Source organism: Strigops habroptila, chromosome 2 (assembly GCF_004027225.2).
Source record: "Strigops habroptila isolate Jane chromosome 2, bStrHab1.2.pri, whole genome shotgun sequence".
NCBI lineage: Eukaryota > Metazoa > Chordata > Aves > Psittaciformes > Psittacidae > Strigops > Strigops habroptila.
Window position 1 is genome coordinate 31,467,865 of NC_044278.2, and position 268,261 is coordinate 31,736,125.

The following is a 268,261-nucleotide window of genomic DNA, read 5'->3' on the forward strand; positions in this document are numbered from 1 at the left end:
ACCCTGGGATTTAGCAGCTGCCATGCCATGGTGGAGCAGAGGGCAGCCTGGTGCAGCCCTGCTTTGAGTGGAATTTGGGCTGTTGAGGAGCCCATGTGTGTTCACCATGTGAACCCAGGGTAGGCATGAGAAGTACAGCCCATGCCCCTGCCATGGAATTTGAACTCTTATTGTTCCTGTGTCCTGCTGCACTGCTGCTGATAAACAGTGTTTAGGACTTAATACTGCCAATAACCTTTTATTGTCTGCTAAGTGTTTTCACAAAAAGCTGATTTTGAGTGAATATAATCTTTCCGGGAAAAGCAAGCCCAATCCAGTAATTATCTTTGACAGTTAAATCAGCCCTTAACTTACTTGAAAGTGGTGATGGAGGGACAAGCCTTTGCAAGCTACAGCCTTTCTGGAGCATGCGGAGCCTGTTTCTTGCCCTCTAAGAATAGCATCGCTCCTAATCAGCATTCCCTGGAGACTTGAAACATAACTTGCAGAAGCAGTGTGCACATGTGTGTGTGTGTAAGGAGAGGCACTGCATCTTTGCCAGCCTATCTGCTCAGCTAAGCTCCGGAGGGTTGTTAAAGCCTGACAAAACTTGTTACAGGCTGTTTATAATGTCCAGAAGTATGTTTAAATTTGCAATGGGGGAGGGGAGGCAGGAGCCTGCAAGGAAGATGTCCAGCGCTGACCTCCTGAAGCGACCCACTGCCGAGAGCCAGTGTGGTCAAAAGCTGACCCCCAGGCACCAGAAGTGGTATCTCCTCTCCTGCTGCACTGATGCCTTGGGTGCCAGTCTGGCACGCCTGGCCACCAGTGTCAGCTCCAGCTGCTCCACTCTGCAGTTATTCTTCTCCCGCCTCACCAGCAAAGGGGATGGAGGAGTGCAAAGCTGGAGAAGATTTCAGTTGCCCGCTGGAAGCCCTTTTTGCCAGTCCCCAGACTAGGATTTCTGCCCTCTGAGCAGCTCCCTTGATAACAACCACAAATCACGCACCAAAAAGAGATCAGCAAGAATGAAAGTACCAGGGCAGCCTAATAAATCTTTGCCTCCGGTTTTGGAGACTGACCTTATGCTGGCAGCAGCTGAGCCCTGTCTGGCGATGGCTGGGACTGGCCAGGGTTTGCAAGGAGGATTCACAACACCAGGTCGCTCCAGCTGAGCTGCTCCCCCACAGCACATTTTCCAACACAACAAAGAGAAGGTGACTAAGTGTGTTTTGGTATGGGGAGTACAGTTAGATACCGTCCGTTCACTGTAGAACTGTTTGTCTTTCATTGACTCAGGACTCCGCAACCCACTCAAACACAGCCTTATGTCAAAACCCTGTTGAGCCTATGTGTGGTCCCCTTAGTCAGGACTAGCTCCTTCCCACCCATGTGATGCAGGCACACGGGTGGCAAAGGAGAGCAACCTCTGTTGCTGGCAGTGCACCGAGGAAATGCTCACGGGGTGAGCAACTAAGCAGCCCATGCCAGTAGCACCCCTGCCAAGGGTAGCAGGGGACATGCAGAGAATGGCAGCTCAAGCCAGATCCCTTTAAGAGGCAGCAATTACTGAAGCAGCACCTACTTGTAGATGCATAAAATACAGGCAAGGGTGTGTCAGCTTTTATAATACTCCCCGGCTTTCATAAATCCATATTATGAGTTGCTTTATAAGTGAAGCTTAGCACCTGAGGTCCTGACCTGTGAGTAAATTCAGGACAGGGAGCAGCCTTGTCCTCAGGGTGGTTGAGGGCAGTTGGGAGCACAAAGTGTGCTGGCTTTCCATTTCTCTGTCTGAAGGAGCAAAGGTTTCGGCAGCCCGAGAGGGAGCAGCCCTCATTGATTGCCTGAATCATAACGCTATCACTGTCTGGGCTCTTATCTCCAGCCAGTTGTGTGCAGCCTGCTCGCTGCCTCTTTGAACTGCCTTCCTCACTACCCATCTGGACACACCTGGGAGGACCAAGGTGTGGAAGCAGGTGTAGAGAGAGACTGGGGATGGCCACCCTACCCACAGCCCTGCCCTGTCCTGTCCGCTCTGAGGCAGGACCTGGGGAAAGACTGGCGCTGGACAGAGGGAGTGGTGTCTCTGAGCTGCATGGTCCCCTTCTGCTGCTCATCCTGGGACTTCCAGGTCAAGCACAGCAGCGTAGCAACACGTTAATACCGATAAGGTGTTGAGAACACCATGGAAAGCAGTGCGAAGGCCACCCAAGCTGGCATTTAGCTGCTGTCAGCACCTGCGTGTTGCCTAGTGGATGCCTTATAATCAAGCATTAACAGCTATCATTAGAGCTTCAGCTTTTCTTGATGTTTGTTTACAAGTTGGAGAAGGTTTTAAATACAATTGGGAAGGATGTGGACAGGTTTCTGGCAGAGGGAAAAAGAGTAAAAATGAGATCTGGCAGCAAATTGAACTGCTTTAACAGAAAGAGAAAGGGGGTGGCAGGGGGGAGGAAAAACCCCTGCAACCCAGAGAAGCCCCATGCCAGCAGAAAGCTGATTTCTTTCATCCTGGTGGGGCGGGCTCCTTGTGGGCACAGCTCCTGGCCGGCTGCCCGGCGGTGTAGGTGGTGTGCTCTGTACAAGAGTTCAGGGCTGCCAGATGAGCCGTATCACCTACAGGAGGAACTTTGTCCTTTCGGCCGCTAACTACTCGAGCAAGCATGGCTGTCCTGGCTGAGCTCTTATAAAGCAAAAATCAAGGAGCTACCCATGCAGCTCGCCCTGACAGGGAGTGATGTTCATCTCCATTCCGGGTGGAGGACAGAGGTGCCCCAAGGGCATGGGAGGGCTGGGCCAGGCTCAGGGGTGGCCAGAGGCACCAGAAAGCAACTGTAGAAGTGGGCAGATGGGCAACAGTCATCTGGGAAGCACGGCCCAAAGGGGATTGCATTCAACATAGCAACATAATGCCCACCAGTACAGTATATACAAATGCCAGACACAAGCGATGATAGCCATGCCCTAAGGTGGTGGGGCATAAGCCATCTCAGCTCCAAGCCCTGTTTGGCTGTACAGCTGCTCAGATTCACATACCTTCCCCCCAACCCCAGCTCTCTGTCTAGACTTATTTGCCTGGAAGCAATGATGCAGACCAAGTGAGGGTGGCTGTTCTACCCTCGGTCTGCTGCAGCAAGGGAGGACAAGCTAAGAGCTTGTTAGTAAGGCCTCAAAGCTTCTCTTTGGTGCACTTTGTACTGTTCATACTGATACTGCAATACCGGCAGATCGCAAAGTGTTGCATTGCACCACCCCAGTGCCGCACGTAGCAGGGTTTGTCTGAGGAAGAAATGCCCTATCACATATGTTGCAAAGAAAACTGAACTATGATCCTGCTGGCCATGCCAAAGTATACAGGAGAAGTACCATCTATACTTTTTCTGGATTTGAAGGAGGTGAAACTGTGACCTAACATGCTCTGCACATGTCATAGGACTGCACTAAGTCATACGGGCTGCGTCATTTCATTCATTTATCTCCTGTGATTCACTCACTCCCATGGAGGCCTATGTAAACGCTCACTGCCCTTTACGCATTGCAAAAGGAAAGTGTTCTCCACAAGATGCAACACAGTCTTTTCAGCTGACCAAACAATTTACATGTATAAAATCCAAGACTGGGCTATGCAAAGCAGATGTAACAAGATCATCAAAACCTTAGCCATGGGTAGGAAGGCACTGGAATGGGAAGGAGTTAAATCTCCCTGCAGCTGGCTCAGGTTGTTCACTATGGAGACCTGGGGTGGTCGACCATGGCGTGGCTCCACACCACATGCCATTATTCCTCAGTTACTTGGCAGCTCCTGCTCATGCAGCTCCTATTAGATGCATATCTCAAACAGACATATCCCTGGGACTAGAGTTAGAATCATAGAAACAACTAGGCTGGAAAAGACGTTTAAGTTCATCAAGTCCAACCTTCACCCCAGGATTGTCAAGACCACCACTAAACCATGTCACTGAGTGCCTCACCTACATGGTTTTTGAACACTTCCAGGGATGGTGATTCCACCACTTCCCTGGGCAGCCTGTTCCAATGCCTTACCACCCTCTTGGTGAAGACATTTTTCCTAACATCCAGTCTAAACCTCCCCTGGCACAGCTTGAGGCTGTTACCTCTTGAAGCGCGCATGATTTGGGATGCATGAGGCCTCCATGTCCATGTCAGGGGCATGGGAACAGTTTGGTTGCCTCTCCTCACAACTCTGAACAACAACATCCCATGTTTCCTTCTCCATGTCTTTGGCAGAGGGGAGCTCCAGCTCCTCTGTAAAAAATATTTTCTTCATCCTGAAAATAAGCAATGCTTTAAAGTCCCCAGTGTTTTCATTTGCTGAGCACAGATTTGGTCAGGGTCAATGAAAACAAATATATCTGCCATGTAACAAAGCTAGAATGAAAAAACCCAAACAGTTGTGCTATGCACTTATCCCACAGCCCATGACTGCAGCACCAAGCACTATGCTGCTTCCCCCACTCTGGTTACACTGCAGCATCAGCCCACCACCCAAAAATCCTGAGACACTGTCTCCGCCCACATGTGAATAATAGTGGCCAGCCAGGTGCCTGGCAGCTCATGAAGGTGGGAAACAAAGCTCTCAGAGGAGCTACACAAAGCCCATGGAGATGGCTTACACATAAGGTCCAAAGAAATGAAAGGGCTGGCACTCTCTGGACTGAAGTCACATCTCACTTGTTGGGGTTTGCTCTCCTTCAGCACATGTAGCTCATGAGGTTGGAGAGAAGCCTACCGCAGTTGAGGGATGCCTTCAAGTAACCTGTGGCTAAATTGCCACGATTGTTATTTTGCTCTTTGAAAATTTTTTTTTTTTTTTTTTTTTTAACTTTTAAAAATAGACCATGGAAAATAAAACAGCTGCTGCCTGCAACTCCTGCATTGGTCCTGAAGACTTTGCAGCCAGGAAGAGGTACCCCTGCAGCCAGGTGTGTAGCACATAAGGGACACTGTGCTTTACAGATACTGTTTTTTTTAAGGGAAGCTGGCTCTCACAAACACATCAGAGAGGGTTTCATCCAGGGTGTAATGCCATTAGGTCAAATTAGCTGTTTCTTCAATTTGTTCTCCTTCATACACAGGGGTAGGCTATATGCATCATTTCAATAATTGCAGTTCGAAATAGGACTTGTACAGCTAAATTAGGGTAAGTACCGGTAAGTATCTAGATTTTCAAAAATGTCAACCAGAGCAAAACCCCAGCCATCTCTTTCTGCTCCTACCCAATGCTGAGTTCCTAAGTCCTCAAGCTCCAGATCATCAGCCCTGGCCCTGATTTTCAAAAGCGTTCATAAAAGTCCAAGGCAAGCCTTTTAGCTATAGTAAGGAGCTTAACGAAAGCACACATTTAAAAAATAAAAATGCTAGACTTCAGACCTCCATTGCCTAAAAGAGTTTGCCAGCACTCTTCAGCTGCCTTCCTGGGAACATTTAATGACAGTTTGCTTTGCTCTACATGCATGGGTAATATATAATCCTTGTGCCACTACTTGCTTTGAGCGTTCTTCATGACTGGAGGCACTTTTTTTTTCCTTTTTGCTTTTGATCTCACCGAGACTGTTATTCCTATAGTAGCAAAGCTATTTGTCCTTTTAAGTAAGCATGTGGTAATCCACAAAATCCATGATTCATAATGAAATTGGCTTCAGTCTGTAGGAGTTTAATGGTTGTCTCAACCAAGTGCAACTGGCAATTTTGGCACGGAGCACTGCAACCCCTCCTTGAAGTAATAACATCTAAAGTCCTGGACAAACTGGGTAGTTGATGATAACCAGTATAAAACATAATATATTGCATAGCTGTGGGTAAATTAGAATGTGCTTTAATTTGAGCTTGTGCAACCATGTTTAGCAGCAGTTGGTGTTTTGACTGTTAGCTGTAAAATTAATATTACAATTGGACTTCAGTCTTAAACATCAGCTTTGAATCTTCTAAGACCACCAACCATGCCATGCACTGAATTAGACCAAGGCATATGATATGGAAAACCCCAATGTATTTATGGTGATGCTCTTTAATTACACAACAAAAGTTATTCAAACTTATGCTGCACATGGAGCTGTAACATTTTTAAACTATCATTTTTCTTTTCTTAGGTGATAGATATATGTTTTTCCTGTATTACACGTGCCATACTACTACAATACGCTTATGTCTTTGTATTCAAATAAAAAATCTGGGAAGATGTGCCAGTACTACAGTCTACAGAACTTAGCTTGATGCCCTTTTAGGCAGAGTCCCTTCATCATGCACTTGCTATGCCCCTAGCTCTCTGTTAAATGTACGTTTGAGGTGGCATTAGTCTCAGTCCACTGTCCCACAGTATTTTACTAAACCTGCCATGCAATGAAAGCACCTGTTAACAATTACCTGCAACAAAGAACCTGCCCCCTGATTCAGAAACTATTACATACCATGGTTTATAAATGATAGTTGGTTGAGACATTCTTTTTACTTGTAGGAAGAAAAAATAGCCTATTTCTAGCTGTTACTGAGCATATACAGCTTGCTGGGCACAGTTAGTGAAGCCGAGCCAGCCCTTTGTTTCCTTTGATCCATTAAACTCTGAGCCTGTTTCCTTCTGTCAGAGCAACATCACAAGCAGAGGTTTTCAAAGCAATGTTTGTTTTCTCACCCCCTGTTTATGCTATGGCTTTCTCAAGGATGTTCCTGTTGGTTTGAAATTTCCCAGTATTAATTTTAGCTCATAAGTGATTTTTTTTTTTTTCTTGGAAAGCCATAACCAACAAGTGCCTTAACAAGTACTCTTAGCACTCTAAGAATGGACACTGTGTCCTTTTAAAAGAAAAAAAATGCCAAGTGGCCTTTGTGCTTCAGCTAGTCCAGGGGAAAAAATAGCCCATCCTTAAATAAGCTTGGGTGAAATCAGAAAAGACCTGCCAGAAGGGCTAAAGGGAGGCTTGGGAGGAACACAGGAAAGATTGTGAGTGTTGAAAATATCCATACACAAACCATTTTATGTTTTGGGTGCTTGTTTACATTTTTCACAGACTCAGCTAAAGATGGAGTGAGCAAAATACGTATCCAGCACAACACAAAGCCAGGTTATCTTGTTGTGGTTCTTATCCTGACTACTGTAAGCTTGGTTCTAAGGAAAAAATGACCATATGCACTTTCTTGAGGCTTTAAAAGCACCCACACATCTGTAAGCAAATACAAAGATTTACCCAAACACTGCTATTTTTGGCATTTTCAGCTTCCTGCAAAACAGCTTTCATGTGAGCAGTGCCGACTGGCCAGTGCCTGCACTAGACCCAGGCAGCCAGCACTTATTTTTGTTGCCAGTTTCCAATTCACCACCTAAATTGGGGAGAAACATTAGTGCTTCCAGGAGGCCCTGCAGGATCTCCCTTTACTGTGAGCAGTGTGCGCAGGTGCCCAGCACCCCGGGTCTGGCCTCTCCTGCCCATTTGGGCAGGCACAGTGAGTTATAACCCACAGCACCGCACGGGTGATGCTTTCCTTTCAGCCTTGCTTTGCAGTGTGAAGGGGTTTTTTCCCCTCTGCTGATTTTTCTAGATGGGAATCCCTTTCTTCTCTTCAGTCACATGCACCTGGAGCACTGAACTCAAAGCAAACCCCTGCCTTCAGGTTGCCAGAAGTGCTGCTTTTTAGATGGTAAAAAGCTGGAGCAGAAGATTGCTGGAATGCTAGTGAGCTGGTCCAGGGGGGTGGGAGAAGCGGGTGGGCTGGAGCCACTCAGCTGGAGGATGGCTTTTGAGGAATAGGCACTCGATGAAGAAACACACCAGTATGCCCACAGTCCTGGTCAAAGCCCCGAAGACATGATTGTGCTATATCCTCCATGGGCTGGGTTTTTCTTTATTTTTTTGTTAATTTTTACATAAGAGCTACACTAGGATTCATGCTGTGTGAGCGTTGCTGCAGTTTGTTGGGACTCTGTTTGGTCTGTGTATCCATCCTCAGCCTGCATGGGTCCACCTTCCTAAAGTCCACCAAAGTGTGGGTTTGTACTTCAGGTTCAATGGAGGTTCAGGTCTCCCATGAAGCTCACCACAATTGGCCCACTTGGGCAGCTTGCAAGCACTCTTTGCCTTTAGTAACATATCCTAAGTGATTACAAATGAGAGTTTCAATTACAAATAAGCCAACAACAACCTCCATTTCCCTCAAAGGCATGCACCTGAGAGAGGACCTGAGAGGAAAAGCCTCAAGACCCTCTTGGTGGCCTGGGATCCACTGCCACCTTGCCTTGTAGAACATTAAGGAAGACACTGAGATGGCAATGAGTGTGGGGATGTCAGCTCTCCAGCTAGCGTGCCAAGTCAGAGATCAGTTTTTGCTGCTGAAGATTTCTAGTGCCACCCTTTTGTTCACAGCTCAGGTGAGCAAATGGTGAAAACCAAAAGACCTGTACCTTTCCCATCAGCTTGGATGGCGTAGCTTTCTAGCAAGGGGCTGTGCTGAAAAAATTTACAAAATGGAAACTGCATTGCCTTTTCTAGGTGATCTCCACTATTTTCCTATGAAACCCTGTGGTTCCCTTCTTTTCCCTCAGTCTTGGCCCTTGTGCAGGCACCCAGACCACAACCCAGGGAGGAGATATCCCTGGCGAGGCGCTGCTGGCTCTCCTCCACCCCTGTGCTGTGGCAGGCAGTGCTCCTGGGTGCATTGCTCTCTGCGAGGTAATTAGAGTCTTTAATTTCCAGAGATTATATATTTCAGCCATCTACAGATGGGAGGAACTTCGCTCTCCCTACCAGCGCTCCACCCAGGAGCAGTTTATCTCCATCCAGACAGGGCTGAAAAGGCACTTGTGCCATTTGCAAGGGTGGGCAGATCAGATAAAGGTGATTTAATGCAGAAGAAGGCAGAATTGCCTCAGCCCACTGCCGTGGCACCGGGAAAGGAAGGTCTCCTGTGCCGCTGGACGGCACCACTGCATCTTTTGGAGATCTTTCAAAATACACTCCCAGCAAATGCTATTCAAAAATCTGGGCTAAGCAGATGATGCTGATACAACAAATATGTTATGACATAGCTTTTTTAAATTTACTTAAGAACATAAATAGCTTTGTTAATTGCCATTCCTTTCGAAACATTGGAAGATGTGAACAGTGTTTGCCAGATGAGCAGAGAAATGTATCTGAATTTCTGTGGTGGCAAGAGAGACCATGTTTTTTAGAAAAAGACCACTTAGAAAGGGCTCTGTAGTGATCAGAGTGGAAAATTATCTGGAAATGCCTTTATTTTTAGCAGCTTGATCTTATCATGAGCTCCCAGACCTACAATTGCTATCATAAAGCTCCAGGTCCTAGAATTATGGGGAAGCAGAAGAATGCAAGATTTTGTTTAAAACAAAAGAAGAGCACAGGGAAAAGAAAAAGAAATTCGTTTCTCCAGTGTCTGCACAGATGATGTGGCCTGGGCTCACCCAAAGGCTTAGGGAACAAACATGCACAAACAAAACTGCAGTTTTCCCCAATTTCAAGCTGTCACAGCTTTCTGGGACTGCCTGATGGTGACACAGAAGGATGATGTGCACCAGCCCCTGTGGAGGGTGCTGAGGACCTCACATGAAGAGACCAGCATAATATAATTAAACCAGATGGCACATGGAGACCCTGTCCCTCCCACCCTGCTCCTTAGGTGGGGCTGAGATGATGGGTAGGAGGACCCCAGCCCTTTCCCACAAGTGAACAGCCACCAAGGTGACAGACAGAGGAGGGCAATCACCAGGGCAGTCACCAGGGACAGTCCTGTGTGAACCAGCCAGAGGTAGGTGCTGGTCTCAAATCTGCTAGTGGCGGTGAAACAAGGTGGGCGACAGGCACTGCTGGCTGGGGATGTTTCGGGAGGGTATGTCCCCTTAAATGGTGGTGCAAAAGAGACAAATACAGTTGGCATCACAGGGTTTATGCCTAATTCTGCTACACAGAGTGTCTGCGCATTCTTTGACCCTGACATTACACCACAGGGCCCTGCTCCAGGGGGAAAGGCAGGGAGGAGGTTGACCAGAGGACCTCAGAGGTCCCTTCCAGCCTACATGATTGCATGCCCCTGTGTGCCAGACCTCCCAGGCCTCACTGCCTCTCTACTGCAGCAAGGGAGAGGTCCACACACACACACACCCCAGAGACACCCAGCTGCTTTCCTTGCCTCATTAGCACATGCTCTTTCATGCCAAACCCACAGTCCTTTCCCACTTAGTATGGATCTCGTGCCACTGAAATGGAAACTGCAATCCCAGGATGCTCCTCCCCCGTGAGGCAAGGCAGCCACATGCCTCCAAGGGTGCGGTGAACTGCCTGCTGGCTTTTTCACTCATTAAGATCACTTTATTCATTCCTGTCAATGATGTTCATGAGTAAGGATGCTACTGCAATTCATGGAAATTGCATACAACACCCCTCACAGGTATGTATTTTTCTCTACCACTGTACATGGTGTCATGTCTGTCTAAACATACACGTTTGGTTCGTAAGTCATTACTGAAGACAGAGGTCATCTCCAGAGCATGCTTTAAATCCTTACTTACCTCCATCACCCATTCTTCCACCTAGTAGTTCTCGCCTCCTTTTGCCATTGACATCACCTCCCATGTGCAAAAGGCACCAAAACCTCTACAGCTGTGATCTCACTAACTCTAACCTCTACTATAATGTTGCCAACCCTTGGGTTTGGTTTTTTTTTGTTGTTTTTTGTTTGTTTTTCTGGTTTTAGGGGCTTTTTTGTTTGTTTGTTTGGTTGGTTGGTTTTTTCTGTTGTTTTTCATAGTAAATTAATTGAAAATTTCTGCAATCAGTAAAAATCTAGATATGTTGTCCTGACACATAAGTCTCATTGAATTTTGCCAGCCTGAAAAAATATCTTAATTCATTAAGCTATGCTTCACTTCTGCCAAATGAAGCAGTGGAGAGTAAATGGTGTTTCTAATTTGGCAATACAAAGTTTGCCCTCTTTTCCTGTAAGTTAAACAGTTGAGCTTGAAAACACCCCAATCCACAACATAAAAAAAATTTCCCAGGAAAAGTTATTAAAATCTAAAATTCTGATAGGGTTGCTGAGTCACCATCCCTGGAGGTATTTAAAAGACTCGTAGATACGGCACTGAGGGACATGGTTTAGTGGTGAACTTGGCAATATTAGGCTAAAGATTGGACTTGATGGTCTTAAAGGTCTTTGCCAACCTCAATGATTCTATGATTCTATGCTCAGTTGAGCCTCTCCCTCCATCGCTCACAGAAGTTCTGGTGTGTTTCTCCTATCACTGCCATCTCTTAGACATTTCACGTCTTGCACAACCCTCACGTGCTGACCAGCCCATTGCCCTGTAGCCAAAGCCACTTTATTACACTTCTCTCATACACCTTGTATCATAAGCATTTCTCTCCCTAGCACTTCTGCTTAGGCCATAAGTTTTGCAGTCACCCTTACTCACATAATTTTTCTTCCTATATTCTCTGGCTTTTTAGGTCTCTCTGTCCATAGTGTTATGTTGGAACTACTATTATTTCTTGCTTGCTTGCTACCACAACTGGAAATCTCTATTCTATTTTACCATTTTAAACCTGGGTTATTGCAACTTTCTTCTTTATTTCTATGTTCCTACACTACTTCTGGCAAAACCTCAAGGAATCCAAACTATTGGAAGTAACAGAGTGTTTGTCTCATTTTTATCAATTCTCTTCCTTTTCATTTGGTCTTCTACAGGAGATGCACAGAAAAACTAGTTATGAAAACCAGCTGCTGCTTAGTCACAGGTGTGTACGGCATGCTACAATTTGAATCTAAAGTAATCATGCTGGTCCTGTGGGTGGATAACAACTTACAAAAACTAACTTTTAAAGGAGATTGAGTAAAGGTACCAAGTCATTATAATGAATAAACAAATACACCTTGGTATTCAACTTAAGGAGACTTTCTAAGGGAAAATTCCTTTCCTGAGTCACATTTCTGACCTCCCTACTATAGACCTTGAAGATGAATAAGAAACAGGAAATCTGGTCTTTCTGACAGCAGGTACAGTGTTCTCCCCACTGATAATGCTGGAAAAGGGACCCTCATAAAAATGTGCTTCAGTGTTGCTATAGTAAAATCATCTTTAAACAGAAAGAGGTAGATCCTGGGTTCAGCAAAACATTATCTCAAAGCCTGACAAGAGAGCATTGGTAGGTGCTTTTTGATGTCATTTCCCATGCACTTTTTACCACTGCTGGCACAAGTTGTTTGGCCAATCCATCAAACCAAGCACACATTAATCCCTGCTCACCGCAGGACACTACTAACAATGCTCTGACAGCAGAAGGCCATTTCACACCTACTGGAAAAGCCCATAGCCATGACTAAAGAGCTGCTTACAAGTGGTCCAGCATGGTACGGTGACAGTGCTCGTGAGCAGACCACTCCAGGCACGATCACAGGTGACAAAGGCAAAGCAGGGCATGCACAGGTCCTTGGAACACAACTCAGGGGCCTCTTCTGTCATTCCGTTGGTCTTCAGAGGGACACCACACACCAGCTTGTGGTTTCCACAGCTCCCACCTAGGTGAGGCAGGTGGGAAGAGATCTCCAGGTTGACTTGTTTCCTAGTGGCTGAAGGTGGGATTCCTCTCCCCAGACTTTAGATGCCCACCAGGTGTGAGTCAGTGTGGAGATAAATCCCCTCTGCAGCCAGCTCCTCTGCTCGTTTTATGTGCTTGCTATAGGATGGGGTATATATTGCTCTAGGAGTGTATTGTCTCCTTCCGTTGCCTATGAAGTGAGCCTGGGTGAGTAGTTGAGCTGAAGATGCTTATGGTGTAAAGGTCAGGCGGGATAAATCCTCACTCTTGTCCAAAACCGGGTAAGCCTAAAGGAAAAGGCTTGAATGCGCGTAGTTTTGTGTTAGGTATTATTATTTCTCTGTTAGTCACACATTTGCACATTTTAGGAATGCATGACTGAAATCAAGGTCTGGGTTTTTTTGACTTCAGAGCCAGCAGGCACCAAACCCAGCCTGAAGTTCTCTTTTTAGAGTAAATATTTTCAGCATATGGAAGGAAAGGCTGCCAAGTGAGGGGAACATTAGCTGAACTGCCTCACCGAATGGGCTGACAAATACCTACAGGTTCCTCAATCCTGACCTCCTGGGGCCGGCTCTGGCAGCCTTCACTCGCCAGAGCAATCCTGAAGCCAAGGAAACCACGTGCCTGTGTAAGGTGAGCCCAAGGTTGGCTCCGTCAATCAGAGAGGAGGGACATGGTGCCAACAGCACTCACACAATTATCTGGCTCAGGTTTTGAAACCTCTGCTCAACAGAGATGATTCAGCAGTTGATTGCTGTTCATTTACTGGAAACTGCTTCTCGTCACTCAGAAGGAAAAACAACTGGAAAAGGGCTATATCACTCAATTTTACATTAGACAAGACCATTATGGTCAATTGCAAGCTTACAAAAAAAACATGTACTGGAAAGCTCCAACATCAAAACATTTTTTTTTCTTTCAAGAACCTTTTCATTTTCATATTAACATAATGTTCCTTCTATTTGCCTTCTGTTTTTCTGGCCTTGTGGGTGTGCACTTCCCTGTTTTCCCTGATCTCATGAAGACCAGAAGCTTTACTGTATATATAACTCACCCCCCACAGACACACACACACATGAAATTTCTTCCTATATCTGGACCTCCGAGCGCTACGGGGGGGGGTGGGGGTAGAAGAAAAAAGAACAAAGGGAAAAAAAAAAGAAAAAAGAAAAAGAAATACACTTTTGCAAGATCCAAGAGAATTCGCAACAGTTTGTTGTGCCTGGCATCCCACCCAACATGTTGAAGACTAACCCGAGACCCCCCAAAGCAAAAAGCATGAGTAGCTGGCACCTGTGGAAACAACTTTTAACTGGAGCTGCCACACACGTACTGCAGCTGGAATGCAGGAAGATGCAAAGTTCAGTCCTGAGCTTGACTAATGGCCATTCTGTAATTTCAGAAGGTCACGTCCCTGGGACTGCTGCTTCAACAAGCGATAGCATCTGGTCCTGGATGTACCATACTGAAGAGCAGCAGCTTGATCTGGTATCTTCACTGTACTGTTTTGATGCATCATCTGTCCACTGAAAGACTGACACCTGCTAGGAGTCTGCACACAACATTTAAGTCAGTTTGCATTTTAGGGGCTTAACCAGTGGTTAGCAGCGTTGTGTGCCATCCCACTTGCATGATATCATCTTTGCAAAGGGAAGCATCCTGAGTTACACCAGGTACATTTTATAGGTGACTCGGATGTATCTTCATCATTCAGTGTCACTGCAGTAATCTTCAAAGTAACACAAAGCCCATCTGCTAACTCAAATCCAAATGTATAGATATTATTTAGCAAAAAAAACCTGTTGCTTTAAGTATTTGCTTTCTGGCTAGGTCATCTGGGTTCAGGTACCAACCACCAGGTATAAACATCTTTCACACTAGCTGGGAAAACTTACACCAGCTACCCCATCCTCATCCATGCTTGCCCCACCACTGGCACAATGATGTCCTGAGCCTTCACTTGTGCCCCTGGAGGCTGACACAATGCCAAGAAAGGACCATCCCCTATAGCTGTTTGAATTCCACCTTACTCTTATTTCCAGGGCAAGCATCTTTCTGAGGCTGCACACAGCTTTGGTTTGGCCATGCCCACCTCCCCAGGTCTAACAACTATGATTACATTTACATAGCAAACTAAAGACTGTGTTGCTCGCCACAACATCCCTTTCAAACATATTGAGCGGTACTGTGGCTTTATTACATCTGACATCCCATCTGTGCTGCCTACGAGTAATGGGTGGACAGCGATTGCATCGTTTCTCCAGAGCACATGCCTACAAAACTTCCACTACACAGGGGTGTTCATGTAACCTACCCCATTCAGTGACACTTAAGGTCACGTCCTGCTAGAGGCAGTGTAAGATGATTTTATCGGGCTTGTAATGGTTGTTAATGAAGAACTAACCAGTGGGAGTTGTACCAAACCATCCCACTTGCATGATATCATCTTTGCAAAGGGAGGCATCCTGAGTTACACCAAGCTCACTCACAGCAACTCTCAGCCTGTGGCTTTCAGCCTCTGTGGTACAGCTTGCTTTGCTTTTATGTTCGTCAAGATACCAAGACAGGTAACTCCACTCAGTTTTTCCAGGACTTGATGCTATGCTTTGTCAAGGCAAGTGAAGCAGACACCCCTAGGACCCTCTGAAGCTACGGTATTTCTTTGGGTTCACTAATGAGTTCCACAACTTCAGACCTATCCCTGGTTATCAAAGCATCATTTATACATTCATTAAAAAAAAAAAAGTTAATTCACAGGTATATATAACAAACCTCTGTTTTCTTATCCATATAATACATATTCTGAAATACTGCCACATATTCAATAGATGCAATAACATTAGTGATTTGTGCCTGAATCCTCATCTTTTACATACTTTCCCCAGTGTCCTCAAAACTGCTGAACTCTTTTCTGGCCAGGTCCACCCCAAACCTACATAAATTTAATGTAATTGGCTGGGTATTCTTAAAAATAGTTACTTTCTGATGGTGGGGCAGGGGAGAGTGGCCTGGGGGCTTCTTTTGCCTTTTGGGATCTGCCTTGCTGCTAATGGCTCCCTTTCACCCCTGATATACATCCCAAAAGGGAGCTCTGGGGATTCCTGCCCCTGCAAGTAAGAAACCAGCTGAAGTGATGATGGCACAGATGAAAGAAGAATTCAACACGTGCGTCAGCCCACTGTCCTCAGTGATGAGAAGAGAGGGTATGTGGTCAGTTTTGTCTTGCTTGTGGGCAGAACAAATAATTCCAGCCTTTTGGTCCCAAACTGATAAATGTTCAACCTCTTGTAAATCTTTGTGAATCCTCTCAATGGATTCCTCTCATGCATGCTCAGGAACCAGGTGGTTTCTGGGATGTATTTAGTGAGTGTGAGCTGCCAGACTGCCAGCTCCTGAAGAGGACCTTTATCATGGGACACCTGTAAGCAGTCTTGTCCTGCCTGGGAAAGGAATAAGCCCTGCCCAGCAGTCTACCTGCGGCTCAACATCTCCTCTAAACCCAGCACACAGCTGGGACTTTGTTCCATCCTTCCTCTCACCCAGGTTCTCCAATACCCTCCACATCACCACTGCTACCCCCAAGCCTTGAGGTTGGATTCTTCATCAGGGACTGTAACGATAGGACAATGGGTAACAGGTTTAAACTTAAACAGGGGAAGTTCAGGTTAGATATAAGGAAGAAGTTCTTTGCTGTGAGGATGGTGAGGCACTGGAACAGGTTGCCCAAAGAAGTGGTAAATGCTCCATCCCTGGCAGTGTTCAAGGCCAGGTTGGACAGATCCTTGGGCAACATGGTCTAATGGCATGGCAGAGAGGTTGGAATTAGATGATCTTAAGGTCCTTTCCAACCCTAACCATTCTATGATTCTATGATTCTCTTTCCCCCAAAACACACATCTGTCTCCTTGCTGATCCCTACAGTTTAACCAGGCAAGATGCTATCTCCACTCCACCTCTCTTGATCCAAAAACCTCCTCCTTCCTGCTGTTACAACCTCCTTCTCCAGATGACCATCATCCTCCTGCCTACACAAAACAACCCTGGGCATTACATGACTAACTGCTGCCTATATCAAATATGGCCTTATTCATTCCCCCTTTGCTTCTTCCCCTGCACCTTTGGAGGCCAATCCCAAGTGTCTTTTGCTCAAGGAAGTCCAGCAACTTTAGATTTAGATCTTACTCCCAGCTGCTGCCTCCCTTCTGTGCTATATGATTTTGTATGAAATTTATCTCACCCAAATCGTTTCATCATCTAACAAGGCTCTAGTCTTAGCTCAGCCACCCAGACTCTCCCTAAAATCAATAGATAGTCATCTATGACTTGTAGGACGCCCAGATGCCTGAAGGTACCCATTTCCTCCTATGCTTGGCAAGAGAAGCTTGGTGTGGGCAGCTCACTTGGTGACTGCTGGTGTTAAGGGAAATGAAACTCATCTGGGTAACTCGGCTCATCTACGCTTGCAACCATGTCCCCAGATCTCTGGACTTGACTTCTGCTGGACCTGCCTCCAAAATTAACTTTTCTGTCTCGTCACTACCTTGTAATTTCTTTCTTCTCATATCCTATTTTTTATGTCTTGCTCATCCCCGGTTGTAATTACATTACTCACGGTAGGTCAAGCAAATGTGATCTCATCAGGTTGGTAAAACCGCTGGTCAAATTTGCCCCTTGCTAAGCCAGTATGATCTGATTTTTGGCCTCAACCCTATGAGCATGCACATACTTGTTTAATTGCATGCATGAGTTGTGGTGCTACCTGCACTAGAGCTATGGCCATGTGTGAAGGAAAGCACGTGCCCACAAGCACAGAGGCTCACAGACACAGAAAGCGAAGGGGCTGGTTAGAGTCCTTTTGACTGGGTCTGGGTCTGGAGGTCTTCTACATCTGACAGTGGGCTCTGCGAAACAGAAAAATAGGTAGGGTCCTGTGGCTCCAAAGCCTCAATACAGGGCTGGCTCAGGGGACCGGCCCTCAAAATAAGAAAGGAATGAAAAGCACAGCTGTAAAACCCAGCAACCAGATGTCTCCCAGTGTCATCCTGGTGCAAAAGAAGTGGCTTACACAAGGTATGGGATCAAGTTAAATATAAATCCTAGTGCTTGTACCTGCATATTAACATTCATCCATCACCACAGTTATTAGCTAGGATTGAGCTGTAACATTTCACGGCATTTAGACAGACAACACTTTCTTCTGACTTAAGGGTATCTCCTGTGAACTAATTTACTCAACTACAAACTATTATTATTACTTATTATGGTAAACTGGGCATATAGTGGGTTTAAGTATCAGGCAGGGAACAAAGGTTTACACACAGTCTGTAAGGACAGTCGAAATACTGGGACAGGGTTAGACATTGCTTAATGTAGGTATCTATTTCGGGTGCTGCTGCCTCACTGAGGTCTGAGACAGCTGAGCAAGATTTCAGTGAGAGTCAAAGCATCTAATACAACCGTTCACTTGCCAGTGAATGCTTTTCGTCATTTCCATAGAACAGCTCTTCCCATTTCTTTAGCTATAAGGAGTTTCAAAGGGTTTTGCTTTTGCGTTCAGTCCTGATCCAGTCTGTTGAAATCAAAGAAAGACCTCCCTCAGCCGAAATAAGCATTGGACCAAGCCCTAGAAGAAGGTATTTTTTGGAACATTTCTGTGGATCATTTTATGGATACAAGGATGAAAAAAAAAAAAGAGCTACAGGAATAGCACACCAGAGACAGTATTACCCCATTTAAAATGCTTCTAGAAAAGGACCTGACATTTTTATTTTGGGATAAAGATTCAGAAGATCTTCAGAAGGTAACAGTGGCTTTTCCATGAAAAAACTCATCAGATTCAGATCATTAGCCATATGCCCAAATTTTCTTGTTTTTCTTCTATATTTTGTTTGTTTTTAACTGAAGGAAAGCCATGAATGCATGCCAGCTATTTATCCTCCCCCAAAAGGGGGAGAAATGCGATATATTCATCATTCCCAATTCTTCCAACAGCCTGAATACATCAACAAAAAAGCCCAATCTAATGAAAAAAAAACTTTATTTGGAAAAAAATAGTAAGTAAAACAAGTTTCCATATGTTTACCATAAAAATAACCTAGACTCCACCTTGGGGTGTATAAAAATACAGACTACAGAATGTATATTTTGGCATTAGTTAAAAAATGCCTTTGTAAACATACCCTATTAAAATTTAACTGCAGCTTTTATCATTTACTCAAGTAACATATGAAAGGGCTAGAACACTTATCACAGAAGTAGACATTTTATCAGGGCTTAGTAATAGCAGTGATGTATTGTGCAATTTGCAGTGCGTGCCTGGTTTACAATACATTACTGGTGATTACTATCCATATACATCTGCAAAGTATCCTTTAAAGTGTATCCAGAAACATTAGCACCTATTAAAAAAAAAAAAAAAAAGCTATAGGAGCAGCAGACTTTCCAAACCTGTTGATAAGACTTCAGTTAACATATGTGGTTTGTGTCCAGACTGCTGGCCAAGAGAGGGGCATGCAGGCAGTACTACACTGGGAGAACAAGTTTCATTCGTATTTTGTTTTTAGTGGTTACTGAGATGAAATTAGGACAAATATCCCCAAATAGCTCTAGGCTGAGATTCGGTGACACTTTTTGGACATAGTTTTTATGGTATCAAAATAAATGTCGTAAGAGTTCATACGACTCATTGAGCTGTCAAGTCTGGGTCCTGCCCATTCAGTGTGGATTTTAATGAGCCAGAGACGCTTGAAAGACTTCAGATCTTCTTAAGAAGTAGCTTATATGACTCACTGAAGTTTGCATTACCCCAGCGATTTCCTAGCTAAGCATACATACAACCCACGGGCCAGTGGCAAAACCTCAGCATCCCTCAGTGCTGATGGCAACCCAAGATCAAGCAATAAGCTCACTTAGGCCCTGCATTTCTGCAAGAAGTTCCTTTAACAGACTTATTCTAAGCTTTTCAAAGTAGTCACTGTTTCTACTACAAACAGAGCAACAAAAGGGGGAGAGTTTAAATGAAAGAGTTATATTAAACCATCACAGCTACTAAAGTACAGCTGAGTAATTCCCCAGTTACTTTACTGAAGTAGCAAGAACCATACGAGTACCATACATCATTGCTGCATCTCAGACTTGATGAGCATATGGATAATAAGGTTTGTGTTTGAGCAACACATTATGATGGCAGGAGGTGCACACAACCACGCAGTGTGGGCAAGAAGTGTTACACCATGGTGTTAACACGCAAAAACATGTATTTGCATAGGAACAAGACACCAAAGGGTAGAGGCACTGAGTGATTTCCTCCTTCAGCTTTTCTGAGGTTACTCTCTTGTGTTAAAGAAAGGGGGCTGCTATTTATTTTTAAAATTGAAGGCCTTCTGTATCTTAACTGTATTGCCTGGAAATTTCACATATGAAGGTCTGCAATTCACTGTAAAACAGTAAATGCCTTTTTGTCCTGTCAAGTGGGAAAGCTTTCATTATTACAAAAGAGGAGAAAACAGGAGGAAAGTTAAGAAGAGCTGCAGGTGGACAGCACAATGCCTCCTTTGAGTTGAGCGGCAAAGACAGTTGCTCAACAAACACTCTGCTGTTTATATTTTTTTTGAATGTGTGTGAGATTGGGAATTCAAAGGATTATATTCAGCACAGCTTAGTCTTAGTAAAACACATATTCCAAGACCTGCATGCATTGCCAAATGTTACAGTCCATTTCACAAGACTTGAATATATCACTTCGGTTGTTTCTGTTGCAGGAAAAATATCCTGAATGCAGGACAGTGTTTGATTTTGTAGCAAAGCAGATACTGGCAGTATATGGATTAACTAATTATCTCTGTTTACATAAGGAAAAGTTTGTTTTGATGTAGGATGAAAATGACTGGAAAATACAAGTCAGATATTTCATCTTTTCTTTGCCATATGCCAGGCACACGTGCTAACAATATCCCCCAACCATTCATCACACATTCTGTTTGCTGTGCCTTAACCCCATGGAAGAAGGTCACTCCGTGCACCAAGCTGAGAATATACATTACACAAATTTGTGCACAACACATCGTTGTGCTCCAGAATAGCGGTTGTTTTTTTTTTATTTTTCTCTTGAAGTTTGGAGACTGGAAAATGTGGGCATCGTGTTCATGCCAGATTATTTTTGGAAGTAATTTATGTACAAATGAATATCCAGCAGGAGATGTTGATGAAAAACATTCAAGTGACAAAGAGCCAGTCACATTTCTCAGCTATCTGATTACAGGAGAGTTTCTCCAGTCAGCACAATGTCACTGAATCGATAGCAATTCCGCCTTGCAAGGCCACTCTGGGGAAAGCATGTCCAGAAACAGTGTTTGCACTTTGACATCTGCTCTGCTTTATCAGAGCATTTTACAGCCACTGTTGTTAACTGAATTACATTGCTGCCGTGAAGTACTTCTGAACCCCAAGCCTGTTGCCTTGCACAAAAAAAAATAGGGCCAGAAAGATGGAAGAAAGAGCATTGGGCGAACATGACAGCAGTGGCCAGCATGAGGGCCATTGCCTCCAAAAGGGAGTCCAAAATAATTCTACTTAGTCTAAAAAGCACCTGATGTAAAGCAGCAACCTGCTTGGGGATGCAAGAAACAAATCCAAGTGAGAGCCTTCAGCAGTCCACAGGGTTGTTTCCTCATTTTTCAGGATTTTATAGCCAAATGCAGGTGATACAGGGACCACTGGCGAGGGCATTTTGTTTGGGCACCTTTTTCTCCCATTGGCAGTGACAAGCGACTTGGGAATTGGAGGCTGCTCCTGCCTGAGAACACCTGGCCCCCAGCATTGCCTGTGGGGCTCTATCCTCATGTTCACTGTCGGTTGCCTTTGCCTTGACCAGCTGTGGCCTGAGCCAGCCCCTCCTGATGAGAAGAGCCCTGTCCAGGGACTCTCCCAGGATACAGTAGAAACAAGGCAACCCTGTTTTGCAAGGGTGCAGGGAAGAGAATTAAGCTGTGCAAGCAGAAGTCTTGCCCTTGGCACTGGGAAACAAGCACCAGTCCATTTTTGTTTGCTGCTGTAGATGTAACCTGCAGCTGTAGACAGCTCAAGTCTTGCTGTGGATCTAGTCTATTCTGCAAATGCACCTCCGGGCAGGACTCATTTGGGTACTACCTTCAGGCAGTATTAATGTTTCCTCTTACACTACTGTGCCAAAACACCAGCACCCTCAACAGGAGCAGGACATTTTCGGTTGGGGTTTTTTTTTTTTCAGTTTTAAGTTTGGTTTGTTTTTTTTTCTTTCTCCTTTTATGTTCTAAAAGACACTGGGAAGCATTTTGGCTCACTTTAGCATGAGAGATACTGTAAGTTCAAGGAACAAATAGCGCATTGACAAAGCACTGATGACCGCAATGAAGACCTGAGAAGCCCATGCCTGCCTCTGCTCCCATTGCTATGGAGAGGACGCACTGGCTTTGCTGGGAGCAGGCAGGTCACCAGATGAGGGGGACTATGCATCCACCCAGCAGCAGAAACATGTGCTTCAGCTGTGTGGTTGCACAGGTCCAGGGGAAAAGGGTGTTTTCAAGCACGGGCATCAGCCTGCCTGTGGGTCCTGGCAAGGCTGCTACCCCCCAGCAAGCCATTTGTTCTCCCTGCGCTCCCTACGGCATTTCATCCTGGCTCCAGGCAGTGAGCTGCAGGATCCCAGCCTCTATCTCTCTGTCTGGGTTGGCATTTTTAAGCTCAGGAGTAACGCAGGTTATAAATAGGTAACAGGAGAGGAGGCAATCACTCGTACCCAAATTGCAGAGGCTAAGTAGCGACATCAGCCAGGAGAATGGCCATTTCGCCTCAAATCTGTCCAATTCCTGTTGGAAGCCTCTGGGGCAGGTCCCCACTCACCACCATGGCAGGGCCTGGGAAGACACAGTAATTGCTCATACCACGAGAAAGCCCATTGTCTGGTCTGCGTTTAAATGGCTGAAATAATTGTTAAATTATGGTGAACAAGGAAAATACCCACAACGAGCAACCAGAGCATTAAGTGTACCATCTAATGGTTCTGTGGGTGACCACAATTATTCTTTCATCTTTTCTGGAAACAAATTGTCCAGCAAAGCCACACAGCTATAGACTGGTTTGTTCTGAGGATAGCACTGAACTAGCACAAAATAATTCATGGGGGATATTCCTTTCCTCTGCCTACCACAACTTCCTGGTGCGGCATCGAGCTTCAGGGAGACTGTGGAATGTTACAACTTTAGCTGGCAAGAGTTACCTGGAGCAGGTCAGCACACAGCTTGCCCTCCTCGTGGGCAGTGGGGCTCAGTGTGGCAGCTGACATTTATCAAACCCCCTCCCCTCCCAAGTTGCATATAAGAGCGGTCAGCATCAGCGTCCTTCTGGTCACTGGCACCAGACAGCCCTAAAACACTGCATTGCTGCGTACCCGTGGCGCCGGTCCAACCACCTAATGTGGTTTCCTGCATGCCACTTTCAAATCACAAACCATGGAAATATTTTATCTCTAGTTGCAGAATTATATCGCTGTGAATAGCATATCCTTCCTAATTAATAATTGTTATTTTGCCAAGGAAGTTGTGAAAGCTTGGGTCCTTCTTAATCGTCTAGTCTGCCTGACATTTGCCCAAGTTTTCCTAAGTTATATTTTAGCAAATAGCACTACTTCTCCTGTGCTCTCAACACTTCCTGGAATAATTTAGGGTAAAATTGTTAAACTTACAATTCTAACTTCTTTATTTCCATTCTAGGTCTATCCAAAGACAACCTGTCAATAAATTGCAGATGCATTATACTAAAATTTCAGTGAACTGAGTGAATACTGAAGAGGGGGGAGAAAACCAGTTTGCTGCAAAAACTATTAATTAATGATTTAATATAGCTCAAATCTATTTGAAAATAAGACTTGTCAATTCAAAAAAAACCATGGAAGTATAATGTTTTAAAACAGAGGCTAACATGACATTGCTTCATGTTTAATAAACTTTGAGCTTTGCCATGCATTTTGGTAGTTTGGCGTTTTCACTGACCTGGTAAGTTGGAAACTAGAATGTGATTTTTTTCTTTGGTTAGGGTAATTTTTTGAATAAAGCCCATAAAAAAGCAATCTAAATTAAACAAATTAATTTGGAGGAAAAAAAGAAAATCAGACAAACAAAACCCCCACAAAAAAAAAAAAAACAAACAAACTTGTAAACAAAAAAATCACTGCTAGGAAATCTTCTCAGGCCAGCCAAGGCTCTGTCCCCTGTCCTGCACTAGTAGCAGTTGCAGGGGATCCTCACTGACTCAGGGAGCCATGACCCCAGGGCTTGCAGCACAGTTTTTTAGGGGTTTATTTTCTGAGGCTGAGACATATTTGTATTTTCCCAAAAAGCAAATGGAAACAGGTATGAAACCCTCACAATTCTCCTCAAAAGGGAAATCTCACTCCCTTCCAATCTTATTCACAGAGCAGTACGTTGCTGTGTTGGAAACTCAACTACAGTAGGCATTGGCAGCCTCTCCTGATGGTGAAGAGGCCCAGTATTTAAGTGACATCCTGAAGCAAGCAGGAGCAGAAATCAGGATCCACATACACTAGGTTTGGGATCAATCAGGAAAAGTGCTCAGTGATGTAACAGCCTTTTAAATCATGCTGTTTGGTGCACAATGTCTGTAACACTCCACTATTGCTGTCAAAGGCCGGCAGGCCCACAGTGTGTGTAAATCAGTGCAGCATTACTGGTACCCGTGGAGCCACACTGGTTTACACCAGTGGAGGACACAATTTGAGGCATGTGAACTCATTGAAAAAAAATGCAGAGGGAGGCTGAGGCAGTTTGGTTTTGTTTTTAAAGGACACATAAGGCTGGTCAAGGTACACTAAACTGTAGGCTAACTGTCTTCCCAAGCCCTGCCATCATCGTCATCATCACCACGGAAAACAGGTACAAGCAAATCCCACAAAATGACAATGTAGGTGAATGCTGATAAGATGGAGGTAAGTGTTATGGAAATAGCTCAGCTATCTGTAGCTTCTTTTATGGGAAAGCTGAGTAAGTATGCTGGCCCCAAAAGAGATCATCTGACCCCCTCTGCTTTCTGAACAGCGTTTCCACGCTAACAGCTTGGAGACTGCTTTGGGATATGGCACAATATATGCTGCCTCTGGGCTTGATGTCAGAGGTGAATATATTATGGTAGCTAATTGCATGACTACTAATTGATAGAAGATGAACTCTGAAAAGACAACGAAGGTCCTTAAGTTCCTTCTGAATCCTCAGCCTCCTGCTCTCTTCTCAAACACCAGAAATGAGCAACATTACCCACCTTCAAAAATATTGCCCACTTCCTCCCTCACCTAGAACTGAGCACCATGTTCACAGTTATCTTGAAGGATAGTGGAGAAGGTAATCCAAAACACTCTGGCAAAAAGTGAAACTAGAATTTCTGAACCAAGAAGTTGCTATTTCTCTCAGGACAGGCTGAAATTTCACCGGGGCATGCTGTGTGAAAACATGGCAAGGAGACAACCTTCAGTTTCACCTTTTGTAAATCTCTATTTGTAGCTTGTTGGCAACAGAGCACCTCCTAAGGCTTGGCATATGGTATCATCTGAAGCACAAAATAAAAATATTGCACCCATCTGTACTGCTACACGTTTTTGCTAGCCAATTTCTGCACTCATGAAAGCAGATTATTTTAACATAACATTAAAAAAAAAAAAAAATCCTTAAAGCAGTGTCACAAAAGTGTTTTCAGTTTCGTGTATCTAAAGTATTTCAGCAGAAGAAACAGTTCCAGAGAGAACCACATTTATTCTCAGGCTGTTATCCAAGATGTTGGTAGGATGAATGGGCCCTAACATGGAATTACATGCAATTAATGCCTAATGGCAAGGTTCCTTTACATTCCTGTGAAATAAAGGAGAATTCATCCCTCATGTAATAAGCCTATTTAAAATCATTAACTGCATTAGTTACTAATACTCTTAGTCCTGTAGCATCTGTCAGCTCTTTTAATGGTCCAGAATCCAGGCCAATTAGAGAATACGACTGGAACAACTAGAGATAAACTTTCTTTGAAAGTCCCATTTTCTCTCTGTTGTAGCCTTAATCTCAGAAAGCGCTTAACTGGAGCAGGCATGCAGCCAGATCCTATCTGGGGAAATTCCCCACCTCACAAGTTATCTTCTTAATTCCAATGGCATTATTTTATAATGGCCCTTCCTGTTCCTTTCTCTTTGCTTCTCAATCTAGCTGTGCTGAAACATTGCCAGGTTTTGGTTTTTTTTTTTCCCTAAACCACTGGACAGCCCCCTTGCCTTTGAAAACTCTGGGTTATTTCTGGATGTGTAAGTCAACAACAACTTCTGGGGAAGGCTTATCTCACCAGCTATAAACTCTTTTCCTACCTGACTCTCTTAAGAACAAGACATATTGGCTGCTCATAATTCACGTAAATGTTCAATGTTTCATGACAAAGAGAAACATGCCGAATTATTTTTATCATCTCCTCTCCCGGAATAAATCCCCACACAGTTCATTTCCAGACATCCATCACTTCACACCAGAGGCAGGGCTTTGGTAAAGAAGGAAGATCTAAGCAGAGAGGCCTCCAGAGCATTAACCTGCTCCGAGTGGGACAGAAGCAAAGCAGGACTGCATTCCACCTCAAAAAGTCAAACCTTGCCACAGTACCTTTAAAGCCAAAATTTGCCAACACATGCACACACCGTCTGCTTAATTTAAAAGGGCCATAATCAACCTTGTTCTCTGCACTGGAACAGACCTGTCTGGAAGTGTTGGATACCAAGGACAGATAGGAAACATGGCACACATTGAAGAAAGCTATGGGAATAATTTGAAGCAAATATTTAAAATACAGCAAATTCTGCCTTTGTCTGCTCAAGAATAGCCACGAATTTAAGAACAATTTTGCTTCAACTAACCTAATTTTAATCATTTATCATTCCATCAAATCATTCTTGGTCTGTAAATTACGCAAAGTCATGTAAATAGTGGAAACCCAGTCTGTGCTGAGCAGCCCTCATCAGGAAGCAACATATTGCTATTCCAGCCCCCTGAAACAAAAGCATAATCTCTTACATGTTTTAAGGAAGTATGTCTATAAAACCAGGAAGTTTTTTCCATTGCTGCAGATCCATTTATCAACATTTGGCACCGTCGTAGGTGGCACTTCGGTTTATCTGGCTCATCTTTGTATGGGCCATTAGCATGAGTCAGGGAGACACAGTTAAAAATTAGCATGTATTAGGTATAAGAGACCAGAAAAAGGAGCAAGACTTGAAGCAGTTTGGTTTTGCTGTTGCTAAACCGTGAATCGTCAGAAAAATTGAAAGAAGTCAGAACAAAATGTTAATCGAACCACACATTTCACAGAAATAGGCCATGTCAAGTGCGAGCTTTTTGGCTACCAGCCCTCTTATCAATATCTCTCAAGGAATTGGAGGCAAACTTTCATAAAAGAAGTAACATGCAAGACAGACTGATAAAAAGTTAATAAGCCAATCAAAGGGGAAAAGTGTGTTTAGCTAGGACCGTGAGTTGAATTTGGGTGGATAAAAGCATGCAATAGTGTTAGATTACAGAAGATAACACAATTCTGCCAAAAGGCCACAAGATTTTAGCTCAAGCTCAGGCTTTTGTAAAAAGCCATTTTCTCTTGATTTTTCCAGGTCCCCATGGAGAGAAACTGATTGACACGACTGGTTAGGATGTCAAAAAGCTTTTCTGAAGCTGAAATAAACACACTGATTAGGGGGGAAATCTTCCTTCCCCTCTCAAAATGTTATAAGTAAAATAAAAGAAAGGCAAGAGACAAAAATGAGATTGAAATTTGCCACAGTCTTTGCTGAGCTGTATTTGTACAATGTGGTAAACTGAACTACACTGATTTTTATGCAAGACTGTTCTTGCAACCTGCCACATGATTCAAAACAGAGTTACCTTGGGTACAACAGACAACAAGTCAAAGCCTTGAAGACCCAAGGAGAGTCATTGGGTGTAGCTCAGATTCAAGACATTCACTGCTGAGTCCCAGCAGAAATGCAGCTCTCAGAGCCTGGGACACCCAGGGCCAGAGATGGTGATCCCACAGCCAGATGTGCTTGTCCAGGTTCTTTAAACATGAGCAGCCCTGCAGGGTCCAGGACGCAAGCTTCTGCACCTAGGGGCAATCAGAGAGACCAAGATCCCCACACTTTCTGCCATCACACCCGAAACTCCCAACCCTAGAGAGATCTAGATCTATTTAGGGCTTGAATTTTTTCTCCTACAGAACCTGGAAATCCTGACTTTCAAGATAAAAACAGGGTGTCAAGAGCTCCCTGCTGCACTGTGCCAGCTGGAGCCAGCATCCACTCTGACAGCCCATCGCCCTGAGAGCGCTGGCAATGGGTTTGCTCCAGAGCCACAGCTCCCCGTTGTCCTGGCAGCTCCTTGTGAAATTGGCACTGTCCTCAGTCTCCCAGCTGCTGTTATTTATTTCATTAGCAAACATCGTGTTTCGGTACTTTTTAAAAGTAAATTTCCAGTTTCTGGAAAATAGGAATAAAATTAAATTAAATCAAAACTTTCACAAGATTTCCCATGAACCAGAAATCATGCTCTCTTGCAATTTTTCACCAGAAGTTCAGGAAAAAAACCAGGCTTTCTGCGTTGAGCTTGGACAAATGGATGTGGATCTTGTAGTTAGTGGTTAAACTTGAAAATTTAGACTCAGGTTTGAATTTCACTCTGAATCACTCCATCTTCTTAAATATCTTAGATAACTCTTATAAGAATGAAAAGTCAAGCTTTTAGACACTAAGTGCATATTTTTACAGCAGCACATGTATATATTTAATTTGTGTGAGTTCATCCTATCATCTGTCAGAAATATTACATCAAATGTCTGTATGGGACTTTGGAGGTTCAGCACAAAGAAATATGAAGTTTATTCCCCAGGGACACTCCCTGCTCCTCAAATACAGAATTTGCAAAACCTGTGGAAATTCAAAAGAAATGAAGAAAGAAAAAAGATTAAATTAGCATTTAGTTGGATTTTAAAGACAAGCAGTGGCCTAGGGTACCAGAACCATGAGGATCCAGCCCTGAAAGGATGGGTCACTCTGGTGGGCACCAGGCAGGGAGAGCAGAGAGACAACAGGGATCAGACTGGTGTGTGATAAGGGGCATTTAGCCAGCTGTTTGTCCTGCTTTCAGTGATCATATCTGAAAATTGAGATTCATAAGCACACTCCGTGTAGAAACAAAGCTCATGCCAGAAAGAAAGAAAGGGATAGGCTGATGAAATTCACAGGGTGGGCAAGCTCATCCTTGTGCTCAGCGTAACCACTCAGAGGGCAACCAGGGTCTTCCAGTCAGCCTAATAATCAGGAAAATCAGAAGAGTGATGCTGAACTGAACTTTTACTCACACACAGACTTTTACACCCTCTGGTGCGGGTGTCCCTGCATTGGACAAAGAGTGAAGACACTCAGTGAAAGAAAATACAGTTCCCACACCACAAATACCTGTCAGGACAAATCTAAATCAGCTGTGCCCGTGGCATAGAGCAACATCATGGCTGGGATGGCATGTGCATGAACAGCGCCATAAACACATGGCAGACACCAGGTCAGCTGGCCCCAAGCTGCCTTGCTTCTGCCTTGTTCTGCAGGAGCAGCACTGCTCAGCCCGCCCTGATGCTGTGGCACAGCCTGGCTGAGCTGACAGCTGTTTTGCAGCTGGAATCACACTTTAAAACTGCACCGGCCCTTCTGCCAGTTGCAGACATCCTCTACCCAACCTCCCCAGGAATGGGGAGGGACCCAGTCCTCAGTGAACTGAAATCTGTTGATGAGCTCCTCTGTTTACCCATCTCTGTGCATCCAGAAAGGTTTTGATAAGGGTATCACAGTTTATATCCCTCTGTCTCATGGAACCAAGTTCAGACCTAATTCAATCTCTGAGAACTTGCAATGCTGTAGCGTGATGACATCCAGTTTCTCTTGAACATGAGATTATCATATGGAGTCTCCAGTATCACCAGTTTAAAATACTATTCTATGATCACTGCAACATTTTTTTTCTTTAAGAAGGGTGAGTGGCCATATATCACCTCTTAAATGAGCAGTTGAAGCCTAGTTTTTGAAATGTTCTTCTGAAAAGAAAAACACTAAACACTCTCACTGTACACTGATCAGCTGGTGAGACTTCCCTTGGTAGTTTATCTCTCTACATTAATCTGTCTAAACAGAATTTTATAGTCTTTGGACATTCAGCAGTATCCAGCCTGTTATATGTGTAGCTGCAGTCCTACCAGACAACCCATCAAGAGAGGAAATGCAACTCCCTAACCCCAGGCCAGTATATTAACTTCTCTCATATCCCATTTTGACTTTATTATTCAACTCACAGAATCAGAGTTGACTTTATTATGCAACTTTGGCAAAGAAAAATGTGTGTGAAAAAATCATAGCATGGCATTTTGACTCTCTCCAATAGTCAGGAATATGTTTTCAGAGGCATAAAAAGATAAAAGGAAAATCAAATAAGAAGTGAAACAACCAGAGAGGTAGAAGTGCAAGAAGCAAGACAAGGAAGGGAACCGCAACATCAGTGTATGAGAGTGAAGCCAAGTGAACCTTATCCATAACCACAGAGGAGCAACTCCCTGGCAGGCAGCAAGCCTGGAAGAAAACATCCCAAGGAAAGAAGAGGAGGGAAGAGCAAACGTCCCCCAGCATGGGGAGTACCATTGGGTGGAGAGCCAACAAGAGATTTTTAAATGCTGATTGTATTTCATACTGAAGCATGAAAGAACAGCAAGTTAATGAGAATGGCTGGCTGAGGCCTCTCCCATAAATCAATTGTCTCAGGGTGGGGAGAAGAAAAAGACACCACTCCGCAAAGAAATGCAACAGTAAGAGATCAAGATTTTTCCCACACTTAATAACATTTTACACAATTACAATAAAGGATCTCCAGGGAGTGGGGTTGTGACGCCAAGACATGTACTTGAAAAGAGCAGCTAGATTAAATTGTAATAGAGCTCTAGCTTTTGTACTGTGGAAAAAACCACAAATATATGTATAGGAGAAGCTTTTAAAGAAACAATCATTTAAAGAAAGAATGAGGAAAAACAAACAAAAGGGAAATGCACTTTCAAGCATCAATGCCAACCCACTGAGAAGTCTGCTACAGAATTAACTTGGTTTATTTACGTTTTTATTTAGTTTAAACAGCTTGTAGGACTTCAGTGTGATTATGCAGGGTGAATTTTATTTAGTGAAATACATCAAATTTTATTAAAAAAAAAAAAAATAAAATGACATCGACACCCAGCCTCCTTGTGTAGGCACACAGTAACTAAATACCTGCCTACAGTGGAGGGAGCTGAGAAGAAACTGTCGCAATTAGATGAAGTTCCAGCCTTCAGAAGTTTGTAGCAGTCCCAGCAAAGACTGAAATTTAGGACTGAAACATTAATCACAGCCCCGAGAAGCAACTGGCTTTCTTTTTGAGTAAATTAGATGTTAATGTTACAGGTATTTAAGACAAAATAGTGATTAATATAATGGTCTGAATTTCACTAAAATTGGAGAGGTTTTTTTTTTCTTTTGGTTCCTAGCTCTGACACAGACTTTTTGAGTAACCAGTGTCTCAGAGGCTTGCTTTGCTTTGCTAAAATGGTGATAATAATGCTTCTTTTGTCTATTTAGCTCTCAATCTTTTTGTAAGTGCTTTCTCCATGTGACACCCTTGTGACACTAGGTACTATAAATACACAGACTTACTACGTGGAATCCTTATGATTAATGGCAACTCATTAAATGCACTCCATACATGTTCTGTATTGTTGTGTAGGCATTAAAACAATAACCAAATAAACCAAAACACATTATGAGACAACATGGCTTTTTGTTAAAAGAAGCTATTTGCTATGTATATTGAAAACATGCTAGCCAAAATAGCAGCACATCCCTCCCTCGCAGGCCAGTGCAGAAACAAATCGTGTGACCCTCTTCTAAAAAGCCACATTCCCACCCCTGTCCCACATCTCCCAGTGCCCCACATTGGAGCAGCCCTCGGGGGCAAATGCTTTGATGAAAGCAAGGGAGAGAGCCCTCAGAGCTGTCCTCGAGCAACCTCTGTGTCAGAAGAAGCCAAAGCTCAGGAAAGCTGCCCCACCAGCCCTCCACACCCAGATGCAAGGCATGGGGAGGAACCAGGTGATATCCCAGGTCAGCTAAGGTATTCGGATATAGGAGTCAACACTCCTTGCATTTTAGTCTTCAGTATAGCCAAGAAACAAACAGACAGTTGCAGGTGATCTTTGAGCTCCCATGTCCTATTTTGTAAAGCACGGCGTCTCACTGGGAGTGTAAGCTGCTGGGTTTCAGCTCCTCTCTGTAATTGAATTTAATGGCAGAGCATCTTGCAGACACTCCAGAAGAAGGGAATTGCATCTTATTTGCATCTGTTTCCTGTAAAAGGGATTAAGAGTGACTAGTTCAGAGGAATCCTGCCTGATAAGTCTCCTGGTGCTGCTCTCTGGAAACACATAGCACTCCCATTCTGCACAAGAATTCGCAGGTTGTTGGGCCTGTGGGAGAGGATAATTTAAAAAACAAAAACAAACCCAAACAAAACAAAACCCACAAACCCTGACTTACTTAGCACTAGGATTTCATGCCTTGCTCTCTTATTTCTATTTCTAAGACATCAGTAACACATTGAGTCACAGCAGGCATGGGAAACTTTTCTCTTGGTTGCACAATGTCACCACTCTCCTGCATCGTGATCTTACGAAATTCAGAAGTATCATTAAACTGAACCAACACTGTGTTTCTGAAAGGCCATCTTATATTATGTAAACAAACAGTTTTTAGTCCCAGAACAAGAGATCATTGTGTAAGATGATGCATTATCACTGCATAGTTCAGACACTACTGATCTGATGTGATAGAATTCCTAAGCATGAAGCGAAGTCCTAATAATGGAGTTTCATTTTAAAAAAGGAAATTAGCCTGATTTTTATGAAGAGCTCCACTGCTGGTGAAGCCTGAGATTTCATAGTCTTTCTCAGAAGCAGGCCATGACAAAGGGATTCAGGCTTAGATTGCTTCTCATTCTTTCAAAAGCATCTGCAGGAAGCATAGCATGGCAATATCTGTTGGATACGAATTGCCTGGCTCTTCTTTATACTTTGCTGCTCTTGTGTCCAGTGAAGCTCAGTCAGGTTCATCCTTAGAGGACCCAGTTTTCAGATCAATGCCTTGTTTATCCCTTAGATAGGGCAACTCTTTTTGTTCGAGTGAGCTTCTTCGCTCCAGAGTAAACTGGAGGAAAGGAGGGAGGAGATGGCATTGATGTTCACCCCTGGCAATGAGGTGGTACTGTTTTCCTGGAGGCAGGGCTGTGGTACAGCCGGTGGAGAAGAGCTGCAGCTTGCCCAAGCTTCCCACAGACCCACTGGCAGTGCAGAAGACCTGCCAAAGAAGTGTCACCCTCTGGGCATCCCAGAGAGCTCTCTCCACCTCAGGGGCTGGAGCTCAGCTCTTACGTACAGCCAAATAAAGGTTGCTCCAGGTACCAGCAGGTTGCAGGCAATGAACCTGGTATGTACACAGGGCTGCCTTCACCCACCAGCTGGAGGGGAACACAGCAGCCATTGAAACTTGTTATAAAGAATGTAGTATTTACCCAGAAAGCCTTTATGGCCTTTTGCTCAAACACATACACTGTTCAGGCTCACATTAATACACAGAGAGATACGGGTCTCTTGAGGAATGCACACAATTTAAATAGCTGGCTCGAATTTTTCTTTCTAAAATACAGAAGTCCCCTGATCCACCTTGGGGACAAGCAATCTAGTTTCAGTTCAAAAGGCAAAGTATCTTTCAGTCTCCTCCAGCAGCATCTAGCACTGCTGCCAGGTGGGGAGGGGCTGGCTGTTCTGACTGGGTAAGCTTCTAGTCTGGATTTCAGAGGCTGATTAGCAGCTGCAGAAGAAAAGGAGCTGGAAGGGATACACATTGGAGGAGACTGATTGCAAAGTCACAAGGCTCTGTAGGCTTACTGCTGACCAGAACCCATCAATTCACAGGCCCCTCATGGTTACCTTCATCTCTGCAGGTATGAAGCTCTTCACACTGGCCCTCCCTTTCTCACCTGCTTTCACTCTCATTCCAGAGACTACATCCCCACTCCTTCATTCCTCACCCTTGCTCCATTCCTGGTCCTATATCTCTTTTATCTCTCATTACCATCACACCCTACTCCTGGCTCTATTATCCCATTCGCCCAAAGGCTGGGCATTTCACTTTGCCCTTTCCAGTCTCTTTCCCCAGAGCAGAAGCTTCCCATCTGTTTCCCAGTTCCTTTATGCATCATCTTTCAATCCTTGTTTTCACACCCAGTCACTGTACGTATGTGTTTCTACAGTTTCCAACCTGTCATCACTGACTACTTTTATTTTGCTGGGATCCACTCTGAGCTCCTTCCTTCCTTTAATTCAATGGCATGGCTATGATTCTTTCACACATGCCTCCAAACCATGCTCTTGCTGGCTTGTCCTTCCAGCATGAGGTCTACCCTGGCCACTATCAGCCCTTGTTAACATCTGACACCTCTTTTCTCTGTTCCCTTTCTCATACTACTAATGACTTGGGCAGGTCTCATGACTCTGCTAAGTTGCCTCCACTATTAGACAGTCCTACCCTCCAGCTGTCCTGACACCTTCCTACCTAGAACACAGCATTTCTAACTCCAGATCCCATACCAGAAAGCCCAGCTTTCTCCTCATCACCTCTGACTCACCACTACACTCTTCCATCTGTTTCCACTTCTCTCGCTCTCTACAGAGAAGTGCACCAGTTTCCCATGACAGAAGATGAACAAGAAGCCCACATACCCTTCTGCCACTCTTGGTTCCACTTCTTCTGTGACTGCACCATGAGATGGAGTACAAGGGAGATTTATTGATCTTCTCTATACGTGGCCCCTCCTTTATATTATCTGCTGATTTTCTTTGAAAACAGTCATGCCTCTACCAACATCTTTCTTTTCACATTATAAATGCACTTCAATCTTTCCACTGCTACTATTTTTTAAACCTATCTCCCTCTCCAACTGTTGACTGGTCTCTCTTTTTTCTTCAACCTCCAAGTCCATTGAACTCACCATTTTCTGTGGTTTCTTTCTTCCAATCTCATTCTAGACCCTCTTATAACAATTTTCTGCCCTGGCAATTTACTGGATATAAAATCGTAGAATAATATGCTTCTCAGTCTTACTAAATGAGCTCTTCCAAGTCTTTATCCAGCCAACATTTTTTCTTATGCCCTCCCTTTATCTCAAGCTGTAGTTCTCTGTTGGTTCTTTCCCTAGATTTTAAATTTCTTTTAGCATATGAAAGAAGGACCCATCCCATATGTAGCCTTGTCTTTAATCCTTCTTCATCTTAATTCTTGTGAGGGACCTCATCTTCAGGAAGCAGAACCTCAAGGGCTGAAAGAGACCTTGGGCAGATGTCTGGACTATCCCTGGGAACAGGGCAGGCCCAGCTATCATTTAGGAAAAGTTTTTGACAACCTCCAACAACAGAGACTGCAGAGGTTCTTCAGCCAATTTTTGCCTGATTTTGCTATTCAGATTGGTAGAAAGTTTTTTCCTGATGTCTGGCTGGAGTTATTCTTGCGTCAGTTTAAGCCTGAGACTTCTTTCCCTAACGATCACAGACAAGGAGAATGGATTATTCTTTTAATCTTTGAAGCACGTTTTTATGTTACAATATTCTCTCTCATCCTTCTCTTCCCTAAACTAAGCAACTCCAGTTCATACATGACCATGTTCATCTAACCCCTACTCACTGAGGTTGCTCTCCTCTGGCCGCCATTCCAGCAGCAATTTTTTTCTCAAATCGCAATTCAGACACAGCTCTCCTAGTGCTCCCTAGAGCAAATGGATTAATTCAAATGTCTGACAGACTACCTGTTGATCCATATAGCCCAGTATGATGCTTGCCTTTTCCAGAATAACATGATGTTGCCTTACTTTCTTCCACTTTAACTTCCAGAGCCATTTTCTGAAGAAATACCAGAGAGCAGTGATAGCTACCCGGCTGCTTTATCCTCAGTTAAGTCCAGTACTTTACACTAGCTATTGTTGAACAGCATCCCTTTTTTTATCTGGTTTCTCCAGCACTGTATCATTTGGGATTTAACCAGTATGATTACAGGCCCCTATACCTTACTGAGACCTCTTGCTACGTCCAGCTTATACAGACTCTGTCTCTCATCTCTCTAAATTATGTGATCTCCAATCCACCCAGGAAGCTAAAAATGTCATCTGTGGGCTTTCAACACCTCATGTCTTTGTTCAGACAGCACCTTTTTCCTTAGCCTTAGTAAATAAAAACAATTTCTACTTTTACACATCCCAAATATTGCCAGAGATGGTTTTTCTCACCAGCACTCTCACCTTGATACACCCTACCCCTCATAAGTTCCCCCACCTTCTTTGCCATGTGAAACCATCAGCAGCTTGTCACCACTCCACACATCATCCCTCGTTCACTGCTGAGCTGCCAGCCTACTTTGTTTGGCCAGCAGTGTCCCTCCAATCTTAGGCTTGCCACATTACAAACAAGCACTTCTGGGGTTTCTTCTAAGTTCCCCTTATGCTTTATAGCAGATTTCCAGAAACAGCAAAGAAACTCCCAGGAACTTCATTACCCTCTTCAAACTCTTCTTAAAAACTTCTTCTTCGTCAGGAAGGACACAATAAATAAATGCAGAAAGGAGCAGAACAGTAAATGCTGAGAACACCAAATACCTTCCTGACTCACAGTGTCCTTGTGCTGCCTTATTGCCCCCTCATCTCACTCCATCACCCACTGGCTGCTGTTCTGCATTTCTGTCACACATTTTTTGGGAACGGGCCTCTGTCTCTAATATGTAGTTGTACAAGACCTAGCCCAGTGGTGTCCCAGTTTCTGACTGGTGTCCTAGACACAATCTAACAACAAACACCCCTAGGTCATGGCCAATCATAGTGGGAAGTTAACCTTTATAGCAAGTGGCTGCAAGTTGTTTGCATTTGACCACAACTTGGCACTCCCTAGTTTAGCATGGTGATGATATCAGTTCCTTTCTCAGTGAGCAAATCTGTTAAAAAGACACAAAGCATCTCTCAAAGCAAGTTTCATGGCATTTGCTGCATGACCCTGTGAAAGGAAGTGAAAGGAAAACTCATTTTCTAAGGTGGTCCCTTTGGTTTAGAAGTACCTGTGGAGGGGAATGGAGGGGAAGTCTTGTTGAAGGGAAAAAGAGAAAATTTCAGTTTTCGAAGCCATTGGAAATGGTACTATCAAACAGAAAGCACATAAAGAAATATAGCAGCATATCATATATAAACCTTTCCTGGTTTCAGCTTGAAACAGTCTGCATTGGTCAGTAATGTAAAAATTTTGGAAAGTGTGAATACCTCCCCTCCTCTCGTAGGAGCTGTATAGTCTTGCACACCTTTTCCTCTAAATAAAGGACAAAAAGCAAACATGTTTTGAAGAAGGACATAGTTTATAAGAAAAAGCCCTCTGTATCTAGCAACAGCTCATAGCAGTAGCAGCCCTGGTGATGCTCAGAAGAGAGTGCTCTGTATTCCTGTTTACATATTGATTGTTTTGAAGCCTCTTTCAGTTCCAGGAATGGTAGACTATAAAAAATGATATATATTTGTGGTTTGGCACCCAAAGAGAGCTTCAGCTCATGCATCATTGCTGGTTGCCAACATCTGCAAATTATTACATGTTGGTTTTGTTTTGGGGTCTTTTTAAGCCTCAAACTGCAAAACTAACGTCACTCGCTGGTTGCACCTACTGCCAAGTAACAGGGTGGAATTTTGGTATGGGAGTTTTGCCAATGCAGGTCACCAAGTTCACTAATAAACATGATTTTATGATAATACTTCTCTCTGCTGCTGCTCTACAGAGTAAATTCTAGCTAAACAAAACTCTGAAAGACATTTCAGTTTCTTTTGAAAAGCAACTAGTGAATAAAGAACATTGAGATATATTTTTAAAACAATCTTCCACTGAAAATGTACCAGTACCATGCTATAATGACACTTGGCTTTGTCAAAGGAGGAAAATAATCTGCGCAGATGATTTTGGAACCATATGTGTGAGCAGTGGGGAACAGTCTGTCAAAGTGTAGAGTCCTCATTCTTGCTGAAATACTTGGCAATGATCTGCACAGAAAAAATCCAATGCCAGAAGAGCTCACCACATGCTTACACAAGCCCAGCAGATCTCATGACTGATGCACAGCAGTGCAGATGTGTATACAAGGAACCATCCTTAGCCAACATCTGTCTCAGACACAAGTTAGACAGAAAGCACCATCCTGGACAATTTAGCCAGAGCTGCCATGCAGCAGCGAATAGTTGCTCAAAATGCATCATGTGGCATCAAGTCATCAGGGCAAATCATCAACTTTAGCAGTTGTAGCACACATTTTTTCTTGCTTATAAAGGGCAAAGAGGTAGGAAAACAGGGACATCGTGACACTAACTTTTCTCCTCTTCTTGCTGATCTAGTTTCAAGACCACAACAGGAAACCCCACCACTGCTTCATGGAAAAATGGTACTTCATGATACTCAGTGTTCGTTTGCAGAGAGAATAGGCATGCTCAGAGTGCATCTAGATAGCCAGAATTTATTTGAAGTAGAAAGGAAGATAAAAAAAGACAGTTAATAAACTCAAGCTCAATCCCTTTATCTTAAAATGTTAAATTTGAGTCTCTTTTATCTTCACTGTTGTTTTAGCTTTACTTCAAATTGAATCTGTCTGCAGATAGGCATAATATTAGTCTGGCATGCCCATGTTGTACACTGAAGCTAAAGCACTCTTGTATTACAAATTCATGCCCTAGCTGATTTTGTAACTGCTTTCTAGTACAAATTAACCCTAAACCATCAACAGGTCCACAGCAGTGAAGGTTATTGTTGCTGTACCACCTGCATGCAACATGACTATGGGAAACATCTGAGCTCCAACAAACGGTCCACACAAAAAAATGTGAAATGCAAGCCTGAAAAAACCCTGCTTCGTAAGCCACGGTGAAACAGTTGAATCTGCTGTGGATGAAGAAACATCTGCCAGAAACAAATATGCCTGCATGGCCACGACCTTGCCAACAGAAGCCATAAAAGGTCTAAACATCAGGATGCAGCTCTTTGGGAATATCGATTAATTAAACCTAGACCAGGACGGTGTAGCAGTGATCCTCACCACACTTGCTTTGCAACTGACATTTTGTCCATCTAGTTTCAGCACGGATTTCTCTTTCACATGCAGAATGAACCGCAGGTCAGCATGAACACTGTCAGATGCCTTCAAAACGCCCAGTTTCTGACTGCTCTTTAACACAATGATTTTGCATAATGAGCTAAGCTAGGTTTCCCAGCTCCTGCTGAAGGTGAAGCTTTTTTCTTAGTCTACCAGTTACTGTGTATATGGATGGCTTTGCTGCACAGGGCTCTGCCTGGCATGCACTGGTCCCTCCACCTCCCGCCCCAGCTTAGCACCCCTCTAACAGAGCTGGCAGGGGCAAACACGTGCCGCCTCTCAGCTACTACAGGTCAAAGTAGAGCTTATTATTTAATACATAAGCTTGAATGGTGAGTCATAAGACCACATACGGGAATAGTAACTTTTGGTGAAGTAGCAAACAACTTCTCAGACTAATGCAGTTAGACTGAATAGAGACCTTCACATTTTTTTATACCAGTAAGGAAATGCAAACTCACTCTGAAATCCCACGTGAGATGGATTGAGGGCATGGTGTAATTCAAAAACATCTTCTCTTCAAAAAGAAGGGAGAAAGAAATGAAAGATCTTGGACCTGTTCATGCACCTTCCTGCTCTCACATGCATGTATTTCTCAAAGCGCTTGCTCATCTCCTGCAGCATTGGGCTGCCTTTCTCTTCTTTATCTGCGATCTCTGCGATCTCAGCTTTAAAAGCCACAGAAACATTTTCCCTCTTAAAATTCCCCATCATTTAAATTCTTCCTCCCACACATGGTCTCTGTAAACAGATGGTAAAATAAGTTTGCATGAGGCTGTGTACAGTAAAATTACCTGTTTGTTGCACAGCCAAAGCCTACCAGAGGATCCCCATAAAAAATCACTGATAGGCTGAAACGCAATGCCATGGTCCAGCCTGTGTTCGTGTGGCAGGAGGGTTAGCTGATGTCTCAGCCACTTTTTCTCACATGGCACCGGGACTCAGGGTGAGCATGTGTCGTGGTGAGTGACAACTTGGAACAAGTGGGAACAGGATGGGCAATGGGAGGACTAGGGGATGGAAAAACTGTGTCGTGCCTGCCCTGTGCATGGTGCTGCACCCTGCAATGGTAAGAGGGGGCCTGGACAAAACCTGGCACTGCCCACTGGCCCATTTGCCCTGCTCAGGGGCTGCTGTCTCTGTCTTTCATACAGGGTTGGGGAGAAGGTGTCTCTGGTCAGGATTTGAAAAGCCCAGACAGGAGAGCTGAGGAAAGCTGGGAAATCCTGATTTCTCTGCTGAAGCAACTTGGAGCTGGAACAGGGCGCTCCCAAAGGCAGAGAAACCAGAAAGAAGCAAATGAAGAGTCAAGCCAAACCAAGCCAAACCAAACATGAACAAAAACAATCCTACATACATCTGAGACACTATAAATCCCTTTTTTCAGCGAGGGGTGGGTATTTTGCAAGTCTGGCCTGTCTGTGAAGACCTTTCCTGAGTCAGGAGGTCAGACTTGTTCACATGGTGTCCATCAAGAGGAAACCCCTTGAAAACTGGGTCACTGAAGTTCAAGCCTGGAGCCTAGCCACAAGGCAGGATCCCAAATGCACGTCACTGACCCAGGTCACACAGCGGCACCCACGCGGTGACCTGACTCCCTGACACTTAACCAAGGGCCAAGCTGTAATTTAGACAAAGCTAGTGATTTTCTATCAGATCCAGCAAGCTGAAGGTGTTGAACCCATGAGCTTACATGACTTGGAGTCATCTAGTTAAGCTGACAGCACCAAATCAATGCATTCATGGTGCCCTGTGTTTCATCTATGGCAACAAAAAGCTGAAGAAATAGAAGAGCAACAGTCACTTGGGAAGGGGGGATGAGGTCAGGGTAGAGGTCCTGAGCATGGCAAGACTTCAAGGGGAGCAAAGAGTACCTGCAAGCAAGGTTTTGTTCCATACCATCTCACTGCAGTGATGGTTACGTTTTGGACCATCGTGCAGATATGAAGTCACAAGGAAGATTGAGCTGCAGAAATACAGCAAGGGAGATGGAGCAGCAGAATGCAACATGAGAAGAACTAGCAGATGTGCAGAAAATAGGTTACATGATCCTGCATGGGAAGAAAACAGTGACTTTACAGCTCTTCCTCTGCTTCCTGCTTAACGAACATGTTGCTGGGATTAGGTAGAATAAACCTGCTCCTGGCTCCATTTCTGCCAGATGTGCCTCAAGTTCAGTGCACCTCCTTTAAACAGGCAGAAAATAAATCCTCACATTTCCCCCACGCCACTTTTACATGATCACTCCATTCCATGTTTCCCCAGAGGCATTTTCCACAGGATCTGTTCTGTTGTAAAGGCAACAGATGGTTGCCAAAAAAAATCCAAAACAAACAACCAACATAGCACAAACAGCGTGGATGCAGTTCATATAGTTCAATTGTAGTGCAATGCAGTTCATTGACCGCTCTATCGTTCCCTGTCATTACCAGTAAATTATTCAATCTGTTATCAAGGAAAATGCTTTAAACGCGCAATCATCTATTGTTTATCTTGTGTTCTAAAAGTGCGTGGTCATGTCAAATACATCCTAAATTATTTCATTTTATCTGCCCAGTTGTACATAGATGCCAGTATAAACAAATATCAGATATACACACCTACAAGTATTGTAATGGATTCAATCTACTTCTGATGTTTCTCTTTCATCTTCAAGGATCACACAATCCCATCACCACCAGCATGTTCTGCTCCTATTCTAGTGGGGATTTTCCTGAGCAATGTGGATCTGGCATGTTTTTTGACACAGATTTACTGAGCCTACAGAGTGACCTCAATGACCGAATGAAACTTACACACTTTAAAAAGTGAATTTGCAACTGTGAAGGTTTGCAAGGGGGCTGGAGCACCTCCCATACAGAGACAGGCTGAGAAAGTTGGGGCTGTTCAGACTGGAGAAAAGAAGGCTGCGTGGAGACGTCATAGTAGCCTTCCGGGGGAGACCTACAAGGATGCTGGAGAGGGACTCTTCATTAGGGACTATAGCAACAGGACAAGGGGTAATGGGTTCAAACTTAAACAGGGGAAGTTCAGGTTAGATACAAGGAAGAAGTTCTTTACTGTGAGGGTGGTAAGGCACTGGATCAGGTTTGTTGCCCAAAGAAATGGTAAGTGCCCCATCCCTGGTGTTCAAGCACAGGTTGGACAGAGCCTTGGGCAACATGGTCTAGGGTGAAGCATCCCTGCCCATGGCAGTGGAACTAGATGATCTTAAGGTCCTTTCCAACCCTAACGATTCTACGGTTCTGTGATATGATTGTACAACTGTATCACTAAACCAGAAAGTAAGAGGTGTGAATATCTTGGACCTGAATGCATGTGGCAATATCACCTCAAAACACAGAGCACACATAATGAGCAAAGTCAATAATCCAGTATTGTCCCACCAGCGCCACATATGGAACAAATGCAGTGTCCTCTGCTCCCAACACTCTGCTCTCCATGTTGTAGACCAGGATGCTTGGTTGGGAATAATACCCTGTTTCTACTACTGCAGGAGGCCAGAGCAGGTGGCAGTAGACCCTCTTTGTGTTCAGGCTGGTTTTTCCCCTCCCTGCCTGCTTGGAGCCATAAACAGGTCTAGACAGATGTTCTCTTAAGTAGCAGGCATTGCTATCACCTGGGAGTGACTCTCAAACACTCCACCATTTGAAATCATCACCTTGATTGCAAAGGTTAATAGGACAGGCCGATTTCCAAGTGGGAAGCTTTGTCCGTAAGTGGGTTAGCAAAAGGGTGGGGAGGAGCCAGGCCCTTACAAAAACAAAAATTCACTTACCCAGCAGTTGTAACTGGGCAAGGTCAGCCACAGTATGCAAGAGGTAAAGCCCAGTGTAACAGATATTTAATATGGTGAAGCGGACCAGGCCACTCACCTCCAGTGAGGAAAGCCTGCTGCCCAGACATGGTGCTGTTGGCCATCCTTCAGCATGGGAAGTCCAAGACAGGACATGCTTTATACCAAGGAGCAGCAGCAGGAGTGCTCACCAATCAGCAACACGCAAATGCCAGGGCTCAATTCCGTTTGATTTCTGCCTGGTGTGAATAAAGCTACCTCATCTACCTCCATTCCACACTTTAATGCACTCCACCCCCAAAAAAAAAATTCTCTCCCCACACCCCCCCTTTTATTCTTTCTCATTGAACTGTATCAGGTCACACGCATCAGAGCATATAGGATGGAGAAGCACTGCCATGACCTCTCTGCAGGTCACTCGCAAGGGACAAACACAAAGAGGAAAAAAACATTAGTTCTTGGAAAAAAAGAACTGAAACTTTTCTTTCCTGACATGGACTAGCTTGGCAGCTTGCACTATATATAAAATGAAACATAAAATGTCTTTCTCTCTTTTGACAAACACTGCCGCACATGTCTGCTCAGATCTATTTCAGGCATCAGTACTTATTTGAGGCAAATCACAGCCCTGTGTAGGTGTGTCAGGGATGATTCAGCAGAGAAGCACGCATGGCTGAAAATGTACCATGCCTATGGAAAACAGAAATGTTGTATACCCCTTTCTAGCCAGGTTACTGAAATCTCCCTTTTCATGCTTACATTAACACATATAGTGGTTATGCTTATTGCTGTAACAAGCTGCTCCTTCTGCTGGTGCAGAGGATCAATCATGTAGTCTGTGTAAATTAGAAAGTACCACACAACAGCATGAAAATACTGATGTCTGTGTATGTTGTATTATTTTCATTGAACAGCATCAAATTTTTGTACAAAGAAAGGGGACAACAGCAGTTTGGTGACATATACATGACAGCTAATGTTTCCTCAGGTGTATATACATATTTACATGAAGAACATTGAATAGCCATAGGGAAATGTACTTAAGTAATGCCTTTTACACCAGGATACCAATCTATGAGTTTAATCAATCTGTTAGCTTTTTACAGCTTGATTATTAAACCAAATTAACTCCTACTGTTACACACAGTTCTTGCATGAGACATATCACGCACACCCACATATATACAAATATTTACTCTCATGAAGAACTGACCTCTCTTAATGTACAAATATTCTGTACTACTCCAATTTAGATTGCTACATTTTGAAAGAAGAGCCTTGGCAGAACATATTGAAAATAGCCATTATGTCCATGAAAACGTCTCATTATCCAAAATGGAGTTATGTTTAAAAGTGTCCTGTTTATTTAAAACTCAAGTTTTAAAAATAAATTCCACATTTCTCATTCTGTTCAGATAAGTACTCAATTACTTAGTGTGTTTATGGCACTAGAATGAACACTGCTGTGTTTTGTTGTTTGTTTCATTTTGGTTTTTTTTTAAAAAGTGTTGTAATGACAACCAAAGATTTAGTAGCCATTTTAATTGCCGAAGTTGACCTCATAGGAAGTGATCTTGGAGAAAGACAGGCTTTTAGGAGGGCAGTGATTTAATACATTGAATTTACTGCAAGATAAATAAGCAAGAGTAACACTATTTTCAAATCTCCCTACTTTTGCTTATGTGAGGTCTCCACAAGAAGTATCATTAAATGGATCAAGAGGCATGCTGCTGACTTGTCATGGGGTACTGTAAGAGAAACATGCTCCCCCAGTTCAGTCCTCATTAGGAGATGTGGAAGGCTGATGCTTGCATTTTTTGGATGGAGTTGCAAGAGGAAGTTGCTTTTGCCATCAGTTTCATGGGGTCCAGATGTGAGATGAGAAGCAGCCTCCTTGCTACACTGGAGATCTGGCGGAGACTTGCAGCTGACAAAAAGCCTTAGAGCATGCAGTGATGTTTCCAGCATTTCAGGTCTAACACATCAGGACTCTACCAAACTTCATGGGTCTTCTGGCAAGGAAGCTATTGCCATCATGTCTGCCAGATCCGTTTGTGGAGGACTGATACCATGACATCCCTTTATCGGGGTTATAAAAGGGATTCTCCTCTGACTTAGATATTGACCTGTTGTAGCTATTTACCTGTGTGGAATAAAGACATAGCACCTTCCCTCAGGGGAACAGCAGAACGAAGAGTCAAATATACATATGCCAATCTGGGCTCCAGGATAGAACATCCTCAGAAGCAGAGAGTTATTTGAAGCCTGTCGTATAGACATAAGCCTAAATGTCATGACAACATCTCAGGGCAAATATGTCTACTATTAAGCTGTGGTTTTTTTCAGATCCACTTAAAAACCAAGATGTGCAAAACCAACAAAAAAAAAAAAAAAAACCCAATAAAACCATTTACCCCCAGCCTCACTTTCAGGAAGTGAAATTGCCACCTTAACACAAGAGCAGCAGCCCTAAAAATTGCCTATAACTCACTGTTGTTGATAATATCACAAAAAACCCTACCAGGCCCCTCGTGGGCAGCTGGCACTGAAGGAGCCATGGAGACCAGCGGGTGGCTCCAGCACACATGTGTGCAGAAGATGGTGCATCAGAAGTGCTATCACCAGCCACACCACCAGCTGCCAGAAGAAGCAGCAAGTGAGCACAAACCATCTCGAGGCCACCCTTCCCCTCACTTAAAATTCCACATTAATGAGCACTTCACACAGAAGGAAAAATTTTTAACTCTGACTCACAGGATTATTACTTTTTGTTTATAAGACACACCTACTAATTCTACGTTGGTTGCAGGCATACATCATGAACCACAGGCACGTGACAAACATTGGAAGCACTGGCATTGCACATAACACAACTTGATTAATCAATCATACATTTCCGTGGCACTCTCAGAGACAGACCCTTACCATGCTATTAGACTGTTACTCAAAGCTGGAGAGAAAGCACACATGAAAGTTTTCTAGCAGCTCTTCAACTGATGCAGAATCTCCTGCCAACCTGCAAGCAGGTGCTACCCCCAGCCAGAGCACATGAGCACCTCTTGCATTGCTGGGAGTCCTGTAGCAAATGAGAGCAGCCAGTGGGCCTACAGCTTTAGCAACTGCAAAAATAAATCCCAGCTGACATTTTCTAACTAGCTTTTCATCCAGCAGGATCACAGAGCACTCTGCAAGCCAACTCCAGACCACAGAAATCCCATAACACACACAGCTCCATATGATGGGGATGGCTGCCTCCTGAATCCATGTTTTGCAGAGACAAATCCTCCTTCCAATGCTCTGGCAGAGGAAAAAGATCTGCAAGTGGGTGTGAAGGTTCATGCTGCCAGAGCGTAAATGAGAATCAGGCCTGACAGCCTTTAAACAGCACAGCTGCCCTGTGCAGCAGTGCAGAACCAGAGGAGAAAGTGGTCCAACTGAAATAACATGGATGTAGGCAACCAGAAAGTCTGAAAGCAACAATATGACCAGTTAGATTGAGGTAAGGACTAATGCTGGCAGATGTGCCAGCTATGAAAATATAGAGTAATACCAAAATTATCATGACCCACAGCTCAAATCTTGAGTTTTCTAAAAATACTGTTCAGTTAATTTGGTTTATTAACTCTGCAGGCATATTCTGGTCATCAGTTTGCGCTTTCTCCTACAAACACAAGGTCTAGAAACAGGCTGTGACGTGTTGAAGAAAGCAGAGGCTCCTGTGCTGTCAGTCACCTGCCTGATCTCTTGGCAAACAAGGCCAGCTACACCACTGCTCCCAGGATGACCATGAGTGTTGGCCCTCTGGCCATAGGACTCTTGTGCAAAGCCACTTTTACAACCCCATTTGCCCATGTTCCTACCAGCAGCCAGAGGACAGACTGCCATCTAGTGAACCACTCTTTGTCCTCCTTCTCATCCTCTTTCTCCTCCTCCTCCCCACAGCACCCCAAGCCTCTGACCCTGCCCCGCTGCTGGAGGACCCATGCGAGCTGTACTGTGTCCCCATGAGTGATACTGCTTTGTCAGCAGCTCCCAAGTTTTCCAGCTCATGAGCCCCCAGTTTTGCACCACTGCAGGGAGTCACTGCTACTTGCCTGGGAGCTGTTCACAACTCTGTGATGTTCATTTTGGCTCAGCTTGTCCAGATCACTGCTCTGTCTCCATCACACACAGCAGGCAACCTCATCGAGCAAGGATGAAGGCCAAGGAAGCACACGCTGCAGAGCAATTGAACCCCTTTAAAGTGGCATCCCCACTGATTCATAGCAGGGTTTTGGCAAGCAGAAATAAGATTAGAGAAGTGAATGAGAAAAAGTAGCAGAGGAATGCCACTGGTGTGGGGCAACCTGAAGATGTCTAATGGAGGGTGTTCACCAGCAACCCCAGTGCAGAGGCAGAGACTTTGCAGGGCTGAAGACTCTGGTGCATCACTCAAGCTCCTTTTGTGTGGCCAGGCCTTGGGACTGCCTCATCCCTGGCACTGGCTTCTCTGTCAAGCCCAGAAAGCCCAAAGTAAGGAGGTAGCCTATCAGTGCACCCATGCCAGGCAGTGAGCAGCCAGGCTGCAGGCTTCTAGCTCTGAGCAAATGAAGGGACACGAGATGCTTGATGAGGCCATATGTAATGTAACCACTGCATTCTTGATATGGATTCTTGATACTAATCACAGGCCAGCTACAGTTAGAATAGGTGGCGGTTGCCCGCTCTCCCCAAATCTAAATTCCTGCTGGTGACACAAGTATCTCCCTATTTTTCTTCCCCCCCCCCCCCGCCCCCCCCCAGCATAAAAAGAACAGATCTCAGAGGTTACTGAAGCCATCATTCACTGAGAAGAAGCAAGTTCAGCCAAATTGTAGGTATTCCTCCTCTCCTGAGAGGCCCAAGTATAAGAGATGCAAAAAAATGCCTCATTGAATATGCCTGAAAATAACAAACATCTCCTAACCAGTCATTCACCCTTGTCCATTATGTGGCATCATAACAGAGCAAATAATAGCATACCAGGGGAAGTAAAAACACCTCTGAACAGTATTTAACACAAGGATTGGGTGTTATTCTTATGAAATATGCTGGCCAAGAGGGGAACAGTGGCAGGGTGGAAGCTGCTTGGAAACCCAAGGCCAGCCAAAGCAATAGGTCCAGGCTCAGTCAACCTTGCTCCTGTTGTTGTAAATCACTCCTATGAGTGACACGTTGCACACACTGCGTAGGTAATTACAGCCACTTTAACCTCATCTGCGTTCCACACAATGCAGCCAAGGAATAAATATAATTACCTCCTCATCTAGGGCTGTTCCTCAGGTTAACCTCTCACCAGCCAAGCAGCCACCTCCCCTGTTAAAAAGATTAATATTCAAAAGCCTTAAATCCACATCTAAATTCAGGGTTCAAATCTCCGGAGCAACTCCCCAGTGGACCCCCTGCATGCCCAGTTTTGTTGCAGAGGAGCAGCAGAACATCTCACACCCCAAACAGCACCAGCAACCAAGAACAATAGGATCAAACCTAGAGCAAAGCAAGGCAAAATACATGATGGCTATAAAAGAAAGCTTCCTGAAAGGAAGCTAACCTATGCCTTACATTCACTAAGAGAAAGTGAGTTTTCCAGTTTGCTTAGGAAAGCTTTCTAACTCTTCCTAACTCTAGCCAGGACTGATGTACATTAAGAGACCAGCAGGCAGCGGCTGGGATAGAGATTGGGCAAACTGATGGGAACTTTCCATCCCAAGCTACTTGTGCTGATGTAAGTCAGTGCAAGACCACTGAAGCTGGTGGAAGCTATGTCTATTTATATCACCTGAGGATCTGGATGATGAATCACTGTATTGCTGTGGCTGGAAAATACTGCCTCACTTGGGAAAATCCCACTTTCAGTGACACAAAATCTGAATGGCAAGAGAAAGAGCTCCCTACCAGTTCCAACACAAACTCACTCAAAAATAGGTGGGGCAATGTCCCTACAACAATGAGAACTCACATCAGTTCCTCAATGGCTGTTTAGCCCAATCAAGACTGTCAAAACATTTCTTATTAGGTCTTTCCTACTGGTGTTTCTTTTCTGCTGAGATACCCTCTGCCTCTCCTTCCTCCAAGCTCTTATCTCCTTGCACATGTTCTGCCTCACAAGAGAATAACCATAACAAACCGTGATTTATGGCCAACTTGGAAAATGCGATGACGTCCAGGGTTCCATTTGAATTCCTTCATGTTTGCAAAGTTTAGGCGCTGTCCTATGAGCTGCCAAAGCATTCAGAGCAGGAAGTCAGCAGAAAGAGGAAGATAAGGGGACTGCTGGGGCTAGGACAAATCCCTAGCATGTGTTTTGTTTTCTTGCCTTCTCATGCTTTAAAACTGAAGAAGAAAGGATCTTCCTTGGTTTCTTTTTCCTCTCTCTCTTTGCCCCAGAAAAGATACCCTCAAGCATAATTGATTATGTTTTCTTAATGAAAGTTAGGCAAAGCGAAGGGAGGCACCTGGGGAGCACAGACAGTTTGCATTTGATATAAAGTATATTTTTTTAAGTGATCATTAAATTCATAAATGGCTTGGGAGCCCAGGTTACATCACGTCTACAACCAGGCTGAAAACTCCTGGGAGCTGGGAACTGCATCTACCTTGTGAGGTGCAGAGGGGACTTGGTCCTGGCTGGGGCAGCTGCTCAGTGTTGCTCCAGCCCAGGGATCACCTTTGGTGCTGGTACCTCTCACCCAAAACAGCAGAACCATTTTGCATAGCACCATCTGTGCAAAATGCCACCCCTCTACTGTGGAAATCAGCCCTGGACACAGTCCCCCCTCCCCACAGGTACAGCTGACTCGTGGGGCACCTGCACCCCGCAGTTTCCCCAGCCCCTTCCTCACCAGGCCAGAGGTCTTCTGCCTCAGGAACTTCAAGAGAGGGGAAGCAAAATGCTATTTTTGTCACTATTTTGCACTCAAATAGTAAAAGCTTTGGCTCTGTACTTACCAGTAACTTGGTCTGGGCCATGACAGAATGCCCCATCCCTGGAAGTGTTTAAGGCCAGCTTGGATGGGTCTAGTGTGAGGTGACCCTGGCCATAGCAGGGCGGTTGGAACTACCAGATATTTAAGGTCCCTTCCAACCCAAACCATTCTATGATTATATGATTTTGATAGTCTGGGATAGTCAAGTAACTTTCATTTCACCTTTGGGGGTTGGTGATTTTTAGGGGTTAGGGGTCTTTTTGAGAACATAGTATGTGGACACTGGGCTTTTTTTTCAGTGCAAACCAAATGATAACTAGACTTGAAGCAGTAAGGTCATTCAGTGCACTCATATTGAAGCATCTACATGTTCTGTGACCAGACTTGATACCATATGACCCAAAACTTTCCACATCTACACTGCTCTTGCAGCCTGCACCGAGGCCTCCCAGCCCCGCAGAACTGCAAACCCAGCAGTGCTACAGCCTCCCAGCTCTGCCCCCCCTACCAAGGGCTCAGCAAGGCAGCAAACCCTGCTGCAGCAACCCTGAGGGCAGAGATGGCTCAGGAGACCAAGACCATATCTGCACAGTGTAGTGCTCAGGCTAAAGGCATGTCTGCAGCAGTAAGGAAAAAATAATGGATCCCACAGGGAAGCATCTTGTGACTGAGGATCAAGAACTTGTCTCAGGAGGCTAACACAGAGAACTGTGTAGGCATATTACTAGGTTGCATTCACTGTCATATACACCTTTCTGCCCTTGGCTGGCCACTTGCTGCTTTACTCGATATAAGCCAGATTACTAGACAGATGTAATAATAGGTTTCAAGATTTCCATGACCATTTCCATTCCAAAAGTTACTAATTACAGTGTGCTTTTTGGCACAAACAAAATTTTCTTTGGAAACAAGATTATTTGCAGAGGGATGAAAAGCATCACAAACATGCTCACAATTTGTGAATATGCATTCATACACATATTTCTAGTAATGCTCACGCAGCCTTCTTTACAGCTCTCTTGCAGGTCTGATGAATCACACCCTACAAACAACATCACTCAAGCAATCGTCATGCTGAATAGCACATGACTAACCCACAAGCAGGAGTTTATTCACAAAGTGTATGCAAATAGCAAACACATCTGTAAGCAGCAGCACTTCAGGATAATTTGCAAACAAGAAAAGGGGTTAAGTCTGTCACGCTGATTGCTTACAGAAAGTAGATCACTCAGCCTTAGTCATTTGCATCTCTTTCTGGATTGCAAATCCTACTGGCACAGAATACAGCAGGCCCTTTCATTTGTTTTTCTACTCCTCGTCCTCCAGATGTTCAAGTCAGACTTGTTTTCTGCAGTACTTCTTTTTTTTTTTTTTTTAAGACTTCTCAGCCAGATAATGAAACCTCGTAAGGTCACTACTTTGCAGTAGGATAACTATCCAAGCTCTGAAAACTCTTAAATATACTCAATTTATTATTTCCAGCTATCGATCATACAAATACATTTAGCTTTTCTAAAGAAGAATTTGCCCCATAAATATTCTGCTTCAGCAGCAATGCCAGGTAAATACTGGGATTCAGCTGCAAAATGAAACAACAAAGCCAATGGTTTGCTTCTCAGTGACAAGAGGGGAGCAGCACTATGCAACAGGTTCATGTTCAGCGGGCCCAGTGAAAAGGCTTACGCTCAGACTTTAAAAAGAAAAAAAAGTTATAAACAAGAAACACTTCCAAAGGGGTAGAAGAAAAACAGAGATATCCATCCCCTATCCCCCTTCAGTGAATAAGCATTTAGATAACTTACTTGATGTAATAACACCCAAAGCACTCCACAACTGGACACACAAATGTCAGAAACACCAGCTCTAATTTAACTTCACGAACAGGCAAACTCCCAAGAACTCCTTTCATTTGAGACTGGAATGGTAACACCTGCAGTACCTCAAGAAGAGATTAATTTAGGCATCAATTCAACTCATTCCTGCTGTGCTGAGCTCCTGGCATACAGCTATAAAGTGCAGTAGGAGAATTTCACCCTTACCCACTTTTAATAAGGGAGCAGTGAGTAAGGAACAGATACTAAATTTGTACTAAGTGTGGGTAAAATTGACAGACAGAGAGTTAGCAAGCTTGGAAGACTGAATGAATTATTGTTTCTTTGTAGACTTTTGGTTTCCTATTATGACGGCTTAGGTGCTAGCTCTTGTTTTATAGCTTACACAATGTCTTCAAATTATGACATATAAAATCTGACTGGTAAGCATGCTAGTGTTACTGCTATATGACATCTTTTATGATATTCTCTCAATGCTTAACTTAAGCATTAACTAAAGTACAGGCTACCTATGTGCATGCTAACCAAACTAAGTCTCCACGCTCTCCAGTACTCTGGAAGATAATTTTTCAGGAGCAGACCTGCACTTTGCTCCTTGAGTAAAACCTGCGCTCAGAAACATCCTTAGATAAAGGATGCCTCTAAACACTGCTGTAAATCCCCTTATTTCTTTTGCAGGAAGCTGCCCCTTTCCTTAGATTTAGAAAGTTACCAAGGATAAGAACTGAGCCACTTTTAAAAGAAGTTGCTGTGAATACTGTGTATCTCTCTTATTCCAAGTTCTTCAGTGTACAATCAAAGCCTCTCAACTTGCCCAAGTCACAGATGAGTAGCTATTAGCTTCCTTTGATACTGACTTGGTTAACAATCCTAAAACAGGATGGGATAAATAATTCCTGGCACATCTCGCTCCATCCTCACTCACCATCAAAGAACTTGGAGTCACAGGGGCCAGAATCTCCAGCTGGAAGAGGAGCATGGAAAGTCTGTATTCCTGATCCCTCTCATTGGATTTTACTTCAGAGATTTGGGAATAGTAGGTTAATGCTTGACAGTTACAGCCAGCTGGGAGCCATTCTTGCTATAGAAAGCAGTGGTGAAAGCTGCTTGCTCTTGGGACTTTGCATTTTGTGGGCTATGTCTTTCAAGCCACCTGTCTCAGATTGTCATCTTACTTCGGCAAATATCATTGCCAACATATCATTCAAACCATAGCAATATTCTGCCTTGGCAGACCTGAGCTCACGTGCAGTGCAGGTAGCTTATCCTGGCTTTTGGAGCCCCTGTGGTTTCCATTAGCTGATTTGCACATCTAACTTTCAGTGTGCCCTAAGAACATTATAGCTGGTGTTAGCAAGAGCTACTGCGTTCTCTCGCTGAACCTTTCCTTGTTGCATCTTTAAAAATAAGCAATGATGCTCAAGGGGAGCCCCTTTCTCCTCAAAGAAAGATTCACTTTTAATTACCTACTAGTCTACTAAATAAAGCTGTTCTCACTCCTCTCAGCTACCACAAAATGTACCTAAGTAGATAATACACCACATACTCATAAATAACCTGTTAATGGGGACACAAGGAGAGGGAGATACCAAGCATAGACATAGATATATTCATTTGGAAAGGGTACTACATCCTTACGCATGAGGTAAATGATACTTTATGTAGCCAAAAAGTGCTAATAAAAGGACTGTATATGTACTAAATGTTTTTGTTTATGACAGGTTTATAACAAATCAGCAAATTAGAAGTAACAGAAGCAGAGTGTTTATTTTCTGTCTCTCCAAAAACATAATTGTTTATACTCCTGTTTCATTGACATAAGCAGCTTTTCCTACTTCTCTTCATTCCTGACTGATTTGAGTAATTGGAAATTATTTTAGACTTGTACCGTATGGCCAGCTAGGCCTGATGTTTTGTCCTATGTACTTCTCTACCCTTTTTCCTAATCAGGCAGCACTCCTTCTCTGTAAAGGTTTAAACAAATTGCATCCCTCTTACCTGACATGAATACAGAGCAATCAGGTGTAAGTGGTGCTGAAACAGATGGTTTTGCTTCAGTTCCTTTGATTGGGGATGTGTTAACCTCTCAGTGAACAGTGATTATAGGAAGAGGACATGGTGAGTGTGATTCAGTGAGCATTTATTTGGGTTCTCTGCACTGTTTGGGTGTAGGTCTACAAGTAAAGGCTGGGCAAGTGTCCACTCGCCCTGCAGGTTACCCTGCTGTTTCTCAAGCGGCCAGCAGTGCAAAGCTGTGCCTGCTTGTAGCCCCAGTCATCCCAGCCTGGCACCATGAGGCTGGAGTTCCCTTGCTCCTTGCAGAGAGCAGCAGGCAGCACACATGCGGAGGACAACTCATCACCAACCAAGCCAGCTGCATTGCTGGAAGTGCTCTATGGGGATCAGCTTGATCCGTGGCAGGTTGGTATGATGCCAAGTTTGTGAGCAGGGAGGTGAAGAGTGGCAGTGGTGCTAAGCATGTAACTGCAGGGAAAGTGGTGGGCATGGCATGTTATGCCATGCCTGGATTGGCAGAGCAGTGACACGCTGTTGCCACCAAGCCTCAGGAAGATGCCAAGTGCTTGGAAAATGGCAAACCACATCTCCTCACTGTTTCACTGCTGGTCAGTTTGGGGTTGGGAAGGCAATGGCCTCTCTAGCTGTGCAGGGGGTGCAAGCCCTCAGTGACTAGGGCTTAGCTGGTGCCAAGTTGGGGTGATGGTGGGAGAAGAGGAGGTTTGTGTGCCTGGGAAGAGAGCTGCTGTTGGTATTTGTCCTGGGACACCACAGGGCTTCTTGACACAGCAAGTGCTTGTCTGTGCCAGAAAGTGTCAGCATAGCCAAGTACAGGCCCTCAAATGAGGTAGGTTATGCCTTACATAGCTTAGACAGCCTTAGATAGCTTGGGTAGGATATACCATATGTAGCTACTGTGGCTAAACTTGCATCTCTGCTGGCCTTTCTTGGCTACCACTTTGTTAAGTTGGAGAGTGACTTTTCCCCATGCTCCTGATAGCTATGCCAATGAAGCTTTTACCCATTAACCATAACTTAACAGTATTCACTCTTTGTAAAGGATAAAGCCATTCACAACTTCACCAACTGGGCAGGATGAGATAGACATGTACCCAGACAATAGGGATGCTTCTCACGCAGCAGAACAACCTATAGCACTGGCATACCCATGCCAGCCCCCTAGGGATGCCCATGGGCTGTTTTCCCTGGGCATAGTCCAAAGCCTGCAGAGACACCATCCAGATGACAGCCCCACTCAGAGGGAGTGCTACAACTGCACTGACTGACCAAGACCTTTTGCAATCCAGGGTGGTGAGGGCAAGTGCAGGACTCATTGGCTCCAAAACCCACTTTGATCTCTGCCAGCCTGCTGTGTGCCATGGAGCTTGCTGGCACAGCCAGGCTGGCCATGGGGGCACTTGTGTATGTGTGTGCCCCAGGGCTGGTGACAACCCTGTTCTGCATCTGCTCTGACAGACAAGCAACCCGAGACTGTCACTGAGCAACAGGGTGATGACGGTCATTTAGGAAATAGGAAACCATTTGTGTGTGTGTGTGCATGCTGGAAAATACATCTGGGAAAGGTTAAATCTGTGTTTGCAGCAGTACAAAGCAAATGGGAGCAAACATCAAGATGGGTATGCTGCCACTGGAAGGAGATTAGTGCCCCTGTTGTGGCAAAAGATGCTGCAATGTAAAATCATCTGTCACAAGAAGACTTGTGATGTGCTTGTTTGTCTCTATTTCATGTTACAACGAAGACTGGGGCTGGGGTTGGGTTTGGATTTTTTTTTTTATTTTTTAATCAAAAGAATTCTGAAGATTCTCAGAATCTTTTCTTGATGGATTGCTTGTGATGAAAGTTGGTACAGAAATAAATCACTGTGCTAGATGCTACCTGAAAAACCTGTGGAGCTCTGTTTTCTGTCTCTTCTAGGAAATAATTGGCAGTTACTCATCTTAATTGCCTCATTTCTGCTTGTTTTTAAAAACTAAAGTCAGCTCTTACCTGAAGTTTTCCTAGAAGACTCTCAGCAACGAAGGGGAAACAGTGTGGCTTGTGACATTACAGGCGCTAGCAAAGCACAGCTTCATACAGACATTGCTTAAACTGTGTTTCAGTATTTATTTTGAGTATGCCCACCTAGTCAGGGATAGAGACGTATGATTAAACAGAAGCAACTGAAGTCCTTTGTGAAGGACAGGGAAGGAAGTGGGAAGCTGATGCCCAAGCTGTTCCACATCCTCCCTCCTAGGTAAAAATACACACATGTTCAGCTGTGAGCCTGCTGGACTCATCTTCTTGCAAGCAAGTCCTCTGCATGTGTTTTAGAGGGAGAAAGAAAAAACATGCAGCTGAAGGTATGAAGGTGGATGTGTAAGATGCAAGACAGGTTTATCATAGGGTAGATAATTCTTGTCAAATCTTGATTTTCTGTATATCAGATCTGGGATAACCCTTTCCTCTCTGGGTTCTAAAAAGTCTGCAAAGCAGGGTATGAGTTTATCTGGAGAAGGAGGAGGTTGAGATGGGCAAAACCCTAGCTAAAGTGATAGGCCTCAGGCCCCAAGGAGAAGAGTCAGAGCAACAGAGGCTCCTTCCTCAGGGCTGTTTGCAACACTGATCTTAGTCAATATTTTTTGTCATAACCTTGACTCAGAGTGTCAGCATGTGCTAATAAAATTTGCTGACGACACAAAACTGGGAAGCAACTTAAATTCAGAGGGTTAGAACATGTTACAGGAGGACCTCATGAACCTAGAAAGTAACACAAACGGGAGGAAATTCAGTAGCACAAAAAACAAGGTCATACATTTGGGAACTACTAATTTTTTGCTGTAAGCAAGGAATTCATCAGCTAGCAGCAACAGAAATTTTTTCCCCTGAGCAAAGGGCAGTTATGATAACATGATGCAGCTGTGAAGAGGGAGCTTCAGCCTTAAAATGCTTCCAAAGACGTATCTCTGTTAGTGGTACCTCAGGAAGGGTTATATTAATGCCACTGTACCAGCTTTTGGTTAGCTCTCATTTGCAATAGCAGGTACAATTCTTGCTTTCAGTTCCCAACAAAAATTCCCAAGGGATGCAAAATAGGGATGGAGAATAGTTATCAGGATAATCAGAAGAAAAAAGGCTGTATTAACAGAATACTTTTGCTAAAAGCTTTGGTTTGAGAAACTAGCAGAACAAAAGCTCAGAAGAAAATCAGCTGCTGTCTAAGTGTGCTGGGCACAAACACCTGGGAAGAAGACCTGTTTAAGCACCAGGACAGTTTCATCATAAGAGCATATGAATACACACATTTAGACTGTAAATTAAATGAAATGTTTAAACCGCTGGGATAGCCAGAGTCTGGAAAAGGCTTCCTATGGGATCATGGAGTCAAATAATCCACCTACTCTTTATGTGGAGTTTGATGAGTTAGAAAAAGAAGCATATACCTGGACTGGGGGGAGCCAACAAGTCCTTTCCAATAATTTGTCCTATCCTAGCATGCTTCCTCAGTGCTATTCATCATAGCATAAGTGGTAAAACATAGAGATGTATGGGTAGCTTTAAAGCTCCAACTTTTTCTCAGGTTTCAAAAGGCAATTGAAGGTGTTCATAAGTCTACACAATATGCTCTGCCTGCAAAGTATTCTGGTAAGAGAGTGTGGACTCAGGTTTTAAGGTATAAAGTAGCACACAGAATATGACAATGAAATTTTGAAAGACGTGTCCAAACCACTTGTTCAGAAGAAATAAAAATAAACTTGACTGCATCAAGGTCTTTTAACACCCCCATTGAAAGAACTGGAAGTAATAAAGACTGAATATTTCTATTTTGCATGCTATCTTTTGTCTTTTCCACAGCAAACAGATCCTTCCTGTTTCCCATTCCCCATTGAAAAACCTCCAAGAGGCTCAGAAGATGCTTCCCATCTGCCTGGTCACTGCGTTTCCACAGAGATGTACAGACCCACAGTGGTGATAATAAATACATATGCCACTTGATTTTTAGAAATTTTCACCTGGCCTCACAGATTCTGGCGTTCTTGGGCTGGCAGGCTTGGCAGGGAAGACACTTTTTCTTGTGCAGCATTCATTTTTTGATGCCTACAGCACTATCCAACATGAAGGAATTGCACAGCTTTTCAGGGCATGTCTTTCACAGTGTTCTATTTATAATGTGTAATCACAAAACTAATGAATTACTGTCACTTAACAACTGGGACTTCCTTCCCTAAAAGCTCTTTGTTTTTAAGTCATCACTGATCTCTCTATTAGTGAATTTTCCAGTAACCCAATGTATTTGGAGACTACATGGAAAGGTATGACTAATGCCTCCCTGCTCATATTTTTCCACTTTCCTAGTAAATCAGAAATGAGAAGTAGCCAGACCATGTCCATCTGAGCATTGTCCACCTCATGGGCTCCTCTTTTCTATCACATTTTCTGCGTATGGTTCTGCTTCCCTGCATCACAGCCCACCCTGCCCCTCTGTAGCCTTGCAAAAGTTAAACAGCAAAGACCAACTGGTAGGTTTTGCACTGGCCCTAGCCAAGGGCTGTTTCTGCATGACCAGCTCAGCCACACAACTCTCGTATTCACTCAAGTCCCATTCACAGACCTGTCCTGGAAATATGCCTCCTGTTACCTGCATACTACTCCCATGCAAGCTGTTTCTCCTTCCAGTCATCCCTAGTCATAGGTCTCATTTTTCTTTCCCTCCCCCAAGACATCCTCTTTTTCACCCTGGGCTGTCTGAGTCCGGTTCTGACACGTCATCTCAGAAGACTTTCCTACACCTATACAATAGCCTCCAGGCCCACTCTCATTAGGCTAGCAGCTTGCCAACGTTTTGGCACACCAAGAGCTGCAGCTTTTAAATGGATACGTCAATGACTTCTTGAAACACATTCTTATTCATGCTCTTCACTCAGCTCTCTTGGAAGCAAGCCTTTCCTTATCTCTGCAGATCTTGTTGCTCGAGATCATAGCTGAGAACAATAAACAATTAACAAGCTCCTGGGGAATACCTTGGGTGTATTTTCACATGGCATTTTACATCACATCCCAGCATGCCCACACATGTTTATGACTCCAAGTTCCAAGCTCAAAGCCACACTTTCTCAAAAGACTTAGTTCAGATTTTGAGTTTTTTTGCTGTGCCCCATGAACTTCACATGCAACCACCACTTTGCCAATCCTGTTGATTTTACACAGAAAAAATTTCTGTGTTATATGCTGAAAGCCAGGGGTTATGTGGATGGACAGACAGAGGGATCCACCACTTTCTAGATACTAAACCAGTTTTTCCTATTCATTCCAGTGCTCCACGGAGCTGTAAGTACATCCTTGCTGCTTTTCTCTTTCTGAAACACCACTCTGTCTTTCTGCCACTGAGGTGAAGAGAAATTTGCCCCAGGTGAGACTAAGAAAGCAAGAGTGCACTTCAGTGACAGTGCCAAAACGAACATTGTCAGAGGTGTTAAGTTGTCTCATCCTTTGTGATCCTCTGCACACAGATGGCTTTTGTGCTAGGGAAACAACACCTCACCTTTCCCTGAAATACCATGGTGTGGGAAGGGCGGAGGGCAGACGTTTTTTGAACAGTTCTTCAGCTGGCATGTGAAGGAGACTGGTCTTATTAATACTTTCCTTAAATACTATGCAGTGGCACTGAAAAAATACCTTTTATTCCACACATAGCTTCCTTCAAAGAAAGATGGTTTGTGGAAAGAGGAAATGGCTTTTCTTAGGTTCCCTAACATAGCTGGAAAACACAGGTGAGGTTTTGGGCACACAGCCCTTTTTATGGCTTCTTTCTCATATAATTGCTTTAGGATACGTAACGGATGTACAACACACATTAGGTGAAAAGTTCACTCCAACAACATTAGCATGAATGAGAGCTTGGCAGCAGGACCACCCTTTTCACTTTTGTGGTACTCTTCTGTTGAAATTAGGAACTGCTTAATTATAGCCTGCTTGAATGGAGCTGGTCATTCGAACTATGCCAAGGAGAGAATGGGCAGGTGGTCTGCCCCATCCTGGCCTACAGAGCAAGGGCTAATAGGCATAAAGAGATGGTTTTCCCCATCCAACTGCCTCAACCTCTTTATAGACTCGCTAGGTTGAAATCATTAACAAAGCATTTTCAGACATGTCTTACAATGCAAACAAATGAGCCTAGAAAGCTTCCAGAGGTGGTTCCTAATGCAAGCAACAAAACACAATTAGTATCTTAGCTTTCTCCTTGAATATTTCCATCTGAAATATTCCGAAAACAAGTAAATCTGTTGAATTAAGCAGAGGAAAGAAACACACTAAAGCCCTTCAAAAACACTCTGGGAAAACAATGGCACTTGCAGTGACTTTCCTCCAGCACATCAAGGAGGAGAGAACAAAGGGCCGATTTATCAGGCATGTGAAGAATGGTGTTATTGTTCCTTTATTTCCTACGCATACACACCCAAATAAAAATGAGCCCTTTCTCCAAACACCAGGCTGCAGACACTCTGTGAATGTTTCAGCTGATAGGCCTCTGCCACGGCAGGCAGGAACGCAAAGTACTTTACTGGATTGCTTAACAAGCACTGAGCAAGCAGCTATAACCCCTGGCAAGTACATAGTTTGTTGGGAGTTTTTAAAGCCAAATTTGCATACAGGTCTAAAGAAGTGGCTCTGACTTGTCTCCACGTTTGAAATCTCATTAATTTTTCTGTTGATTCATTCATGCAGTTACCTGGTTAGCATGTAACATACTGCATGCTGAAACTTGACCTTCAAGCGTGTTACAAGCCCAGAGAAAAATACAGGTTTGATTAGCATCTCCGTAAGCAAAAAATTTCCAGTAAGAAGAAGGATTTCTGCAAGATGATTGTAGCAGGAGCTGCTATGACGTCTGTCACACCACTGATGGCTGTACAAGCTTACCACCCAGCAAGGGCTCCTTTCCAGGTCAGGGCTTCTCCTCTGGCCCCAGTGGCTGCTTACTGAAGAAAGCTGTTGATCCACTTGGAGTTTCCAGGAGAAAAATGTCAAAAGTATGATGACCACCAGCAACCGCCACTGCTTTTAGGATGGAAACTGCTGCATGCTACCAGACAAAGTAGTGTCCTAACCCAAGCTTACTGGATGGGAAACTGTAGCTGCAGCACAAGTAAGAATGGATCCATCCTCATTTCTTTGTGCTATAGCTATGACTTTCAGCCTGATGTTTAAAGCTAATGGAAAAGTAAAAGCAATTGAAAGCAGAAAAAAGATAGCTACCTCTAAAGTAAATTCCTTTGTGATTCTGTGATTTACTGTGAAACTCTTTCCACCAAAATACTTGAAGAATCCTTTAACAGAAAAGTCAAATTAATAGGAGAAAGCATGACAGCATTGTTTTCCTCACAGCTGGCCTTTGGTTGCTGAGCCACTGAATTTCTCCTCTCTTCACACTTCACACAGGGATCCTTACGTGCTTTCTTGCAGTATGAGTAAAGCTAACTGAAATTGCCTTATGATTGCCCAGGCTAGGACAGGGCACATCACCAGCTAATGCCAAGTAACTCACTTAGGATAGCGATTCATCTGACCCACTGGAGGCACAGAGTTCATCTGATCTAGTTCTCCTTTTACAGCCACCAGAAAGGAAGAGGAAAATCCAGAGCAATTCACCTTACCCTCAGACAGAAAGCAAAAATAGGCCTGTTGACTCATGCCCAAAACACACCTATTTCTGCCGTTGACAGTAAAGGGAGCCTTGGGTGACGTAAGCAGCCAGAGGGTCTTTGTTTCTCAAAGAAAGCACTTCCGTCACCTCCAGGAGTTGTGTGGAGAGGAGAGATGTTTCCTACCCAAGCTCTTGCTACTCAAAACTGAGGCCATCATTGCCTTTCATACCTGAAGAAGACCTGTTTCAATGGAGGGTTTGCTGAGGTGCTCTTCAGTGCCTCCCTGCTGGCACAAAGTGCTGGGGCCCTTGAGTACCAGTCTTACCACCAGGATTTTGGGTGCACATGCTTGTGGCTGTTAGCTCATGCCTTCACCTCTCCAAACTGGCCATGGACCATCTGACGCCCTCCCTCGAGTCCATGGGCTTGGTCTTCTCAGCTTTCAATGTCTCATTGATCAGGGCTATTACACCTAATTACTATTGCAACTGCTATTAGGGTTAACAGCAACCCTTGTACCCCAGATAAGCCAGCACAGATGCTGAGCATCCTCTGTCTCCTGTGGCTCTGTGTAGGGCAGGGCAATGCCCTCCCTTCCTCCCCTCCACCGTCCCCATGCCTGCACCCAAGTTTGGTCATGGGGAGAAGGCCTCCAAGGGGCATAAGGACCAGAGATGTCCAAGATGGCACCTGTTGGCACAGAGCCACAGGGGCTCCCCTGCAGCTTGGTGGCTGGCAGGCTGTCTCTAGCCCTTGGAGGGATGTAGTAATCCAGGGAGGGTGCCCACACTTACCCAACACACATCCCAGCTCTGCCAGGAGGCACCTGGCAAACACTGGGGTGCTGGAGCATTACATGTGTTCATAGAGACATGCATTCACTCAAAAAGTGTGAAGCTCTTCAGTCAAATAGGTGGGACTTCACCTAAAAGAAAAGCAAAGGAAAATGAAGGGATATCACCCAGCAAGCAAATGCACCACAATGAGAATTTAGCATGCAGAAGTAAAAAATAGCTGCTGCATAGTTTGGAAGTATAAAAATAGTTTGGCTGTTCCCTTACCCTTTCCTTTCAGTCATCACTCCCCTGCAGCCCCGGGGTTTGTTTGTGTCAGTTGCTATGGGGAGGCTGTCTTGCCCAGCTCGTTCCTTCCGCTGAGGAACCAGCCCAGGGCTCACAGCTCTGTACCGACATTAACTCAGACTTTCTCCATCTCCCTTTGAACATCTGGCTTAGCGTATCTTCATGCAATATAGCATCGCCGCATCTCCCCTCCTCACAAAGTATTTTCTGCCGTTTTAAAAGAGCTGTGGTGGCTGTGAAGAAGGCATGTTCATATCAACGAATTGCTGTTGGGGTGCTCCCTACAACGAGCACCATACATCCCATGAAGTTGCTGTTAACACCCCAGTACCTCTCACAGGAGGAGGACAGCTTTTGGCCTCATCCAACCCTGGGAAATACCCTGGGCCAAATTCTGCTGCTTCAGGCTGAGTGTGCTGGTACCCTGACCCCACAGAGCCAGCTCTGCCAGGGAAAGCAGAACATAGGAGCAGTGCCTTTCCCCTCTCTGCACCCCTCAGGGCAGGATGGAGGTATAGTACAGCAGCCAGCGCACTCATGGGAGGAGAGACACGCCTGCCCCATAGGGCATGGCGTTCAGCAGCAAAGTGGTGACACTTCCAGCACTCACCACCCTTGCAGTAACACAAATGCTTCTCGTGTATGTCTGATAACAGCATTGACAAGTATCTGCAGGCAAGGGCTTGCAGCGCTCGCTTTTACCGCTCTGGCTCTATTCATAGGTGGCTTGCAGGAAATGTCAGGCTCCTTTCCACACTCCTTCACCTCTGCCCTGTGCACTCCCAAATATTGAGTGTCTCAGATCACTGTGCTGGACAGGTTATCAATGTGGCAACCTGTGCAGCTTAAGCCATTCACCCCTCTGGGTCTGCTGCCTGGTCAGCAGGGGTGTACTTTATGGACTGCCTGCAGTCCATCACCTCCTAATAAATACATTTTGGCACTCCTGTATTTGCGAGTTTAAACATTCCCATCTGCAATAAACCTGTCTTACTCGCCCCACAACTGTCTGAGCGCCGTATTTCCCTTTCCTGCAATGTTCAAGTATACTGTTTGGCACCTAAAGGTTTCACATTTTTATAACACCTTCTATGTTTGCAGCACTGTGCAGACATTCATTGCCACCTCCCAACACCCTGGCGGGGTCAGCATGCAAATATTATTCTCTTTTCTTGGGTGGGAGGACTGAAACAAAGTGAAAGCGGCTTGTCTCAGACCACATGTCTAAGCCTCCCCACACAAACCAGGTAGCTCCCGAGCCTCCTTCCCCTTTGCGGGAGCGTTGTGTTCCCACGCAGCCTACAGACCTTCTCACACCAGGAGCCCATCCCGACGACTGGCAGAGGTGTTTGCTCTCCATTAGCTTGGCTGCCGGGGCAGAGCATCAAGTGAGCAGAGTAGGAGTAAGAAACGTTTCCTGCTGGGGATTTGGGTTAGGGCTGCAGTTTTCACATCCGTGATGAGGAAGCACCCAGCTCTTGAGAGCAGCCCTGGCCTTCTCTAATGGCCAGACTGTAAGTGCTGGAGCTCAGCGTTTTAAAAAGGTGACTGTGAAAAACGTGAAAGCACTTTCCAGAGCTCATGGGTGGTTCAGCTGCCGTGCAGGCATGGACAGTGAGGCTGAGCAATGGGAGCACGACAAGGGATTTACAACCTCCTTATCTCCAGTCCTCTGCTCCTCCAGTCCTGCCTCAAAGCATTAGGTCACTCTAGTCCATAAAGCCAGGTCTTTGATTGCTATTACACAAAATAGTTTGGGTTTTTCATGTTATCTTCCCATTTGTACCTTTAATTCTCATTGCCATAAGGACCAGGTACCAGGTGACTCAATGAAACAAGAAGAAAGCCGCAGTTGCCATCCTGCCTGTTCTTGTATGCTCACATTCATTTCTGAGCTCTGTAATCTTGCTGTCCGGAGGATCAAACACTAAACACTGAGTATGGTTTCTGCAGAGCTGGGCTGATAAGGCAGGTAGCCATCAAAGGGAAGCACAGCTTCAACACTTTAAAAGGAGTGCCTCTGACTTTCCCTAACGGCTCACAGGTTGGGGGAAAAGGACACCTTTATTCTTTTTCTGTAGGTACCAGCATTTATACAAGCTGGTAAAATACTAAGGCTTTTATTTCTGGCAAAATCCTTTGCCGCTGGGCTGGCACAGGTGAGCAGAGCTTGGCCAGTGCAAGGTGTGCCATCCAGCAGCACCACCTATGGTTTTGAGTCCTGTCAGGCTCTGAACTCATGTGGTTTACAGCTGGAAAGTCTGAATGGGCCACACTTCAATGACTTTCTAGGGTTTTTCCTCTTCACATGAGTTTTGACTCAACATACTAACTTATACTGAGTTCATTTTCAAGTTAAAACCTTGGTTTGTATGTATCAAGGAAGTGCTTAACGAGCAGCAATCACACCCTTCCTCACATCACCCCCCACAGCACCCACCCCTGGGTCAGACACAGGTTTTGGATGTGTTGCTGCAGCGTTGCCACAGCAATGTCCATTAAAACAAAATGAGAGAAAGAGGGGGATGGACCCAAGCACATTATGAAGTTTTTCAGGAGCATTTCAGGCATTTTGATGGTTCAGCAGAAATTCGGTGGCACACCTACACCAGCTACACATTTACCTGCACTGGAGTTTAGCGTTGCAGATTCCAGGTCATATTATCTAGGCTAGGGCACTGTTTCAAGTTATTAGTTTTATGGCCTGCTTGTAACTACAGAGAGCAATTTAAATAATTACATCCTTGCCACAAAGAGCTTGAAAACCTACCCAGCTGAGCAAAAGGCGAATGGGAAGGTGTGACAGCACTGCTGGAAAAGCGAACAGCTGGGGAAGTGGGCCAGAAGGGAAACATCCTCGGTGGAGAACTGCTTGGGATCTTTGCTGAACAGGCACCTTGCTTTGGCTGTGCCCACAGCAGATCTCTGAATACCTCCCTACTGGTACCGCCAGCAGCCAGGCAGCCTCAGCACTGAACTGGCACATCGATGGAGAAATCCCTTTTTGCATCTGGTTCCACACTAGGAAGAGTGCTTGGGGCTTGGAAAGGGGAGGTGAGTGCTTGAGCAGGGCTCTGCCCATCCTGGGGAGGTTGAAGAGAGGAGGCTTCCCCCACCAAGGATGTGACTCCACAAAGCATTAATCCCGCTATGGAAAACTGGACAAATAAGTAGAAGACAAAGATCTAGATGCAAGGAAAATGGAAACTATGAGGTGGATATTGAAAAACCTGGGGCGAATACTAGCTCAGGTGGCACAGGGGAGGGCATTAGCCTCCCCCGGCAGCATGAGCTGTGCAGGGGGAGCCCCTGGGGGCTTTGGGGGGAGCCCCAGAAAGTCCTGCTGCCCCTTCCCCTCCCTCTCACCTCTCTGGCAGGAAGCCACTCCTGCTCTGCATCACTCGGTACCCAAAAAAAGCATGGGGGCAAAGGGGGGAAACCAGGCTGTAGCCAGCTCCCACAAGACCAGCCACCAGGGGAGCCACTGAACAGGGAGAGAACCAGTAAATAATCCATGGGGACAAGTAGTTGACATTGTGGCTGCCTGGCCAGGCATGCTGCACCAGGACAGGAGTGGTTTTCTTGCCTGGCTGTTTCTCCTGCAGTGGTAGGGATGGGAGGGAGCCACCTGCCTGGCCGAGGTCACCTGCATTACGCCTCTGGGTACCACCAGCATCATGTCTGCCAAGAGAAAAGCACTAGATCCATTCAGTGGAAATGATGAGGGCTCATACTACAAATCTGTTAGGGCAGCGTTAGTCATTTGCTGTGGGTGTGATTTGAGACCAAAGTTAGCTGACCAAATTCCCTATATAGTCAAGAAAGAGACCAAGAAAGACGGGGGTGTGATTCAAAGTGCCTACGTTACATGCCTGAAGCAAAACAGCGTCAATAGTGCCATTGTATACAGAGTGGTATTTTAGTTTCTGGGTGTACTGAGTTTTCTGTGGAATTTGTAAAAGTAAAACAATCTTTTAATACTTCATCAAAGTGGTTTTCCTTTTTTCTGCCACCAGCAGGAGGTATCACACATGTTTTGCTGGTAGGCACTCACCACCAATAAATGGCACCATTTTGGCTACACCTACCAGGTGTTCTCAAAGGTTTCATGCAGAACCAATCCAAAAAACACCCCAGGAGCAGCATTTCTTTCCACCACCTCCAAAGCAGGGCTGGCAAGGAGTGCTGCAGGGCAGATCACAAAGAGGAGCTTTTCAAAGGCCTTAGAAATTCAGTGCAAATACACAGAAGTGAAAGAAGGACATAGAGCTGTTGGAGCAAGTCCAGAGGAGGGCCACGAGCAGAGGGGGTGGAACTAGATGATCTTAAGGTCCTTTCCAATCCTAACCATTCTGTGAAATGGAGTGCAGACAGAGAAAAATGCACAAGAGCCCTGTGAGAGTTCAGGTTGTGAGGGCAAACCTGGGCAGTCACAGTCATTGCACAGGTGAAGCGAGCAGGAGCCTGAGAGATAATGCGAATTAGGAATAGTGAAACAAAAATGATGGAATAACTGAACTAAAAATATATCTGCAGGGACATGGGTCATTTACTGCCAGCTGTCAAGAAACTGTGTAAGAAAGAGTTACTATCTTTAGTTATCCATCATCTGAGGAGGCGGAGAAAATGATGCAGTGATGTAGCAGAGCTGGAAAAGAGGAAACATCAAAAAAGTTCATCTATCAGGGAGGAAGGGGCAGGCCAGCTAGCTTAATACTAAGATTGTCGGAATTAAAAGCTATTCAATTTCTAAGCACTTCCAAGGTTATAAAGAGAACAGCCAAAATTCTGCTGCCAGTTTTCTTATCAGATTTCCGAATTCCCTGGTTTCCTCACAATCAATCATTTTGCCTTTACACTACACTTCAGATTCCAGTTCTTCTTCCCTCCACAACACCTTTAAGCCCACTTCCCCCTAACTGAAGATGTTTGCATGTTCATGTCAAACAGCTTACCCAGTGACACTGCAATTTGCTATCTTTGGAATACCCAACAACACGTCTATTTCCATACACGCTTTCATGATTCGAACTGATGCAATCTCCCAGTTAGCATCCATCAATTGTTCTTCAACAGTTCCCTGGGACTATTTGTTATTGGCAATTAAGTTTTGTTGGTCACATAGAGCTGTGTGCCATTGTTTCCGTTTCCTGACTGGCGGACAAGGCAAGTCATTTCAGTGCTAATATTAACACGGCGTGATTTTCCATTTGCTTTGCAAACATTTGTACCTGCAGCTCTGAAATAATCATTCTCTGAACCACTGTGGCAGAACAGTTCAGTTGACCTAACGGTCACAACAGGCACATGCAAATGGAAGGAAAGACTGATTAAGCAAATTTCCTTAATTATATGCACAAATATGAGTGGATTTTTGTTTTAATACTGTTTACCCAGTTCTCCATCGCAACTCTTAGCCTGTTTTCCTATATTCGTGTTCTCTTTCTTGGTTGTTTCCTTTTCTTCCCATATTCCTAAGATCTCCCTCTCTATTCATTCTGCTACATAGTGAGACTGTCTCCTTCCTGAAATGACTTATCTTCAGCAACCCTTAAAGCAAATATTCTCTATTACTTGAAATCTAATCTCCTCTTTAGCAATGTTTGCTTGGGACAGGTCTTGTTTTTCCCTTGGGATTTGTTTTGCACAGTTTTTAGCAAAACATTCTAAATAGTTGTGAAAGACCTCAGCTGAAAACTCTCTCTAAAATAGCACAGCAGCCACAATAATAAAATCAGAGATTGCAAAGGAAGAAAACTGTTATTAAACATAACACAGCAAGCCTGTTTCACTGTCCATTCTGCTTTTGTGTGATTTGGAAGCAGGGCAGAAGGGGTGTCTGGTGTGTAACCAAATGACCCACACTGCCACCTGAGTAACCTCTGCACAGCCTGGCCAGCTATTTACAGTGGACTTGACATCTGCCCTCAGCATTGCAGCAGCAGTCATGTAGCTGTTTTGATGCCATTCATCCGATGTGTCCACATCTATGATCATTTTTTCCTTTTCACAGCAGTCAATTCTAAAGATAAGATGGGCAAATTTTCCTGGATAATTGCAGTGTGGAATCTTAAGAGTTAAACACGACTACAGATGAAATGTCTCTTTTTCTTAGGGGAGAAGGTGTGACTTGCAGAATGTATGCCTTTCAGATAAACACGAGTGTGATGAGCTATCAATGTGCACTGCTGTTTCTTTCTGGCATGCCCCAACCCAGCAGAATTACATTTTCTGCCCATACAACAAGTGGGAGCTTGTGGCATACTCTTCTTCATTCAAATGAGGCACTCTTAAAATAAACTTTATGAAGCAAGCAAACCTCTGTGCCGTGCTATCAAAGGAGAAATATCTGTACACACACCAGTAAAAAATTTCATTGTGAAATACTTGACATTGACATGCAGCTAAAGAAACACACATCCACTAAATGGAAGGAAATAAAAATTAAATTACCCAACAGTATTTATCTCCATTCATTCAGGCATGCTCCTACCCAATTTTCTACCAATTCATTTCAGTGAAACTCAAGACTGTAACAGTCTCTAGTTATAGTTCCTTTCTGGATTTTAGAACTTGGTAAGGTAGATGTATTAAAATAGTAGTCTGGTTTAAGCACAATTTTCATATCCTTACTGTCACAGTCACATTGAAATGGTGTCTGGGGATACAACATTATGTCTTTATATCTTTTATTATCTCTTACTACGGCAAACTCAACACAGAGATATATATAATAGACCTAATAAAAGAAATCAGGAACTTGAGACAGCAATGCAAATCCCTAATCTCAGTAATACGATAAGCACTTACAAGATGCAAATTTGCCTTTTATTCCCTCAGGCGAGCAGTCAGACAATGACTAGGGAGCCAGGCCAGGGTTCACAGGCCTGCACCAAGATTTCCATTGCAACCACAGCTTCCTGCATGACCTTACTCCAGTCACTTAATCCTGTAGATCTGTTTACAGTTGGTAGAAGGAGAATGCATGCTTTCCCTATCAGAGGGTGATTCTTGAAGGCAAAATCCCTTAATTGCTGTATGGAATTGTAAGTTTTGAGGGCTTTGGCAACCTCTTGCTGTATTTTAAACACTGATTTTACTACTGCATCTGCAGGTGCAGGATAGACCAACAGGCTCGTGGTCAGGCAGAGCCTCCTGTCTCAGGGCACGGTCAGACACACTGTTTTGGTTGGAGCTGCTGTGGATTTAGAGGTGATCTTACTCCCCAGCTGCTTGCCACCATTTTCAAACTGGGGTGGTTGTGCTGCCACAGATGCTGAGTTTAAATAGAGCAGCTTGTAGAGCTTTAGAGTCACAGCTTTAAAATGTACAGTTTAATGATTAGTTAAGCTGTTGTGCCATCTATGTTTAGATACGTCTTGTGTTAATCATGTGCTCAATCATGCCCAAAATGGCACCCACCAAAGTTCATGTTCTCAGCCACAGGAATCCCGGCAGCGACCACAACTGTGCAGCATGGAGGGTGACATGCATGTGGGGCACCTTCCTTGTACTTCAGCTGTATTCAGACTTGGGCTGGCAGACTTGCGAGTCTCATTGACACTGATTTTCATTCAGATGCCTCTATCAACATGAGGGAAGGTCCATGAGGCTTCGTGTCTGGTTATCTTCAAGAAAGAAGCAATATGGTCTGGTAAATGAAGGTAAAGTTCATGACAGACTGAGGGAGCTCTGGCTGTAGCTGGCAGGAGAATCAGCTCATCATTCCTCAAACAGCAGAGACACACAAATGCTTTTTTTTCTCTCAAGCCACCACACTTCTCACCACTTGGTTTTTAAAGCAAAGCACCATGGTTTCATGTTCCCTTATTTAAAGTGCCAGGCACTGCAGGGTCAGATGTCCCTATTTTTGAAGTCCAGCTCTTTTCCTTACTGCCCCCTCTGCACTGCCCTCCTCACAGATGAACTTGTATCACTGCAATAAAACTGTGTCAAAGATAAAGGAATCACTGCCTGTGGTGGTTTTGGCTGGGGTGGAGTTAATTCTCTTCATAGTAGCTGGTATGGGGCTCTGGTTTGGATTTTGTGCTGGAAACAGTGTTGGTAACACAGGGATGTCTTAGTCATTGCTGAACAGTTGCTGACACAGGTTGAAGGCTTTTTCTGCTCCTCACACCACCCCACCAGCAAGGTCTAGGGGTGCACAAGGAGTTGGGAAGGGACACAGCTGGGACAGCTGACCCCAACTTATCCAAGGAATAATCCATATCATATGGGGTCATGCTCAGCATGTAAAGCTGGGGGAAAAAGAAGGATGTGGGGGACATCCAGAGTGAGGGTGTTTGTCTTCCCAAGTAACCACTACACGTGATGGAGCTCTGATTTCCTGGAGATGGCTGAACACCTGCCTGCCCATGGGATGTGGTGAATGAATCCCTTGTTTTACTTTGCCTGCCTGCACGGCTTTTGCTTTACCTATTAAACTGTCTCTATCTCAACCCATGAGTGTTCTCAATTCTACCCTTCGGATTCTCTGCCCCATCCCACTAAGAGGGAGTGAGCAAGTGGTTGTGTGGGTCTTAGTTGCTGGCTTAGTTGCTTAGTTAAACCATGGCACTGCCTCAGCACTGCTATGCTGTCCTTCTGATCGAATGACTTGGGAAGTTGGAAAGAGTTTCAGCAGAAGCATTTCAGATATTTACCTCTTAGGAAAGCTTTCCACTGAGTTTTCACCCTAAAAAATAAGTTATTCAAGTAATGCTACCTGTCAAAGCCTCATTTTAAATGTGCACAGAGTCTCTTACAGGCATATACCACCCAAATGCCAATTTTGAAAACACAATTGTTGAATTTGCTCAGCAGAGTAGCTCATTGTCTCAGGCAAGCAGAGTTCTGCATACACACAGAAATGTCTGTAAATACCATTCATGTAACTAGCTACCATTTTGCTTTCAAATTAGCAGGCTGAGTGTGAACCTGGCTCACAATTCAGTGATTCTTTTGCTTTGCCTGTAATGTTGTGCCTTCAGCACTCTCTGCTTTGCCTTGTACAGCCCCTGTGCAGTAACAGCACCTCTTGGGAGAGCACACGAAGCTCTAGCTTATGACCATGGAAGCTACATTCCCTCTCCCTACCACTCTGCAGTGACACTGATGTGTTTTTGAGAGTAGTGACAAAATGGAGAACAAAATGTAAAGCAAATTGGCTTCAGCATGCTTACTGTTACATTGCAGCTCATTCACCCGCTGGCATCCAGCACAGCCACCTCCTAAAAGAGCCAATAAGGGCCGAATGAACCAAACACCCATCACTCCCCTGCTCCAAGAAGAGCTCTCCTCTCCCCTGTCTCACTCTACTGGCAAATCTTTGTCTTGATTTCCAGACGCTTTTGCAAACAGCTTGATCTCACTACTTCTCCTTCCTTTTCCGTTTCCCAACAGTTAGGACAGTCATGTAAAGGAACACCTACTCCCAGATGTCAGCAATGTCTCTGTTTTACATGCAACAGCCTTTGGATAAAATCCAGAGGAAACATTTGGGTCAGTAAAGAGATGACCCAAGTGTGAGTAGAAGCCACAGTGGCTCCTGTGCAGAGCACTGTCCCATTCCTCAGGCCCTGTGAATGGTGTGTGCCATGTGTTTCCAGGCTGAGGAAGAAGGTGACCGGACATTTGCAAGACCACAGCTTCAAACTCTGTCCTTAAACGGATCTGGGCTTGTCCTTGTGTTTGTCTTTCAGCTTTACAGGCTGCTGCGAAAGCAATGCCCCCACAGTTGAGAGCTCAAGTTGTAAACAACGCAGATTTTCCAAGGGAGTTTCCCAGAGATCCTAAAAGCAGTGAGATATCCAACCCTCTGTGGTTTTCAGCTGTGCCCATTACTCAAACGTGGTGCATTTCAAAGCATATTTCAAATGAGGCTATCGTCCTGGAAAGGTACTAAGTTGTTAATTATTTGACGTAGGTTGCAGGGAATGGGCAGTTTGCAATCCATTAATGACTGCAGAATCACTCAGCAGCAACACATCCAATGGAGCCTGGGAGATATATGAGCTGTTTATGAAAGCTATTTTATTCTGAAAAGTGTTAAAGGCATCCTTTAAACTGCTTCTCCTTGGAAGGTTTTATTAGCAATTCATTTCTGTCGCACCTCAGGTTAAGCTACTGTAGATATTGCAGCAATTTATTTAAAAAAACATGGTTTTATTTAATTGGTGTCTTGAAAATTGGTGTCTTTGAATCCTGTGTGTGCCCTGTGAGCGGCTGTCTGGGTCCTCTTCCAAGTTGACCTCCACACCGAGGCATTCAACTTAACTGTGTTTCACTTTGTGTGACTGCCATTACTAAAGGACCACTGCCACACACTGGCAAACTTTGAAATATATATTTTCCTGAAGTCCCGCTGATGGTTTTTTTCCATCCATCATCTCTGCTTCCAAAAGGATTTGTGTGGAAATAAAGTTTCTCTCTTTTCTTAAGCAGATTTATCCCTCTGCCCAACTATACCAGAGGTGCTGCACAATCTGCTCTGCAGGTGACATCAAGAGCCATCATCACAAAAGGTGTTGGTGGGAGGAGAGGGCTGGTCATAGCATGGCAAACTGAGCATTCACATGCAGATACTTTTGCAACAAATCAGCAATGACCAGGAAAGTCATAAAGGGAATGCTGCAACTGCTCTGACTTTCTGAAGGTCTCTGGGCGAGCAGTTGAGGGGCTTCCATGTCTCCTCAGCTTCTGAGAGTACCTGAGAAAGTCCTGGTGCCATAGCAAAAGGACAGTTCCAGTTCAAGGGTAGCTTGCTACAGAAATCTCTTGCAGGCTTTCAGTGCTGTCTCTGCACGACCATTCCCGGGAACACGATTAAACTTGTCTTAAAGAAAGAGACACTAATACGGGTTGGCAAGAAAAACATCTCTCAGGCTTCAGGTTCAGCTTGTGCTGACTCTTCTCAGGCATTAGAGAATGACAGATCCTGCACTGATTACTGGGTCAGAGAGATGGGACCGTGGTTTTTCTTCAGCATCTCAGCTCCATCATTTTGTTCTGCCTCTAAAACACAGACCTGAAAGGATAATTCTGTTCTTTTACTACCTTTGGCAAATAGCTTACAGTCATGATTACAGAAGTTTGCTTTAATTGCTTTTGGTACTCTGGGGTGTCCCATTTACATGCAACTATTTTGCTTTATCAGTTTTCTAGCTGGACTTTTTTCTTCTTCCCTGAAACTAATGTCCATGACCTTTCATCTTGCTTGTAAGAGTTCCTTGGTCTTGCCTGCTGTGGTCTGTAGTAAAAGCTTGCCTCATCATAGTGAAGCTAACTGGATTGCAAACACTGATCAAACAGCACTGATTCTAGCAGTGCCCCACGTCTGATTAAATTGTTCTTCAGATAGAAAACATTTCTTCTTCTGTAACAGTACGTCAACAGCTGTTCAAGGCTGTTACCAATGAAGAGGAAAACTGATGGGAAGAGCAGTTTCAGAAGTTGTTATTATGCTCCAATAACTCCAGCCCAGCTAAGTCAGAGGCAGAGAGAGACCCCTCAAGCCTGTCTTTCTGGCTCAGTACAAGATACACCAAACAACAAATGGAATTAGTTCCCAAAAAAACCTAGGACATAAGGTTTCTATTAATCTCTCCTAAAGCCTTTCAACAGTGAAACTGTATTTCATCTGACTAAAAAGCATCATTCCAGCCTTTCTTCTTTTTTTCATGTTTCTCACACCAATCCCTTGAGCTCTACTGACTTGCAACTCACCTGCCACAACTCTTTTGTAAACACATCCCAAAAATTGATGCTGAGGCTGAAAGAAAGACATGTTTTTTTAAGCTAAACGGTCACATAAAACTTTTGCCTAATTACTGTGGTCAGGTATGGCTGCTGTGATTTTGTTGCTGTTGTTGTTACAACATTTTTATGACAGCAAAAGTCTTGATATAGACTCAGACCTTCAAGTATACGGAAGATTTGCTTTTGAATATCTTGCATTGGTCACCATGCCTGCAATGTATATTGGCAAAGCATTTTTGCCTATGTGCACTGCCTGCAACCAGAAGGCTGACCGGAGTAGTTACTCTGGCAGAACTTTTATGTCTAAATGATGCCCAAACCCCTCAATTCCCATAATCACTTGATGGAGTCAACAGAGTTCATGTGCCTGAACTCTGTAGGTGGGTGCTTTGGAAAACAGAAGGAGATCAGAAGCTTCTTTTTCTCTCTGAATTCAGTAATTTCAAGTGAATACTCAATATTTTTCTGCAGGACATGTAAAAGACAAACAGCACACCTCTGGTGAAGACTGGAATTTTTCCTGCTTGTTTTTCCCTTTCTTTTTTTTTGGAAAGGTGGACGTGGAAAGCAGCAGGTTTGTCTTTTCTGAAGTGTCTAGCCTTTAGGGTTTTTTGTACCAAGTGTCAGACATTCATTATAGCCCTTTCAAAGGAGAGGTTCCTGCGTGCTTTTTCACTACATCTTGTTTGTGGCATGGTTTCTAGGGGTTCACTCTCCTTTTGCACTGAGGAATCATATCCCTTCTTTCTTTTTAGTTGGATTTTCTGCCATTTTTCATCAGTTTGTGATAATAGGTGTTTGAGTAATGGGTTGGCTAATAATTAATTAGACCTGTGTGGTAATTTGAGTAGACTACATATGGAAAGCCTGTTTATCTTAAAAATCCCTTTAACCTCAAAAGCCAACAAACAGATCAGCAAGGAGTTTGTCACGGAGCATCAGCGTAATGGGACCCAACTTCCTTCAGTAGCACAGACTGCATTCAGAGCAGTCAGGAATTCCATGAGAAATGTACATAAGGACCCAAAAGGCTTTGGTCACTAAAGCACTCTTAGCCTGATCTGTCGCAAAGGCCCTGGCCACAGAAATGTATTCTTTCTCATGGCATCAGCACAGTTTTCTTGGCTGCATCACTTCTATGCTCAGCTCAACAAACTCCACCTGCCACGGCAACGTATAGCTGAACATCCTTCTCCTAGCTTTTTGTGCTCGGTACCCCTGGTGCATAGCAAGAGAGCGTAGGCACAGCTCCCTGAACAGCCGTGGGTGCCAGCTTCCCTCAGCAACCATGCCACGCGGCTGCTTGTTTTCACACGTGAAGATATGATCTCCTTAGGTCCTTCACAGTATGCACGTTACTGATACAGCCCAGCTTTCACTGGCTTGGGTTACCTGTGCCATCCTTGGTGCAAGAGCCCTCTGCCCTGGGTGTCACCTTCCCACCCAGCTGCACAGGGTGAGATGTGAGACAGCTGTATCCTACACAGCATATGCCAGTTTTCCCATGTCCTGTGCAGCATGCTGAAGCTGCTTATCATGTTCCAGGGTTCCTTAATACCTTCACATCTTTCCCATTTCACTGCATTTTACCATGGCATTTCTCACTCTGCCTTTGAAAGCATCTGAAATCACTTATCAGAGGAAGGTACTGGAATAAGTGTTCTGACCTGGTGTGTCCTACTGCAATATCATTATTGAACTTAGCAGTCAGTAAATCCTGCCTCAGTTCTGCACTCTGCCTCTGCTGTCTGCTTGCCTGCCATGATAATTCCTAGTCCTTTTAGTAGTTTCATCCTTCTTACAGCATCCACTTTTCCTGCAAAGCTCAGAAATCCTCCTGTTTGCCTGTGCAGAAGACACTAAAATGCCAAATAACAAATTGTTGTTATGCGCTATGCCCGGACCACCCTTGGCATTTCCTGAGGCATTTTTATGTCTGACTTTTAATTTACTAAACTTAAAGCTGCTTGAACCAGAAAGCACATTTGCCCTCGTTTCTCACGCTGGTAGCCAACGCAGCACAAGCCCCTGTGTAACATGAAGGGTTGTGCATGGTGGGAGAAGGATTTCTCACCTCCTTGTTTTGCGGTGTGTGGCTCCCCGCACCCTGCTTTCCCCATGGGTACTACCCAGCAGGCAGATGCAAGCTCAAACTTCATTCCTTTTCCCTAGGAAGATGGTATTTCCATACAGCTTTTCTTTGGAGGGGACTTGTTTGTGTAGCACTTTTTTAAATTGCAATGCTTTGCAATGAGATGCAGTTTCCTGGAGGGCAACGTGACCGCGGATCCACCTTTCATCCCGACATGCTGTTGTGCAATGTTTGGAGAAGCCTCCTGCTTTTATTAGCCTGCTCTTCATAACTCATCTGCAAAAGGGAGCTCTGCACAGCCGAACTCAATAGAAAATATTCTCCTGGGGAAAGAGAAGTGATCTCTAGGCTTTGTGTATGTTTACAACAGGTAGATGAAATGCATAAGTTAAAAGGATAGGTAGAGGCTCTGAAGAGTTTAAGCCAGCCAGAGTACTCACACACTATGTACATTTATTAAGGATAGGCTTCTTTTCACAGGGAGCATTACTGCTTCATGTCTGACTTTTACAGTTGTGGTAAAATACACATTGGCACTTTAAGGCGGTGGGACCGCTGTGAAACCCCTCACTTTGAGTGGTTCCCTAGTAGGAGACCTTGGCACTGGGAAACGGCAGGGAGGAAATCCTGGAACAGACCAAGAGCTAAAAGAAAGCACAGCTAAATGTCATAAGATTTAATTGCTGTGAATAGGGAGTTTGTCTCTGAAAAAGCCACATAGACCTTTACCTGAAGAAGATATAGGGTTGGAGGTGGTGGGGTTGTTTGAGGTTTTCATCCTCCTTTGCCAGCACAAAGCTACTTTCTGCATACAGACAACCCCAATGGGCTGCGGGCCGATCAATAAATAAGTGATGTCAGTCAATACCAGCACTCACCCCTCACTGTGGCAGACTGGTGAGACTGTGCTGAGCAGCTGAAGTCCCAGCACCTAGAGCCAGCCGTGCTTCCACAGACGGCCCGCAGGCGAAATGGAAACCAGACGGGAACCTCTCCAGCCCCACCGGGCTCGCCTTCCACCAGGTCTGCAATTAATTAAGACTGAAGGGGAGTTTTTGAATAACTCCTTTGTGGAACAAAATACACACAGTCTAAACCCAGCTGACAAACACAACAAAACTGACTTCATGGTTTCTTATGAGAAAACCATTAATGGCTAGAGAAATGAAGAAACACTTTGTTCAAGTCACTGGTGTGAATGCAGCATATTCAGATTACAAAGCAGTCCTGCCCTGCTATAACAAATATCATATAGCTTTATCCATGGGTAACCAGGTATAGAAAAGCCAGGAATAACACATTAGGTTTTGAGTTAGCATACAGTACCTACTATCACATTTTCACGGAGTTCACTCACAAAGAGTCAGCGCTTCGACAGCAGCCGATGCCTCCATCACAACAAGCCAACGACAGGGCAGTCACCCAATACCTGCTGCCATGGTTCTGGCTTGCTTTCAGCTCTTTGTCCATGCCCTCTCTCTGTGTTAGCACCTAAAAGAGAGGGGGCTGCGTGCTAAAAGGTTTAATAAAGAAAAGTCGTCTTTACCTCAGCGGCATGTTGCCTTCTTTTCCACAGTGGCATATGTTAGAGCCTGCTGACAAACAGTGGCAGGTTGCTCAGACAGGCAGGCAGGAAGGAGTAGGGAAAAAAGAGTGCATTTGGGGAAAGCATTTACAGTCTCCAGACCTTAGTCAGGGTGAAATTTAATGGTGTGTGTTATGTGGTAAATCAGAGCAAAGGCTGTAACAGGTTCCTTTCCCCATACAGGCTGTGAAAGCGGTATTCACCCCCTGTTTTACCACCAGCACCCAAAAGCATCTCAAAGGTGTCCAAGCCTGGCTGTTTCCTACCACGGTTGCCTCTTGCAAAGACTTTGTGTGAAGGCTGGTTATCCTCTCTCCATTACATTTGTGAATCCACCACCCATGGCCAACCATGACATGGGGAGTGTTGGTCCATGAAATAAATTCAGATCGACGCATCGTATTTTCCTCAGGTTCTCAGAAAAACTGCACAGCACCTTATCATCTCCATAGCTTGACAGCAGTTATAACTGACTGTCTACATTTGTCTCCATCGTTCCGAAGACTTTCACACATCAAGCATGCCAGGTGGGATAACAAACAACTGGTTTACTTCCAGAACATGAAAAGAACTCACTGAAAGATAAATGAGAAAATCCTATTCCTACGCCTTTGCCAGTCCTCAGAAACCTGAAAGATTCAACTCACTGAGGTGGTAAGAGTGCAAGTGCAAATTCAGTAACAGTTTCTATGGGTTGTATTCCAAACACTTACTTACTCACTCCATAGCAAGCCCAAGACTTACGATCTAGAGTGATGGCTAACATTTTCCTGTTGTTACCCGATAGTTTCAAACATTACTGGTTTTGAGGCGATCAACATAAGATGCTTTAATAAAGTCAGTCTCAGGAAGTAAAAAGGTGATTAGAAGTTGCCAAAAATCAGCTCTTCTACAGTCTCAAAACCAAGATAATTTAAATTTAGTATTAGCACATGGGTTTATTGTGGCCACTGCAACATGCAAATTTTTAGTCAACAGCTTATTCTTCCTCTGTGTTATGTTCTTCCTCCACTGTTTGGTTTTTTTTTAAACACAAGCCCGCACTTGTGTCTAAAATTTGTCCAAAATTTTTGACAAATTTTGTCCAAAATACTACCAATAGCAGATAAATATTATTCATATTTCTATAAATGGAACAGTTTATTACAGCAATTTGTCCAAAATACTACCAATAGCAGATAAATATTGTTCACGTTTCTATAAATGGAACAGTTTATTACAGCAATTTGTGTGATTGTTGCTCTGCACAAGAATGTTTTCAATGTCAAAGCACGAAAGCTGCTGAAATCCTACTTGAAAGCATTTTCTATTGTCCATGGAGTATAAAAATAAAAAGCCCATGTTTCTTGGCATTTTAGTGATTTGATAGAGTACTGAACCTTAGGTTTGAATGCACAGCAAAGTACAATGAATTTGCCAATTCAAAGCCATGCAAAAGCTTGGAGTCACCGAAGAAAGGGCTCCTGAACACCCTACATTAAAAGAGATTAACAAGGCCATGAAAGGGTCTGGGTCCAGCTACCCACGGCAGGCTACTCCTTGGGTCCGGAGGCTCTGCATCACACCAAGCATCTGTCCAGGGACAGCATTCACTCACCCGACGTTTCATCTTGGATTAATTTTGGACAGCTGCAACACACTCCTCTGCAGCCTCCAGCAGTCTCCGATTTGCAGTGTCAAAACTCAAGTGGACAAGCGCTTGAGCCATCTGGCTTCAGAGTTACCCAGCAACTCCCATACAAAGACAGGCTGAGAAAATTGGGGCTGTTCAGCCTGGATAAGAGAAGGGGGAGTGGAGATCTCAGAGCAGCCTTCCAGTATGGAAGGGGGCCTGTAAGGATGCCGAGAGGGACTCTTCATCAGGGACTGTGATAGGACAAGAGATAATAGGTTTAAACTTAAACAGGGGACATTTAGTTTAGATATACGGAAGAAGTTCTTTATCTTGAGGGTGGTGAGGCACTGGAGCAGGTTGCCCAGAGAAACTGTGGATGCTTCATCCGTGGCAGTGTTCAAGGCCAGGTTGGACAGGGCTTTGAGCAACCTGGTCGAGTGGAAGGTGTCCCTGCCCATGGCAGGGGGTTTGGAACTAGATGATCTTTAAAGTCCCTTCCAATCCAAACCATTCTGTGATTCTATGATTCTAATCTACGATGTGGGGACAGGACTAGGGACCTCTAGAGGTCCCTTCAAAGCCAAATCTTCCCACGATTCCATGAAAACCTTGCATTTTTTCTGTTGAATCCATTTGACCCCTATTCAAAGCAAGTTTCTACTATGCTGAACCTTTTTTTTTTTAACCCAAATCGACCCTAGAAAATGATCTCTCAGCCCTACCTGTAAAGAAGAGGAAAACAACATTTGACAATTATTTAGTTTAACTGAACACCTGCTGCCTCATTATAATGAAGAGAGAAGCACTGTGAATTACATGCGACTCTAAAAATAGTAAGGGAATGAAGAAAACCCTTAAGAAATCCTCTGTGTACAATTTCTGAGAAATGCACTCATTATCCAGCTAGAAACGTTAGCTGTCAACTAAATGTGACTTGGGTACATACAGGAAAAAACAACTCAGAACATATCCCTCTGAGTATCTAAAGATGAAATTTCCACACCTTTGAGAGCTGAATCATATTGTGCTTCCTTTTACAAAGCTCCTATTCACTTCAGTAGTCAAGTATGCTCGGGAACTGCACATTTAAAAAGAAAGGAGCTTTTTCTAGATAGACTAACAGCAGGATAAAATGCTGTCATTTTGCTACTTGCCAGTAGAGCAGAGTGAGGTGGACTGGAGACCATAATGAAAGGAAAGAGCAACAGAGATCTTGAATCTTCTGCCACAATCTTCTGCTTTGGTGTTTTGGTTTAGCTTTCTTTAATAGCTTCTGCAACAGAAACACATTCAGAGATATGTTATTTTTACCACCGCTGGTAAATTAAGCACACTACACTCATATTTCTACTTGGATATTACAGTAGACCACATGCCAGTTTCCACCTGTCCATAATCTGCTCAATATTAAATCAAATTCATCTCATAAATACAGAAGTAAAGAATTAAATTTCTCCCACAAGGTATTAAATGTGGATGAGTCAGCTTTGGTTTTAGCACAACTAATCTCACAGCTTCCTCACCGTTAGGCATACAGATTTCCTCTGAAGTGCTGATAAAAGCACCCCTTTCCAGCAGACACTGCCTCCTACTTTGCCCTGGCCTGGGTTGAGTGGCAGAACAGCAATCCTGTTTCTGGGGTTTGTTTCATAACTACAGATATTGTAGCAACAGGCTGCAAAAGGCTTCAGGCATAAATGCCATGGGACAGGCACATGGTAGAAATTAAGCAAGTGGAGAGGATCTCGTGCCTAGAAAGCCTCTAGGCTTTTCTCCTATTATCTCTCTAATGAAAGGTATTATTTCTGGTTACCAGTATCCCTGTACCATGCCTGTGGCCTTGTTACGATGACAAGGTTATTTGTCATGTCACTATTAAGCAGGGTGTGTTGGTGCTGCACAACTTGCTGAGCGGGGTCAGGACTGAGGTGGCTCCAAGGCCATGCTCCAGGATGCCCACCCGTACCCCCACATCCTTGCTGAAAAGAGGGAGTAAAGCATGGGTTTCCTCTGCAAAATGCTTGCAGGTCTCTGGATGGAGAATGCTTTCAGTCACCCTGAGCAGCAGCTGCTTAGCAGTCAGGTTTGAAATACGGTGTTTTCCAGATTCAAGCAAATCTGGTTTTGTAACATGCTCAGGGAGTAGGAATGACATACAATGCGTCACCTGCTGCAAAGACCTTCCTTAGCAGATTAAACCAACAGACCAGATAAACGTATGTATTATTCAGTGCAGTTATTCATCTACAATACCAGATGAGAAAATTAATCAATTTACTAAACAGTAGTTTACATCCCTTACAATTTTTAAATGATGGGGAGCGCTGGGAGGACTGATGTTCCCAGGGCTGCCACTGGGGCCAGACCAAAACAGGATGGCCAAGGCTCCCTGATTCCCAGGCCAAATCTGCTGCTCCTTAAATACCCATCACATCTCAACTCTCACTCACCCCACCATTAAGCAGCCAGCTTAATGGTGCTGCTTGGGTCCACGCTGCATTTCTGAAAGGGGCTGCAAAGAGGTTTTTGTCATTTCTTGCAGGCAAATACTGTCTGGGCACTGTGTGTTGCATTACATGTGTGCCATGCAAACTGAAACACTGAAATAAAGCAGGCTGTTTAAATCAGCTAGTCTGTAAGCAGAAAAGAGGAAGATAAGAGGGCACTTTAAGAAGACCTGGCTTACACAGTCCAGGTTTTCCCTTTTTCTCTGAGATAAATACTGTGATCCTGGAAAGCTCTGATGTCTTAGTTACTGAAACTCTAAAATAACACTTAGCAAGCACTTAGATCAATTTTCTTCCATGTTACAAGAGGGAGGAAAAGAGATGCTGCCTTTTTTTTCTCTCAAATCTCAAAGTAACCTTTTAAAAATCAGGTGGAATTACTTCCATATTTCTCTTAAATTTCCCACATTCTTTACCTCCCTAAAACAAACAAACAAACAAACAAAAAAAAACAAACCAACAAACAAAAACCAAAAAATAAAAACAAAACCAAAAAAAAACCCCACCACAACTCTGTGAATCCTGCTAATCTGTACAAAGAAAAGGGACTCACCCCTCCCAGGTTATTTAATGGACTCCTTATCCATTTTAAACACAAATGCACCCTTTTGTAGGTATCTGCCTCTGTTTTCCGGGAGAATGATGAACAAAGCCAATTATTAAGATTTTATTACTTACTCCACAAACATGGGACCAGATTCCCTCAAGGAGACAATAAACTTCCCATTGTACATCCCACTGAGCAAATTATAACATTGACATAAAACAGGAAGACATAAAATCGCCTCATAGAGAGAGATCTTTCTGGTCCCACATTTGTGGGGTAAAGCAACCAATCGATCTCATCTCATGAAAGCTGGAGATGTTGATAGCAGACCCGTCAAAGGAGGAAGATAAACAAATCACAGCTGATGAACCACCCCATCCTGAATTCAGTGTCTGAAATGCCTGGGTTTAATCACTCCCAGGAAGTTCCCGTCTCTCTCCATTGACTAGAAAGGGGGTTTCATGTGAAGCAACATAGTAAACAACAGTCTTCTGTTGCAACAGCAGTCCCATTCAAGACACTCCCAAAACATCCATTTACTGTATGGACTAAAGGGTTTCACCCAGTGTTGCTAGGGAAACCACAGATTTATGTCATGTCTGATCCTGAAGGAGGGTTGGATGGCCCCAGTTCTGCAGGAACTGCTCCAGCTGAGTCAGAGCTGCTCATCAAGTGGTTCCCCTACAACCTGATGGCCAGAGAGGCACTTTCCTCATCCTTTTCTGACTATAATCTGCATTTCCCATCCCACTCTCCCTGGACCTTCCTTTCTAGGCAGGATGTGTGGTGCTCGCACCACCCACGAGCTCAGCAGCAGCGCTGCCTTTGAGCGTGCAGGGAAGAGAGAGAAATGCGAACCAGAAGAGTTCCTCCACTCTTGGATAGAGATGCTGATGGAAGAAAAGCAAGAGGACTGCAAGAAACGCTTACTCCGTTTACACAGCTGGCAATTGCTGCCTTTTTCAGGCATACAGGGATAGGGTTGTAGCTAATCAGAAGGAACCCTTATTTCTTCTGGAGAGCAAACACCTCCCTGCAGTAAGGCAGTGGGAAAATTCCGGCAGAAGTAGGGTTACAGGCAGGATATTCCAGGTACCCGAGCTCAGATGGCTCTGTCAGCCGCTCTGCAGAAGGTTGTGCTTTGTATTCAGGGAAAAAAATGGAAGAAAAATGCAAGCATGTTCAAATAGGAACACCTGTTTCCCATAGGAACACAATCTCCCAGGCCATTCTCCTCACGGAAGCTGAAACTTGTTAGCAGGGACAGCCAGCCTTACAAAGAGCATTTGAAAACACGTTAGCAGATGTAACAGCAGGCTGTTAAGATGTTTAACAAACACATCCAGAAAGGTGCTGTTATTTGAGGTTGTTCATAAAGAAAAGAATAACGTCGCTCCCGAAGCCTATAAGCTGCATTGAACTTGCTGAACACAATCCTCCATCTCCTCCAGGTGCATCATGACACGCTCCGTGGGAAAAGCAAAACGTGCAGCACACTGCAGTGTGCAGGAAGCCCAAACCAGTGCCTTTGACAGGAGAGTATGTATGCAGAGGCAGAGAAAGAGAGGAGAGACTGAAAAAACATCTCATATTCTCCTCCCAGTTCAACCAGGAAGCAACTGGTCGCAGCACCTGTCCTGAACCTTGTCTTTTTTATAATCCTTTCTGTTTGTTTGGTTTGCTTTTTAATGAAGGGCATTGCAGGTATGTTAGTGGAGCTCAGACTGCACGACAACCAAAGCACTGGCACCTTGGAGGGATTTCCCTCCAATTCTCAAACCTGGTTGGGAACAGCCCTTCCCCAGTGCCAGTGTTGCGGGACCCGCTTCCCCAGCTTGCCTCTGTCAGTTTAGTCCCTCACACAATGTGATGCACATGAGGCTCCGGTGAGGCTGGTGGGCCAGAAATTGTGCCCATCCTGACCTCTCCCCAGCCCGCAGCACATACCCCATTGCAGGGTCCCTATAGGCAGCCCTTTTTGCTCCTCAGCCTGGACTCCCAAAGCTCCTCAGCCCACATTATGGAGGGGTTTTTCACTGCCTGCCCCAAAGAAAATGCGTTTCCCTGGCACACCTCTGGCCAGCTCTGCTGCCCTCTCTCCACCATCCACGTCTCCTTCCCAGCAACCCCTCGTGGCCCACCCAGCCCCCTCGCCGTGCCTCTACCCCCTTGGGCTTCACAAAGACTCATTTAGGAAATTACAAAGTAGCACAGACCCTTTTCTGGGGTGCCCCAGCACCGATTCCCCCTTGCTGGGACATAACGCCTGCCTTGGATACTGAAAATTCCCATGGTTCAATGGCCTATGGAGGCACTGACCTGCAACCAACCAGTGCGAGCTACTCCCCTTGCGGAGGAAATCCCTGAAGGGGGTCTACCTAGGCAGGTAGTGAGATATTCCAGGATTTTTTTTAATACTTTGAAGAATGACACTGCTCTATAATCCCCACTTCCCTGCCAGGTTTATTTTTGTCTTGAAATTTTATTATCCTTTGGGGGATTGCTCACTGCCAGGAAGACTGTCCTTAAAGGAGAAAAATGTGCAAGGAGAGAGCCCAGACCAAGACCCACCTGTAAAGCAGCAGCATACTCAGCACTTTATCGGCTTTTAAAAGCAATATGTTTGAGAGAAACAAAAAATAAGTAACTTTTTTTTTAAGAGCTAGAGGAATTGAGCAACAATTAAGTCAGCCTGGCTACTGCTCATCTCCAGAAAGCATCGGGAAATATATAAAACCAGAACACAGAGAGACTCCTTTACTGCTAAACCTGCAAACCCTTGGACACCAGTAACTTGATTTGTGACAAGTTAGGAAATTGCCAGCAAATGCAAAAGATTATGCATGTAGATGATCCAGTGTAAAACAAGTATACTATTAGATATCACACACTGAAACATTAACACTTGTAATGTGAAACACTACCTCACAGAGCATCCCAACACCATACCCACTGACCGATGAGCATTCCTGATGGCTGTGTTCCCTGAGAGCCACGGGAACTGTTTTCTGCTGCCTGTTATTATGACAAATATCTTCTCTGTAGGGGAAAGCTTATTAAAACAAGTTTCCAAAGCTAAGACAGGACACGGCAAACCAAACAAAGAAGCAGAAGAAAGGAAGAAATCCTCCTCCACAAGGGGCCGTGGATGCCACCAGCATCAATGGTCTCAGGAGATCCATGCAAACACCTCTCCCATCACACCTGTAAGTAATCAACAGCACCCAGAACAGACCCCCAAAGTGCTGGGCTGGCACAGGAGCTGCACATGGAGAGGTCTGCAGCTGGTGTGGGACATGTTCGCATGCCCTTCAGCATGTGTATGGTATGGAGTACACGAGGCATCTCAGTCCCAGGTCATACAGTAAGCCCAGACCCAAGGAGAGCATGGGATTTGCCTAGTAAGAAGTTGAAGGAGGAAGGAAAAAAAAAAAAAGAAATAAAGAAAAATCACCAGACAACTTGCATACAAGATAATGTAGGCTTTGAATAAAAAACATATATATAATTGAATAATAATGCTGTAGTCACATTATGGGAATGACATGAAATTTTGCTATTTGAGTAAATAAAAAGAGAATGCTAGAATAAATCGTTTCTCAGGAAAGGGAAGCATAGATTGATTTCGCAGAAGACACAAGAGTTTATCTTCTAGCTGTAGCCTGATGATAAAGAAAGTAGATGTAGTGGAAAGAGTACCACACTGATTTGAGTCTCTCTCTCCATACCTGCTCACTGCCAAATAAGGAAAATATTACAGTTTAGCTCAACACAGGCACTTCATTTTAGACATATAGTGGTAATCTCTGATAAAAAGGGCTAATGACCTGCGTGCGCATGAACTGCAGAAGAAGGAGACATTGAGTGAGACATGGGAGAAGCAGCCGCGTTACACACTGGCATCAGATGCAGATTTGGTCACCAGACTGGTGAGCGCAGAGTAAGAAGTCACACCTGAGCCCTTGCTCTTCCACCAACAGCCAGAGGCTGTGCCACTGCCATCAGTGCTGTCTCCTGCACAATGCTCTATGCAAATAAGAAAACCTTTCTTTTCCCTGAAGTTTGTCCAGCTGTGTACAGCATAAAACTTTCCAGGAAGACATTTGGTAGAGGGGAATACTGTAACCTCATTCACTTCATTTAAAGACTCTGTTGCTTTCCTGTCCAAATAACACATGTACAACTACTTAATTAGTAAAAGGAGTTTCATGGAAAAAAAATAAGGAAGGAAAAACTCACCCCCAAAACCCTGGGTGAAACTGTAGCAATCCAGCTAAAACGAAGACGTGCCCATCTCTGTTTCAAGCCATTCAAACCTGGGTCCATTGGGTTCTATGGATTACTGTAGCGCCCGAATTTTTCCAGAAATGTCAGACAAGTTTACCACAGCAATTAAGCTGTCTGCCATCTGTAAAAGATTTGCCAAGAGTTTTCCCAATTTTTTCTTTTTCCCCATGAAATACATTTAACTTAATTCTTTCAACATTTTGCCTATCATTCAAGTCCATTAAGTATTGCAGAGCTGGCTAGGTTTTTGAGGGCAACTTTTCCTTCTAAGGATTAGTTGTGCACTGGTGCACTGAAATTTTATATACAGAGTAACACTCTGAATATGAATTATTTCTTGAGGAACACTGCGCCTATTCTTGGGAATGGAGAAGTAAAAAATTTACTAGGAATTTCAGCCAAGGAGCTGAGATTAACACCCTTTATTCTCCTCCCAAATGGTGAGTTATTTTCAGAATACTAGACCAGGCTTGAGCTTAATGTCTCCATCACACTGTATAAAAGTGCCCTACAAGTAAATATGTGCACTCAGCCAGTGACAATGAAAGATGTGGATCTGAATTCTTGAGCACATTGGAGAAAGTTTTAAGTTTTCTCAGCAACGTTTAGGGTACGGTCCAAGTAAAACAGCAGTTAGGAAAGCTGAAGGGTATTCTTTATGTTCCTCCTCCTTCTAGCTCTCATATAAACTGGTTGTTCCCAACTGCCTAACACTGGTGGGTGTTCTCACTTCTTGCTATGGAAACTATATTTTTATGTAACTCTCTAAATACAGATTGCTTATGTGACAAATAATCAACCAGTCTACAACATGTTATTTTCTCTCCCTGAGTCTTTATGGGTTTTTTGCAACTTTTGTTCTTCCATCACGTACCCAAATCCTGGCTCTTGTAAAAGTAATCCATTAACGCTTAAAAGGCAGACTTGGGGGCACAATCCCTCACCTGGATTCAGTGTAGGGCCTTTGAAATTCTTGACTGACAAGATCTATCTGTAAAATATAAAATGCTCCTTTGCTGTCAGAAGGACAGACTGAATTTTGGGAGGGTGATTCTGTATGGTTAAAATCCATCCACCAGCCTCAGTGATTTCCGAGCTGATGCTTCACATTCATAAAATAACATAATAACGTAACAGTCCCGGTTCCTTCTTTCAGTTTCTTATCACATCATTTTTTTAGTTTCTGAATTTCATCTGAATTATGAAGCCCTTTGGGCATGTGATCCATTTCCTAGGAAAGTACCCAAAACCCCATGAAGGGCTGATCACAGATGAGTAGTGGTCTGCGTGACTGGTCCCACCACACTCGCTGGGAACGCTGAGGCAGCAAAACTCTGTGCACAGTCCTCGAGCTGGGCCTAAAGCCCCAGGCACCATGCAGCAGCACACATCTGGCCATATAACATCAGTCCACGCCTCACTGCAAAGCACAACCCATCCTCCTCCTGCTCTAGGCTGCCACCTCTGCTGTCCTCCACAGCTGCAAGGTGGAGCCCCACCACCACCCTCCTGTGCCAGCCAAGGGACTTGGCTTCAGGCTGGCTGTGCTTGGCTGCAGAGGGCTGGCACAGCCATGGCCCTGCTAGCCAAGCTGCCAGCCGCCAGGGTTGGGGCAGCCAACTTGCTCTCCCTTCAGAGCCATCACTCATCACGTCTCCAGCGGATTTACTGCCACTGACCCCTGTACCATGAGGTAGCGTCTCTGACTCGCAGGTCGTGTGCCACAGCGGTATAGGATGGCAAGTGTTGGAGTATCTTTCTTCTGTCCACAGGCTGCTTTTCAATGCAGCAAAGAGAGAAGCACAACTGATGTTTATTTTTGGTTGGGATGTTAAAAGCCACCCAAACAATACATCAAGCGCTATTTGCCTAAGCCTCAGTACTTGCTGTGTCAAATACGCATGCTTCGTGCTGTGCCTGTCCTCTGCTGCTGTATTTACTCCTAGGATGGTAGTACAAATTCTGATGGAAGAAGAGTTGACAGATGCCAGAAAATTGCACTGATGAAGTGCAACCGGTGAAGGGTTTTGCTGTTTGTTCTTCTCTCTATACAGAAAGGCAAATCTACAGCACTGAGATGTCTCCCTGCCCCACTTTGCACACACTTTAAAAAATATTGCTACTATGCAAAACAGCACATGTTAGGCACTAAAAAATAACAATAATCATCAACATGGAACACATTCTTTCTTTTAATTTTTTTTACAGCCCATGGACACAGCGCTGCTCACACCAAACAGGACACACAAAATCACAGCAAAACCATCAGAGAGGCTGTAAGCCCTCAGCAGCCCTGCAAGGCTCTGGAGATGAGACGGGACAAGCACTCCTATTCCACAGGCCTAGCAGCAGGGCTGAAGATGACAAGGCAAAAAGGGCAGATGTAAGGATTTGGAATAGTAGGGGAACCAAGGAAGGGGATGGGGAAAAAGGTGGCCAGGAATGTCACTGAGAAGAGGCTTGTACACCAGGGCAGGCAGGGTCACGTACCCTCCTGCCGCCAGAGCCACCTCATTCCCACTGCCAAGTGTCTCTCCACCCTAGAAAGATACAAGGGGCACCGGTCAATGCCTGCATTGCTGCCTCTGCCCTGCTGGGCTGAAGGCTGACGACATGTAACCTTTGTAGTGTAACCAGTGTAACCTTTCCAGTGTAACCAGTGTAACCTTTCCTGGGCTGGGAGTCCACCCACTGGCTTGGATGTCTTCCCCTTGCCCTGGCAGCATCCTCAAAGCTGGCAGCTGCAGCAACAAAAGCATCCCTCTGCTGCAGGTGTCCTCTTGGCTCTGCCCTCTCCTCTCTAAACCACACGGGTACAGACTACAAAAGCTCAAGCAATTCCTCAGCAAGCCTCTCTAACTCGCAAAAACTTGAGGGGTAGTATTTCTGAGACAGTCTGGCCATAGCTTTCCACCAAGTCACTGCTGAAGCATTCAGTCCAGGCAGCAGTGACTGAATCAATTTACAGGGACTAGGCTCAGACCCCTGTGGCTGCAGCCACTACTCACCCTCTTCTTCTATTCACTCATTTATGTGTTTGTTCATTTGTTCATTTATTCCTCCATTCAGTGAACACGGGGCTTCCTTTCCTTGGTCACTTTTCACAAGTTACTTCTTAAAGTTACCCCACAGCTCCCAGGGAGCCCAACGACTCCAGACATAGTGGCCAGCACACCACTGGCAGCCTCCCCAGCAAGCCCAGCTTTGCACCACTGCAGGCGGACGGCTCTGCTGGTCAGCATCCACAAGCCTCCCGTTGCCTCCTTTGGGGTCCCATGGACACCCCCTGCACCCCAGCTACCGCAGGCCCTGCAGGGCTTGGGAAAGTAGCCAGTCATCCCCCGCTCGTTTTCAGCTGTGCCAGGGACACCCGGCCTCTGCTGCTTGCTTGGCGGTGGCACAACTGGCTGCACAGGAGACAGACAATAAGGATCTTTGATGTGACAGAAGTCTGCTAGGACCCCTTGGTGAGGTTTGCCTGTCTGCCCTAACAGCTGAAAATCCTTTAGAAAATATACCAACAAAAAAGATCCTTAATAGCACTTCTATTAAAGCAGCTCTGGCTCATTCATCATTTTAACTTGTGTAAAGAGGTGCTGTGACCAGAAGCCACAGAAACACAACCACAAATAAAACAAAAGTTTGAAAAAATAAATTCAGAACCATCTTCTCCTTAAGATTTCTCCTGTCCTGGTCTCACAGAGACAAGCACAAGGACGGTGCTGAATACTGAGCCCCTCCAAGGGAGTTCGGCTCTTCTTCCCTGTCAGGACAGGCTACTAAAGAGCTTGCTGAGACATCCACAGCCGCCTTCTTCCTGGCTTCTGAAAACAGCTTGTGTTCTTAAGGATCCCCTTCAAATGCTTCCACCAAGGAGGCACGATGAGTATGCTTCCAGGATCAGGTTTACCTTCTCCCAGTTGTGTCAATCCACTCAGATGCTTTCTGCAGATGCCCAAAAGACCAGAATGAGCCCTCCCTGGTTTTCCACAACTTTTCACTCACTCAGAAATGTTAGAAGGAACAATTCACAAACTGTGTGACTGACTCACCCATTTCTTGCAGTTTAGGTTCACTAAGTGCAACCGCTACATTGTAGAACGGTTTGGGTAGGAAGGGACCTTAAACATCATCTGCTTCCAACCCCCCTGCCATGAGACCAACTTTCCACTAGACCAGGTTGCTCCAAGCCCCATCCAACCTGGCCATGAACACTGCCAGGGATGGGGCAGCCACAGCTTTTCTGGACAAGAAGTTCCAGTGCCTCACCACCCTCATAGTAAAGAATTTCTTCCTAATATCTAATCCAAATCTACCCTCTTTCAGTTAAAGCCATTCCCCCTTGCCCTGTCACTACAGACCCTTGTAAAAAGTCCCTCTCCAGATTTCTTGTAGGCCCCTTTAGGCACTGGAAGGCTGCTATAAGGTCTCCCTGGTGCCTCTTCTTCTCATGGCTGAACAAGACCAACTCTCAGCTTGTCTCCATAGGAGAGGTGCTCCAGCCCTCTGATCATCTTCATGACCCTCCTCTGGACTTGGTCCAACAGCTCCATGTCCCTCTTGTACTGGGGGCTCCAGAGCTGAACGCAGGACTGCAGGTCTCACCAGAGCAGAACAGAGGTACAGAACCACCTCCCTTGACCTGCTGGCCACTCTCCTTTTGATGCAGCCCAGGTTACAGTTTGCTTTCTGGGCTGCGAGCGCACTTTGAGCTTCTTGTTAACCAACACCCTCAAGTCTTTCTCCTCAGGGCTGCTCTCAATCCATTCTCCTCCCAGCCTGTAGTTGTGCTTGGGGTTGCCCCAACCTAAGTGCAGGTCCTTGCACTTGGCCTTGTTGAACTTCATCCTTTTATTGAAGGACAGATGACCTGAGTCATTTTCCTTTCCTTGCCCTTGTTCATGCTCATGTTATTTGTTGCTGGCTAAGCTTTCACAGGAAAGAGAGACGTACCTTGTGCTTTACTCAAGTTTAGAGAATAAGGAAGGGGTACACAAACACAGAGTGCCATCTGCCATACCTCAGATCAGACCCTTTCTTGCAAGAGTCACTCCCTCAGCTCTGTGGAGCCATCTTGCATCTCCACCATGGCATGGTCCAGCTCAGCAAACCGTTTGGACTGTGTTTATAGCAAACAGCAGCCAGGGGAGATGGGGAGAGATGGAGGGACCCAAGCAAAGCAAGGAACCATAGGGTTACCACAGTCTGTGCTCTTAAAAAGGAGGGCACAATCAGGAAAAAAATAAGATAAACCATCTTGTCTGAGGGTCTGTAGGGAAAGGTGGTGTGTACAGCACAAGTGCCTGGTCAGCAAAGGCTGAAGCTCAGCTGCTGATCCTGCCCTTCCCATTAGACCTTCTCCAGGCTTGAAAAGTCCTGGCCAGAAAATCCAGATGTTATAGATGGCTCTCTCCCCTCCTTCTGTGATCTGCCTGCACCTTGGCATTTCAATGGACTTCTGGTCTCTTTCTGTATATAAAGAGCATAAATTTCTCGATTCCCCAGCCAGCCACATTCTGCCACAGCCTTCAGTGGTCTCTGCTAACAGCCCCTGGCCGCCAGCCTAGTCACTCCAAAGTTCTCACCACACCTGGGAAAGCAAGGACCAGAAGTCCTGGACTCAAGCAACCTCTGGAGGTGCCAACACCACCTCCAAGCCCAGAAGGGCAGCACCTGCAGGAGGAAAAAAGCTGGCGCTGAAAATCACCTTTTGCCACTTCAACTCAGAGTCCATTCTTTTACTGTTACCCCACTTGCATGTGCATTTTGCTCTGCACCTAAATGTGTGGGACGTTCAGGTTAAATATCAAATACATCATGGACCCACTTGAAAAAGGAAAATACAGCTAAAGCCAATGCAACCTTGAGTGCCCAACCCCAGATCATTTGATCAAAGACAAAGTTCTTACTGATTTCACCGATACTGAAAGGAACTCAAGCAGGAAGACAGCAACAATAATTTCAAATACTGGCTTTCTGTTTCTCTAGGACGTGAGTCACTGTAAAACTGACACTTTGCAGCAAGCAAAAAACCCCCAAAATAATTCTATAAATCAGCCTAATATGCTTTATCATAATAGGTATGCACAAACACGCTTAGGTATATGCTTCTGCATGGGCTGGAGGCCGGCTATTTGATTTCATATATTATTTTTAGTGGGAGTTAAAATGCTGTCACTGAATAGCAGGTTATTGATTCCCCCTCCCCCCCCCCCCCAAATGAAACCTCTGATAAAAGCATATAAATGAAGTAGGTCCTATCTATTTATTTTCAATTTTAAATGTATTTTCTGCAGGAACTCACCAAATTCACTTTGGGCACAATTAGAAAGAGTGCATTTATGCTAGCAGCAGTGTTGCTCCAAAGCATAATCTGTAAAACCAAACATCCAATGTGAACAAAATTGTTGGTCTAAACAGCATTCTGTACTACAGGCAAAAGAAAACTTTGACTCATGGATGTGCATCGTAAGCCACGAATTCATTTCACAAAGAAACTGTCCCGCCAGGGACCCAAAGCTGAACTTGGAGCAGAGGAGCAGAGAGCAAACACCGGGATTTCACTCAGCAGTGCGGTTTCCCCGACGCCGGGCTCCATCACGTTAAATATCGCCACTTAGAGGGCGGTGGGGGTTTAAAGGAAAGCGGCGAGTACCAGAGCGCTTAAAACAAACTCATACGGCGTGGCAACACTGCCCTCCTGCTTCCTAGTGCTTCCTGCCCTTATATTCAACATACCTTGGAGCACGAGCTGTCCCGAGCAGCTTCTGCCACCAAAAAAGTCCTGAGGGACTTACTTACCCTGTGTTTCCTTCAGTTTATTCACATCTCCTTGTGCAGGCAGCAAAGACACATCTCATTAGGGAAAACAGGATAATAAAAGCCCAAAACTTTAATTTCATGGTTTTCTAGGGGGGAATACAGGGAGCTATAAAAACCATCTCAGAACCCACCGTTTGATTTCTGGGTTCAGCTTCAGGCTTTATAACTGAATTAACAACAAATAATAAAACTGTAATTGTTCCACCTTAGAATTGAAAATGGTTTATATCTGTTAATCTGGTGAAACACAATGGAAAATGATAAAAAAATGGGGAAAATAGATCATTGGATTGGATTAGACTAATCCTGCTATTTCTACATTCAGTGTTTGAGGGATGGCAGGGAGGGAAAGACCCAATACTCTAACCCTGGCCAGATTAAAATTGAAAAAATTAATTAAACTAAAATGAAATTGAAAATATTAATCCGTATGACCTGTTCCTGTCTGCTTTTATTGAAACAGCTGTCCTCTAGAGGCCAAGGAAGCAAACATTCTACAGAGGAAAGCAAGAGAAAGAAGAGAGGACACGTCCCGCTTCCCGCTCCATCCGAGGACGGGCTCTGCAGCCACATGCAGCCCCTATTGCTGCCCCAGGAAAGGGGCAAAGCCTGAGCACATCAACAGGATTAATTTAAGCACATGAAGAAGTTAACTACTGTAAGTTAACTATTGTAAAGTAAAATGATGACGGAAGTCGTACCTTTTATTCTGTACAATTCTTTACGTGGGCCTCTGCATTTTTTCCTTCCAGAAAGAAAAACAAGCTGGGATGTGCAAATAAACCAAGCAAACTGGAAGGAAGGAAGGAACAGCTTGCAAGGCAATTGTGAAAAACGAATAATGAGGTAATGAGGAAGGAAAAGAAAATGCTTCACAAAGAGAGGACGTGGGTCAGGATTTAGGAAAGGTTGGAAGACGCAAAAGGTGCAGGAAAATAAAAAAGCTTGAAAGGGGTTATTGAACCCAGGAGATGAACAAGACTGATTAACAGAATAAGAGAAAGGAGATCTACAAAGAAAAAAACTCTGTTTCCAAGTTCCTGTAGATCAGGCCCTGGGTACTGCTGCTGACAAACCTGAGCCCTTCATGGTCATGTGTCCCAAACTCCCCCAGCCTTCTGTCCTCCTTCGAGAGTGCGAAGCTGGCTTTGCCTACCCCTTGGTTCATCACGTAAACATTCACACTTTAAAGGTAAAGGTTTACCTGGTAAAGCTTGTCTGCATGCTATATATCTTAGGAAGGATGTTTCCACTTCCAAAGGAGAAAAGAAATATTAGAAAAAGCAGATACAGGCACTAGTTTTGACTCCTTCACCACCCCAAAGCCCTATGGGTTTCTGATCTAAACCCAGCACATTACCAATCTGTGGATCCCCAAACTATCCACTCCAGCACTCGCTCCCCTATGTCCTTTACCCTCCATCATCATCAACCTGGCCACAGCCTTTTTTGGTCATGAGCATGGTCATGAATGAATACGGCCAAGCTCTCTGCTCCTGTGGCCCTGGCTCCCTCCAGGAGCACCATACAGATATCACCAACACCTCTCACCACCCAACAGGAGAGCCATGTGTGCAGCACTGTGTTTTCCTTCCAGAGAGCCTGCGGAAGAGAGGCAGGCTCTGGGAGTTCTGCTTGTGCATCGCTTCCTCCACACTCACCAGCATTTTGCACTGTCAAACACCACAGCTGAATGGTCCGACAGCTATTTTCACTCAGACATTACCACTCACTTAATTAGCATTGATCTGCACGTTTGCCTCATGCTGGCTATCACCTTCTAAGCTTTCCATACATGCCGGGTCTTCCTGACATGTGGCATTACTTTGATGCCTGGGAGCTTGACTTCGTTCTGCACTCAAAGGTTACGCAGAGTGTTTTTTCAAAGCATCCTTCAAGCCAGCTCCCTGACAATGACAAATCTTGGTTTATTGCCTTTCCTAAGGCCTCACAGTGTTTCCTAAGAGACATCCTAGTGGTATTCTCAAATCCATCACTCTTGAAGCCAGATGTAAAGTAACCACAGAAAGCTGTATACAGCCATCAAACCATATGAACGGTTTTATAACTACTGGCAACCCACTGAACATTAAATATTGGATTAACATTCAACAGCTCTGCTGGTGCTTCCTGCACTTTGGCAGAGAGCTTTCTTCGCTCTGTCGTAGGCTCACGGAATGGGCTACAACTCACTTTCGGGAGAAGTCTCAAAATGGAGGGCTTCACTTGTGCTATGCCAGGTTCCCAACATGCAGCCAGAGGGAGCAACGCAACAGGACCACAGGCTGGGAGATGAGACTGCTGCTGCGCTTCAGCCTCCGTGAAACCAGTCTGCAACTCTTTACTTGCACAGCTTGCCCAGGCAAAAAACATCTGTTCAAGCTGCCACGAACCCAAACCTACCCTCTCACATCAGTTTCGGTTCACTCTTCTCCTTGCATTCCTCTGAGAATTGCAATCCGTTTGGGACCAGGACTGGTTTTCCTGTGTGCGAGGTGAGTCTGCCTTATGCTTGTTTGACATTTTTCCCCCTATGCACCATAATGTGAGCACTTCTCCGAGCAGGAACAATTTGCCCTGAGAGCTGGTTCCTGGTGTCTGCACTCCATTGATGCAAGCACAACTCCCAACGCTGCCTTGTGCCTCCTGTCTGCTTTTAAGCAAATACCTTCCCCAGCTCTGTGTCCCTTGTCCCTGCATGCTGTTGGGTCAGGCGCCTTGCCTAGGATCAAACCTGCCTCTGGTGCGAGGTGCTGCAAGACCACAGGCACTACCCTGACCCTGTTACATCCAGCTCCCTGCTCCATGCAGCATGGGCAGGTGAGCTGCTGTGAATGCCAGCGATCCTGCCAACACAGGTCAGGCCCTGCAGCCGTCACCTGCACCTATTAGCACAGACCAGGGCAAAATAAACTAGACCCAGCTCAAAATCACAGGGAGAGGCCTAATCCCAGGGGGTGCCAAGCAACTCTGTAGGAGAAACTACTGTTGCCTGTGCACATGCATTCCTCCTGACATGCTGTTTCACATCCAGACGCAGTCTGCACCGTTTTTAGAGGCAGGAGACTGACTGATGGACTCCAGCATACAGCCCAGCAGAACATGCCAACAGACCCATGACAGGGGTAATGACCACGTTTAAAACACCATTTAAAGAAAGGTAACCTGTCAAGTTTGCTTATGTTGTAAGGCGCAGCCCCAGAGGGCTCCGGCGTATTTCCAACACATCGAACTAATTGTAGTTTACATTTGTTTCACTCTCTATTAGAGGTGCTCCACTTTCCAGGAAAACTAATTTGATCTGCAGTGCTTGGCCGGCCGCAGCTTTCTGCAGGAAACCTGACCACCTCCCTGCACTGAATGGGGCTTCGGGTACCGCCGTGATCTGTGGCATGTCACCCTGAACACTGCTACACGCCGAAAATAGTTCCAGCTTCCTCCACCTCGCGTAGTCTGGAAATAAAACATATGGAGTTAGCACGGCCGCTGATTGGATTTTGATTGTTCTGAAACGCTGCCAAGTTTAAAGTGGAGAGTGCGGCCTGAAAGGAAATACAGTAGACACTAGACAATTTATTTGTTTCTGAGCGGGGACCTGGCTGACAGGCCGCTTCGAAGGTGGCTAACAAGAGCAGCATGTTCCCATATGGAAACCATATGGCGAAATCAGCCGGGATCTGAAAACATGGCACAATATATGTTATCACGGCAACAGAAAAAGCAGAGCGCTGTAAAAAAGCCGTGCCAATCACAACAGCAAATTGCTGACGGATGGCGCTGATAAATAACTAAAATAGCTGACATGCCGGCAGGGCTTCGATAAAGCACCTCAGGAGCTGGAGAGGGAAAGGGCGCACAGGGGAAGAAAGCGCTTGGGCACTGCCAGCCCGGCGTATGGGCACAGCCCTCGGGGCTCGACAGGCGGCGGATGCCACACAGCCAAAGACCCCTAAAACCCTCAAAAAGGGGGGAAAAAAGAATCCCAAGCGGCTGTAACCTTATACAGGCACCTACTACCGCCTTGTCTCCTGAGAGCCGCCACATCAAACCGGCCGACAGCGCAAATATTTACACGTGGTGAAAGAGACTCCGAGCTCCGGAGCCACCGGGGCTCACCCGCTCCCGGCCCCGCCCGCCGCCGCAGGGCCCCGCAGCGCCTGCCGCTGCGCCACAGCGCCCCCGTGCGGACCCACCGGCCGCAGCGCGACCTGCCGCTGGCCACGCCCGCTCCCGAGCCCAGCCCCGCCCCAGCCCCGCGCCTCGGGGGGTGCGTGGGAGGGGGGTACAGAATCATAATGGAAGGAAACCAAAGGGATTCCTTGAACTTACGGCGAATTTGCTCATCGTCTTGGCAGAGGAGTGAGGAGGAGTTAACCCTCTCCCCGCATCTGGGAATGCTGCATACCTGTACTTTTTTCTCTTAAGAAAAAAAATAAAGCCAACTTTGTCTGGATATAATAATAATAATAATAATAGAATCATAGAATAGTTAGGGTTGAAAAGGACCTTAAGATCATTTAGTTCTAACCACCCTGTCATGGGCAGGGACACCTTGCACTAAACTAAATAATAATAAATAAAATGAATACTTTATCTCAAAACAAATTAAACTTTCCACTCAATTACCAAAAAAACCCTTTAAATTCTTTTTTTTTATTTATTTTGTTCTGAAATCAGAATTTTTTCATGCTTTTGTAGTCCCAAAATGGTTGCTTTTCCAAGGTTATTTTGCTTCAGTCAGTGAAGAAGAAATATCCATGCCATTTCAGCTCTGAGGGAAAAAAAGTAGATGGAAATAGTTGAACACACCGAAGCACGGTCCATCAGCAACCTGTCACCAAGGCCACGTTTCACACTGCTCATTAGCTGCTGAAATGTTTCTGAGACAGAAGCATTTTGTGCAAAAGCACTAACCAGAGAGTTAAAGTGCATGACTATATTTAGGCTATGCTAGTATAGTCTTTTAGGAATAGAATTTCCTGTTTTCTCATCTCAAGAACTACTGACTGATTTTTCATTCCTTAATTTTATGATTTTAAAAATATAGGGAACAGGTTTTTTTAAACCTTTGTCCATGGAAAATGCATTAGCTTTTCCACATTAACACTTCAAGACTTAGAGCTTTCCATTTTGCCAGTGACAGTTCAGGAACTGCTCCAGCAATTCTGTGTATTTCTACATATTCAGTTCATGTCTTCAGTAATATTAAGACCAAAGCAGTGATTTTGTGTTTATTAAATTCATATCTGATATATGCACAACAAAGACTGTTCCAAAGGCCACAGAAATCAACAGCATTTATGCTGACTGAAAAAAACCCTCTTGGGAAAAGAACATATTTCACTACAGCTTTGACTGGTCCCAAACACTCCGTTCACTGCTCCTGGAAGACCCTTGTAGGATGACTCCTGCGTGCTCCTACCCTGCATAACTTATGAAGACAGGCTGAGACACTGGGGTTCAGCCTGGAGAAGAGAAGGCTCAGGGGAGACCTCAGAGCAGCCTTCCAGTGCCTAAAGGGGCTACAGGAAATCTGGAGAGGGACTTTTTACAGGGACAGGACAAGTGACAGGACAAGGGGGAATGGTTTTAAACTAGAAGAGGGTAGACTTAGATTAAACATTAGGAAGAAATTATTTCCTGTGAGGGTGCTGAGGCGCTGGCACAGGTTGCCCAGAGAAGTTGTGGCTGTCCCATCCCTGGCAGTGTTCAAGGCCAGGTTGGACGGGGCTTGGAGCAACCTGGTCTAGTGGAAGGTGTCCCGGCCCGTGGCAGGGGGTTGGAATTAGATAAGCTTTAAGGTCCTTTCCAACCCAAACCATTCTATAATTCTTATTGCCAGTACTGGGGTTAGTGCTACCTGAGGTACAAAGTACCTAACAGACACCATCGCCCTGACCCACAGATATGCTGTTGGAGAAGTCCAGGCCCTGACGTTTTGGGTCCTCGATCATTGGGATAGAGGTGCCTGTGCATGTCCCGCTTGCAGGGTCTGAGCCCAAGCGCCAAATCCAAAACCTTCAAGAAACATCAAAAGTAGAGAGGATGAGAGAGATGTCCAGAGAAACCCAAACATGCCACACATATCAGAGACGAAGTAACTCCTGATTCTTGCCTGAACCAGGTGGCTCTTGAACAGGACAGGAACTGATGTTTGAATCACCCAGTTTCCCCTTTTGTCCTCTCATTTTAAATTAATAATAGTACCACTCATTTACTGGCCTTGTCTGTGTGCCATTTCCTTGGACCTTTCCTTTATTTTTCTTTCCAATTGCTGTTTGGGTTAGTTAGCTAGCACTTTGGAGCTGGGGGAGCAGGTTATGCACAGTAGTGACTTGAAGATCATCAGTTGCATACGCACACAAATAAATCATACCATTACAGCTACATCTATCAGGTCCTAACAGGCACATTTAATGCTAAACTATAAAGCCAAGAAATCAAAATAGAGATCTCAATCGTTGCTTGCGATGATCTACCTGGGTAAATAAACCAGCCTTCGAAAGGAAAATAACACTTATTTCATGCAAAAGATCAGAAGCTGTAAGTTTCCAACGGCCTGTCAATACAATCTCAGCAACTTTAATGTTTACATTTCAGAAGTCTGTAAGGATTATGTAAGTCTATATATATGCACGCATGTTTACATTCACTATAACTGGGAACACAAAAAAGCCTTTGGGATGACTTCTAGCTTATTTCAGGATGAAGCAAAGGTTATCACATATTTCAATATCACCTCATGCACCACAAAGCTACAGGATGATGCATTTTTATTCTAGTCCTGAGAAAAGTTTTGCACTGATTTATGATAAGAGGAAAGGTTTGCCCCATCCCTGTCTCCAGCTGCAAATACTTTTTGCCTGTGTAACACCCATGATCTACCCTCTTCCAGAAATAGAAAGGTCACATCCAGGTTGATGCTACACCTGCTGCAGGAAAAGCCAACCAGACATATCTTTATGAGCTGCAGCAGCAGCACTCATGCTTTTCACTCCTTCAGACAGATTTTCAGTGGCAACCCCCAAACACACCAGTCAGTACAGTTCACTGACTGATGCTCCTATTTTCTTTGTGAACTCAGAAAATAGAGCAAAATTCCATTTTAATTAGTCAAAAGCCTCTAGAGTATTCCACTCTGCTCTTTAAGCAAAACACGTCAACTCTGGCCCAAGTCTGACCACCTGCCGTTTCATTCCTCATCCTGGATGAGCTCCATGAGGTTGAAGCAGGAGAGACAATCCAGTTAGACCTGTGCACATTCTGCTTTTCAAAAGTTATGGCCAAATTGCCTTTGGACAAATAGAGGCAAAACTGAAGACCCTACAACCAGCGGTCTCTGGAAAATTTGGTCCAGGAAATACTAGTAGAATCATAGAATGGTTTGGGTTGGAAAGGACCTTATTATCACCTAGTTCCAACTCACCTGCCATGGGCAGGGACACCTTCCACTAGACTGGCTTGCCCAAGGCTCTGTCCAACCTGGCCTTGAACACTGATAGAGAACATTCACAACTTCTTTGGGCAACCTGTTCCAGTGCCTCATCACCCTCACTGTAAAGAACTTCTTCCTTATATCTAACCTGAACTTCCCCTGTTTAAGTTTGAACCCATTACCCCTTGTCCTACCACTACAGTCCCTAATGAAGAGTCCCTCCCCAGCATCCTTATACGCCCCCTTCAGATACTGGAAGGCTGCTCTGAGGTCTCCACACAGCTTCTCTTCTCCAGGCTGAACAGCCCCAACTCTCTCAGCCTGTCTTCATACCGGAGGTGCTCCAGCCCCTGATCGTCCTCATGGCCCTCCTGTGGACTTGCTCCAACAGCTCCATGTCCTCCTTATGTTGATGACACCAGAACTGTACACAGTAGTGCAAGTGGGGGTCTCACAAGAGCAGAGTAGAGGGGCAGGATCACCTCCTTTGACCTGCTGGTCACGCTTCTTTTGATGCAGCCCAGGATACGGTTGGTTTCTGGGCTGCGAGCGCACACTGAACCTGGCTCATGTTCAGTTTCTCATCAACCAATGCCCCTAAGTCCTTCTCTGCAGGGCTGCTCTGAATCTCTTCTCCACCCAATCTGTAGCTGTCCCTGGGATTGCCCCGACCCAGGTGTAGGACCTTGCACTTGGCTTGGTTGAACCTCATGATGTTGGCATTGGCCCACCTCTCAAGCATGTCAAGGTCCCTTTGGATCCCATCCATTCCCTCCAATGTGCTGACTACAACACACAGCTTGGTGTCATTGGCAAACTTGCTGAGGGTGCACTCAATCCCATTTTCTGTCTGCCCTGCCCGCTGCTGTCAATCTAGCATTTGTTCTTTGCATTTAACAGCACCCCACCAACTTTTTGTTTCCAGAATTTGCACTTACCTGCGATTGCTGCCAGCACAAATAAACCCGGCAGCACCAGGGGAAAGGGTGGGAGTCTTCCCACAGAACAACATAGTCTGGAGGTTGCCCCTACACCTGAGACTGAACAATATCTGAAATGCAAGGATGGGAGGAGAGGGAGGAGGATGCCAGCACAGAGTGGGCAGGGTGAGAGGTGGACAAGAGACACAACTGGGGAAGGGAAAATGGAAGAGTGGGGCAAGTGTATAAAGTGATATTTATCCCAAACTGAAGAAGCTGGAGGTGATGTTTCACACAGAGAAAGAGGTAGCAGCTGAGGGAGGGGGTAGAGGCTTTTCCTCCATTTATTGCTGAGTTAGACACATTTACTGATCTTCCTAAGCCTTAGCTCCTGAAACATGTGACTTTGCCATAACCTGAACTTTCATCACAAAGAAAGAAAGGAAAAGTTCAGCCCTCACAGAGTAAAATCAACATCTCAGGAGGCAAATAAAACCACCACAAAACCTACTCAGATTTTAAAACTGTCGTGGTTTCTGAAGCCAATTCAGAGTTTGCACACTGGGAGCTAGCTACATCAACAGCGAGTATATATATGTTTGCTTGTCAGCGAAGCCTTTATCTTTAAAAGCAGGACTTCACTTTGCTCCTAAGGAGACTTGTTACCCAGTCGTGTCAGAATAGATGTTTGCCTCTTGCCAGCAAGCTTTTCATTTCTGCCTCTCAAGTTCTGACTAAAAGGGTAATTTTTCATTCATCAGAGAATGAGTTGGATGCTCAGGATTTAGTGCCCCATAATTACATCTTCAAGGTCAGAGAGTTGAAGAGTACTAAAATAAAACATTAAAAAAAGAAAGCTGTGCTAAAAAAATAACAGCTGAGAAAGTTGCTGGAACGAAATACAAAAAAAGGCTTTTTATCTTTTAAACACTCAAATAATTTTGTCCAACTGCAGTAACTTTTTTCATCTCATTTTGGGCACACCTTTAAAACAAACCACAACAATGGATGAGGCTTCCTGCATCCACTTCCTGCTATGAACCATTCTAATTCTTTGAAATAAATATGTTTTGGGTTATTTTTGTAGGGGTAATGTTTAATATCTGTCCCCCAGCGTGTAAATGTGTAGAATACACCAAAGATTTAACATCTGCTACAAATAACTTTACAGAGGATCTCAAGTTCTGTAAGATTATTACGATATTGTACAGGTGGCCAAATTATTAAAGTATGGTTTAAATTCAACACTCATGCGCTTTCATAACATGCATTGGATTTTAAAGTCTGGAAGCCACATGTCAACACTAGAAAACACGAGGCTGGCTTGCTGGAAGTTCAAACATTAAAGGCCACTTTCAAAACATGACAGACTCACTACACAGCATCACAGCTGGGGCAGCAGGCTGCTCTGCAGAAACACTTAGCAGCAGCCCCTGCTCCTACAGAGGTGCTGTAAAAAGTTAAGGCAAGCTCCTTTCCTTTCAGACAAGTGACCATTCCTACGAGCATTACAGCATTACTTTCTCTACTCCATACTGATTAAGAAAGTCAAGACCTTCACCAACCAATCTCAATTTTAGCATCTAACTTGAAGTGCATGCTGCAAGTGTAATGCAGAGTGAAAACTGAGGCACACAAAGTCACGCAACTGCTTTTAATCCTGTTTCTTTGTTCACAAAGTACCGTGGAAGGGAAAGCTAAATAAAATTGGTATTAGAAACCCCACTTACTCTAAGACTCAGTATTTCTTCCTATTTTGAGTGAGTTGCTTTGTCATGAGTGAACAGGAACCTCTTGCCTGATGCACTACTGTGGTGCAGAGCTCTGAGGACACAGCTCAGGAGTCTGGGTTCTGGCTGGCAGGAAGTACATGATTCACACCAGCATGTGCAACACGAAGACCCACTTCTGCAGCCTGTGGCTTTACTGGGCTGCTCCGAAGACCACAGAAAGTGTTGTTTAGTGCAGGAACTTTTGCACCTTCTTTGGGGGAAGCACTAGCTATACCGCTGTGAGCAAGAAGAGATGCCATACTTGATTCCCTCAGTCCCACGGTGTAGACGTGGATGCCATTACCTCAAGAAGCAGCCTACAGCACCACCTGAGCTCCTTGGGTCTGAGCTCTCAGCTAGCACATCTGCTGTTGTACTTCCTAATAGCCAGCGTATGCCTTTGTGCTTCTGGGCGATCCCTGCAAAGGCACAATCCACAATCGGGAAAGGGAATAAACAGGACATGTGCGAAGGGGAGCTGGGATGATACTTGGTGAAGGGGGTGTTGTGGGCCCACCTGCTGTAAGCCATTCTGTTCACGTTTTATTTTCCAACACACATAGTTTTGAACACATTCAGAGTAACCACATCAAGTACAGGACTCTTACTGCTTTAAGCAGAATAACATCAGCCACAGCTGAGCCTGAATGAGAACAGAGTCAAAAAACATTTCGGAACTGAGCCGATAAGAAATTCGATCTCCAGCACTGAGCTGGGGAAATATTTCCAGCCAGATTTTCTTTTGGTTTTCTTTTAGGGAAACTTATTAAATGAATTTAAAGAGTTGAAAACTAAAATTTTCATGAGCTTAGAAAGCAGCATCTCCACGAATGAGCACCACAGAACAAACCAGCCCAGTTTTGATTATCTGACCTCGCAGTCACCTCCATATTAGGATGCTCAGAAAAGCAAATAATATGATCATTGTACACTCAGACACAAACCAAACCATTTGCAGTTAGAGTCAACAAAATTTTCACTGAAAATTATGCTAGGCAGGCCTGCACCATGCAGAACTTCTTTATGTGCCAGCTGGGAGCTGTGGGGATTCATACTTGGGTTTACTCATAAGATCCCTGGAACAAGACTTGCAGGAGATGATGTTCACGTTCATAAAGATAGAAAACGTGCTCACCACAACATCTGGGTATAAGTCTGTCCATTAACCTCCCCCCCAGATCGAACTGGTTTTTGTTTAAAAAACAAAACAAAACAAAAACAACCCTAAATTTTAATAGTTGTTAAAAATAAATATTTCTCACATACACTCTCATATAGCTCCTAGAGAAGTGGAAGAACACAAAAAAATAAAAACTACAAGAGCAGGTGCTAAATCGCCTTCTCTGATTAATCCACTGTTGCAGAGCACCTCTTCACACATGGCACTACAAAGTTATCTCAGATGTGCTCGCGTCCTGACACTTGGAAGAAAACCCCAACAACAACAACCACAACCCAACAACCTGAGCTACGTTGGGGACTCTTAATTCTGTCTGAAGACATTTGCACCAGCACTTTCTAGGTAACAAACAAAAGAACAGCTTGTTTCTGACAGCATCCACAGGGCTTCTTGCAAGCATCCTCCAGGGTTTAAGGGTGGAAATAGCCAGGCACAGTATCTGTACTTGCTCACTGCGCTTATTCTGCACAAAAATTCCTTTTTCAATCCAATTTGGAAGTGAATTAAGAGAAACAGCACAAAGGCATTCTTTGTGACCTGCGAGGGTGTTACTGAGGCCAGCAGAGAAAAGCTAACCCACCTTACAACCTACCTTTATTTCACAGCAGTTTCAAACACTAATTTTATAGGATGGCCAGTGCTAAGGTTTTCTCGACTGTGCTCTCACCTTTCCACACTGGCTGCCTCTGTTCTTTCCAGCTACAACCTTCCTACCCACAGGTTTTTGATTTCTTTCTTTTTTTAAGCGAGGCTGTACATTCACTATTCATCTGTTCAGTAATTGAATTGCTGCCTTCAGTGATCATGACTCTATTATGTTCATTTCCCTTTTTGTTAATTCCCTATGAAGCAGCAGATTGGCTTTTAAAGTCTATATGGATAATGGGAAAAAAGATGGCTTTCATTTCAATAGACCATGAAAAGGGTTCTGAGTCCAAATCAGACCTAAGAGAAGAATTCAAGTATCAATTTTGAACAGAAGAAATATAATGGGTTTAGTGTATGAAAGCACACTGTAATCCTCTGATTAAAACACAGGGGAAGGACCCATGGTCTTTTCAGTAACGCTTCTGTTAAGAAACTGCCCTTTGAAGGTACATCGCTATTCCTTCAAAACATTTTCTACTTTAAAGCAATTATCCAGACAAGGGCATAACATCCCTCAGAAAAAACATTAAAACATTTGGTTATACAATTATTTGAAAGTAAAAACCTTGAGACTATGGCCTCCCAATCTACCTTTAGTTTTCTTCCACATACGTACTATTTGGTGTCTATGGTGTTCTTCCCTCGCTGAAGACATCTCAGGATATGTTGCTATATAAGCGAAACAAGTGATTTCGTTTTTATTCCTGTGAGTTAATGGCTTCCCACAGTATTTATTGTATGGAATTCTCAAGTACTTTTGCTCGTCAACTATTCTATGATATGTCAACAGCATCTCAGTGTTTCCTATAAAGTAAGAAATCTTACCTCACAGCTCTGATCTCACTTGGCTAGATGGAGGTGCCCATTAATGTTGTTTGCTGTTATGTGCAGCAGTACTTCTAGTTTAAAACATTTAAAGGGGAAAAGATCGCAGACCTGACTGCGCTGGAAAAAAAAAAATCATTTATCTCTCCTACTTTCATTTAATTCTTGGCTCATTTAGATTTTTCAATGCTTTAGGCACAAAAAAGAATATTTAAAAAATCAGAAAGGACTGAGGTTGAACAAAATGCTTGTCTTTTAAAAAGTTCTTTTTCATTACCTGCAACATTTCAAACATTTTCAAGTTTCACTATAATAATTCTATCCCTACTTTCAGCATCCCGATCCAGCTTTGTTCTTACAACTCATCTTGTGAGCGCTCAGCACGTCAGCAAGTCAGGTTCCAGGTACCTCACCCTGCTTATCCACAAAATACAGAGATACCAACTGTGCATTAAATTGTCATTTACAGGGCTTGCTTAGCATTACTAAAGAAACTCTTACCTGAAGTTGAGGCAGAAACAAACTCCTCCTTTATGAGCATTAATGACAGTCACTTGCCTCAGTCATCACACCTTCCAACACAGAGAAGAAATGAAACCAGCAATCTCACCCTAAGATTCCTCCTTTCCACATAGCCGTGATCAAGTGCTGCCCTTTAGAAGGGTTGCTTTGTCTGAGAAGAAGTGCCTAACATTGTAAAGATGCATCTGCCTTCGGGCATGGGGTTGGGGACCGAATTACTATTCGCAGAGCAAACTTCCAGGATTTCCCTGAATTTTGCCTACTTGACTTTCCAAATGTTTTAATAGTTTTTGGCATAAAAGTTGTAAAATCATGTATCATAAGTGAGGTTCTTCCTCTGAAGCTTTGGCAACACAGTGGTTTGCAGAGCCCAAGATATTTGCTGCCTGTTTGAGAAGGCTGGAGTCTAGGAAGACTTAAACTGTTTGCTAGAGCCATGCAATGAGCTGAGGAGACCTTCACATAGGAAAAGGGAAGAGACATACAACAGGCATTGGCATCAAGGATGGGCCAAGAAAAGAATAAAGTGCTTTTGTATCTCATCTCTGTTGTGCAGTGGGAACACTGAGGCACACGAACAAGGTTCAGGGAGCATGTTGCACGCTAGAAGGCAGGCAGCAGCTGAAAGCAACCTTCAGGACACAAGCTCCAAGATCCCCTGCTTCAGTGCCACAGGCAGCTTGGGCTCCAACAGGAATATTTGGGCTCGTGCTTCTGTGCATGGTATGAGTGTTCCTGCTGATAGCACACAGGAAGGAGAAACTGTACAGGAAGCAGAACTGGTACATCATGTCCAAACCAGAAGGAATATAATGGGATCTGTAAGTGCTCAGGAAGCAGAGCAGGGCATAATGTTTTCATGCTGCATTTTCAACAGACTGCAAGAATTTTATTACTGGGGAGTCACTACACTGTATGTGACCACAAAAACCATAGGGAAAATAAAAGCAGAAGAACAGCACCATTGCTGTTTTGGGCATTCAAATGAGGAGGGTTTGTAACGAATTCAAATAAACCATAGATTCCCTGGCTTGGACATTACTTTTTAACTATGTCTGTTCAGTCCTGTACTTACAAACCTATGAGCTGCACTGCACAGACACCAAAATGTTACAATCCAAATGCTGAGGAGCCTCACTAAAGAGCAGAAGATAGCATGGTGTTATCTGACCAAAAAAACACCCAAACCAAAACCCCACAAAGCAAGTGGCTTATATGGAAAACTGGAAAAAGAAAACTCTTCCAATTTATTAGTTTACTGTGTTTGGTTTCAGTATTTGCATTTAGCCCAATACTTTAAGGAAAGAAATCCTGTACAATCACATTTCAGACGTGCAGGCAAGAATGCACTTCTTTCCCCAAAGCTTTTGAAGCCATCTGCCACATTTGATGAAAAGAGGTTATACACTCCTGCAAGTATAAAAGCATAACAAAATCCAGCAGCTGTTAGAAACAAAGAAAACCTTACTGCAGGCTCCTACTAGATACTGGAGAGCACAGAAGAAGAAAAAAAACCTAAAACCACAAACAAAACCCAACTTAGCAACGTTGATGTATGAAAAAATCTTCAGCCAGTGCTCACGTCTTAGGAGGTACTTGGGCCTCATTATTTCTTATGCTTCCAGAACTATTTAAGGAAAGAATATGAGCTACTTCAGACATCAAATTATGGAGAAAGATAGAAGGGAATTATAAATATCTTCTTTCACTGCCCTACGATGCTTACTGTGTACTGGAAAAGGTTGGTATTTCAAATTTATACAGCACAATCCAGCTGACACTGGTGAGGGAGAGTCTTACTGACTATACAGTGTGTACATGCCCTCCCTGGCCTATATAGTTTCACAGCAGAGAGAACTACTTCTGCACAAAACTTGATCTCATCTGTAATGTGGATCAAAGAAATATACCTGGATATGCAGAGTGAAACCCCTAGCTTGATAGTATCCAACAGAAAAAGCACCACATCCTGCATAAACATTTCCTAAACGTTGGAGAGTCATCACACCCTTTGAAGCAATAATCAGCCCTCAGAGCACCCTGCCAATAAACCAGCTTTCAGTCGTTCTAACTTCATAGTTCAAGTTGCCAGTGTTTTGTTTGCCACTTTCATTTAAGGTGTTTAAGAGCATTCTCACACTTCAGCATAAACCCGGGCAGTGAAAACTAAACTATACTTCAATGGAGAACTGTTTCGAAATGTTGCATACTGCATGTGTGATAAAACCAATACTAGAAGCATATTTACAGTTCCTGTAAGAGCCTGCATATTTATTATTAAAGATATTTCTTATTATGTACTTTATTTATTATGAATCAAACATGTTCAGTTTGCAAGTAAGAAAACGGTGCAGGAAACATACAACTCTTTCAAAGCAACAGAATTCTCAGCTCATATCACGCATACAAACAGATTTTAATTCAAATGCTGCACAGAAATGGGAAAAAACCCAAAATAACCAAACTGCAGGAACCATGTCCTGCATGTCACACTTCATTTTCTTCCAAAATACAGTACCACTTAAAGCAACAGCTGCTTATCTGTAATTATACTAACAGAATTTTAAAGCAATGTCTTAACTGATATGCAACTTGATCTCCACATCAAGAACATTCTACTCCCACTGAAACTGTGATAGTGTACAGTGGGCCTACTGGAGCCTGGGGTTACCTGCTTCAGTGGATGTTGACTAAGCTGACCACTTTCAAACTTAAAGGGATGACATTTCTGTTGCAGGAATACACTGTTCAAAAATGTCCACTGGACATCTAATGTAAGTCAAAGTTAAACTTAGTAGAGAACTTTGTTACCCTTCTGCTCCGAAAGGATAAGTGACATGCAGTTTAAAGATCTCTCTGCAGTGACACCACCAGGAAATTACCTGGTAGCAACAGAAATACTCTCTTTAACACCATTTTCTTAAGAAAAATGTTAAACAGAGGATACATACAAGTCAGAACTGCATGCCAATCCTAATATTTTAAATACGCTGCTGAAATGGCTACCAACATTCAGAGACTTTTTTGAGAAACTGTAAAACTTGAGCTTTTGCTTTCCTACTACATACTCTGCATAAGAGATCCTATTCCTACTGTTGCCAGAAACAAGGACTTTTAAAGCGATAGATTAAATCAGTTTGCCCTGGCAAGTCCAGCTGAAGCAGCTTGCAAGCCTACCACCCCATTTCACCAGGAGAGGTTCCCACCACTGAGAGAGATCCAACAGCAGGGAATGCTCCTGTGCCTTTACAGCTCCTGTTCAAGGTCTGAGGCTGAAGCTGCCAACAAGGCCCTCAGCAAGGCTCTGCAGATGGGAGCTACAGCATCTGAATGTGGGCACATCCCTCTGTCTGCCAGAGCTGCAGGAAGCAGAAGCATCCTGAACACCAGTGATGATCTACTCAGTGAATCCAAGTCCCATGAAGTTCAAAACAGCTCCACATTCCTGCCTCCTACTAACTTGTCAAGCAAGCTTACTTTCCACTAGTAAGTTTTTTAAAGGCATTTACCATTTTTAATTTTATATCAGCACATGTATTAAAAAAATGTCCACACACATATGTATCATTCATACATACAAGCAAAATTACATATACAGATGTATGTAAAAAGATGCGGAGTATGTTTTCTTCATCACAGAAAAATCTCTAAAGAGGACTGAGTATTAGTAAAATTTTTGTGTCTCAAATTGAAGTAAAAAATACGTGTTCTCATTAGAATTGGACAGAATTCCTTAACTGGATTTCCTCTTTTATATTTAAAAGGTATACATTTAGACAAGACAATCCCTTTAGGAGGAGAAAAAGAAGGTTTTTTTACATTCAAGGTATCTTTCCTAAAATTGCTCCAGCAGAAAATCTCCCAAGCATGCAAAAGAAATATATGTGTTTGTAGTGATGAATTTGAAAGTAATAAAAATGAGTGCAGAAGTAAAAAAGTCTACTGGAATTTATTCCATTTTTAAGGAAACAACTACAATTCCAAAATGTTCTTCTGTAGACAGAAGAAACTGGAGTTTATGAAAGTGCAGTCTGCATCATAAATATCCTCTTTAGATATAGATATTATTGTGACTTTCATTGGTTATCAGTAACTTCTTCAAGATCTTCGTGCTTTCAGATACATCCTAGGAAAAGGAAGAGATGATCAGCATTAGCTATACTGCTGGTAACAAAACAAAAATGCCTTGCTGTCTTCCATTCCAATTTTTATTACTCTGAACACCAGTTTTACTAAAATGCTAACTCGGAGCAAAACTCAGGTCTTCTGAATGAAGGTTTTCAGAGACCTGCTAAAGGCTCCAAAGGAATTCGCAATTCCACCACAGAAAGGGATTGATTTGTTGTTTTGCATTCCTCCTCGCTTGTGTATGAAAGGAAGAGCCAGCAGATTTGCTGTTTTCCATCAGAGTTTAAACATTTACGTACTGCTTTATTAGTGTATCCAGCAGACCAGTATAAGCTGTAATGAAAAGTAACTCACGATTCCCACACAGCTGAAATAAATACTTCAGTACACACAAACATCTTCTGGCATTTAGATGCAAGTTCAACTGGCAAAACTGAGGAGAGTGTTTTGAACCAAATATACTTCCATTAAAAACATTTCAGGAAGAAGCAAAACATTCACTTTAGTAGCTATAATGGCATGGTTTCACAGCTGCTTGATTAGTGCAAAATTCTTAAGAACCATCTTTAGAAATTTAGTCTGTTAAGAAGTTCCAGGTCAAAATAAATCTCTTAAGAAGCCAGCATGTGTGGCGTAAGACAGGAGATACAGAGCTAGGAAAGAGCCATCGCGCATACGAATGTGAATGTAAAAAACATAATATGCTTAAAGGTTATAACACAAGACACCTCCAAAGAAAACTGCAGCTTAAATGATCACAAGAAATCACTCCCCGATATACAAGAGCCTGAAAAGTCAAAATGAAGTTTTGACAGAAGTTGCACATCCATTATTTCTAAGCAAGCTCCAAACAGATGTTAGAGCAGGGACTGTACCAGAAATCATTGTCCTCTGTCATTAAAATCTACATTTTTCTGCCTTTTTAGGTGGAATCCTCACAGGAGTACATGAACAGCAGAACACAAGAGATGACAGACAGACAAAAATAGACAAAACCTCCCATTAATTTTTAAATATGAAATTTTACCTTGACTAAACTCTTCAGGACTTTAGAAGAAAGCAGAGGCCTGAACGCTTCAATTGTCACAGTGTCCAGTTTGATGATATCAGTGTAACACTGATACAACACTGCAGGAATCTGCCACACTTGACAATAACTCAAAACTAAATACAAATCAAAAGAAAACGTGTGTTACATTCAGCAGAGAAGGAATCTCAGTTCTGTGTTATAATATCACATTTGTTCTGGCCAGAACTTCAAAAGCATAAAAATCACAGAACGGTTTGGGTTGGAAGAGACCTTAAAGATCATCTAGTTCAAACCCCCTGCCATGGGCAGGGACACTTTCCACTAGACCAGGTTGCTCCAAGCCCCGTCCAACCTGGCCTTGACAACTGCCAGGGATGGGGCAGCCACAGCTTCCCTGCGCAACCTGTGCCAGCGCCTCAGCACCCTCACGGTAAAGAATTTCTTCCTAATGTCTAATCTAAATCTGCCTTCTTCTAGTTTAAAGCCATTCCCCCTTGTCCTATCACTACATGCCTTTGTAAAAAGTCCCTCTCGTAGGGAGTTTTTGTCCCAGCTTTCTTGTAGGCCTCTTTTAGGTATTAGAAGGTTGCTATCTATATATTCCATGTATTTTCACTGGAAGCAATGCTTGAAAGTTTATAAACTACCTACTCAGGATCCTAACTGCTAGACCAGCTCTTCCTCATTCTCCAGGTACATGAGAAAATAAACCACCAAAATTTAGTAAAATATCGTTGGTACTTCTTTCTGGCAAATACTGTAGCTGGAAACTATGTTATTGGTAAACAAAAATAATATGAGATTCTGTAAAAAAAAAAAATATCAACCAAACAAAATACAAACCCCCCCAACCACCTCAAAGTGTGAACAAGATAAACATTTTCTGGAAAAATCGTCCACTTTTAGCTCCTGCCAGAAAGTTTTTCATCATGTTGCTACCACTAATGTGGTCCTCTATAACAAAAAGCCGGGGGGGTGGGGGGGGGTGTATGACATTACATAATAAAAACTTTCACATGAGGTAGAGCAGTAGCACTGTGAAATCTGTTATCTGTAATTTGCAGAAAGAACTTCATGAACCTCAGTTTGGGTGTTCAGATGAAACTAATTTTTAATAAAACACAGAATCAGAGAATAGTAAGGGTTGGAAAGGACCTTAAGATCATCTAGTTCCAACCCCCTGCCATGGGCAGGGACACTTCACACTAAACCATGTGGCCCAAGGCTCTGCCATACTGAGTTCACAAATAAAATGCCTCCCAAAGCCCTACAAAGCATGCAGTACGCTTTGTGAGGCTATGCTGAAGCATTTGCTAGTACTTATGCCCCACACATGAGGGGTAAAAGGATTTGTGGGTGGTTTTGAAATTTGTCTCTATTTCACAAGGCAACAGGTAAGAAGTGAAACTGTTAGGAATTATTTTTCAAAAAGCTAACTTGTCAGCCAGTTTACACAATTAAGTATAAATTCTAACTGCAATGGGATGCTCTTCAAAGTGAATTTTGTGTCACCACCAGCAGCAATTGTAAATAACTGGAACTGCAAAATACCAGCAGCAGGAAGATCTCGCACAATGTTGGGCTGTTCCAGCAGTGGGCAGCAGACCTGCTCTTTGAATTCTTTTGTCTTCAAGGCTTTCAGAAAGGGAGATGGAAGTGTTAAAGTGGATTCCTGAGTTTTGTAATCAGCTACAGGACACGTTGAAAGAATGGTTACTTGCAAGCCCTCCTTTCGCATACGGCCAAAAACCTGAAATAAAAATGTTAATACATAAGCAACATTTATCTTCTCACAATAACAGCATAAGCCCAGACAGATTTATTTCAATTTCAATGCAGACGGCAAATGGCAGCTTAATTCAGGTTCCCTGGACTAACTAAAATTTGCATGGCAGCCTTCAGGGAGAAATTTCACATGCATTGATCTTAGGATGGAGACAAAAAAACACCAAAAGAACAGCTAATGTATCTACCAAGTCTAGTGATTTTCTGGAGAGGCTTTAGGTTTTCAGCATTTCTATTCACCTGCAAATATATTAAGCCTTACTATTTTTACTAATGGTGATTGTAGAAAGGAAAAGGACTCCGAATAAAACCAGGCTGCTTATGACAGGAGAACAGCTTGTTGTGCTGCAAGACCTTGGAAATCAAAATTGTGCTCCCCAGATGTTCTGCAGTACTTAAAAAGAGTCGTGATTTTAAATACTCTGATTTTATTTAACTATATTCAAGTTGAATTGAGGGAAGAGAACCTTCTCTTTTTTCACTGTCCTCCTCAAATTCAAAGCAAAGAGTTTCAAAAACGTTGTACAAAACACACTTTTGGATCCATTGCATGCCGCCACAAAACACCAACACGCTGCACAGTCTCCCATTGTTTTCAAAGAACAGTGTCAAGTATGACAGAATGTCATACGTCAGAATGAGCAGAAACATCATAAACCTGCACCTTCCCTTCGCACTGTCCTCTTCGGATTTACAATCAGTAAGGAAAGAGGGAATTTGGTAAACATTACAGAAACTTGCCATTTCTGTACATGGTACCAATCACAGAAAGGAAGCTGACTGTTCCCTCAGATCAGTGTGTTACCACTGTAATATACAATCGAACTAACTTTTCAGAAGCAAACATATTTTCAATCTGCTTTGTTGGAAATGCTGCCTGGTATGCATTACTGCAAAACTTCAGTCTGTGTGTGCTCATTTTGTACTGAGAAAACACATAGAAAAGTAAAAATCTGACTCAAGGAGACTGTAGAGATGCTCAGCACATCAGGATTTAGGAAGCATACAGAACAGGTCTGTAATACAAACTAAAAGCAAAAGATTACCATCACAGTGCTTCTGCTGCACATTTAAAAATACCAGTAACCATGAAGTCTAAAAATACTCAAGAAAATTGACTTGGTAAAACTGCACACTCCTACTGCTCATGAACACCCACATTTGAAATAACACATATGAGCAAACAGCTGGAAAAACACAAATGGGAAGACAGCAGAACCACCATCATCTTTCTTTCGTAATCCCAGTTTAAACAAAGTGCAAGAATGCGTGGAATACAGCAAACCCAAAATGGTTTAGGTCTTCAGGCTTCTAAACTTCAAAGAGAACCATTACCCCCCACCAATGTGAATGAAGCTCTTCAAAAAACCAAGGAACCACAAAATTCTAGTTTTCCACAAACTTGGATGTGAAACCACTGCATCATTCATTGAAGTTACCCCAGTTTTCCATCCTCTTTGTGTTCCTGGAACCTCTCTGGCCACTCACACTGAGCTGCTTGTATGGTTCTCCCTTGCAACCAAGTCGTCCTTCTCACACGCTGGCTGGGCCAGCTGGCAGCTGGACTGAGCAGGTACTGCTCAGCTCAGGCTGAGGACTTGCTCTCAGCGGACACACTGCTTTTTACCTCACTCTCTGTATCTCTACCAAAGCCTTACCCAACTTCAGCATAACATAACAGCTTTAGAATCCCCGCTTGTTCATCAGACAAGTGGAGATTTAAAGGAAGGTAGGTTAGCAGACAGACAGCAAGACAAAATAAGCCACACTTCCTAGAGGCTAAGCAGTCACCCAAATCCGTAACGAAAATCAACAGCCAGAACATACTCCCCTGGCTTTATCTTATTAAAATCAACACGATGATATCTGGAGGGACCCGAATGACCCAGCAGTGTTCATGTACCAAACACACCCATTAGTCAAGGTACCATCCATCTTAAGTTTCACAATAGGTTTGTCTGGTGATTCTTTGGCAGATGTACAAATGCAGTTATGTTACTATTTTTTAAAGAAGGATTCTCCCAGAGCTGACATAAGCCACAGGAAGTTTGCCTCAAACAGGAAAAAGGTTTGGAAAGTAATTAAGGGCAAAAAAATTTAAACTCTCCAGAAGAAGTAACTGCACAAAGTTGGGAAGTTACAATGGGCAGCATCTAGAAAGGAATTTCACAGAATCTGCTGATAGTAAATCTGTTGAGTATTTAAGAAGGTCACAGGGAAAAAAGCTATTTACAATGCTGTCATGGTGAGAATATCAGAGAGGAAGAGGCACTTGCACCAAGCTGAAGATCCCCACCCCTAAGGTTTCATTACTCAATTTGTTGTCTTGCCAGTTTTACCTTTTCAAGCCACTGGAACTGCTGATCCTCAGCCACGTAACAACTGCACTGGCACAACCAAACCTTAAAAAAAAACCAGCGTTGTGTAAGCAAGTGGTTTAAAGGGCACAAAACAGCTCATAATCACGTGCAGAGATAATGTGACTGCAGCAAACAACTTGATGGTTTTCTTGGGCTTCTTCAACTCCATTTCAACATGAGTTTTTCATTTACAACTGCTATGAAGCAATCATGCTGTCAAATGTCTTCTTTGTACTGAACTTCACACACCAGAACTTCAAATAGTTTTAATAAGCATAACGATCCTTCAGATTTTTGATGACATTAAGCCAAAAAAACACAGCCCCAATGCTTGCTTTGCCCCGGGCAGGGTAAGGGGTGGATGAAGTTGCTCTCTTTTTCAGAAAGCTAAAATATAGAGGAATTCATGCATAAGCCACTTACTGTTGGATCTGATATTAATCGGTAAAACAAGCAAAAAGAATCTGTTGGGAGGACATTTGTTGTGCTAGATGTTCGACACCACTCATTCCACAGCTTCACAGCTCCAACTACTTCCCAACATACAGAATCCAGAATAAAAGAAGACAAGAAAGCTGCAAAAAAGAATAAATGCTGTTAATTTATCGAGAATAAAATCTCCATTCTACAAATAAATACCCAAACTGAATTATATTATTTCTTTGCAATCTCAAGTTTAAAAAAAAAAAACCAAACAACTTATTTTTAATAGACATTTATTGACCAAATCCAGCAAATATCAAGAATGTGAGTAAACTTACCGATCAAGACTCACAAGGTAAAGAACAGTTCTAAATATAGAGACTCCTAACATCAAAACCACATATTCTCAGGAATTACATCACCATGGTCAACTTCGATTCCTTTAGTATACACTAAGAATGTAAATACTAGAATCACAGAATGTTTGGTTTGGAAGGGACCTTAAAGATCATCTGGTTCCAAACCCCCCTGCCATGGGCAGGGCCACCTCCCACTAGGCCAGGTTGCTCAAAGCCCTGTCCAATCTGGCCTTGAGCACTATTAAGTGTCTAATACTTTGTAAGTCTCTAATACCTATTAAGTCTCTAATACTTCTTGACATACCAGATATAACAGATTTCTAAAAAAAAAAATAAAAATAAAATAATAAAAATCATGGAATCAGCAAAGCAGAACTACTACACTGGCTCTAGGAAGCAGACACAAGAGAATGCGTGACTTAGCAAAAAGAGATCATAAACCAAGTGTTCATAAATCAGATTCCTGTCAAAAGTCACCCTTAAAGAGAAGGCTGATCTAAAATACCTATAACTGGTTTTCAAGGAAAAACCTGAACACAGGAAAAACAAGTTAGCAAAGCTAACTTAGATATCATCTAAGTGTCATCTAGATGAGGCCTAAACATAAGGAAGACTTAAAAGTTTTTTATATCCACAGGGAAACAGCTATTAACAAACTCCACACCTTGTTCAGCACGTGTGGGAAAAGGAGAGGGTGTTTCAAGACTGTAGGCTTACTGAGTAAACGGCCACTTCAAAAAAGGGCATTTTGAACAAGGGAGGAATTGGAATGCGGAAAAGAGACTGATCAAAAGTAAAATAAATCATTTTTAATTACAAATTAAAGCTTACTTGACCCACAATATTACATATTTGACATGTAAATTTAACACATAAATTTGACATATAATTGGACAGACCCCTATCTAAAACACTAAACTGCACTGAGCAACTTGCTACTATTAGAAGGCAACTTCTGCCTATTAGCAGACAGTCCAGGAGAGTCTACCAAAGTCAGATGAAGGAAAAGGGGAGGCTGTCCCAACTAAAATCCAAAGTCAAACTACACTTTGCTTCTGCCTTTCACTTTACCATGATCTGACAGGAAAAATAACAAGCTGTAACAAAAACCGTGCATTGTGTTTTATGTTTACAGTCTAACTGTGGCTTTCTCTGGACAGCTCAGCTGCCTTAGGGTTAAAACTCCACTCCCTAAACCAAGAGCTGGACACCCTTAAGGACCATCCTCACAGTAGAGACCAACATTAAATCAGACTATGTCAAAGGGAGCGTCCTGGCACACTTACACTTTCTGCCAACCTCCCGCCTCCTCAAATTCAGCCATCGAAGGGAACAGGATTTGAGAGTCTCAGACGGTTTGCTTCTGCAGCCTGCACCCCTTACCTGCAGCATTATGTCCTATTGCAAGTATAAGTTTAGAGCAGACAAACAGCTCGTCGGCAGAGCTCTCCGGAAGCACGTCCGACTTCAAGGTCCAGCGGACGTCGATCTCCCTGGCAAAAGAGGTGGTGGGTAGTGGAGCAGCGCTCCCCCTGCCCTGCCCAGCCACGGCCCCAGGCGCGGCCATCCCTGGAGGACCGCCGCGGGGGAGGCCGCACCACCGCGGCCGGGGTGCCCCCGGGGGCCGCGCCCGCCCCTCGGCCCGTTACCTTTTCTTCTCCAGCTCCCTGCGGATCTCCCGGTCCTCGGGCGTCTCCTCACACCCCTCCTCCGCCGACTCCTCATCGTCCACGCCGGCGCGGGACGGCGCCACGACCACCTCCCCGAAGAAGGTCGCCATAGCTGCAACTGCGCGGGCAGCGCGCCTGCGCGGCACAGCCAGTTCCGCTCCACCCAGCGGCGCTCTGGCCCCGCGCACCGTAGAGGGGCGGCGGGAGCCCTGCGCGGGCTGTCCGAGGTGGCCGCTTTTGCCGCCGGGCCCCCAGAGGAGGCTGAAGCCGCGGCCCCAGAGCAGGGCTGGTCCCCGTCCCTCTGGGAAAGCCGCCGTGCCAGCCACCGGCGGTGGGACGTTCCGCTGTACGGGCCGGCGCGGAGCCCCCGCCGGCCACCGGGCTGCCACGCCGGGACAGGAGCCCAACTACAGGCAGGTTAAACGTGGTAGACGCGGGCGAATGAGAGTACAGTGCCGGTACAGTGTAACATACAGCTGTACTTCGGTCCGCTTCTACAGCTGCATCATCGAAGTACTTAGGGAACTCGATTGTCCGACGCACTTTTAGTGTTTTCCTCTGCCCATTGGCTTGTTGACTACTCGAGAGTGAGGTACTGCTTTAGAACAAGCAAACATCCCCCCCACACAAAACACTTAACGAAACAAAAATCCATCGCATGACCCAGCTTTAAAGACACTACTTTGCATGACTACTCCCCAATTTTACTTCCCTGTGCGCGGCTAAACCAAATAAAGAATGCTGACTGATTAAAATTACCAGGAAGATGAAAGAACTGCTTTCTTAAAAGCTTAGAATAGCCAGTTCTGAGGCGAGTAAGCATACACATTTAAATAAATAATAATAAAAAAATACATATCAAACTCCAAGAGGGCAAAAGAGGAGAAGTCCTTTTCCAGTTTGATCATTACTCCTCATCCTGTAATTCCCTCTTGGATACAGAAACAGAGAAGCCAGATTCTTCCCCCAACCTTCAGTGTGGTGTGACAGAGGTCACAGCACGTGAAATTGGGCGAGAAAGGAAACCATCTCCCCTCTAAGCCCGAACTGGAAATACAAACCTACCAGCCCAATCTGAAACTTAATAAACACTCTGAGGTTCACTTAAGAGCTATTACACCAGTATTTATTCCTGCACTGGAGGTTATAATCCGTATGTAGAACATTGATCATAAACAGCTGCTGGACAATGCATTTGGTTTATGGAGAATATAAAAATACCAGTTGACCTACTGTCTTTTAACAAAGCTGCCCCTAGAAGGTCAGGTACACAAAACCATCTCCAAGTTTCATCACTAAACACAACTGTGTTCGTATTTCAGAAACCAACTTAACGAATTCAGATAAACATCTATCTTGAATTTACAAAATTCTGCTGTATCACAGTAAGGACTATGCTCTAAATAAAATTCCTGGGGTGAGAATGATAAAAAAATAGGTTCTTTTTGGACTTCATGTAGAAGCTTTAAGGGGAAGAAAAAAAAAAAATGAATTCTCTATACTTAGATAACATTCTAGATACCAATAAATAACCTCTTGGCACATAACAGCAGCAATGTGGTTGGAGAGAAGTGGTTCTCACCAAGTGCTGGTAAGTTGCGGGTCGGCCTCCCTTTTCCATTACTTCACTTCCATTTGCACAAGCATTAATGACACTAATGACTGTGACAGTGCAGCTGCACTAATTTCACCCTTCACCCTCAAAACACTCCTCCCCCTTCCAGATGTTACTCCAGTTCAATCCACTGGAAAACCAGTTCACAAACTTGCTATTTCAGTTAAAATGAACTGGGTGAGGATAAATCTAATACTCTTAACACATCTCCTACTGAGCGACGAGCTCAGGAATGACTAGGTCTTGCTGAGTGTCAGCAAGGGAGCCAGTGGGGCAGAGGGAGGAAACCCACAGTGGGGAGTGAGAAAGGAGTGGGATCACCAAGCGCCTGGTGCTGAGCAGCGGATCAGGAGTTCCACCAGCACAGCTCCAGTGAAAAGCAAGGCATTCAGAGCGGCCACATGTTCTTGTAGTCGGTACGTGGCCAACCAAGAATTGGCACATTTTTCCTGGAGAAATTTTCCCCTGTCCTCTACACAAGAATTATTTCTTATCAACAGCCACCTGAAATGTTCAAAAAATAGGAGATGTATTGCAATAATCAGAAACTGGTAAGGTTTAATCAGTGAGAAGTCTAACATTAAAGCACCTAGAAGTTTTAATCTGGAAGAACAACAGAAATGTAGCAAAAAGGTCTGGAATGTAAGAATCCTGCACCTCCAGCTTTTCACGCATAAAGAAAACAGAACAAGTGTTCGTTTGTTTTTCTATTTTATAAAGAAAACACACAAAAACCCTTAGGCCCAAGAGTTCACCTGCATTTCATATTCTTAAGTTTACAGTATAGAAGTCACATTGATGATGATAGTACTACCTGTCAGCAGAAACCCTCTCTTCACCAGCGCCAATAATATGCCTCTGCAACCGGCAACTATGCTTTTTCACTGGTAACTGGTTCTGGTTGCAGTTACCAATAATGCACGTACAGAACATTTAACGTCTGTACTAACACAAGTTGTAAAGTTACTAGCCTAGTGACCATTCGTTACTCTTTAGATGCAATGCCAGCATCCACTAGATTTTTATAGTGTATAGCATTATGTATAAGCCTGTTCCTATTGTATATGATTTCATACAGCATTGGAGATGTTTGAAATCTGTTCTTGAATGTTGCATGACCTAGGTAGTATTCCATTGCAGCACCCATAACAATAATACTCAACATACTGCTATTAACCTGTTGCGCAGTGTTTTAACTTTTTTCTTTTTTTTTTTTTTTTAAACTCCTTATATGTAATAAAATACCAGTAAAGACAAAAAAATTGCCCCTATAATGAGGCACATTTTGGCATCTGTGCTAAATGCTGCTACATGGGCAGGCAAGTGCAAGTCAAAATATGAAAAGGAGAAAGTCATCATCTAATCACATTCATAACTTTTTCATAGAAAAATATAAATATATTCCCTGAAATGTAGGACAAAGAAGAGCCAGCATCCATCATGAGTTCTAGTGCTATTACCATAAAAAAAAAGGAAAAAAAAAAAAAAGAAAAAAAGGAAAAAAAAAAAAGGTGGGCTGGCTTTTCCTTTTAAGGTTACGTTTCACAATCTACATCATCTAAACCTCTGTCATCATCATCGTCGTCACAATCGTCGTATCTCACAGTCCGTCTACCTCCATTCCGAGTTCTTATCTTAGAGCGCCGATTAGCTCTTCTATATTTGGTGTAATCCAGATCTTCAGAGTCATTTTCTTGGTTAGGTTTCCAACGTTTCCTTCGCTGGGGTCTTCTGGGAGGCTTCAGCGAGTTGGAATTGTTAATTTCTTTTCTAACCCCCTCCGATTTCCTTTTCCTCTTTCTTGTTTCTGTGGCGTCACTGTAGATACTGTTATCAGTTCCAGAGTCTGAATCAGAAGAACAATTGAAACTGGCTTTTGAACTCCCTGCAGTCCCAGGTGCTTCCACATTTTCTGATGCTGAGCTTTTTTCATCTTTCTTCCCCCCTGTTTCCGATTCTGATGATTCTTTGAACTCATCCAATAATTTTGATCTTTTGAAGGAAGCTCTAGTTTTTCTATTTGATACTTGGATACTTTTAGTTTCGTGTTTAGCTAAGTCAGTATCTACCTCCTCTTCGGAGTTGCTCGTACAATGGTTGTGGGCTGAAGCTGACTGACTAGAACTTCTCCAGTTTCTCCCATTTTCCATCTTGTGGTTTGTGGAATTGTCCTCTGAAGAGTCATATTCAAGATTTTTAAGAGCTACAGCACAGACAGTTTTGCGTGCCTGGCTGTAGTTACTATTCTGCTGAGTCACTTTTCTCTCTGCTTCAGATTCCGTTTTTTCATTCTCAGACTCACTAATGTATTTTCTTTTAGGAGCAGATGATTCAGGGCAGGAAAGTTTTTTTCTGCCAGAAAGCTGTTCTTTTTCGTTTTCAGACTTTAAGCAACCGTCTACCTCTGAGCTGCTGATCAGCTTCTTCCTGGATGCTGTAGACACACTGCCATGAAGCTGCCTTCTGTTCTTTTTTACTGTGTAAACGCTTTCTGAGCTTGATAATTCCTCCTTTGTATCACTCATTATCTTAATCTTATTAGCTGCCAAAGTGGCACATCTGCGTGGATTCTTCTTCTCATTAGACAGCTTTATGTGCTTCTTGTAGTTAATGATACATGTCCTGCTCCTGAGCACTTTCGCACTTTGTCCAGTCTCCTCAGATACTGATTCTGCAAAATAAAGATTTAAAAGTTTTTAGTAACTTGCATTCCTGAAATAATTAGTTTACTAAGCACAACACTACCACCTTTAATAAAATACACAAAACTTTTTCTTTTTTACTTCAGCTGTTACATGCAATTTGCCTTAAGCCTTTCCTAAAAATACAGTCAGCCAGTCCCAGGCTGACTGTATTTTTAACTTATTCTTAACTCTCGGGATTACTCTTTCACTTTGAGTTAATGAAATGGTTTCAAAGTAACATTCTTTAGCATCAATCTAGTAATTAGCTTAGAAATTTCAAATTACCTAACTTCACAAACAAATGCTGTTCTATTACTAATAATTCTGTCATTAAAAGCTGTATTTTTTTCCTAGAATGAACTTCTAAAATTAATCATTACAAATTTTAGAACTTCTTATTCTAAAAAAAGAGATAATAATATTTTATGTAGACACAAGCCTTGGATGGATTTCACAGTTGTTTCACATACACGGAGAACATTTAAATCCTTCAATTCCTTAGTGACTTGCATTCTAGAAAGGCAATTTGGAAAGGTGGAAAAGACTGCCCAGCCTTAACACCGAGTGCTAACTTAATCTCCTTTGGCTATCTGAAGAAATGAATGCTTAAAACTTAAAGACACCATCTGAACTATTCAAAGAAAGGCAGCTAAAACAAAAAGAAGTAAGAACGCACACAATGCTTTTAGCCAGGTTTTCACAGATAGGTGCTTAAGTGTTTATAGATGCGTGTTTTGATAAAAAAATCCTTTATCATAATAAAGACATTATGTGTATTTTCAAAATTTCAGAATCTAATTCATAAGATTAAATGCAAGATTATATGATAAAGGAGTCCACCCTTTCTGCAACACACTACTAGAATAATAAATCTATACTTTGTATACAGAATCTTAAAATAGGAGCAAATTTGTATAAAACTCATCTTTTTGTTTTTAATTAAAGATTTAATTAAAACTTAATAGAACTACACAATGAACATCCTAAATTGAACTCTCCAAAAGTACAAACAGACTGCGCAGGCAGGAAGAAGGAGGATTGAACAAACTCTACCACCCACAAAAACTGGGAGAGCATTGAGAAGAAAGGCAGCAAAATATGAAGGTCTTGTTTACCATCAAGTTTACCATTTTGACAAGCTTCCCTGGAGCTCATACCATCAAGCTCTAAACCTGGAAATCCATGCTGCAACTCTGGGTATGCATATCCAGCCATACCTCCAGTCAGGTAATCTGCAGAGTGTACTACCGTCCACAAAGTATTTCCCATCCCCTACTGGCCAGCTACACAACTTTTTAAGAAGCATGCTATATACTATATATCTGTAATATATATTACATAAAACAGAATATACACCATAGTACTATATATGCTATGTTTTATATAGTAAAACATACTATATTTTACATGTAGTGTACATATATATATTAAAAAATAACCAAAGCAGTTTCCACTAGTTAATTGTGTAGTAGATATGTAGTTATATAGAGCATATATTTATTTGAAAATGAATGTTATATAAATACATAAATACACATTAATATACATCTATATGCATATATTTAAATAGAAGCATGCATATACTTCTGCATGCAATATCTAACAATACCTAACAATAAAAGCCAGGTGTTGCATCTGTTGACTGCTGAGGAGAAAAATGAGCCAGAAAGGGCATCTGCTAATTTAACAATAATTACGTGACCACCTGCAGTAATATCCCAAATTAGCTTCAAGATTAAGAAGCTGAAATGGAAAATAAGGACAAGGGGGAATGGCTTTAAACTGAAAAAGGGGAGATTTAGATTAGATACTAGGAAAAAAGATCTTCACTATGAGGGTGGTGAGGCGCTGGCACAGGTTGCCCAGAGAAGCTGTGGCTGCCCCATCCCTGGCAGTGTTCAAGGCCAGGCTGGATGGAGCGTGGAACAACCTGGTCTAGTGAAGCTGTCTCTGCCCGTGGCAGGGGGATTGGAACTAGATGATCTTTAAGGTACATTCCAACCCAAACCATTCTGTTATTCTATGATAAACACTGTCCAAATTTACCTATCACTTCCTATACAGGACAACTAACATTTCAACAAAACATCAGGGGGGAGTAACTCAGAATATAAAGAAAATAAAATGCCTGAAAGTTACTTGCCTTTAAGGAACACTATATAGGACAATGGTATATTCCCCTTTCATGTGAAAGGGGTCTCAAACTTGGCCCTATGTCTTTAACCATCCTGGTTCTGGACATACTGGAAATTTACCATTAAGGTTTTTTTACTAAGTTAACAGTATACTGAGCCCTCTTGGCAGATGACTTTGCAATGAGACCCAAATGATGCAAGTATTCACTACTGTATTTCTTCCTTACTGACTTTTAAAGAGCATATTTCATGGCCTTGTAGAAATGTATTGATACTTGAGCTTGCTCCATGTTGAAGAGTTTCCTTTATATGGGGTCTCTTCATTTGATTTAAGTGTTTTAAAAGGACACCAGAAACATGACATTCTGCTGTGCACAGGAGTTTTGATATATGAAGCACATTCAAGTAAGATTTTAAATTCTAGAAAGCTATTAGAAGATTTTCCTCAATTTTTTTAAGTTTTAGAAAGTGACTATGGCAGCATAGTTCTGACAAATCTAGAGCTCAATAGCCAATTACAGAAATCCTCAAAACAAGGAGCAGGCCAAAGAAAGAGAATGTACTGCTCCTTTTGAGGTTTTCTGCTACCTTGAGTTGCATGCCATAGAACTCGTTCACAGCACCCTTTAGAATATTGCCTAGTTTAATGCGCACAACCTGAAAGCCAGCGTTTCTCAAATTTAACTGTCACAACACACACACACAGAGCAATCTTACTTCGGAACAGGTATGCTACATAGCTAAGCAAGTGCAAGTTAAATATGGAAAGAACGATCATGATTTAATGACAGGGTTTTCATGGAGAAACATATTGCCTGAAATGTATTAGAATGGCCAGCACAAGAATTGTGCAAAAATTCTAAATAGTACACAGCTACACCAAACAGTGCTAGTTTTCTCTCTGTGCTGTGTTTGGTAATCTCCCAGTTCCAAACCTGTCTAGACTTTTAGACACTGTTGTCATAATCATATCTTACAGTTCTCCTTCCCCCGTTAATAGTTATTTTAAAACAACAAGGAACACTATTACACTTTGTAGTCCAAATCCTCCCAGTCATTAATTTTATGTTATCTCCTTCATCTAGTCAGTATCAAGAGTTAGATCTATTAACTTTAAAAATTTTACCTTTTCTGATTATTTTTGTTTTTCCTTTTCTCTTCCTCTTTCTTGTTTTTGAAGAAGTTTCACAATAATTACTATTCTTGGAATCTGTCTCTGATTCTGTCTCAGAAACGTGACTGAAACTGGCACAAGCTCCAGATTTTGAACTTCTTGCAATTCTAGTTGGCACCAAGCTCTCAGAGACAAAACTTCTCCTGTCTTCTGTTTCAGATTCTGCTGTGTCCTCTAAGTCACTCAAGACTTTTGCTTTTTTTAAAGGAGCAACAAGCTGCAGACCAGTTGCTGTTCTGCCATTCCATCTGTCCAACTCAGAATCCACTTCATCCTCAGAGTTGCTCACTGCAGGCTTATTATGTGCAGATGTTGACTGGTCAGAAACTTTCTGATTGCTCTCATCCTCTGAATTATGGCTTTTAGAGTCATCCTCTGAAAAGTCTAGGGTGGGACTTTTCATTCTGGGAGATACAGAATGGACTGTGCCACGTAACTGTTTATGACCATTGCTTTGCCAGTTTTTCTGCTTCACGTGTACGTCTGTCTCAGAATCTGAAGTTCCATTATCAGACTCACTAACAAATCTTCTTCGTGGAGCTGATGAACCAGGTTGAGAAAGACTTTTCCTCTTAGTAAGCTGCTCTTCTATTTCTTTTTCACTTTCAGACTTTAGGCCTACATCATCCTCAGACCCCTCCAGTAACATTCGCCTGGCTGCAGCTGAGGCATTTCGGTGAGGCAGTTTTCTGTTTTTGCACCCAATGCCAATACTTTCTGAGCTTGAAACCTCTTCCTCCACATCACTCATTAGCCTTAACTTATTAGCAGCCACAGCAGCACTTCTGCGTGGAGTTTTTCTATGTCTACCAGTACTATTACTGAGTGACTCGGATGTCACCACTGAAGTATTTTCAGAGTCACTTCTATATAACCTTTTCCTGACAGTTTTCCTTGTATTCCCATTCTCCTGAAGAAGCGTTCCTGTAAAGAAAAGGAGATATTAATATCATAAATATAAGAATAGCAGCTTCTTAAGTCTTGCCAAATCTGGAACAGGTTCAACCCACACACATGACAAATGCAAAACACTCCTGGTAATAGTTACATGCTTTTTTTGTCTGCCAAGAGAAATTATTTAGCTATGTCATAAATTTCAGATTCAGTCTAGTTTTGTGAAAATTAGAACTTCTTTACAAATTATTGCTTTTACTTCAATTAAGATACAGAATCTGGCGAGACATTCCCTTTCACCAGGCTTTTGCTTTCCACTCTCCTCCCATAAGTACTGATTAAAATGTATCTTTTTAAGAGCTGAGTGTAGTATTTTGAGAGCTTCAGAACTACCAACAATCAAATAGTATCTTACATACACAACAATTTAAAAAAATACTAATTACATTTAGTTACATATATATACATTCGTGTCACTTGTCATTCATAAGCAAACTACTCAACTGTTACCTGTTTGTCTTCTCTGAGCAGCTCGATTTCTAGTTATTCTACGATTGCTGTTCTTTCTTCTACATACGCCATTGTGTAGTGGAGGTGACACAACAGCTGCAGAGCTTTCTTTGCTGTCTTCTGAGCTACTTGTAGAGGATGAAGAGGAAGTAGATGAAGAAGCCAAAGAACCTTCTATTTCACTTTCTGTTAGAAAGAAAATAATTGTCCATTAGAATTCTATACATATGTTAGCTTCCAGTTAAGAGCTACATTTTGCTGACCCAGGAACTCTTCAAAATTGCCTCATGATATTATCTTACAATACACTATCAGGCCTTAATATCTTACACGTATGCAACTGATAGCTCTACAAAATATACCACTCCATATTTATACAATGTTCAGTGATAGGAGGCTTCTTTAACCTGTATATAAGTTTGAAGTAAAATAACTCAGCTGTTTCAAATAACAGAATTGAGAGAAGCATGTTAAAAGCAACAACAACAACAACAACAGAAATCTGACAGATCACAGGACTAATGTTGTTTCTTGCTGATTTTTTGTCAAGCTGAGGTGTAGGGGAAGAAGGAAAAGATAGTCAGGCTTTTATGTCTTGTGGAATTTCCGTTATTTGCCAACTTTGGATGACAATTTTTATGTAACATACGTTGGCGTATAACCTGTATTTCATACAGTATCATTTATTAAATACACTACACCTTCCTCTACATCCCTTCACTACAACCACCTTCCTAGAACAGCTGCTTGAAATGAATAAATTCTATTATTCTATTTGATGAAATTTAAAAGCATCAAGTAACCATATGCTTAGCAGATCAACTTTTTCTTATTAATCTTACTCAATTCAACTTTGCTGTGAATCCCCATATAAAAGCTGAAAACAAACCAAATAAAAAACCCCACCAAAAAACCAAAACCAAACACAACCATCCACTTGACTGCAAAAAATCCACAAGACAGCTCTGCCTCCAAGAAGCAAACTATCCTACTGACAGATTTCCAATTAGGTGCGAGCTTTTCCATTAATAGAAGTTATATAAGCTTATCACATTCTATGAGATTTTAAAGCAGAAATTTCTATGTTTAGTACACAGATCTTTTTATAACATTCAATAACATAGCAAGTGTCCACAATTCATTAAAATACACAAAATTCCATATTACACAAAAAACATTGCATAGGAACCTTGTCTAGAAAATTTCATGTTACAAATGCAAACCTCACAACAATTTAGAATGCAATTGCAAATTATGGAAATTACAAGGGAAAGGAAACATTAGTAGACAATTCATTGGTAAGACCAAGATGGAAATCCTTATCTGAAACAGATGCCGTTTCTGACCTGATGATAACGCAGAACAGTTTGTTAACGTTGTGGATCTAGCTTTTCCATTCCTTTCAAAGGATGCCAGGCATGCAGAATCAGAGGATTCACCAGAGGAACTATGGTTGTAATTGCCAGCATTTATTTTATGGCTTGCAACACAGGCGGCTCTGCTTGAGGTAGGTTGAGTAAAAGAATCTTCCTGTTCAGATTCAATTTTTGCCTGAGACTTTAATGGTTTCTGCTTCAGATTTCTAATGAAAGAGGAAAGAAGTAAAAGCAACACAGGTTGTTAAATTATGAGAAATAATGACAAGTATGTACTTTAACAATACTTCTCTCTGAAAGCTTAAGTAACTGTATGCCATATGATTTTAGATTTATGGAAGGGTAGTTACATTTGTGAGCCAACATGATGTTTGACAATTTTAACTTTGACGAGGATATGTTTTAAGTAATTTAAGTAAAATAATAGTCTACACTCCTTGTGCTGTTATGTGAGAACAGACATTCTTTCTCTACTCTGAGAAACGAAGGAGTTAATACTGAATGCTTTCTAGGCAGCAATGTCCTTTTATTGTTTACCCTGAAATTTTAACAGCAGCCTCAATTTCTCTTGAATTCCCAGTCTCATTAATTGCACGTAAGCCTCAAACTAAGTGCTATGCATACAAACATTCTTCCACAATAAACTGAGTTCCAAAGACACAAAGAAGGTGTATCTTTAGAGAAAATCTACTGTCTAAAATAGTGTCTGTAGAGAAACTCACTGATGCGATTCTTCCTTACTGTACATGTTAGAGTGCAACATCATCTTTTCACATTCAGATGTACTGCTTTGTCAATTGCTCCCGTATGGTCACAGGTTTTCAGATATTCATCTAAGATGACAAGTTGTATATGCTCTTTTTGCTATCCAAGCACTCTCACAAATAGTCCCACACCTCAGTCCTGCTAAGCACCACTGACTTGTGTAAACAAGTTACATACAATTCTTCAGTTAAGAGCAGAAGTGTTGTTTCAAAGGAAAATTTCTTTCTATCCTGATGTGTGTGTGTTTATTTCTCCAGGAAGAAGGAGGAACCCAAGGAATACTCCCAGGAAAGCGTAAAGCTCATTGCCAGGTATGCCTGTAGCATAACCCAACAGGTATGGGTATATTTGAAAATGTACAAGTAATCCACTGAAATGTTAAGACAAGAAAGCCAAACATGGCAAAGAAACGTATTCTTTCTTTCCCCCCTCACCTTAAAACTCTTATTTCTATCCTTTCACTGCCAGAGGAGAAAGGCTGGACAGTAGCAGAAAGGTATAAACCCAGTTTCAACAGTTTACCGTATTTAGCTTTCATCCCATGTGCAAATTAAGAAAACAGGGTTAATCATGTCAACCACTAGTTGTGTCAAAAGATTGTTTTCCTTCAAAAAAGAAAAGGTATCATCTACCTACCAACAGAACGCTACAATAAATACCAATTTCTATGAATTCCATAGAACTTTCTTCTGTGCGTGATAAAACAGCGTATGCAGCTTTGCAATCTTTGTAACATATACAGCAAGTAAATCTTTGTTTCATTCCTCATTATTTCAGTCAAATTAAATATTGATTTCCTGACTGAAATATAAAAAAAAAAAAAAAAAAGGGCAAACAAAAAACCCAAAAAAACCAAACCCAAAAGCAAGAAACCCAATCTTTTCTACTCTTCAGTCCCTTTCGCTCTTCACCATTTCTATACTACAAAAAGAGAAGCATACTACTGCAAGAGGAGTTATAAAAAGTCTCACTGGAGAGGTGAGCTAAACATTTAATAAACCATTATTATTTTCTTCATAGACTAAACGTGACAGTCAGTATGAATATTAATCAGCTGTGATGTATCTCTGTATCTTCATAATTCGGTTACCTGAGCATCTTGGTAGGATGCTGCACTGAGCTTTGATTATGCAATCGTCTAGTATACCTCTGGTTTCTTCGTAGCTTTTCATTCTGTTTCTGACCATTTTTGAAATCTGAAACAATTCTTCTTATTTTCTCTTCAAATAGTGCTGATAATCTCAAGGTCATACTATAAATCTGGATAAGAAAGGGGCTTATATTAAATCCAGAACCTTTCATCAAACAATAACACTTCTAAAATTAAAAACTGTACAGAAAAGAAATAGAGAAAGAATGGCACATAATCCCATGTAATGCTAGATAAACAAGAAATGAACATATCTAATATTTTTATCATACTTCTCTCACCATCTATTCAACCAGCAGCTTTATCAAAAATACTGATACACAAACTAATTCCAAAATAATTTAATTAAGACAAGCGTAAAACCCCCCCCAATATTAACAGCTACCTTTGATTTTTTGTTTGGAGTATAAGATTTTGCATTACTGAATATTAGTCTTATATCTTTGCACAGTTCCATTGGAGTGTCATAATTTCCAGCTTCCAGAGTTTCTTTCACTGTACCAAAGTCCATTGGAGTGTCTATAATATGCCTGTAATCCTAGATAAAACACAGGAAAATAAGATTCAGGAAGGTACAATGGAAAAATAACACTTTCAAATTTTATCTCTATAATTTAAGGGTAATTAAAATGACCACAGATTATCTTAAACATCGACTTCTGTTTTCAGAAGCAATGCTTTTGCTGACTGGCTGATTTAAAGTCTCCACTACATTATCTCAAATAAACTCTTGCTCATTTACAAGGTAATCTTCAGAATTCCCAAAGGCTCATGATTTGATACAACGTCACATGCTTGCACATGCTGATTTCCACTTTCATTTCCCGAGTTTCTTCAATAAAAACATTTTTATTGTTATTTAATCAAAATAATAATATTGTTTTTATTGTTAATCAAAATGAGAACTCAGACTGCTGTAAGTTGTCATGTAATCCTCTCCTTGATGCATTTTACTATGAGAAAAACCAATCTGGTTTAAAAAACAAAACAAAACCCCAAAGCAAGTCAAAACACCTTTCTCTCCCGTTAATGAGTTTTAGAGATCCTCAAGATGTTTTGAAAACCTGAAGTAAGACCCAAACTCAAGATGTGAAGTTCATAGGAGAACAGTTGTATGCTTGTTAAGTTTTTTTTCCTTGAAAGTTTTTTGGGGTTTTAGACAAAAAGAGACCCAAGAGTTAACAAGAATACCAGGAACAGCTAAGAGAAAGAGAAGGAATAAACCAAGTTCACAGCTCAGGCTCAGTAAACAGGTTTCGTAGATAGTTCCTCAAGAAACTACTGTTAATTAAGAACATACAGATTAATCTAAAATCCTTTATTTCCCTATAAGGGACAGTAAGAAAGCAAGCAAGAAAAGAAAAACGATTGAGAGTGGTTTCAAACCATATATAAAGCACTAAGATATTTGTAGGCACCACCACTGCTCTACAGTGTGCTCTTTTGTGTTCTGTGACAACATTTTGATGGATGTTATCTTGATGCAGTAGAGTACACAGCTCTTAGTTCTAAGCACAGAGCAGAGCAAATTTCTTTCAGTGGTTTGGGACTAAAGTCATGAAGAGAACAAATAGCTCCAAGAGCAATATGGAGATCTTATTATGGTACCAAATGTTAGGAGGACCCCCCCCCTCCACCTCCAAAAAACCCCAACAAAACCCAAATAATATTTATATCTTATAAGATTAATAAGAACAACTTACAGGATATTGATCCAAATCAACTGGCTGTCTGAAAGGTTCAGAATCTTCACACTGGAAAATTAAATTCACCAGATCCATACACTGCTTCTTCCAACAGGTTTCATCATAGCCAGTTTTTACACTTTTTCCTTTTTTAAAGCCCCGGCCCTGAAATAAAAAATGCCAGAAGAAAACATTACTGAAATAGAGCAAGAAAAACTAAACCTGATGATCTCTCTGGGATTATTTCTGCAGGGAAAAATGCACTTCAAATCATATTGGTTTATAACAAAAAGGGCATTACTAGAAGACTTTTTCCTAATATTAATAAGCTCTGACAAATTGTACAATTTTCTTTTACTATTTTTCAAGGTATTGTTTTTTAATACTAAGTCACAAAAAATATACCTTGTGATACCAATTTATTCTCAAAAGATTTGACTAATATCCATCACTCAAAATATTTTTTTCCAAGCATCTCAGCTGAATAATACTTTTATTTCAGTATCACACAGGTAAGTGAAAACTGTTACACTAAACAACATTGGCCTCAAACTGGTAAGAAAGATTTTCCTATACAACTATACAGAACAAGTGTAGTAGCATTAGCACAGCAAACACCTATTTAAGCAAAGCTTGTACTTCCTTAACATCAGAAAAATTCTGTTCTATGATTGTTATAAAGCCAAGCACCATTCCCACAGAATTTCAATACAGTCCCATTAACCAGTTTTTCCTGCCAGACCCGATTTGGGTATATATGGTAAAGATTAGCCAACTCACTTTTCTTCTTCTGTATGATGTTCTTGGAAGACATTTTTCATCATTCTGCACAAAATAAAATCAATCATCTTAAAAATTATGTATGAAAAAACAGCTAATGGGTGCTCAAAGTGTCATTAGGTTTGATACTATCGTAAAAATAGATTTTTATTCTAATTTCTATCAATAAGACAGAAGATGAGCATATTAAAAAAATACAACATAGCATTTGAAAGACTTGGAAAGCAAGATCCTAGATACCACCACTGCAGATTCCCGACTCCAACTCTTATCCTTCATACAAAGGAAAAACCACTGCCAGAAATTGCAATGAGAAGGTACCCATCAGCTTTGGGCCTCAATGACTAAAGATTATCAGTAATTCAACTCACTGGTAATAAACATCATAAAACTTTCTGATTTTTGTTTGTGCTGAGTTTAGGAAACGACATCTTGTGATCAAGTTACTTTAGGTAAAAATAAAAACCTTACAACATGGAAGTACTAAGGCGATGCTGTAGTAGCAAGATCAAGAACTAAAATGACTCAGTATAATTTCTTCCCTACATATTAACTTGCAAGGGAGAGCAACTACTATGCAACTTTATTAAGTCTTGTTAGTAAATGCCAAATTAGAAATCAAAATGTGAAAAAGACTCAGTTTGGGCAGCTTTGGGTACACTATTAATAGGCCTACAGCACTGCAGATAACATTTACCGTGTAACAATGCTGCATATTTACGAGATTCAAGATAAATGCATGTTATTAAATTCTCAACGAGGCATGGAAATCTGAAGCACGATTCATATTGTGGTATACCGAGAAATCAAGAGCCAAAGCACCACTGCAATAGTTATACAACTTTTCAGCTTTTAGCATTTATAACTATATGAATGACAGTTTTTATTTTAGAAATAAACAGATGCATATAATTAAAACCACAACAAAAAACAGCTATTTATGTACTCTTATGTACTCTTTGAAATATTTATATTATGTTACTGCACATTAATATGCTTCAAAAATACAGTGCCACTCACGAAACACAGAATTGTTTTAGTTGATAGCACACAGTACAAAATACATATTTAACTTCTTAATATTGACAACTCAAAATAAGTTTAATAAATAATCTCCTCACATCATTCCCCACATTCATAATATAATCCACATTTAACTATGTAAATGGATAAATACACACAAACATGTCTATAAAAATAACTGAACAATTTTACCAAAAATATTTGAAGACTAGTGGCATTTTCTTACCACCATACATTACTGGAATTATCCACAAAAAAGCTTACCAGATCAGCATCAACACAATCTTGTTCATCATCTGTTGTGCTACACAGTTCAAAAATGTTTGTACAGTCCTGATCACTGTAATGCAATTAAATCTCTGTTACTGGAATAGCAAAAACATAGCTATCATTTTCCTAGATTAAACCCAGCCACAACCAAAAGCTCTACTTCTACTAGAAGACAGTAACTTAGAATTAAATGAAAAACAAAACTCAAGATGATGATAATGTCACATCTGAAAAACTGCTATACTGTGCATTTCAGAAGTAGTGAGGGGAGGAGGGTGAAATTAGCATTAGGGATTTGAAAGGTGACTTCACATCTGATCTACCTGCAGGAAGACTGCCTACACTAACTTCTTCCAAAATAATCCTCCTGACTGAACTGAGTCAGACAAGCTACCACAACAACTTCTACTCATGTGCTAGACAGCACAGAACTTACTTTATGGGTTGAGCTACTTTCACGTCAAGTGACATTTCAATACTATAAATACCAGTGAATGCTACTAAGGGAAAAAGTTAAAATGTCTCTATGCTGAACATTTAAGCATTTCCCCGGTTAAGATAATACTCAGAATTGTCCACTTGTCCTGCAGTGCACTGAAAAATACTAAGAAAACAAAAGAAGCAGTATTCACAACAAAGTGATGTTAAGATGCTCTCCCACCATTTCAGAGCACAAGCATTCAAGCAATAAATAGATTAAAATGCCACTTACTTGATAAACTTTAAGAGCTGGGTAGTGATCTTTTTCGCAGCTCTAGCAATAGCACTCCCAGGTTCATTGAAAGTCCTAGCATTGCTTTCAATATATCTTACTTCCCAAACCAGTGCAGAGATTCTCCTTAAAATTGAAAAACATTGCACCTTTAATACTAAGCTGAAAAGCTTAAAAGCTGCAAAAATTATATCTTAGCAATTTTCTGTCCACATTTAGATAGATGTTTTTTGTTTTAAATCCCATTAGACCAGTAGAAAATGCTACAAATTGAAGTTTTAACTTGATAGACATGAGCTAGTACAACTATATAATTTCATTTATATCATTTTTCCAATTCCTTATAATTGTGAAGCAGAGATAACCCCAAGTTTGCAGCTCTTTGCCTACAGAACATCAAACTATTTCCCAAAACATTATTTCAGCCTTATGTAGGAGGAAAACAACTACTAATGACTCTTTGCTGTATTTATAGACAAACTGAATGCACATCCAGATGAAGAACACCCTTAAATTTCTTTTAGAACTATACCCAGCACATTCAGCAAATCAGAACTCCATCATCACTACACTTCAGGTTCTTCCCTCTTTCTCTACCATAAGTGTTTAACATTTAAAATGCTGGTGTTAATATTTAACATTTCATCTCTGTGTTAAAGCCTATTTCTGAAAGTAGTAAGCGCTTAAGAGCTTAACCCTCTTCAAGTTCAAAGCAACTAAAGCACAGCACTTCAAAATCTGATTTAAGCCTTCAGCACTGACATAACTTTGTATTTTTTTTTAAACATTTACCGATTTCAAATAGCAAGTATTTCAAAAGAAAGAGTGTCAGGGTTTATTGTAACTCTAAAAACAGTGCCAGTGTAGGCTGAAATCAATTTCCTTAGGAACTAAGAACATTATTCATCAAAACTATTAATTAAAAATGAACACAACATTGCAGTTATATCAACCATCAGAGCCCTGCTACAAAGCACCAGTAATGCTGAATTCAGGTACTGGACCACTGGTTTTCAGAATGTTTGTAAAAATAATAATTGCTCTTACTAAACAAGGTTAGATTTTCCCACAACAGAAACTCAAGGCCACATTTGCCCTTGTTTCGACTGCTAGTACTGACCTGTAAAATCTGTTAGCCAGTCTTGTCCGAATGGTGTTCAGGTCTGTTGGATAAGCAATCACAGTACAGTACTTGGGATATGTACACAGGTCAACTGGACCAGCAAAAGCTGCCGAAATGTCTGTTAAGAAACAGCAAGATTAATTTAACTATTTCAAGGCTTGCATACAGATGACAAGTGAGCCAGGTGCTCAATTGCTTCTTGATAAAGCCAATGATGTATACAAATATAAAAATCTCAGTAGAAACAGAAAGAACTGCACATAATGTATGAACATTTCTAGTAGTTTATCATAGAGAATTTATAAAGGATACCGCGGATATTCTAGGGACTTGTTTATAAATGTAATGTTAGCAGAAAACTACATAAAGTTTAGATGACATGCTCACCAAGAGTCATAAGCTGATCAATACCACTGATAATCCGTTCACATGCTTCATCACGAGATCTCATCCCCCACTCCCCTTCTTGGGGTTTGTATAGTAGCTTCTCCACCTCTTCAAATGTCACGGAAACACTAGCTCCTAATTCTTCAGGCTGATCGACTGAAGAGCAATAGCAAATAGGAGAGGGTAAGGAGTGAGAACACAAAACAAGATAAATTGTGAAGCGCTTGCACTTATCAAATACTCATATGCTCAAAACTGACAAAAAAATTGCCTTAAAGTGAAGTTTGAAGCTAAGACTACGGGGAAAAGAAGTACACAAAATGCATTTAATAGCAAAGGTATCCTTTATTCACCTTTTCTGCAGTTCTGAACTTCCAGAAGTCCCTTTCCTCTCTTTATCTAAGCACTAGACTTAAAAGAGGACTTAAATTCAGAAGAGCTGTTTATGTGCCTTTTTTTTTTTTAATGCATACCCTAACTTTCACAGGATTGTAGCTTAATGAGTTAATTTGTGCCCCTAACCTTTAACCACATGCGAGGCAGGCAATATACTTTGTGACATTCTTCTTGGTATTAACAACAGTGATCTTTTGGACATTTAATTAAATATTTGTTTTGAACATGGCAGATTAATCATTTCAAGGCAGTAAGAACTTGCAGAAATTTCAAGCTGTAATGTATGGTTCTGTGGAAGGAGTCCACTTTCAAAGACTAATGCAATCTGGCCAGTGCAGAATGATTGAGTAGATAATGTGTTATCCCTAGTTATCTTTCCTTCTTCCCAGATTGTTTTTAGTACATCTGCAGTTTTTGCACTTTCATTGTTTTTGAAAAGCTGAGTTCCTCGTTTCATTTGAGCACTTGAAGAAGAACAAACATTTGAAGGTTCCTATCAGACACTGTGGGTAGGCAACAGCATTTCTTTGTACTGATTAGAACAACTGGAATTAGCAGATAAATTCTTTTTATTAGCAGATAAATCCAACAGTATAAAGCATGCAGGCTAACAGTAAGAACTTCCATTAGCATATGAGAGTCTGTCCATTAAAAATGAAAGCAAGAAAGAAGATAGAGTCCTTTCCAGTGTTATGATGACTGTAATCCATGAATATGTTACATACAAATTCTAAAATACATTTCAGCTACAATACTGTAGCAAAAAAAAAAAAACAAACCACAAAAAAAAAAAAAAAAACAAAACAACAAAACAAAACACAAAAACCAACAAAACCCACAAAAAACCCAAAAAACATCAAACCAAAAACCACCCCAAGCTTTAGTGGGGAATCTTCTAAGTTTATGAAAAGGACTGTTTTTTCCTTCAGCTGATAGGGTTAGTCTTAATAACCCCTGTTCATTATTGCATTGACAAAGGCCTAAGTATTTGTTATCCACTGACACAGTATTAGAGATGAAGCAGTTCTTCAAGAAACAAATGGATAAAACACAAAAAGGTGCTAGGAAAAGCTGAAGGGGCAGAGGTGACTCACTTAGATGACCCTTCTAATTCATCTTTGAGCTAAAACAAATTCTGCAACCAAACTTCCTGAAGACAACACTAAGAGAAAGCAGCAAGTAATGCTTCCACACTTACATAGGGTTGTGTCAAGAACTCAACATGGTATCTGGTGCTCCATTGCATAAGTGCTCAAGAGGGATTTTCTCCTGCAGGAGTAACAACTAAAGCAGAATGACAGACTAAAACAAACAAGACTCTGTCCTTCTCAAGCAGCACAAATATTTCTGCTTCGTGTTCTTTGCAGCACCCTGGTACATGTGACATAGAAGACTTGTCATAATTCCTGGCATGTCATGTATATTTTCATAGTATGACCATATGGCCTAATCTAATCTAATAGAGTAAATGGGCAACAGAAATCTGCACCCCCAGAAGGATGGTGGCAGTGCTTACAGTACTGGTACAGACAGTATATGCAACAGCCAGTCCACACCAATCATGGACTACTAAGCAGGATGCTGAAAATTGAATTTTCAGGTCCATATGCATCAGCTTTTTCTCGTCTTAACAGCATTGCCTGTGACAAGAAAGGCAGAAAATAAGGAGTTCCGAATTGTCTTCAAGCAATTTTTGTTCTTCCTCTAGCCTAGTGGCTGCTGTGGTACTTATCCTTGACCTGTTCAGAGCATGTTCTTCTCAATTCTTTGGCCTTGTAAACAAAAGACATACTAGCTTTTAGAGCTGCGTTTTGTTTTTGGTTTTTTGGGTTTTGTTGTTTTGTTTTGGGCTTTTTTGTGGGTTTGGGGGGTGTGCGTGCATGTGTTATTGTTGTTTTGTTTTGGTGTATGTGTGTGTCCCCAGTTTTTGTATGGTAAAGTCATAGCTCCTCAGATCAATCAAACCTTAAGCTCTCAACATAACAAAGTAATAACTTATTAGATCAAAGAAAGAAGTTAAAATTTGCCTCTGATATAGCCAGTAAAGGACGACTTACACATTTAATACTATCCAGATTTAAATTAGCATCTGTAGGATGTCTCTATCATTACATTCAGTGTAGCAATTTCAAGAATCGTAGTTCCTTTATGCTATCAAATGTAAGCAGTTGAGAACACTACTCTTTATATTTCAATCCTTAGGAGGAGGAAGTGATAACTAATACACTGATATAAACAGCAACTTAAGCCATAGTTAGTACACAGTGCTCAGAAGAAACGGATACAATTTGTCCTGCTAACAAAAGAAATCCTGACTTAAGTTCCTACCTAACACTTGTGAGCCTCTAGTAATATGACAGTCACTCAGTGACATATATGGGAAGCATTAACCAGTTCACAATGAATAAGAAAAGCTTCTAGATGTTAGGAGGAGACAGATGCTGGTGATGAGAAAACTGAATGTTTCAATTAAATCTCTGCGTGTGTAAAATCAAAACCCTGCTGATTACTTGTCTTCTATAAATTAAAATGTACAATGATTTCAATATCACATTTTGATTTAAGACTGTTTTGCAGAATTTGCCATCACAAGATATGACTGAAGCAGCCATCTAACACTTCAAAGATTAGACAGTCAGATGACTACTGAGAACATCCACATGTGTACAGTATACTCATATTTAAGAAATAAAAAAAACAGTGTAAGCCCTTCTGGTGCCTGGGAAACAAGCCAACTCCTAGCAAAGGTTATTAAGAAAATTAGTATCTTTGACAGCTTATTCAGTAACTACTCCCACTGCTTCACAAACTTTCCCTCCTCTACTCAGCTGGTACTGACAAGCACTGGAAAACTGAGTTGAATAAGACAAACCAGGAACGCAACTGTTTCATTTACAGTTAATTTGGATTTGACCACCAAACTTTATAAATCGCTGGTTTTAAACTATATGCAGTAAGGACTGGCTGACTGGAAGTTATTTTATACATATTCTTCCCCCATGCCCTTATACTATAATGTATTACAAACCAGGTTTTTTGAAACTAAAGATGTATTTGAAACTTGACATTTTGGAAGTAGCAGGTTTTACTGCATAAGCCAGAGCTATGCATTTAAAGTATTTCCTTCAAAATTGCTCTGGAAGATGCAAAGGGGAAGTAAAAAAAAAAAAAAAAAAAAAAAAATAATGAAAAAAGGTATATTCAAGGTATTTCAGCAAATCTGAAGCAAGACTGTCTTCAAGAACTTGCTCGCCTGAACACACAAAACCACCCTGTTGACATTCTCTATAATTTAAAGGATAACTATTACCTTATCAGTTCCACCTGTTAAGTAGATATGCACAATGGATACTCTACTTGGACGACTTAGTGGCAAGAGTTATAAGAAAGATAGGAATCATCTAAGGTCCACTACCTGCATGGAATGAAGGAACTGGGAAGAGGGAAAAGCACATTAAACTGTTTTATTGAGTTTCTACCTACCATTATCAGGCACTGGTTCCATGTCCCATGGGCTAAGTTTTTCAATTTCACCATTGTCCCATCTGGCGGTCGCCAAGTTGAAAAAAAAAATAAATTTAGGTTATCTTGACTCAGAGGTATTCCTCCAAGCAGATTTAAATCACAGCTATATTTAGGTATTAATAAAAATATACTATATAAACATGCATATAAACAAAAACATTAGCTAGCAATCAGCTGCCACAGTGCAAAAAGGAAACATCAGAATGAATTTCAAATTAAGATTTGGTTTAATGCTCCTGTGCTCCTGATTTGGCTATGTGCGACTTACTCAATATAGAAATCAATTTTACAAAGGCCATATGAGAAAGTTACAGAACACAAATAAGCCTTACACTTGGAAAAATAAGATCACCAAGGGCATGATACAAGAAAAAGCACAGGGGAAAGGATTTTTCTTTTTGCTAACCACAACAGTAATTGCGCAAGTCTGTGGAATGTTTCAGAGAAAGAACAGTAAGTGAGGTATTTGGTATATTAATATTTCATAAGGCATGTCAGATTATGGCAAAGAAAAGATTAACTATAAAATGAAGAAACTAAATTAAGTAACAACCAAGAGGAAGCAAAGGCAAATAGAATTGATATTGACAGTGCACTTAACTATTAAGTATGAATATAATTTTAAGATATCTCCAAATCCTACTACGTTTGGGCAGATTTTTACATGTTTTTAACAACATAAAAAGTACCCATGAATTTTGGTATTTCAAAGACAAGGAATGCCTGATTGGATCAGCTTAACGCCCTACTGGCCCAGCTAGACCAGTAATTTGTCTTTGAAACTATGACTGGGAGATGCTCTTTACAGAGACCGTATGATCCTGGTACAAGTCAATTCTACTCATACTTCAGCATTCATGATCACTGTATTCCTCTAGACATGTTTGTGAACACACCCCAGCCTATTTCCTTTAGTACCGGTTTACCTTTGTCTAATACCTTTTTGAACCTGCTAACACTGTTTCCACAGTTTCCTGTGCAAATATATTTCCAAAGTTCACTAGCCCCAATGTTAAAAACCAAACCAACCCAAACTCATTTGAACAAGTCCCCTACATTTTTCAACATGCACCTCTAGTTCTGTCATTACAAAATTTGGTGACCAATTCTTCTCTATTCACCCTGCTTATCACCTTTATGACTTTGTGAACTATGAACGCACCCCTTTCAGCCTTCTCTTCCATCTGAAGAGACAACTTTTTTTTGGGTCTTTACCCACAAAGTATCTGCTACATACTCTTACTCATTTCAGTTGTCCTTCTCCATACCTTTCCTGAAGTCATTACACCTTCCTTTAAATGCTGCAACCCAAAATGCATCAAGACATTAGCATACCACAGTGCTAGAAAGCAATGAGCAAATGTCCTTTATATCCTTTCCGATGGTGGCCAACACCTCGTTGTTTTTTGTAGCCGTCACTGTACACACAGATGCTGTTTTGAGAACTGTCAATGACAACCTCAACATTCCTGTCTTCAGCTGAACCTGCTAATGAGCTCAATGTCATATAAGCATAAATAAGACCATTGTTTCCTCAGATGTCCTACCTAACATACATCTGTGCTGAAAATCATCTGGCACTTTTTTTACCCCATCAGCTTTGAGGTCCTTCTGGAAGTCCTCACCTTTAGGGTGATATTTGACTACTACCTGAGAACACAGAATAAAGCTGGTGCCAGCACCAGTTCCTGGGGCAGACCTCTTCTCTAGCCTGAAATATGATTGCTAAGAACCACTCTTTTGCACCCTATCCTTTTATCAATTTTCAACACATAGAAGTGTTTTGTCCAATCCTCTGTCATCTTAGTTTCTTTAACATCTTGTCGTGGTTTAAGACACATCTCTTGAAGCGAAATATTGTCGAGGGCTTCTTAAAAAATCCAAATACACGCTGTCCACTTTATTCATATGCTTACCAACAGAAACACTGAAGTTCAAAAGGGGTAGAGGCACAACTTCCCTGTATAGATGCAGTGCCAGCTCTTTCCTACAGCTGGGTTTATCCTTACGCTCAATAGCATTATTCTTTATTATAGGCACATACCAGAAACTGAAGTCAAATAGATCAGCTTACAGCTCACCAGTTTTCCTCCAGAGCCTTCTCTGTTAGCAGGAGCTACAATAGCAATCTGCCAGTCCTCTAGCACAGGGTCCAACTGTAGAACAGTTTGCAACTCTGCCAGGAGTTCCATATCAGAGTTCTTCAAATGCCTGGGTGAGTGCCATCTACTTCTTATGACTTAATAAACTTAGGTATTTCATCTAATACCTCCTGTGTATTTATTTCAAACCAACTGAAAATTAAGACGATCATCCTTATAATATTATATAACTAAAACTCTGCTCAGGCAAGAACACCTCTATCATAATGGATTACCCATTGACTCTAGGAAAGATTGATCCAGCCACATTCAGCCTCTTTGACATTTATGAACTAACAGAGTTCTGAAGGTTCATCTATTCTGTTCTCCTCTCCAGTTAATGTATGTACAATACTTCAGAAGTTGTTAGTATTCATAAGCATATATACTACTTCATAATATTGTATGAAAGATTTTAACAATACAGTTCAGTACAGCATAAGCCCCATTTAGTTCCGCTTAAGCTCCATTCATCCACACAACTTAAGTAACAGTAACACAACTTAAGGATATATAAAGCTGCTTCTACTACACAAATACCTATTTTTGTCTGGCCAATAAAATAACAAACCATCCCATTCATACATCTACTATTTATTTATTATCTATACAACAGTGGTGGTGGTAATTTGAGATGATTCCTAGTGTGATAACCTGGTTACTGATAAGACTTCTAACTAAGTTACATGGCAATTACTGCCCTTCATTTTACTCAAATGTGGTTTCCCATGCTCTCCATTACTGAGTTTTGAAGCTAGCTTTCAAAGGTTGTTTCTGGTATAATATAAAAGCACTTCTATTCCAATAAAGGTCTTCATCTCAGAAGTGGCAAGGAATAACTGCAGATGGCCAAACTGAGCTGGATTAGCAAAATTGTACCATCTAAAGAAGCATAGTAACCCAAATCCTGAGTGAAGAAAATAGCCAGCACATTGCATTTTTTCCAAGAAAGAGTCACAGCCATTTGTACTTAGATTACTTTTCCCCATTTAAGCAAATGTAAAATTTGTTTTTAAAAATTTGTATTTAAAAATCCCTTTGTATGTAAGGGATGTATACAGCATCCCTTGCCAAGTAATGTATACAGCATATGAATGCAAGTTACAAAGCTACTGCTGCTGAACCACATGCAGATTCTTGGGTAGACAAGACTTAAGATTCTTGAACAAAGGACTGTACTTAAAAGAAGAGCTAAGCACCCAGCCAAGTTGTAAAACCAAACTATACCTGAAAAACACTCCAAATATTTTCATATACATATTTTAGGAATCTTCTCTAGAAGAGTTGTTTGTGAGTCAAGGTAGAACAAAGTCACATTCTCTACAAAAGCAGCACAAATCTTTAAAGAGCTCTCTTTTGAAAGTGGCCTTTAAAGAGCACTGCATTCCTTACCTATTCAATTATTAAACTAACTTCAAAGCAATTCTAGACTTTCCTCTGTTAAAGGCTGGTACATTAAAATACTGAAATACCCTTTGGAGTTCACAGAAGAAAGGAGTCTAGGAAATTGACTACAGGCTCTTTTTCATAACCGGAATCCTGATTTTTAATTGGCCAAGAAAACAACCAATAACCCCATCTAAACTTACTGTGAAGGAACAACTGTGGTAACATAACAAAACATACAAAAGGTATAACATACAGAAGGTAACATCTATTCTCCATGGTTTGAGCTATTTAACTGACAAAATCTAGTACTTTGAAATAAGATTCAGTTGTATTTTCACACTGGTATCTGGACTCAGTGGATTTTTACTCTGGACTCATTTTACAAAACACAGGAAACTTGAATACTTTTACAGTAACTTGAATACTTTTACCCCTCCATCACCTGCAGGAGATATGCTCCAAGTGTACTATCCCTCATGCCTGGGACATGAATAAGATGTCAGTAAGCATCAGCACCATTTTAGCATGTCAAGATCCTCTCTTTAGGCAAGACAAAAGTCCAAAGCAGAATGAAATGAGGGCGAGAAATCAATGTACAAATAGTCTGGATTTCAGGTTTTTGTCTGTATGTACTTTCTCATGGGTGATTAAGCAACTGCCAGAAAGACAGCGGGGGGAGGGAAAGCCCTCTAAAAATGCAACTCTGAATATCAAATATACTGTAAAAGACATGGAAGAATCCCTGGTCATGACAAAAATAGGAATATTATGTATTCAATGATTATTCTCCTGGCAGTCCTCCCTTGCTGGAAGAATCCAAAGCAAGCAAGATCCCAGAACCATTCCAGACAACTTGGACAGGTGTCTTTGTTTTGGCTGGGATAGAGTTAATTTTCTTCATAGTTGCTGGTACAGTGCTGTTGACAATATCCTGATTCTGTGCACTGAGGGCCAAAGTTATCTTTGTTCACATTTCTCCTCCTCTGTGTGAAGGACCTCTTTGTCAATATAAAAAGGGTGCACAGGAACACCTCTAATGTCAAACTGTCATGGAGGGATAGTAGGGAGTCATTTTTCAGAACCCGCCTTGGTAAAGAAGATATAGGTTCATCTATCTTGTTACCAGTTTGACTCAGATGTTCCTGGCCTTTGTTTAGAGAGTTACTTCTTTTCTGCTCTAGTATCCTTTATTTTATTAGTATTTCATGCTTTGAACAATGCACTTGATACTATATGCCTTCATCCAGGTGGTTTTATCTCCTGACAAGTAGGCTGGTCAAAGGGACTTGCCTGTTACAGGGTCACATTATCTGCCAGTTACCTAGCTAAACGCCACCCAAAGAAGAAATCAAAAGGTGAAATTGCAAGTGGGATCTGCATAATAGGGAAAATAGCAGAATACCACTAGGCAGTGAAGAGATTCAAGTTCTGTCAAGACAAAACATTCTTCTGTCTGACAACATTCACGCGTCAAGCAGGAAGAGAGCAACATTTGGAAACATCCGCTACAGGAGTCTCAAGTGATAGTATGAGATCAAGTTACTTGCTCATGTGGACTATAACGTGAAAGACAGAAGAGCAAGAACTTGAAGCATAACGATCATGATATCAGTAACAGATTCAGCATGCCCCATCTAAAACCAGTTATAAATAAATTATAATTAACATACACAGAAAATCGCACTGCTTGCTTCGTGAAAGAGATCTACCACTAATCATTGTCATTACAGAAAATGATTTACAAATGTGAAAGATGTCCAATAACTAGTATTGTTATTCAGTGAAAATTTGCCAGAAGTTATTACCTATTCACATTGTGTTACATTAGCAATTTGAAGCCATTAAGAAGCGATAATATGACCAGTAAAACCCTTTGAACAATACATTCTGATATGAATGAGCGAGCTCTGTAAGAGGCAATCCACACTACCCACATTAGAAGTGTAAGATCTTTTCATACTTACTTAACACTGTAACACTGAAAGTGACTATCTGGATATTGAGGCTGATACGGTTCTTGACCCAGCACCGTTCCAAACCACCATGCATCATCAATAATGGATCGGAACCTATCGGCTAGAGCAAAAACAACAAAGTCTGCTCAGATATTTTACTGAGAAAGGTTATTTAACTATGCTGCTTCTACATGCAATTAGAAAAGCTTTTGATTGATGTTTTTCAGTTTGAAGTTCTAAACCCACCGATATTCAATAAAAGATGAGGCAACTATTATGCCAAAAGAGTATCAGTGCTAAAATCTGAGTAAGTTTGCTGCTTAGCTAAAAGTAAGAAAAGCGGACACTAAGGCCTCAATATATGTTTTGAAGACTGTACCTTAGATCTATAGTAATCCCTCCAAAATGCTTAATACAGCAGTTATTAGGCTCAAATTTCTAAGGAGCAGAGAGACCCTACATACCAGAGAGCCCTCTGAAGTTAGAAGCAAGTAGCATTTAGCATATTCAGCAATTAGCCAAGGATAAATATTTGATTTCAAATCATTTGGTAAAATATTTAGTGTACACACTTACAGGCTTGCCAGTTCCTTTGCCGTGCTTCATCATAGAACTGACGTAATATAAGGAAGTCGATAACATCTGGCATATCATGGTATCTAGATGAAAAAAAAAAATAATCTCTTTCACGTGTGTGCCTTAGGGCTTTAGGAAGCAGCTTAAGAAGAAATGTATTTTTAAATACTTTTCAGAAAAATAAAGATGCACTTACCTGATGGAAAATGATTTGTCTGTATGTTTTCCAGTGGCATGATCTATAAAGGCAAGCTTGAGGCAACACAATGTGGGAGGACCAACTTCGTATCTAATTCCAACAATTTTTACTAATTCCTGATCCTACAGGTGAGAACAAACAGTTTCAAGCAAGTTCTACTTTCTGGAATATGCACAGAACTATTCATTTAACATTAGTTAGCAAAGCACATGAATTGTACCCCCATGCAAAAAGCCAAAAATATTGAAACCGTATAAGAGTTCAATGGAAGACAGTCCATCAGACTTGGCAATTTTAACACAGGTATTTATATTTGGGCTTCCCACAGGTAACTCTGGTAATTTAAGTCATTTTCCTGTATTGTTTCCATAGGGAAACATTATAAGAAAATGCATAATGTCACAAATCAATGTTTTGTGAACCATGTAACACAAGTCTTCTTTCACACACTACTAGTATTGAACCCACAGTATCTTCAATGAAGACCTACCCTAAGGACTACTTTTCTCCATGGCTCCTTGTGTGGATTCAGTTCATAAATGTTATTTCTTCTAACCGCTTCAATGTAAGCTTCATGTCCTTGTCGGAAATATATTACCTAAGAAAAAAGACAACCCCCAAACAGTAAGTCTTTTCCTATATTTAATAATTATAATTATGTTGGTTAATACAAGCATTTAAAGATTTCTATTGACATTCCTACCTCATCGCCCATCTGAGGAACAAAAGGGGATCTTCGAAGAGCTGTATCTGTTATCCAAACAGGAGGATGCAAATCGTACGACAATTCCAAGTTTACTGGTTGTGTTTCAGCATTAGCCTTCACATTTAATAGAGAGCAAAATTAGGCATAATGGACATATTCCTGACATGACACCAAAACAACTTGTTCCATTTTAATTTGATAGACAAAAACCTTAACTTATAACAAGACTAATGTATATTTCCAGAAAGTATTAGCAGAATTCCTCCAAGGCTTTGCTTGAGTTGTAACTGTATTTGTAGTACTAATACTAAGCATTCCTTCCCTTTATGAAGATTTGAGTGAACAAGATTACTATTATTCAGGTCTGAAGAGAAACAAAGTTTTACAACTTAGGTGGCAGTCTCAGTGCCCAGTTAAAAAGAAAAAAAAGAAACCCCAACAAAATCTATCAGGCTGCAAGAAACTATTTGAAGATTAAAAATTATGAGCTATTGCACAGTAAATATCCGTATTAAAACAGTTCCAAAATTATCATTTTGAGAATACTTGGAAGAAAGCAAAACAACTGAGAGAAAAAACATACCAAAATCACCCCAAGCATTTAAAAAAAAAAAAAAAAAAAAAAAAAAAAATTATCTCTATTTGTCCCTTGTTGGTAGAAAACAGCAAATCACAGCTACTGCAATTTAAAAAATGATAACTATTTAAATTAACTTGAAAATTTTCATAAAGTATTGTAACTTATAAAAATTTAAAAGTTCAAGAATAAAAACTCAAACATAAGAATACAGTGACTACATCCCTTAAGTTTTCAAAAAGATGTTACTTAAATAATTCTACAGATTATTAGACTGAAACCCTGTTACACTGTCTGGTTTTAATTATCGCATTTCCCCTTTAATAGCAGCAACCTTAAGAACCCTTTTTATTTGAAAAGTGACAATGACTTCACTTGGAATGCATATTCTTCCACACAAATCAGCAGATACCTTGCATCTGGAATAGTCTCAATTTAATTAAAAGGTACACTGTATGTAGTGATACCAATATCCTTGTCCAATGGCAATAACAATTACTTTAACAGGTTCCAGTGAAGAGGTCTAAAAACCTAAGGGAGAAATTTATTAAAGAGTGACTAGAAGAAATTAACTGTATACCTCCTCCTGCTTTTTCGGTTTTGGTTTTTTTCTCCTTTTTCTTCTTCTTCTCTTTGGAGGAGATGATTTCTCTGCTGATACTTCATCTTCTGAAGTACTGCAATACCTGATAGCTTTCCGTCGAGAAGTCCGTACGGGAGGTTGTAAATTAATCCCTGCATCAGCAATCCAGTCAGAGTATCTACTTGAAGAATCACTGTCCATAGTGGATGGTGCCAAGGAAAATACAAACACAGAACCAAGCTGTCAGTATTTTAGAATGCTAAATTCTTTTAGACAAATACCTGCAGATTCAGATTGCTGTTGAAAGCTCTATCAGAAGAACTAAAATTACTTTGACGTGTTCTAACAATTACAATTTTGGGGAACACCATACTTCAAAGCATGTTTGTTGTGGTTTGATTTTTTTTTGTTTTTTAGAAAGAAATCAAGGCTGCTGAATTCCAAAATAAGTAATTTATTCAAGAAAGTTGTGCAATGAAATTCTGGGCTAGTTAGGAGCCCTCCCTAAAGAAGACAGTAGCCAAAAACTACTTAAATTCTTTAAAGACAGCTATATAAATCTCAGGAATACACATCTGCTTTTTATATCTCTCTCTCTTTGTTCTACTAATATAGAGTTCTAGAAAGAATATCTAAAAAAACCAAACAGAGGGATTAAAAAGTCATCTATAACATGAGTTCTAAATAGAATTATAGCCTTATCAAAATCATTATTTTTTCCAACTAAACATTTTGTAATAGCAACTGGCTGTTGCTGCATTGTTAAAAAAACATCCCCCCAACCAAACAAAACCCCATACCCCTCCAAAACCCAACAGAACAAAACACACTATAAAAACCATTCCAGTCCATCATTTTTCTCCTTGCCATCTAGCAAAAAAGCAAAAGGACTTGAAACTATATAAAAAGACAGAAATGTTTTGGTGAAATGGAACACTAAATAAAAATACAATGCGTCAGTGCAGTACCCTCAAAATATTATTACATATGAAGCACAACAGAACTTCCATACAACTTTTCTAAAACTACAGGATTTGTTCACTTTTACCTAGAACTATTACTGTTGCTTTTCTTGTCACTTCTCCACTCTTCCTCTTCATCAGATGAGCCAGAGCCCTCACTTTCTTCAGCTTCCTGATTTCAAAAATATGCAGAGTCAATCCAGAACTTTCTCACACCACATGTTTTAAGGGTTTGAAACATAAAACACATTCTCCATTCATGTCTGCATATTATCAAGTTAGGAAGAAATACGGTAAAAAGACTTGCTGAAATGGAAATGCAAGTAGTTCTTTTTTGGAGCCAATTTCAACTTACCCTATTAACCTCAGGAGTGCGCTATTAATCATTAACTTTTGTATGTTCACTCACATTGTTTTAGCCATGTGGGTCCACCTGCTGTAACCGCTCTTCACAAAGCAATATTCCTATCCCCCTACCATATGACAGTTCTATTTTTTCTAGTCTAAGAATAAATTTGCATCATTTATCAGGACAAAGTGGCAGGCGATCTTGATTCCTTCAAATTCCAAACTCATGATGCTGTAATTAGGTCATGTAAAGTACACAATAAAATCTAGCTCACTAGAATGCAAAGGAAGACTTTAAAGATTGCAAAAGGCACAAAACAAGGAAAACGATCACATCTCCCATTAGACACAACACGGCTTATCTCCTGTTACAGGAGTAGCACCTTTTTTTTTTCCATTAGTTATGCAAGTTAGAATCACGTGATTTTTCCGATTTTAGTATCAACTGATCGACCAAGTACTAACAGGGTGTATTCATGAATATATTCAGATGCAAAACTAAACAGTCAAGATACATCAAAATATATTAGAACCTAAGTAGTTTCCTGATCGCTGTTCAACAATTTATTTGCATTATCATGTTTTACATGTGCTTTCCATTACTAAGTATAATGCATTACTCATATCTCAAGTTACATACTGCCAAGCAAAAAAACCAACCAACCAACCAAAAACCCCCCAAGATTTAACTTGCAACTTCCAGTTCAATACTGTTTCAGTTAGTCCAATTGATTGTTATTTTCAGAGTAACAAAGTTAACAGCCTTTCCCCTAAGACCTGTTCACACAGTGTACAGGATGGACAATACTGAGTTATTTCTTCTCTTTTATCCTACCACTTGTAGGATTAAAACAAAAAACCCCAACAAAAATAAAACCATCTACATCAAAGCTCAGCTTCTTGCAGCTTAGTTTAAGTATTATTAGATCTAACATCACTTCAAAAATATTTAAGTATATGTAGTATCTACAGGACAGCATGCATAACTCTGTTGAGCCTCACGTACTTTGAATTTGTCAAGTTCCAAACGTATCCTGTAACTCCCCTTCCACCCTACTCCCCAAATGAGGAAAACCCAAACTTTTCATTAAAGTGCTTTCTTGTGTTTAAAACCATCAGAATTCTTTATTACGAGGCTAGGAGAGTCTATTTCCAAAGAATATCACTCTTCATCTTACTTACAAAATTCTCTTATCTCCTGAACATCGCACATTCTGTTCACGATTCTTCCTTAAGAAAGCAACTGGTCCAACAAGCCCGATCTTCTCTACTCCTTCCACTTCTTCCCTCTTTCCCAGTTTGAGACTATTTCCTTGTGTGCAAGTCAAGACAACTGTAATCCAAGCAGTCCTACCACTGGTTTACAGTATTTGGTAACACAATAGTCAAAAGCTCCTGCTACCCACAGCAAACTCCTGTTTCACCCCAAGCCAGGACTCAGCCAGGATAATCAGACTCTGTGGAAGAATCGCATTACCAGGCCAAAACAACGCTTTCTCAAGAACCTTCAAAATTCCCAGTTCTCGGTGTGTGCACAAATTTGGAAGGTTTTTGTAGAGAAACAGCAAAACATCTAAAATCCAAACTTGACTTTAAGCCAACCTTGACATTTTACATTGTTTTTTTGCCTTGGGCTGTTGGTTTGGAAGATTCTCAGCAAAACCAGTTCAGCTGTTTATAAAATGAAGGAAATACTGCCATTATTAAAGCAAGATACCTAGGCCTGAGGAGTGCTAACAACAATGATGCTTATAGCAACACTTCCCCTGGTAAAAGATTTTATCTCTTCTGTTTGCTTGTTTGTTTTAAGAGAGAAGACACATTTACACAGAACTTCACTTATTGAGGAATTCAAGTTCAAAATACCGAACTCGGAAAAGAACTTACCTGCTCTATCAAGCCAAAGCAGTTATCTCTTTCCTCATCGGAAGACTCCAGCTGTTCAATGTTATTCCGTGTTCGGTAATTGCGATATTTCCGTCTATGCAGTCTACGCTTAGATTGTATTAATGAAGACTCAGAGTCACTCTGATTTATATAGGAAGTAGAAAAAAAAAGTTACATAAAAGTATGTATGCGGCAAACTTACAGGTGTGAAAGGGTGGCTAAAAGCACTGCTGAACGTAAACACAGAAACAGCCTCATCACGGCCCAGCCTGACTATGTCAAGACTCCTTTTCAGCAGAAATAATTTTCCTGTAAGTCAACAGCCTTAAATTTGCTGTTCCCAGTTTCAGATTTAGCAGCCATCCTAAGCAATTGCTCTTTACAAACCACTGTGATATGTCCATTCAAATTACCTGATAAATATATTTACAGAATTAAGACATTAACTGCCTACAAAAGTGCAATTCCCAGAGGACCAAAAAACCTCAACTCCGCCCAGTTAGGAAAAATCCCCCAGTTAGGGGGATGGTGCAGTAGAATTCTTAAGTCAAATTGTTTTGTACTGTAAGACACAGTGAATCAGGCCACTACAGTATGAAAATACTGGAATAAACAGTTTTTCCTTCTTAGTGATCTCTTCCAAAAAATGGCTAGTGAAAAAAACATTCAAAACTGAGCAAGTCTGAAGAAGTCGCCCCATACACAAAACATTGTCATCTGAAGTCAAGTGACAAGGGAAGAGCAATATAGCCTACAATTCTTCAAATACAGAACCTTGAACTTTCTCATTTGCACCTCAGTGCTTTAGTATGGACCTGCAAGAGCTGTCTTTCAAACTTCAACTGCAGTAAAACCAGAATGGTCTGAAATCAAGCCTACCTTTAAAAATAACTTAGATGGAAGGACGAAAGACTGAAAGAAAAAAAGAATTCAAGGCATTCATAAAAATAAATCCAACCTTGTCCTGCAACAAGCAAAAGTTGAACCAGCAGGAACCTTTGAGGACCACACCTTCAGAAATATCTGCTTTCATTTTTTCAACCATGACTTGTCCCTGGGCACAGAATGTCCATTTTCCTGGAAGCTGCCACATACCTTTTCCAGTGACTCGAATGACTTTTTCTTCTCTGTTGCATAGAGATCTCTCTCCTCTTCCCCTTTTGCACTTCGATATTCTTCCTGCTTCCTACAAGAAAGCCATGAAAATCTAATGCTACATCTGCTCTAGCAATGCTAAAAAAAGTAAAATTATCTGTTCTCTTTAAAGGACTTTTTTTAAAACACCCTAACATCTAGTTCCACTATATTGTTAATTTCAGATGTTATTATTCCTCAAACACCTATACCACATCCTCATTTCCAGGTAAAAAGGATGGATATTAACAAAATCTTCCTTGCAAATATCAGAATGCCATAAATTTCTTCAACCGCATTTTCAGTCCACATTTTTCTCTCTGCAATCATTCCACCTCCCAACACCAGGACAGCTTTTTAGATGCTTCAGAGATGTGGCAGCACATATGGCTGTACTGTTAAAAAGAATCATTTAGCTATCAATATTAATTCTCATTTTCACAGATGCATACTGCAAGTACTTTTGAGAGCAGCTAACTGCTTTAGCATTTCAAGCGCTCAGTGCTGGTTGTAACACATCACCCCCACAAGTCTCACAAAAGCACAGTCTTTCAGGATACTCTTCCATGTAAATGAATTTCACCTATATCCCTTCACTTTGGCAAGAATCAAAGTAATCTAGCCATCCTTAAGATGACTTAAAACATTGAAATATGGGAGAATCATTCTCTACTAAACTAGAGAAACTTCCATCTATTATTGTTGAACGGACTTCACAATGAAAAAGTTTTTAAGCACTGCTGAGCATAACATTAAACTATTTCAATTTGTACCATGTATCTATTTTAGCTTAGGTTTAGATTTAGAAAAAACAACATCATGTGTTCTCTCTAGTCACATCTGCAGCCCCATAAGCTGCCTACAGACCTGAGTAAGCTTGGTGGTATTTCTGGTACAACAACTCTTCGTCTCCAAGCCTGAAGGTCTCGCTCAGTAGCCATCTGACTTCGTGGAGCATTCTGATGCATCTGACGCACACCTTCAACTTGCCCACTGCGTCGCAGACCAATATTGGGAGGAGACTGGATGTCAAAACTTGGTCTTCTAAAAGCTAAAATATAAAAAAAAACCAAAAACAAACCAAACAGAGAGCATTTTTTTCCAGACTACAGAGAATTGGAACCTTGTTTCTTCTTTCTACAGGATAAAAATTTCACACTTTACACACTTTTAGCTCCATAATCCTAAGTATAGGACTGATTATCACCTTCAGAAAATTACAGTGAGATTACACATATACTTTTAAAATGGTTATTTCTACTACTATTTTAATACAGTGAAAGGAAGTATAATGTGGTAGAGGTGTTTTTCTGAACTATTTCAGGCAGCTCTGAGGTTAGTGGGGTTTTTAAAGAGCACTTTTTCTGGAAATGAGCTTACATAACTAAAACTACAAGGACACAGATCAGAAGAGTGTCTGGTTTAAATATGTAAAGAAGGGAGAGGGGAATCCAGTTTGAATAATACTGTACAGTGTTATTACAGAATAATACAGTAAAATACTTATTTTGCAAACTTTAGAGGAGAATAAACGTAGCTCCTATAAATGTTACTTGAGTACTTTAAAAATACTATTAAGCATGAGGCACTTTACAAGGAGTACAATTAAAAGGAAAAACTCTTTAAAGGGAAAAGCAAAGCAGCTTTGTTTTCTGATTTAATCACAGGAGTATCAGTGTTTTAATGAATAAAAGGACCTTAATCAGCTATCATTATGCTAAGGGAATCTTAGTCCAGGACACAACATTAAAGTTAAAACCTGTTAGACATATTTCACACAGCGTAATAAAAATGAAGATAGGAAAATTACCTAAGAATTTATCAGCAAGTACTGACCTCTTCTAGGCGTTCCTTCCCCATTTTGTGGAACATTTGAAGCAGATTCTTGATCCGCACCAATTCTTTGATCTTGTTGTAGTTGCAATTGTCTAATCATGCCATCAAGAATGCTGGGCTCCAAGCCTTGTTCATCTTGATCAACTGTCTGTTGGCCTATAACTTGTTCAACCACTTCTCCGTCACCTTGCAAGTGTAATGCAAATAAAAGGAGTGGGTACAATTAACTGACTACTGCAAACGATTTAATCTCATTGTTCACATCTCCGTGAGACATGTTCTACAATTAAACACAATGAAAACCATTCTTGAAATTATTCCAATTGCTTACTCCAAATGAGACATTTACGGAGTTTAGAACTCAAACACTGTTTGTGCACGTCAATGCCTGCAGAAAGAATTAAAACATCCATTTGAACAACCAATTATTATTTTTTTTCTGCTTGCTTAAAATCATATTCACTGCGGGACCTTTCAGCATCTTTAGTGAACATGAGAGTTAGCATGTGGGAAAACAAAGGCATTTTTAGATCACCCATGTCATATCTATTCTGTTCCCACTCAGAATTACTACAGTAACTCCAACTTCTGGATTGAAGTCCTCAGTGATACTGTTCTTACTTGTTGCTACATATCCAAGTTGAGGAATCAAATGTTCATCTGCACAATTCTCTCTTCCTGGCACCAATCTTTGATATTTTGTTGGATGAGGGTTTCCATCCACATCTACTAAGAAGGGAGGGGGCATAAGATGAGGAGCCTGTTGAGTCTGCTCGTCTAGAACATAGTTGTTAGAGTCTCGAATAAGTGGCCGATAGTCAGTGTGGAAGAACATCTGATCAGGAATCTAGAAAGAAATTAAGTTTCATGTTAACAATTTTGGGGGGGAAAAAAAAAAAGAAAAAAAAAGAGGCATGCTAAAGAACAGAGAAGAACAAGTGACAGTAAAATATCCAAAATCTCCTTAAAAGTAAAGGGCAAGTTCACAATATGAAGAGTTACACATAGCTACAATTAACCTGTATGGGTGTTGCAGTACTCTCAATTTTTGCTAGTGCTTTGACAGGCAGCAAAATGCTTTTAGAAAACAATGAACTGAAGTAACTCAAAGCAGAAGGACTGCTTTACACTTACAAATATTTTACATCTCATTCTATTTTTTAAACACCCCCTCAACAGTTAAAAGTTTCCTTGGCTTCCATGCAAGGAAATCGTTGTCTGAAGTTCATCATAACCTCTCAAAATGAAGTTCGTTCTTAATTATGCAATGTCCACCAGTAATTTTTTGCTATAACTGAAACAGTCTGTTAAATTCATGCAGCTGAAGGAAAATGGTTATACGAGTATTAGATCATAGTCATAGATCATTAGATCATTGCTCCAGCAATGACAAGCAAGATGAAGAGAGCAAGTTTCAATTTCATCATAGAATGGTTTGTGTTGGAAGGGACCTTAAAAGCTCACCTAGTTCCAACCCCCTGCCATGGGACACCTTCCACTAGACCAGGTTGCTCAAAGCCCCGTCCAACCTGGCCTTTTTCAAAAAAATTCGGCAAAGAATATATAGAGCAAGAAAAATTCTTAAAATGCCAAAGATGGAATTACCATTGCAACTTCAAAAAACTTGAGAGGGAAGTGAAGAAAAGCATAGGCCAGAACTACACTTTTGAGAGCTATTTAAAAAAAAAAAAAACAAAAACCAGAAATACATGTATTTATCAAAACAAAAAAGAAACAGGCTGATGGATTCAGAAAAGTGTAACATTTGTGCCATGAACATTTTTCTAACATTTCCAAATCCGATGTTGGAAGAATATTTATTTTTGCTTATTTTAATCAAACTACTGCAGCAAATTTGGGTTTGAATATGGAAAGGCAGAAAGAACTGCAAGTTCTACTAACTGAAATAAACCAGCAAGTTATTCTTAACATAGAACCAGCCTGCTTTTTTGACAATTAGGTAGTAGTGCAATAAACTTTGTGATACATTCCAATCTTCAAACACCAAACTATTGCCAGAAATTAAACTAATTTTGAGGTTGAACAATTAACATGCAAATTAGCTGGCTGGAAGATGACAATGTATTCTAGAAAAGTTTTTGGGAGCTACTCCCAAGGGAATGTTAAGTCACTGGTTGTTTCTGCAGTGCCAAGACCATGCATACACGAGAACTCACAGTTATCAAGGAACTGTTATATTTCAATCCTGTACCCATACAAAACTCTTTTTTACATATGATGTTTTAGAGGAATAAATTTAGCTAATCTAATTTCAGTTACAAGCTTGAATAAACAATTCTAATAAAAAGCTAAACTTACCTTTTCATAAGGCCTGCTACAGCCAAAACCAAATATCAGTAGATGCCCATGAGAATCTGTACATGCAAAATGCTGCCCATCTGGTGAAAATTTACAGTCAAAAACAGCACCATGTCCCTGGCCTTCAATCTAGATTGAAGGAAAGAAACTCAAGATTATTTGACCATTTTTTTTTCCCCTGAACAAACAATAGTGCAGCATCAAAATTAACTACTTTATCAAAAGGAGTCATGCACCTCTTAAATATCTCCGTTAAAGTACAAATAATCTCATTACTTCAGTTTATTTCTTTTCCCCTTGACATGCAAGTTCCTAAATCATAGTTTTAAAATATGCACTCAATTTTAAAAGATGTGCTAATTGGTATGAAAACTCACTTTTATGAAAAAAAAAAAAAAAAGAGGCTTTTCAGCTGGTAGCATGCTGTAAAAAAGTATGCTGCAGCTAATGTATACTGATTTTGTTAAACCACTTTCAAGAAAAGCACAGGGAATCTTAAAGCTAAAAAAAAAAAAAAAAAAAAATCACTATTGACTGTAACCAGAAAAAAAATACTTAAAAAATTAATATGAACACTGGATCATAACTTAAGTCTCAAAGAAAATAACCTTTTTAAAGTGTTAATCATGAGCTGTCAAATAGAGCAAATGTCACGGGAGCTCTCAAGAAGAACTGCACCAATCCACTAATGCTTATGGTAATAATATTACAATTTTTAAGGCTGTTGAGAATACAAATATTTGTCCATAAGACTCTTGAAATGATGGTCTAAACCAAGACCTTTCACTCTTTAGATGACACCTCATCTCAATTAAGGGAAACAGTTACTATGAATGAGGTGCACAAAGATCTTTAGCAACAATGAGCAGAAAAGCCTTGGTGTCACTATTCACCACACCTCACAGATCGAAGGTCGAGTCTGAAAAGCTCAGACGTTGACTGTGATGAAAGTAAAGTCCTGTTCTGCTCCCCCACACCTCACAATCCTCACACCCAATGGCAAATTCTTACAATCCATCTTCCTTTTCTCAGAAGCTTATCAAGACCTCCCTGACCAAATTCAACTTGGAAACCCTACAAGAAAGCAGCAGTGGAAGGAAGCAAGGAGTACTTTCGCAAAAGATCATGAACCGGCTCAGCTTAATATAAGGTCCAGTGAGAGGCACCTTATTCAAAGTATAGAAGTTGCCAGCTGAGAGCAGAGAAGGGAGGCTATGCTGGCCCTTCAAACTAACATGTGAACACACTGCTGTGCATTGAGAAAAGAAATGCCGTTTGAAAAAGATCTTACCATGTTAAAATAATGCTTTGTTTTTGTGCCTTTGGTAATGTCCCATATAAAGATGTTGCCGTCATGACCCGCAGACAGCATTATCCTGGAATCAAAAGGATGGGTCTCCAAGACAAATACTTCATCCGCATGCCCCTAGAATTTAAAATTGTATATCATGTGCAAACAAGAGGACATAGATTCACATCAATAGGATATTTAAAGTAGAGTCCAAAGCTCTATACTGTCCTCTTCTCACACTCAGACTTTTGGAAAATTAGAACCCTACAAGCTGCCTCTAATAATATATGGACTTCTACAAATTCCATATTCCATTTATCTCAACTGCTACCCGTGGCACTTAAGTAGGACAAACCTCCAAGTAGTCAGAAAGACTATAATTCTAAATTTATTAATTTTCTAGATTCAACCAAGAACTCTAGAAATAGGGAGATTTTGCCAAAGGACAGCGAACTATTCAATGGACAAGAACGTTACTGCATAAAAAACTTACTTATTCCACTCGAAAGGCAAGTTCAACACAGCAGCTAGGAAAACGATTGTTCAAATCCAGGAGGAAGAAGCTAGTTTTGGCTAAAAAAAATAAAATAATCCAACAAACACTATACCTGCTTTATCATCCATACAGAGCTTTCAAGACAAATCAGATCTACTTACAAACTCAGTGTGCACATGTCATTGTAATTCTAGGAAGACCATCTACTTCAAAAAGCAAACAAAATTACATACCACCAAGTCATGAAGCAATTGCCCTGTACAGGAATTCCAAACTTTGAGCAGATGGTTATTCACAGCCGTAACAACATAGTTATCATTTTGGTTCCAAGCTATCATGGTTACTTTAGGCTTCATAAATTTGTCTTCTTCTGAACATGTGTCACTATTTTAAAGAATTGAAGAGGATGAGATATTTTTAATTTGCCCATTTCAATCTCAAAGCACAGGAAAATAACCTGTTTTCCCATGTTAATAATCAGACAAGGATAGGGAAGTTAGTAATTAATTTTGAAACTCTTGTTCACAAACTTCATTCTTTTTGGAGCAATCAACTATAAAGCAAATCTGGATTTTTAGCATACTTGTTTCACAGGACATGCTAACCTCTTTTCCATTTCAGATGCAAGGCAAAAAGGATTTCGTTTTTAGGAAAGCAAGACTTTTTAGGGCCTTGTCTCTTCTACAATTAAAAGTCCTAACATAATTCCTTTAAAAAGTTGGACTTTCTACCATCAAGAGCTTTGAAACTGTTTCAGAAGCTAACCTCTACATTAAACATTTTTTCTGATTCCCAACATACATATTTTAAAGGTAATACTTTCTATTAACGTCAATCTATCTCCTTGTTTCTCTCCCTGAAATACATTTATAGGATACTTAACACTCCCTCTCAGCATTAGTCAACTGAAAGAACAAGCTTTCTTTGAAACACAGCTTCACACAGTACTATCTGTATTTCACATCAACCAGTAGCCCATCTTAAAAAAAGCACTCTCTCGATTACAATCAACTACAACTGTGCATATTAACCCAGAAAGATGCCAGTAAGATCTCAAATATTAATACCACTTAGTAAAACCACTTTACCACTTTTTTTTTTCATGGCTGCATCACAAGAAGAGTTTGCAATTACCCTTCAATCACCTAGTATACCCAAGGGGTTTTTCTGTTAGTTCCCCCCTCTCATTTAATCACCTACAAATTAATTTCTGCTTAGTGTCTACAAAAACTGACTGAGCATTCTGTACTACTGTAAGTCATCCATCCTTCACATTTATCCAGTGCTATGTAATATTCTGATCTTCATTTGGAATGACACTTTTCAAACTGTGTGCCACCAGCGCGTTTGATTAATACACATTTTAAAAAGTACAAAAGAATCAATCAAAATAGTCAGCAAATCAGTCCTTGATGAAACCCACCTATTATCTGTCACGACTTCTCTAGAAAGAGGTTATAATCTACCTTATTTTTACTAATCTAAACATGTTTCTCCTGTCAGGTGTCTGACTGAAATCCAGATAGAGAAGATCTATTGCACTTTCTGGTAACTTCTTTTCCATAATAAAGGCAATGCAATTAATTTGGCCCAGTGTACATTTGCAAGCTATATACATATTTATGCATTTATTCAAGCACCGAAATTTGGCAAGCTGTTAAATGACCAGAACACTCATTTCACCCCCACCAAAGACCACACTACTTCATCTTAATATTGATGAGTTTTCCAAACTTTCTGACTTTGCACAACAGATGAAAAGGAAAAAAAAAAAAAAAAGACAACTCTTCACATACCCTGGTAATCGATCAGACATATCCAACAATATACTCCTCCATTCTGCTTGCTCAAAACGCCAGATTCGAGCTGTTCCATCTCTACTGCCACTTATGAACCTTGAAGAAGTTTTAAAAGATTGTTAATTCATCTTCAAATGAATATGCTTTGAAGTATATTCAATTACACACCACCGCAATTTAAAACATTACAATGGACGACTGTTAGAAGTGAAATCTTCAATTTCTGTGTAAGAGAATTCTTTACTGTTACCAGTCCATTAACTTTCTTTCCAGTAGCCCAGGAAAGAGTTTTTCGGAACCAAAAAACTGAATGAAATCATCAAAACATGTAGAACAGAGAAGTAAGTTCCAAAATAAAACTCCATTCACAACTTCATCCTGAAGTCCTTCTCAATTACCATACTTTAGTGAAGTATTTTAAGTAATCCCATTCTGAAACTGTACAGTACTGGATACTTAAGCAGAGGCAAGAACAGGTTGAGACCACAAAACACGAGATGTACCCACCCACAACTGTGCATAAGAGACCATGACTAGTGGTTTATTTTAAGATACCAAGGTGTAAACCACAGCAGTTCAGGATTCCATTGCATGAACTGCTGAACAATCAATGCAGCAGAATGGAAATTCCTGAAGGGAGGAACTGAAACACAAAGACATACAAAGATAATCTCCCTAGTCCATGAATCACAACCCTGGGAAAGACAGCTGACACACCTCCCACACAAAAAGGCTGCATGCTAGGAATATCATAACTGTGCTCTAATTTGGTATGATTTAATAAGAATTATAAATCTTCAGCATCTTCCACAAAAAGTGTCACCAGGCAAAAGAACAGAAGTTTTGCCTCTGGGTTTTTTTTGGTACTGTCTTGGAAAGTAATCCACACAGGCAAGACGAATGGACCAGTGCAAGATGATGGCCCCCAAACCAACTGCAGAAAAGCACATTTAAATGGAAGACAACTACAACTTCCAAATTGAATGTAGATTATTAGTGATCTTAGTCACAGTTATTTGTCTTTCAAGAAGAGAAAAATCCCAATTGAAAAAAAAAAAAAAGCTGCAACTTAGGGTTGCAGGTGTAAGTCTGCCCCAAAGGCTAAAATCCACATCTTCATTAGTGATAGGCCAATCAGAGACCAATTTTGATTCCATTCTCTGCTGGAAAGATAGGTGAAGTTTTACAAATGAAATTTACACATTTCTCCCTTCTCCCCCCTTTTCCCTCCCCCCCAAACAGTTGTAAAGTTCTGTTAAATCAACTTCTTTAAAAAGTAATAGAAGGCTAGGAAAAAATTAAAAGGATTGAAATTTATTTTAGATCATTTACATTGCATTGTCCCATTTCCTATTTTGGTTCAATACAAACTGAAAGAAGGGGGAAGAAGAGGTTTACGAAGCCACAAGTACATTGGGTATGTTAAAAAGTGGTAACATTCCTCCAGGTAAATAAAAACCCAGCCAATCCAAAGACACTGTCAAACAAGGATTAACAGAAAGCTGAGAAAGGGAGCTGAAAATTGTGTTCTCCTGCATCAGTCCAAATTTCACCTTTAAGTTTTAAGTAAGCAGAATTTTCTTACTGGAAAACTCCAGGTGAAAACAATAATACATTTTTAATTCCAAATAATGTATTGTTTGTTCACATTTGAGCATCTTTCAACATACCTATCACCACTGTTAGAAAACTGAATGCTGTCAACTTTGTCCTGTAAGAAAAAGTACAGTTCGTTAGAAATTCTATTTTTAAACAGAAAGTATGGCTTTGACAGATCTGAGCTTATCAAAATCTGAAACAATGAAAAAAATGGCAGATTGTATGATTTCTAAGTTTTAACTGCAAGTTAAACAAGTCCAACAAACACCAGAATTCACTAACTACATTTAAAATGCAAGTTTAAAAAAAAAGTCCCAATTAAATATGAACGATTGACAGATGAAGTAACTGTCCATTAATAACCTGGCAGCCAATTAACTAATATTTGAATATATATTTCCAATATCTTAAGCCGACTAAATTGACAGGAATCTGCTGTTCCCACTCCTACTTACACATTCTTTAAGAAATATACAATTACTTTTTTTTTTAAATCACAATATAAACTATAGGAAAAGTAAATGGCACACTCAGGTATCTTCAGATCTGAAAATCTTCTCTACATCAAAAATACATATTGATTGAGCCTTATCACTGTAACATAAATGGTTAAAGTCAGACTCGGTATTAGAGAAAACATATTAGGGCAAACAAAATGAAGATGGGTATTTTAAGAGCTACCCTTGAAAGACGTTTAAGGGTTCAACTAAATCTAAATTCTCCACAGTAAAATTAAAGATTCTTTGTGCTCAGCCTTCAGCACATGAACATAAGCCAAGTTTCCCTTAGATTCCTCAGCAGAGAAAGTCTGAGGTACACAAGACTAAGGTACACAAAAAATACGAGCATTTTATCTAAGAAGTTCTTTTCCTAACAGGTATCAGTTATATCAAGACAGCAAGTAGAGACAGACAGCATACATTACATAAAGCACATGGGAAAACAACACTAAACCAGCAAGCTTACTTATTACATAGGAAGTATAAAGTAGCTTGCACAGACACTGAGGATGTGAGTAAAGGTCAAGATGAACACAAGCAAAATTCTAGAAACTCAATCCCATTTAAACATTTGATGCAAAAGGTTTCAGATAATAATAACCTGAGTAATGAAAACCACATTCTCAGCCTACTTCCTGTCTACAGCATATAATACGCAGGTGGCTAAGCACATTTGCATCAGAGGGAAGCAACAGAACAAAACACCCACTTTAGAATTAGATAAATGTATGACATCCAGTTGGAAGAACAGAATTCTAAGTATCATCTTGATACACTCCAGCCTTTAAAATGTTTGTCACATTGACATGACTGGCTGAAATTCTGCATAAGTTCTAATAATAGTCAATAAAAGAACATTACTACAAACCTACTAAAAACATTGGTTGGCTGGACAGAGCTTTGAGCAATCTGGTCTAGTGGAAGGTGCCCCTGCCCATGGCAGGGGGGTTGGAACCAGATGATCTTTTAGGTCTCTTCCAACCCAAACCATTCTGTGATTAACTTGCAACTTCAATACTGCCTGAAATAACTGATTATTAGATTTAACAATCTTACTTACAGCATGACTTTCCAATTCAGCTATTTTCTCAGGTGTTTCGGAGCCAAAAAAGTACATCCTGATGACATGGTCAGTGCTGCCAGTTGCTAAAAACATACCACCTGTGAAAAAAACATGCAATAATTAAGCAACTGTGTAAGAAATTAAACACATCACCAACATTTCTCAGATGCTTAGTTTAACAAAAGTAATCTGAAGAGTTCAAAAAAAAAAGAAAATCTGAAGTGTGTCACATTTCTAATGTTCCTCCACTCACATACAGATATGGAAGGAAAACCCCCTCCTGTCCCAGAAAGCACTCTCAGTCATAGTGAAGAAAAAAAAAAATCACAGTCAGTGTTACAAAGTTTTAACAATATGTATCTAGGAGAATGCTGAAACATTTAACACCCCTATCTGCACACCGAAGCCCTTGGTTATGGGGAATATGGCTAGTCACCAACATAACGACCTAGCTTACTCTTCCACTATAGCATGTGCCTCATTTGGGGCATACAAATTGCTTCAGAACTGGCATAAGTAAACCAAAGGACACCAGTATTTAGCTGTGGGGGCAGCAATAGTGAGAGCTGCCTCCTGGCATTTGTAAGCACTGTCAAAAGAAGCCCCAAACAAAGGAAACCTTAAAAACCCCCAAACCCAAACAAACCCAGGGCTATTCCCTGACAACATTAACAAGCTACACTTTGATTTCTATTTTATTTCTGCAATTGTCAAGTTTCTTCTAATGTTCCTAGCGTACAGTACCAGTAAGCCCTCCCACAAGCCACCCACATGATTAGAACAAAGGAAGACCACAAGCCAGGAGTGAAGCACATTTATAGATATTTTTGTGGATTCTTAAGAATGGATCTTTATGAACATCCCTGCATACAACAGGCAAAGAATCCGGATTTCCTGCTACTGGCAGTAACCACTTCCACTGCTGTTGATTGTGGTATCTTAGAGAACTAATTTTGCCTCTGACACTATATTAAGGGTTTAAACAAAATAAAAACCAAAACAACAAAAAACCCCACATCCAAATCCAGTAAACATGGACGCAAAATAATCAAGTACCAGGGGTGACTTCTGTAAAATCACCAATGGCAAGAGGAAAATAGTATCATTTAGTTCAACAGCCTTCAACTGTTGGCTAAGGCAAGTCGCATTAATGCCATGGGCTAACAGTACACATACATACGATTGCTTACTACACGGCTGCTGGTTTTCTGTATTTTAAAGCTGTCACCACCAGAGTATTACAACTGCTTATGGAGAAAGATGAGAAAGCACAATGCTAAACTCAATCTGTACACGACTTACCTACACTGAATGAAGAGCAAAGCATCTGAACACCTGGTCTAGGTTTCTCTGTGAATTTCACTGGCCGATTGCTTAAAAAGAAAAGATGTTTGAAACAGGACAAAATAAAGACATGCTTCTTCAAACACCTACATAACAGGTACTTCTTAAATACATGCAGTAACTTCTGAAATTCTTGTGCAGGAGGATAAGCAATAAGGTTTACTTTTCAAAACTAATGTACACACACACATGAACAGTATTTGAAGTCCATACAGCTTATGATGTTTTCTGCAAGATGCTATTACCTAGCAAGGACAACATGACATGCCAAAGAAGGTTTATTATCGCTCATCCTTTGGCAAGTACGATTTACCCCCTGCATAACATATCCACGAAGTACTGAACTCTTGCCCTCAAATTACAAACAACCAACAGTACACTAAATAAGGCCTACCAAATACCATAACTGCAGAACGCTGTGCATAATCGTAACATTTTACAGAAATAAATAAAAGTTTGCAGCAAAGTGCACATGATGATTTAAAAGACTGGTTTGCTGTTCTGCAAGTCATGTACAAACTCTTCCAGTTGACATGGCCATAATCTCACAGAAAACAGATACTAAGAACTACATTGAGGAGAAATCCAGCGAACTGTGCCACTTACAAGCATTATAGGTTCCTACTCATTATTCTACTGCTTTTCTGTTAAAGTGTTTTCTGTTTATCAAAGGAAATGTTGAGACCTTCAGTAAAAGAATATTACTTTGTTTCTATGATACACAGTACAGAGATTCATATCTTAAGAATGCTGCTCTGAGACCTAGCAATGCTAAAATCAATTTAAGTACATGCTTAAACTCCTTTAAAAAATGTTTACATCTCTTACAGTCCTCTAAATTAATTTTAGGAGAATAATTAAGGATCCAGTTTAAACACGCTCCTCCTACAACTTACAGCCCTAAAAGATTCTTCATATGAAACTATGCCTTTGATAGTTTTTGCTACCTTAAAATCACAAGTCTGAATTAAAAAGCAAAACAATCTTCTGCTTTCTAAAGTACTGGGGTTTTATTTTTTTATAGCTGGTCTAATGCAAAATGGATAATTTTATACCAACTACAATCATATGGCACAATACTAGATACAGACTAACCACCCCAGATCTCTTTTTTCCGGTAATAATCCAATTGTTTATTCGTACAAATAAACAGCGATCACATACAGAACATTAAAAACTACCCTGAACATACTCTGCATGCAAGTTCTTTAAGAGACACCCTAAAACTACAGGACGGTCGAAACCTCAACACAGACAAAAAGCTTTATTATGCTATCCCAACATATTTATGTTTGCAGCAATTCCAGTTGTTCTATATACACTCTCGGTGTAGCAAGAAATTTATTTCCCAACTAACCTCCCAGGACAACGGAATAACATAAATTTGTAAAGGAGATAGTTAGCCATGGTGCTTTAAAACAATTACATTATAGATTCGTTTCACAACATCTTTATTATCACAATAAAAACTTCTTTTTAGCTAGTTAAAAGCAACTGACTTAGTCAAGTATAGCATGGCACAGAGTTAATCAGGGACCCATTTACATACTTGAATTTCATGGAATCTGTATCCCATTGCCAAAAACAAACAGTTCCATCTGCACCAGTAGAGACCATATATCGCATGGAGCCTTTCACCATTGGACTAAACTAAAGAGAAGAATGTAAAGTCAGATACATATAAAAAGAGATATCTAAAAACTGTTCATAAACTTCTAAAAACGTTAATGTAAAACCTTGACTTACTTTGAATTTTCCAACTAAAACTGCTAAAGCAGTTGTTGATAACCGTTGTTTTAAATGTTTATAAAAGAACATCTCCTATATTTTAAAATCCGTTGTGGTCTATGTTTCAATTATTGCATTATATAAAACCAATTCATTCGCTGGTTTGGTTTTGAAGTCTTAACCAACCACATTTATTCACTAAAAATTTTGTCAATGAATGAAGTAATGAGCAGAGCAGACTGGAGATAGATAATTAAAAAAAAAAAAAAAAAGGTATTTTCACTAGACAGGCTTATTTTTTTTTTAACTCTATGATAAAGCAGAGCTTCAGTTATGAGACAGTCCGAGTAAGTGTAACCCAGCATCACACATGAATTTATAGGACGTCCTCACACATACTTCTTTAAGACATGGATTTATTGATATGCACAGAGCTACCCTTTAGAAAACTTTAAAGAATTCAAGTTACACAAGTTGATTTAAATTGTTCATCCATTGCTACTACTACTATTGGAAAGGGCCATATAAATTGTACATATTGCAATTACAGTACTGGGACATCTAGTCTAGGTCATGCTTTGCCATGAAAGGTCGGACCTTGAGGTCCCTTCCAACCTGGGATTCTATGACAAGAATGCTTAAACAGAAGAAATCCACCATACTACAATAAACACCATGAATAAGTTCTTTCCCACTAAAAAACAAACAGGAAAAAAAAGCAGTGAATGCCACAGAAACTCTGCAAATACGAAAATTACTCTCAGAGGCAGCATTTTTGAGAAAACTGCAAAATTATTTTCTGTACAACTGAACTTCACAAGCTGGCAGGTAGCCACTTCACCCCCCAACATCAGCCTATTTGTCTCACTGGATAACACAGCAAATCGGCATAGTGAGCTACTTATGCATTTATGTGGTAAATAAGGAAACACAAAGGCCAAACCAAGAGTGAATCCAAAGGACTACCAATAGCTCACAAAGTACCACAACGCCTTCAAATTTAAATACACAACATACTACACTGAACATCTTTGAACTTTCGAACTAACTCACATTTTTGAGATTAAGAGAAATACCCATATCACAGCAGTTGTAAGAATCACACACCAGATCAGAACACTCACCCACATAAACCAGCATATTGCGCCTCCAGTAACCGACATAAAGAGGACACAATATTTCCCAGAAATTCTCTTTAGTTCCGATAGCTCAAATATTAGAGGTAGTGATCTTTTTTAACTGAAGAAGGATTCCTGTCATTATCTTCAGTTAAGTACTCAAGAATTTCAGGGCGGCAGGGAACTTTTTTTTTTTTGTGCAGGTTTGTCTTATGATTTTGAATAATTTTTGACATCAATATTTAAATGTTCGGATTCTAATATTCCCCCAGAAATAATTTCATTCATGTGAAAACCATAGTGAGAAGCACAGCGAAAGTTCATTGTACTTGGACATGAAAAAGTAAGATGGACACTTGGCAAGTTACTTCTCCACCTAGTAAGAGCAACAACAAAGTACTTGTCTCCACAAACAGAAAATGAGGCACTAATCTTTCTTTCCAAGAAGTTGTAACACAAAGACGGAAGGTTCTGTTGGTGTAAAGTATTCCTGTAACTACGCTTCTCAATTGCAAGAAGCAACCAAGCAAACTGGTTATTTCCTACCAACATGATAGCTACCTAATCTTAGGGTGTCCCATTAATCTAAATCCTGCTACTAAAGCAGACTCTTAACTTTTCAAATCAGGTGCAACAGCATTTCCCTCCCCTCCCCCCGACATTATTCCTTGTCTTCTACTATTTGACTAAAATACCTTTAAGCTTTCCAGACCATGCTGTCATGTGAAATTTATCTGAGTTTCGGGGACTGACTGCTTCTTACAATCCATTTACACTATTTGTGCTTCAATATGTAGACACACTTAAAAAAAAACTCCAAAACCTACCTGTAATGAGGTAATGGACCCTGTGTGTCCATGGAGGACCGCAACTGGTGCACAAGTTCTCAGACACCACACTCTGATCATTTTATCACAGCTTCCAGCTGCAATCATAGTGTTTTCATAATTGACAGCCATATCAGAAATCTCTGCTGAATGTCCTCGTAAAGTGGCAAATAACCTGCCATTATGAGTTGACCAAATCTTTACCAAACAGTCATCTGAGCCCTAGAAAGAAACAGTTATTACGCTCAGCAAGGGTTTTCAAAGACATTCAGGACAAAAGTTTTAGGTTTCCCTTAAAGAACCTAACTATGTTTTTCCACAGCTTGGTAAGTTATACTTCTATGTAAAACTATGTATGAGCTTAAAGAAATAAGGTCATAAGACCACATTAAAAAAAATAAAATAAAGAAATGCTCACTTATGGTTCAGGATTACAGTGCAATCACCACAGATCTACACCATATAAGGCAAGAAGTCTGGAATAAGTTTGAGGGGATTCCTTACAGGAAGGGGCCAATGAAAGTACCGTTCTGCAAAATCCATCTCTCCTCTGCCACTTCATAAAGAACGTGAACACATGCTTAACAATGAACTACATCACTGAATAAAGCTCCTGCATCAATGTCAACACCTGACCAGATATTACATACGCCATTTCTTACATGCTTCCAACCTTACAATTTACATCAAATTGTTCTACTTAAGCACAGCAATGGAGCTCATCGGCTACATTTTAACACTCCTGATATTCACTTCCAGAAGTTTTAGCATAACGTGCATTTGAAAGCTCTTTTCCTTGCATCCATCTAGAGCTATATTCAGATTTGGATCTATTTCATGAACTTACAGTAAATATTCTATGTCCAGTCCTATCGAATGCAACACAATATACAGAAGAAAGATGGCCAAGAATCCGTCTGTGCATCTTGACATGCTGATACATGCTTCCTGGAAATGAAGTACTGAACTTTGCATATCCAGTTAATTGTTTTGCTCGATGTACTTCCACTAGAACACAAAGAAAGCAAAGAATGAATGTACTGATATTTAAAACAGGTCTATTCTAAACCATGATTTTATTTAACTTGCACTATTACTAAGGACTTACTACAAGTGACTTTCAGAATTTATAAAGTATTTTTTTCTTGTATTTGCAATTTTTTTCTATGTATAAAACCAAGACAGTGTTTTAAACTTGTTCCAATCAAAAAAGTCAAATCAAAACAGTCTCTAAATAAGAAGTGCTAAGTGTTCTCTTTATTTTCCCATGGCCCTCTAAGGCCTCTATACTTTAAACCATACAAGTTTCCTTCTACCCAAAGGAGAAGGATTTCTATTTCCTGTAGGTTTAGTTACTTAATACAGGGGCTTTATAAACAAAAAAGATGTCATCTAGAGGCTGCTGTCTCACTAGTGCTGTGAGCAGAGCTTTGTACCCAATACATAACTCCAGTGAAGTCACAGGAAGTTCTCCAGATGAGACTCCACATCCAGCTCTAAGGTGCAGTTTTCAACATCACAGCAAGGCCAGTATCAAGACACACATTGTGTGTTCACGGCAGCAGTGATGAGCATTGCAAAGAGCTTACCAAGATTTGGTGGTGTGCCATAGTTCACAGGAAATTCAGGAGGCCTTCCTCTATGAAGAGCAGCAAATGCAGAGCCCTTCCAAACTGTGTTCCTGCAATCTTTAAAACCAATTGTACATGTTTAAAACAAAAACATAAATACATGTTAAAATGCCAAAAGACAGTAGAGAACATATCTATAGGTGGCCTCAAACACAGTACTAAAACAACTGAAAAACCAGGAACACCAAAACTTTTCACAAATAGTGTAGCATCTGAGAAAATTCCATTCAGTATAGTAACAGAAGGAGGAAAAAAAACCCAATACAACCAACCACCAATCTTTGAAATCACTCCTAAGTGGAGATGCCCCTGCAGTTCACATAACACAAACCTAACCTTTCAACTGAATTTTTCCTACTCGTCCCCAGTGCAAAACATTTAAGGTTTTTAACATTTTAATGCATATTTGTTCATAAGTATTTATTGAATGTTTATTAGTATGAAAATATTTAACTAGATGAACTCAAGAGCTCCCTTCCATCTGACAGTTCTGTGATTCTTAAAAAAAAAATACCCAGACTGACAGCTACTTTTGACATCCTCATGCTGAAATAATCGTTCTATCCTGATTTTCAGGATAGAAGAGTCACTGTCATTCAGTGTGCATCCTTTAAAGCAGTTAGGACAGTTAATTGAAAATGCAATAGTATCCCACAAACCAGTCCCACATCACAGCATCTAGCTACACAGCAGAACTTCAGACACACACATGGACTTCCCAGAAACAAGGAAGTCTAAAGCTAAAAATCTACTCTATCAAAGTCTGTGCTTATGCACTGCCAACCATTCCCTTTAAGTTACAGGCAAGGACTTTCTTCCTCCCTGCGTACAGAAATCACAAGTACTAATTCTGATGCTATTTGCATTAACTACAAAACTTTCAGAAAGCTGCTGTTAACTGTCTCACATTTGTGCCTAACTGAATACAACAGCTGCTGCATTCAGAACCATCATGGGCCAATATACTCCTAGCAGTATGTTAGAAAAACAGCACCTGTGTCCTGATGATTCATTTTATTGCAGTAACACTGAAAACTAGCCATGTTCAGCAGTCTCAGCACTCAGAGTAACAATAACTCTTGTGATGCAACTTAAAACCTTCTCTTCATAACAGTCAATATATAGTTTATACATAAAATGCTGGTGTTTTGATTGATTAAACACGGTACCGAAATGAGGCCAATTCTGGTGAAAGCTCACCCCTTTTAAGAATTCCAAAAGTCTTCACCATATACTTATGAAAATGTATCATACCCATACCAAATAACGAGCAGACCACACCTTTTGCTGTACGTAACAATGACTGTCTCCCTGCGCCAAGCAAGGAATTCACTCTCGAAATGCTGGGTGGTATCTCCTTATCCAGTATAGGGCCAATACGCTTGCAAATTTGTAACAAATGGTCTGGAGCCACATGTCTGTTGGACAGCACCTGGCAGAAATAAAAGTTTAAAAATATATACATATGGTACATCCAGAACAGATGACTCTAAAAGCTTCAATATTCACAAGTATAATAAACATTGTTTAAACACTTTTAAGTTCAACTTGCAAAACAAAATCAATTCTGCTAAGCTCTGATCTAGTAAATTCAGCCACTTCTCTCCAAGAATGGGAGAGCTATAGTAAAAATAACTGCAGTAAACCCACTTACTGCTTATCACTATTTTACTACTGAAAGCTTGCAACATTCACCCGCACAGCACCCAGTCAGGCGGCAGCTCACAATGAGCATCTTTGCCCCATTCACCCAATTACTTTTATTAAAATATAAAAAATAAAATTCCAACCCTCATAACTCAAGATCACGCAGAATTTTGTTGTAATCAAGCACAAGAATTTATGCAACTAGTGCTTCAGTCACGCAGTACTTGTTCAGTAAACTGCAACCCAGTAGGTTTGAGTACAATCTCTCTGGAAACAGTTTCCTTGAAGAAACAGTACTACGCAGTGTAAGACTGTCCTACTTCCTCAAACCAAAAGGATCGAAACAGTCATCCATCCATTCAGGAAGGATCCCATACTACCTACATCTAACAGTCTGAAAAAACACATACACACTCTGATGTTTCAGTCAAGAACAGATGTAAGTGGGTTTTGATTATTTTTCCTCCTTTACATTTTGGGAATTCAGTGAAAAATAATCCTCATCTAACTATAAAGTCAATCACAATACTGCAGAAGTTAAATATGCAAAGTAGTCTTTACACAGACTTGAGTAAACCAAACCATCAGAATCATAAATTTAAACTACTGGGGAGGCCTGAATCAGCAGGCAGAAACTGCCCCATGTTTACTTCACTCTCTGATCTTGCCACGTCAAAACCAGTTGGACCCAGAAGCCACACTGCTACTTCAGCAGCCAGACCATTCCCAACCAATACATCCAAGAGAGGCAGCAGGCCACACCAACACAGGTGTGTGGCCTCTGGCCCATGTAGCTCAGAACACAAGCAGAACTAGCTCGTGCTTATGATGTTATTCCCTTAGCCTACCAACAGAACTTGGATGAGGGAAGTTCTGACAAGGCTGATCTCGTAATCAGAACAGTGGGAATAAAAATACCACATGCTGTCATGTAACAAAAAGTTGCTTAAATGCACACTGAGTATGGAGAAAGTACAATTTAAGCCACAGCCTATTATTTGCTTTGATAATAAAAATCCAAGTAATGTATAAAGCTTGTGGGGGTATTGGATGTATTCCTGTGGGAGTGGGGAGGTGGCAGTATCAGTAAAATAGTTAACATTACCATACAGCTCATCAGATACTTGGTTGATTATGAGAAGTTGGTTGATTATAAGAAATACATTTGGTAGTCCAAAAGATTACAAAATGCACTTTTTCATCACGTTTATAATTTTTGCTTCTTGAATTGGTACAGAGTAGTACCAGCTACAACATTCAGGACAGAAAGCTCAGCATACTTTATGCCAAGCATTATAAACCATTTTTGTTTGCATGCCATTATCAGGAACTACATATTACAAAAGCAATCCCTGATGAAAGCATGCATACAAAACCTTGCAACTCATTTCCTTTTTAAGTAGTTTTCCTCAGATTTTGGAAGGAACAGGCATTTTAAAGTCCTGCTCCAATTCCATGATGAGCAAAGAGGAAAAGAAATAACTGCACCACATGATTGCATTTGTCTGTGGCCTCTGCAAATCCAGAGTGAGACCAGTGGGACAACAAACAGTGCCCAAAGCCCCTCAAAAGCAGAAACTAAAACCTTCATAAGATTAATCTGGATATTGTGAAATACTATTACCCTGTGTAGAGATTTCTTTTAAATTTTGTAGGGAAAAAAGGTAGAAGAGGCATTAGTATCTTTAACATATTAAAGAATTAATGTGACCACTGTATATGTGTAATAAACACAGCTAAAAAAACCTGTAGCAAAGTCAGAAGAATCCACACGACATGTCCCAACACCAGCACTTTTTTGCCAGAAGAAATACAACCAACAAACACAAAAACACCCAAACAATCATTTTTAAACTTACTAGTACTTTCATGTTTGCTAAATTCAAGTCAGAGCTTGAAAGTATTCCTGTTTAGCAAGACTAGGCTTTTCAGTGACTTAAAGCATTAATCTAAAACCTCATTTGCTCAACTGACCACACTGACAAGTAGAAGAAATAGAAGCCAGTTTATCATTTTAAGCAGCATTTAAATAATTAAATGTTTTAAGCAAAATTTTCTTCCTTCTCTATGCAAACATGATTCTGAGATGTTCAAGCGCTCCACAAGAGGGACAAGGGGATTTACCTATAACATTACACAAGCTCATGGTAAGGGGGAAGTCAGTCAATCAACCTGGAATGCCTGAATCTTAAGGAGGGAAAAAAGCGAGAATAAGCATCTGCTTAAAGGAAACAATATCAACTTCAATAAAGCAGGGTAAAGCCACACTGGGCAGGCACCACCAGGCCATCACTTCACGAGATTCAACTGCCAAATATACTCTGCCACTTAAGAACCAGTATAATAAAACACCAAGAGAAAGACAGCCTTCCATTCTGAAACGGATACAAGTTAAAACACTTGGAGCAAACATCAGCCATAGAAGGCATAAAGTACATGCTGTAGAGAGATCACTCATATCTTCCTAGTATTCAGAAACAAAGCTATGACCAGTGAGTAGGCAGAGACAAAGAGCATACTCATAGGCACCAGAGCTGCCAATCCTTGATTTCTGAACAGCGATTTCATTTCCTAATCTGTTGAAGGGGACTGATGAAGCCAAACAGAAAATAAATACCGTCAAATCAAAACGCACTTAACAAACTCACTGGTGAAGCTCTGAAATGAAACCTTGCTTCAGATTGGTTCTTCCCTATATGTAGGCAGTGGCATGTACCAAAGCACAACGCCAAGCTCCACCTCTGCTATGTAAACAATATCCCCAATTTAAAACACCACTTGTGTTTTTGTTAGTCTAATGTAAAGAAATTAAAGGCCCTTTTCAAAATATCTCCAATGTCTTAACAGAGTCTGAATAAAACTGGAAGGTAAAACTGTCAGCCTGCTTTTAAAGGAAAAGGGTCTAACAGCAACGTTATCATCCTAATTAAAAGTTTAAAAAGAAAATAATCTCACCAATTCTTCGTAACTTCTATAATGCTCATTTCCTTGCCAATCCAACCTTTTAGGAAGCAACTAAATAGAGGAGGGGGGGGAAAAAAAAAGTGAATGGTTAAAAGGGAAGAAGGGATATATCACATCCAAAACAATGCGTGTTGAGGCGGAAAAGTTGAGACAGTAGAGTGGAAGAAACTTGAATGACTCGTAAAGTAAGGGAAACTTTTGACTACAGCAAGAGAGCTTATTTCATCAGAGCCCACACAGACCTGGTGCTGCTCCAGCTCCTGCACCAGCACCTGCAGAGAAAGAGGAAAAAACACTGATTTAGGGGCAAGCAAGCCTCCGGCTTCTCAAGGGCTGAGGAGGGGGCGCGGACGGGGGGGGGGTGGGGGGGCGGCTGTTCACGGCTGCCCCTCGGTGCTCCCTGTGGCAGGGAACGGCCGAGCCCGTGCGCCCAGGTCAGTGTGCGGCGCCCCTGTACTCACCTTCAGCGCCCTCCTGCAGGGCCCGGTGGTCAGGAAACGAGCTATGAGGAAGTAGAGCTCTGCAAGAGACACGGGGAGAGACGGGGGGGGTGAGGCCGGGGCTGAGTGGGGCGGGGGGAGCCCCCGGGGTGACTGTAATTCATAATCACGGTCAGGAAGATGGCGGCAGGGAGCGGCGGCACCGGCAGTAGCTCTCGCCCTGGCCCGCGGCCGCTCGCGCCCCGCCGGTTTTACCTGATTCAATGAGCGGCAGGGACACGCCGCCGCCGCCTGAGTTGGAAGAGGCCGAGGGTTCGGCCATGGCGGCTCCGGCCCCGGCGGCTGCCGCACGCTCGCTCGGTACAGTCGCTGCTGGCGGCGGCCGTTGCTGGCCGGGCAGGGCTGAGGGCTCAGTCAGCGCCTGGCGCGGGCAGGGCCCGGCTCGGCATAGCCCTGTCAGCGCCGCCCCTCCCCCACCGCCAGCCGGCCCCCCTCCCCCCCGCCTCCGTGCTCTCTCCCCTCCCCTCTCCTCCGCGCGCGGGAGCGAGCCTCCCCCGCCCCCCGCCGGACGTCGCGCTCGCGCTCCGGCTGCTCTCCCCTCCCCCGCCTCAGCGCAGCCTCTGCGCCGCCGCCAGCGCCGCCGCCAGCGCCGCCGCGTGACGATCCACGGCGCCGCCGCCGCCGCCGCTGACACCTGCGCCGGGCACGCCCCGGGGAGGGGGGGAAAGGAGGGAGGGGGAGGGAGAAGAAAAAGTAGTCCCTGTGCCGGGAGCGCCGGGAGCGGTGCGCGGCGGGGCGGGGGGTGCGCTGTGTCCGCGGAACACGTGCGGGGAGGAGCGGCGGGCACAGCAGACGGGAGGAAAGGAGAAGCAGTGCCGTGAGGGAAGGAGAGGCCCGGGCGCGGAAGGATTGCGTGAGGCAGGCGGCCGGTGACGGAGCGCCCAGGTGGGCGGGGCCGCTTTGAGGTGCGGCGGGGCGGGTGGCTCGGGGCGCCGCCGGGTGCGCGCGGGGCGGCGGTTGGGCTGTCGTTGGGAGCGTGCGGGCATTGGGGCGGCGCGGCGCGAGCCGCGCGGCTGCCGCCGGGCACCGCAGGGACCGGCCGTGTCGGTACCGGCGGAGGCAGGCTGCGGCCCGCGCCGGGGCACAGAGCTCCGCCTGAAAGCCCGGTACCGTGCGTGTTCCCCGGCGCGCCCCGGGCCGCTGAGACGCCTCCCGGCTCGGGCAGCGGGCAGCACGAGTGCGTTTGCAGCCACCGCATCGCCGAATGTTTTTACGCGGCGTCGGTTGTGTTTCGGCTCCTGTGCGCTCGAGGCAGATCTCCCGACTCTACAGGCCTGTGTCACTGAGGCTCCGTGGGTGCGATGCTCGGGGGCAGCTCGGCTCCCCTCAGTTCAGTGCCTCCCGGAGAAGGCATCGTGTCCCTGCTGTGGCCTTTCCAAAACCAGCGGCTTTGCCCCAGTGTCCCCCCCCGCCCCGCGTCTCTGCAAACTGGTGCCAGCACCACCTCCGCCCCACCCTGGCTTTGGGAGCCTATTTATAGGGGGTTTGTTTTTTTCCTTCTTACACTTGTTTCTCACCTCTGCCCAGCATGAATTCTAATGTAAACGTAGCACTGCCTGTGCTCTTGCTGCGTTGTACATCCAAGCTCTTCCCTTCCTTTTCCCATTCCCCACCTGTGGTGGCTTGGTATGCATCTTTAGAACCCTTGAAGTATTTTCAATATTTCGTTGTAGCAATAGGTGTGTATTAATCTCTCAACCTTTGACGTGCTTTCAGCTTCTGACAAAGAGCTTTTGTGCACCTGAGGAGCAGGCCCAGCAGCAGGCAGTTTTCCCAGAGGCATCCCAGAAGGCAGAGTCCTGCCCTGCTTCCTGATGGGTTAGTGCACAGGTCAGGTACAAGGAAAAAAACAAAACAAAAAAAAACCCCAAAACACACCAAAAACCAGGCATTCTTACCATTTAAAACCTTTCTCTAAACGAGATCCACAGTTTCCCGCTTCCAGTATTGTTGCAAGCTTCAGCCACATCATTCTTAAGGGCCACCTGCGTGTTCCTCTAGATCTCATTGCCAGACAAATGGGTGTTCATCAGCTAAACTTGGATGCACTTCAGCATCCTGGCTGTTTGTGTTTTAAGGAGCTGTGATCTAGTTGACTCTGAAAAACGAATTCCAGAGTGGTGCAGTGTGACCACATATGACATGGCACACTCTGAACCAGAACAACTAGTAGCAGGATGCAAATACAATCAAGGAACTTTAAAGAAACGCATTTTGTTCTCTTCACGTTGTATTTGGAAATGGAGGTTCTCCGTTACATACGTATTCCGCAGTGCTGTATGTAAATCTGCATTAGCTGCCACTCTGTCCCTTGGCTGCTGTTGTGGTTTAGACCCAGCTGGTAACCCAGCACCACACAGCCGTTTGCTCACTCCCTCCCCCCTGCTCCAGACAGGATGGTGAGAATTGAAAGAATGTAAACCCCACGGGTTGAGATAAGAACAGGCCAATAACTAAAATAAAGTAAAATATAGTGATAACAGAAAAAATACCAATAATAATGGGAAATAAGAAATGAAAGCTCAGAAAACACAAGTGATGCACAATACAGTTGCTCACCACCCACTGACCGGTACCCAGCCCAACCCAAGCAGCAATCAGTCCCTTCTGGGTGACTCCCCCCAGTTTCTATACTGGGCATGAGGTGCTGTGGTATGGAATGCCCCTTTGTCTAGTTTGGGTCAGGTGTCCTGCCTCTGCTCCCTCCTGGCTTCCTGTGCCCCTCGTCACTGGCAGAGCATGAGAGACTGAAAAGTCCTTGATCTGGGTAAGTGCTACTTAGCAACAACTAAAACATTGGTGTGTTATCAGCACTGTTTCCAGACTAAAGCCAAAACACAGCACTGCACCAGCTACTAGGAAGGAGAAAAAGAACTGTTGCAGCTGAAACCAGGACAGTTGCACAGAGCAAATGTATCTGGCATCGTTCAGGAAATAATGCCTTTTTTGGAGCATGCCTGTGGAAATTACTGTCTTCCACTCCAATTCTCCACAGACAGAATTGATATCTAGGGCCGATGTATACAATTCCTCGTTTACCCAGTAGCCAAACTGGAGGGGTTTTTATGGTTACATGCTGGCATTTCATGCTACAGTATGTGTCTACTGCAGAATCAATTAAAATTCATAGCTGATTCACCCACATATTTACTAGGCATGCTTTATGCAATTAGGAAAGCCTGTGTCATTCTTGACCACATCAAGTGGGTTGTGCTGCCCAGAACAGAGGTAGGGCTCCTATGCTCCCAATGGAACTACCTCTGCTCCTCCCTTCTTCCAACATGAAAATGCCTCTGTCCTGAGAGCAACAGTGTCACTGATTTACCCTTGCTAAGCCCTTTCACTTCTATAATAAAGTAAGAAGTAACTTTTTGTCCCCAAGAGGACAAAAAATAGGAAGCAGTTACGATAAATAAGATAGTGGATCACAGATGTCCGAGAGGAGATGTTGAAAGTCAACAGGATCTCAACATCAGACTCAAAACATGAGAATCAGGCATGCTGTAAAATGAGGTAAGAGAGGTTATTTCAGGGTATTTACCTGCAAGTTTATTAGTCATTTAACTGAGGTTTTTCACTTGCTAAAAACAGAAAGTAAAGAATGTCATGTAGCTATGTTCTGCTACTTCTAAATTAAACCAACAAATAAGGTAACTGGAGGGGTTGAGGGGGAAGGGCAGGGGATTAGAAAAAGTGCCATAGTTTTTTGAATATACAGGAACTCAAAGCTACTGCCAAAGCCAGGTCCGCTCTGCTAGAAACACAGCTGTGCTGGAAACGGACCAGAAGTGTGCTGTGTTCCAGTGCTAAACAAAAGTTAAACATTCAAGGGTAGAAAAGGTAAAATGCTTTCTTGAATTTAAGTGTGGTTTAAGAAAATAAGTGAAGAGGTGAAACTGGAGTGTTTTTTAGAAGTAACTGTATGACAATTTGAAAAAAGGTACAAAAAAAAAAAGTAGAGGAAGCAGATAACTGGGCTTGCAGGTGTTGCTTAAGAGCATAAACAAGTTCTCAGTCAAGGGGAAAAGTAACAAACAAAGAATAAACGTTACTTTTTGCTCTTGACTCCTCCCAAGACAAGGGTGATAGCTGTCTGACTGGCATTAAATAAACTGGTAAGATAAAAACATGCTACTACCTGCTGCAACTCAGCAAAATAATGAGAAATGGGAAGAATACAAAAAAACCAAACAAACTCAAAACAAACCAACCAACCAAACCAACCCCATAACAAACCAGCCCTGCACTCCATGGGAGAACTGAAGTCATGCTGTACTAGATTTGATTTTTTAATTTTAAGGTTAAGTAATGTCTACTTAATGCTGTAGAACCACAGAATGGCTTGGGTTGGAGAGGACCTTAAGATCATCTAGTTCCAACCCCCTGCCATGACTACACTATGTCGCCCAAGGCTCTGTCCAGCCTGGCCTTGAACAGTGTCAGGGATGGAGCATTTTCCACTTCTTTGGGCAACCTGTTCCGGTGCCTCACCATCCTCACAGTAAAGAACTTCTTCCTTATATCTAACCTGAACTTCCCTTGTTTTAGTTTGAACCCGCTACCCCTTGTCCTATGCACCCTTCTGATGAAAGGCTCTTACATCTTCAACAAAATTGATGTAGTTTTTTCAAATACAGCAAGGAAAAATCAGGCCATTTTTGTTACTAAGTGAATTAGTTACATTTTATTTGAACAATGCTCTGCCAACCTGCAGCCTTACATAGCAGGTAACAGCTGTTGCGTTCTAACTTTTGTATTTTTTTAGGTAACAGAAGCAGCACTAGGCTATTGGCTTTCAAAGCAGAACTCCCCATTAAGCCTCAACTACAGTTTTCTACTTGCTACTCACTCCCTGCATTACCACCTACCTCTTGAAAAGTACATTTTTAATAATAGTAATAACACAGTTAAGAATCAAAAACTACACCGCTCAGATTGGGAGTTGTCATAGTCAATGCAAGAGCTACAGAAACATCCTTTCATAATCCAGATTTATTTGGCTTTTGTTTGGTGATCACAGACACATTGAACAGTTTCACAATTGTTTTTATTCACATAGTTTTTTAAATCTAAAAACTGTAATTCTGTTTGTTGGGGACTTTTTTAACTCGAGGACTATTTCACATATTCTTCAATTTATCTTTGTAGACAAGCTGTTCTTTAAAACTGGATATGAAGTTCCAGTATCTCAAATACTGACATAACGTTATGTCTGCCAAGCAGCAACTTTTACTTCGTCAGTATTTAAAGATATAGTAAAAATTTCCAGTCCTTCTCATCATAGCTACAAAGTTGTTGGAAAAAATAAAGCTGCAACTACCAAAAATAACTTTGTCACAGATAGACATCACTCAGCAAGAAATCCAACACTAGGGAGCAGTTTTATTAGATAAGCAATTCTACTGATGGTACAACCATAGATAAAGATAAATAACTAAAATGTTAAGACATTCTCAACATACCGTTATGAATTCCAAAGTCTGATCTGTGTTACGCTTCATTTAATAGGATAGAAAAACTGTCCCTCACAGTCTATGGAACATGAAGCCTAATTAAGGCTTCAAAGCCCTCTCCTTAATGTAACATCCTATTAATTTCTGGTTTCATAGAAAACAGACAACCAGTACATGATTTTACCACTTAAAAAAAGCATTTACACTTATCTAAATATGTAAAAAAATGGATTGAGTTGGGATTCTCTCCTTTTTAAAAATGTGTTTTCTAGAACTACTAAAAAACTTGCATTTACAAAATAGTTGATAAAAATATTCCTCTGAATTGTACAAGAAGAAAGGTATAAGGACCACCAATTAAAGACCCGGTACCAGATGTTACTCGGCCTTCGCTGCTTTCTCTACTGCTGCGTCAGATGCTGGGGTCTGAAAAGAAGACAAAGAAACAGAACACTTCAGTGAGGTTTCTAAGTGACTCAGCCTCTTGTAGCATTTTTAATGCACAGGTTCACTAACTTGACAGGCAGAACAACCATGAGTTGGTTCTACAGACCATGCTTCACGTGCTGTCACAATCTGCTTATTTCTCTTGGATAATGACCGACTGAAAACAAACTGTCTTGAAAAGCCTTCTACCTCCTCAGATGCATCAAGCTGAATTTCAGAATGTTGCTACTGTTACTACTCAATACGCACAGCAAAGGACTTTTAATATTTTTGAAAGAAAATAGCCCATTACTGCCTTTATGACAGGAAGACAGGGCTTTTTAACCTACCAAGCTAAAATTCTTGCATATAGGGTGTTTAGGAAAGACACTACAGGTATACTTCACGCATTTAAACTTCAGTGCAGCACTGTTCACCTCTTCTCAAAGTTCTGCAGTAACTTAATAAGACTTAGAAAGACATCACTGTATTAAATGGAATTTTGTAGAAATACATTTAGTGAAACCGAATGGTAGCAGCAGAGCTATACTATTTTCGAGATTCTGTATGCTGTATACCTCACCTTCAGAACAAATTCATACCATCTTAACTGACTAAAATTACGAACTCCATTTAGATTGGAGAACTCACTGCATTTAAAATGTAGGTTAAGAAAATGAACGTATCTATTAACATAAAAATTATACTTAATTATTCCAAATCTTTGCAGCATAACCAGCAGAATAAATAACTAGCACCCAAACAGGAACCACAACACCCGCTCAGCCTTTACTGCCACCTGGGGGAAGCTTCTGAAGGATGAAGTACAGAAGCCATTTCCATTTGCTGGCATAGGTCTCAGTGAGTGTCACCATTAAGTCCTTGCAGGCCTTTCACCAGCCCATGCATCAACAATGGCATCTCTGACACCACTGTCTCAACTGAAAACAGTAATGTCCAACAGGACAGGCTACACTTCTGCCTCTTCTAGACTTCAATATTCTATTAAACCTGCAATTTTGGCTGGCGTGACCAATGTGAGACCAGCATGAAGATGTGCTCCAGCAGCCACTCCTCGCAAATTTACATCATCTCTGCACTAGTGTGCTAAACAGACCCCAGCTGAGAAACATTGCCAAATTTAACCGTTACTGGTATTGCTGAAACATTACATGCACAAATTAGAAGACCAAATTACATGATCGTAATACAGATGCAGAGCTGTGCAGAAGGATAAGCCAACTACAGAATTCCTAGCTACAGCACAACTTTTTCACAAAGATCACACTGGAAGCTTGCAAATGAAAAATTGTTACCCCAAAGTAAGTGTCTTGTACGCTCAAGTACCATCCCATACCTTCCTCACCCACCAAACCACACCATCTACCTAAAAAGCAAATACTCTTTTCCTCTACTTGAAGATCGATCTGCACACTAATAAGACAGAATTCAATAGACTTTTTTTCTATATTAAAAAAAATGACTTTCCATTGCAACAAACAGATGGGAAGCACGAATCACACCTTTAAATTAAAAAAAAATAATCATCTGACTATCTGATCAGCAAGCTCCACTGAACTCATTAAAATGAGTGAGGCATTCAGTACTGCAGAAACCTGAGACTTATTCTAGGCTTGCTGCCACATGAAAACTTGTGTTTCATCCAGTTGTTAACAGCTGCACTAGTAAGAGGCACTGCTTCTCCCTACAGATCTTGTCCTACATTTAAAACTAAATTACATCCACATTCCAGAAAAAGCATACAGTGTGGAGGATGCTTTAAGTCAGTTGATCAGTGACTCCAAAAACTTCAGCAACACAGCCATTTTAGCACAGTATTACAGCCAAGACTGATTTGGCATGTTCATTTCTTCAGCAACAACAACTATTACTGGTTCTTGCACTTTTCTCTTCCACCTCTGCACCAACCTGTCCCTTCCACCAGCAACGTCTGTATCTAGGACTCCTATAAATGTTATTTCAACTTTGATTAAATAATTTAAACTTTGGGTTTTCAGTGGAAACTCTTCCCAGTCCTAAGAAAATGAATATTGCATTTGTCAAAAAAACTTTTGTTTCAAGAAGGAACCTGTCTTCCAGTACCAGCAAAGGCAGACTACAACCCAAACCAAACCCTCTGAAGACAGACACCACACACGCACAGAGCAATATCCCCTCCCTACACCCTGTACGTATTATTTTGGCAATACCTTCCTGCAGGAAAACCAGCCCCTCTCTGAAAGACATTATCCTGTGGTAAAATTCTCACCTTTTTCTCAATTTCAGGGACTGTTACCACATTACAGCAACTCTTTTAGGGGCAACTAGAATTTTCCAAGTGTATCTACTAATGTTTCAATAGCCTACTTTTTTTTTCCCCCCAGAAATAGATTCTACTATGAGATCTGTGTATCTTTCTGAGAGATGTTTGGATAAACCAGTACGGTAAGTTATTCAGCTGCTTTGCAGCAAAAACCAGACAACTTTACCTCTTCACTTTTAGCTTCTCCATTTTCTGCAGGCAAGTTGTCCTTTGTCTGTTCTTGGTTTGTCTCTTCTGTCTGTTTTCCTTTAGGCCCCTTCTTCCCCTTTGATTGAGCTTTCTTGTCTTCAGATTTATCCTGCAATGAAATAAATTTCCAGTACGTAAATTCCTATGACCTACTAGGGAAAGTTTGGAAATGATGAAAACCCACACAAAACCAAGATGGACTTGCTAACCAGAGGGAGCTACTACCAACAGCCAATGAGCAAATACATAGTTCAACTGTCAAAAATGTTCTTCAAACTACATATGGACCAACAATCACAGTTTCAGATAGTAAAATTAGAAAATCAAACTGGGATGAGAAGATGATTAGATTCTAGCAGCTTGACAGATCTGTAATATATGGTTTAGCCTTGCGGCACATAAAAAATAACAATGCAGTCCTTCTGCTCTGTAAATACGAAGCACTTCAAACACTTTTTTTCCCTCCAATATCGATAGGGCAATTTCAGTAACCTAACCTAAATAAATGCATCACGTAGAAGTATCATTTCCAGTGTTCCTTTGTTACTGTTGCAGTCACATCCTCTGTACCCACATGACTGTTGTTAAATGGGTAGGTAAGAAGTATTTATTCAAGAGCTACTTTCATGTAAGTAATACATCCTCCCAGGCATTCCTTACAGCAAAATTTTTCAAGAAATGGCAAATTGTAACACTTTTTCTGGGCAGGTACAATGTGAGTAAGTGGCAAGAGAACATAATGCATTTATACCTCTAAGCAGAAGGCCACTACACTTAAAATGTGTCTGATCTCGTGAAAAATATTGTGTGCGTTTCACAAGTATTTCTTCCAAATTATGTCCTAATCTGTTGCCTTTGACCTAAAATTCACTCCAAGAAATAACGTTGTTATTTTTGCATATTTTAAGTAATGTAGACATCTATCTCAGATTACTATTAGAAACCATTTGGTCAGAAGCATTCTTCCCTACAAGACCCATACAACTTCCTTCACACGCGCACAACTTTCTAATAGCTATCGGAATACATTTCCAATTGTACATGAATGCTCATGTAAAATTCTGTCTTCATAAAAATACAGTTTTGCCAACCAATTGCAACTACTGAGCAAAAGTTGTGTTTTTACACCACTGGATACAAACATGCAATAAGTTACATTACATATACAAGAGATGGCAAGGTAAGAACAGTCAATGCTGAAGCATCTTATTCAGGTAACTAAATTGTCAATGTCCATAAAATTTTAGAAATACTTTGCTCCTATTTTTAGGAAAGAGAGTTTCTGAAATCATCAAGAGCACAGGGAACACAGTTGAAACATGCTAATGGTAAAAAAAAATCCTTTAGAAAAGTTAAAGGCTAAGCTCAGTATTACAAATTCAGGTAACACAGTTTCCCAACATGTAGACTTCTGTGGTTTGATTGTCAAAATATATTTTTCTTCATTGCTATTTATTTTTTAAAAACTCACCAAGTAACTCCATAATGAGCAAACTTCTCCAACCAGAAAAATACTGTCAGGAAAGTTTTTAAAAGTTACAAAGTTGATGCAAAGAAACATCTTTTTATGGATCAAATACAGAAAAAAACCATAATAATTTAAACCTTAAAAATCTATCATTTCACTGGTATGTGAAATATTTCTGCAACCATTTAAAGAGAAGTCCAGAGATGACTAAAATGAGAAAGTACTGAAGCTGCAGAATTAAACTACAATCAGTACAAAGAAATTTTTACATTAACAATAAGAAAGTTTCCAAACAGCAAGAGTTAAGTGACAGCACAAGTTTTAGAACAGAGGACCAAGTGTAAAACAAGTTATACATTTATTTGAATTGCCAACAGCAATAACAGTTAAAAAAAGATTGTTGACGTATTCACATTACAGCAGCATTCCACGGGGGCCTCATGCAATGTGTTCTACTTGATATTCTAAGATGACAACTGTTTGTGATGTACTTGGTTTACATGAGTATGCGCCCTGCTATGAACTGTAGAGATGTTTCTTTCTACAAGTAAAGTAGTTACAGGCAGCAAGCCATACCATGCATATCAGTCAGCACCAACCAGCAGCATTAAGAATTAGATGCACCACACAAAAGACAGCAGAAAAAAAAAGAAGAGAATCAGAACTGAAGTAAAATTGGAAAACTTCCTCAAATTCTTTAGGCTTACAACTTTGAGAATGGGAATGCACTGATATTCAAACCATTGGAATGAAGGTGCATTACTGAGAACTGTTCAGTAAGATTAACGAGAACATCAAAAAGCCTGCAAAGCAGAGTTCTGTGTTAGTGTATTTGAAATTATCTTAATCCATACATTAAGAAGAAAAGCTTGTAATCACAAAGGAACATTTAAAACCACATATACCAACAAGCCAACAGACACACAGCCTCTTTTCTTTCTCCCATGAAACAAAGTACTTTGTGCCTCAGTTATTGGCAGTGTGAAGGCTATGCTGGAAAACCGAAAGATCGTGCGAACCCACCCTTGTTTATGCACACAAATACCTGGAAGCTAGAGAAAGCTACATGAGTGAAACTCGGATCTTTTTCAGTAGCTGCCTAAGTAATTCAAGTATTTTTTCCTGTCCTAACACACTGCTTTAAATTCTGAGTGTATTTTAACACCTTTTGTTACAATGATGAAACACAATCCTATGTACAGTTGCTTCGACACTCCAGTAGTTCTGCTCAGTACCAAACTATCACCCAGGAATTGGTGTCCACATTTCTATGCAATACTTTGAGTGCTTAACAAGGATCTACTTGAACAGTGCCTGAATGTACCTGTGGATACTGGCAGAAGCACCTGAAAAATGATGCTTCAGAGAAATGAGTGTTCACACAAGTTACATATGAAGTAACTCTTGGGCACCAAACATCGCCAACACAAAACGGGATGCCACTGAGCACTTGCACAAGAACTCAATCACCTCCTCTCCCTCCCCTCTTCCCTGCGATTCTCACCTTTGCCGCCGGCTTTTTTGGTTTCGGCTCTGCTTTGGCAGGAGCAGGTTTCTGAGAAGAAAGCACAGGTAAGGGAGAGATTCACCTCTCAGTAATCCCCTTTTCCGTACAGGAAGACGCGCACACCCCACACCCCCCGCTCCCGTACTCACAGCGGACAGCCGCGCCGATCGCCTCTTCGGCTATGAACAGGGAAAAGAGAGAGAAGAAACACCGTGAGCAGGGGGGCAAGCGGCAGCGACCCCGGCCCGGTCCCTCCCGCCGTGCCCGCTGCACCTACCTCCTCGGGGGCCTCCCCGTCCGCCGCCGCCGCCACCTGCCAACACAAACACCGCGTCAGCCGAGACGAGGCGAGAGGGAGGGCGGCCCGGCGCGTGACGCCGCCGCTCGCCCGCCCCTTCCCGCCGCTTTCGGAGTTCGAGCCCCGGAGCGGCGGAGCGCCCGGCGAGACCCTGCGGAACCTTCTACACACCACCGCCACCCCCAGCAGGGCCTCCCCGTCAGGGTGGCAAGGGGAAAGCGACGGCCACAAACAGCGAGCGCTGGTGTCCGCCGAGCCGCTTTCCGCGGATCGCCCGTTTCTCTCCGGGCCCCGTCCCTGCGCGGCCAGACCGCCCTTCCCCTACGCCCTCACACACACACCCCCCCACACCCGCCCGGCCCCTGTGGCGCAGTGCCGCCTCGGGCGGTACGTTTCCCCGTCGTCGGTTCCGCCCGCTTCACCTTTCTCTTCGGCATGGCGGCGAGGCTGCGCGGCAGCGGCTCCCGGCCGCGAACCCCGGAGCTGCGGCGGCTGCTGCTGCTGCTGCTCCCGGCCGGCTGCTGCGCGCGCGGGGCGCCTCCCGGCTGAGCGGCTGCCTGCGAGACGGCCTCGCTGCGCAGGGAAACCGCCCCCCCAGCCCCCATCCATCCCAGCAGCGCCAGCGGCACCGCAACAGGATCCAGCCGGATTGCGGGGGGGGGGCGGCGGCGGGGGCACGCTCCCAGGCCACGCCCCCTCCCCGGCTCTCACCTAGCGCCCGCCCCGCCCTGCCGGCAAAGGAGGGGGGAGACGGCCTCCTGATTGGTCATCCCCTATCACGTGATCGCCCATGTCCCCGTTTCCCCTCACGCAGGCGCCGCTGCCGTCCCGTGCGAGCGGTGGCGGCCGCCCGCGCGGCGCGCTGGCGGTGCGGGGAGGGGCGGGTGGGGCGCGTGCGGCATGGCGGAGAGCGGCGCTTGGCTGCTCGTACTGAGCTCCGTTTTCGTCTGCAACGCGCTCAAGATCCTCCTGCCCTCCTGCTCCTCCATCGTAAGTGACGTCACTGCCCCGCCCCGGCCGCCGTGACTAAACGGGGGCCGTGGCGAGCGCCCGCCGCCTCCCTCCGCTCTCTCTTGGTAGCGGGGCTGCGGGGTGGCCCGCGCCTCTGCCCGGCGTGGCGGGCGGGGGGCGCCCGGCCCTCAGGTGCATGGGGTGGGTGCGAGGTCGCGGGTCTCGGGGCGTTACGGAGCGCCCGGTGTTCTGTGGAGGTGGCGGTGTCACCCCGCCGGAGGGCTGCGGTGAAGTGGGAGGCGGCGGGGAGCGGCGCCGTTTCGGGAGGGCCCCCGGTGCCCGGCGGTACCGCATCGCGTCCTCGCTGTGTGCGTCGGCCTGGTCCCGCTCCTCGCCTCGGGAGAGGAGAAGGTGGAGAGGTTCCCAGCTGGGAAGAGCTGGAGGTGGTGAAACCCATCAGCGTGGCCATGGGACACTCCAGCAGCCCCCATTACGCAGGTCTTTGAAGCGAGTCTCTGAGTAATGAGTTATCAGTGTCTCAAAGGATCTTACAGCTCTTGGGGCATGGCAGGGGACATAAAGGACAGCATAGCTCAGTCTCCTGTGTTTCTAACAGGTGGACATCTCCGTATTGAGAAGGGAGATCAGTGGGTGCAGGGATTAAGGAGTGAGACATCACAGGAGAAAACCTTGAGTCACAGTCACTAATTGGGATGCCCTCTGCTCTGATCTTAAGCGTTTTTGTGGAAGCGTGGGTAACAGAGTTATGGACCAATGAACTCTGTGACTGACAGATAAACTGGCATGTGAGCAAGCATGCTGAAGTACCAATCGTTCTGCTCTTTCCTGTACACAACTTCGCTGGCACACAGATTGGTGCACACTGGTCAATAGTGGTCAAAAATCCTTTAAAACGTAAATTACTCTTACCAGTGTGGGAAGCTGAACTCAGTGTTACGATAGATGACAAAAGTCTCTGCTCAACTTTCTGCTGTGGTTCATGACAGAAACTAGTGTCACGTTCTCATTGCAGTACTGAGAACATCACATGTGGGGAAAAAATTACACGTGTCGTATTAGAATCATAGAATGGTTTGGGTTGGAAGGGACCTTAAAGCTCATCCAGTTCCAACCCCCTGCCGTGGGCAGGGACACCTTCCACTAGAGCAGGTTGCTCCAAGCCCCGTTCAACCTGGCCTTGAACACTGCCAGGGATGGGGCAGCCACAGCTTCTCTGGGCAGCCTGTGCCAGGGCCTCACCACCCTCATAATGAAGAATTTTTCTTGAGGAAAGCTACAAAGATTTACTGAAGAACAGCAAGAAAAAAGTTGTAAGTTCTTCGTACCTTCTTTTCTAAGGTAAAAGGAGTTGATGACTGTCCTGGGTTCAGCTATAGCAGTCATTTTTCTCCTTCTTAGTAGCTGGTGCAGTGCTGTGTTTTTTAACTTTCAGCCTGGGAACAACACTGATAACACCGATGTTTTTAGTTGTTGCTAAGTAATGTTTATTCCAACCATGGACTTTCTCAGTCTCATGCTTTGCCAGGGAGGAGGGGAAGCCGGGAGGAAGCAGAGACAGGACACCTGACCCAAACTAGCCAAAGGGGTATTCCATACCACAGCACGTCATGCCCAGTATATAAACCGGGGGGAGTTACCTGGAAGGCCGACACCACTGCTCGGGTCGGGCTGGGTGTCGGTCGGCAGGTGGTGAGCAATTGTATCCTCTCCCCTTGTTATTTCACTAATCGTTATTATCATTGGTGGTAGCAGTAGTGGTTTGTATTATACCTTAGTTGCGGGACTGCTCTTATCTCAACCCGTGGGAGTTACATTCTTCCGATTCTCCTCCCCATCCCTCCGGGAGCGGGGGGAGGAAGAAGGGGGGGAGTGAGCGAGCGGCTGTGTGGTTCTGAGTTACCGGCTGGGCTCAAACCATGACAATGACCCAACAAGCAGGTGGTGCCTCATGAAAAGGAAGTGGGAAAATAAAAGAAGATGTGAAAATGCTGGCTAACACAAAGTGAGGTTACCTTTTTACATTTCTGCCAGCAGGAAATCATTTTAGCTAAGAAACCAGTAAGATGTTGTAAGAAAACCCCTCTTAAACACATGAATAAGATGTAAGGAAATTAACTAATGCAAATTTATGTTTCTGGTTTTGAGGCGGTGGTGAGGTACTGCGCAAGGTGGATTCCAACTCTCAGCCAGTGTGGTAATTTGTGTGTTTCTAACAGCTCAGACTAGGCAATCTGTAATCTAGAGGAGAGATTCCCAATTTGTGAGCCATACATTATTAGTGAGGTCTAAAATTGGGCTGTTTGGACCCTTCCTGAGGCTGCTGTAGCTGGAAACGGGAATGATGAATGAGTGAGGGGTGTTGCTGGAGCTGGAAAGGCTGGTGATGAAAAGGAGCACTTTTCTGTCCTTTCCTCTCCTGCATGTGTCAGGTGCTGGTCATCCAGGCAGTGCCTGATGGGAATTGCAAGGAGGGAGGACAGCAGTTCATCCCGGGATGTAGCAGCAGTAGGGCCTGAGACGTCTGAAAGGTCTTGAAGCAGCAGCATCGAGAGTGGGGAAATGAGGAGATGAAAGCAGAAATCGAGAAGGAAAAGGCAGTTAGCCACGGGTAGAAGAATTGAGAATCACTGCCGTGCAGGGATGGTAAAACCGTTTTTGGTTTGGTTCCATCAGAACAAGAGAGCAAAGCTTCTTTGGCTTTTAGAATACGTTGCAATGTTAAGACGAGGTTTTCCTGTGTCTTGATGAAAGGGCTTTTTTTTATTTTTTTTTATGGGAGGCTTTTGAGTATGTAAGCAGAAGATCATACATCACATGTTGAAGGAAATCAGTGGAACTCTGGGTAAATAACTGATACTATTTCTTTGCTTCTTAGATATCAAGATTGTTGCAAAAGGATGCGGAGCAGGAATCTCAAATGAGAGCTGAAATTCAGAACATGAAGCAAGAACTCTCAACCATTAGTATGATGGATGAGTTTGCCAGATACGCCCGTCTGGAAAGAAGGATTAACAAAATGACTGACAAGCTTAAAACTCATGGTAGAGTTGCAATGTTTACTCCCTCTTCTAGTTTCTGAAGAGCATTTTGTCAAGTGTTTTTAAGTATATGTCTCCAACTTTTTTTTCCTGCCCCTTTTAGCCATTTCCAGTGTTCCCTTCTTTCTTTCTTTTGTTTTTTTTTTAAACTTTTTGGAGAGCTTGCTTTTGTCTTTCAGTTGTGCATAACTCTGCATACACTGGTAAGGGAGTAATTTAGAATCATATCATAGAATCACAGAATGGTTTGAGTTGGAAGGGAACTTAAAAATCACCTTGTTCCAATCCCCTGCCATGGGCAGGGACACTTTCCACTAGACCAGGTTGCTCAAAGCCCCATCCAGCCTGGCCTTGAACACTGCCAGGGATGGGGCAGCCACAGCTTCCCTGGGCAACCTGTGCCAGCGCTAGTGTCTCATCACTTTTTCTTAAAGGAATTTCCCGGGCTTCACTGTGCAGTTCTTCACTCTTTCTCCGTGATACTCATCACTGAATCATGTTTTGAATAAGTCAAGGGAGTCCTCTGCTGCATATCTTCATACAAAAGGGTGTGTTGGTTGGTTGGGGCTATTTGGTTAGTGTACTACAGAATGCTAGAGAGAAAGCATTGATCTATAGGGTAACCAGAGGAGATTTTTCCTGTCACTTTGTGACTCTGTTTGATCTTACGCAGCAGCTTTGTGATAAAGCTATAGTGCTTTGCCTCCACTAGGATTTTATAGTAATATAGTCCACCATCTCCTGGTAAAGACTACACATAAACCTTTGGCACCAGAGCTTTTGCTTTTGTCTTTGCCCAAACTCACTAGCTGACCCTAACAGGATGGGAGACTACTTGCTTTGTCTGCCTCCTCTGTGCAGAATGGATGGATGTTTATAGGCTCCTTGCTTGGAGAAAGGACAGTATTTATAACTGGCAGTCTGGATCACTTTCACTAGTATCATTCTTAAGCTGGTAATTTCAGTTCATTAGATTTGAGTAGATTACTTAGCAACCAGCAATGTCATTTAGGAAAACTTCAGGCCACTTAGTTTGAAGATGTGCTGTCTTCACTGGGCTTCTTTATACTGGTATGAGGTACTGTAGCAGGAGAAAAATAAGCACAATAAGTTTTAATACTGAACTTGACCAAAATTGATTCAGTGAAGGAATAGTCTTATCTGTGTTCCTGGGTGAAACAAGGCAGAAAGTGCATCTGCTGAAGCCAGCATTCTCCCCTTGACTAAAAGGGAACAATTTACTTTATGCTTCATCTTAAATTAGTAACCACAGTGGCTGTTCTCATTTGGGAAGAATGTACTTGATTACATGTGACATTTTTCTGTCTAGGATATTGGTGTTTTGCAACTTTTCATAGTAGCATTAATAAGAAACTACAGCATGATATGGACCAAGCACTTTATTGCAGAAGGATACCTTCAGTACAGCTGTGAGTCATTTGAAAAGAAATTTTTAAACAGTGCCATGTCCTGAGAGTGAAATATCAATAAATTACTAGTCTTATCTAAGTATAATTTACTGTTAGAAATAATGTGGAGTAATATTTTTTTCTTTTAACAGTGAAAGCACGAACTGCTCAATTAGCCAAAATAAAGTGGGTTATAAATATTGTATTCTACATCTTACAAGTAAGTAAATACTTTATTATGAACACAGATGACTAAACTGAATCCTCGATAGCGTTACAGTTCTCTCCTGCAGTTACTGGCTGATATTAGTCACACAGGTGTTTGACATTCCAGTGCCACACTGCATGCCAAACTGGAAGAGTTTCTTGAAATAGAATGGAGAGATGTTGCTGATAAGGTCTGGTAGTTGTGGATGGAAGGAGGTTTCAGTTTCATTGTAGCTCTGTGTTTCTGGTTTTGAGATGACATGATAGGAGTTTGCCTTAGCTCTTTAATCACTAGGTTTTGGGTTTGGGGTTTTTGGTTGGTTTGTGTTTTGGTTTTTTCATTTCTGTTTGGCACTGGACCCAGGAAAGTTCCAATATATGCAAATATATTTTACTTCTAGTATTGAAAACAAAATATGCTTTTGCTGAGGATGCACATCTCCACTTACAGCTGCCACACGTTTCAGCACTGTGCCTCATCAGATTGGTTTTGTAGTTCAGACTTGATGCCAAAGAATTGTCTGCTAATAAGGATGACAGTGGTCAACCCCAAGATGTCCTTAGGGTAATGTTGAAGTGAGTTGAGTTCCTGGCAGGCAAGGGTTATGGCTAAAAAGAGTCATCAGAATTTAACAAGTACTATGTTTGTCTGTGTTAGATTAGAACCAGGGTCTCGAAAAAAAGCAATGTTGTCCAGTGTCTCACTGCTAGCTCTTCATATTGTGTGTAACTGTAAGGTCATATGGAGCTTAAAAGTATTTCAAACTTGCTTAAGAACAGTGTAAAATAACGAAGGAACTATTCCCTTTAGTTAGAATTTGTCATTTACTGTTTCAAAGTAGACATAGAAATGTGCTTCAGTGTGTGGTGTTATCCCAGCTAATAACATTTTCAATTCTAGGCTACCTTGATGGTCTCTCTGATTTGGAGGTACTATGCTGAGCCAGTTACAGTGCTTCCGGGCAAATGGCTTGCTCCGCTGGAGCGCTTGGTAGCCTTTCCCACAGGGGTGACAGGTAAGGACTGCACCAGGGAAAACACACGTTTCCCAAGCCCACGTGGATGCTAACAACGTGTGGACGAAGAGCATATACGGATTGAAAGTGCTTCCGTAAATTTCTTCTGACTCCCTTGAAACAGGGAGGAGTTTTGTAAAACATCTGTAGCTGTTTCTTATGTATTCAATTCTTGTCGATTTAACTGACAATAAAATGGGCTCTTTGTCATTTTTATTTCTTCTGTCAGAGGAGCTTTATCTGCATCTCTATGGAATTGACCCTGGAGGAGATTTCAAATCAGAAATATTTTTATATTAAGGAGTCCACTGAAATTAAGTAGAGTTGCATTTAAAAGTGGGCAAATACTTCATAGGTCTGTATCGTTTACGTGTATTTCTTACAATTGCTGGGGTTTCATGCTAGTGTAACTCCAGAGTGATTTAGGCATGCCCTCTCTTGGCATTTTGCCTGGCCTGTTCCCACCCTTTTTCCCATCACACTTCCATTGCATTTTTACCTACTTAAATCCTTTCCTTTTGGGCAGTTTAACAAATTAATAATCAGAATGATACCACAAGTTGTAGACACCTGTTCCTGAGTGGAAAGTGTGCTGACTCCATGCTAGTGGAATAAGTACATGGGAGAGTGACAGGACAATGTAGTGTGGAAATTTACTACCAAGCTAAAATGCTGCTGGTGAATCTTCATATTAGGTTTGTAAGTTCTAACTGCTGTAGAAGGAATTCCAAAATGCATTGTTGGAATTTTATGTTGTGGTATTTTTAATAGCTGCCTAGAGAACAATTTGTATCCAGCGTGCTTTCTGGTCAAGGGAAGAGTCTGCTGTGGTGCAGGGTGGGGGCGTAGTCCTCGGAAGACGTTTATTTAAACAGCATTTGAAGGGATTTAGAATTGTTCACACCCATGTGTGCATTCAGATCTCCTTTCTTGTCTTGGCTGATAGTCACACTAAAGAGATCACTTCTGAGTTCTAGGTGATAAACACAAAATTGTCTAAAAATGCTCCAAAAGGTATTTTTTTCACGTGTGTGCTATGCGTAGCACACATATGTATTCTGTGATACTGAGTGGCTTAATTCCATGTTGCCTGCAGCATGGATGTGCTGTGCATTACAGACAGGGCACACGCTCTTTTCCGCCACACCAATACAAATTCCTGTGCTGCCGGTTGCAAGAACAGGACCCTTTCAAACAGCAGTAGCAGAGGTCTCTGTAGTGCTTTCCTACATAGCTATATGGGGAGCCAGGGGAAAGGAGCACAGATTTAATACTCGTTAAAAAACTGATTTCAGTTTCAGAGGAAATCTACTCTTTGCCTCTCAAGTCCTGAATTTAGGTTCTAGCAAAGTATTCTGTTACTGGCCAAGCCTTTAACTTCGGCACCTGAGACTTTTTCTGTTAGCAGATGTTTTTAGCTGTGGGTTGTATATACCAGACTTCGGCTCTCATTTGTGGTGTTTGGCACTCTTTTCTGCAGACAATAGTCAGGGGTTCTCAGGACCAGCATGGAAGTAGCTGCTATTCCTTGAAGGGAGACATTTGTATATAAAAAGAAAGATGTTTTGTTCCTGTTTACCTGATAACTCTTAAGTTTCATTTTTTATGCTTCCAAAATTATTTTTCAAAAGCCTGCATGCTTCACTGTTATTGACATGACTTAAATAATGTTTTATGTTTCTTTCAGGTGGTGTTGGAATTACATGTTGGCTTGTGGTTTGTAATAAAGTTGTAGCTATTTTGCTACACCCTTTCAGCTGAAGGAATCCCAGTAATCCATGAAGTCCTCAACTACATTTCCATTATCACTGTTTTGAATGAGACTAGGTCTGAGATAATCTTTGTTACCTCATTTGGATATCTGTCAATATTCTTTTTGATGTAGTTTGTCTTCCCTTAGGTTGTTTTTCCATTTGGTGGTCAGTTTTCAAAGAATACCATTGCTGTTTATAAAACCTCATTTTGTGTCTGCTTTGACAAGTGTGAACACTGATTCATGGCAGAACTGTAACACTTTGTCAGGGCAGATACTCACCAAAACCTGAAAGTGTTGAACTTGTATATTGTAAGTTGGAAATGCACTGGCACTTGGAGTTAATTTGGGAGCTTTGCTGCTTCTTTGCTGTGTGATATGGTAGTTCCACCCAGAGGCGGGACTGTATTCGGTGACAAAGTGGTACTAGAGGATATAGAGGAAGGTGGTTTGGTTGGCTTAGGGGTAAAACAGAGTTAGTTTCCTCCTTGTTATTTTTTACACTAGAATTGGTGCATTCTTGGGCTGTCTTGGAAAATAAGTTATTGATATATGTGCAGAAACAACTTTTTATCTCTCAAGAGACTCACTCAGTTGCCCAGTACAGGATGGCTGGATACTTTTTCCTCCCTGACTTTTAAAGTTCATTGAACACTTTAATTTTTCCTACTTTTATTGATAACTGACCTTTCCTTCCGTGGCATTTTTTTTCTGCTTCTGAGTGTAACTGCAATTATTTTCCTTCCATGTTTGGGAGGGAAAGGTCTGGCCAACCTGCTGAAGCTCCATGTTAATGAAGAGAAAGTAGAAAAGTGTGCTGTTCCTTCAGGGGGCTGTGTTTCTAAAGCCTTTAGCATACACTAATGACAGTCCAGGATAACCCGAAACAGCTATGTATGTGTAAAAAGGCAAATTGGTGATTTAAATGTGTGAAGCAGTAACAGAGTGGTAGCAGGCCAGAGGAGGAGGGAAAACAATTTTCTGTTTTAGAGTAAGTCTTTCTTGCGGTGTTTAGGTACAGGAAACAGACACAATATTTTGAACTGAAAGGAGGACAGAATTATTCCAGTAACGTGCCTGTAGAACAGTGGCAAAGTTGTGTTATCTTCCATGCTGCGGTGGTCTGCGACCCTGTCACTGCTGCCCTGCATGACAAGCGGGTGTGTTGATAAAGCTCTTGTTCCGCACCTCCTTTGGTTTTTGACATGAGCCTGAACAAAGCCCTTGGGGACACCTTTCCCTCCTCCGCTGGGCTTTGCCGATTCTGGGTCAGCTTCCCGCTCTGCACAGTGGAATGCGTCTGTTCTGTTATTCCAGGCCCTTTGCCTAGGGCCCCTCCATAATTAGCACTGCATTGAGAAATCAGTTCAAAAGGTCATGATACATTCTGTGAATATATGCATGAAATGTTTGTGGGGTTTGGGGTTTGGTTTGGTTTTTAAGTGGTAATTTAAAAAAAGAAAAGGTTTTATGTTAGGGTTACATTTAACCAACGTGAAAATAGATGCATTAAATAGCAAGAAAAAAATGTTGTGATTGAATGTTATGTATAATTGTGTTTTTATTAACAAAATAAAGCTTTTCAATCTGTCTCAGGTTTTCCAATTCATTTTTCAGTGTTAACTACAGTTTTCCTAAAAAGAAAAAAACCCCCATACCCAAACCAGCAACACCCCCCATACACACACACATTTTTGGACAAGGAGATAACTGTTGGAATCAATAGGACTAATTTATTTTTTTATTATTTTTCTTAAGGTATTTGGGACAGATTATTTAACTATGACATTGACCTACTTCTGAGTCTAAAGAGGTGGCTAATGGTATTTCCACTTGGCTTCATACGGAGTTTAGCACAGTGAAGTCAAGGAAAGCAGCACCACTGAAAACCTTCACAGTGGCACTTGGTGTTTATCCAGGTGTAGCACAGGGTCACCCAGTGCGCTGTTTGTTGGTGGCTCCAGTCAAGCACTTCGGTGAGTGAGGGCAAAAAGGCCTTCGGTAACCCGGTCGGCACAGAGGAGTGTTGGATTATGTTTGCTTGTCTGCTCCTGGCTTTGGGACAGCAGCGAAGGCACTGCCTCTGGTAATAGTTCGTAGAGGAGAAAGAAGCTGCTTTTCTGACACCAGAAGTCGTGCTTTGAAACGTGCCCCCTGTACAGCTGCAGCACTGCTTCCAGAAAAGCTTGCAAAAGTTTGGAAAATACACTGCAAGCAAGTTCAGATCTGAATGTCTCCATCACCTGAACAGCTTTTGCAGTATCATTTTGAAGGGTTTTTTTCAAGTGCCTTTTAAAGTTAATAGAATACACGTAATTTTCCATAACTTCATATAATTCTAACAAGTGCTTCATGCATTACTGTGAGGAACAAAATATAATCCTCCTACCCTTGCTTACATAACCTTAAACACAGGATTTTTAAAGGCTTTGGAGAACTGGATACGCCTGACTTCTCCTAAACAATAGTTTACTCTTGCACATTCATCTTTGGATGTCAGCTGTGGAAGTTACCAGGCAAACTGTTTTGGTAAGTTCCAACACTGGAAAAGAAGGAAGCTTTAGAGCTTTATAATGGTAGTGAAAACACAGCAATAGCAAATTATTTTTATTGTGTGTGAATTCTGGAAGCTATTTCAGGAGTGAAGAAAATAACTTACTTTCTTTTATAGCATTGTTGGTACTAACCCAACGATGAACCTTACAAAAGCAGATTGCTCACTTTGCCTGGCTAATGAATAATCAGCTTCAAAATTCAAACTGCAGAGAGAATGCAAACAACTGAAAGGTGCAAAACAAGGACTAGCTTGGACACCTGGTAACAGGTAAAAATGTCTGCATTGTTAGGCTCTCTTTGTAAGGTGAATATGCATGTGCATGCATGCACATGGAGCAGGAATAGGAGAATGTTCTTTTGTGACAACTGATTTGACTTACCATTTTGGAAAAATCATTGAAAGACATTGTCAGTATTTATAAGATTTAGGATGCATTTAATGAAGGTAAAAACATTGCTTTTTAAAAGTGTTTGTAAGGATCCCTGTTTCTAGAGTAAAGCTAAGTTGATGTACTTAACTAAATAGCAAATAAAATAGTCTGTGTATTCTCATGAGGTTATTCATAATGATTGGTGTCAGATGCTTTACGTGATGAACTAGTAGTCGTGGTTTGAAATCTGGCTTGTGTAATCCTGCATCCTTTCACTTCTTCATTCCTCCCATGTTAGAACTGGAAGGGTTGTATCTTCAAGAACAGCCTAGTCCAAAGAGTTGTTTCTTAAGATGGTTTCCTTTCAGCAAATTTCATATGAGTGTGGCCTCCTGCTTCAGTGGAACTGTCCTTCTGCCTTCTTTGGTGATGTGACCAGAAGGTGGTTCATACAGCCCAAAGGAATTTTTCACTTTTGATTGAGCTGTTCCACTGCACTCCTGCCTGTGCTTGCAAAGCCTGCTGTGTTTTGGTCTTGTACCTGATGTAAGAAGCCCATGATGCAAATTCTCTGTGGCTTCTGAGAATATGTATTTTTCCTTCAGCCTAATGGTTGTTTTGTTTCTTAGACCTGGAGTTACACATCTACTCCCTGGCTGCTCACTGTTATTTAGCTCTTCATCTGGCTTTTTTAATTCTTTCACATGTTCTTCCGCTGCATCTTCCTTTTGATTGTTCTCCTTCATACTGTCACTTAGAGGAGTTTGTTCAGTTTTCATCAGTTCTTTCAGCTCCTGTTTAAGCAAATCTGCCTCTTTTTCTTCTTTCATAAATTCCAAACAAATGTGTTCTTCCATCAGTTGTCTGCCCTCCCTTAAATAGTCTAAAATGAAATTGAGGGGTTTAGGGATGTTCTTAAATTGCCTAGGAACATAGTCATGAAGCATTAATGAAAGTTTCACTTCCTTATTTCATTGCTTAAGTTGTTAATATTAATGGTATTTCAGTCTTGAGGACTATGACAATTCTATTTACTAATAAATATAACAGCATGGGGCAAGATTTAGACAAGATTGTGCCATTAAATGCAGGTAAATATATTTCTCTTTTTCATTATGTTTAGTTTTATTAAATGAATTGCCATGCAAATATAATCAGTAATGGCTAAATATAGGGCCAGAAAAGTCACGTACAATGCAAGAGAGAAACCACATGAGATCTGAACTCCTTACTTGTAATTTTCTTGCTTTTAAATGGTACTTAAATATGTTTATGGTTTTCTTTCCCTTAACTGTGAACACAGTTGCTTGTTGCATGGAGCAGAATATATGGTAACTCTCTCATCTACAAATGAGTTGCCTCCACTTCCTAGTAGGAAAAGGATGTGCGTATTGAATGCCTACAGCAAATACATTTGTCTGCTGCAGGGGATAAATTCTAATAGGTTCTGTGCTTTGGAGAGACTCAAAGAGCACCTCTAAACTGAGGTGAGTCCAAGCTTAAAGGAGAAGTATAAAGTTGCAATAACTAAAATGATTAAATAAGACTTCAATAAGTAAATTTAATACTGGCAGTGAGTGAAAACTGGAAGAGTCTGGCAAACAGTGAGGAGAGACGTTCACATGCGGAGTCGCAAGACTGGTGCTTTCTGTCAGTTTGAAAAGGGATTTTCAAAGACAAGGGTGACTGGGGCTATCTGGTGGGGCCTGGTAAGGCTGCAGGCTGAAAAGGCAGAGTACAAACCACAGGGGTTAATGCATTCCAGGTTACCAGCTCTGTTACTGATCGAGTAAGTGACCTCAACAACCTGCTTCACCTTTGTAACTGCGTGACCTTTAGGTCATGTAATGTCTCCTACCCTTAGTGCACGATGGTGTTCAGATCTCGGTTCTTTCTACAAGCCTTACTGTAATGAAAGTAACATGAATATTTTTAGAAGGAAAAGCTCAGATAAGGGAATAGATGCGCTGGCTCCTTCTTCTCTTCTACAGAATTTCTTCAGAATAAGGTGTTTGTAGATGAGTCCCTTGCATCTAAGTTTTATGTGAGAACACAGTGGCTAAGATTTACATAAAATCTATTTATGCACTGCACTGAGGAGATACTTCCAGCCCTGGAAGAAGTCCTTTTCCTTTCTCAGCAATAGATCCTGAGCCAGAAATACATGTTGACATCAGCTATGATGAAGATTCACAACCAAAAATTTGAGTTTGGTATTTGATCAGTGTGGCATTAACAAACTAATAACTAAAGTCTACTTTTACTAATAAAGCACTGGCTTTTTACCACTATGACCAGCAACTGCATTTAGAATCACAGAATGGTTTGGGTTGGAAGGGACCTTAAAGATCATCTAGTTCCAACCCCCTGCCATGGGCAAGGACACCTTCCACTAGGCCAGGTTGCTCAGGGCCCTGTCCAGCCTGGCCTTGAACACTGCCAGGGATGGGGCAGCCAAAACTTCTGTGGGCCAGCTAATGGCTGTGAGACCCAAGTAACCTACCAATGCCATTGGTTCATTCATCTCCTGAAAAGATCAAATGAGCTTCCGAGAAAAATGATAAAATGTACCTCTACGTGTCCTGTTAAAAGTTTCTGGCTCTTGTATTTTCTTGGTTGATTGTTTTTCTGTTCTACGTTGGGTATCTGTGTATGCTTCATTTGCTTCAGCTTTTTGACTTTTATCTTCTGAAGACATTTCCTCCTACAATTGTCAATTAAAGATAAAAATAATAAAGGAATACTTGTTTAGTGACTTTTAAAAGTACACAGTCATGCAATACTTGTAAAAAATGGTAATTTCTAGTCCTATTATATTCTTATTTTGTATCACTACGTTTATCCTACATGTTTTCTCTAATATAATTACGTTTACACAAAATCCACATCCTAGAAAGTTAAGAAGATGGATGAGGCTATTCAGGCATATTACTGAAACGTACGGAGTAACAAACAGCTTAGCTGAGAGTTTAAACAAGGGATTGGATCCAGATCGTTCATACCTTTGTTAGCTGAACTGGACTGGTTTCTGTTTCCTGAACTTCGTACTCTGACAGCAGCAGTGGTCTAAAACTCTGTTTATCTACTTGTACTGATCTGTGTATACTGAAACCTGTTGAAAAGGATGATAATTAGTAATACAGTAGTTTTGGGGAATTATATTGTTGATATAAACAAAAGATCTCTTTGATGACTGATAATACTGGTATGTGGCCTAGGATTTAAACATTTTTGTGCTGCACGTCTTAATACCCTATAAGAAAGTAATTCTTTGTTCTGCCTGATCTATAAATGTTCAAACTGGAACACATACCTGGACTTCTGAGGGTTTTTATCCATCCATCATAAATATACTTAAGTTTTAGATCTACAAAGTCCCGTTCAGATAGAACATGCTAAGTCAGACAAATGCATCTCTATCCTCGAGCCCATATGGGCTTCATTTGCATGGTAACATTCCAATGACAATTTAAGATGTCTGGCATGAGGCCTCACCTTTCAGGTTCCTAAATTTGGATCTTAAAAGAGTATAATAAACATGCTTGCTTCAATGCCTTCTGATTTGGTTACTCACCTTTCTCAAAGTTATGGAACCAAATTCTCCAGAGGAAATGCTCAACACTGTTTGAAACATCTATGGTCTTTGAAAAGGGATTCGAAGGGAGTGACTGAGACGTTTAAAAAAGTAGCTGAATGGGGATGGTATGTTGTTGGGGAAGGTATATTTTTCTTTTCTTCTATTTTTAGAATAATTTTGACATAAGTACAGTAGCTGAGAAGGTTGCTAGCACATCAGCAAAAATGTGATCTTGCCTACAACATTTGACCTTATTCCAGTTTTGATCTCTGACATCAGAGGAAGACACTCCGTAAAAATGATGGCTTTCAGACGTTTACAGTTTGGTGGTAAAATGGATGTTGAGGATTACTCTTGAAGGTATGGCTCTGATGATGTGGAGGACATTAGTTCTCCCTTTCGAAAGGCAACCAGCAAGCAGTTATCAGCTTCTTCAACAGGAATCAGCGGAGCGTTCCTCAGATTCAGAACTAGGGGGAGCTGTACCTCTAGATCAGCTGGTGTGACCTTCCCACAACCGAGCAAACTGCTCTCATCAAAAGCTCATGAAATGAACGGCTTCATTCCATAAATCAATTTTATGTACGTGCACAGAGCTTTCTGGTAACCTAAGCCAGCCTACCTTCAGCTATTCATCAGGAGTGTTAAAAAATGCGACCCCACATTTCTTCGTTCCCTCTAGGTAAAAATTTTTGCAAACACAGAATAAAAATAATTACCTGAATAATTACTATAAAAACAATTACTTATTACTTTAAATAATTACTTTTTATCACTTGAAGTAATAAAAACTATTACTGGAATAATCACTACTTGAAGAAGTAGCTCTTCCTAAATCTGCTATGGGAAAAATCAAGTCAATAGTGAAAAGGGAAAAAATTGTCAGTAATTCCAGTTCTAGATTTCTAAATCATCTGTTTCCATTAACTGATAGAGAATGAAACCTTTATTGGCCAAAAATATCAAAGATCACACAACTTTGCTTGGAACCTTTTCATTGCAAAATATCAGGTCTCTCTCCAACTAAGCTCCCTTATTTTGCTTAAAGAAAAGAAGAACTTAAATCATAAACAGTGAGTTAAGTACTGTAATTTAAATGACAATATCGTACAAGTCCATAGGGTACTAAACCTACAGAAAATTGCAGCTGGTTGTGTGGTGAAGCTAAACCTGGAATTCAGAGCTTCATAAAAAATGTGTCTGACTTGGAATGAGAAGTAGGAATTTGTGTTTCTTAATTTTACAACTTGAATTACCAGCCTTTTCCCTGCAGTTCACTTGTAGTTAAGGCAGAGTGGTGGATTTGCAAAGGCAAGGAAGAGGAAATAAATAAGCAACTATGATAAGATTTTGTACAGATACCATAATTTGAAGAATTCTGTGGGCAATATTTCCAGCAGATACGTTTGCTACCAGGTAAATTTTAAGTGTTCCTCTGTACCCATATGAAGAAAGCTCCAATTCCTCCTTCCGCTGAGGAGTAGGAATATCTGACCAGTGTTTTAAAGAGGGCTTAACCAGGGGAAGTCAATGTTCAGATCATGATCCAAAATTAAAGGTGTAAGTTTTTTGAGCAGAAAGCTCTCCTTCAGGGTATTGACAGAATGTTTATGATCCTGAGTAGGAGGCAAAATATTTCTTTCAATGTGGGGGAAGTACTTGAAGTCTGTTTATTAGTTTCTGTATAAAACACATTTATTAATAAATTCTAGATACAACATCTAAAGAATACGACAATTAGAAATTTTTAAGTGCTTAATCAGTGTCTCTTTCAACATTTTTGTCCCTGGAGAATATAGTGAGCACACAGGCAACTGAGTTCTTGGCTTCTATGATTTGCAGCTGGTTTTAGCTGTTGCTCTCTCAGTTCAAGGGATGGGATCCACTTGTCTGAACACAGGCGCCTCTTGCTATTTGAGATGCCTTCAAGCATTCAAGATATCCACATAAGGTTGGCTGATACTACATAGGACTGATGGGAAGCCTGTGTCCTTCTGGAACAACAACTACAGGGCCAGGCAGAATGTGCTAGAACATCTCAAATGGCACTGGATGCCTATAATTAAGTAATTGAATCCCACACAAGGGGGGATTCCCACTCTTGGAATGTTTGATAGACAAGATTGCATACGATAGATATTTCTCTCCAATAACTGAGCATCCATGTGAAAGAAACACTCTCTACTAAAGAGCTCTTTCTTCCTTGATAGATTTAACTTTCTATTGTTCTTTTCTGTCATTCTACTGTATTATTTTAAATAACATCAATTCTGTAGAAAGAATTGAGAGGATATACAATAACTGGGTTATTGCCCATTTAAGTTTACTTACACTAAAAACCCAAAGGGCTACTAAGGATAAATGTTCTCTTCTCTCTGATAAGCTGACTGTGTGATCATCACAGTGGCTATTAAACCTCCTAAACCTTGTATCTGAAAATTCCTCCTCTCCTTACACTCCAACAAATTGCAGGTTGCTGGAGCTTCAATAATGGACATTGAAGCATCTGCGCTAGAAGTAACAGGGTCTAAGGATTTTAAAGATGAGAAAACAGTTTCTAAAGATGCCATTAAATTCATCAATTTTGCTCATATAAAAGCACTTTGAAAGTCTATACTAAAAGTAGGAACTTGCTACAGGAGGGTTGTTCATGAAATGCTTTCAGTTAGTGAACCAGGTGGCAGGAATTCTAGGTCCAGGGTAGCCACTTCTCCAGGCCAAGTCAAAAGGAACAGCCTGAGCAAAACTTAGTCTGCAAAAGCTTTGGGGAATGGCAGCTTCACCTTGTTAAAAAACAAACAGGCAAACAGCTCTTGATGCAAATATGCACTTAAAATAGCAGCACTTCTTCAGTGTCACCGTTAGTATAATAAAATTACGTATGCTAAACACTATGCATGAGGAAAATTGGGTTAAATATTAAAAACGAGTCATGTTTGTATTCATAGAATAACTGAGCAAAACACCAAGCACTTCTCTTCAAATTACATGTAACAGAATATTTTTAGCCCATATAAAAGTACTATATTAGCTTTTATTTTTGAACATAGCTCCAAGTTTTAAAGAAAAGCAAGTTTCACACAGCTAAACAAAAAAAGGAAAATGAATGTACACATACTTTTCCCATGAGGTACTGAATCTCTTTTGCCTTTTGGGATTTTAGGCATCTGATTTGCATAGATATTTTTTACATAAAGTTGCCGATCTTTTTCCTAGGAAGAAATAAACACTATTAAACTTCTAATATGCATTAAGAATTACTTGTTACCAACTCAATTTTCCCATGTTGGGAGAAAACTGTCAGTGTTTTTGCGTTGTGCCAGGCCATGTGGTGACTTTGTCATTTACATAAATAGGGATCTGTCATTTTGTTTCATGAGCCAAATCAAAATTCTCCTTTTTTTAAAGCTAAGAACACATCTGTACACCTACGTGCTCTTTTTTATAACACCGTGTTCAGCAGATGAAGTCTTCTATAATGATTTCTTCATTTGTTGTTCTGAGTTATTTTCTTCAGACTAAGCGATTTGTGCCTTTACTTCCTTCTCTTAATAGAAATTATTTACTCAGCACCCTTAGTTAGAATGTGCTCAGTTCTGTTTTGCAACATATTGCTTGGGAAATGACATAAACTTCAGAGGCACACTTTTAACATTTATTTAGCAAGAGTCTTCCTGCCTTACTGAAATCTATCTGAAACACAGAAGAGATATTTCAGTAACTCTTTTGCTGTATTGGGTTTTAGCATGAAAAATAGGAGCTGCATTTACTTTGGAGATACAAGTTGTCCTGAAAGTGTACCTGAATACCTTCAATGCTCTGAATGAGCCAGAACTCATAGCCCAAAACTATGAATGTGTAAGACTAAACTCTACTCTGGCACAGAAATAAGGTTAAAAAGTATGTCTGGTCTTGTTTGCAGTAAAACAATAGAAGGTTTTCTGAATCTAAATACAACATTGGGAGAACTGGACACACATAGAGAACTCTGTGGAAAACACGTGAAACAGAAATATTTTAGAGTAGTGTTAGGGTGAGAACTGTACTTCCAAATAATTTGCATTTTGGAACAGTTTTACGTTAGTGTTCTTGGGACTGTAACTATTCCTGTCTCCCGGATCTGCACATATAGGAGGACATCAGAATCTGGAAGGGAAACAGCACTGCAGGTCCACGAAAAGCACTGTACTTCTTGCCTTCCCAACAGCTCACTGGGCTTCTGCTGCTGGGCAGCCTGGCTGCTGCCAAGTAACAGGAGGAACGTTTCTGCACCTGATACGAACAATGCCCTTGTACAGAAACACAAGGCTCCATGAATCGTCAGGAGTCACCAGTTCTGCCCTTCACAATGTCTGGGAAAGCTCCCCATAACAACATCTTTCACGTTTATTATGATTCCACTTTCAAGGAGGAAGCTCCCTGGCAGAATCAATAGGCGGATCAGTCACTTTACACAGAAATTAAAAAGTGTATTTTAGCTGTGTTACAAACACAGTTTAAAATATTAAAAAGCCAGAAGGGTTTTCGTGTTTTCTGGAATACGTACTGTTTTTCTTGTTTACAACTCATGACATACCATTCATGGCAGTTCTGTTTCTACTTCTATTTAGTGTCACTTTTAGGTTTTTCTGTATGTTTGGTTTACAGACATTACAGGAAGTGTTGAACTGGACATATTTGTCCCAAAAATATTTGCCTAAAAACCAAGCTGGAATTTAAACAAACTATTGAAACATTTATGTATGGCCTTTTGTTAAATTATAGTTTTTCAGATTGTAATATTTGGCTCATTTTGATTTGAGAGTGTTTCTAAAAGGGAGCTCACTTAAAGTTAGTAGGTGAATATATTGATCTAGATATATCAAAATGGTAGCAAGTTGGTGTGGCTTATTTGTTCAAACTATAATGCATTAATCTCTGTTTTGAATATTTATTGATCTACTTCGAACTTATGACAAATAGACCCTACAATAATTTCATCATTTGATATTTGACTTTTTTTTTCATAAACTATAGACTCAATTAGGAAACAAAAATTCCATTACTAAATAATATAAAAGAGACAAAAGGAATAGGTAACATTTAATATTTGAATTTTCTTGTAGGAGCAGAAACCTGTTTAAAATCTCGAATACCTTTATTTTCTGGTGAAGAGAGTTAATTTCCATTTGCAAGGTCTTTGTAATTATCCCAGCTTCCAGAGCTTTTCTGCTCTCATTTGCCAGCTGACGACTAAAGCTGCTATTGTTCAACTTCAGCTGCTTCTCCAGGCTCTTAAAAAAATTACATATTTTAATATAAAGATGGGCTCAGTGTGGCTGTTGAAAAATTTCAGTTCTTACCAGATTTGAAAAATAAGTGTGATCATATAACGAAAAGTAAGCTTCTAGTAATTATAGTCTACTGTAAGCAATGCATGAAATTATGAAGTATCTGAAAAATTACTTTTAAAATGAGCAAAACCTGGTATAAAATCTAATTTTACAAAACAACAAAAAAGCATATTTGGCATTCAAACATAAAAAATAAAGCTGTACATTACCTTTCTGATGGATTAATGAATACAGTCATCACTGAGAAATGTTAAGACAACATGTCTGCTCACACTGAGATCTGTTAACTGCAGTACCATAAGGAGGCTTAGTGCAAATGAAAACTAGGTAATTTATGGAGTACTTTATTGAGTACTTCATCATTATGAGCCAGTGCCTTGCACTGAAATTATAGTTACTAAAACTGTACTATGGACACCCAACCCTGCATGCTTTTTATTAGTTTCTCACTAGGACTTCTGTGAACAGAAAGTTTTCAAATACCCATCTGAATTCAGCTGTTTATATTTTCATTTTCTTTCATGTAATAAATGTATTTCAGCCCTAGCTGTTCAGATGGTGAAATGCCTCTAAGATTACCTGGCTTTTTATTAATTCTATATATAATATATCCCAAGATAGATTTCTATTTCATTAATACAGAAATTAATGATATAGAAATTTCACTCTTCCAGTTTTGTGTTAAAAACTGCATTCTTGCCTTTTTGTGAAAGGTTCAGTCACAGAAAAGAAGCACAAGATATTAAAAGAGGCTGAATTACCTCCTTTTAAACTTCCACCAGGCTTTTACTACAGTTGCGTACTAAACCGACAGTAGAACCAACCCTAAAACCTAGGACACCCGACTACTGCCCAACTCAGCAGCTGCCCTATGGACAGCTACAGTGAGTGTCAGTAATTAGTGAATAGGCAGTGTAGGTATGTCCACACTGCCCACCAGCACCACATAAAGTAACAGGGCAGCCTGGTGGTCTCCGTGTATGACTGACTAACCCTGTGCTTTGCCACGGTAAATTAGAGTCTGTCCTATTGCGGCTCAGAGGCCCAAGCAAGCATGGGTACCCCATGCTGCTGGCAGGGAGCAGAGTAGACACTGCTGAAGATTGCCCTTCAGCTATAAGCTACGCTTCTCACCTAACAGGGTTAGGGCATACAACTTAAAATAATTCCTAAAAGATCTTTATTGCCAAACTTAACCTGCTTATATATTTCTGATAGATTTTAAAATACTGGAAGGGGGCACCACTGCCATTTTTAGTATCTTATATTCAGGACTGCACTGGATTAAAAGGAATGTTCAAAGTTACAGAGCTGTATCAGAATCATTAATGTGACAAGAAGCAGCTAAAAACTCCACTATTCTTGCACAAAAACCTTTCCTATTATTGTTCCACAAATACAACGCTATGCAGGTATTACCTGTATTCTCTTATTATTCACTTCGATTTTTTCTGTAAGGACTGACAATCTGTGATCAAGTTCCTCTCTCTCTGCGAGAGTTTTGTCTTCTGAAAGCATACGCAAGGTCTGCAAAGCACTTTTAGCTTTTAGCAGCTCTGCTTCAACTTCTCTGAGCTTCCTGGATGAATTTCTCTCGTCCTCCTGAGACATCCTCAGGCTTTTCCTTAAAGTTCTCACCTCATTATAATGACTTGCTAAAAGATCCTGCAAGTTACTTTCTAAATTTTCGTATCTATCTATTGCTTTCAAGTGTCGATACTGAAGCTCTTTCAAAATGTGGTTTTCTAAGCTTGATGCTTCTAATTTGCATTGTAAGTCAACTATTTCATTCTTCAGCTCCTTAATTTTGTGAACTTTTGCTGATGATATTCGCTGAGCCACTGTATTTTTTTTCGGGGAAATCATACTGCTCTGCAGGCTTGGAGATGAAGAATTTTGATGTGGTATCTTCTCAGCTGGCAATTTTGTTCCTCCTGCATTCAGACCAAAGTAAACTGTCATTGATATACAGCAACCATTTCAGACAGCAAGATCATTGTATGTCTTTACTGCTCACATAAGTGCATATACTGCTCATCCAAGCTACTTAACTGTGGACTTGACAAAATGCCCAAGATCTACATCAAGACTCCAATGTTCAAGTATTTCACAGATATATGCATTAAAGATTTTATATGTGTGTGTGCATTTATTTTGCTGCACTAGATCAATAGGAGGTCAAGGTTCCCTCCTTTCATTCTTTGAAGCCATTTTCATTCCAAACAGACATCGTGCTCACTTTCCATTAATAAGGGTAACTATACAGGCAGTGTCTTCTAGGGCAAACAGCACTAAAACTCTGGGAATAATTTAGTAAAGTATGTTTATGTTAACACATTACTGCAGTATCAATGGAAATAAGTTTTCGCTCTGTAAATCATGCAGCTCACTATAGGCATGATCTGGGGACTGACAAACCAAATTCAAAGAATCTAGAAAGATTCTGAAGAGGGGGGACATAGGGATGTGTCGTGGTTCAAACCCACCCAGTAACTAGGAAGAAAAATAACTGTTACAGCTGAAACCAGGACAGATGTGATGGAAAAACATAGTAATCTACAGGTCTGCAAGAACTCAAACCCCAAGGTGATCACAATAGCACATGCTTAAATTTCTCTGCAGCTGGATTTTTAAACAGCTTTCTGGAATTTTCAAGTCAGCTTTGAACTACATTTTTAAACCATAGATGCTTATGAGTATAGAACAGTTATGCAGTTGTGTACACTGTTTCGATAGACCAATTGAAAAAGATCTTTACGGGCTAGCATTCTAAGAGTATTGCTGCCATTTGCCTTTCTTTATGGCCAGCATTCTGAATGAATTACTCACATTTCCCTTTCCTGAAATATAATTAGAATTTGAAAATAGTCAAGACTGTAAATCTGAGAGTGTTCCCCCTTTTCAGGCATATATTCAATTTCGCTATAGCTCTCAAGACATTTCAAGCAGCATTTTGCTGGAGGTTTATTATAATAATTTATAGATCACATAACATTTTATGGATAAAATAGGCAAGGTACTAACCAAAAAAACACCAGAGGAAAAGGACAGATCTTTTCAAGCACTTCTGTTGAATCTAATGGGTGTTTTGCACACAAACTCTTAGAGGAGCAGGCCCCAGCCAGAACATCCTGTTGCACATGGGAAGCAACATCAAATCAGGGTAGGAAAAGTAAAGTGCAATGCTGCTTAGGGAACCACCATGCCGTGGCCTTGCTGCTCCCATGACGTATGCCAGAATAGTGGAAAGCTATGGCAAATGTTATCTGGACAGTGGCTTCAGCGGGGGAATGGGCTACTCTCTGCAGCAGCAGTACCTGCTGCTCTCTCCCTCCTTCCCTGAGGGCAGCAGCCACCCCAGCTCTGCACAGATTCAGCCCAGCTCTGCTCCTCTCTTTCCCACAGCAGGGCCTGGAGTCAGGCCCGTGCATGATGTGAGAGGCAGCAAGTCAGAGGAAAGAATGAAGGGGGTGAGTTATACAGTTCTATGAGTCCTTTGCTATTATTCCTGAAATACCTGATACACTCCACTGTTCCAGGATACAAATCAGATGGTCTTTGTTCTGATGATCCTGCTGGTGGAGGAGAGAAAGCGGGGGCAAGCTGGTAGGACCTTGCTCATACAGAGCCACGAAGGGAGAACGGACTACCAAATTCAGTGTGATAGCAAAATGATAGGATAGAAAGAATCAGATTAGAAATCAAAAGTATGAGAGATTATGATTTGGTCAGGGCACTAATTTTTTTTTACATATGTTTTAAATGGATTAAGAAGGACTACTGTCTTACTGGGCAATCCGAGGCACAGCTCCATCCCCGGCAGTGTTCAAGGCCAGGTTGGACAGAGCCTTGGGTGACATGGTCTAGGGTGAGGTGTCCCTGCCCGTGGCAGCGGGGGTTGGAACTAGATGATCTTAAGGTCCTTGCCAACCCTAACTATTCTATGCTTCTATGATTGTGAAGGTTCAAGTAAACAGAGAAGAAATCGTAGCAGTCAGTTGAGGTCAGACACACTCAAGACCTTCTGCAGCGAACAAATTAACAGGTGCTGTGAAAAAAACTCACCGGAAGTAAAATCCAAAGCAAATGGAAGGTACGCAGCATCGCACCTACATGTTCTCTGTAATAACAATTCCACTGCAGAAAGACTACGATACAGAATCACAGAATCACAGAATAGTTAGGGTTGGAAAGGACCTTAAGATCATCTAGTTCCAACCCCCACTGCCATGGGCAGGGACACCTCCTGCTAGACCAGGTTGCTCAGAGCCCCATCCAGCCTGGCCTTGAACACTGCCAGGGATGGAGCATTCACAGCTTCCTTGGGCAGCCTGTTCCAATGCCTCAGCACCCTCACAGTAAAGAAAATCAGAACAACCATTACATTACTATTTTATTTTTTTCCAGAATGGAGCACAGTGATGTAAAAGAAATGGGAAAATACCTTCCTGCAAAAGCTGACAAAAATACTGTAAAAACTATACACGTCTATACAGGGTGAAAATGTAAGTTATAATCGTCTTCCTGGGAAATGGATCATTTCAAATAGCCATGAACAAGCAAAAAATACCACTTACAATATCCAGTACAGGTAATAGCTAATAATGATTCTTCTGCTAAATTGATTTGGAAAAATGTGGCTATTCTTTCTGGTCTGCTAGTTTCATGTCAATATGACTTCTTGACAGCAGCATATAACTTAGATGATAGAAGAGGTAATCAGTGCTTCTCTCTCTTTTTTTGGTTGATTTGTATCTTACAGATTTGGTAGATCTAGATGAAATTTTGAAGCTGAGCGGAAAAGGGTTATTTTTTGACATGTCATACTGGGATTTAAGAAAGCATGGGTGTAGATATGAAAATATGCAGACATGAAAGAGATTCTTTACTGTTAACATTTATGTAAAAGTAATATTTTTGTGTAATATGGTCATGCCACTGAAACACAGACTTAATTTTACATCATACACCATGACTACGCTGGCCAAAAAATGGCGCTTTTTTTGGTCAAAACTGACACTTTTATGCAGACATATAATTTTTGAGCAACTTTCCTCAAGAAGGGCTTTTTCAGACACATCATGTGATGCATGGTCAAAACCAGAAATTCCAGCAAATGTGTGAGGGTCATTTCCAAGTCCTTAGATTAGGTTTGTAAAGGTGCTCCCACGTCTCTAGTGATTATCCTCTCTTGGATTGTGAGTATTGTGGGATAACACAATAGTGAATCTCTGTCTCTCTTCCCTCCCCTTCCTAGTGTTTCAAACATGATTTATTACTTTTCTTCACTGAAAAACTGTTTCCCCTGTCTACCTAATTACTGAAAAAAAATGCCAAAGAAAGGGAACAGCTGTACTTCTCAAGAGAGTCTCATTTTACTACTACCTTTTTTATCATCTTGGGGGAAGATACAGTGTCCTTTTTTCTTCTTTTCCTTTTCCTTTTCTTCCTTTTCCTCTGTTTTCTTCTCTTCAGTTCCTGATATTTCTAAATGTTTGCTGCTTCTGGGTGTTTCAGCACACATCACTGACAACGCCCTCAGAATAGTCAGTGTGAGAATTTTCACTTCTGTGTTCACATTTCTGTATTCTCTACTGTGTTGCTTACAGTCGTTACCTCTGTTACAGCGGCTGCTTCTAATACTTCTGGGCTTTGGGGAATCTATAGTATCCCTGCTTTTGTGCCATGTTCTGACTTATTATCTTCCATCACTAGAATATGGAAGAAAAAATCACCTGAATATGGAAGAAACAATCACCTGTGTTCACCACTGTGTTATAGCAGAAGACTTAAAAGTTGACCTCCATAACCTATCAGGTATCAGAAGGTTACTGAGTTGTTCGCAGTTCAACTATATTAAATGATGCTAAGAAATACTGAGTTACCTTTAAAAAAATCCAGACATTATTCTTTAACCCATTAAAATAATTGTGTGGTCTGTAGGAAGTGGGTAAGTTAGTTTCTAGGATGAACTGCAATATGAAATACACTAGTTTGTGTCTCAGAATTTCCTATGATACTGGCATGTATTTTCTAAAGATTTACTTCTGTTTAAATGGAGATAGACACCATTGTTTGTTTCCTGTAATGTACACATTTTCTCCAGGATTAATGTAACTTAAAAGAAGTGTAATTGTGTTTATGCTCAATACCTACAAAGTGCTTGCCTTTATTAAAAAAATAATTGTTCAAGTCTCTAAAACCTGGATATTTCTAACTGTGCCTTCCAGTCATGTCATAAAAATATCATTTAGTCATATTTGTCAATAATTAGACTGCAAATCAAATAACAAAATTAACATTAAAATAAAATAAAATAAAATAAAATAAAATCTTAGCTGCTATATTACCATTACAGGTAGAGGATATAGCAGCATCTAAAGCTGCACAACAGAGTATATGACTTGGAGGCTGAAACAAAGGTTTTCTTAAACTTTTGGGAAGTATTTTATTTTACTTATTTTCAAATCAGACTGTAAAAACAAAAAAGCTTGCACACAAAAGCTCACAATGTAGTAAAAGTGTCTCTGCACAATTTCAGAAGTAACATTAGGGAAGATTTCAGCGTGCTTTTTTAAACGAAAACAATTTCTTCACAGCCTAATTGTACTGAACACGTTTGCTTTTGAAAATGCTGCATGACACTTATCTCCATGTCTACGCACCCACATAGCTGGGAAAAGATCACCTGTAATGCACTGTTGCTGTCAGAGATGTGGTTCTCTGATGAGATGATGATCTCATCTTGTTTGATTGAGTCTGAAGTAACATTGTTGCTTCCTCTAGAACTGCCTTTTCTCAAAAGCCCAATTTTCAAACAAAATGAACTCTCCTAAGTGTTTGGCTTTTAAAAACGTATATTTAGTATAAAATACAGAATGCTGACTGATTTTCTGTGTCTTTGTGAATACCTGTCACACCTCAATTTTTTTCCCTGCTGAGGTTACTGGAGAGTAGAAGAACAGATTAGTTCATACTCCTGGCAGCATTATTTAAACACTGTGGTTCTGGTAAAAAATATTTCTTGGGATATGGTTCAATCTGCTTCATTTTCTTAATATCACATGAAGACTATTTAGACCACTACTCAGAACGGAGTTTTATAGGTGCAGAATTCTACCCAGTACTGGGATAAATTGTCTATTTGGGGGGCTGGGGTGGTGTGTAAAAGGGGCATAGCAATTATGTAAAAGAAATCTGAGGGAGATTAAAATGATATTTCAGTTCAGATGAGTTTTAACAAGTAGCCTGCACTAAAAAAGATATTTTTAGAACATACTAAATCCTTTGTTGGCATTTTTGCTTTGTGATGGCATTTTATTTTTAATTAACTTCTGAAAGGGGAGAGGGGAATCACATATCTCCCAAAGAAGATTAAAAAGCGTAATTTAGGATAGCACAAAATGTTCTAAGTTGAATCAAAATGGTTTCATTATTCTTCATTCCCTTACATGAATAACATTTCATTGTGGAAGACTCAGGAATGCCCAGGGTCCTGCTAAATTTGAGCCAGTGCAATAATCCCTTAAGAGATGAGAACTCATATTTAAAGATAAGGATTAGGTAAAGGCCAGCTTGGTGCATAGATTTGTATTTCTGTTACAATTTGATTTGGCACTGTCAACACTTTCTGGCCAAATTGTCTTTAAATCAAATTAGCTTAAATTAAACTTAGAACTACTGCTTTAATTTGTTTTGATGAGAAGCATGGTCTGAATCTCACCATCCAGCTTGAAGAGCAGATGTTGAGAAGAAAATAAAATGGAAATGGAGAAGACAGAAAAGCAAAAGGTGAAGAACAAGAAACAAGAAAATTGAAATGAAAGATTCCTATGGAAATGAAGGAAAAAAAAAAAAGCAGGAGCTGAAGGGGAACTGAAATGGACAAACACCCGGAGAATGTACGTTGAAGGAAGAGAAGCAGAACAAAACCAATTCAGGCCAAATCTATCTGTCAGAGACGAAAATGTAATTTCAAGCACCCAGAAACTGCAGAACTGTCACGGGGAAGAATCAAATGTAGTCTGTGTACAAAAACAGAGTAAGGGTACCCAGGCGGGAGAATTCTGTCTGATCTCCCAGAACAGCACGGTGCAGCAGCCTGCTCCGCCTCACAGCTGGTCCCTGCGCCCCAGGGGAACAAAAACAGGGGCCAGGGCCCAGCTGCTCGGGCAGGAAGGGTGAGGGTGTATCCTGGGCCCCCAGACCTACCTCTGGGCTCCTCCAAGGGCCACAGGCAGCTCCCTGGTGTGCTCCACACAACCAAGAGCAGCCCCACCACCTTCACAAGCGCAGGGTTCCCAACGGCGCTGCTGGGGTCCCAGCGCCACCCCACTCTCCCCAGCCACCTCAGAGGCTTCAAAGTCAGCACCCTACCCCGACAGCCAACTCAGCACCTCAACACCCAGCCCTAGGCTCTGACAGCCACCTAGAGTCCCTGGCGCTCAGCCTCACACCCCGCCACCCAGCCTGACAACGTCCGGCTCTGCTCTCCCTGCCCAGAGCGAGAGAACAGCCCCTCGCCACCGGGCACCCCCAGCCAGGACATCTCACCTTCCCCTCTCATGCAACCTCCATCTTTCTCTACCCGGCCCCAGCCCCCCGGGCGACGCCCGCGCCGCCGCCATTACCGGCCTCCTCGGCGGGCAGCCGCGTCGCGGTTGCCATGGGGACAGGCGGCGGCCGCGGGGCACCCCGGGAGCTGTAGTCCCAGCCGGTGCGGCAGCCTCGGCCGCTTTCTTCCCCCCGCACCTGCGGTGGTGTCTGCAAACGTGGTTACACCCTCTTACTTATGTACCCCACCGGGGTGTTAATGGGAGTTTGACATCGTAGTGTGCCGGCAGTGGGCCCCTCTGCGCTACGAGGGCGCTGAGCCTCGCGGTGGCTGTGGAGGTTGCATGTTGAGTTGTGTGAAGACAGTTGTCGAGGTGCGGTGTGGTGAATGTCATGAGAGAATGCAAGCTGAACACAACAGGCTCCAACTCACCCTGTGCGGTTTACACAAAACATTTTTATGCTGAAAAGGGGGAAAAATCCCATAGGAATCGGATGAGAGAGATGTTGTGGCTGTCCCATCCCTGGCAGTGTTCAAGGCCAGGCTGGAGGGGACCTTGAGTGACCTGGCCTAGTGGAAGGTGCCCCTGCCCGTGGCAGGGGGGTTGGAACTGGATGATCTTTAAGGCACCTTCCAAACCAAAACATTCTGTGATTCCATGATTCTATGAAAGCAGCTGGAGCAATGGGAATCATGCCTTGAAGTCCTCACCTGCCATGCCCTGCGTGGGCAGAGGCTTTTGGTTATATCCCGTTTTTCCCCTGTGTAGTTCAGTGCCAGTTTCAGGGGTGAAGTCAAATAGGAGAGAGTGTTAATTGGCACTTTGTCTCAGTCCTGACAGTGGGCATTTGATTGTGCAAATACTTCCCTCTTTGAGTATTAATTACTAGCATTGTTACATCTGCAAAGCTTATCAGTATGTTTTGAAGCCAATGACCACTGCCTCCATTGTTTGTGCTTCTTTAGAGCACTAGTAGCCAAATAAATTAATTTGTAATTGATATATTCCAAATGGCCAGTCATTTCCGTTGAATTTGCTAGGCTATGCTTTACATATAGAATCTCCTGAGAAACAAGCGTGTGCAATAATTTCTGGCAATAATCTATGGGTTTGCACTAAAGGTTTTTTGTATATCTGTTTTACAGGAAAATACTCTGAAAATACACAATTCTATTAGGCTTTTCTTTTTGCTGGACCTCCTATTGATTCTCAAAAGAAGAAAGAAAAGACAGATGGTGAGTCACAGTAAACAGTGCACACTATCTGCTGTTATTTTTAGTTTTCAGTGAGGTTTTTCAGGATCCTTGTTCCATACATGGAATACTCCCATTTCCAGCTTCACATAATGGTTTGCACAGACTAAAAGCTTACCTTCAAGAACATCTTTACTATTCAGCATTTGGTCCTACCTAATCCTGGAAAGAAAGTATTATATGCCATTTTAAGTTTTTTTCCAGATTGGACACTGCTATATTCAGATTTAACGTTTGAAATGTGTGTAAGCACTTTCTAAAACCTAGGCCAGTTTCACCTCTGACATAAGGTCAGCTTTACTGAGCTCGGTGGCATGTGGCTGACCTATAGCAGAAACAAACTTGGCCCTTAAAATCCGAAAGTAATCTGTTACCATTTAACATTCTTAAAATACCTCTCATGCTCAGAGATTTCCTTCAGCAAATACGTGCAGGCAGCCACTGAACTTTGACCATCTCTGGGGTAGAAGGCAACAACTGAGTGCAAAAAGAGCATCCTGGATCACACAGTAGAATGGGATATATTTCACCCAGGACCTCACCTGAACACCTCATGCCCTGGCAATTTTCACTGGTGATGCAAAAAAGGAGAAAATGCAACAACAGGTTCTGGATACATAGAATCAGCCAAATCACCCTCCTCAGTATTAGGAAGTGTACTGACACGTATTTATTTCAGAGAAGCCCCTGAGCCTGCAGCGTGAATGATGATCTGAATTCTTTAAAGCTGAGAGCATTTGTAACTGAGGCTTATTTCCATATGATCTCTGCTATAATTACTTCTACATCTATGCTCCCCTTGCTCCCCCCTTCCTTCTTCTCCTTTTAATATGTAAAATTTGCAGCTACAACTGTGAAGCCTCCTTGCTGTGGTGAGGGAGAGGGCACAAGCCCTTTTATGCAGGACGTAGCTGTGACAGTGCCCATGCAACATCAAACACTACCCAGCAGCTTTATGATCGCCCCCAGCACGAAGTTGCCCACTCCCTGTCCCTTCTCCCTTCTCACTTGTCCCTTCCCCCTCTCCCAAATATTTCTCCAGCCCTGTCTCATTGGTGCACTACTTTGCTTTGCCTTTTTTGGACTGCCACCCTGTCAATCTAATGCAATAAGGCCAGGGGCAGGTGCAAACCCCTTGCTATGGCTCCTCTTACTAACCAATCCTCTATCGGCCCCTCATCCCAAAATACCTAAGAGCCAATAGGGTGGGAAAACCCAGGACCTGGGGGAGAGGCCAAAGCTGCTGGATTGCTGGGGGGGGGCATCCATTTAGGGCTCAGGTTAGCCCAGGAGCTGCCGAACAAACACTTGGTTTCCTCTTGGGGCTGTGGTGATTTGTGGATAGCGGGTGTGCTCTGCTGATCCATTTCCCTCATTGTCAACATGGTGATCAAAGTCTTTGTAGCCACGTCTTCGGGGTCTACAGCGGTAGGTGTCTCATTTTTAACGTACTCCTCTCTCTGCTGGGACCAGGTTGGTAAATTAGCATAGAAGATCCCAGGACAGCCTGAGTTTGCCTGTGAGAAAATAACACTGGATTTCTTCTAGTCCACACTGGCCACCTTATTCTTGAAAGCTACTCAAGATGTGGAGAATTCCTGTTAATGCAGGATTGCTTGCATGTGAGGTTTTACCACAGTTATAACATTTGCATATAAATTATCTGTCATTGAATAGATTTACTTCTGTTTGAAAAAGTATATGCAATATATATTCACTGAAGAAGGGAAAAGTGGGTATTTTATTTGCACAAAAGCTAAGGTAGATTGTTTGCAGTAGAAATTAATGTATTCCTTTTTAAAAGAGACTTTAGGGCACTGCTCCTGCAAAAGGGGAACTCTGTCTAAGACAGAATCCAGAGGCAAAGTAAACTGAATGAAGTTATGCAGAAAAAAATTATTCCTCCCTTTCCCTAGGTTGTTTTTTTGTTGGGGTTTTTTGGTGTGTGTGTGTTTTGTTGGGTTTTTTTTTTCCCTTGTGGGCTGTTTGTGCGTGTGTCTTGAAATGCTATACTGATGACTTTTAGTATTGAGATATACTGCTGTAGCTGTCAGCATAGCGTACCAGCTGAAGGGAAGGGCATGTGAATAGTAGGGAGGTTGGAAGTCTGTGGGAGGTGGGAACCAGGAAAGGACTGTTTCCTTTTATATCCAGTTCCCAGATGAGCTCAGATTGCAGCTTTCCTTTGGCAGTCACTCACTCCCAGTGACATGGCTAAACAAACAGGCTGCTGCTAGCTCATAGCTGTAACTACATCTCTGTCTGACACCAGCTCCGTGTCTTTAAGAAGCTTCCAGAGTTGAACTGCTCCAAAACCCACACCCTGTTCATGGGGCCATCACCTCTAGAAAATGAACTGGGGGTCATTCACTACAATTCAAATTGGAATTGCTGAGGAAGTTTGCAGTTCTCTCATCAGCTTATCTCATCAGCCTATTGCTAAGCCTAACACTCTAAATTTACTATTGACGTTTTAGCATTCCTTTTTTAATAAGAAACCTCAGATGCAAGGGCAAAAAAGAAGAGGGGGTTGGACACTGCAGGTTTGGTAATTTGTAATGTAGCAGTTACTGTTCAAGTAGCCTTATAGATTGCCCTACGCTGTGCATTGGCAGTCTTTTTGCTCCTCTTTGGTCTCTTGTTTTGGTCTCCTTTGGTTAACCAAGAAAGAGTTGGTAAGGATACTCCTTTACCACTCATCCATTTTCTGGGGAAAGTTGTGACCATGACTGAAATCTCACTACAGACATTCTGTATGTGTGTGTTGAGGCCACCATTGTCTTGTGTGCCTCAGGCACGAACTGTTGCCACGCTGGCTATTGGACTGGGGCTGTAGTCAGCAAGGCAGTTGTACAAGTGCTTTGATTAAACACTGACATTCAGAGATCACTTATGCAATTAAAACTAAGCATATCATGTATTTAGCACTAGCTGTAACAAGATCTTTCCCCTGCTATACATATTCCTTGTAAATTCTCCCAGCTAGTAGCTCTAACTAATTCCTTTCCTCTTGGACTGCGGTGAAGGGATGAATGTGTATGCTCCACTGAACACTGAGCAACATGCAAGCTTTATCCAGCCATTTTGAGCTTTTAAGCATTGCTACTGGGGTGTATTACTGCTAAGAAAGATAGCTAATGCCAGTGAACTGTAATAGATTTTAAGCTTATTAACGACAATCTCCACTGTAAGTTAGCAGCCCAGAAAAGCTGTTGGTGCCATCCCAGACACATACTGGAAGGAATGGTATGGCATTTTTGCACAGCAATATGTTTCTGTATTTCCTCCTTTCTGGTGTGTTGGTGTATGCGTAGCTGTAGCAATCTCAGAAGACAGAATGTGTTCAGATTACTGATATATAATTGCAATGCCAAGTAAACACAATGTTCAGCTGGAGTAGTTTTCCAGATTGCTGATTAAAATGGAAGGTATCCTTTCAATGAATCTTTAATGAGTTTTGCTATATATGAAATAAAACTCACTCATGCAAGGAGCCAGCATGAACCTCAATATATCACTAAAATCCTATTAAAACCAAATTTTGTATCAACCTTGTACAGCTTTTCCTAAGAAGAATGAATTTAATCCCTAAAGAGCTTAATTGGAAGTCTAAATTGTCCTAGTTGCACTGGTGCTCTCTTCAGTGTGCCTGATCTCCATCAAATGCGTGTTGTTCATTTTGAATTTCAAACTAAGATGGGCTCAGCCTCTTCTGATTTACACCAGAGGATCTTCGGTAAGGAATGAAAACCATCTCTATTCTATGTACCACACAATCACGCTACTAATTGTGACTGGTTATCATGCTAATAAGTGTTTTTTAAAAGTGAATGTGGTGGAATACACAGTAACATCCTGGTGCTCTGGATCAGGTGCTTGGATGATATAATTCACTATGGCTCTAGAGCAAATCTGCAGTCTGTATTTTTCCCCTCAATGATTCACAAATTAATTTTAAGTAACTTCATCTTTATTATCTTTCTGCTCCAAACTTAGCTGACATTGAACTATTCATTAAGGCAAGCAGAAGTGGAGACATTTATAGCGCTAAAAGGTACTAAATTCTTGGCTTGAAGCAAACACTAAAAAAATAAATCTAGCTACAGAGGTGTTTAGAAATGGGTAATATCCTGCAAAGTTCTAAGGTACTGTGAATCACAGGAGAAAGGGGGAATTGTGTCTTACACAGAGGAAGTCTTCCAAAGTCTTGCTTACTGCTGCTTACGGTTAGGGCACCTCTAAAATCCTTTTATTCCCAGTGGTTTTGGTGACATTTTATGAACTCCAAATCTGTAGGTCTCAGAAAGACTGAGGAAAATGAAGACTATTTGAATTATGTCTTCTAAAATACAGCATTGGGGTTTGTCATCCGTGACTGTGAATCTAGCCATATAGAAAGAGCTTGAATTGCAAATAGATTTCAAGTCAAATCAGAAGTGAGAGTGTGATCAGTAAGAATAATTATCAGGAGTAGGTTGTCCATGCAGTGGTAGAACCAGAAGCTGCAGCAACTCTGCCTACCAACATTAATGTTTGTCTTGCTCTAAGTTGTTGAGTATGTACCGCTTGCTTCTGTCACAGGCAGCTGGTCAACATGAATGCTCAGAGTCGTGAGGATATAGATGATAATATTTAATTACTCATCAGGTGAAACTAATATTATCTGTAGCTCTTACACTCTAGCTAGATGATATTTATTCAGAACTATTTTAAGGGACCAGCAGCTAGGGATAGTGGAACTCAGGCTTTGCTGAAAGGGAAAATTATGTTATAAAATAGTATCTTGCTCACTACCACTTTACAGGGAATCTATGCCCAAGTAGTCTGAATTCTTACCATGCCATCAGACACAAGTGAGGGCACAAACAAGCTCCTGCAATCTCATATCTTCTGGTAAAATCTTTGCATGTCCCCTGGGTTGTTACACCCCGGAAAATTTGTCTCTCTCAGTGCTGTTTGCTGGAGAGATTCTTTTGGTTGCCCAGCTACTTGGTGCCAGCCACAGCAGAGTCTTGCTTTATGGTTTCATACTTAGAGTGTGTCCCAAGTCTTTTGCTCTGCCTAAACCTTAATAATTGAAAACCTTAAGACATAGTACATTTTCTTCATAGTTTATTGTTGTTGTCATAACAATAAACATCTTGCCTTTTCCTTATGCAGGCATAATTGCATGTAACTTTTTATTTTTCCTCAGCATTCATTTTTCACAGAACCCTCTCTTAATTTTTGCTTTCAGTCCTGATGCTATCTGAGCCTCCTGTGTGTTATGAACCTCAAGCTGAAGAAAAATTGTTTATCCAGGTTTAATTCTAAAAGTTAAAGCTACAGTCATAAGCAAGGGAGCACAGAATCTATAGCTCGGTTTCCATTATCTCCTCAGAGGCAATTATCTGTCCCAGGCACTAGCTATTCCAGGAGCCATATCTACTTCAGTGCCTGTGTCCAAAGAGACAAGCTGACGCTGAAATTGCAGCTGACAGCATTTGAGTACACTGGCTTTCAGAGCATGTGATGAAACTCTGAGTACTGGCTCATGCAGATTTTATTAACCATTTATACAAACATTATCCTGCCACTTCCTGCAATGAAGTGTCCCTCAAGCAATTCTTTCTGCCCCCAGAATGTGTTCTGTAAGTAACTGTGCAGCTCAACAGCCATTAAGAAAATTACCTCTGTTTAAAAAGTGAAAATAAGAATATAAGTAAGTACCTTTGAGATCTGTCAACTGCATGGCTTTTGAACACTTTGGATTAGTGTTTCCATTCAAAGTGATGCACTTTTTCAAGCTCACCATAAACCTCTGGGGCTGCCATAAAAATGTACAGCATTTTATGTTTGGTTTTTTTACAAGCAAGCATAGCTCTATAGATAGATACTTCCTTATTTAAGCAAAAAAAAAAAAAAAAGGAAGTTTAATCTTTAATAATGAAAATTCATTCTTCCAATGTAATATGCTATCATTCTACTTCAGCATTCAGGTTTATTAGATTATAAAAATACACAGTCCAGGAATTATTTCTCATTGTCTGTCTCAGACTGATTTACACTAGCTTGGTGTCACTTTAAATTCAGTTGTTCAGATGTCTGACTTGTGAAACTGCAGTTTCAAATCAAATGATGGCTCGTATGTAAAACTTACCTTGATACACCACTCTAGCTAGTGTTTATATAGGACGCTATCTTGCTGCATGGAGTAGTGTAACTGGGAGGAGAAGAGAGTCATGTCTGGAATGTGATTGTGATAGATAGTAATTTATTTGTCATGACTGAAGAGCAGCTTGAGAGAATTTGGACAGATCAGTGAAGACAGTGCTTGCTTCAAATGCTGAAGTACTTGTAGGGCTAAAGTTTGGCCTTGCAGCTCCTAGATGAGATAGGCATAGAATAATAGAATAGTTAGGGTTGGAAAGGACTGTAAGATTATCCAGTTCCAAACCCCTGCCATGGGCAGGGACACCACACACTAAACCACGTCACCCGAGACTCCATCCAGTCTGGCCTTGAACACCTCCAGGGATAGAGCATTCACAACACCCATGGGCAACCCATTCCAGTGCTTCACCACGCTCACAGTAAAGAACTTCTTCCTTATATCTAACCTAAACTTCCCCTGTTTAAGTTTAAACCCATTACCCCTTGTCCTGTCGCTACAGTCCCTAATGAAGAGTCCCTCCCCAGCATCCTTGTAGGCCCCCTTCAGATACTGGAAGGCTGCTCCGAGGTCTCCACACAGCTTCTCTTCTCCAGGCTGAAGAGCTCCAACTTTCTCAGCCTGTTTTCATACGAGAGGTGCTCTAGCCCCTGATCATCCTTGTGGCCCTCCTCTGGACTTGTTCCAACAGCTCCATGTCCTTCGTATATTGAGGACACCAGAACTGTACACAATACTCCAAGTGGGGTCTCACAAGGGCAGAGTAGAGGGGCAGGATCACCTCCTTTGACCTGCTGGTCACGCTTCCTTTGATGCAGCCCAGGATACGGTTGGTTTCTGGGCTGCAAGTGCACACTGAAGCCGGCTCATGTTCAGTTTCTCATCAACCAACAACCCCAAGTCCTTCTCCGCAGGGCTGCTCTGAATCTCTTCTCTGCCCAACCTGTAGCTGTGCCTGGGATTGCCCCGACCCAGGTGTAGGACCTCGTGCTTGCCTTGGTTGAACTTCATGAGGTTGGCATCGGCCCACCTCTCAAGCATGTCAAGGTCCCTCTGGATGGCATCCCTTCCCTCCAGCGTATTAACCAAACCACATAACTTAGTGTCGTCAGCAAACTTGTTGAGGGTGCACTCGATCCCCCTGTCCATGTCACTGACAAAGATATTGGAAAGAATCAGTCCCAACACCAACTCCTGAGGGACACCACTCGTTACTGGTCTCCAACTGGACATTGAGACATTGACCGCTACTCTTTGCATGCGGCCATCCAGCCAGTTCTTTATCCACTGAGTGCTCCATCCATCAAATTGATGTCTCCCCAGTTTAGAGAGAAGGATGTCATGCAGGACAGCGTCAAACGCTTTTCGCAAGTCCAGGTAGATGACATCAACTGCTTTGCCCCATCCATCAGTTCTATAGCCCCACCATAGAAGGCCACCAAATTGGTCAGACAGGATTTTCCCTTAGTGAAGCCATGTCGGCTGTCACCAACCACGTCGTTGTTTTTCATGTGCCTTAGCATGCTTTCGAGGAGAACCTGCTCCAAGATTTTGCCAGGCACAGAAATGAGACTGACTGGTCTGTAGTTCCCTGGGTCTTCCATTTTACCCTTCTTGAAAATGAGGGTTATATTTCCCTTTTTCCAGTCATCAGAAACTTCACCTCACTGCCATCATTTTTCAGATATGAGGGACAATGGCTTAGCAACTTCCTCCATCAGCTCCTTCAAGACCCACAGATGGATTTCATCAGGTCCCATAGACTTGTGCACATTCGAATTGTTAAGATGATCTCGAACCTGATCCTCTCCTGCGTTGGGCCTAAGGTCTTCATTCTCACATGAAGTGAGAATGCAGTCCCTGCATCTGCCTTCCAAGACTTGGGTGGTGTGATCAGAGCATTTGCCGGTGAAGACTGAGGCAAAGAAGTCATTGAGAACCTCATCCTTCTCCAAATCCAGGGTAGCCAGCTCTCCTGTTAGCTTCCAGAGAGGGCCCACATTATCCCTAGTCTGTCTTTTGTCTGCTACATACCTATAGAAACCCTTCCTGTTATCTTTCACATCCCTTGCCATATTTAACTCTAACTGGGCCTTAGCTTTCCTGTCCTGGTCCCTAGCTTCACAGACAACGTCCCTGTACTCTTCCCAGGCTGCCTATCCTCGCTTCCGCCTTTTATAAGCTTCTTTTTTCCCTTCTAAGTTTCCTCAGCAGCTCCTTATCTATCCATGGAGGTCTCCTAATGCATTTCCTTCTAGTTGGGACGCAACACTCCTGAGCTTGTAGCAGGTGATCCTTGAATATCAACCAGCAGCCTTGAGCCCCTCTGCCCTCCAGGGCTTTATCCCATGGAACCTTACTAAGCAGGTTCCTGAAGAGGCCAAAGTCTGCTCTCTTGAAGGCCAGGGCACCGACCTTGCTGCATGCCCTTCTCGCTCTCCTGAGGATCTCAAACTCAACCATCTCATGATCTCTACAGCCAAGGCTGCCCTGGAGTGTCACATTTCCAGCCAGCCCCTCCCTGTTGGTGTGCACGAGGTCAAGTATGACACCTCTCCTTGTTGGCTCCTCTGTTACTTGCAAGACAAAGTTGTCCTCCACACAATCGATGAACCTCCTGGATTGCTTGTGCCAGGCTGTACCGTCCCTCCAACAGATATCAGGATGGTTGAAGTCCCCCATAAGGACAAGAGCCTGCGAGCGTGAGGCTGCTCCTATCTGTCTGTTGAGCGCTTCATCCACAGAGTCCTCCTGATCAGGCAGTCTGTAACAGATCCTCACAGTAATGTTCTCCATCGCTGTTCTCCCTTTGACCCTGACCCACAAGCTCTCTGTTGACTGATCACCTGTCCCCAGACAGAGTTCCATACTCTCCAGCCTATCACTGACATAATTAGCTACCCCCCCTCCCAGCGTGCCTGGCCTGTCTTTCCTAAAGAGCCTATAACCTTCCATTCCAACACTCCAGTCACAGGAGCCATCCCACCATGTTTCTGTGATGCCAATGATATCATATCCCTGGGGCCGTGTACACATCTCTAATTCCTCTTGTTTATTCCCCATACTACAGGCGTTTGCATAGAAGCATCTGAGCCGAGCTCCAAAGAAGCCGACTCATTGGCTGGAGCAGCTGAAATAGCTCTGCATCGCTCCAAGCATTTATTACATGACTGGGAGTGTTGGGATGGATTGATGTCCCCCTCCCCCAACACATCTAGTTTAAAGCTGCCTTGACCAGCCTGGCAAGTCTCTGTCCAAAGCAGCTCTTCCCCTTGTCAGACCAGCTCCAGAAGCCTCCAGTAGACCTGGCCTCCCTAATCGAGTCCCATGTTCTAAATAACCAAACTTCTGACTATGGCACCACCGTTCTAACCATTTATTAACCTGCCAAATCCACCTGGCCTTTTCAAGGTCCTCCCCTTTAACTCGGAGGATCGATGAAAAAACCACCTGAGCCCCAGAGCCCCTAACCACTTCTCCCAGGGTTCTGTAGTCCTTCTAAATGTTCTCCAGGCTACTGCTATCTATGTCACTAGCACCCACAGGGACCACAAGAAGTGGGTCATAGTCAGCGGGACTTACTAGAGCAGGCAGCCTCTCAGCAACATCCCTGACCCGAGCCCGTGGCAGGCAACACACCTCCCTCTAGCCTGGGTCAGGCCAACAGATGGGTGCCTCTGTGCCCTCCAAAGTAGTCACCACTACTATAACCCGCCGCTTTTCCCTGGAGACACCAGGAGTGATCCTCTTTACTGGTGTATCAGCTGGTTGTTCATTTGGTGTGGTGGGCATTTCCTTGTTAGTCCCCTGCAGAGCTGCGAAGCGGTTCTGGTTGGGGACGTCAGATTTTGGAGGAAGCCCCTTGCTTTTAATTGTCCTCTTCCTCCTGTTTTTGTTGTTATTTTGTTACTAGCTCCCAGTTTCCTGCATTAACGCCCTCCTCCTTTTCTGTGTGCGCTAGGGTGGACGCTTGTGGCCCCTGCACAGTTCGAGCCCAGCTCGAGCCCAGAGCAAGCAGTCCAGCTCCCTCTCAGCTTCCCTGACATCTTTCAGCTACTGACAGCGTCCCGCAGCTCAGCCCCTGCTGCAGGAGAACCTCCACCAGGGCGCACCGAGCGCAGCCCTGCCCATTGCGCACCCTCGCCCCAGGAGACCAGCGCAGGCACTTTGTGCACCCCGAGCTCCGCGCCGCAGCCTCCCCTCCCCTCGGCTCTGTCCGGTGCCGCCGCTGCCACCGCCGGGGCAACCGGAGCAGAGCTCCCGGAGCGGGCCCTGCCCTGAGCCGAGCGCTCCCCGCTCCGCCCGCGCTGCCGGCGCCACCTGCCGCGCCCCGCGCTGGTCCCGCGCTCCCCGGGGCGGGTTCTCCCCGCTCGGGCGGTGCCTCCCTCCCGGCGCCGCCCCCGGTGAGTCCCTGCGCGCGGCAGCGGAGCTGCGGCTGCGGGGCAGGGCCCGGCGGGGGCTCGGGGCGCCCTCGGGGGCTCCCGGCGCTCAGAGTTGGGTCTCCGGGACGCGGCGTTTCCCCTCGCTCCGGGGCTGAAGGCTCCTCCCTGGAGCCGCTCACGTCGGGAAATGAGTGTAGAGATGTACAAAATGGGAAGTTCTTTAAACGTTGCTTATGAGTAGTAGTCCTTTAGTAGAGCAGTATAGTGAGTATTACATCTTCAAAGAAAAAGGATAGGTTATAAGCTTGGTGCCTGCATCCTGGGTCTATACAGAACCGGCACCAAAGGGAATGAGAGCCATGACTAAACTTTAGGTGGCACAGAAGCTGTGTATAACGTACTTCATTTGTATGTAGTATGTTCTTCCTGGTCCAACTGGAACATCATTGTGTAATGTGGGAAGTATTCAAGCACAGGAGTTAAGCTGTACTGGGTTTACACTGAGCTTTCACTCATACTTAATTATGCCTAGCATTAAAGAACAGGGACAGAGAGAAACATGTGGCTCAGGGAAAGCTAAATGTCAGATGTGATGAGTAGGAAAAAGGAGAGTGGTACATATTTAGGAGGATATGTACATTGTCAGGCCTGTACTGACTTCAGGCAGGATTATCTTAGGTATCTGTACACCACACTCGCAGATCTGGGAACAGAGTAGGAGGCTTCCTGCTGAGCCTCATTTGTTAAATGGAAATATCACTGCTTCCAGGGAGGAAAGAAAGAAGCTGGAGTGGTGGGAGAGGAGGAAGTAATGCAAAATAGCAATGCTCTGGCTGTTGAGTAGCGGTGTTGAATATCAGCTTCAAAAAGTTTGGGGGCTACTGGAGTAGTGGATCCAACTTGACATACTTGCATTAGTTCTGCTTGTAATAGAAATTTATTTTAGGAAAAAAAATCTTTTTAAAGAAGGAATTCTGTTTTTCCTCTTTCCTAACCAGATAAAAAAGAAACAGCAAGAAGTAGTGGGCTTTTTAGAAGCCAACAAGATTGATTTTCAGCAAATGGACATAGCAGGTGATGAAGACAACAGGAAATGGATGAGAGAGAATGTGCCAGGTGAAAAAAAGCCTCAAAATGGAATTCCCCTCCCTCCACAGATCTTCAATGAGGAGCGGTACTGTGGGGTAAGAAGCTGTTTGGAAATTTAAATACCTTCAGAAAGTCTTCTTTCACAGAAAGTGGCTCTTTTCCATTAGTAGGACGCATCAAACAAACTCCTTAAGACAATTTGAGATTCACTTTGAAAGAATATTTGAAAGAATTGAAATTTGAAATAATTGAAAGAATAATTATTAGAAAGCAATTTTTAGGCACAGAAAAGCAATGAAATAAAACACTATTCCTTTTGAAGAGAAAAATACGCATGGAGGGAAAACTGACTAGAGAAACTCTGCTGAACAGAGTGTATGGAGACCCAGAGCCTCTGCAGGGGGCAGAGCTCACTGCAAGGCATGGTGTTTGCTGTCTGTGAGGAGCTCTGTATTTTTGTCTCACATTCTCCTACCTCCTGCTGTATAGCTTACTCACGGTTGTCCTACTGTTGGCTCTCTGCCTGAACTCTCACTTCAGCTTCTGAAGACCAAAGGCATTACTGTCTAAGTGAGGCTATGGCTTCTTCATACAGTATCTCAGGATAACCAAATGTGGACTATGAGGACAGCTCAGCTGCACTTCAAGTAGTAAGCTCCATAATCTGGTTTGACAATACCGAGCTACTCAAGACTAGTGGGGTTTATAGCAAGGCTGATCTGCTACCTCTAGCTTTAAGTTAATTTTTTGCTTCTTGAACTTTAAGTTGATTTTGCATGGTGAGTGTTGATATTTTGTTTGTTTGACACAGACTCGTCTGGGCTGCTAGGAAGTCAAGTAGATGTCTGAGACACCAGGGGCCGTGAACAGGAACCTTTCTTTTCCATTATATTATACAAATAAATAGGAACTATAGTTGGCTGGAATAGTTCTAGTATGTTTGAGTTATTGCAATTATACTGCTTATTTAACATCCAACTCTTCATAACAGAAATTGTAATGCTCATCACATGCTTTTGTATTTTCATAAATACTTGTAACAGGTTACTTCTCTTGAGAGAGTTTGTTCAAAGCAGTGATAGATGGTACTATACCAACATGAATATTATGATCGTGAATCAAGAGAGATATCTGAGACAGTTTTTTTCTCATAGTCTGGATGGAAATACACAGCCTGGAGAGTACTCTGATATGATTGCTGAAATGAACTTGCAAAGCACTCTGAAACGCAGATCACATAGTGAGCCCAGTTTTAAGTTACTCCATAAATCCAGTGTGAACTACTGCAAAGGTTGTTTTGAGAGAGAAGGGATTTACATGCCACTGAGTTTTCAGAATTAACTTCAGTGCTCTCAGAGCAAAAGTTGCTAGTATGAATAATGTAGTGCAACTGTTTCCTCATTTTCTCATAGGAATCATAAAAGAGAACTTGGTAGGTCAGAGTTCATGTGCATTTTAATATCCAATCTACACCAATAAAAAATATAATTTGATACATCTTACTGTGGATTTTGCAGCAGCCAGTGTTGCAATAAATATTTCTGATATGCCCTGGAGATGTTACATAGTGAGTTAAAGAGTAATTGCCTTACAAGTGTTGCAGCTGGTCAGTCTTGCCAGTAAATTATAAATACACAGTTTTTATTCCATCTATGAAGCTAGTTCAGGAAGCCAAATAATCTACATGTTGAAATCATTTTAAGTGTAAGAAAGAGTCCTTTGCAAAGACACCTCCATGTGGAAAGGGGTCCAGAAAGCAGTTGCAGCTATTGATTTAAAAACTAAATTAAATTTACAATTAGTCTAGAAGTCTCCAGAATTCCCATGTACACAGCTTTCAAAGCTCATAGCTAATGATCCCAGTGAGTAATTAACAAAGATCAATTTATAGCATCGTTATTTCCAAATAAATAAGGTAAGGAGATCCATATCAGTACATGAGCCTCATCCTTCTCCTCAGGGAAAAGTGCCTTAAGGGAACTGCACAGAGTGTGAAGTGGGATTATGTGGGCCGGTTGAGAACATGGCCGGGGGCTGGCAGACTTGTGCAAAATTCCTCAAACTGACACCATGTCTTCTGTAACATGTCTACAGTATAAAGCTGGGATTTGCTTTCTGCTTATCTGCATAACTTGTGCATGGCCAACAGACCCATCATTCTGAAATCTAGAACTGTTTTATGCTGTTGAAGGTTTAAATTATATGTTTTAACTCTTCCCCTATGCCCCGCATCCTTTGTCCTCGGCCACTTTATTAAAAATAGGGCTGAGAATTGCAAAGATCTGAGTCAGGGACGCCAGTCCAGTACCCTGAATTCAGAAGGTCCCTTTAAAATATGTTGCTCTTGTTAATTACAGTCTTGTGGCATCTAGAAACCTTTTAATTTGTAGCCTGGGTATATGCAGCCAGTTTATGCCAAAATCTTTAGCTTAAACAGCTCTAGTCCAATGTAGTCCATAGTTCTCCTTCCTACTGATGTTTTTTGTTTCCTCATTCCCAGGTAGCCCTCTGTTTTCAGGTCAAACTTACGACATTTCATTTCTGCTTATTCTCCTTTCAGAGACCACTCTTCTCCCTCTCTTCCCCTCCTGTCAGTTGTCCTGTATGTTTGGTTCCCATTCACACATGTGCATGCTGGCCTGGGACCATTGGCCTCAGGAGATGAAAATTCAAGATAAAAGATTTCCTTCCTCACCCTGTGTCGTGGTTTGAGCCCAGCCGGTAACTCAGAACCACACAGCCGCTCGCTCACACCCCCCCCCTTCTTCCTCCCCCCGCTCCCGGAGGGATGAGGAGGAGAATCGGAAGAATGTAACTCCCACGGGTTGAGATAAGAGCAGTCCCGCAACTAAGGTATAACACAAAACCACTACTGCTACCACCAATGATAATAACGATTAGTGAAATAACAAGGGGAGAGGATACAATTGCTCACCACCTGCCGACCGATACCGAGCCCGACCCGAGCAGTGATCTCGGCCTTCCGGGGTAACTCCCCCCGGTTTATATACTGGGCATGACGTGCTGTGGTATGGAATACCCCTTTGGCTAGTTTGGGTCAGGTGTCCTGTCTCTGCTTCCTCCCGGCTTCCCCTCCTCCCTGGCAAAGCATGAGACTGAGAAAGTCCTTGGTTGGAATAAACATTACTTAGCAACAACTGAAAACATCGGTGTTATCAGTGTTGTTCCCAGGCTGAAAGTTAAAAAACACAGCACTGCACCAGCTACTAAGAAGGAGAAAAATGACTGCTATAGCTGAACCCAGGACACCCTGAGAAAGAGGAATTAGGAGAAAGACATGACAACCTTCAAATATTTTAAGGACTGCGGAAAAAGGAGTTAGTTATTGGTCCGAATTCAGTATTGACCCCGCTTTGAGCAGGAGGTTGAACTAGATGGTCTCCTGAAGTCTGTTCCCACCTGAGAATTATCCCGTGGCTCTGGGATTTTGTAAAATATGCTCTGCTCCACCCTTATGGGCAGTGAGACAAGATGTAATGAACAAAAAGTGCAGCAAAGAAAGTTTAAGTCAGACATCGGAAAAAGTGATACTTCCTTTTCATGCTGACATATGATCCATGACTGATATCATAATATAATGAGCAATAATGAGTCCTGTTTCTAACCTGCTTTTCTGCTGATAACATGAAAGTATCTGCATCTTTTGGCTGACTCTGAAGAGCTGCTTGACCTAATTTGTACTTAAAATGAAGGTTTCTTACAGATTTATGGAAATACACCAACTGTGAGCAGCTTTTCCTTGAGCTCAGAGAAGCATAAGACTGCCGTCTTATAAAATATCTTCAATCTTATTTTTCTTTCACATCTTTGGTATTGCCACTTGAAACAGATTAGAAATGGATTCATTTTGTATGCTTGGCTATAGTATAAATTTCAAGTATCTATTCTAAGCCATCATTGTTGGCAATTATGTTCTGATTTGATTTTTTTCTTAAGCTGCTTTTTTCTCATGTCTAGACAGACGTCTGCATCTGTGTCACTTTCTAAATATATTGAGCACTCTGTTGTTCTTGTCTTTGTTTTTGCTTAACAAAAAATCCTAGAAAACTAGGAAAGAAATGGAATGGTTTTCTCTGCAAGCTGTAATCTCTGCTTTTCTCTGTAAACTGCAATCTACAGAATATAAAATACCCATGTACATACTTTTTGAAAGAATCTCTGAATTATTAGGTAAGACTTGTGCTTGATATAACTGCTAAAGTAAAACATATGAAAATCATAGGGACCTCTGGAGGTCTGTGGTCCAGCCTGCTGCTTAAAGCAGGGATAGCTTTAAAGTTAGCTTATGTCGCTGGCGGCTTTGCCCATCTGAGTTTCAAAAAGCTCTAAGGATGGCTTTTCCATGCCCTCTCTGTGTTCTATGACCTGGTGCCATACCGCGTTATGTGGGGAAGAACTGTCCACTGGTGCCCAATTTTGCTGTTCTGCTGTCTGTCATTTCCACAGTGGTTATACAAAAGATGGTAGTGTAGAGTGTATGTGTGCATATGCACTCATATCACAAAGAAAAACTCATGGAGTGTTTTTTTCTTTTAGATACATTCCATTATATTTTTCAAAGACTAGTTCCAAAGACAAATGACACCACTATCCTCTGCCTACACCGTTCGTGTCTTCTTATAAAGATACAGTATTATTGCTTACCTGAAATAAGTTGTTACTGCTCATTTTTCTTACTGCCTTCTTGGTAACAGTTATCTTTGGTCATTCAGTGAACGGAAAGGTGAACAAGTCACCATTAGAAAAGTAAGAGTGCAAATATACAATACAAACCTATTCCATGATCACTGTAGTCATGCTTTTACCCCATGCTAAATACATATCAGTTTGCTCCTCAGTGTACTAAGCAAGGTAAGTGACCTTCCATTTACTGCAAGATACCACATTTACTGTGGGATGTCATTGCACACTACCAGTTGCCAAGGAGTATCTGGTACGATGGAAGGTTGTATCCTCTTCTGATAAGGGGTTCATCTGGTCATTCATGTATCTTGCATATGCCCTTGGGTCTGGTTATCTACAGGGCTGTGTGTCTGGAGATTTTTAGTACATTTGCCATCTGCTGCTTTTCCTCAGGGGATGCACTAACAAAATATATAAAATATCAAGTTCACTTCGTGGCGCTTCCTTGTTATAGTCTTTGGTTCCCAGCTATTGACGTATTGTGCCATAGTTTGCTTAGGCTCTTTTGTGAGTATTTGGTATGCAGGAGGAAACAAGTTTCCTGTGTTTGTATGGCCTCGCAAAAGCCCATGTCAAATTTCAGCCCTTTGAATTGCATAAAATCCTCGTGTTTTTGTTTGCTGTATTGCTCCTAAGTTTATGGGTTAGACTTGAGACACTGGCTTTCTTAAATACTTAGGGCAGACCTGGGTTATGTAAGAAGAACCCCACAGCAACATGAAAACAACAAAGAGATGATTTGAGAAATGGGTGGCCTGGAGCAGCAGGTATTCTGCCTGGTCAGGGCAAAATGTGCTCTGGGCCTTCTCCCAGACCAGGCAGTTCCCACTGCCTGTAGCCAGGTGTGTGTGAAAGCCAATCTGTCCCTTAGATAAATCAGTGAAATGGCCTGTCATGTATCCTGTCTGTTAAGCTATGTTACCTCTTCCAAACTGGACTGAAATGTCATGGCTTCCAGTCTTGTTGACATTACACTGACTTCTAAACCATCACTCCAGCCTTTCCCTAGGATTACCCAGTCAGTAATTTATTTTCTGGAAATACTAAAACAGTCCAGTAAGACAACTTAGGTCCTAACCCAGCTTTACAAATAAGTCTCGAGGATGAAACAGCACCTTATTATTTACAAGCTTCTATTTTTGGAGTTATTTTGGATGAGTGGAATGATGATCAATGGAGGAGGTCAAGGCAGTAGTCTAGGACTCAGCAGACATGTCCTCTGTCCTACACAGAGCTGCTGTGTGATTGTGGGCCAGTAATTTATGACCAGAGTTTCTGCTGAGATCTTAAGTACATGTTGATTTTTACCTGTGTAAGATCATAGAATCATAGAATGGTTTGGGTTGGAAGGGACCTTAAAGGTCATTCAATTCCAACCCCCCTGCCACGGGCAGGCACTAGATGAGGTTGCTCAAAGCCCTGCCCAACCTGGCCTTGAACATTTCAGGGATGGCACATTAACAAGTTCTCTGGGCAGCCTGTTCCAATCCATCTGTCCACCACCTTCAGAGTGAAGAATTTTTTCCTAATATCTAATCTAAGTCTATCCTCTTTCAGCTTGAAGCCATTCCCTCTTGTCTTGTCACTACATGTCCTTGTAAAAAGTTCCTCTCCAGACTTTTTGTTGGCCCTTTTTGCACTGGAAGGCTGCTATGAGGTCTTCCCAGAGCCTTCTCTTCTCGAGGCTGAGCAAGCCCAAGTCTCTCAGCCTGTCTCCATAGCAGAGATGCTCCAGACCTCTGATCATCTTCATGGTCTCCTCTGGACTTGCTCCAATGGCTCCACATCCCTGTTGTGTTGGGGGCACCAGAGCTGGATGCAGTACTGCAGGTGGGGTCTCATGAGAGCAGAGTACAGGGGGAGGCCCACCTTCCTTGACCTGCTGGTCACACATGTGATGTGAATCATGAACTTATCAGTAATAAACTCGTGATAGCAGAGCTTTCTTAATTAATAGGGAAGTTGTACAGGTGAATACTGTAAAGACCATGCAAGTTCTAGGTGGTAGGATAGAAGCCATCCCTCAAGTTTTTTCAGTTATATTAATATATATCATGTATTCAGTTATATATTTCAGTTATATGCAGTTATAATATTCAGTTATATTTAATATATCTCATATATCTCACATATATATGAAGAGAAAATAGAGCATTTAATGTTAGTTAACTTCAGTTCACATGTGGACAAGACATTTTGGTTGGTACGTATATGTCAGAAGGAACAACACAATCCTTTGCTAGGTTTGTCTGAAAAGTAACTGCATTTTCTAACCAGAGTGCCTTTCTTTAAAATAAACAGTTTCCTCATTATTGTTATCATTGTGCTATTATGTTGACAGTTGCCTTTTATATGCCATAAAGCGGTCCAGGCTCTTGAGGGCTTATTTTGTGTTCTTTCTCCCTGCAAGTTTTATTTTAACATTTAAATGGTAATAGCTTTGCTTTGGTGTGTACAGCTGAGGCACATTAAAATGAAATGCTTAATTTTATCTGATTCTGACATAGATGTGATATAATTAAAGTCTAAATCTCTGGAGAGATTTACCCATTGTTCATTTTGCCAGCCAGTGTGAAACTCCCTTTGTCTGAGTTTTCTTCCTGGGGCTTAGATAATGCAGGTGCTTGTACAAATGCATAGTCATTCTCATCAATATAAGAAAGATTTGCCTGGGCTAGTCTCTTCCTCCTGTGCTTTTTGTTTGATTTTTGTTACCAATACTCTGTTGTTTTTTCATTCCTTTTTTAGGATTTTGAATCCTTTTTCTCTGCTAAAGAAGAAAATATTATTTATTCATTCCTGGGTCTTGCTCCTCCTCCAGGCACAAAGGTATGAACTGCTGTCCTTCCATGGGGGACATTTATTTAATTTCAATAAAAGATGAAGATAGGCAGTGACTCAGCATGTCAAGTAAGGGGCAGTGACAAGCATTACATTAGATGCTGGTCCAGCAAAATGTTCTTAAGGGATAAAAAAGAAGTGGTTGATTCAGTAAATACTAGAAAATACTTCTCTCTTCCCTTATTTCACTGCAGGCTTGTTACCATGCCTCCAGCTGATGACTTTTTTTTTTTTTTTTGGTAGTTGTTGTTTATACAAAGCAGTATTTTATCATGTTTAGCTTTTATATTATGCAGAATTTCCTAATGCAATTTATAGGTTTAATTAATTACAAGACACCTTCACTTCCCCCCAACTGCATCAAGCCTTGAGCAAACAAGGTTCATGTTGGCTGGGGTGCAGACCCATGCCACCCTCTATGTGTACACGCAGACTGGCACTATGGGGTGTGCTCCGTCTGCCTTGAGGAGATAAAGTCTATTTCTAATTAGAAGTTTGATAACTGAGAGCATTACAGCTCTCTTATCCCAGATCATGTTAGGTCATAATGAAATGTTGCCATCCTTAACATTCAACAAAAGAAATGAATCAAGAGCATGATGAGCCAGAGTGATAGGAGAACTCTGCTGCATTGTGGTGACCTGGCTGAAGAACTGCCCGGGAGCATGAGATCTGCTTTCTGGTCCAACTCTGCTGCCAGCTGTGTAGCAACTCTGAGGGAAACACTGTTGTACATGTCTCTGGTTTTCCTCTTCTGTGAAAGCAGAGAGAAAAAGGAGGCTTTACTAAGTACTTTGAGAGCTACAGATGAAGAGCTACCCAGGGGAGAGCCACAGTTGCTATAAATGTCTTTGACACGGAGTCTCTGTGCGATAAAGACCAAGCGATTTAAACTTTCTGCTTTAGCTATGCTATCTCCCACCAAGGGAAATAAAAATTACTTGCCTACCTCACAAGGGTCTGTGAGAATTCATTTAATTAACATCCACAAAGCCATGAAAGGCTTAAAGAACTGCAGGTATTATGTATTATAATCATTATAAAAGATACGTGGAAAACCAATGAGAGAAAGAAAATTGCACTTTTCTGTCTTCCCACTTCACATATTATCTGCTTTTTCCTGCATGGTTCTGTTAGATAGCATGTCTGTGAAGCCAAGTAACAGAAGAGAATTCATTAATTTCCAGCTGTCAACAAAGGCTATTGCAGTTTCTGCTTGTGACAACTTTGTAAATGTTGAAAAGAATATGTTCTGTACATTCTGCTGGGCAGATTAGTGTTAGTGCTATTAGTAGCAAGCAAGTATTGTTTATGCCTATTAACTGCTGCATTGGTGGAGATGGTGATTGTTTCAGTCCAGAAAGTGGAAATAAGTGAGAGTGTTTTTAAAGAATCCATGTAAAGACTGGAAGTATATTTACATTGTCTCCCTTTTAGAATCTGTTCCTGAATTTGAAAGAGACATATACAAGTGTTTTAGCATTTATTGCAGGGGTTAATTTCTCAGCATCTTCACTACATGACAGTCTAGCTGTGCTTTGTCATACAAATAACCTTGTTGCACTGCTTCTGCTTTGCTTTCATTAGGCTGTCAATACAACCTTAGCATGAATTACAGTGGATGGCTTGTGACATTGATTTCCAGCAGCATGAAACTGCAACAATAAGTAAAGTGTGGAAGAGATGGTGATGATTACACATATGACAGGATTTCCTACTAATTCCTTCTTAAATAATTGCTTTTTTTGTTTTTGTTTTTGGGTTTTTTTTTGTTTTTTTTTTTTTTTTGAATATGGTGATAATTTGTAAAAGAAACAAACTACAAAGCATGGAAATGCCACGAAACAGTCAGTAACCATTTGCTTTCTAGGGATTTTTACATCACTGAGACATTACAAAGATTAATATGAAGCTGATACATGTTTTATAGATTTGCCTCAGAAGGTGTCTTTTCCATCCATCTTTTGCCTCACATTGCATCAGCGGTAGAGAAGCTCTTTACTGACCATGATTCTGTTTTATAGCACAGTCCGCTAGGATCCTAATCTAGGACTGTTTTGAGACTATTTTCTAGAGCAAGCAGAGGAACTTTTTGCTACTCCCTCAACAAATTGTATCTTCCCAACAAAATCCTATAGCTAAATCCATTGCCACATCAGCCTGCTGAGTGCAGAATACGTGTTTCAGTTCTGCATATTCTCATTTTTGTAGCCCTGAACTCTGGGTTAGATGGCTACAATTTTTCACCAGACCTACTTGTCCATCATTTACATTGAACTGTTACTAGTAGGTATTGGAGTTCTGATGGTGCCAGCGCCTACTGTGCAAGCTGATCTGTGCTTACAGGGTGAGTCTGGTATGTCCAGAAGTCCAGAAAGCCTGTAGCTTGTAGCAAGATCACCTAAGTTTGCAATTGCTCTGTGAACTGGTGAAGCTCATTTGCTTGAGCTGAAGGTCTGTTTTCAAATCTTGTATATACTTAAATCCTTAATCTCAGTATTATTGCTCTTAATATCCATAATCTTGACAACCCAAAATCCATAGATACTTGAGCTTTAGTCTTTTAGTTGAAGAAGACTTCTACTAAGACTGCTTTGAATTACAAATCTACAGTATGTGCCTTTTATTTAAAGAGAAAATTATCTGTCACCCAATCTTCATAAATGGTACTTCCTTTTAAATTAGTTAAAAATTAAATTTTCTGTTTCTATGGAGAGCTAGCATAATGGTGATATTCCAAGCATCACAGTTCTCCATATAATTAACAAGACCTCTGTATATGTGTGTGTGTGTGTTCTGGCTGATAACATGCTGCTTCTAGAGTTTAGTTCTTTCAGCTACAACTTTTTTTGCCTTATGTTCTGAGTAGGTGTATGATTCATCTGAGATAGTTTTACACAATAGGTTCATTTTAATTAGAATGCCATCTTCAATCTTTATGTATTTTATGTATATCTCCCAAAAATATTGAGTACATAGATTTTAAAATAACATGTTAATATACATGCTGAAAATAAATATATAACCAATTTAGTTTTCATTAACACTATCCTTTTCATTTTAGAAACTGCTACAAAGAACGTATCTGCAAGGAAGTTATCACTTGCTTGAGAAAACAATGTATTAACAGAGTGTTGCACAAGAGAATGTCAATATATGCTGCGTTACTACATATTTTATTCTTCAAATATTTTGTTAGCTTGTGGGGGAAAAGTACAAGATAAATTAAGCCAAACAAATGTCTCTGTAGATCTGTTTTTGATAACAATGATATTAACAATCAATCACAATTTTTAATAACAATGCCACCAGTATCAGGGTGCAGTGAGTCCACGGTTTTATGTGTACTTGAAATGAGACAATATTGCCAGAAGAAGTAGTCTTTTCTCCTTCCTCCTTCTGGCTCCTTCTGCTTACTTGCAGCTGCTCGTTCCTCTTCTCAAGCATCCCCCGTGTGCTGGCAAAAACATTCATGCAGCTGTGTAACAGTGCACAAACTGTGTGAGAGAGAAATGTTTTTCTTTTTAAAGCTTTAATCTTGATCAGCCTTCTGTTCCATTTCACCATGCAGCCTGGAAAGGCTTTTGCTGCCAGGAGGGCAGGGGCAGTGCAGCACCGGGAAGGACTGCAGGGAGAGCAAGGCTTGCTGCTGATAGTTTTTTTTGCTGCTGTTTTTCTCTGCAGAGAAGAGGGGGAACTTAAGAGCTTATGTGCCTAGTCTCTTTTCATTGCAAGCTCCTTAGATATAAAACATATTTTCCATGATTCCAGAACAAATTGCCGAAAGGGCACCAAATCTTACACAGTGAAGTTTCAGGAAAAGGGTAAAACTACAGAATTATTTTGTCCATCTTGACTTTGTCTTGATAACCTGCTTACAAATGTTCCTAACCTCTCTTCTATAATTTTTGTCCCCATCCAGCAGAGCATCCCAGCCGGAGGGCATGTCTTGTATTGCACACCACATCATGGGACAAAGATCCCTTAATCAGCACTCCCCCAAGCCTGCTCTGGGGCTAAAAGCCAGATAGCTGTGCTTATGTCATGCTTCTGCAGGCTAAGTACACTGGCTGAAGAAACCATATATGGATGAGGACAATGGAGAAGGACTTGTGAAGCTTAAAGGACAGGAGGTCATGACTGGGGGCTTTTGTTTAACTGTAGAGGCAAATGAAAATGTGGAAAAGCATGAAAAACCCAAAACAACCGGGTAGATGAGTTGTAAGGGCTTGGTCACAAGGATGAGAAAGGAGCTGGTTGTCTATCGGGGCATGCTGCTCTGCCCAAAGCATGTAGAGTTTAGGATGACACAGGACAGGACCTTTCCTGAGCCCATTTCTCTGTTGCTGGAGGCAACCATGGCCGACAACATCTCTCAGAAGTGGTAAAATTGCCTTTTAACAAATTGGGTCCTTTGCCTCTGCTTCTCTGCTAGGAAAGCTCTTCCAAAATTTCATACTGCTGCTGATTAGAATTTTTATTTACAGCCGGTCTGTACCTCAGTGCTCTTCCTTATCCTACCACTCCCCGATGTTTACTCTGATCTATTTTTAGGGAGCCATCATATCCCCTCAGAGCATTACTTTCAATAGATTAAAGTAATGAATCTTTTTTTGTCACCCTTTCATAAGACAGGCTCTCCACTTCCTCAAATATTCCCAAAGCCCCACTCTGCACCTGTTCCAGTCTGAATGTCTCTTTCTTGAGCCTGAGTAACTGAAACAGTACAGAGCGATCCAGAGGAGGTTTCGCCTTGGCCTCATACAATGACATTAATATTTGCTTTCAGCTCCACCAGCTATACCTCACTTCATACACGTGAGGATGACATTTATTACCTCTTTCACTATTGCATCATATTCATGGCTCAGTTATTCTCTGATTATGTATTTAACATCCATCTTTTTCTTCTTTGATGATTATCAGCTAACAAGCTCCCAAAGTACAGGAGAAACATCTGTTTCTAAGCTCTGTCCCAGAACTACCTGTCCCAAAGACTGTGCCTTTGCACTTCATGTTATTAAATTTAATCCTGTTTTTCTTGTTCCAGTTGAGGCCATACAGGTCTCCTTTTATCTGACACAGCTTGTGATTCAGTGTGACCTTTCACAGCTACTTAGCTGAAAGTACCACAGGACTTAAAGAGCCTTCTAGGAGGTGCTTGTTCGTGGTGCTGGAATAAATAGATTTGGTAGATTGGTGTGTGCACTGAGGAACAGTTTTCCTGGTGATTTTAAATGAGAAAGTTAAGAGGCTATATATGAAATCCTTCATTACTTCTGATTTTCTGTAGCTTCTTGATGAAGTTTAATTGGAATCCATGCTGGAGAAAAGGCTTTTTTTTTTTTCCCTGAATCTAGAATGTGCCATCAGGGTGAGCATCAGTTTCTATTAGACTTTCCACAGAAAAAGTGAGAGAATCTGCTATGCTCTGAAGAGGACGAAGTGCTTGAATTCATGTTTTCCCTACACACACACCATGTTTCTACCAACAGATCAGCATGCCAACAAGTGTTCCTTTCGCAGGAAAATGTCCAAAAGGGTATATTTTCATTCGAGTGCTGAAGTAAAATTAAAAAAGCACCTCTCAAAACTGTGAAGTCAAGTTATAGAAATTGTTGGTTATATGCCACAAAACTAACAATGTCGTCTTTGCTGCCAGGAGACTGAAAAGTCTGATGCCACGGATGGAACGGAGGCACACACAGAAGACAAGGCAGATGAAGGGGCTCATGAAGAGGCTCAGTCTGCTCAGTCTGAATCAGAAGATCAGCAGGTAATTTTTCCTTTTTCCCTTCGTGATATGACGGTTTTACCTGTGCTAAGCATAAACCCACAGGCCCTCTTATTGTGCCTCAGGATGGAAAGACTGATTGCAGAGCGATTCTGCTTTTCTTTTGGATGCATTTTCTTTGACATCATGGTGATATGAAACCTGGATAAAACTCCAGGGAACTTTGCTCTGAATCTTGAGTAACAGTGCTTGTCTTTATTGAAATTTCCTTTTACTGATTGTTACGATAAGTTTTTGGTTTTTAATGCTCATTTTGAACCAGACTCTAGTTATGGAGAATAATTTAGGGCTAGACATCTGAGCCCTGTCTCTGTAGAAAAAATTGCTGCTATCAATGGCCAGCGTCTGCAGGGCTCATAAATCTAGTTGTTAATGTTTGTTGTCATGTACCAGTATTGACTGCTGTTGCAGCAAGCCACATTTGACAGTGTCTTCCCCAGGCCAGGCAGAAACCCCTGGGCAGAGCAGAAATTGAGACTGTTGTTATCCTTTCTGCTGCATCATGGTCTGATGTTACAGTCACATGAGCAGATCTCAAGCTGCAGTGCTCAAAGTTCTTGGAAGAGGCCATCTGAGTTCCTTCAATTCCCTAGGATAACATCCTGCTGTTAGCTAACATCAGTAAAGTCCTTGCGGTTGAAAGTAGATGGATCCTGCAAAAAGAGACCATTCTGTTGTGCGCCGATATTTTCCTCAGGGAGGTGTTCATATTACTGGCCAGGTTCTAGACCCAGTAGAGACTAAGGAGAAATGGATCCTGTGTCTGGAGATAGGGATCAGGCTCCTTCATTTCTCCGGCTGCTCTGATAGTTTGGCATTTAAGGATGGGTTTATTTTGATGTTGCAGTGTCAAGTGACTCTCATCCCAAAGAGGCAGGCCTACTGTTGGATCAAGCACTTAGACTTGCAGGGTTTTTTGTGGTTTGAAGATCAGACGGTTCCAATGGAATATCTGTCACAAATGCATCATGTCTTTCACTAAAGAGGAAAACAAATGCGTTTTCATTGTTTCGTTGTTTTCCATCTAGCTGCAATGTTTCTCCAGAGGAAGCACCTCTCTGTGTTTTCCCCATTACCCTTTTTAACAATGATTGTAGTCATTGATAGGCTGGAAAAGCACCCTTTTACATGGCCTTATGCAAGTCTCAGGTGCTGAGAAGTCCCATTTAAAATTTCAGAATGGCAATGAGGAGAGACAGTCCTCAGTGGGAACTGAAATTTCTCATTAAATTATATCCAAACACTTTTCATGTCTCAGAATTTCACCTGGTACATGAGTGCCATCAAATATCATTTTCCTTGGCTCTTAAGAGAAGTCCAGCATAAAACTGCAGTGCATCCCCTGGATGGCTTAGGTTACCTTGCCATTCTGGCTGGCAGTCTACTCTAATATTTTTCAAATGAGAACAGAATGCTGGAACATGTCTGCAAATGTGTCACGCAGCTGTGTATGAGAGGTTTGGTAATGACATAATGCAATACCAGTCCTGTACAGCAAGCACCTTGCTCCATTTCTCACAGGATGGATTGGAGCTGTAAGCGGAAAATATGTTCTCCTTTAGTTTTGCAGGGAGGGGAGTGGCAGAGGAGTGAGCACAAGGCAAGATAGTGTGTTTGAACAGATAGTTCTGTGGTTATGAGCGTATAAAATATGGTTAGTTTTACAAACCCTCCCCTTTCACCTGCACAGTCTTGGCAGCTTTGAAATGGTCTTACATAAGGATGAGTAAGAGTCTTCCTGAAATCATCCAACTCTGATATCCACCTTCAACATGCCAGGTGTATATTAGCTCATAGGGGAAGTAAAAAAGCACTGTTTGGGAAGTAAAAAAGCACTATTCCTGTTCCCGTCTCATTTTTATAAAGGGTACTCCCCACTGCAAGCAGCAATGTGCTAATGGCTCCTGCCGGGGATGCACAAACCCCATTTTTCACCCTGTTCCACCACCCACTTCCCGTGTCACCTAGGACAAATCACTTTGGTGATGTGGCATCTGTCTGCCTTGCCACAGTTTATCCCAATTGTCACTTCTGTTGGGATGGCATGAATCATTCTGTAGAAATTCTGGTATTCTCATTCACAACAAACAGCACACAGAGAATGAATAACTGAGGCAGCTCCAGTGAGACGAATTCCGCTTTATGTTTCTGTATCTGATTTTACCCTTACAAAAGAAAGCTAGAATAACATTTTGTTACCTGGCCAGGCTTTTATGAAGTTAAATACATTTAAAGACTGCCAGATTGCCATTGGAGTATCTCCACTGGGTGTTAGGTCCTAAAGGATACATGTAGTATCAACACAGTGTTTCCAGCATTCCCCTTTCTTCCTCTAATTCTGCAGCCCAGCACATCTTGTTTGACTGCTTTCCACACTGAATAGGTGTTTTCTGTGTGCTCTCCCCACCCATGTGTTTTTTTTCCGTCTAGCTTAGTAAGACCTGATCTCTGTATACCAAGTTCTGAAAGGGTGACCTTTTATCAGTGGCCCACCTTGTTTTGCAGCTGAACAGTTGCATGTTTTGAACAGTAGTCAAGTCCCTTTTGGAGTGTCAACTTGCTCTTTTCACAGACCCTCAAACCAAAATGCCATAACTTAAGCATCACAGTTTTATGTTCTACTTCTGAATTAATATACCAGTGGTAATCCAGTATTTGCATTTTGGCCATGTTTAGCCCTCAGTCTCATACCAGCTTAAAAATTACTCTCTCATACGGGGTGTAGCCCAGCTGGCTTTTCTCCAGTGACTCTGCAGGAGAAACGCCAGTGCTATGGAAAAATTCTAGAAGAGTCTGGGCGAGATAAAGATATCTCAGTCTTTGCCAGTGAGCATATGACAGGTAACAAAATAAACTGTGACTGTCTCAGTGTGGAGCTGCATGAAGGCTCTTGGACTTCAGAAGGCTCCTTAATGCCTCAGTAGCAAGGATGGCATCTGATGGTCAATACGGGTACTTGTGGAGGCTGCAGCCATCCCCTACTGCTTCTGTTGCCCTTGCTGGGAGATGCAAGAATCTGGAAGCTCCAGCTTTTTGTCTCAGGCTGGTGTAATCCTGAGGAAACTGATGAGAGACCCCAACCCTCTGAAAAACAAAACTCTTCAGTCAACAGCTGCCTCCTGAAAATGGTGGGTATAAGTGGCAGTGCGAAATGTTGTTCTTCATTCACCTCACATTAGGCTGCCTAGGCTTCAGCAGCTGCAGCCCCTCATTCAAACAAGCACCCAGGAAACCTCGGAGCAGATGTTGAAATAGAAAGTCTCTTACACAGATGCAATAGTAAGTAACAGGACCAGCTTTCAGCCTGGGTCACCAAGGGACAGCTGCACTAGGATTTCTTTAGATTATGAAATTTTTTTCGCCTTAAACCTGTTGCATACTTTCCTTCCCTAATCGCTTCATCAGGCTCATCCTTGACTTCTTCCTAATCTTTTTTTCCATTCCTAAGCACAACCCTCTGATGGAGAAGGTTGAGGAACCATTTTGTTGGGATATAGTGTCCCTTTTTCCTGCTTAGTCTGTCCCTTTGTTTTTGAACTTTTTGAGGAAAAGACTGTGACCTTCTTTGCAGATGGAAAAGCAAGGGCTCTGCTGGTCACTAGATATGATGGTAATAATTTTTCTTTCTTTTACTATCTGATTTTAACTTCAGATTTTAGCTTGGGGGTTAGAGTATTCTTAAGTGGTATCAGTTTGCAGTACAGATTAGGCTCATTTCAGGGCAGAATTATTTTAGAAACATGTTCAAAAATCATATTATAATGCAAGTCTGTATCCTGTCTCAGCAATTCCCCAGGCCACATATAAACCCTGGCACTGCAGCTCACTTGCTTATCTTAATTCATTCTATGCAAACTCATATCAACCACTCATGCCTTCTGAATGGTACTGTTCCATTCTGCCCTTTCTCTTTGGGATTTTGTGTAAGATTAGCTTTTCTCTCCAATAACCAGCTTGGTATCTAACATGAAATTCTATTCACTGTACATTTATATAATTTTTCTCTTGTATCTCTCTTCTCTTCATGACTTTTGCTTGATCTACAGTCTAAAACTATCTTGTATTATTTCTTATTCCCCAGTACTGCTGAGCCAAGGCATCTGTTCCAGCCTACAACAGTTAACAGAATTGCAAGGCAGATTCTGAGCGATGATGTATAACATAGATAAGACTCTGCATAATTCTGATCTAATTTTCATTTTCAAGACCACCCAATTAAAAAAAAAAAAAAAAAAGAAAAAAAGCCACAACAAACACCAAACCACCAAACCCCACCTGAAAAAGCAAACAAAACCCTGGCTCCAATGCTTTGCTCATCAATGAAGCAGATTTAATTGGAAGTAACTGAGAAAAAGGGAGCTGTATTTAATGATTTTATAGCCCTTTTTCAAAGTAAAAGCTTAGGATAAATGTGCATTGTGAGTTAATCTGAAGGACATTATCTCAAAATAAATCCACTGAATTCCACATCATGTTCCTAAATCCAGTGTTTCATTTCTGCTGTTTCACCTGTATGACCTCTGATGTTCTTTCTTTGATCTATCTTTTAAAAATGTTCTTTTGTCTCTCTTATGTAGGAAAGCAAGGAAGAACATGCAACAACAGGGGTATAGTATATTTTGCCTTCATCTTTTGTTTGCATGCATTTAATTCCTTTTCAGTCTCATTGCTTCACTCAAAAGTTAGTAAATTCTCATTCATGAAGCTAAAAATACTAGTGTTATATTCAGCTAGAGATAATTATTGGTCATATCATAGTCTTATTGTTTGGGAACAAAGACAGGCCTCTAATCATTAAAAAATGCAAATGGAAGAGAAATTGTCTTTCACAGATTCTTCAATAAAACGCGCCAAGGATTTCCAAGACAACTATATCTTTGACAATTGCTAACTGACACCATGCTGATTGCATTTTCAGTGTTGTGTGAAAGAGCCATTCTGATAATTTAGGCAGTTCTGCCTGTAAAGGAAATATTTTCCTTGCCAGAATTTACAAGACCCAGGTGCAAATTCTTACACAGTTTTCTCCTTTGCCCAGCATTACAAGTTTATGCCTTGAATATTTCTTCAGGGTTCCTAGGAAAACTAATGATTACTTTAGGCTATTTTCCACTACAGACCAGCAATTAGTAAGAGAACACATTCACATCTTCCCACTTCCAAACTGCAATATGTGCATATATACATGTGAACACATACACATGCCCGCCGTCAGAGTTATACACTGTGGACCCAGCAGCTGGATTGCACCTCCATGGGCTAAGTGTGGGGGCTCCTGGTGAAGCTGGCGAGGGCTGTTGAGGCTGCTTAGTGCACCCTGGCACCACTAGCTAATGCTTCAAGCAAGCAAAATACCCATTTTTTTTCTGTAAGAGGTAATAGACTTGAATTTTGAACTGAAGTTGTTAATATCTGAAAGATGTTGCTTGTCTGTGGGTTTGCCTGGCCCTGGTTCAAAGACTGCTAATGGAAGGCCCCTTTCCTGAGGGACAGTGCTGAAAGAGGCAATATTCCTTTGGCACAAGAATTCCTAATCCAACTGACCTGTGTGGATGTTCATATTACCTTCCCGGTTTTGCAGGGATGATCCCTTAAAAAAATCATGTGCAATGATTTTTCTCTGAAAAACGATTCAAACCAAGAATCTGATTACAACAGGTCCATTCCCCAGCGCATATTTAAACAGGATTTTACTTCAACAACTCAGATGTAGCTCTTCTACAGACAGTATGTGTCTGAGAGGAAAACCAAAGGGCTGTGCTATTCATACTACCTGCAGTCCTGACTGAATGCTGATTATATATTCTTTGATTGATTGATTATGCCAGGAAAAAACTACCATAATTTTTGTAGTCTAGGTAGTGTATGAAGTTATGGCACTTTGAGATAAAGCTTGTTTATACACACAGAAGGAGTGCCTTTGAACAAGAATTTGCTGGAAGAGAAGGATCAGAGAAGCTTACAATGCAATTTTCAGGTTTTTTCAGAGTAGGACTACACTGCAAAGCTTCATTTACTAGCTCTTAAAAGACAATAAGCACAGATTGTTGTCTGTCTTACATAAATGCTAGCTTTCAGATAACTGTTCATTTGGTTGACGGAAGCAAAGAGCTATTGCCTTTAAATTGTGCCATTTCTTCTATATAAAAGAGATAAATAAAAACTTTTGAAACAGAAACAAGGCTGTATTATCTGACTGAATGATTTTTTGATTATTCAGGAGCCTAGTTGACGTGCCATAAATCTTGACTTGTTTACTTCTCCAAGAAAGTGTATAATTAAAAATACTAAACTTTTTGTCATATTTACATATATTTCATATCCTCATTTTGATCTTGAACATTTTTTTACAGCTTAACCATGTACCATGTTCTAACCTCTCTAAGAAGGTTCTTATATTCCAGCACTTGCCTATTAACTCCAGAAAGCTAGAGCCCTGGCATGACAAGATTAAAAGCTCTATACATTACTTCTTCATTCTATTTTTCTTTTTTAAGATCAAATAGTATTGCATTTACTAGAAACAGAATAGTTGTAAAAGCAGAGCTCTGCATTTCAAGACTGTTTATTTTTTCTTCAATTCCTACATAACTACAGCTATTTTCTATAAAAAAGGAGGAAGAAGAAAAGCAGGAAGAGGGAGAAGAAAAGCAGGAAGAGGGAGAAGAAAAGGAAGAGGGAGAAGAAAAGGAAGAGGTGGAGGAGCAAGAAGAGTCTTAGTACACTTCCCTGTGACACATTCTTTCTTGAACAGGTTTTCAGGTAACTATTAAGATACCCAGCACAGTCGCTAAATGTTCTTAAAGTAACACACTCTTGAAAAATTTGTACATATTGTTGTTATATGCAATGACAAGAATGGAAGGAATGTGCCAAAACCAAAAAAGGTTTACATTTGAAACATAACAGTTAGTAAGAACTATTGCCTTTATTGAGTTCATTAATCTTCCCATTTCTCTGGCATCAATGAATCTGACTTTCCTGCACAGCTGTCTCTGTCATCCCTAATATCCACCATATTTTGAAGGCCCTTCCATCCATTCCCCATCGCTCTTACAATGTTCATTTCCCTGCCAGGCTTCTAATAGCTGCTTTGGGCATATTCCTTATTATCTTCCTACAGTACCCACTAGCTCTCTGCTGTGTCCCCTAAGTATGAGCAATGCAGAGAGCAGCTCTCTGCATGGGCCAGGGCTCTCCTGGCATGGGCCAGGGAACTGATCATCCCCCTGTACTCGGCACTGGTGAGGCCGCATCTCAAATATTGGGTTCAGTTCTGGGCCCCTCACTGCAAGAAAGACATTGAGATGCTGGAGCAGGTCTAGAAAAGGGCAACAAAGCTGGTGAAGGGTCTGGAGCACAACTCTAATGAGGAACAGCTGAGGCAACTGGGGTTGTTTAGTCTGGAGAAAAGAAGGCTCGGGGGGGACTTTGTCGCTCTCTATAACTGCCTGAAAGGAGGACAGAGAGAAGAGTTGGCTGTTCTCTTTTCCCAAATAACAAGCGGTAGGACAAGAGGAAATGGCCTCAAGTTGCATTAGGGGAGGTTTAGCTTGGGTATTAGGAAAAATTTATTCATGAGAGGGTGATCAGGCGTTGGAACAGGCTGCCAAGGGAAGTGGTGGAATCACTGTCCCTGGAAGTGTTCACAAACTGTGCAGATGAGGTCCTCAGTGATATGGTGTAGTGGTGGTCTTGGCAGTCCTGGGGTAATGGTTGGACTTGATGATCTAAAAGGTCTTTCCCAACCTAGTTGTTTCTATGATTCTATGCAAGGTGTATACTGCTTGAGTAGTCAGTACATAAGCACAAAGTGCTCAACTGATGGGCCAGATGTACAGTTAACTGTTAGACACATTACAGCTTCTCTTTCATCTGGAATAAGAATTTGTACCTCTTCTCTCTCACTCAGCTACTGATTTCACTGAAACTTTTAGGAGCTTCATGTCTCAAATCAACCCCTCTCAAATTTAGTTGAAATGTTACAAAAAAAAAAAATTATTGGGAAGGAAGAGGAGACTGACCTCTCTGTATATGACACACTATAAAATTACTTCAATTGCTTTAGGAACTAGGCCAAATGTGACTTTCAAACCTCAAAACAGGAAGCACATGGGAGGCAGAATTTGTGCCTATACAGATGTATGAGCAACCTTGCTCAAGTTCCATCAGCACATGGTTTCAAATTTAATTTTCAGGTTTTCTTCTTTCACCTATTGTCTCTTCTCCTCTGCACAGAAACAACAATCTGACAGTCACTTACTAGGGAAAAGCTGTTAACTTACAAGAAAGTTGGAATTTCCAACATATATTCCCTTGGGTGGCAGGACTCCCTTCTGACTACAGACACATAGTGTTATATGCTCTTTCTAGAACTAGTGGGGTTCCAGCTAACCCTGCCTCTGGTAGTTGCCATAGGTTTCATCAACTGCATGCTGATGTGTAGACCCAATGCCTTAACAGGACAGAAAATCTGCCACTTCTTTCACTCTGCCTCTCTGAAATCTGTGTTCCTCTGTTGCATAGGAGTTAGTTCATCCCAATGTTGTCCAGTGTTCAGACATGTAAAATCACAGGAGTGTTAAATTCTAATCTGATTTTCCTTATTTTTGTTCAGGAAGCATAAGCTGGAGTAGCCCTGTCAAAGAAAATAAAATTGATCTCTCAAGCAATCATCACTACCTTTCATGCCTGTAGGCTTATGAACATATAAATACATAACAGAACAAGATACCACTCTGTACTACGTTTTGCCTATATATATATATTTGATATTCCAATTGCTTGTTAGAATGGGTCTTCGTATATCTGACTGATGATATTTCAGTTGATTGTTATATGTTGGAATAGTACTGTCTATGTCACATTTTAGATTGTAAGCTCCTCAGGGCAGGAACCATGTCTTTCTCCATGTTTGTGTATTGCCAAACACATTGCTGCCACTTAGCAGATAACTGCGCTCACACAAGTGAAGTATTTAGAGAAAAAGAAATTCAGTGCTGAAAACTGCAGAGGTTTCCTGTGTGCAAGCTATGTGAGTCACTTCACCCTCAGGTGGCTTTTGAAAATGATTGAGATTTCCATTGTACAGCAGTTTAAATAAATGCATTTTCTGTCTTATCTCTTCTTTGTCTTCAAAAGCATTAATTCAACCCTAGATCTATAAAGTTTTCTCCATCTCCATCGTTTCCATCATTACAAAGGCTGTGCAAAGTCCTTTTCCTTGTCTTATGTTCCTGCTGATGTTTCTGTTGGTGTGTATCCTTATGGATACACAAGGATACACAATCTTCATTGAAGGAAAGAGATGACCCAGTCCTTTCTGCTGAAGCCTTGTCAGCCTTCATGGATATATATGTATACACACTCCTTTCTCCAGGAAAGTGGAGAAAATTAATCCACATTCACACTGTTCATTAGAACTTCACTGAGGAGGAAGGAGCTTGGATATCAGTCCCTTTTAAAAACTCCTTATAGAGGAATGGAGGGGATGAAAAATGCTTATTGCGAAAGTAGCCCATAGCTTCATAAACTAAACAATCTCCAAAGAAACCGCAAGTGTATGTTTAACTCTGTTCGGGAGGAGTCTGGCTTTTCAAGCTGAGATCTCCTACACCATGAGTGCTTGAACAGTAGCTGAACAGATATGACGAAACACGATGAAAAATTTGTGGAGGTTTCTGGAATGTCCTGAGTGGGTACATCTGAAGTTGCAGTTGTTGGGAGGGAATGGATGGGGAAGCAGAGAGCTGTGCTGTTTCTACACTCGTAGGTGATGCTGAGTTCAGAGCTGGCAGGTCCAGCTCAGGGAAGGACCTTGGAGTCCTCACTCACAGCCCACATGCAGACCCAGGAAAATGCTGGGCACCATCAGGACTTTGCTGCCATGTAAAGCCTCACTGAGGTGACATCTTGAGCACCTTGTGCAGTCTGGTCTTTGCATCTCAGGGAAGACTTAGTGGCATAAGGATAGGTACAGAGAAAACAACAATCAGAGAGGATGAAGCAGCTGCTCCATGAGGAGACTAAGACGACTCTTCGATTTGGAGAGGAAGCAAAGGCATTTACAAAAATCGTAAAGGCAGTGAATAGGATGAGTGCAGGGTTGTTAGTCAAAACGTCCTGCAGTACTATAATGAAAATTAGTATACACAGTTAGTATACACAGTGAAATTAATAGATCAGATTAACAGAGATAAGAGAGAGTACTTTTTTATATGGAAAGTTAGGAACCTCTGGAATTTGTTGTCACAGGATGTTATGGAGACTGATGATGTTAACAGGGCCAAGAAGATATTAGGCAATGTCAGGAATAGGAGGCTTGTAAATGGATACTACAGGCTGGGATGTACCTACCAATATCCCTAAACCAATGAACTGTGGGTGCAGGGGACTGGAAGCAGAGGACTTGCTGTCCCTAAAGATCATTGCCCACTTCCACTTTCAGACTGAGTGCCAGGTTAGGTGAGACACTGATCTGACCATTTCTTATGTCCCTGCAGGTGATTTCCTGGGGAAAATGAATATATTTTCTTGCCAGCAGCTGAACTGGGGTGCCAGTCATTTCTGCAGTAGTTCTGAGCAAAAGGCTGGACTTTTGGGAGTATGGTAACCAAAAAGAAAACAGAACTGTTAGTTACTCTGGAAATGCAGTAAATCCAGGGCAATGAGTATGTATTGTGCAACGGCTGGCATATTTATGGTAACCTTGACTTCTTCCTGGGCTGCCAGAGCTTTGGATGGCTGATGAACCACAGACTCCACTTTTCCCCCTGCTGATGTGCAGAACAAAGAGCCTGAGTGTACTCAGTACATCAGGCAGGGCCACGGGCTTTGGGTTTGAAACAAAACCACCACACATTGTGTATTCAGGTATTACTCATTAAGGCAGAAATATGGCAACCATCTTCTCAAGAGGGTATAATCTGGAAATCCTGTCAAGGAATGTGAGGAATGCTAAGCCTCCCGTACAGGAGTGACACACTCCCCTGGTCTTCAGCTGGTGACTGAGTTAGTTACACTCTGTGTAGTGAAAAAGTAAACGGGATAGTGGATGGTTGTCCTCACAACAGAGCTCTTCGGTGCATTCTTTGGGATAATGCTCTATTAGCATGTGCCGATTATCATCTCTGCCAGACGAAAAGGAGGATGTGAGTATGCAAAGGATAAACTGAAAGCTGACTGCTGCTTGCTGGTTTTAGCCATAATGCTAACTCTGCTTACATAAGCTTAATACTTTCTGCAGTAATTTAGTGCAACTAGGCAAAGTCTGTTCTGATTACAGCTGAATGAAAATCAGTAGCACAGATATGTGAGCTATTGACTTAAATTCATTTGAAAACATACTGTCGGTATTTTTATATCATTTATATTTTAGTGGGACAAAGTATCTGCAAGTTGTTTAACATGGCATGCCTGGTACATGGCATTTCATAGCTTCAGGAAGCTGTGGATGCAAAATCATTCCATTGCACCCCCATTAAACACAAACCAGCATGGTGCTTTCTGTGACACTTTGGTATGTGAAGTATTTTCCTTGGGTGATTGATGTTAGAAACTTCTAGTATACTGACGCAAGCTAAAATTAGAAAGGCTTCAAGCTATGCTTCCTACAGATCCATATATGTCATAGGATGGTGGATGTTTGCACTTTTAAAATGATTGGTTGCCAATTTGAACAGACAGCTGATGTGTAAAAGAAGCAACTAAGTAGATAACGCTAGGCAATGCTTTGTTTTCTAGGAAAATAAATACTAGAGCTTCATTCAGTTGCTAGTAATACAGGGGTTTGAATAACAGGTCCAAGAAGGCAAGCTGGGCCATGCTGTCTTATACATGAGAGCACTTCTGAGCTAAAAAATTGTGTAAGAGGGTTTCTCCTGAGAAAGCTCTAAGGGAAATTAATTGGAGAGAAGTTAAACTGTTCAGTAGTTTTGCCAGGAAAGCACTAGCCCCCAGTCTGTGTTCCTGGTCACCTTTCCAGCCACCGCATCTGTTCACCTGCCTTTCAAATAATAAAACTTGCTAATAGTCTTCTGTTAACTGCAGGAATATCAGTGTTAAAGAAGACAAGACTATTTATCTGTGTCCTCTGACAACTTCAGAAGGCTGGAAATACACTTGGTGAAAGATCTGGGAAGCTGAAAATTCAAGACAGTAATTTCATTAGGAGGCAAATTGGAGGTTTGTGGTTTGATGTCAAATATCCTGAAGGATGCTTTCTGTTCCTCCAGTTGCAAAGTCACTGCCATGCATAAAGTGAACAGAGGAAACAACAATCTCATTCTCAATGAGTTACTGCTCCATTTTTCAAATGGGGAAGTAAGGCGCAGAGAGTGGATGACACGCTTAATACCACAAACCAAGGGCACCTAGAGTCCAGATTAGATGTGAGCTACCTGCTGTGCGTTCCCCTGCTTCAGAACATACCAGCCATGGGTTTGCATGTGGTAATGACTTCATGTCAATGAATATTTTGAATCGTTTGGGTTGGAAAAGACCCTTAAGATCAACAAGACCAACCATAAAACTAACACTGCCAACTCCACCCCTAAACCATGTCCCTAAGCACCATGTCTACAGAGGCAGAAAATAATACAATAACTTTTTTTTTTTCCTTAATTAACCAGTTAACACCCAAGTGGGCAGAGAGAAACCTTGCCTGGGAGGGTGGGCCCATTGTCAGCCCACCGCATAGAATCATAGAATAGTTTGGGTTGGAAACGACCTTAAGATCATCCAGTTCCAACCCCCTGCCATGGGCTGGGGCACCTTTCACTAGACCAGGTTGCTCAAAGCTCCATCCAGCCTGGCCTTGAACACTGCCAGAGATGGGGCCTGCAGATGCTCAGTGACACAGGGGCATATGGAGCTCTCCTGTTGCACAGCCAGAGCAGCATGCTGAGCAATGGTAAAGCCTGCTATTGCCAGCCTTAGCCTTCAAGATCACATTAGCCTGATAAAGTTAGCAGCCCCAGGGCTTGCCAGGCAACACAAACCACATGAGCTGCCTTCTTTCTTGCTGCCCAGCCTGTATTTCCCTTTCCCCCACCATAGGGACTTTCCCTTCCCTTCCTTTCCCTTCCCTTCCCTTCCTTCCCTTCCCTTCCCTTCCCTTCCCTTCCCTTCCCTTCCCTTCCCTTCCCTTCCCTTCCCTTCCCTTCCCTTCCCTTCCCTTCCCTTCCCTGCCCTGCCCTGCCCTGCCCTGCCCTGCCCTGCCCTGCCCAGCAATCTCTGCAGTGACACCCTGGGTGATGCGCTGGGCACAGCAAATCGCAGGCAGCAGGGCTGTGCACGGGGTACAGCTGGAAAGGGCCGGGATGCTGATGGGTGCTTCTCTTGTGCTCCCCCAACTTAGCAGCAGCATATCACGTGTGAAATCTTGGCACTAACTCACTGGTTCCTTACCCAGGCTGGAGTGAAGGGAAGGAAAAGCAAGAAAAGTGAGAAAGAAAATGGCGGCAAAAATCCCCTTTGGGCTAGGAAGCATCTTCTGGTGATTGCACATAAGTGTTTCTGAGCAGTCAGTGATGGAGTATAGTGTGTTAGAGAAGTTTCGGCTTTCCATATGCTCCAGTACTTTTCCATAAGGATTATACCATTGCTGGATTTTAATGATGTAGCGTACTGCATTAATATTGGCTACATCCAGCTTAAATGGATCTGATACTGGCATCCATGTGCTCCTAATCAGATTCTGATGAAAGCTACAGGCAATAATAGAAAATTATATTGGGTTTCTGGCCAGCCTCGGGCTGGTTTCAGCACAGCTGCTAGTGTAGCCCATTGCAGACAAATGCAGGAGGCAGAGGAATGGGATCTGGTGACAGAAATCTGGACTGGGAGACACCACCCATGCTGACTCTGGTGGTGGGTGATGTATCACCTGGCTGTCTCTCGACGTGGTGAGGATACCTCTACCTGATGCCCAGCACTGGGAGAGGAGAAGGTAGTGGGGAAGGAGGCACAGTGCGGGCACGGATGTGCCCAAGGTAGTGAAGACCTCCAAGGGTGGGTCCTGGGGACCATGTTTAACCAGTGGCCCCACCACAGGGTGCATGTGCAGGTGAAGTTTTGCACTGGCAAGGAGCTGAGGCACATTTCCAGTGTGGAGGAAAATCGGGTGGTGTCCCAGAAAGAAGTGAAAGACCTGAAAGGCAGAAGTGAGGTAAAATTTGGTGTATGGAGTAACTGCATCGTGTGCTTTGGGGGCAAATAAGAATTTCTGCTGCAAGCTGAGAGCTCATCCTCCTAGGAATGGCACAGGAGGAGAAAGGCTTGTGTGCACAGGTTTGCCTCCAAGCCACAAGGAGCTGTAATGTGATGCACTGGTGGCAGAGATACATGTGATGAGTAGATGCACTAAGGAGCTATTTTCAGAAGTGAAGGGAATACCGAGTAACATTGCAAAGCATTGCAGTGGCACCTCCTTTAGAGCAGGTACCGTGTAATGTTTGAACCCCTGATCAAAAGGACACATTCGCACTGAGATATCATGGAAATACTCCAGGTATAGAGGTCTTGCACTGTCCAATTTACAAAAGAAAGTGACAGGACCTTGGTTGGTGCAGTCCAGCAAAATTTCCAAATTTCCAAACTTGAAATTCCCCAAAATGGTGGATATTGAAAGTTGTTTTGTACTGAGGAATAGAGAAAACATAAAGCTGGAGAAGGAAGTTGTTCCAGAGGAAGGGGAAATAATGTCTCTTCAGCAGATGCGCACTGCACATTTTACATTATGTGTCATGAGGATCTGCATGAAAAATAAAGCAAGGAGAGACCATGACTGTATGACAGCATATATTGAATGTACAGGACAGGCTGCTGAGCACACTGAGAAACAGGATGGGAGCACTATATTTCCAGGGTCTGTGAATGTCTCTCACCTGAAGAGAGGAAGCAGCCAGGGAATGACAGGTCCCCTTCACACTGCTGTGAGGCTTTTCCCTGTGGTGACACAGCCGAGACTTTGCAGAACTTCACAAGGAAGTTGGGAACTTCCCTTTGAGAAACTGGCTGCTGTAAGCAACTGGGGCTTCACTGGTGGAAGTCTGCTACCTAGGGATGCCTGTAGTATACTAGAGATAGCTGAAGAGAGTGAATTCAACCATGCTATATATCTTTAGCAAAGTATTGTGCATTCTTGTTCTTCACAGTACTTTTTAATCTGTAGTGATCTTTGCCTGACTGTTAACTACTCCTCAGGCCAGAATCAACATCTTCTGTCAAGTGACTAATGCCACAAACACAGGTGATTTTGTGCATGGTGTCTTAAGGGTGCATGATGAAGTCTTGTCCGCTACTATTCAAACATCATGAGAGCCTGGCAGACATCTGATTCCCATCTGCGTCAGCGATCAGGACTCAGAAATGTGCTGAGATAATCCCCTGGGAGGTTACGAAGCCTCTTAGGGTTACAGACAGGCGCACCCAACAGTTACCCCTGGGGTGCATCCAAGTCCCAAAAGCTGGCAGCAAGGCTTATTGGCGTGCCACAGGTGAAGGTCAGAGACTTCTACGGGGTGTCCTGTCAGGCCGTATTTTTCACTTCCAAATTAGATGCGACTCTGATGGCTTTCTCAGCCTCCTGCTCTGGAACATCAGCGAGTACCTCTTTGAGTGTAAAGCCATCTTCTGCTCACTAGCAAGAAGTCAACAGTAAAATAAACCATAAAAATGAAAGGCTTTATGCTTGTTTTTCTGTATTTTACCAACTGAGAGGTCATGAGGTGTGATGGGGAGGAAACCAGCTCGTTTGTCACCTACTGAAATTAGGTGCTGTTGCAGATGCGAGTATGGAAGGAAACAGCCTTGGAAATATTAGTGCAACACGGCATGAGGACATGACTTACTAGACAGATGGCTTCACTTGTCACATATGTTTGGTTAAGCCTTTGCCAAGCAAACAGCTTTTGGAGGGTGAGGCCAGGGGCTTGTGTCTGCTTGCTTGCTTTCGCATGACACTTGAAGGTGACGGGGCAGGGTTGCCCTCTCCAAGGCCTCACCCATCCGATGCTGACACTGAGGGTGTAAGGTTGCTAATGACCCAAACTGGGATAATGGAAAATCACTTGCAAACTGTGTGTCACCCAGTAAACTGTCCCTAACCTCACTGAGACCAGTAAACCGAAAAGTTCAATAAGACGCTGTACTCGTTGACACTGGTGTGCCAGTTGGGTTGCAGTGGAAGATGGCGGGGCACCAGAGGGCAAGAGCCTGGCAGAAGAAATTACCTGTAAATGGTGTAGCCAAGAGAGTAAGGGGAGGCTTTTGTGTCTGGGTAACATGCTCACTTGCAGGGAAAAAACCCCAGCAGCCTACTGGGCAAAAATAATGACTCCAGCAATTCTATTCCATGAGTTGGATGACTTTTTTTTTTTTGTATGAGTCATTTCCTCTAAAGGAGTTTGATTAAAAAACCCCAATGTTCCTCAAAAGCAAAGCTCAGTGACCTCCTTAAATTTTGCCTTTAATTCTGTTGAAAGGAATGGTTTCCTCTCTTTCCTTTGTGTGCAGGAACCTGGAGATACCCTCTGCTCAAAAAGGGAATAGTGGAATCAGCTAGGTTGGAAAAGACCTTTAAGATCATCAAATCCAACCTTTACCCCACCACTGCCAAGACCACCACTAAACCATGTCACTGAGGGCCTCATCTACACAATTTTTGAATACTTCCAGGGATGGTGATTGTACTACCTCCCTGGGCAGCCTGTTCCAATGCCTGAGCACCCTCTCTGTGAAGAAATTTTTCCTAATGGTCAATCTAAACCTCCCCTGGTGCAGCTTGAGGCCATTACCTCTTGTCCTATCACTTGTTACTTGGGAGAAGTTACTTGGGAACTTCTAACCCTAAAAGTGTTGTGGGGTGTGTTTTGCCCTGTGGGGTATTTCAGGCCTCCTGTGCAGCCAGGATAGCAGTGGAAGCAGGGCTGGGAGTAAGAGCTGCCGAATGCGGCCCCATGGCACTTCTGCAGCTCAGCAGTGGAAGAGGACTGTCTGACGGTGCATTTGGGATTCCCTGAGCCCATTGGCTGCTCTGAACCACCCAAGCTGCCCTTCTCCAAACCACGAGAGCTGCCCTGCCCTGCCTTGCTTGCTTCCTGCCTGCTATCCCCATGTAAGTCTTTGTGCTCCTGAATGCAAAGTTTAACCCAGCACTGGTGAATTACTGGGTTTGCTGTTGTTTCAGCCTGCATAATAGTGCTGCTGATCTATGTTTGTCACATTATTTAGAGACAGATTATCTCTGCAGCTGTTGGTCTGGAGTTGGTTGCTGTACCCTGACCCCATAACTTGCTGGGGCTGCCCTGGGACCTTGTTCTGTCTGTCTTGATTTTGTGGCTGGCTAATGCTATGAAAGCTTGCTGCCTATGAAAGTTTTGGTGGGAACCAAGGGAAATAAGAAATTTTGCAAGACGGATGGCTGTGTTTTTTGTAGGGTAAGCATGGACAGTGAAACAGCTGCCTTGCAGAGTGGGGTGAAAAGTGACAGATGGTCCTAAAAAGTCACTTCATATTAATGTGCTGTGTACTAAGTACATTGCAGAGGATATGGGTTAGCATTCAAAATATAGCAGAAAAGTGCAGTATGTACCTATTTAAAGCTGCTGAGCTATCTATTTTTGAAATGTTTGGTCATTAAAAATCTCCTTAGACACCTAAGAAAGTGCGTCAGGACGCGACACACAAGTCGATCCTGGCTGCGGAGAGACCCGGCTGCCATTGGGCAGAGCCAAGCCACAGCTGATGAGAGGACGGAGGACAAAGATCAGGTCTTTTTCAGCTTGGATTTTGAGCAGGGTCTGCTCCTTGTCCCATCACCTACTTATTTTATTTAATGACTCTTAAATACGCTCAGGGCGCCCCTTATCAAAGGTGAGTGCTGTGAGCACCAGCGTAGCATACAAAAATAAGGGAGGTCGCACCTCAACCGGGCATGCCTTTAGAGAAGGACAGACTGGGGGCACCCATTGGCATTGGGGGGCTTCAGGGGGGTGCATGGCGGTCCCAGGGGAGCTGCCTCCCACCAGCTGGGAGTAGGGACTCACACCCCCTGCTCTACAGGCTGGGTCCTCATCCATGAGTTCTCTGCTTCATGTGCTGGACAAGCCCTCAAGCAACAAAGAAGAAAAGTTGAAAGCCATAGAGGAGATGTCACGTGTGAATTAGGTAGCCAGGAAATCACGGGGAAGATGGATATCTGGTTACCAATATTCACTGTCATTCACCTGGAAAAAACCCCAACAAACCCACCCCGAAGCCCAACAGGGAAAAAACCTTGTACATTTTTAAGAGTATAAATATTTAAAAGGCATTGATAAATATTTATCCACTGTGGAGCAAAACTGTGGAGCCAGTGGTTTTGCTCAGTTTACTAAATCACTGCAAATAATACTTTTAGGTAACAGAAAGTCATGTGGTAGAGCAGGGTTGCAGGCAGGGGGATGGAGGACTGTACTGATAAAAAAGGTTTCCCTGGGAAGAAAAAAAAAGTAAAATAGTTATTTTATTTCAGATGCTGACATGACAATATATTATATGTAAGTTCAAGGTTTTAAAGAAATAAATGTTCACAGATTGGCCTTTTTTCTTTTGTGAAAAACATTTCACTTCCTGGAATTCATCTTGAAATGAAGTGGAAACATTTCAAAGAGGAAGGATGTAAAAATTATTTCACTTCTGTACTTCTGTTGAGCTTTTAGGAGAACTTCTTTGAATTTTCGATCTATTTGTAGGTAATATTACATCAGATTTCCCTTGCATCCCATTTTATAACCACGCTGTGCCCAACAGCAGATGAGCTTGTTGTGTTCAGCTGGATTTGGAGCCTTCTGCTCCAGGAAAAAAACAGTGTAGGAGCTGTTCCTGCTGGTGTTGTAGTGCCCCAAATGCTTCTTTAAATCCAGGGCTAAGAGCTAGTGCCACAGCCTTTGTCAACCACAGTACACATGTATTGATTCAGCTCTGCTTGGTTTTCGTTTCTGTTGCACTGGTGCGATCCTGCTCTGCAGGTCTCACGTAGGCTGGTGAAATCGAGCCATCCGTCGTAACGGCAGCGAGCAACCCCAGGCTTGAGCCAAAGCTGTTTGCTGAGGTGCCCTTTATGCATCGGGACAAGTGTTTAACAACACACTGGATGTATCAGTGAACTTTAAACTTTCCTAACAACATTATATGCCTTTGCTGGCTCTACGCAGGACCCCGCAGCACGTGCGCTGGGCAGCACAGGCAATTGCCCACAAGATAAGCCTCATCTCGCCCCCCAGCCTGCCACCGAGGGCTGTGTTTGCAAGATGGACGTCCCATTGCTCCTGATGGTGCATCTGCCAGCCTGAGTCCCACTGAGGCCAGGTGAAGCCCTGCTGCAGGCACATGCTGCCATGTAGGGCACCACATTGCCATCCCTCACCCTGGTCCTCAGTGGCCATGCGGAAGTGACCCTGGACTGAGTGCTCGCTGGAGAATTTGGGTAGGTGGCTCCAGACCTCTCCTTTGCTGATGCTTTGGGGAAAAGCATTCTGTAAGCTTTCTATAAATGTGCTGGAAGTGTTTTGGGAACTGTTTTCTCTCTAAGAAATATTGGTGTTTCTTCAAAAAAAATGGAGTCAGAACCAGTGGCTGAGCCATATACCCTGGTGCAGGATGAAAGCAAACCCTCTGTGTCTACCCCCTCCATTCCTTGCTCCCAGGTCAGGCTGTTGAGCTGGGGAGCAGAAACCCTTTCTTGAAGGGAAATGGGTGCATATGAGTAGGGCACACACTTTACAGCTTTTCAGTCATTGTGGCCCAGGGCCCTGCACAAAATTGTGAGTTTTTTACTTTTTCTTTTTCTTTTTCTTTTCCTTTCTCTTTTTCTTTCTCATTTTCTTTTTCTTTTCTTTTTCTTTCTCTTTTTCTTTTCTTTTTCTTCTTTTTCTTTTTCTTTCTTCAAAATGGGGGACAAGGGAAAGAGACACAAACAAATGAAAAGTTTCCACATACTTCCAGTTAATTGTGCAGTGAGCAGGGGCCCAAACCCCTGCTTTCCTTATTCCTGCGGACTGAAGCCCTGAAGCATGTGATTTGATTATCATCATTGTCATAAGGCAGTGCTCAGTGCCTGCTGCGAGAGAGGACATTTCAGGGCAGCTCAGGGGGTCACTGGTCCCTGGGGCAGACATGGTGACCCCCAATTGTGTCCATCACTTCCCCCCCCCAGCCTCTTCCCCATGGAAATGTGCTAAAGGCGCCTTCTAGGAGAGATGCGAAATGCCACAGGCAGCGAGGGGCAGGCTGTGTTGCACCTTTCTGATGGCTCCTGAGTTTCATAACCTGCACTATTTATTTAAATAAACCACCATCTTAGTTACAGCCTAAATGGCTCGAAGCCCAACCTCCAGATGCTGTACCAGGAGGGATGTGGGAAGGTCCGGTGGCACTTGGGAGCATCAGTGGTACGCTTTTGCCCAGGGTACTCTGTTGGATGCTGGTCTTATGCTTGAAGAGAGATGTGGAAGTGATGGGAAGAGTTGATGGGACCCAGACCCTGGTAAACAGCCTGGCAAATGGGGATGTAATCAGCTCAGGTCACTCAGCCTAGCAAGGGGGGGAACCAAGGAGCGAGCTGGCTGTGCAGTGTAGGTCACCTCTGTAGGCCAAACCTTTGAATCCTGGCCAGCCATGAGACCGGTAGGGATGAGGATGACTGGTGGCCAAAACCTGCAGTGCTGCTTCCATCCTCAGAGGACAGGGAGGGCTGAGAGCCAGGTGGAATCAGGGGTCACCTCACTCTTGCAGTGGTGAGACAGCTTCATTGTCTTCATGGGCAAAGTGGAAAGAGCCCAGGAGAGAAATGCAGCACTATGTTAGTGGATGTTTCAGCTAACAAGTCCTCGCGGCAGCAGCAAGGAAACTTCCTGTGCCCGGACAGCCCCAATGTGGTCAGCATCAGCCTCGTCTGCTGCGCCAATGCAGAAGGCATGAGGTCCTTATCTTCACCTGCTCACAATTTAAGGTGACTGTGGGGAAATTTTGGGGCAACTTATTCAAAGCTCAAGACAGATCGATGGCAGTCTGCGTCTGCTGATGGAGCGACAAGACAACTCCTCTGCGCAGGATGCAAACCCCAGCCAACAAAAGCATAGCAAGAACTAACGCAAAACACTCCTACAGTTTAGATGGTTAGCTCTTCGGACAGCTTGTCAGCCAAAGCAAAGAGTTTTTTGTTGCTCATGGGCCCTAAGTCAAGCTGGAGTTCCTTTCTGAAAGATTGCCATACAGCCAAACACCGAGTTTGATGTGAATGACAGGTGAGTGCAGGTGAGAGCTGTGGGGTGGTGCTGGTGGGCACGTGCTGGCCAGGAGATGGATGATGGCCAGAGCTGGTCTGCCCTGCCTGCTGTGGGTCTGTGTGCCCCCAACGAAACACAGGGTGTACCCCTAGCCCAGGCATGGCTTCATTGCTTCCCACAAGTGCCAGCTACGACTAGGGCCATGGGTTCGTACCAGCCCCGCCTTCCACCACGCACAGCCAGCATTCACCCAGCCCACAGCATCAACTTTCCAAGGAAGAAGCAAACAGGAGCTTGTTGCTATGAGCACAGTTCTGCTCCCATCCTTAGGAGATCGCATTGCAAGGTGAAGCGTTGGCTTTTCTCAGCAGATGGAATGCTCCAGGCTCCACTAGTAATTAGCACTGGAAATAATAATGACCGGAATGAGAAAAGGCTGAGGATAGATTGAAGGTTTTATACAGGATGAAATGGAGAGTCACGGTCCATACGTCTCAGGGTTTGCACTGACTTAGCGCTGCTGTAATTTGTTAAGGAATAAATTCACAGCTTCATCAGGAGGTGGAGACACGCCTGGGCTCACTGAAGTCCTTCACAGTTTGTAAGGCCTGTGCATAGCCCCATACAAAAATAGGAGGCATACATACTACATACATCCTATACTACAATTGTATGTATACAGAAACTATAAGAGTTTACTTAGCTAGCAAAAAATCATTAGCAATGTACCTTAAAGAAAATCAGAACACTTTGAAACCTCTGAATGAAATTTTATTCACATATTACTAGCATGGTTTCTTACCAATGAAGGGTAGAAGCTGGTATTAGGCATGCATAAACAAAACCAATATTAAGAACACCATATCCTTTGTGAAGATCAATTAAGGAAGCTTTTAAAGCCAGATTGGTGTATTTAAGTGGTTCCATTAACTGACTTTTTTATGTCCTTTTACTGATTGGCTTTATTCAGGTATGCAAAGTTAGGATGTGAAAAGCTATGGGCAGCTTAAGATTTTTCCTTTCACATGAAATTCTTATGGGAAACTATTTGTCAAAGAGTTTCTTTTCATGACTGTTTGGTCTACAGCATTTTCATAAGTGGCTTCTTGTTGGGAGGTAGTGTGCTACTACTGAGGTTCACCAACCAGGTGCAGTCTGTTGTGAAGAAGAATACAAAGCAACCGAATGAGTATAACAGAGTCACATTAAGAGCATGCATATGTTGTTCCAGTGGGAGCATTGCTTTCCCTGAACTTCCTTTAAAATGCAGTTAATACTTTTTGGTTTCAGTGGTGTGCAGTACACTGCTAGCGCAGTTGCTGCTGTAGCACTGAACCCAACCCTGCCAAGGGAGGAAATAGTCTCCTCCCTTCCTAACCCCATCCCTGTCCCTGTCCCAACCCTCTGCATGTGGCCCCACACATGGCTGTACTGTGTGGCACTGGAGCAGCTGTACCCATCAGTGCTCTGTGGGAATGGAAGTGGGATACAAAGACAGGCAAATTCATCTTCGTTTGCTCTTTAGGCCATAGTTAAAATAGTATATCTAGATTAAAAAAATGTTAAGTTTACCTACATATGGCTTAAAACTCCACTGGCTGATTCATTTAAGAACAACAGAGAAATGGGTAGGATAGGGTAGGGTAAGGAGGAAACACAAGACACAGGGTGCATGAAGGTCAGCAGGAGAATCTCTTCTGTGCTCTGAGAAATTAAAATAGGGCAAGATGCAGCCCTGGGAGCTTTGACTAGTACAGGAGTGAGCTGTGGGGAATACTACACAGCACTAGCTTTTTGTTAGCTGCTGATGCTAAGAGGTTTTTAAGCCTTGTTTGCATAGGTTATTGTAGAACTTTACATAGAATCATAGAATCAACTAGATTGGAAAAAACGTTTAAGCTCAGCAAGTCCAACCTTTACCCCACCACTGCCAAGACCACCACTAAACCATGTCACTGAGGGCCTCATCTGCGTGGTTTTTGAACACTTCCAGGGATGGTGATTCCACCACTGCCCTGGGCAGCCTGTTCCAACGCCTGAGCACCCTCTCTGTGATGAAATTTTTCCTAATAAGCAATCTAAACCTCCCCTGGTGCAGCTTGAGGCCATTACCTCTTGTCCTATCGCTTGTTATTTGAGAAAAGAGACCAGCCACCTCCCAACTTTATCCTCCTTTCTGGTAGTTACAAAAAACAATAAGATCCCCCCTGAGCCTTCTCTACTCCAGACTAAATAACCCCAGTTCCCTCAGCTGTTCCTCATATGACATGTGCTCTAGGTCCTTAACCAGCTTCCTTGTCCTTCTCTGGTGCATATTTTGATATAATTCAGTGAGCACTCTTCCCACTTTCTCCCTAGCAGGGGTGCTGTTATGTAGATAAAGCTTCATGCATAGTGAGGTTTCCGGCGTGCCTACTTTACCAACAGAGCTTGCACTGTCTACCAAAGATATAGTTTTGCATCATCAGGATTATAATACTGCAAATCTGAGGGTAGAAACCATTTTGCTACTATACAAGTAGGTTTTATTGGTGACAATTTTCCTCATATTAGATTAATCTGCATGGCTATTACTGTATCGCATAAACTGTGCTTATTGCAGGGACGATACTGTTATTTCAACAAAAGTCCTTCTCCTGACTGAAATAAACCTGTGTAGATTCACTGTAGAAAAATCTTGAAAACTTCTATATGAAAATTGGATTTAATTTTGCATTAAAATAATTAGCCTTGAAACTTCCCATGCACTCAGGTAAAGAACATCCCATATGTACACTAAGTATACAGCTTGGAAATAACTTACCCTCTTCAGCTGCAAGTGCTTCTCTGCCTTCCCCCACAGCTGTCTTATCAGCACAAGCATTCAGAAAAACCCAAGGACAGAGCTCCTATTCACATTTTTCATATTGCTGCAAAACAAAATGCAGCAAACCCAAACCCAAACCAAACAATGTCATCTTTTGATGGGTGTTTGAAGTCTGACCTTATCTCTGCCTGCCTTATGCTTGAACAAGTTCTCATGTGGAAATATTAACTGTCACTTAGTGAGGCCACATCCAACCGATGTTACTTGTGAGGGGAAAGACAATATAGAGCCACCAACTCAATTGGTGTTCTGAGCTGCCAGTTTCCTGTTTGAAGGAGAAAGGAGTGACGTGGATGAGGGATGCTGAGTTTGGGGGTGATTCTGGTTCAGAAGGCAGAAATACTCCTTGGTTCAAGCTAAATATCCTGCTTTGTGAACCCTACCTCCTCCACAGCCAGCTGAGCAGCATCCATTAATTTATCTAGCCTCTTTTGATGACTAAGGGAACAGAAAGATTATAGTTTAAGTATATAATTTTCATTTGATGTGACAGGTTAAAGCTATGTGCATTTAGAGAAGGCTTAAATTATTTTAGTTCAATTACAACACTGATTTAGGCCCTGACTCACTCTTTGAGGCCTGATTTCATGTAGAAATATGTTGACTTAAATTTACTTCTAATGAAATATAGGCATATGTTTACATTACTCTGCTTAAATGTTTTGCTGGTGTAGGGGTGGGCTTACTCTGCAAGCACAATCCTGAATCAGAGGCATTAAGAAATAGATTTTGGTTGGGTTTTTTTTGTGTTGGTTAGTTGGATGGGGTTTTTTTCAGCACAAAGGCTAGATATTCCAAAGTCTATTTTTCTTCCTCTTGTGCCCCTCCCTGACATTAGCCTGTGTAATCTCCAAGCATAATGTGCGTGTTTCAGTGTGCATTCTTGCCAGAGGCTGAATACCCCCAAGTCTCCCTGGCTTTAATGATAGCTGGGCAGGCTAAGAGCTTGGGAGAAGCAAACTGCTAAAACCCACAGAGCAAGCTGGGAACAGTAACCTCTTGCTGCCACGGCTGAAGGGAGTGGAAACAAATTTTGTATGAAAGGGTAAGACAATCCCATTTCAGTATGCTCCTTGGCTAGGAATGCCCGGAGGGCAGTGGGTGAGTGATGGGATGCGCAGCAGCTTTTTGGAGCAGTCCTCTGCAGCAAATCTGGAAGTGGATCTGAACCTCTCTCCTTACTTGCATTTCTCCTGCAAAGTCGAACAAGCAAACAGCGTTTTGTACGTCTCCTTAACTACACATATCCATCTCTAGCCTTTGCGTGGAAGGGGAGGAGAAAGGGAGCTGCCAGCAGCCCGTAGTGATTGATTCGGCTCTTGTTTTTTCTGCTGCACTAGAACAACCTGTTTCAAAAATGACAATCGCAAATCAAAGCAAATATTTCTTGCTAGAAATTAAAACTCCCCGAATATTTAATGGGTATTTTGCTATTAAATGGGCTGATTTATCCATAGCATTGATTTGGAAGTATTCTTTTTTGCTTGAGCTCAAAGCCCTTAGGAGAGAAATGTATTTCCCTGAAGCCATTTGCTTCAATAACTGTTGTCATGTGAAACTGTCATTGATCGCTATCCCCAGGGGACACTGGCATATATACAAAGGTAAAAATGCTGCACTTCTCCGCTTGCACCAAGAAGTATTGAAAGTGGCCCTGGAAAGGGATCGGACGTCT

At 42.1% G+C, this 268,261-nt stretch overlaps 6 protein-coding genes across 12 annotated transcripts; 2 read left to right on the plus strand and 4 right to left on the minus strand.

The window, feature by feature from the left end:
- Positions 1–108,994: 108,994 nt before the first annotated feature.
- PSMG1 (proteasome assembly chaperone 1) lies at positions 108,995–118,612 on the minus strand. 2 transcript variants are annotated; one of them, XM_030477535.1, is made up of 7 exons: positions 118,443–118,612; positions 118,177–118,286; positions 116,435–116,586; positions 115,991–116,053; positions 113,418–113,616; positions 111,864–112,000; positions 108,995–110,834 (listed from the first exon to the last, which is right to left on the minus strand). In XM_030477535.1, exons 1-7 carry the CDS (start codon positions 118,571–118,573, stop codon positions 110,760–110,762), a joined length of 867 nt encoding a protein of 288 aa, XP_030333395.1. In that variant the 5' UTR covers positions 118,574–118,612; the 3' UTR covers positions 108,995–110,759. The 2 variants fall into 2 exon arrangements, with proteins under 2 accessions (XP_030333395.1, XP_030333396.1); XM_030477536.1 differs by lacking the exon at positions 118,177–118,286 and having other exon boundaries at positions 118,443–118,597.
- A 1,998-nt stretch (positions 118,613–120,610) lies between these two features.
- Positions 120,611–176,189, minus strand: BRWD1 (bromodomain and WD repeat domain containing 1). Of its 5 annotated transcripts, XM_030477537.1 has the most exons (41): positions 175,982–176,189; positions 175,748–175,806; positions 175,529–175,558; positions 175,278–175,337; positions 171,957–172,107; positions 170,634–170,732; positions 169,892–170,052; positions 169,045–169,266; positions 166,921–167,021; positions 165,330–165,400; positions 164,025–164,125; positions 162,536–162,576; positions 160,863–160,961; positions 159,300–159,450; positions 158,571–158,705; positions 157,280–157,408; positions 155,582–155,807; positions 154,961–155,146; positions 153,992–154,175; positions 153,086–153,176; positions 151,991–152,131; positions 149,842–149,927; positions 148,791–148,986; positions 147,631–147,747; positions 147,418–147,525; positions 146,925–147,049; positions 146,729–146,811; positions 146,162–146,273; positions 140,626–140,687; positions 136,747–136,902; positions 136,357–136,477; positions 135,237–135,362; positions 134,519–134,594; positions 133,232–133,276; positions 132,470–132,616; positions 131,152–131,304; positions 130,707–130,876; positions 128,822–129,057; positions 127,476–127,661; positions 126,024–126,995; positions 120,611–122,749 (listed from the first exon to the last, which is right to left on the minus strand). In XM_030477537.1, exons 1-41 carry the CDS (start codon positions 176,046–176,048, stop codon positions 121,614–121,616), a joined length of 6,918 nt encoding a protein of 2,305 aa, XP_030333397.1. In that variant the 5' UTR covers positions 176,049–176,189; the 3' UTR covers positions 120,611–121,613. The 5 variants fall into 5 exon arrangements, 4 of the variants coding, with proteins under 4 accessions (XP_030333397.1, XP_030333399.1, XP_030333398.1 ...); XR_003990273.1 differs by lacking the exons at positions 120,611–122,749; positions 126,024–126,995; positions 127,476–127,661; ... (6 more) ...; positions 135,237–135,362; positions 136,357–136,477 and adding an exon at positions 138,341–138,411 and having other exon boundaries at positions 136,814–136,902; XM_030477538.1 differs by lacking the exons at positions 120,611–122,749; positions 126,024–126,995; positions 127,476–127,661; ... (21 more) ...; positions 155,582–155,807; positions 157,280–157,408 and having other exon boundaries at positions 158,605–158,655.
- Positions 176,190–180,760: 4,571 nt separating this feature from the next.
- On the minus strand, positions 180,761–188,146 carry HMGN1 (high mobility group nucleosome binding domain 1). Its single transcript, XM_030477541.2, has 6 exons — positions 187,873–188,146; positions 187,430–187,465; positions 187,302–187,331; positions 187,150–187,200; positions 184,155–184,286; positions 180,761–181,665 (listed from the first exon to the last, which is right to left on the minus strand). The coding sequence occupies exons 1-6, from the start codon at positions 188,053–188,055 to the stop codon at positions 181,618–181,620; spliced, it is 480 nt and encodes a 159-aa protein (XP_030333401.1). The 5' UTR covers positions 188,056–188,146; the 3' UTR covers positions 180,761–181,617.
- An 18-nt stretch (positions 188,147–188,164) lies between these two features.
- Positions 188,165–199,039, plus strand: GET1 (guided entry of tail-anchored proteins factor 1). Its single transcript, XM_030477544.1, has 5 exons — positions 188,165–188,440; positions 191,298–191,463; positions 193,022–193,089; positions 193,978–194,092; positions 195,780–199,039. Exons 1-5 carry the CDS (start codon positions 188,351–188,353, stop codon positions 195,851–195,853), a joined length of 513 nt encoding a protein of 170 aa, XP_030333404.1. The 5' UTR covers positions 188,165–188,350; the 3' UTR covers positions 195,854–199,039.
- LCA5L (lebercilin LCA5 like) lies at positions 197,600–217,620 on the minus strand. Its single transcript, XM_030476310.1, is given in 13 exon segments — positions 197,600–199,129; positions 199,131–199,194; positions 199,197–199,655; positions 201,344–201,476; positions 201,775–201,884; positions 205,468–205,561; positions 207,485–207,622; positions 209,102–209,616; positions 213,068–213,257; positions 213,260–213,343; positions 214,371–214,474; positions 216,313–216,445; positions 217,609–217,620. Coding segments are annotated over 13 exon segments (2,076 nt in total). The 3' UTR covers positions 197,600–199,089.
- Positions 217,621–228,111: 10,491 nt separating this feature from the next.
- Positions 228,112–251,573, plus strand: LOC115604428 (SH3 domain-binding glutamic acid-rich protein-like). Of its 2 annotated transcripts, none has more exons than XM_030477542.1 (7): positions 228,112–228,234; positions 229,022–229,207; positions 236,565–236,645; positions 242,320–242,433; positions 247,029–247,058; positions 249,067–249,213; positions 251,069–251,573. In XM_030477542.1, exons 1-6 carry the CDS (start codon positions 228,211–228,213, stop codon positions 249,169–249,171), a joined length of 540 nt encoding a protein of 179 aa, XP_030333402.1. In that variant the 5' UTR covers positions 228,112–228,210; the 3' UTR covers positions 249,172–249,213; positions 251,069–251,573. The 2 variants fall into 2 exon arrangements, with proteins under 2 accessions (XP_030333402.1, XP_030333403.1); XM_030477543.1 differs by having other exon boundaries at positions 228,197–228,216.
- Positions 251,574–268,261: the final 16,688 nt, after the last annotated feature.

Coding starts and splice junctions, on each gene's coding strand:
- PSMG1 (XM_030477535.1), bottom strand. CDS start 118,573: ATGGCGACCTTCTTCGGGGAGGTGGTCGTGGCGCCGTCCCGCGCCGGC. Junction 116,587..118,176: donor AATAGGACATAATGCTGCAG/GTAAGGGGTGCA, acceptor TCTTTTTTGCAG/CTTTCTTGTCTTCTTTTATT. Junction 110,835..111,863: donor TCCTGAAGAGTTTAGTCAAG/GTAAAATTTCAT, acceptor TCCTTTTCCTAG/GATGTATCTGAAAGCACGAA.
- BRWD1 (XM_030477537.1), bottom strand. CDS start 176,048: ATGGCCGAACCCTCGGCCTCTTCCAACTCAGGCGGCGGCGGCGTGTCC. Junction 157,409..158,570: donor CAAAGCATTATTTTAACATG/GTAAGATCTTTT, acceptor CCTTCAATCTAG/ATTGAAGGCCAGGGACATGG. Junction 148,987..149,841: donor AGCAACAGTAATAGTTCTAG/GTAAAAGTGAAC, acceptor CACTATGGACAG/TGATTCTTCAAGTAGATACT.
- HMGN1 (XM_030477541.2), bottom strand. CDS start 188,055: ATGGGGGCTGGGGGGGCGGTTTCCCTGCGCAGCGAGGCCGTCTCGCAG. Junction 187,466..187,872: donor CCGCCATGCCGAAGAGAAAG/GTGAAGCGGGCG, acceptor TTGTGTTGGCAG/GTGGCGGCGGCGGCGGACGG. Junction 187,332..187,429: donor ACGGGGAGGCCCCCGAGGAG/GTAGGTGCAGCG, acceptor CCCTGTTCATAG/CCGAAGAGGCGATCGGCGCG.
- GET1 (XM_030477544.1), top strand. CDS start 188,351: ATGGCGGAGAGCGGCGCTTGGCTGCTCGTACTGAGCTCCGTTTTCGTC. Junction 191,464..193,021: donor TGACAAGCTTAAAACTCATG/GTAGAGTTGCAA, acceptor TTCTTTTAACAG/TGAAAGCACGAACTGCTCAA. Junction 193,090..193,977: donor TTGTATTCTACATCTTACAA/GTAAGTAAATAC, acceptor TTTCAATTCTAG/GCTACCTTGATGGTCTCTCT.
- LOC115604428 (XM_030477542.1), top strand. CDS start 228,211: ATGAGTGTAGAGATGTACAAAATG. Junction 228,235..229,021: donor GTGTAGAGATGTACAAAATG/GGAAGTTCTTTA, acceptor TTTCCTAACCAG/ATAAAAAAGAAACAGCAAGA. Junction 236,646..242,319: donor CTCCTCCTCCAGGCACAAAG/GTATGAACTGCT, acceptor CTTTGCTGCCAG/GAGACTGAAAAGTCTGATGC.